We start from the raw sequence: 268522 nt of genomic DNA, 5'->3' as shown, positions 1-268522 counted from the left end.
AACTTTTGGAAATTGATTTAGATAAATGCATATCATTACATTTCTCTTTATGCCAAGGAATAATAATACATTTACATTTATGTACTTCTATGGGCTATACTCTGAGCACTTCACACATATTGTTTGTGCTCAACCATCTCATCAAATTTATGAGGTAGTTACTACTACTTTCCCAATTCTACAGATGGCAGTAAGGCACAAGGCGGCTAAACAACCAGAGGTCCCTTAGTAAACAGCTGAATGGGGACTTTAATTCAGGCCGCTGCTCTCTACCTGACAGCTGCATAATTAGGGTGGACGTGGGTTTCTGTACATCGATTGTACAGAAAACCTTCCGAACTGATTTGGGAGTTAGAGTCAGAAATCTGGAGATGAATGCTCTTAGAGAGCCCATTTTTATGTCAAGTGGTTTTCATTTTGAGGAGCGATCTCAACCTCAGTACTACTCTTGACATTTTGGGCCAGCTAATTGTGAAGGGAAGGGGGGCGTCCTATGCATTCTAGGACAGCATTCCTGGCCTCTGTTCACAAGATGCTAGTGACCTTCACAACTTTCTCCAGTTGTGACAACCCAAAACGTCTTCAGATATTGCTAACTGTCCTCTGCGGGCAAAATTGTCCCCTGGCCCCATTGAGAATACCTGATCTAGAGAATTCTGAAGTATCTCAGAATTCTCAGAGGAGCCCCCCCGCCCCGCCACCATGATTCCAGCACGATGAAATGACGTGACTAAGTGTCTCTGGTGTGGTTTCCAGGCTGTTCCTTCACAGTGTCATGTCATTATTTGCTAATAGCAGGTGTGTCTAGTTTCTCATTTCAGGAGTAAATACATGGTACCAGCTTGTACCAGCTATTGGTTTTAATGCGCTATGTGGTAAGTCTTTAACTTCGTGGTTTATAAAATGAACAATCAGCTTCTTATTTTTTTTCAAGAATCCAGTGGCTGTACACTTGGCAAGAAATGACCAGTGACCTCAATCTCTTTAAATATTTAAACAGTCCACATTTTTCCCTTGACTTGGTATATTAGCCATACCAATAATTTTTGTTGGGATTCTATCTAAAATAAACTAAGTCCATTCTCTACATTTAAATATGTTTGTTAGGATTTTAACTACAAAGGTCAATATTATGATCATGATACATTAATACATCATAAGACATTGAAGAGCTACAAAAGAACAAGTCACCTCTCAGGTGGGACTTTTGGTCATTAAATTGCTGGCAGCAGACTCTAGCAAGAGCGTTAGCTTATCCTTTTCATTTTAGCGTTCCCTGACCCCAATGGCATCTCTCAAACCATTCTCTGCCAGTCAAAACACCTTCCCTCCAATCCCGTCACACCTGTCCAAGTACTAACACCCCACGAAAACCCCACCTGCTCCATGATTGCATCCAGAACGCTTAATCAGAAGAGGCACTTCCTCCCACCAGACCCAAATAATGTGTTGTAACCATCATCATGTTCAGTGTTCCAGTGAGTAGGTGCCCGGATCCTTGACCCGACTAGACTATAAGTTATTGAAGGGCCATTGTCATGCCTTATTCATCTCCGTATCCCCAACTACTTAGCCTAGGACCTTGCACACAGAAACCACTTAGCACATTTTTGTTCAAAGAATATATCCCTTTGTTGAATTAATCCTTCTCCAGAATCAGAAATCAATACTTGGCAGCAGGACCAAACCAGGTGCTAACTCAGTTTCTGTTGTTGGGCTGTAAGAATCGGGAGCGTGGCAGGATCCAGGGGCCCAGTCTTCCAGCCTCTTCCCCGTTTACACAGGGGAAGAGTTTCCTCCGAGTTTTTCTGGAATCCAAAATGTTACCTGCTTTGAGCCCCTTTCCCATTTAGGAATTAATCATAATCTTTCATGTTAGTTTCACCGATGGATTCCATGGAATAACCTTGCACCCTACACCTTTGTACCTGGGGTCACGGTTATCTGCCTAAAACAGTTCCGCAGGAACTTCAACCCTTTGATGGATTCGCAGTTCCCTTCAGATGCAGGCCCTTTAGTAAGTCGCAGTTTGGGTCCCCTTAGTGACTCTTCTTTCTGAGTAGCCCAGGGACGCTGTCAGCCTTCCCCTCTGGACAGGTCCTGCTACCCAAGGCTTGCTGCCCAAGGACAGTACTCTGTGGGCACTGACGCCCTCTTAGAAGAAACCTAGTGGAACTGTCCTTCCACTTCAGTACTGCTCCTTACCTCCTGTGTGCAGGAAGTAAGTCTTAGCTCAGATTAATGCTGGCAGTTGTTTGGGGCTGAAGATGTTCACACATGACTGACTGTTCATAGAGACCAAGAAAATTGTAGCTGCTTTGTTCTTGATCCCCTGATGGGCGGTGTGTGTGTGTAGGGGGTGAGGTGGGGAGTGGGGCCTTACAGTTACTAATCAAGATATTCCTAATTGGCTCTTCCTGTTCAAATACAGCCAACTCATCAGGTCAATAGTTTCTGGTTGGCACATACCCCACCTTGAAGATTCCATCTTCTTCCCCTATTTCTCCTTATGATGTGCTGGTGGGAACTAAAATAACTCAGAAAACCCTTTCTCAACAAAGCCTGGCTTTCAAGACTATTTTTACTCAGACTAAAAAGATCCTACTTTTTATTTCAAAAGGTGAACCTTGACTTTCTCTTTGCCTTTCTTCCTTTTCTTTCTTTCTGATTTTATTTATTTATTTCCAGAGAGAGGGGAAGGGAGGAAGAAAGAGACAGAGAGAAACAACGTATAGTTGCCTCTTGTGTGCCCCCGACTGGGGACCTGGTTTGCAACCCAGACTGTGCTCTGACTGGGAAGCGAACCGGTGACCTGCTGGTTCACAAGCCAGCATTCAATCCACTGATCCACACCAGACAGGGCTCTTTGCCTTTCTTTCTAATAATTATCTTCTCCATGGGAAATGGGTAATGCTGCCTTTTTGATTAATTTTTTTCTAGACTTTGTTTTTCTGGGCCTTTTACCATCTATATAATTCAATTTGCTACACAGTTCAGTTGGCTTTTTATATTCTTTGAAAGAAAACAATAACAATAAAAAATTACTATGCATTAAGGTTATACAAATTCTAAAAAGATATGGCCCCTAGTGACATTTGACTTACTCTTCCCAAATTCTAAAAAAAAAAAGAGAGAGAATTTCACATTTCTATACAGCAAGGGAACAAATGCTTACACAGACCTGGGCCAAGAAAGGGCCAATCTACCCTTTTCCCAGAATCAGCTGTAATGTTGCCAAGAAAGCATCCTCTCTCTCACTCAAATCTCATTGACAAAGGTCATAACACAGTCCTGCTGTGCCCGAATTGAATTCTGGGTCACGTTTATACTAGCAGAGAAACTTGTATTTCTTGTTAGACAGTTAACAGATTACGTGTTGCTAAAGGCATAAAGTTTGAATGACATAATGTAGAAGAAAACAAAAAGATTTCATTTCAGCCAAGTTCTAAGCCACTGTGACAATGCACCCAAATAAGCTAAAAAGAGCTGAGATGGCCCAATGCCATGTGTACAACACAAACTCAGATAATTTCCATATTAGTCCAATGGCGTGTAATTCTTTATTTATTTATCTCATGGCTCTCCCAACGGTTATCAAGGGGTGGAGAAATTATTCCCTTCAGGGGTGTCCAACCTGTGATCCATGGACCACATGGGGCTCAAGATGCCTATGAATGTGGCCAAACACAGAATCGTGAGTTTACTTAAAACATTATGAGATGTTTTTGTGATTATGTGTCACAATGCATTTAATGTGAAGTCCAAAACAACTCTTCTTCCAGTGTGGCCCAGAGGCGCCAAAAGGCTGGACACCCCTGGCATGAATGTTGAACAGATGCCTGCTTTAATTCTTGTATGAAAAAGCCTAGATTGGGGGAATTGTTTTGCTTATGCAAAAAAGTATTATAGTTGGCTATGTAATTATCATTGTAGAATTGGAATGCACATTAGAATTCATCTTTGTTCAAACTCCTCATTTTGCAGATTCATTTCAACAAATGCTATCGGGTACCTGAAGCTCAAAGAAGCCTGATAAATGGTTGCCAGCCCCTGGTGTACCGTGAGTCACCTAAGAAAATTTTACAAAATATGCATACTTGGGCTCCTGCTGAGGGATTCTGATATCATTGCTCTGGTGTGAGGCCTGGGTATTGGTAGTTTAAAAACCTTCTCAGGGGATTCTCATGCTCCTAGGACTACCCGATCCCCAATTTAAAAAAAAAAACCTGGCATTAAGATTTTTATTGTGTATCTTACCCACTTATTTAAATTAACTCATTTAATGAAGTAATGGAGAAAAAAACAGAGGAACCCTCCATCTGCCTCCTCACTTCTGTTGGCTTTCTTACCTCGTTCCTTTCATCTGTTCATTTTTTCAGCTAGTCCAACTTCATTTTAAAAATTAAAATGAAATACCTAACTATAGAATTAACAAGTCCATTCACTCAAAGTGTGATTTTAATTCTTATCAGGGATACTATGAAAATACAGAGTCCAGCACAAATAGTGCCCCATTTTTATTACAAAATCACAAGCATGTAATTCTGTAACACAACAATATCCCACTCAAGCACACCACATGACATTTTAGGTGAAATGTTCAAATTGCTGTCCATCTCCAGCGAGACATTCACGTACCCTACCAACCTCACTCATGCAGGCATTACTTCTGCCAGACCCTGTATATTCAAACAAGGATAGCTCATGCTTTGTACCTGGCTGACTTACCCTGCCTACCTGAGCTACCAAGGGGCACCCAAATTCAAGTTCAACGACAACCCTGAGGTTGTACAAACCTCATCTGGACCACTACCCAGCAGTCCTAAATGCTTCCATTTCCAAGGAAGAATCGACCACCCTTGGTGCTATCAGACACTGGAGACAAAGTAGAGAAAGAATTTCAAGGACTTTAAGGCCTGAGAGGATGGTTTGGATAAAAATCAATAGTCAGAAATGAGGAAAAAGTAGAGCTTACAGGTTTTAGGTAATGAAACGTTGTGTGAGATCAGCCCCTAGTGGGCACCCTGAGTATTACAGTTGTTTAGCTTTTGAGTGGCGATGACCTGTGGCTTAATATTGGAAAGTTCATTTCCACAACAGACCACGAATATTCTAAACACAGACTGGCTTCAGATGGCAGAAATATAACATCCTATACATTGTACATAGCGTATAATATTAATCTTTCATAGGCTCTATGGCAAGAGGATCTCTCAGCCTCTCTCTAAAACACACTTGTACCTCTTCAGTTGTTATCCACTATTTGCAGAAAAAAGAAAATACTGGAAACTCCTTAATGGAGCAAAGATGATCCCACATGACCTTTCCCCTTGTTTCCTCTCCATGCTCACCCCCTGATTCTTCAGTATTCCAGTCGCAGATTCAGGATGAGAAGTTTTCCAGGTAGAGGAGGAGGAAAGGGCACTTCAGAGAGGAGCATTCAGTCTGCAGAACCCCAGAGAGCTCAAACAGTGTGGTGTATTTAGGGAACTGTAAACATATTTCTGAAGAGTCTAATGCAAGATTGGATGGGCAGCTTGGTCTTTTAGTCTGGCTTTCATTTCCTTTACTTTCAGCAGAGACTAGGGCATAGAAATATTTCTCCACTCCAAATGAACAAAGAGCAAGTGCTACAGGAGAAACCCAGTTCTTCCTGCCCACACAGCAGAGAATCACAGATCAGCAAGTCTGTTAGCGTGCAAGCAGGGGTTTATTTGTGACACTTCTCAGGAAAGAGACCGGGCCTTGCTGAGGTGGGGATGAAAGTCAAGGGCCCAGGTGACAAAAGGCAAGGGCAGCAAGAGCACCAGGTCCCTTGTCCTGAGGACTTACATAGTTGTCAGGATGAGGTGAAGAAGTTACATATTGATTGATGGATAAAGATAGTATCAGCTTTCTGGGGGGACGTGACTACCCAAACATAGGTATGAGTGGGGATCTGTTAGCTCAAATCCTTACCTTGCTCCAGACTCTATTTGTTCATCTGGTTATGAAACAGATACATGGGAGGAGGCAGTTAATTAAAGTTGAGCGAGTTACCCAAAGTTATTTATGGGCTCTTCCTGTACGTACTAGGGGACTCCCTCATAAAACAGAATGTGACCAGAAGCAGGCAATTAACCAAAGTTGTTTTATGGGCTTCTTCTTTGGGTACTTAGGGGCCCCTCCTCTTCCCCCTTCTAGGCCTCGGGATGAATACACAGTTTCAAGGCTTTCTTTCCCAGATGGTGGAAATGATAGACAGAATTTCAAGGACTTCCTGCCTCCCATGTTAGCATGGTGTTCCTTCTGATGCTGGAACACCTGGCAATGTTATCGGACCAGGCTCAGGACTGCTGAGTCAGTGGGTGAGACATGTCTCCCCCCTCCCCCTGCCTCAGTTTACTACCTTTCCCACCTAGCACAGGTAGGGTAGTTTTCACAAGTGTCCATAACAGGCAGCAGGAATTGTGGGGGACATGGCCCCTGAGAGAGTCATCGCTGTGACTTAGCCGGGCAGCCTGTGTTAGCTCCTGTCCTCTGCGAAAGGGGTTCTGATGCTGTGGGATTGTCCACATTTTCAAGAGAATCCCCAAATCTGGATTTTTATGAGAGTTCTGTTCCATCTGCTCCATCTGTTCCTTCATTCAGTATTTATTGAGTGGCTACTATGTCTTGTGCTAAGCCTGAGGACAAAGCAGAGAACAAAACAGACAAAAGCCCCTACCTTTGGGGTACTTCCGGTGTAATGGGAGAGAGAAATAGTTCTAAAAACTATGCAATTAATACATAAGATGCCAATAAGTGCTGGGGAGAAAAATAATGCAGGGGAGACAGCTGAGGAGGGCTGGAGATGGGTTACAGTTTTGAAGAAGGTGCTCAAAGAAGACTTCATTGAGAAGGTGACATTGAGAGTTCAGGTGTCACATAATTACCCATTTGATACACTCAGTGGTATTTATTGAGCACTTATTGTATGCGAGGCGTGTGCGAGGCATGGTTCTGAGTAATGGAGATAGACTGATGAATGAGACGGACAAGGTCTTTTCCTCCATGGAGATTATATTCTTAGGCAGTAAACAAGAAACCAAGTATGATAAGGGCAGAAAGCAACTCCTTGCAACAAAGGCAATAACAAAGGTAGTGTGTTAGGGAGGAGGGAGAGAAGTGGGTAGGCTGGACAGAGTCGCTGAAGAAGGCCACTTGAAATGACAGTGGGTGGATTGGAGGAAGTCTGCTATGCAAAGGTCTGGGGGAAAAGCCTGAATTCAAGGCCAAAGGAACAGCAAGTGCAAAAGCCATTAGGTGGGAACAAGGTAGACCATGGTATTGAACATCAAGGGATGATGAACTGGTTCCTAAAACAGAGCAATGCATATGTATAGGGAAACCCAAGGCCAAGGTCCAGCCCAGGCAAAATCATGAAATAGAAAATGTTTCCAGTGGCTTCCTCACCTTTCTTTTCTCTAGATGCCGTTTCCTCCTGTACAGGTGCTTCTCTGGCCTCATTTAATCCCCAAGCTCTTTCTCTTTAAAACTTGCTCTCAGAAAAGGATGTGATTGTTCACATGTACTAAAAAAACAAAAACAAAAACCCCCAATAAGGCTAAAAAGCTATTGTTCTTCCAAGGGGCATTTACATTTAAATCACAACGATTTAATTATAAAATGTAATGCAGCAGCCGTTGGGGTGTTAGGAGTATTTTATTGCTGGGGGAGTATATTAATTTCCTATGGCTGCTGTAACAAATGACTGCAAACTTAGTGGCTTAAAACAGTACAAATTTATTATCTTAGAGCTCTGGAGATCAGAAGTCCAAAATGAGTTGGCAGGGCTGTGACCCCTTTGGAGGCTCTGGGGGCGAATCTCTTCCCTTTACCAGCTCCAAGAAGCTGCCCACATCCCTGGTCTGTGGCCTTAAGTCACTCTGACCTCTGCATCGCTGTCACATGTCCATCTTTGATGCTGGCCCTCCAGCCTCCCTTTTGGAAGGACCCTGTGATTCCATTGAGCCCAGTCAGAGAATCCAGGATAATGTCCCCATCTCATGAACCTTAACTTAGTCACATCTGAAAAGTTCCTTTTGCTGTGGGAGGTGATACAGACTTGGGTTCCAGGGATTGAGGCATGGACATCTTGGGGTTGTTATTCCATATAACACAAAAAATGATATTCTGGAGTCTGAAATTAAATCACCAGAAAGCTCCATACTTTCAGGTTGTTTCTGCTCACTATATTGGGGTTTGGTTTTTCTTTTTTGGGGGAATTTCAGGAATAAAACAGTTCTGTAGTCTTTTTGAAGGGCACCTTGCCCAAGCCATTTGGGTAATTTTCCGTAGTTCGAGTTAGTAAAGTCAGACAAGATTGTATCTCACTGCCCTTGTATTTTTGAACACATTGTTTATCCACAAAGTTCATTTGCATGGAAGCTTCTGGGAAACACCTAATACTCTGCAGTGTCTGACCCCTCTGGAATTTGAAAAGCAAAGGTCTAATGAAGCAGAAACAGCCGGACCTGAGTCAAGGACCTGAAAGGATGGTCATTGCTGTTTGCCCAGAAGGTGGGGTGACAATGAGTGCTGTCCGTGGAGCCCAGCAGTGGTGGCTGGTGCTTCCCAGCGTGGGAGGGAGCCGTCCAGTTCCTGAACTCTCCAGCAGAGCCCTGGGTTCACCTGAGGGCTCTCTGAACTGCTTTGTGTCCAACCTCTCAAAGACAGGTCACCTTGGGGGAAATGAGGCAGACCAGTACCTTAATTAGCACCCTGTAGTGCATAAACCAAACTGCCACCATAGCTTACTCCGAAGGGTTTGTCATTTGGAATCTTCAAATATGTAGCTCTGACCCATTACCATTTTCTCCTCCAAATTCTGCCTTTCTCAGCTACTCACTAAGTTAGAGTCTTTTCTATTCTAATTGTTTTTTATTCTATCTGCTGAGTCAGAATCTTTCCCTGGTCAAATTTTCAAAGGTCTCTGTCTTACTGATTCAGCAGGCATTCATCTCCATCACCTCCCATCTACTTCCATAGTTTTCGATGTGTCCACACTACATTCAGTATTCATTGATGAAAGAGATGAAGTTAGCAGGCACTTGTTCAACTGTTATAATAAGATAAAATAATTATTTGTAGGGACTTTAAAATAATGTTGACTTTTACTTTTGTTGTTACTTACATTGTATTAAATCAAAGTTAGACTTTGGAAGAATATGGCTTCTAGACTTAAAATTATTTAAAAATTATCTGTGGAGGACATTTATGTCATTGACTTTAAGTGGACATTGCCTGAATTGTGACGGGTGGCAGAAAAGCTCCGTGGGAGCCTGAATCTGGGAATTAAAAGGGTGGCGCTGGTATAAGAGAACTCTGGGCTGCAGTTTGGCTCCGTCACTACCACCCGTGTGATCTGGGGAGCAGGTTGGGCAGCCCTGCCAAGCCTGTTTCCTTTCTGTTAAATCAGAGTAGCAGTGGTGGTATTCCTTCATCAGAATGGGAGGAGTTACAATCTATCTCAAGACAAGAACTTTTTGCACAGTAGGCACGTAGCCAACCTATGTTGAATAAATGTCTCATAGTCAGAGTTCTGTTACCTTTAGCTCTGATGATGAGGGTCTGTAAACCACAGGGTTGAAAGCACCTAGCTGTGGACTCTTCTAATTGGATAACCTAAGACCAATATATCTATGCAGGGCAGTGTGGGCCACATTCGTTTGGACTCAGACACAGTTGAGTTCCTGCTGTGCGTCAGACTGGCCAGCTGCTGAGACGTGCAGGGTGGTGGTGGTGGGGTAGGCATGTTATAAAAATTCCTGAGTATAGAAGTGTTGGTGTATAAAAAAAACCAATATTGTTTAACACTGAAAAATCATTGCAAAAATACTGAACTCGTCTCTGCTCGCTGTTAGTAACAATAGTCATGGGTTTACTAAGCCAGTGTAACAAATTGTGGAAGAAATTGTTCCCAAACATGTCACTAGAACTGAAATTAAGATAGGGCTGGCTTTCTGCCTTGAAAAGTGACTTTGGAGGCATTTGTCTGGATAGAGTAGAAGAAAGCAGTAGCCAAGAGAGAGACTGTGTGCAAGGTTCTTTATCTCCTGGATTCCCTGTGGGCCTCCCCGCTTGTCAGCACCAGTTTGTTTAAAATTTCAGCTCCCCGAATCTCTCTATATTTTAAGAATTTGAATTTTTGTTTGAAGTAGATCCCAAAGTTTCTCTTCCACACGATTCAGCTACTACCTGGAAGGGATAAAGGATCTCCAGACCTTTGCTCTGCTACCTCTCAGCTTCTCGCTCAATTGGGGTGAGAGCTCTGACTTAGGAACTCGCAAGGTGGTGGTGCCCAGAGGTACTGGTTTGCTATGCGGAAGCCCTCGGCGGGCGGGGGGTGGGGGGCGGTGTTCAAGGTCTTGCACTCTTTGAAGCCAGCTGTGGCTCTGTTCAAGTCACACCTGTCATCGCCTGCTCTTGGGCCCCCTAAGGTCACATTTTGGGGAAAATGGGTTGTCCAACAATGGCAGTGCAAACCCAAGCGCCTATTTTAATTCATCCATTGAATGACGAAGGGAGACCAAGGGAGACGAAGATCTTGGGTGGGGGGGCGGTTACTGTAGTACCTCTGGGCTCTACCTCGTTGCCCAGTCCCACCAGTGTAGGGGGCGGGACAGGAGGCCAACTCGGAGCCACGCCCCTCCGGCTTTGCACCCGCGGGCGGAAGTGACGTGAACCCAAAGCCATTTCCGGTGGGGCGAAAGTAGGAAGAAACTTAAAGCTGTGTGGCTTCCCCGCCGCCTGCGTTCGCAACTCCTGTGCCCCGTGGCCCTGGCCGCGCCGAGCCGTCGGGAGCCCTGGTCATGGGGCTGTCCGGCCCCTCGGCAGCGTGAGGCGCGGGGCCTCCCGTGAGCTCCCCTGACAGGCCGAGGGCGGGCAGCGGGAGGCATCGTTCCTGCTGCGGTCGTGGGCGCCACCGCTGGCCCGGGCTCCGGGAATCATGAACATAGACGTGGAGTTCCACATCCGGCACAACTACCCCTGGAGCAAGTTGCCGGCCAATGTGAAGCAGGTAAGGCCGCAACCTGGGGCCGGGGCCGTCTCTGCCTCCGGCCACCACATGCTGGCTGCGCCCCCCAGGCCGGGGCTGGTTCCTCTCCGCAGTCTCCCGCCGTTCCCCAAGCGGGGGTCCTGGGAAACCCGACCCGCAGCTCAGGGATGAGGAGGGGAAGGCTCTGGGGCCTCCGAGGCAGGATGGGGCCATGGCTAAAAGGGATGGGATGTTATCATACACTGGACTCGCCTGGCGCCTTTGCCCGAAGCCTCCACTCAACCCTGCACTGGGCTGGGCGCCTGAGACACGGAGGTGTAGCACACTGACCTCCAGAACTTCGGGACGGTGGGAGAAGCAAGTTAGTACGTTACAGGTGTCTTACGTCTCTGGGTTATCCTGCATGTGGGCGCACAGAGGAGGAAGTAAGACATCGACCAGGGACTGTCGCAAGGATGTGTGCAGGCCTTTCACTGGTTCTTAAGGACGAATAAAAGATAAGAAGGGGTAACGATGCTCCAGAGAGAAGGAAAGTCGTTTGCAAAGGCTCGGACGAGTGGAAGCGCGTTTCTAGAGGAGTTGGGAGGTGTAGATGTAGCGATCTATTTGGGGCCGGGGCTCCACGAGTGCGTGGGGGTTGCCAGCAGGGAAGGCTGAAAAGGCAGTCAGGGCCAGATTTTGAAGGAGCTTTGTACTTGGTTTTGTTGGACTTGATCCTCATGACCAGATAGGCTTTTCAGCAGAAGTGATTTGCAGTTTTTGAGAGTTAACTCCCAGATACTTGAGTTGAACTTTACTCAGTCGTTTAACATAGTTATTGAACACCTGCTGTTGTGCAATGTCTTGTACAAGACAGACTCTGCCTTCATGGAGCCTGCGTTTTAGTGAAGAAGGATAGTAAGTGAGTAAGTAGTACCATGGCAGGTGGTGTACAAGCATGTGAAAGGGGCGGTGCAGGCTACATGGGGGGCGCCGTCTCTGATCGTAGACAGACCTTCAGGTTCCTCCCATTCTGCTTGGTTGAGGGTGAAATTCTGTTTTCCGCCGTTGTTAGGCAGTTATATTTGGGAAATTTGGGATGGTGGTGGCGATGGTGTAAGGATATTACTCTTGCCTCCTCTCCCAACTTGGGGACTTAGTTCTAGGAAGTGAAAAATTGAAGGTTTGGCAATGCATCGCGTAACAGAAAATGTCTTTGCTTTACGATTTCAAGAAAACCAGGAAAGTAGAAAAATAAATTTAAGAAACTCAGAATTCTTGGTTGTCAGTGGCTGCCCATGTGGCATTTTATCTTGACCTGGAAAAAGAAAAAAAGTCTGCACTTGAGGGAATAAGTTTCTCTTCCTAAGCGTGAATGAAGGCTTTGGTGGACACGTCCTCTCATAACGGTTTTGTGGCATATGTGGACGCATTTGGAAAACCACAGTCCTTTTCTTTGTTTCCATTTTTTCCTCTGCTCCTTCTTGTACAAAAAATAAATGTAGCATAATGGAAGAAAGCTGGATGATTCAATTATGTCCGACTTGAATAACTGACCTTTGTTACTAGTAGAAATATTTCCTAAACCTTAGTCATGACTATTAAAAATAATCACTGAACGGTTAAAATTAGGTACAGATGTGACATTAAATTTTTAAAAATTGGTAAGATCACTTAAAGAGATAGCATTTGAGCTAGAGGAAACCCTTTAAAAGTTTTACAAAAAGCCTTAATATTTTGAATTCCCTAAATATCTTCAGTACTTACCCTAGCTTTGGTGCTACATGGTGATTGGTAGAATAGTTTCTCTATAATGAATTTTAGTCCTAACTACTCATAATGCTAAAATGGCTAAAAATAACAGAAGCACATACATTTTGACAGTAGTGTGAGGTGGTTTAACCTGTGATAAATAATCTAGGAAGAAAGATGTTTAGTTTTCTCACATCATCTCTTTTTTCTTAAAACATCACCCACCAGTGGTTCCAGTTATTTGCCAGTTTATGATGGGTGTTTCATCTGTTTTGTGAAGATTGCCTTGGGGAGAGTATGTGTTTGGGCATTTATCTTGGCTTTCAAAAACCTATGAGTAAGAACTATAATAACTGAAACCTCTGATCTTTATGTCATTAGTCTCCTAAGATGTCTAATTTTATTTTATAGCATGTTCGAAAGATCATACCTAGTAATTACAAGGGGGATAGCAGTCACGTATTAAATTAAGTTTATGGTCACACAGTGAATGTAATGTTGACTGTAATCAGGCAAACGTAACCTTTGCTTTCGTGGCAGCCCAACTTTGAGCTTAAAACATTAAGTGCACAGCTAGGAAGTGTTTTGATTATTAAAATATATTGGAATTCTAAAATTGTTTAAATGTTTTCTAAGAGACTATAAGATAATGTTTTAAAGAAGTAATCTTAAATTCAGAGATGTACATTTGAAATGTGCATTCTCTAGAAATCTTAATCATATCGTTCAGCTATAAATAATTATCAGATAGGGCTCTGTCCTCAGTTTCCATTTTTTAATTTAAATAAATGTAGGTACAAGCATCCATCCATCTATTTAACTAATACTCATAAGTTGGGGACAGTCAAGAGGAAAATCTTTATAAGTAGAACTTACCGCTTTGTTAACTTACGTGAAATTATGCTCTCAAATGGCTCTTTTATTTAATATTAAATACTTTGGGTAATTTTATTAAGTCCCTTTAGAAAGGTAGACTGAAAATAAACACACTGAAATTTTGCTCTAAAACTATAGCAAAAAGTATTATAATATTTAAGAAAGTCTTTATTCAGTTCTGGAAATTAGAGAATTCAGGATAAAATTAGGGGGAGGGAGTACTGAAGTTTAGAAGCTATTTTAAATCTATTTGAAATTTTTTTAGAGTCTTGGAAATGCGCAGAGAGAATACGAAAAGCAGGTTGTCCTGTACAGTATCCGTAATCAGCTACGGTACAGAAATAACTTGGGTGAGTAGAGACATTTCTACACTGAGGTGGAATCTACTGTTGCTATCATTTTTGGAGCTCTCTCTTCAGTACCTATTTTATAGTTCTGAAATCATTCCATGTGCAGACTTTTAAGAAACTGTACTGGCTCATCCCACCTAACAGTTTGCATTAGCAAATAGAGTTTTCTTTTTAGAGTGTTGTCAATAGCTTTGTTTTACTTTTAGAATGTTAATCTTGATTCAAATGCCCTCTTTTTACTTTACATAAGAAACTCCGCCAGAAAGGAAGTACATTAGTTCTCAATAATTTTTGACTTTGAGTTTTGTTTTTGTCTGCACAGATTTTCCAAATAATACAACTTTAGAGAAAACTTTTTCTTTAATAATTGGAACAATTTTTAAACATAGGGTCATGTTTTAATGTTAGCTTTTTTTTTTTTTGGTCAGGTTACTTCGATTAGTCTATTCTAGTCTTCCCTCCCATTTGCTGCTTTTCTTTTAGACATAGTATTTCAGAGATAGGCATTCTTTTTAAATTTATTCCATGGAAGTCAGATGTCTTTACATTTAAATGACAAAAACCAGATAATTTTTAAAAATAGACTTGATTTTATAGAAAACTGCTGTTCAGTTTGGCTATCTTGCAAAGTGACATAGTAAGAGATTGAATATTTTATACCTCTTTGGGATACGTGTTATGCTCACTTTGCCTGTGATTTGGTAAGAATTATTTCTCTACTTATCTGTCCAAAATACTTACATATTTTGAAGTCTGTTTCTTGTGGTATAATTGTTTTTTCCCATTTAGATTATTTTATTCATTCTTTTCCAATTTATATACTTTTAAATTAATTATTGGTTTGTAAAGTGTTTCTCATTGTATTTATAACTACATGTAAGTATAAGACACCTGGAAAAAAAAACTGGTGAATTCCTTTCTTTCCCCCAGTTAAACATGTCAAGAGAGATGAGCGCAAATACTATGAGGAACTGCTGAAGTATAGTCGAGACCATCTCATGCTGTACCCTTACCATTTATCGGATATTATGGTCAAGGGCCTGAGGATAACACCGTTTTCATATTATACTGGGATTATGGAGGTGAGTTTACAGCAGACCTGAGCCGGTAGGAATGGGATGGGACTAGTGTCGGGGACACTTTGCAGATGATGGCCAGCTCTGCCACTCTCAGCAGCATTGTTTCCGAGTTTACAGTGTAAAAAGGTCTGGTGGTTACAAGCTAACTGTTCTAGCCACACTTGTGCAAATAGTTGTCATTATCAACATTTTCACAGTGGAAACACATCTTGTTTTATTCTGTGTTCTTGAAAGCCTTGTTTACTCTGCGCTGTTGTCACATTAATCGTTTATGTTAGCAGAATTTGTATAACATTTATTGCTTTTAATGCGTGATGAAGGTTAAAATGGTGGGTTACAGAACTGAATGTTAAGCTCAGGGAAACTTAATATACTTAGCTGTTTACTAACTGTAGTGACTATAAATGATGGCGCAGACCTAGCCTTGTGTACTGCACGTGTCAGAAAAAGAAGGCTGCTTTCGGAGCCCTGGCTGCCAGTCTTTCTGTAATTATTGACTTCCAGATGTTAGCCTTTGCCAAAGGCAGTTTTTTGTCTTCTGTTGAATACGTGTAAATACCAGTTATATTCTTTTCGAAGCTGGGATTTATGTAAAGACTGGCGATATTTATCTAATATTCATTTACTGCTTAAATTATATTTGAGTACTACTGTTTTGTGCTCACTGGCCACTTTAAGAACTGGAAGAAGCCTAGAACTAAAGGAGTTGGGGACCCGTGCTGAGAGTGACCTTAGCTTCCTTTACGAAGTGGCTTTCTTTGCAAGAGTTCCCTTTGCTTATCTTCTCAAGCCCCTTGCTCACAGGCACTTCTGCAGTCCTGTGTCTCCCATGTCCCTATTTTGGAGGAAATACAAAGTGAGCGTGAGACCTGACAGAAAGCCTGTGCTTCTGCCGGTGTCTTTCCCGAGAACCAGAGTAGCACGGTGCAGGTGGCTGCTGACCAGTGAGTAGAAGAGTTGTTGCTGTCTCTCTGACTGTTTTTCTGGTGGTCCACAGGTTTGGGAAGATAATGGAGGGAGGTTGTGTCCCATTTGCCAGCTCTCAACTGTGTCCACGTGCTTGCTGCTGTCTGGTTTCTGTTCTTACACTATCGGGTCTAGCTTTTGGGTCAAAAATGGGTCGTATCTCCCCAGTAAACAGTGGGTTTACTATTGGAAAAAAACAGATAGGAGTTGGAAGAAGCCGGATACTGAATTTAACTGTGCAGCCGGTGGGGACTCCTAGGAGCAAAGATGACTCAGTGGTTAAACACGTTGTCGGCAGTGTGTGTCGCAGGCGTGTGCTGATGGAGCTGCGGCCCATCATCATCGGGCCTCTCCTCAGGGTGCGAGTCTGGGATCAGACAGGGAGTGTGGACAGGCTGGGATCCTGAGCTCTCAGGTTACAGCTTCCACAGGGCAGTGGTCACAGGGCAGCGGCCTGGGGTTCATACACAGAGAGTGCGAGGAGCAGCCGAGCCCGGAACGTCTGATCTTCAGTTACAAGGTTGAGACCACGTGTGAAGTGCCACCATGTGGCTTGTGTGCTTCAGGCTGCTAAACTGATCTCAGGGCTTCATGTAATAATTATTGTTCCTCTGTTTGGCTTAGAAATATATATATATATATATATATATATATATATATATATATATGCATATTTTTATCTAAAGACATTTTGCACTTAAACATTTTTATTTCTTTTCTTTCAAAAAGGACATTATGAACAGTGAGAAAAGTTATGATTCGTTGCCCAATTTTACTGCTGCTGACTGTAAGTATTCAGTTATGCTGAAGGAGGTAATGTTTCGTGTCTTTGTGCGTGCATGCTGTTGTGTCAGTGTTGTAATGTGTGTTTGTACCTAAAACATGTGAGAGATGAGAACAGCAAGCGCCACTGTTGACAGGAATTTTATCAGGTGATACAAATCAAGTGTAAGATTTGGTCTAAATGTCTTCAGAGGCATGTTTCGGAGTGTGAGAATCAGAAAAATGAAACTGGTCTGTATATTTTTAGAGAATAAAGTTTTTTCTGGTACTTGGGCTATGTTGTGTAACAAATGAGCAAAGAAGACCTGTGTATGATATTTTTACAGCATGATGTATGTACACTTGTGACTAACATAATTTGCTAGTGTTATTTCACGCTTATTTGTGCTTGTTTGAAATGTGACACAGTTCTGTTACATAAGAAGAAACTTTTGCTGAGAAGTACACTTTGACTCCTGAAATTGGAAGGACTTCTGCTTTTCAAAAATAAAGTATTAGCCTGAATTCATCTCTGTTTCATTATCTTGTGTATTTTATTTGAAGAATTCCTTTTAATTTCATGTTGCCAACCAATAATCGAAAGATGAACAAAAGCCAGGTTTTTTTCCCTAAAAGACTACAGGTGTGCTGACATTTCAAGAGGTACTAAAAGTTTTTAAAGGACAGTCTCTTTCTTTCAGGTCTAAGGCTTCTTGGCATAGGAAGGAACCAGTACATTGACCTCATGAATCAGTGCAGGTCATCAAAAGTAAGTCGGTCACTCCCCTCTTTCTCATGTCCTGCCTTCCTTAGCACAGGCCGATTAAACTTTTCAGTGTTAGAAATAATGAATTGTAATTTCTCTGCTCAAGTAAAATATAGTTAATGCAGAAACAATACAAAAACTCCTCAGTATTCTCTAGGCTATGGTTTAAGTGATTATTTAATTAAAGCAGTTGAAGGCATAAAATATGCAGCTTATTTTTAAAAATTAATTTTGTTCTGCTGGTCTTTTTTCTTGCTCATTTTGCTCTCTGAGTTTATTTAGTGAGTGAAATGAGTACACTTTTCCAAAAGCAGAATGTTCCAAAAACATCCTGGGTTTGATTTTAGTATCTGGATTTAGATCCAAACTTAATGATTAGTCTTTTTACGTAATTTATTTTGAAGTAATTCGAGTATGGTCTTCCCCATGCTCAAATTTAAAAAGGTACTAGCCTGTTAGAGACAGTCTTCTTATAGGATCGAGAACAAAGAAGACAGTGAATTTAGACTGATCACAAATTGCACTGTTGCAGAAATTTTTCAGGAGGAAAACAGCCCGTGATCTTCTCCCAGGAAAGCCGGTGGGAATTGCCATAGAGGCGTGGTGGGTGGTGCAGGCCGGATATATCATGGAAGATGACATAAAGGTAGTTGTCTCAAAAAGGGTTTTTATTTTAAAAATTATTGTAAATTACAGTTCTCTAGGTTTTATTAAAAAGTGACACTGGTTTTCTCGAAGAAAATTAAACAAATTCAGAATATAAGATGATCTTAGTAGGCTAGAATATTGGTGGGTTCCCAAGATGCTCTTTAATAGTGAGGGAGACCTGACTTGGGTCACGTACAGTCATCCGGGAGTGTTAACTAGAGGGCAGTTTCGGGTGGATTGGTGTGGTGCTGCAGCTACCAACAGTCCCGTTGGCCGGCACTTTTAAGCACCTGCCGGGTGCTCGGTGTGCCCGGCACTGTCCAGTGCTTTTATGCTGTCTCCTCTGATGCTCAGAACAACCCCTGAGGTGTGTATGATTTGCACCCTGTTGCACATGTGAGGAAAGTGAGCCCAGAGAAAGGACATGATGGCTCAAGTCACAGTGGAAGTAAAGGGCCAGGACTTTAACCCAGGCAGTTTTATGTGGAACCTAGTTCTTAATTTCTGTGCTAAGTGAACTGCTGTACAAAAGGTGCTTTGACAGGGTGATCGTGCCAAAGTGAAGGGAAATGGTATTCCCAGTGGTTGGGCCGCATTTTATATACACATGGACAGGATCCCTAGAGGCCAGGTCCTGTGTCTGGGGGGCTGAAGAAATGTGGACTTTTTCTTTGTGTTTTATTTTACCCCAGAGGACAGATACACAAGTGGGAGGCTTAGAAATTTTGCTTCAGTGTAAGCACTTCCTAACAGAGCCGCCAGACCGTGTCCTGAAATAGTGAACTTCTTCCTCGTGGCAGTCACGTGCAGTTAGGGTCAGCTTTATTTGTGAAGGTTCGGAATCACAAATAGATCAGATTTCAGCTCAGAGAAGATGAATAAATATTGGTGTTTATTAGCAAACATTTATTACTTACCACACATGTTGTCGATGGTTACTTTGTGTTTTTTTTTGTATTTTATTTTATTATTATTTTTTTTTAATATTAAATTTTATTTAGTTACTTTTCAAGTACATTTTTTTTTATCTATTTCTCCCATCCCACCCCACCCCCCCGCCCGGTCTCCCCCCTCCCTCCCATTCCCCCCGCCCCCCCCAGTCCTCATCTCTGTGTCTTTCATACTTGTTCCTCAAAATCCCTCCCCCTTTTTCCCCTTAAGTTCCCTTCCCTCTCCCCTCTGGTCGCTGCCCACTTGTTCTCTATTTCAGCGTCTTTGTTTTTATTCTGTTTGCTTGTTTGTTTTATTCTTTAGCTTCCTGTCAAAGGTGAGATCATATGGTATTTGTCCTTCAATGCCTGGCCTATTTCACTCAGCATAATGCTTTCCAGTTCCATCCATGTTGTTGCAAAAGGTAGTAGCTCCTTCTTTCTCTCTGCTGCATAGAATTCCTTCTCTAAGTTCTGTTGGCAGCATCTTTCGGCACCTTAATTGAGGTTTGTGTGCAGAGCTTCTTTGTTAGAATTCTGGAGTGAAAAATGAGAAAAGTATAGTTCTGGTTTAAACATGAATAGATTTGAGGAGACATGAATTAGTGAATTTGGACAGAACTTAATTGAAAATATTTTGCTTTTCTTAGATATGCACTTTGTCCGAGAAATGCGCTATTGATAAGATCATCGATGCAGGCCCTCAGCTCGCTGGATCACTAGATTACAATGTAGTACATAGTAAGTGGTTAGTAGAACTGGTCTTTTTTGATGTAAAAACATGTTTTAAACCATTACAAATTAGTAGCAATTCTTTATTAATTAGGTAAAAATAGTAATGTTTCCCAGAGGCATGTTATTGTGTGAAATGTGACCACAGTCCATTGTTTTCCACTGTGGCTATAATTAGTCACATCCACTAGAAATTTATACAAATGAATTGTAAGAAAAATATTGTAGTTTTGTGCGTATGAGGGAAGCTCAGATTTGAAAATTAATTCTTTTGTTTTTCACATGGCATTCAGTTGTATGAATCTTTTTATTTAAAAAAAATGTTTTATTGTTCAATTACGGTTGTCCCCATTTTCCCCCATTGCTCTCCCCTGCCCTACTGCCGCCCCTCACTTCCACATTAATCCTTTCCCCTCTTGTCCTTGACCTTGGGTCCTTTATACGTGTTCCTTGACTTAACCCTTCCCTTTCTTTACTGCCATTTATTACAGAAAATCAGGAATCAGTTTTTTTAAAAAAATATTTAGTATGCCATCTAAAAGAAGGTATTTTTGCTTCTGTAGGTTTATATAACAAAGGATTTGTTTATCTGGATGTACCAATATCCGATGACAGTTGTATAGCAGGTAAGTAAGTGCTAATATTTTTCAGTGTTTTTTTGAACAGTTCTAGGTACTGCTTATCACTCTAGTAAGTTAGACACAAATCATTCTAGGATCTTTGGTGTTAGAATTTTCCAAAGAAGGAAAGACATTCATAATCTCATTATTCTGTAATGTATCTGTGGTGGTTTTACTTAAAATCCTTATTTTCATTTTTATATTATTTGGTGTATTCACTATATTAAAATAATAGAAACCTGAGTTAAAATCCTCACAATCCTAAGTCCATTTATTATGAGTTTATGTCACTGTTCAGCACATCACAGTTTTTACGTATATTCAGTAGTATCACGGAATTGTGTATTCTCTATTCCACTGATCTGTGCCTTATATTTCATGTCACTGCCATCTTTTTTGTCTTCATCTTTTCCCTACTACTTCACCCTCCAATTAAATCAATATTAAGGCCCTTGTATATTTCCTTCTACACTTAGGGGTATATTAGGTCATTAACTCATCACCCTATTGCTGGTCATTTAGATTATTTCCAGAGTTTTGCCAGAACAGTGATGTCGTTAACATTTTAAACACAGAATGGAGCTTTTTTCTGTAGGTTAGATTTCTTACCAATTTGTGGAAGCACTTGTTATATTTAGGTTATATGTTACAAGTATGTATTGCAGTGTATCTTTTAGCTGCTTTTCTTGTTTGTGGTATCTTTTACCATACTAAGATATTTAGTATTTGTGTAATCAAATACAAAGTGTCAGAAAGTTCCAGGGAATGGCCTTACTATTAATAACCGACTGGTGGGTGGGGGGGCTTATTACAGAAACACTCCTTCGTATCCGTGTTGCATCTTGACGGGTGATCATGCCCTCGTGTGTCCTGATGTTCCTGTTAGCATGAGTCGATGATGCTTCAGTAAGGCATTTGGAACCACGTATGGACATAAATTCTGTTTTAAGCTTGGGCATACTGGTTTTAAAATTTGAAAGTTTGAGAAGGAATTGACTTCTGGCAGACAGAGGTGGTAGTAGTCTCCTGTCATCCCTGGAAGATAGGAAAGCGTTACTCTGGTCCCTGCTCTTATTTATAAACTCACGTTGACTCATCAAGATCCACCTGAAAAGACTGGTGTTCAAGTAGTTCGCCGTCTCAGTCCATTTCGATGGTTTGAATGCTGACTCGAGTTAACACTGAGTTTTGAAGGAAGCATCAGAGAAGGGCTGAATGGATGGCTTTGGATCACAGTGCCCTGTTCCTCCATGTTTCAGCCCGGCAAGTTTTGGTGGTACACACAAGACCCATGGTGCTACAATTGCTGTCTCCATGTTGCCTCTGGCTGTTCCCCAAATTGGCATAACCCATGAAAGGAAAGCAGTTTGATAACATGGAATTGTCAAATTCAGCACAAAAGCCACCTGACAGTGATTTCAAAGGAAGCAGTCCCAATGTGCTTGAACAAAAAATGAGTCCTGTGCGTGGTGGAACAGATAAATGTGGGGAGAGAAACGCTTCAGAGAGAATAATCATGGAAGGGCCTGTTACTAAATAAAATACATTTAGCCCACCATCATCATACTTAACACTTTACTTTTTATGTCTACTCTTTTATAGCCTCTAGATTTCTATTATGCTTGGATAGAGTTCTACTAGGGCATACAAGTAGTCTAAAAATTCTTTAAGACTTTAATTATTTAAAACTGTGGTCTTGAACTTATTTTCATATTCGATGTGAAATAAGGGTCCAATTGGATAACCATTTGGATAAATGGTAGCGTGTTTTTCCAGTAACTCATTCCCACTGAATAGAAGCCCAACTTCCATCATCCATGAAATTTCCCTCCATTTGGATTAGTTCTCATATCCTTTTTTCTTCACGTGTGTTTATTCTTAGACCCTGTTAGTGTTACTACAGTGACTCAGAGTAACCTTTAATGCTGGCTGCAGCCAGGCCTTCCTTGTGTCTTTTCTTTATAATTTTCTCGGCTATTCCTAGCTATTTCTTCTTTATATTTATTTATTTTTATGAAGATTTTTTTGAGTAGGCAAAAATTCTAAATTTACAAAACAGTGTAAACACACCACCTCCCACCTCTGTTTCTAGCCAAACAGTATTTCTCTCAGCAGCTGCTGGTAAGATTTTTGTATATTCTTCCAAAAGTATACTAAGCACATGGGCCTATGTAAAGTACCTGGCAGTAGTCTGTTGCTTGGTAAGTGTTCAGTAAATGTTTGTTATTACTAATTATTACACAGATGATAGTGTAGGGAAAGGATTAAATACATCAAATACAGGAATTATAAAATACTTCTGAAAAGGAACCTTTGATCATTAAAAGTATGTGGATGACTGCAGTATGGTAGCGCAAGGTGAGAGAATGATGTGATGAGATATGAAGTGAATAACCTGTCCTGACATGTGCATTGTGGGTTTTCACGGCATCTTCCTGTTCACGATTTTATCTTACTTCTCTCTGTTGGGAATGATTCAGGTTTGGGATGCAGTTAGATGGTATTAGGGTTGAAGGACGCAGGGATATCCAGATTCTGCTATAGCTACTGGGGTGTCCAAACTTTTGGTGTCTCTGGGACTCACTGGAAGAAGAAGAGTTGTCTTGGGCCACACATTAAATACACAAACAGTAACGAAAACTGATGAGCAATAAAAAGGATTAAAGAGACGATTTGGGGTTGGGCCACATTTATAGCCATTCTGGGCCGCATGCAGCCCCACAGGCCGTGGGTCGGATGCCCAAACTCTGCCTTCTTAGAATTTTTTCAAGGGAAATGTGCTCACAGTTCATGAGGCAGAGGAAAGCGTAGTGTCTCTGTTTTTGTCCGGGCAGAGCACCTGGACCAAAGAGATGGAAACAAGTACGAATAAACTTTGAGGTGGAGAGCAAAGATTGGGCACTCTCTTGTGCTGCAGAAGGCCTTGACCTTCTTCCCACTGAGGAGGAACAGAATAGAAAGCCCCCAGGAGCAGATTATACCAGGATTGCTATTGCTGGTGGGTGGCAGTCACACAGGTGAATCTCCCTCTTCTCTGCATGGAGTGGGGACGATGGGGGAAAGGCAGAGAGACGGTGCTTCCCGTGCAGCAGGTTTTTGTGTGGCCCAGCCAGCCAGTGTGCTGTTCTGCCTCAGCCCGGTCCCCCCTGCTGCCTTCCCCGTTCTGGAGCAGCCCTGGTCCCCTTGCCTTCCTGTCAAGCCATGACCTCAGCACCTCCTCTGCCTCTGTAGTGTGGCCAGGTCCTTGGGGATTAATAGGGACCTCTGAAGGATTTATGCTCTACCGCTGGAGTCTCTCTGTAGGCAGGGTTGATGTGACCTTAACTTTGTTAGTTTTAGAGCACTTACTATCAAGTGGATAAAATAAGTCAAAAGCTGAATTCAGTAGTTTAAGTTAGAGGTTTCTCTTTTTCAGTAGATATTTGAATTATACTTTCTTGTTTTATAGAATTATGTTACTGAGAAAAGTCTATTTTGTTTATTTTAGTTCCTCCTCTGGAAGGTTTTGTAATGAATCGAGTGCAAGGTGATTATTTTGAAACTCTACTTTATAAGATATTTGTTTCAATAGATGAGCATACTAATGTTGCAGAGGTAAGTGTATCAACGTCTTGTGAAAGAGTTTTTAAAAAGATTTTATTGATTTATTTTTAGACAGAGAGGAAGGGAGGGAGACAGAGGGAGAGAAACATCAATGTGTGGTTGTCTCTTGCACACCCCCTAGTGGGGACTTGGCCCACAACCCAGGCATGTGCCCTGACTGGGAATTGAACTGGTGACCCTCGGTTTGCAGGCCAGTGCTTGATCCACTGAGCCACAACAGCCAGGGCTTGTGAAAAAATTTAACCTCAAGATTATAAGTTGAGTTTGTGTGAAGTAGTTAAAATTATTTAATGATATGGTCAAGATGTTTTAAAAATCTATACCTGGGTAGATCATGGACTATTAATATACTTAAGTCACTAGTCTGCATTTATAAAATTTGGTAAATAACTTTTTATTAGGCTTTACAGTCTTGTACTGCACCATGAGAGAGGGGCAACATTTATGATAGTGGTCCCATAAGATTATAATGGAGCTGAAAACTTCCCAGGGTCTAGTGACACGGTAGCCTTCCCAAGGTCGTACACCACAGTGAGTTCCTGTTTGTGGGGGATGGGTCCGGTGCACTTCCCTCTGACTGCTCCCCTTTCTAAACCAGTGCTTCTCTGAGTCCACCCTTGCAGTTCCTTGTTAGAACTGCAAGATACCCTTCAGCAGTAACCATTAGGAAACTTTGAAGAAAAGTTTCCTACTTACAGGCCTTGGAGTGTACAAGGCTGGGGGGGATGTCCAGGAAAAAAACCCAAGTAACCCAAATGCTAGTTATTGATATTAAGATCTCCAAAACATGACATCTAGCCCAAATGGTCAGTTATGGAAATCAAGATCTAGAACACCGGAGTCTCAGGGGGAGGGGGAGGCGACCTGCATCTTCAGCCCTGTGGCTGGCAGTGTGTTCATTCCAGACAGCCTTTCTCCAAGGGGAGTCCTCTGCAATCAGAGCTTAAGTCAGGCGCTCACATCACCAAAAGAAAAGCCAGCTGGAGGGCTTGAACTATACAGTGAGTCAGTGACTCAGGTGTTTGTGGTGATGCGGGTGTGAACGGACCTCCTGTGCCAGCAGCGTGAAAGCACAGCACAGGCGTTACAGTGGCGGGCGGTGCTGTCTAGGCCCTGGAGTGCACTCTGTGATGTTCACACAGCGCAGACTGGACTCCCGTCTCGGCTCTCAGATTGTAGCCCTGCCTGCAAGCATTGCGCAACTGTTTAGTAAAAGGTTGTTCTAGGAGTGTTCTTATTTTAAATGAGACAGAATTAAAGAGGAAAGAATCTTATGTTGTTAAGGCCACTACCTGGATTTGTACTACTCTAAGCATCCTAAAGATAATGGAAAGAAGAAAATTCTGACTTCAAAATTTATTGTCTTTCAATTATTTGTAATTAAAAATTTTGCTAATTTTGGTTAAAGTTCTACTACAATTGTGTTAATATGCTGATAATTCTAAGAATGTCACACAGTTTTTTACTTCATTTTCCAGCTTGCAAATGTGCTTGAGATAGATTTATCCCTTGTTAAGGTATGTAATTTTTATACTCTTTTTACTTACGATTTAAATACCAAATGGATTTTATTTTAGGTTTTTATCTTGATAAGCTCCTGAGGAATGGAGGCAGCGAGTTCCTTTTTAGCTGTTGGAGAAGTGTGCACAGTGAAGGGATGCTTACGTAACAGGAAGGAGCAAGATAAGGGCTACCATTAGTATTCCACCCTGAGGAGTGAAGGGCAGCGCCCACACTTCTCTGCAGAGCAGGAAGCAGACTGATGGGTGTCTCGTAATGAGATAATTAAGGCAGCAGCTCCTCCACTGGGGACAGATCTGGGGAGGGCCAGGCCAGAGAATTGCGTGCATTTCCTCTTCTACATGTGTGAAGACCTAAGGGGAAGAATCAGTGTACAGAGAATTGTTCTTCTACTTACAGGATGAAAATGTTTGAGGATCTGTAGGCATAGTCTGTGATGATATTTTGTCTACAAAGATTCTGATGTCTGGTTTATTTGAAATGCTCATTTTCTATATGTATGTCTTTCAGAATGCTGTTTCAATGTATTGCCGATTGGGCTTTGCCCATAAGAAGGGACAAGTAATAAATTTGGATCAACTTCATTCATCATGGAGAAATGTTCCATCCATAAACAGATTAAAGTAACTCATTTATTTAGTATGAGATCTTGGAGTTTTCTTTTTAGAAAATACAGTTTGACATACAAAAATTTTACTTACCGTCATTTGAAGTGAATCCTATGTATTAGTATTCTTTTAAAATTTTATGTGTGATGAGTCTTTTTAGAATCTGAGGGAAACTAAGAACCGCAGAACAAAGCATATACAACATTTCACAAATCCGTAATTTTAAAGGGCTCTCCAATTCCTCGAAGCCTGTCTGTAGGTCTTGGTTACGAAGCCTTGTCCTGCGAGGACACAGCATTTTGGGGCTGCATCTCCATTTCAGACCGGAGTATGAGGGTTTAGATAGGTGTTTGTAATTTAAGTTCTGACTTCACTAACGACTTTTGTGTGAGATCACATGGAAGATCTCTAAAAAGTGAATGGTTTCTTCGTTCCAGGAGTACTTTAGATCCACAGAAGATGCTCCTGTCGTGGGATGGCGGGGAGAGCAGGAGTCCTGTACAGGAAGCCTCGTCCGCCACCGACACTGACACAAACAGTCAAGAAGACCCAGGTCAGCGTGGTCAGTTCTCGGGGAGTTTCTCTGCGGGTGAGGCGTCTGCACATACGCTCACAGGGGAGCTCTGTAGGCTTAGTGAGCTTACAGTTTGTTCTAGAGTTCACTCGTTCGACGTGCAGTCTTTGTGCTTACCAACATGTTGGGCACTGTGCTAGGTCTTAAGCGTATAGAACTGACAAGAACACGGTCCCTTCCTTCTAAGAATTAAGTGTAGGGAGAGAAGGCAGTGCGGCGGCAGAATCCACAGCAAAGGGAGAAATGGTACCGTGTTTGTGGGGAGCGAAGAGGAAGGGCCCCCTCACTGCCTAGAGAGGGTTGGGAAGCCTTCAGGGAAGAGATGATAATTGGACTAAGAATGAATAAGAGCTAGCTAGCTGGTGAGGAGGGAAGCTGTAGCACGGGCTAAGCACAAAGGGCGGCAAAGCCGAGGGGATGAGGAGGCTGCACCTGGTTTATGTCGAGGGCGAGAGGAACAGAGCTTGGGCTCCCAGTTTTCCCCCAAGTAGCTCTGTTACCTGGGCCAGGTGACTTGTCTGAAGAGGTTAGGCTACTTGGCACTGTTGATCTGACAGATATCAAGACTTGGTTAATTATTGCTTTTCAAGAACTTGGCTACAAAAGTGAGTGCCTTTAAAATACATTTTTAAAAAAACTTTATGTTGATGATTAGCACTGGGACCCGTACGTTGACAGTATGGCTCATGCTTAATTATGTACTTTCTGGTTATTAAGTAAAGCTGAAAAATAGTTTTTCTTTCCAAATGATAAGCAAAGAATATTTTTCATTTACTTAATTTTAAATTACATGTTTTTTTCAGCGGACACAGCCAGTGTAAGCAGTTTGAGTTTGTCTACAGGCTATACAAAGCGTATAGCGTTTCTGTTTGATTCAACTCTCACCGCCTTTTTAATGATGGGAAATCTTTCACCAGTAAGTCGAATTCTTGTTTAAATATAAAAATGTTTAAAACAAAGATTAGATGTAAAGTAATTCAGTGCTTCTGTATCTTTTTTTAATATGTCACTAGATTTATTCTTGAAAATATGACTGCCTTTGATTTTTATTCCATAGAGGAGGAAAGTAACTTTTATGTGATGATACCTTTGTAATTAAAAGAATAAGCCCCTCTCCTCATGCACCCTTAAGTTTAAATATGTTGGAAAGCATAATATGAATGTAAGATGCTATGCTCAGCATAAAAGGAGACCTAGAACTTGAAATTACTTGTATAAGACACTGCGATATATTTTAACTTTTTTGTTTTTGCTTCTTTATCGCAGAACCTGAAAAGCCACGCGGTCACAATGTTTGAAGTCGGCAAACTCTCGGACGAGTCTCTGGACAGCTTCCTTGTCGAACTAGAAAAGGTAGGGCCGGGTTGCTTGTCGGGCTGCCAGCGCGTTGGGAGCCATTTCTTGCTTGATATAAACCATCATCAGTTAATGATTTATGTAGGTTTTTGGTGCATTCTTGCTCGTTTCTACCTCATTCCCCACCCGAATACTGTGGTAGTCACTTAGCTTTAAACATGTTGAGTGGATGAATGAATTTTGTGACTTTAAAAATGATTTTTTAATTTCATCTAATAGCATAATTTGACATAATGAGGAAATAGGGTATAGAAATCTTAGTCTAAGTTATGTTTTTCTAAAATAGCCTTTAAATTTTATTTTTTATCTATTTATTTATTTTGGTAACTCTGTATGATTTCCTCTTAAACATTTTCATATAAAGTTTTTGTTCCAGTTATCTGAAATCTGGAACAGTGTCCCAGGTGTCATATTTATGTCCCCTCGCACCGTCCCTTTCAGCCTCTTGGAGACTCAGCCGTATTGCTGCTCTTAACCGCCCGATCTCCCGAGAGGGCAGCCCTAGCTTCCCTTGGCGCTGAATCTTGCCTGCCCCTGGGTGTTTTCCTTCCCTGGATTCATTCCATCCTCTGCTGTTCATGCAAACAGTGTGTGTATCTCCTCTGTTTCTTGACTCATACCTTTAGTATTACCTTTGACTAATACCTTGTGGCACCTTTTGTGCTTTAGTGATAAACTCTGTGTATTAAATGGGCTGTTTAGAGAATTTTTGATGATTTTTAAAAATTATCTTAAAAAAAAAGGACGACTCATAACATTTTCATTGCCCCTTCTCCATAGGATTTTTACTTTTTTAATATAGAAATAGATTTGAGATAATCCTTCTTATTAATTGGTCTCTTTTACTGTAAATTTTCATTATTCCCTCAATACTTTTAACATCTTGTTAACCCTGTTTCTTACTGTGTATTACCTTTTGCCAACCCATTTTTATTTTTCCGTGCACACTTACACTGTTTTCCTGGTTCTTACTTTTCTTGCCTCATCTAGTCGGTTACCAAGCAGAGCAGATCGGAACACCACTTTCTCACTTTGTAGAGCTGGATTCTTTTTTGTCCCGTAGTCTTTCTTGGGGAAGCCTATTAGTGTGAAGTTTAGTTTTTGAAATAGTTTCTTAGCTTTCTTTTAAGAAGCCTCAGCTTGATTAAACTTGGTTGGTTGGTCTTATTTAATGCAAACCTAATTCAGTTACTTCCCCTTAGACCTGTCCTTTCGTGTTCTGTGTTGTTTCTGGGATATGTGTGTTTCTCCATATTAAACAGGTGACTGGCTCAGGGTCCGAACAGCATGCGTGAGAACGTAAGCCCAGAGAAGGCCGTTCGGTTTAGTGCTCTGTCCTCATGGCCTGGACGGGTCCTCGTACACAGCTCAGCAGAGGGGCTCAGTCATTCCTGATCGAGTGAAGTTAAGCTGTGTACTCAGCAGTGGTGAACAGCTTTGTTGAGTCACATACTCTATTGTCCCTTGTAACCAGTGGTATGAAAGTGTGACCAGGGCGATGAGAATTAGAGGCATGGTTGGTGACCACGCATTGGAGTACTTTACTGGGTAAAGCAGAATACAGATCTTAGAGGTTTTTAAGCACCCTATTTGAATCATACGTGGGCCATATAATTTATACAGTGGTATGATTTAGCATTATTTGGTTTCTAAAAGTGTTTTACTTTGGGGGGTAATTTGTCATCTTGAAACATAAGGTCAAATGGAAAATCAGTAGAGATTAGGGTTAATATTTGTTTCAGTATTACCTGGGCAAGTTTTTATTTAATGATTTTAATGTCTTAATATCTCTGCCATTTGGTCATGTGTTAAAATGAATGGCCTAAGAGTGCTATTTGTTGAAAAACTTACTTCTCTTCGTTTAGGTTCAGAGCACTGGTGAAGGAGAAGCACAGAGATACTTTGACCACGCACTCACTCTGAGAAACACGATACTTTTTCTTCGTCATAATAAAGATTTAGTTGCACAAACTGCACAGCCAGACCAGCCCAACTATGGTATGAGATATACACTTGATTCTGAAGACATGATCCTATGGGACTTCTGAGAATTTCAATAGGTCATGCTCACTTCTTAATCATCATTTACTTAGTGCATTTTGTGTAAGCGTATTGCACTTATAGCCAGAGGCTCATTTAGTGAATTTCTTTGCTTGTTGCTGTTTCTAACTTTATTTTACTTTTTCTCCTCTTACGTGCCACTGACGTTTGTAATATTTAAATCTTATTAGTACCTGTAAAAATGATTGGAGTGTTAATCTGTTTAAGTAGCTGGATGGAATTTAGAACAGGCATCTCTTCTGAGGGGTGAACAGATGCCAAAATTAATGTAGGAAGCATACAATTTCAAAAATAAAAGATCCCATTGTATAAAAATAATAAACAAGGGTTTTCTATTCAGATACTGCTGGAATATTTATTGACTAAAGTATTTTACTTTAAAAACTAAGCAAGAGAACAGTAACCTCTTTTTAAAGAGTAAAAGAAAGTAGCGATCTTAGTCGGTTGGTGAACCCCAGCGGGGTGGCTGTTGCCTTGGGGTGCAGTCTCAGTTTTGTGACAGACCGGAGTTCCCAAAGTGGAGTTGAGCTGAGGGAGTCAGAGCTCAGGTTCCGGGTGGTGGGTCCTGAGCCGTGGGCGGCAGGCACCCAGGAATGCGTGTCTTGCAGAGGTGCATGACCCAGGCACCCATGTAGGAGCGTTTGGCTCAAGTCCTGGACGTTGGCGAATGTCACGTCTCAGGACTTCGAATTCTTAGCACCCCTGTAACATTTAATCTCACATATTCTTTCGAATTCACAACCTTCTTTCTTGTCTTTTATGATTTTTTTTTGAGAATATAGTATCTTTTTGTTGGTCTTACTGAAAGTTTCTCACTTTGGGTGTGTGTGGTGTTACCTTGTGGTCAGATTTGGGTTGTGCGTTCGTGTCTAGAATTTTGGGTAAGTAATGTGTCCTTCTAAGGGAGTGACATCTGGAGGCACGTGATTTCCACCTGCCGCCTATGGTGACGTTAATTTTGATCGCACGGTGAACGTGTTTTCTGATTTCTGTGCTGTTCACTTAACTCTCCCCCCATCCCACCCTGCAGCTAGTGGGCAGTCCGTGGGCAGATACTTGACGGTGATGCAGATACCTGGACGTCATCCGTGTTTCTTCCAGATTCGGCATCCAGGACTGATTGTTGCCTGGACTGTCCTTTCATTGTTTTTCTAACTCTGACAGTTTTTCCACTTTTGACAGTTGGGACTAGGCATTCTTTTATATTCTTAGTATGGATTAGTCATTATTTGAATGACTCATTATCTGAATCATTTTGTGATGCAGGTGTCTCAGATTTTCCCAGTGGGATTTCCTTCACACTGGCTCCTGTCTCCTTGTGCCATGCCTCCACCTTAAAAAAATTTTTTTTGAGAGGTATTTTACTTTCTGGCAAAATAATCTTATCTTGTACTTCTGCCCGGCCCCGAATCAGCCTTTCCTCTTACGGAAGGTGTTACATGAAGAATCCGGCCCTCGTTGCACTCAAGGCTTCTGAGCTTTTTCAGCAGGCCATGCATTGTTTTAGCTGCATCTTGCTTGCGGGTTACACACTGGCACCCTTCACATCTGGTACATACTGAGTAAACCCGTTCTTCATGGACCAGCCGCAGGGAACTCTTGTCGAACTCGGAACCTGGCTGTGCTGCTCTTTGTAGAGACTGGACGAGGGGGAGGGAAGCCCGCAGCTCCCCTGTGGCCCCCGGGCGCTCCTCGTTTGCCGCTGCCCTGGAGTGGCTGGGCTGGACAGGAAGGCAGGTGAAGCGGGCACTTTCTACAAGTGAAAGGGAGCCTAATGGAATACCAGGAGACAGTTATCTTTTTTAGACCAGGAATAAAGACTGTTAGCTCTAAACCTTAAAAGTATCTTAGTGGTCCCTGAGGAAATTTAGCTTTTTCAATATTCCATCTTAAAAAATTATTTTGTAATCTTAGGTAGATAATCAGTATTTTGTTTTGGACGTTTTTGCTTCATAGTGCCAGTCTTTCATTCCCTGTGTGTGCTTGGTCATCATTCAGGTTTTCCTCTGGATCTCTTGCGCTGTGAAAGCCTTCTTGGTTTGGACCCTGCGACTTGCAGCAGAGTTCTAAACAAGAATTACACACTGCTCGTTTCCATGGCTCCTCTCACCAATGAAATCCGGCCTGTCAGCAGCTGCACCCCTCAGGTAAAGACCGCGGGGACGAGGGCTGCTGCCCCCCCACTTCACGCTTCCCGGTGGCGGTTTGAAGAAGAGCTCTAACTGTCCCGTGGGGTCGATTCTCATTTGCAGACACTGTGTTCCGGTCACTGGCTCACAAAGCAGTTTTGTGTTTTATGCTGTTGTAAGATGTTATGTTCAATTTGTGAGGTATCATTGGTACATTTTATTTGTATATCACGCAGTGCCTTGTGACACAGTAGACTAAAATTTTCTTCTTGAATGCAGTCTTTTAAAGAGAACGTTTTTGGGTGCTCTAAGAAGGGAGTCTGGATTGCCTTGAGGGATAAGATTAGTTTAATCAGGAAAAATGAAACGTTTTAGAAATGGGGCTGAGATACTAAATAAACTGAAAAGAAAAGATAGTACTGGAAAGGTAGAACTCTGGTTATCTTTAAAATTTACTTGTGAAATGACTTCTGGTCTTTACTTAGCAGGCACATGGTGGTTTGCACCATTTTCAGGGTATGAGTTATGTTGCTCTATTGCAGTGCTACATCCTGCCTGGTTTCCTAGGTGTGCAAGGGTTAATGGTGCAGAGGAAAGGAAGGGATTCTTGTGCAAGGCTGATTTTGTTGCTTGTGCCCATCTCACTGCCTTAGCAAGCACACCCTCCCCACATCTGTCCTCTGTTCAGCTGGACGGTGGTTGTAGGTTTGCCTTCACCAACCTCTCTCTGTAATTCTCCGTGTGCCCCCTCCAATCCCACCCACTTCGCACTTCCTCCTATTCTTTAACACAACTTCTAGGCATAGTAGGAATGCGTGAAGTGTAAGTGAATGGGAGGGGAGTCCCTTTTGGGAGAAATTGCACGCGATTAATAATAATAATAAATGAACACTTTGATACAGAGCTTACTATATACTGGGTACTATTTTAAAATTTTTCAAATAACCCGACAACATCTGTATAAGGTAGATATTTTATTGTTTTCTTACAAAAGAGCAAAAGGAGGGCTCAGAGCACTTAGGTAACCTATTTGAAGGTCATACAGCTGAGGGGATTCAGCCCTTGGTGGTCCACTTCAGAGTCCATTCTCTTAACTGCAGTGATAAGATGTCCTCACTCAGCTACAGCATAAAACTGAAACTGTTTGGACAGAGCATTTAAAAGTTATTTTCATAAGGATGATAGCAATTAACATTTGTATGCAGCATTAGTTGTTATTAAGACAGTAGTTAGTCAGCTTGTGAAATTTGAGTTCCTTAGATTAAGTGTTACCGCTTTTGCCTTACCTGCTTTCTGATTACAGCATATTGGACCAGCTATCCCAGAAGTCAGTTCTGTCTGGTTTAAACTGTACATTTATCACATCACTGGGCAGGGACCACCATCTCTTTTACTGTCCAAAGGTACAAGACTCCGAAAACTGCCGGATATATTCCAGGTATGTTGTATGAGATTTGTTTGTTTTCACTATTTTTGAGTAGAGTAAAAATTGGTAAGCGGTTTTAGAGATCACTTTCTTAATTTCCCCCCTGCATTTCTAAATTCCATTTTGTCTTTCATTCATTTCTTTCCCACAGGGTTATGATCGGTTACTAATAACGTCCTGGGGCCACGACCCTGGGGTGGTGCCTACATCAAACGTGCTCACGATGTTGAATGACGCTTTAACGCATTCGGCGGTTTTGATTCAGGTACAGTTACTTCATTTGAAACAGCCCATTTTGGGTTTTTAGTGTAAAACTTGTAGTTTGTACGTTGTTCTGCTGCACTGCAGTTGGATGTCAGTAATTTGAAATGCGTGAAGCTGAAATACAAGTAGCTGGACCTGGGCTTCAGCCGTGGCCTTTTTGTCTGCAGCGTGGGAGTGGCGGGAGCGGCGCGGACCTCAGCTTCCCGCCTCCCCTTCCGTGACCCCTGGGGCTGTCTTTTCTTCTCAAAGGAGCTTCATTGACATAGTTCATGCAGCATACAGCTCACCAGTTTTCACTGCACAGTTACGTCTTTAGTACAGGTCCCCGCATTCATGTTTTCACTTTCTGCGCTTTTAGTCGCTCACGGCCCACCATGGCCTGAAAATGTTAAATGGAAGACTCCAGAAATAATTTATGGATTTAAATCGCACACCATTCTGAGTAGCCTAATGAAATCTCCAGCTGTCCCGCTGCGCCCTCATGGGGTGTGGAGGGCCCCTGTCCAGCGCGCCCACACTTGTCCATGCCCTCCACCTGCCTGTTAGTCGCCGGGTAGCCGTCTTGGTTGTAGTGGGTGGGCGCCGGTGGAGAGAACATTCATCTAACTCTTGTCACACTATGTGGTTATAATTGTCCTGTTTTATTATTAGTTATTATTGTTAATTTCTTACTGGGACTAATTTATAAATTAAACTACATCATAGGTATGTGTGTTTAGGGGGAAAACAGTTTATCTCAAAAGTATCCAGCCATTTACTGTGGAAAATAGGCATTTATTGAAGAAGATACAAGAAGCATTGTACATAGAACAATGACACCTCAGTCCCCTTCAAAGTAGGCACCTTGGGACCTCACACAGTCCTCCCAGTCGCCATCAGCTGCCCCGTCATATTTTCCTGAATCCCTTTGATGGTCTAAAATCTCTTCCCTTTTAAAGGTGATTTTAGGTTTGGGAAAAGCCAGAAGTTGCAGGGCAGCAAATCTGAGCTGTAGAGAGGCTGAGTTACCTGGGTGATTTGATGTTTCACCAGAAAAACTCTGCACAAGACATGATGCCTGAGTGGGCATGTTGTCATGATGAAGCTGCCAATCACCAGTTGCCCATGGCTACGGCCTTCCAAATCATCCGATTAGTTTCTGCAGAGGAATGTTCAAGCTTAACACAAAATTTGACACAGATTCGTTGCTCTACTTGCTCAGTCATTTTGAATGTGACGGCCACACAGCACACATGTTGGCTCAGTGCCGTCTACCACCCCCACTGAATAGTACAATGAAGTCATCATTGTTCACACATGCGCATTCTACTCTGCTCTCCTTGGCTGGCAGGCTACATGGATGTCATGCAAACCGTTCTTGGTATGTTAACAGTGGCTGGACTTTTTCCAGTCAGACCTCGTATGTCAGGTTTGGCGTTCTCCTTGGTTTCAGGCATCCACTGGTGGTCTTGGACTGTTTCCTCCCTGGTTGGGCAGACCGCTGTAGTTGCAGAGACCCGGCCATCGCCGTGCCCGATTTTGGAACATTTCTATCACTCAGAAAGAAACAAACCCTCCTCCTTCAGTTCTTACTCCCCTGTTCTCCCAGCCCCCCAGCCCTAAGCAATACTGATACTTGCTCTCTCTTTACACTGCCTGTTCTGGGCATTACATGTACATGAAATTATATAATATGTGGTCTTTTGTGATGGACCTCTTTTACTTACAATGTTTTTATGGTTCATCATGTTTTAGCATATATCAGTACTGCATTCCTTTTTATGGCCAAATAAATAGTATGAATTCAATGAATACACCACATTTTGTTTGTCCATCTATCATTGATGGATATTTGGGTTGTTTCCACCTTTTGGCTATTATGAATAATAATAATCACCATGATAAACATTCATATACAAGTTTTTATGTGAACATGTTGTCAATTTTTTGGATATTTGGCTATGAGTGGAAAAGCTAGGTCAGATGATAACTGTTTAATTGTTTGAGGAACTTCCCGGCTGTTTTCCAGAGTGAGTGCATCATTTTGCATTCCCACCAGCACTAGGCACTGACCAGCTCTTTTTTACTGTCGCCTTCCTGTTGAGTGCTGAGTGCCACTGTGTCGCAGACGGGGGGGCGGAGCACAGGCGTCTGGGGGCCGTTGGAGTGGTAGCGATGTCTGGGTGATTGAAAATATTGTGAAATTCTGATGAGAGCTCCAACAGGAGGGATTGATTCGAGGGTCAGCATCAGCACGTAGGTGGTAGACGGAACCATGAGGGTGGGCGCATTAGCCCCCAGGGAAAGCGTGGAGTAGGAGCAGCGGTGGGTGATACCAAAATGGAATGAATGGGTTAGACACGGGCTCAAGTCAGACTGCCTAAGTTCCCACCTTGATTCCACCACTTAGTAATCTTGGGCAGGTTAGATGACCTCCTTGAACTTTAGTGCCTTCACCTGCAAAATGCAGATGATTAAAGTTTTTTTATACGGTTGCTGAAAAGAATGAGATGGAAAATGTACATAAAATGCTTAGCCCTGTGGTTAGCACATAAGATCTCAAAAAATCTTAGCTCTGCTCATCATGGGAATAGATGTAGGGAGAGAGAGTGTTTAAGTGTTTGTTAAGGAGTTTTGCTTTTGCTAAAAAGAGAGGGTCTCCTTTATTAAATTCTATGGAAAATTATCTCACTGGAACTAAAACAACAAAACTAAGATTTTGATTAAAACCATGCTTTTATTATAAAAGTGTTTAAATCATAAGTGTATCAATGAAATAGAAGCAGCGTAAACATTCAAGTTATTATGTGAACTAATGAGCGATTTTTCTCTGAAATTACTGTTTTTTACATCACAGTATCTAGAATTTGAACGATGTATGGGTCTTTTTCAAAGGGGAAAAGTATGGTTCTCCAGTGTTAACTTAAATTTTCTGTTATAATGAACTACACATAAACATAACATTAAATTCTTTATGCTTACTATCCTTGCATAATTGTGAAATGAAATTTAGAGATTAAATTTTAAAAAACTTTAAAATTAGCAAAATTCAGATGAACATGAATTGATTGTAGTGGATGAAACTAAATTATTATTTATAAATTGGAGTGAGGTGTTATACTTGATATTTTTTAAACTTCATTTTTGAATTGATAGTGTAGTCACACTGTTCAGAAATGAAACGCTGTTGCAAGATGCACAGAGAAAAGTACCGCGGCTCATCTAACCCCGTTTCTCTCCGAGTCGGATTGCCACCGCCGTCAGTTCCTGCCGTGGCTCCTGGGGCTCTTTCCGCGTGTGCGGGCACTTGCCCTCGGACACACTCCACGCTTTTCCCACTGAGCCACCGGAGAGCTTTCCACTTCCGTCTTTAGAGAGCTGCGCTGTCTTTTCTTTTGGCAGCTGAAAATACATTCATGAATTTATTTAATCAGCCCCCTGTTGACAGGCATTTTGTATGCTTCCAACTGTATATAATTAATTATAATATTGCAACAAGTAATTTTGAATGTCATTCAGCGTTTTGAGTTTCACACTCCAGGTCATGCATTCTATGCCAGGGGATTATGGGGATCTTGCACCACTTTTGTTTCAGAACCAGTGCACTTGATCTCATTCCGTGTCCTTGGCTCGCACGTGATTTACCTGCTAAATTAGCCTCCTTTTCAAAATTTAACCCATACACTCAATTTGAGACCCATCGCCTTACAGGTTCATACGTACGTGAGATTGTCTCTGCCTGCCGGAGAAAACAGAACATTGTTGAAAGCACTTGGATGGGGTACTAATGTGGAGTATACCACCTCAGGGCACAGTCTTAATTTAGTGTTTGAATATCTGTTGCTGCGAATGTAGGTTCTTTACATCCCTGTGAACTTGTATTTCTTTGTGTTTAGGGACATGGTGTGCACGGGACAGGGGAGACTGTCCACATCCCGTTTCCATTTGACGACACAGAACTTCAAGGAGGTACCTCACTTCTGATTTGTGTCCATTTGACTTCTTTATTGTTAATCTTTGTCACCAATTCGGTGACACATGCAGCAGGAGATGAACGCTTAAACTTTGGCAGTTCTAGGATCCACTTACATTCTGTTTTAAAGAGTATTGGAAAAGTAATTTTATGTCACGTGCCTTTTCCCACAAAGAGTTAATAGAATGAGACCCACGTAGGACCTTTGAAGGAATACTAGTCTGTTTTGGAGAGGAAGAGGTAAGTAGGTGTCTGCCTGGATGGAAGACTAGGTTTTCTGTATGTTTAGTCTTTTAGTTTCCTTTTACTGTTGATTTATTTAAAGCAAGTTATTGGGAAGATTTTATGCTTAGAAAGTTGAGTGTTTCCCCCACAATGTTACACAGCGGTTTTCTTTCAGGGGCTGTTTTAGTTCCGTAGAAGTGGGTGCTGACGAACGTCTGTGACCTGCTTCACAGCTGACAGCACTGCTGTGGGTTTCTTGTGTCACTTTTTTTTTACTTCTATTTTTGCCGTTTGAGAGGACTTGAGTGGGTTGCAGTTGGAGCTAAATTAAGCTGGTTAGAATCAAGGGAGGAACAGTCCTGTGCAATGTTACCTCTTTCTAGAATTGGATGTACAGTATAGTATTTGATAGAGAGGCAGAGAATTTCTGTGAAAACGAATTCAGTCTTTTGTCGAATATAGAAGATACCTTTTCTCTGTTGAATACCAAGAAAACATGTATCCAAAAGAACACTACTGTCATTAAAGTCTAATATATCTTTATGTTGTAGCACTTGTGCTTGGATTTCAAAGGAGCTGGGAATGGTTTGAGAGATTCAGCCTATGTCAATTTATATAAAAACTTACTGTTCTTTCAAAATGTTCACTACCACCGCCCCACCCCCAAAGTGGGGGAGGGCAGAGGATTTTTGTAGACCTCTTTTTCCTTTTCACGTGGCTGAACTGCAGGAGCCTCACATTCGAAATCGAGTGTTTTCCTTTGCTGTTGGGAGTAAATGTGTACACAATTGAGAGAAGAGACTTCCCTTCCAAAAAATGGCCACTTTTCAGACATGAGTACTTGCCTGCAACTAAACTTTGCTGTTTAATTCTCTGATAGATACTCTGTAAGTTCTGTGGGGAAAAGATTGTTCAGCTAAAGATACAGAGTGATAGTAGGGTCTCAAAATCTATAAAAGGTCAAAGACTCATTGGTAGATCTGCCTTGGGAGATCACGGTGTGAGTTATAAAAAAGAGAGATCTCCGTATTTGCATATACAACATCTTCCTCTTTTCTGAGTTCACATATTTTAAGAACTTGAGCTAATATTTATTAGGGATATAATTTCAAGTATATAAGCTTTATGTTCAATAAGAGTAATTTTATTTTTCTTAAATGTTTAAAGAGTAAGTGTATTTAATAAACTTCTTGGTAGAAGCCCACCAAAGAAGGATTTGAGGCAGAATAGAACCACAAAGAGAAGACTAGAGAATTTGCCCCTAACTGGCTGTATTTGCTTACTTAGCAGGTAATTCGTTCTGACACAACAGATGCCCCCTGGAGGCTGTACATGTGTTCTGTGTGTGTAGCACCCTTTATGTTCACAGAGGCTGTTCCACTGGAATCAGTCTTGATAGATTAAAATATGAAAGTAGTTTAAGAATTGTGGTCACTTATAATTTGATGTCACTCTTTGTTCTTAGAGTTTACTCGTGCCAATATGGGTGTGCACAAAGCATTGCAGATGTTAAGGAACAGAGTGGACGTGCAGCACTTCTGTGGCTATATCACCATGCTGAACGCTTCGAGCCGCCTCGCGAACAGGAAACTCAGTGACGCTTCTGACGAGAGAGGTTAGCCGACAGCTGGGTTCTTTGAGTGAAAATAATTGGTATTGAGTTGATCACAATCTTAGTATTTAAGAGAGAGCTTTGCAGGGATGTTGAACTGTTTAATACTTAATGTGTTTTCACTGAAGTGTGAAAATATTCCGTGACATCATTTGGACAAGTACCAGTTGTTCGGATGGAGAGAACACTGAGTGCGCAACCGAAGAAGCGACATCCTGGGGTGGGGACGCAGACGTCCATGCGACGTTAGCCCTCTACTGTCCTCTCTGGATTTATTTTAAATTGGGTTCCTCTGTGGGGTGGTGGCCTCAAAACTCTGGTCTCTTTGTAAAGATGTTTCCAAAATAGGATGGACAGTTCTTCTTTCAGCCTTTTCCTTTCTTTCAAAGGCCTTTGTGTCAGTGCCCGTCCTGTCCCTGTGTCGTCCCTCTCCTTTCCCGCGCTGTCCGCTGTCCCTGGTTCGGAAGTGCCTCTCCCGTCCGTTCTCCCCTCCTCGCCTTTCCAGCAGCTTCTCCGAAGCTCCGTCTGCTCCGTGTCCTGGCTCTGTCTGCTCAGCCTTCCTGGCTGCCACCTCCTGTCCATCTCCAGTCTCTCCTGCATATTTTTCCTTTCTATCTAGCTAATTTTCCTTAGCTATCTTTTTCTTTCTTTTTAGTTTGAAATTTTATTTCCCAGTCACCTTTTCATGCTTACTCATTGTTTCTGCCGTGGCATAATTTTGGCTGTGTGTGACTGTGGTTGCCGTGGCGCCGGCTCTGGTCCATGAGTCTAGGAAACCCTCCAGTTCAGTAGTCTGTCATCAGTGGACTCTGTTCCTTGAGCCTCTCAGTTTGAATTCCCGAGAAATATTTATTGCTAGCCATCCAGTGGATTGGATTGGCTCTCTTTGAGCTAGGCATTCATTCCTGGTCTGTTTACCTTTGGTCGGAAAATTTGGATACCTTTCTTCTTTTTAAGAACAGGTTTTTGTATCTATTGTTGTGTGATAGGTAATTTTCAACAGCTGACTGGCAGGTGTCACGGGGGCCTTTTCCAGAGAAGTTGGCCGTGGGTCAGGCAGTCATCGCAAGGCTTGTCTGCTGCAGCTGCCGTGTTTTGTTCATTCCACAGACATTTATGGAATATCTGCGTGGGCACCGCAGACGTTTAAATTTGTAAGAGCTAGGGAGCAGTGCCCTGGACAGGGAGACAAGCAAGTGAACCTGCCTACCAGGCAGCGTTACCAGACTGCGACGGGGTCCGTTCTGACGGCCTACAGCGCCGCCTAGGACGGGGAAGGCAAACCGCAGCCCCGCGGAGCTGTCGGAGCAGGCCTCTCAGAGAGCGTGACATCTCAGCTGAGAACGGAGGCGTTACCTGCACAAAAGATGATTGTTGTTTCTTTGGAGGATAGCAGCCTTTCAGATAGAGGAAATCAGGGCCTGGAGCAGCTTGTGTTGGCCCAAAGGAAGGATTTACTGGGCAGCAGCCGAAGATGAGAGTGGAGAGTGGGTGAGATCCAGGAGCATCTTATGTGCTGAAAGATATGGGAAGTCAGAAAGTTTTGAAGAGGAATGGGGTGATCAGACTGCACATTTCCATGGGGACAGGAAGGGTTTTAGTAATGATCCCTCTGAAAGCGTAAACTTCTCGTCTGCCTTTCGAATTCTTATTTCTTTAGGCTAGGGTTGGACAGCCTCAGCGCTGGGTATGTTTTGAGCTTTGCTGTGGGGCTGTCCTGTGCATGGTGGCATCTCTAGGTATCAGTAGCATCCCTGTTCCCGTTCAAGACAAGCAGACCTGTCTCCAAGCATCGCCTAATGCCTCTTGGGGGACAAAACTGCCCCCTGGTTGAGAACCACTGCTGTAAAGCTAAGGACTATTTATTGTTTCCTATTGCCATTTCTATCACCCGAATCCTCTTCTGTGCTAGTACTGATTTATTGACAACTTAAACCAACTACCAGAATCTTAATGTTGTGCTTGTCCTCAAATTATAAGGTGAACCTGATCTGGCTTCTGGCTCGGATGTAAATGGAAGCACAGAGTCATTTGAAATGGTCATTGAGGAAGCAACTTTAGATTCAGCAACTAAGCAAAATTCTGGTAAGGTTTTAAGAATTATTTGCATCTTAGACTAATTTCTAAGGTTTAACTCTTTTGCTAAGTCATTAGTCTGCTGTTATGATCCATAATGAACCTTTTAATTTTCTAGGAAACACTTTTATGTAGAACAATAACAAAAAAATATGACCTGAGCCCTGGCTGGCGTAGCTCAGTGGCTTGAGCGCGGGCCTGTGAACCAGAGTATCGTAGTTCAATTCTCCGTCAGGGCACATGCCTGGGTTGCAGGCCAGTTCCCAGCAGGGGACCCATGAGAGGCAACCATACATTGATGTTTCTCTCCCACTCTTTCTCCTTCCCTTCCCCTCTCTCGAGAAATAAATAAATAAAATATTAAAAATAAATAAAAATAAATAAAATCTTTTAAGTAAAAAAAAAAATATATGACCTGAGAATAATGACAGGTTTCTTTTTTCCTGTTAAAATTTTGATTAATTCCTCTGATATTGTAGGTATCTTGCAATTTGGGTAAAAGACCACTTTGAGCATCTGGTGAGAGCAGTACCTTCTCCCCAGCAGCGTGTACATACTCAGAAAACGCCTTTGTTTCAGAGACTCTCGGACAGCCCCGCCCACCGAGTCTGCTCGGTGGTGGGAGGAACCGGTGAAGATGCCTGGACTTGGGCTCAGAAACCCTGGCCAGTCATGATGTGCAAAGTAGATGCGATTAATGAGTTCGTGTCTTTTGCAGTTGCCACAGTGGAAGCAGACTGGGTCCCTCTTGAGCTGTGCTTTGGAATTCCGCTGTTTAGCTCCGAATTAAACCGGAAAGTTTGTAGAAAAATTGCCACCCATGGCCTTTGCAGGAAAGAGAGGTGAGGGTTTGTATTCATTGTCATATTTTCATCTACGACTTTTAAGTTAGCAACAGTTGTGATCTTTCTTTTACTTCACACATGAACATAGTAATCATCTATATGTGTCAATTGAATATAAAATTTGCTAGTTTAAGGGTTTTGCTATATTTTCAAAATGACTTTGGTACCTCAGAAATTAGGCACATGGGAACATTTTGGGCACGTTTCGGTTCACTATAGTTGTATTCACTGAGTTACCCAGATTTGGCGAGGGTATGGTGAGCTGGGAATGCTTATATGAGGGTGTGAACCTAGTTTTTTAAAATATATAAATGTCTGTGGAGAATTTGGGGGGGCACTTCTACTCTTAACATGCCCACTCAAGTTATGTTAATAGTGACTATGTCTTGTGGTGGAATTATGACTGGTTTTTGAAATTTTCTTCAATTATTACTTATTTACATATTTGAAAAGTATTTAATTTCATGGGTTGATATTATGTTAAATCTGCCAGACTTCATAATTGCTATGTTTCAAAGTGCATATATTTTTAATTAAAAAGGTTTGAATTAACATTTATATTTGCTAACAGTTTAAGCTTTTTTAGCAGTAAATTTTAATTTTAGTTATATATGATGTTTTACTTCAAAATGGTCTTTTTGTACTGTTAGGCCTTAATAGTAAAAGGAGAAATTTCATTGGTGAGATCCATTGAAATTATTTCTTTAAAATTTTAATGTGTTAATCATGATATGTGTGCACATATAACTGCATTTAAATTACTAAAATTAAACTTGTTGGATATGAGTCCTTGTCATTATATTTGTTCTAACTTCCTCCACCCTTTTTTTCAGCCTTCAGAACCTCTTACATTCCAGTCGAAAACTCGCTCTGCACGTCCTTAACTTTGTTCACTCATTCCAGGTAACAACAACCTAAAGATCTAAATGGTGTTCGTATAGAGCTTTTTATGCAAAACACTCCCATGTTTGTTTTGAGTCTTCGTAGCAGTGAGACAGGAGATAAGCATTAATTTAAGTTCATAAAGGAAGACACTGGGATTCAGGACACTAGTGGGCTTGCACCTTGTGTGGTGGGCCAGCTCTGGAGGGCCGAGCTCGGACTCCGTTCTGTGCGCCAGTGTGCTAGGCGTCGGTTACAGGCCGGGCATCACACGGGCACTGGTTCATGAGTCTGGACCCCTTAAGACCTGCAGTGCGTCTTCATTGTGCGCAGTGGTGGAAGCCAGTGCTCTCGACCTTCCGTACCCCGTGTCCTCCTACCCCCAGCCCTCCCCTCCCCGCTCAGGGGAGTGACCCGACACCCTAGACTTGATTTGAAGATAAACTTCTGGGATGGAATATTTGCTCAGAATATCTGATCCAACACTATGTAATCATACTTTGGAGTTTTGTTTCAGTTATTCTTTCAATAAATCCTTGCATCTATGCTATGCCAGACCCTTTACCAGGGGCTGGGGAAACAGTGATGTCTAAGACACTCATAGAGCTTAGAGTGTTGTAAGAGACACTAGTCAAGTAAACGCCGAAACACGTGAGCGATCACAGATTTCAGTAAGTACTTGGAAGGAGCCAGACTCCTTCAAGTCTGATGGAATCCAAAGGCAGACCTATTTTAAATAGGTGATATATAATCTGGAACCCAAAGGATGGAAAAAAGTATTCTAGGCAGAGCTTAGCAGGTACAGAGGTCTTGTGTCAGGAAAGCACCAAGTGTACAGGGAACAGAAGCCCCGTGTGGCAGAAGCCTCGGGAAAGAGGATCGTGGCGCGGGGGCGGGGAGGGCCTTCTAGAGGATGTCAAAGAATCTGTAGTTTATGCTGAGCGCAGAGAGAACTATTAAAAAATTTTAAGCATAATGATATTACTTCTGACTAGCAGTTTTAAAAGATTAGGTACTGTTTAGAGAATGGATTAAAAATGAACAAGCATGGAAGTAAGATCAGTTTGGAGACTGGTGTAATAGTCCAAGTGAGAGACATTGGTGAACCGAGCTCCCTTTTTCATTAAAACAAAACAAAGCAATGTTGCACGTGTCCATAATAAAGTCTGTTGACTACACACATATACCATCATGCCAATAAATTGTATAATAGAACACACACACAACTAGAAATGTTTAAAGGGTGCAGTAAATAGATACAAGCTTTCTAAAATTTCAAAGCACCATACCCGCTTTGGGGGGAGTGCCTCACTTTGGGGGGCCCTGGCCTACTGCGGTGGTGGCTGTGGCGAGTGAGTGAGGTAAACTGACTTGGATCTGTGTTGGCGGTAGATCGACAGGCCCCTGGTGGTTAGTTAAAGGTGAGGAACAGGTGAGGATGTGGCAACAAGGAGAAGAATGAGCGAGTCTCACATTTCTGACCAGCTTGGTGCGGAGAGAGGGGAACTCTGGGGAGGAACAGGGGGAGATCTGAGAGTTCAGTTGGGACGTGGAAAGTGTGGAATGTGTGTGCCACGTCCGTGAACGAACGCCGGGTGCATGTTTGAGCCCGGAGTTCTGGGGAGAGGGCTGCGAGGAACACCTGAGTTCGAGAACCCTGGGAGCGGACGGCTCGTTTCGGTGCCTAGTGCTCTGTGAGGCTTTCAGAGATGGTCTGAGAACTCACTTTTTTAATCCCGTATCTCATAGGCTGTTGTTTCTGTCCATATCAAAGTTCTTATCGTAGTCGAACTTGTATTAGTCATTTTTGCATATGTTAATACCCATCATTAGTTACTTTGGTTTTGTGAGGTAGGTCTTTGCAATCTCCTTTAGGGCTTTGCATTCCATAAACATTTCTTGGGTAGCTGGGGTCTGTTTTTCTTATCAGCCATGCTGAGTGGTTGGTCCGGTGTTAAGCAGACTTTCTCTCCTTTCTTGACCTTTTAGGAAGGTGCTTCAACGCTGGACATCCACGCAGAGGCCAGCTTCCCAAGCTTGCTCCCCCAGTCATCCTACGCCGATTTGGGAGTTCCACTTCCCGCCAAGAACTTAATTTTTCAAGACGGCACCTTGTCAGAATGGAGTGGACGGTCACCTTCCTCGTTGCGTATTGCTAATCTCCATTTGCAGTGATCTGGTCACACCGTCTGTTGCTCACACTTCCTGCCTTTTTTCTTTCTCAACGTTAGCTTCGTAGTGCCAGCCACTGAAAAGCATCTGCTGCTGCAGTGCGATTCTGCTTCCGTGGTGTCAGAGTTCCGAGGACACATTCATGCTTTCTCAAGTGTTCCTCATCATTGCATCTCCTAACGCAACGAAAAGCTTTTTAGCAGCCTGCACTGTATTTTTTACCCTGAGACAATCGACATTTCTTTTATAAAACTGAGGATATACTTTATAGGCTTTATGATGACTGTTATGTTTATAAGCAGTCACTATGAATATTGCAACGGTAATTTTGTATGTTAGTTTATCGAACATAATCTTGTTTATTTTATATTTTGTTACCTACTCTTTAGGGGATCTTGGGAAGAGGTGGAACTCTTCCTTTTCAAAGGCTTCTTGGTATTTAAAGTAGCAAAACTGTAAGACAGTGAACAGCCAACATGAGGGATGACGTGATGGGGTGTTGAGGGTCCCCGAGGCTGTAAAGTGTGCGTACGGTGGACCTTGCCGGAGGGTGAATCAGCACAGTCATGCACAAGTTCACCTTCATTTGTAAGGACCTCACTCTGGCTCTGCATTGGCGTCTCACGAGAAGCTTTGGAAAACATTCTATTTTTAAACAATGTTTATATGTGGACTTCTGTCATCTCTCACTTTGGGCTTTATATTTTGATAGAGTCTTTCTGGATAAATAGAATTTATTTTCCATTCTCGTAGCTGTGGCTGCTGCATATTTTCACTGTGATTTATTTTTTGTTTCGTTAATTTTACCAATTAATTGGTATGAAATTGAATTTGATAGTCTCTAACCAAGGTTTGCGATTTTAGATTAGAATTATATAACAATAAGGCTATGTCTTCTGATCAAAATACTTTAGTGAAAAGCCTACTTTGAAGACATATTCTTAGGCAATTTGGACCTTAAATTTATGTTGAATAGTTCAGGAGGAAATGATACAGAAAAAAATGAGTAATTTCAAAATGTTGCTTGAGTTATTGATTCTTTTAGTGTCTCAAATGTGAATTAGCATAATTGGAATCACTTTTAAGATTTTTCAAGTTACCTTGGGAAGTGTGTGCAGTGTTATAGATTAGTTTAGCTGTTCTCATAGGGTAATGGTTTGCTAGCTTAAAGCTGTAACCAAACTAACTGGTCGAACAACTTATATCTAAAACACTTAAAGCATTAGAAACTTTGGGAATGTTAAACCTAAACATTTTTTTGCTGATAGTTTTTGTTATTTATAGAGCTGATATTTGTGGATTTTAACACACTTCTGGGGATATATGCCTTTTTAGGAACTGTTAACACAGCCGTGCGCGCAGCATCACGCCCTGCCTGCACAGCTGCGTGTCCGGAGCGGGGGGCCTGGGGTGCAGGCACTGCTGTGTTTGAGGGAACGGCAGTCAGCGTTCAGTCTTCTGCTTTCTCTCGTGTGTGGTAGAAACCAGTGTATGTTATAAATGTTTGTCTATAAAAGGAAAAATACATACTAATATTAAAATAATTTCTATGACTGTGAATCACTCACTTATTTTTCCAATAATTGAAATTGTACATTCCTAGTGCTATTAGGTATGTATGTGACTTTTACAGATTTTCAGCTGGAAGCTGCATTTTATTTGATCAGGGCTCTTTAATCTCATTCTCATTTGCTTTGTTTGAATTAACCGGTCATTTTATTTATTCCCGCATCACCGATCTCAGCTTCCTGTAATGACATATACACTAATGATGTATCAGACATTGGTAGCTATTGGCAGTGAACCCAGTGGCTGGTGAATTTAAAACTTAAATGTGGATGTGATTTGCTGCTGCACTGTCCTTGAGAGATGATGGAGGAAGAAAAAGAATCTAGTAATGATCATGGATTTTAGAGAAAGTACTGACGAAGCCTGCGGCCGGCTCTGGTTTCTCTTGTGGATGAGGAAAGCTGCCGAGTCCCGCCGAGGACCCCCACGATTAAGGAGGGTCAGGCCGCCTGCGTGTGTAGGGCGCTCAGCCAGATCCGAAGGCTGCTTTGTGCTTTGTTTGTGAATCCGGCTTTGTTCCTTTCATACGTCAACTCATGTAAAGATGCGTCTCTTAAATCCTGTGTCAGTGTTGATCCGTTTCAACAAAAAAGTAAACTTAAAACATAGCCTTTATTATTTGCCAAAGATGATGTGTGAAATAGTTCTCATCTAATTTTTCTGCAGATGTTTAATTTCATTAACTTTTGCTACCTTTCATTTCTTTTTCCCCTTAATGTAGCTTAAACCGTAGCAAACAGCCATTCCTTAGAAACCAAGAGAAGAAAGATATCAAAAAGAACATGGATTAGACTTTAGTGAGATAGTTTCACTCTCACATGAGCCTAAAGAACTGTGACTTTGTCATTAAAAAAATTATCATCTGATTTCCTTCTCTTTAAATATGTTAATCAGGTGAGTTTGTATTTTTTTCAGTTTTAGTTTCTTTTATTTGATGTTTCAGTTTCCTCCACCATTCATCTTCCTCTTTTATGTTCAGTGTTTCAAATACATTTGTATTTAAAGACTTTAAAATACCAAAACTGTAACTAAGTACAGTGGATTGTTTTCTGGTATGATGTTAATATTATACAATGAAATGTATAAAGTGTTGTCAATTTGATTATTGACTCATAATATGTTTACAAATAAACTGTGGTGTTGATCAAGTTACTGAGAAAATGCGTATAATCTTCTGTAAGTTCCTTTCTGAATTTGAAGTACGCCATGCGGTGCAGTCGAGAGATGTTCCCCGAGCCCTTCCCTGGGCCTCCCCGCGTGGTGACAGCGTATGTGAGCAGTGGCATGCCTGTCGGAACTCAGCAGCCAACACTGGTGCGTCGCCGTTCACTAAACTGCAGGCTTGACTTGGTTTTCTCCCTTTTTCCACCAACATTCTCCTCCGGTTCCGGGGTTCAGTCTGGGATACCACGTTGCGTTTATTTAATCGCTATGCCTCTTTAGTTTCCTCCAGTCTGTGACCGCTTCTCGGTCTTCCATGACCTTGACACTGTGAAGCGTACATCTCAGTTATTCTGAAGGATGTCCCTCCGTGTGGGCTTGTCTGATGTTTTCTGGTGATTGGACTTGAGCTGATGCTCTGCAAGGAAGAATAGCCCCGGGTGTGGCGTGCCCTTCCCTAGGGTAGCACATCGTGGGGCGCCTCCCAAGGCGCGTGATGTCAGCAGCGTTGTGGGCGCTGGTCCTCCTCTGGTTTAAGGTGCCTCCTGCTTTGTCCACTGTCGAGTTGCTATTTTTCCACTTTCCATACTTGTTCTTTGGAAGTGAATCTGTAACTCTAGCCCACTCTCAAGAGGAGGGGAAAATAGTTATATAATTTAGAATTTTTCTTACAAGTTTGTTTCTCCTATTTATTTATTTGAGCATTTATTTTTGTTAGTATGTGATCCTGGCTGTTTATTTTATACTTTAGGGTAAAATCCAACACTGTTATTATTTTGTTGTGCAAATTGTTTCAGCTTTGGTTATTGCAAACACTTTCTGATCCACTCTTAATTTCTTTCAACATGCCCTCATCTGTTACATTTAAGGCCATATTATTACTTTGTAGCACTACAAGTATTATGTGGTCATCTGCCCAGGAACGAGCTATTTCTTCCAGAAGCCCTGGTTCCTTTTATTGGAGGAGGGTATTTAGAAACCAGAATCTGGGTATTGGGTGTGCTTGATGCTATTGCTTTTCCTCCTGTTCAGTGAAGCAAACTAAGAGATGTAAATATGCGTACTGACAATGTGCAGGTGCATCTCTATGTTATTTCTAGATCTACCTGTCCATCTCTCTTAAGGGAAACTGACTTTCATCCAGCAGCACAAGGTTCATTCTGGTTTGCCTCTTTGCTTACTTGTAACTTCGTTCTTTCTCTGACAGTGAGAAACCCGGCTCCTTTTAGCTGCAACTTATTTGCTTATTCGTTCAGCCCTAGAATACTTAGAAAGTGGTTTTGGAATAGCTGAGTACCCCTGTGATAAATGAATGAACTAGAGTATAGCATTGAAGTACATTTTTGTATCTTTAGCCCTATACTTTCTACCCAAAATACCATTTTCCAGGTAACTTAGTTCAGCTTCTTTTATTCCCCACTCTCTCCATTGAGGTTATGTGACACATTTTGCAACACATCCATTTGTCACACTCCGCTTTCCGTCTGTGATCTCTTGACATCCAGCTGGTTTTTTCACACAGCAGCATTCACTCCGTTCCGGCTTTGACAAATGTGCCCGCTGTCTCGGTGCGGAACAGTTCCATCCCCCTAAATAATCGCCTTTGTACTCAGCTCCCCACCCCGGCAACTGTGTTTTCCATTCCTGTAGTTCTGCTCTTTTCCCAGAATGCCATGTAAGTGGTAGAATTGTGTAGTCTTTGGAGTCTGTCCTCTTTTGCATACCAAAATACATGTTAAATTCATCCATGTCGTGTGAATCGGTAGCTCAGTCCTTTCCATTGCTGCATACTTCATTGTATGGATGTATTCAGGCTTGGTTATCATTTCACATTCACAGATAGGCTTTTAATATAAACACAATTGGTTCTGCCTAGGTAAACACCTAGGAGTGAGTGGGGTTGCTGAGTCTTTGGTGAGGGCATGTTTCACAAGGAACCACCACACTCTCCCAGAATGACGGTGCCATTTTGCATTCCCACTGTAACACCCCAATGCGAGCAAAAATGTCGGAAGCTTTCAGGAGTTTAAGATGGAACTTTATTGGCCAAAGTTTCAGAGTTTTACCTGCACAGGGGCGAACTTTCAGGGTGTCTCCGGAGACACGGTACCAAAATGGCTGCAGATGAGAGTCGCGCCTAGCGCTTACAGCCTGGGGTTTTTATTGGGGTGAGCAAGCAAGCAAATACAGAAGCAGACGTAGCTGTTAGCAATTGGCTATCCTGAGAGAACACACATGGCTATGTTCTCTGCTTGCAACAATGGATACGTTTCTGCACTGCAAGGACAAGGTCATGCACAAGGTGGTTTATCTTGTTCAGCACTCTTTGTACTTTCTGTACTTTCTATCTTCCGTGCTGAGACAGTCTGGAGCCTGCCTCGGGTTCCTCTTGGCTACTTTTATCTAATTCCAGCCCTAACATTCCCCCCTTCTCTTGGTTATGAATCAGACCTTTGATTCGGTCTCGTCCCCAGGTAGTATGGTGTGTGGCTGGGACAGGACCATTAGTTTGACTACTTCCACCTGTTCTCTGATGAAGGCGAGGATCTCGTTGAGTATTATGGGTCCAATAGTTAACAATAACAATAATATTAGCAGTGGCCCAGCTATGGCTGAGAGTAGGGTGGTCAGCCAGGGGGAGGTTCTGAACATTGAGGCATACTGGCTGGAGTCATTGTCTCTTATTATTCCTGAGTGGTTGGCATAAAAACAGCATTCTTCTCTTAGTGCTGCACAAAGTCCCCCTTGCTATTACCTATAATTCCAGTGTTATTATTGTAAAAGAGCAGTCAGAAACCAAGTCTTTCAACCTAAAATACTTTCATGTCTTTGCTCCCTACTCACACTGTCCCAACTCCGGGTACTGTAAATCAAGAAAGAGTACACATCTGTGTTTCAGGTTGTTGGCACCATCAGCCGTATCAGGCAGGATCTCTAGTTAATCCAAAGTTAGGTGGCATTGTCTTACGGTCTACTGGCAAGAGTTCTTCTGTAACAAATTCTAGTCAAAGTCTCTCTTGTTTTCCAGGCCCCACGCGGCCAAAGGGGGCACCCAAAGCCATGTGGGCTTCTTCTATTAAAGCTGCAGGGGTCATCACTCTGCCCTAAACCATGTGACTCCCTCTTTCACCTGGGTAGTTATCCCCTCATGTCCTGGAGCTGATCTTTTCTAAGCTCTTATACAGGCCTCCCCCCTCAGGGGCCCTGCTCCTAGTTACATCCTGAGTAAGTGACTTTATTTCCTTAGCTCTAAGCCTGGCTATACTATTTAATAGATCCATGAAACTAGCCAAAAGCCATAATCATCACTCTAGAGGTCAGCTGCAAACCTGTTGCTATGCACAACAGCTCTCAATGGCCCTGCTCTATTCGTCTCCTCCTCCTGGGGGGTGGTGAGTACATCTCAATATTTCTTGGACACCCCGAACTTTGGATCTCATCCCAAATCCTTTCTGGGGCCCCCCTCGGATGCACCCTGTATCAATATTCCTCCTTTCAGATCTACACCCATTTCATGATCATATAAAGGAAAATGAACGAAGGTCTTATCTTCTTTTAACTTCTTCCAGCTGGAAATGGACGCTGTCTTAGCTACCCTTGGGTTAGCCACCCTTGGGTTAGGGGTGCCCTGAAGGGGAAGTGCAGCACGGAGGGAGTCTTTCCTGTAAGGGGAAAGACCTCACAGGGTCCTGGTCAGTTGGCTGTCACCAGGAAGTCGCAGGCTTGGCGTCCAAAGGCTGGCATTATCGGACAGTTGGCATACTGGTCAGGTTGTATTCTGGAGGTGACAGATTAGGCAAGAAATTGGAAGTACAATTAAATCATGACTATTAATTGACAAAGGCAGATACTTCAGTAAAGAATGGCTTATTTGCTATATTTATCCAAGACTCTTGTGGCTTACTATACTTCACTTGGGCTGAGGGGAATATATTAAGATTTCTCTCTTTTCAGATTTCTGAGCCCTTTCTGTCCAAGCTATCAAGACAGAAAAAGGAAAATCAGTTCCAAAGTGAAGCCTATAGACTGCCCTAACTTTTTATTAACTTAACTACTTAGTTCAACCACACCGTTGATTCTCAGGAGGGCGATAACAAAGATGGGCTCCTTAAGTGAGGCTTATATTGCTACAAATTACTCATAGGCATAGGCAGGTGGTAGGCATGCGCCCTGTGGAAACAGAAGAACATGCAGGTTAATTAACAATCTTCAAACCAGTCTCTGCACCTGTGAGACTGTCTTTTGGGAAGACATTCCATTGCAAGGTCCTTTGCACCTCTAAATTGTACATCTTTAGTGATATCACAAACCTGGTTTCAACTTTTTAATGAAAATAACTTTCAAGACGGTTATCTACACCATTCCAATGTCCAATACTGAGCATTGTGATTTTCTTTGAACTGCAATTTTTCTCCTTAAGATCACCCTCACTGTTATTACAGGGACTACTTTGGGTCCCGCTTTTGATTTTGGCTGTTCGTTTGCATAAACACATCAAGAGTAAGTAGCCTGGATTGCTTGTGATCCTTAAGTCTGCTTTGCTGGAACTCACACACTCACACAGGGAACTCTTAGATTGACTTCTCAATCCGCCCCTCAGGGCACAGAAGCAGAACCACACATCTAGCCTCGCCTGTACCTGTCGTTTCACTCAAATCCTTGAGCGTCCATTGTGCTTACAGGTTCCTTTTCAGCCATCTTTCAGGAAAGCAACCTTCATTCCTTCCCTGGAAAGACTGGCACAAACCACACAACCAACTAAAGTACTAGGCTTTTCTCACGGGCTTTCACTAGCTTCACAGGTCAATCCCAGTTCCTCAGGGCTTTCTGGTAATGACCAGAACCTTCAGGCGTGACATTCCAGTCAAAGTCCCGGTTAACAAAACTACTGTTAATGACTGGTCTTATTGGTTTTATGCAAAGAAACCTTAGAGTGTCATTATTTCTTCAGAATGCCAAATTCTGGAGGGATCAGGTAGGGAGAAAATACAAAGCGTGATGGAAAATCCTTTTCCTTCTGATACCTACTAAGATTGCATCTCTATGCTTTATACTTCCCATTACTAACTTTACATAATTCCTTTCCAAAACTTTCACATCTCTATTTATTTTTATAACTTCCCACAGACTTTCTGCAATATTCACAAACCTGCTATAGCCTTTTTATATACCCTTTTCTATCTGCACAGTTTTCTATAAACCTTCAGCAACATCCAAAAACTTTTATATCCTTTCATATACTTCTACTCATCTAGATTTAATCATCATTCTCTTTTAATCTTGGTTCCTTTCCCACACTGGGAAAGGCCGTACTTAAACTCAATGCTTAAACTCAGAATGTGGCAGCCAAAAGTCCCTAGCACTTCAGGTATCTTCTACTAAAAGGCCCTAGATTCGCAGGGACATTTTGCACCTTTCTGAAGCTTAGACAGGGGCAGGGGGAGGGCGCCAGAAGGGGGAGAGAGTGTAGGCACGGCCTCAGCCTCCCGGACCTCGGGATGCTGCGAACCAGTTCTAAGTCGGCTGCTAGGCACCAGAGGCAGCGAGGCACCACCGTGCGGAACCACGCCCCGTAGGGGGCGGACTTGGCGGGTCAGGACCAGGTCAGGGGCCGCACGTGCTGGTCGTGGGGGGAAGGGTGGCTCCCCCGGGTGAGATGAGTTGGGGGCGGAGAGGCCCGTGGACTGCCCTGCGCTCCGCCCCCCAGCGCCCTGGGCGTGGCCGCGAGGCCGGCAGCCACGGGGGCGATCGGGGGAAGCGCCTGGCTCTTGTCCAGAGTCGTGGCCGGCGCTGGTCCGGCCCATCTTTGATGCCTGTAAAACTTTTGCCTATTGGGTGGGGGTGCGGAGGGCTGGTCGGGCGCCATTTTGTTGCATGGCTCGCGCTGTTCCCGCAGCGCCGTCCCTCCGCCTGTAAGACCTTCGGGAGCTCAGAAACAAGAATCACAAACTAGACGTAGAAACAAAACCAGACACAAAAGCCAAGACCAACACAGACACAGCCGTAACAATCCACACACAGCCTGCGCCAGGAACGCTGCGCGGGAGGAAGCTGCGCAAACCGAAGTAATACCCGTAGGTAATACCTAGTCGTGACCGGTCACATCCAGAAACCAAAACACCCAACGAACGGCGTCCCGTTCCCTGTGGGGCCCCTGAGCAGGTATTTATGACGGCGTCCCATCTCCCTGCTTCAGAGTACTGCTGCTAGCCAAAACCACGGTATTCACTGAGCTCAAAGCCGTGCCAGCCCGAGCTGTCCCTCCGGCTTCCGACCAGACACTCCTCCAAGGGAGATCTTGCTGGGGCCTCCAAAATGTAACATACCCCAATGCGAGCAAAAATGTCGGAAGCTTTCAGGAGTTTAAGATGGAACTTTATTGGCCAAAGTTTCAGAGTTTTACCTGCACAGGGGCGAACTCTCGGGGTGTCTCTGGAGACATGGTGCCAAAATGGCTGCAGATGAGAGTCGCGCCTGGCGCTTACAGCCTAGGGTTTTTATTGGGGTGAGCAAGCAAGCAAATACAGAAGCAGACGTAGCTGTTAGCAATTGGCTATCCCGAGAGAACACACATGGCTATGTTCTCTGCTTGCAACAATGGATACGTTTCTGCACTGCAAGGACAAGGTCATGCACAAGGTGGTTTATCTTGTTCAGCACTCTTTGTACTTTCTGTACTTTCTATCTTCCTTGCTGAGACAGTCTGGAGCCTGCCTCGGGTTCCTTTTGGCTACTTTTATCTAATTCCGGGCCTAACACCACCAGCACTGATGAGAACTCCTGTTGCAGTTGGGTCGTGGGGTTGCAATACTCATTTCTGGGGTGAAAATTATTGACCGTCTTCCCATGTGCTAATTTGCCATCCAGATGCCTTCTCCTGTAAAGTGTGTGTTCAGATTTGTTGCCTATATGGAAAAAAAAAGTTTTATTGTTGAGTTTTAAGAGTTCAGTACAGGTTCTGCCCTGGATGATGTGGTTCATTTGGTTGGGGCATCATCCGGTAAACCAAAACATCGAGGGTTCAGTTCCCACGCAGGGCACATGCCTAGGTTGTGAATTTGGTCCCCTGGCTGCGGGGTAGGTAAGAGGTACCTGTTCAGGGCGTGTATGAGAGGCAGCTGATCGATGTTTCTCCCTTTCTCTTCCTCCCTTCCCCTCTCTTAAAAAAAAAAGAAAAATAAGCGTGTCCTCAGGTAAGTATTAAAAAAAGGTCAGTATAAAAAAAAAAAGGTTCAGTATAGGTTCTGAATACAAGATCTTTATCATATATGTGTTTTGCAGATTTTTTTCTCCCAGTCTGGCTCTTAATAGTATCTTCTAAAGAACAAAGGATTTTAATTTTAACGAAGTTTAGTTCATTAGTTTTCTTCTTGCAGGAAGTGTGCTTTGGATGCTGTGGTCTGGAAGCGCATCCCCAACCCCAGGGTCACACAGAGTCTCCCGGTTTTCATCTGAAAGCCTCACAGTTGTATGTTTAGGTCTCTCGTCCGTTTTGAGCTAATTTTAATACACGTTATGGGTTATGTGTCAAGGTTTGTTTCTGCACGTGGGCATTCAGTGGACAACGACCTTTCTGGAAAAGGCTGTCCTTTCTTCATTGGTCTGTCGGTACAGTTTTACCAACAGCCCCTCGAGGCAGAGTAGCGGGGAGGCTGCCTCAGGCGAAACGGGGGGGACTCTGGCAGCCGCAGAGTGCTTTTCGGAGCACTGGAAAAGTCCCACGGTTGGGCCGTGGTGGTGATCGTGCAACTCACAAGTTCACCCAAAAATTTTTAAAAAAATACTGATTATTATTGCATTGTGTGCTTAAACAGACTTTATCCTGTGTGAATTATACTTCAGTAAAGCTGTTTTACAAACTCGTTGACAGTATTTGTATGGATCTGTTTCTGGGCTCTGTCCTGTTCTGTTGATAAAGGTGCCCTTCTAATAACACCCCACTGAATTCAGATAGTGCGAGTCTTCCAACTCTCTTTCTCTAGAGCTTGCTTTGCTTCTTTTAGTTCTTTGCCCTTCCATGTGTATTTTAAAACTAGCTCGTCAGTATTTGCACACAAGCTTGCAGGGATTTTAATCAAAATTATGTTGAACCTACAGATCAAACAGAGGAACAGCGGTACTCTGATCAACATCTCCATTTACTTACAACCTTCTCGGACTGTAATGGGGAGTTTTCTCTGGTCCGTACAATGTTCAGTGTCGTAATAATGTTCCAGGGGCGATACTTCGGCTGTCCCTGGCTCGGGAGGGGCTCCAGGGAAGGAGCCTTGCGTTTCCTGCCCAGGCCTTGGAGGCGGGTGTGGCTACTAAATTCTGGGGGCCGGGCGGGAGATGGGGTTCAGCTGTCACCTGGCTTTTCCCTTACATCCTGCACCTCATTCCACCTCAGCCTTTTGGAGTCGGTCTCCCCTTTAGGTACCCTCGCTGAGTGAGAGAGGAGAGGTGGGATTGGGGAGGCAATGCCCTTTGTTCTTTTTTGATGTAATCATTTAGTGTTTTTTTTTCCTTTCACCCATATTCCCAAACTCATTCCCTTTGGCAACCACTGACTTGTTCTTATCTGTGAGTCAGTTTCCGTTTTGATAATTCATTTGTTTTTCAGATTCCACGTATAAGTGAAATCATACGGTGTTTGTCTTTTTTATGATTGATTTTATTTAGCTTACTACCCTCTAGGTCCATCCATGTTGTAAATGGCTGGATTTCATTTTTTTTTGTGACTAAATAATAGCCCAGTGTGTGTGTCTACCACATCTTTATCCACTCATCTATTGAGGGACACGTAGGTTGCTTTCATATCTTGGCAATTGTAAAACTTGCGGTGAATGTAGGGACGCTTATGTCTTTTCAAATTAGTGTTTTCATTTTCTTCAGGTAAATATCCAGAAATGGCATTGCTGGCTTTTATGGCTATTTTTAATTTTTGAGGGCGCTCCCTACTGTTTTCCATGCTGGCTGTACCAAGCCACAGTCCCACCAACAGTGCACAAGGGTTCCCTTCCTCCACAGTCTCACTTACATTTGTCATTCGCTGATTTTTTGGGGGTGGTGGCCATTCTGACTGCTGCGAGGTGGTATCTCGTGGTTTTAATCTGCATTTCCCCTATGATTAGTGGCATTGAGCATCTCTTCAGATGTCTTTGCCCTCTGGATGTCCTCTTTGGGGAAGTGTCTGTTTGGGTCCTCCACCCATTTTCAAATGGAGTGTTTTGTTTGGGTGTTAAGTCATATGGGTTCCATGTCTATTTTGGATATTAACCCCTTATCGGAATATCACTTGCGAATGTCTTCTCCCATTCAGTAGGTTGTCTTTTTATTTTGTTGATGATTTCCTTTGCTTTGCCAAATCTTCGTTTGATGTAGTCCTACTTGTTCATTTTTACCGTTCATTGCCTTCTGGATATGTCAGGGAGACATAGCTAGAGACTGCTAAGACCAATGTCAAAGTGTTTACTGCCTTTATTTTCTTCTGGAAGTCTTAACGACTTCAGGTCTGACTTCCTTCAGTATCTTTAGTCCATTTCGAGATTTTTGGTTTTGTTTTTTGTACGTGGTATAAGAAAGTGGTCCAGTTTCATTTTCAGTGCTCTTGCTGATGAGCTCTACTTTCTCTCTTTTGTCTGCTCTGCAAAGCTGTCTGTGTCCCACCCATCCACCTTCCATCCGCCTGCGCTGCGGTTTGGTTACAAACCTCTCAGTTTCAGCAGTGATTGATTGTTTCTCCTTCTCCCCGTGGTGTTAACGGGTGGTTGCCAAGAGAAGGGTGGAATCTGATCCTTAAATAATCCTCCCAGCCTCATTCATGTTTTTACCTTAGGTGACAACGAATGCCACCCTCAAAAGAAGCCCCCATGGTGGTAGATGTTGGGCCATGAAGGTGCGGCAGTTCGAAAAGTTGGCGTTCACGTGGGCCCCTCCCTGTCCCTCTCTTCCTTCTACTTCACCAGAGCAGCCATCTCCCTCCCTCCCTCCCTCCCTCCCTCCCTCCCTCCCTCTTTCTCTTTGACACACACACACACACACACACACACACACACACGCGCGCGCGCGCGCGCCGCGTTCTTGCCCAGACATGGGCTGGGGCTGCCCTGGGAAGACTGTGACCCAGGCCAGAAAGTGCAGCCCACCCCACAGGGACTTGCACCTGGGGGCTGCCAGGATACCGCCCTCTTTGCAGCTAGAAAGCACGTCCATTCTCGAAGCAGGGTCTGAGTGCTGAATGCCTGCGGCGTTCATTGCACAAAGCTAGGGTTACAAAGTCACCGTCCAAGTCTCTGGAGTGTTGGGACTGGGACTCGGGCCAAGCCCCGATGTTTACCTCCCAAGCTCTGGGCCCGGCTGCCGAGGCTCTGCTCTTCCTGGGGGTGGCAGTATTTCCCTTTTTCACCCTCCTTTCTCTCCGACAGCCTCCACTTGCATGTAGACAACACAGATTTTCTTTTCAAAAGAATAAAATAAACTGGTTACAGAACAGTCATGGGGTGTAAAGTACAGCATAGGGAATGTAGTCGATAATACTGAAATGAGTGTGCACGGTGTCAGATGGGTACTCGAAATGCCAGGAGGGTCACTTTCTAAGTTACATAAGCGTCTAATCACTGGGTTGTACACCTGAAACTAATATTGTACTTCAACTGTCATTGAGAAATTAAAAAAACACTTTAAAAAAGAACAGAGTTTGTTTATAGTGTTCCCCTCCTCTTCACCCACCACCTCAGTCCAGCTAACTTTTGTCAAGTTCGCCTGGAAAACGGCTTTGAGACCATCAGGATGTGCGACTATCGGATGATCGTGAATACATTTCCAGAGAGAAGGAGAGGGAGGCGTGGGGCATCCTGCCATCCCGGCGATGGTTCTGTTCCTGGTCCCGACCCCGAGGTCACCGGACTTGCCCTCCTGGCTCCTGCAAGTCTTCAGTTCTCTGAGATGCTCCGCGTCCTTCCACAGCAGCCCCACTTTGGCCTAAGCTTTTAAATCGGGTCAAAGCCTGTTATAACCAACGGAGAGGGTTCTCTTTAATACCCTGAGTATGAAAGGAAAAGAGAGCAGAGACTTTCCCCGCCACCCGCCCCATCCCTGCCACCAGCCAGTTCAGCACCCTTTCCTCGGACCTGGGCGGACTGCTGTTAGCGTCCTAGGCACACGGCTGCAGACGCTTGGAGTCCACGGTAGGCGGAACGTACTTGTCATCCCCACGGTAGGGACCATGCTTGGATTATCAAATGCATTCGGTGCAGCGCCCCATGATGGCGGGGTCCTCACACCACAAAGGAGAAACCGGTGTCCAAGTGGGTCAGTGAGGTGCCGAAGGCGACAGCTGCTACCACGCCCAACCTGGTGTGTGTGACCACCAAAGCCAGGCTGCACCCACGGGCCCCCCCGACGTGTGGGACCAGGGCTTGGGGCTGGGGCTCCAGACCACTGTGGGGCTCCATTCCCCTCTCAGTGAGGCAAGTAGAGCTGGAAGTGCAACTGTCACAAAGTCCCCCTCTGAAGAAGGCCGAGAAAGGCACTGTGGTGACCGGCCCCTGAGAAGCTGGACAGTAGGTAAACACATCACAGGACCTTTAGTCACAAATGCCGTCCGCCTGTCTGCACATGACGTCACCTGGAGAGGAGGGTTATGAAAGTGCAATTCCCCGTAGGAATGTGCGTGTGGGAGACGCACATTTTTAACTGTGGGGGTTCGTTTTGTTTTTAAAATTGAGGTGTTCTTCTCCCATCCATCCCCCTGCCCCAAGTAAGGAACTATGTTTTAAGGAGATTTCACTTTGCTTGGGAACAAGTGCACCAAATAAATATATCCGGAGTCGCCATTGTTTCTTTCATAAGTCCAAGTGGGAATCCAAATGAACGCATATCTGCAAAGGAAAAAAATGACCAAAGACGACCTTCGATGTGTTGATGGATTCGGAGGACCGTTTGCTGGAGACTTACACAGCACATCCTGTAGGAGCGGCCTCAGAAAACTGGCCGCCTCGGAGCCAGAGCTCGAGTGGCAGTCAGCTATTTGGGGCAGCATGTCAGAGACCCTCGCAGCCGATGTCTAAGACCGGATTTGTGCGTTGTCTAGACAGGCTAGTTTGCGTGCAGTCTGGAATGGAGGGCCCGAACAATACAGTCTTCCTCGTTCTCAATTCCTTTCGTCTCCAAAATGATTAGTTGACAAAAAGGGAAGCGAGCATGGGCTGAGGGTTTAGGAGGCCTGGGTTCAATCGAACTGCAGCTCCACCGAAGTGGTAGACATGGGGGGTGCCCCCGAGGTCCCATTTCCTCTTCTGGCCCAGGGCTGAGTGCACTTCCCGGCTCCGCACAGTTAGCCCCAGCCTCACGACTTGCGCTGGCCCCGGAGATGTGGGCGGAAGTGATGTATGTTGTTTCCAGGGAGAAATCTCAGAGCCAGCGCACAGCTGGCTCTTTCCTTCCCCCTGCCACTGTCCCAAATGAGGCTGCCATGGCACAGGGCCTGTCAGCCTGGTCCCGGGTGGGGGCGCTGTGGAGCAGAGCCGCTGCCAGCTCGGGATGGATGGAAGGTCGCGGGAGTGAGAAACCTTTGCTGTTTTAAGCACTGAGATCTGGGAAACGCTTATCACCAGTGCATAGGCTGTACCCTAGTCTACCCTGATGGACTCACCACCATGGGTCCTGGGCAGCAAGTGCTCGGCCTCTCATTCCTCAGTTTCTCCTGCCAATGCCACCACCCCCCAAAACGTGGTCCCGGTTCTTCCCCTCCATCACTTCCTGTAGAGGAGCTCTGCCTCATGCCGTGGGCCTTCCTTTCCTCCTTCTCTCTCTCTCTCCCTTCTGAACAGTGGAGACCGAGCCCTTGTATCCCACCACCTGCGAATTCCTGCTTGTCTGCAGACATTCTGAACACACTGCGGTCACCTGTGCCCAGTGATCTCTGGTTTCCACGCCTTTGCACATGTAGTTCGAAGCCTTGCCCTCCCATTATCCAGTTTATGCCTCCAGGCTGCCCATGTCCAGGGCAGGAACTCCACCTCTGGGCTCTCATAACATCCACCACACTGCAGCCTCTTTGTCTAGTGTCCCTGTCTAGTGTCCTCACCAGATCACGAGTCCCTGAAGGTGGTCCCTTGCCTTGTTCACCCTCGTGCCCCAAGCCCTAGCACAGTCCCTGGTGCCTCCCAAGTCTCCCTAAATGGAAATCGTGCGAGAAACAGAGAAGCTGCAGGCCGGCTCCTTACTGAATGCTGTTGGGAAAAGTCATTAAGAAACTCAGCTCTGCTTCTGGCAGGATCACAAAGGGGTTGAGCAGCCTCCTTTGTCCCTTGTGTCCCTCTCACGAGTCTGGGCCACCTTCTCATCTCACAGCTTTTCCTTTCAACACTCGCTTGGAGGGAGTGATGGCTCTTGTCCCAATCAGAGGTCAGAAACTATGGTTTCAGCCCCAATTGCCTCTCAGAGGAACCTGGTCCTTATATTCGTTTCCTGGGGCTGCTGTGACAAATCAGCAGATGCTGGGTGGCTGAAGCGACAGAAAGGTGTTCTCTCCGGGTTCAGGAGGCAGGAAGTCAGAAACCGAGGGGCCAGCAGGGCAGTGCGCCCTCCCTCCCGGGTCTCTAGGGGGCAGTCCTTTCTTGCACCTACTAGATTCTGGTGGCTCCAGGTGTTCCTGGCATTGGGGCTGCATCAGTCCAGCCTCTGCCTCTGTTCTTTCTCTTCTCTTTTAAGGACACGTATGGTTGGATTTAGGACCCATCCTACCCCAGAATGATCGCATCTGGAGATTTTTCACTACAGTAGTCCAGTCACCTGCAGCTTCCCTTTCCACACTTCCAGTGATCCATAGCTCACCAAGGCCAAAAGTATTAAGTGGAAAGTTCTGGAAATAAAGGATTCATTGGTTTTAAATTGCGTGTCCTTCTGAGTAGCGTGGTGAAATCCTGCGCTGCCTCACTTGCGCCTGCCTGGATCGGGAGCCAGCCCTTCAGGCGGCATCTCCACGCTGTGGATGCTGCCTGCCTGTTTGAGTAGCCACCTCGGTTCTGAGATCGACTGTCCTGGGTTCTGGTCGCCCTTATTTTACTTAACAATGACCCCAAAGTGATGCTGGCAATTCAGATGTGCCAGAGGGAAGCTAGGAAGTGCTTGTTACCCTTTGTTGGAAGGTCGATGGGGGCCTAACGCTGCGTCACAACGCCCACCTGGCTCACCTGACTTCATTCATCTCACCACGTGGGCATTCACCATCTCACCTGTCCCAAGGAGAAGGGTGAGTGCATTTTGACAGCGAGAGGCCACATTCACATAACTTTTGTTACAGTATATTGTTATTATTGCTCTATTTTATTATTAGTTATTGTCGTGAATCTCTTACTGTGCCTAATTTATAAATTCAACTTTATCATAGGCGTTTGTGTATAGAAGAAAAAGCAGTAGACATAGGGTTTGCTTCTATCTGTGCTTTTAGGCACCTGCTGGGAATGAGAAGCCCTGTCTCAAGCCCTGTGGAAGCTCCACCAGAGTGAGCCTGGCCATCCTCGCTCTGCCCTTGGGTTTGTGAGGTTCTAGCACACTGCCTGCACCCTGGTGTGAGTGCGTGTGTGTGTGTGTGTGTGTGTGTGTGTGTGTGCAAAGTCAGCTGGCTCGCTCACCCCTGCAGTCTGCCTCCTGGTGGCGCCCCTGTTCCTGGGCAACTCTGGCACCTCTGACCTGCCACAGAGCTGGCGGCCAGGCCTCTACACAGTATTCCCGCACCAGACCCTTGGTTGATTCACACACAGGCCTGGAGTGGCAGAGCCTGCCGGTGGCCTGTGGTCACTCCTCCGGCGGTCCCGCTCTTTGACGCTAGAATGCCAATGCGCTTGTGGGGGCACTTGGGGAAGGACTGTCAGCACAACTGATGTCAATTGCTTGGTAATCACAGCCCCATCCTTAAACTGGTCTGAGGGTGGCCCTATGATCTAGTTCTGGCTGACGAGATATAGGGGAGAGCTTTCCTTCCCAAAGGAACAGACAAAGCCTTGTGAGGGGAGAGTTTTTTATTCCCTCCCCCTTCTTCCTGCCTGGAACTTGGATGTGATGTGTGGAGGTGCAGTAGCCATTTCATGGCCACGAGTATCAAGCACACGATAAAAAAACAATAGTAAAGCTAGTAGTGCAGAAAGTAGAGCCGGGTCCTTTATGTTGCTGTTAGAAGCTGAACCAATGTCAACAGCCTCTGAATGGCTTTGTTACGTGACAAAAATTACCCCCATTTAAGTCATTCTACATGGTCTGTTATTTGCTTTAAAAGTATTTCTAAAAGATACAGATTATAAAATAAAGAATTCTGGTACATCAACATTTAAAATTTTTTTAAAAAGTTAAACTTAATTTCATTTAGGTTCACTATTATAATATACATTCATTTACTTTTAAATATAATGAAAAGTATAAATACAATTCTTTATATTAATATAGTTTAATTTAACTCAAACTTAGGCCCATCGTTATTCAAGAACATAGGCAATCAATTTTACTTATCAAATTGAATTAGATTCCTCTCACTTACAGCCGACATTGAATATCATGTTGGCTTGAGGGGCACAGCACAGGGGTTAGACATTCACGCAACCCCCGCCAGGCCAGCGCCCACCTGACTCCGCACACGCAGGGTCTGGCCGAAGCCAAGCCTGTGTGAGTGCCGTTGGGAGGGGACACGGATGTGATCATTTGTAGTTTCATTTGAACATTTCACCTAACCTGTCACACAGTGTGCTTGAGTGTGATATTGTTATGTTACAGGATTACACGCTTGTGATTTCATAATAGATTTTGTGATTAAAAGGGGGTGTTATTTGTGCCGGGCCCCTGTAGCTGTTATGGTGTTATTAACGACATTCCCTGGGCTGGACTTTACGTCCATTCCCCTCTTTACCTACGTCCTCAGCTAGAGAGTAACCTCCGTGAGGGTGGGAGCTGTGAGGAGTGCTCCCACCCAGTGCCCAGGGCGTAGTGGGCTCTCAGGACATGTTCGGGGAATGGGTGTATTAAGCTCCACTCACCAGGATTCGTCTCGTACACAGCTCTTTCCCCACAGAACTACGAGAGCCCAACAGGAAGTGCCGCCAGACTCTTCCCCTGGAGTGAGGGCCCTTTGAGGAGCCCATGAATTTAATTTCTATATGGTTACCCTAAAATCTCCTCAAACCTTCTTTGGCAGAGGCTTGATAGATGATCCTTAAACCCACTTCTTTCTGGGAAAATCACTAGATTAAATATCCCAGCACTTCTGCATCTGGGTGGGGCCATCTTGCGGAGCAAAAATGACAACTGTCACCTCCCAGCCAAGACAGTGAAGGCAGCAAAGCCTTCTCTATGCCCCTCCTCCCTCCCCTCCACTGCCAGCTGGCCCGGCCACGGCTCCCAGGGAATGCAAAGCCGCTAGATGGAAGGAGCCCAAGTCACCGAGTGCAGTCATCTTGTCACCCGCCCTGGGCTGTGACTGCCACCGAGACAATGGGGTTGCTTGTGGCAGCAGTTAGTCTGCTCATAACACACCTCCTGTGGCCCATCTTGGTTCCCTTTCCAAGACTGACCTGTTGTGAGTCACTCTCATGCTTTTATACTTACTGATTAGTTGTGGCTGGAGGGAGGTGTGTGTGTATAGTCACTTGGCTTATACCTTATCTGGGGGACACTGGAGAACTGTAGATGGTTCTTCATGGATCTACATGGTAAAATAAAATGATAAAATATTGGTCATTTGGGTAGTTACATAAAACAGACTACATAAAAAAGGGAAAAATAACTTTCTTCTGGTTTAAGCCACTATTATTTGGGGGTTTTGTTGCAGCAGCTGATACACCCACCCAGGCCTGGTGCTGAGCAGGGAGGGGCTGGGGGGTGAGGTAAAGGGTGGGATGGGGTGAGGTTTGAACATGCCTGCCTGTTGGCTGCGAACTGTTCTTGGCCACAGAAAGCCATTATCCCGTCTTCTGGGACAGTGTTGTCTCGGGTGCTTCTCCTTGGAAACAGTCAGCAGTTCTGCTGCAGGGTCCCCTGCAGCCAAGTTGATGAAGGTCATTATCTTACAGAAAAGGTCTCTGCAGAAGTGATTGACAGGTCAGCCTCCTGCTGGCCTGAATGTGAGACTTGGGACATCAGGGACAGTCAAGTCCAATGAAACACCTCCTTCCCTTCAGTACCAGTCAGGGCACCGTATGTCAGGAAAAGAAAATGGCAGTCCGCAGCTGGGCTAGGCTCACATTCTTAACCTAAAGCCTCCTGGCAGTTCCTCACGGCAGGCCAGCGGGAGACCTTCTGCATTCGTTCACAGTGAATGGCCCACACCTTGTATGGCTGCTACTCGGTCAAGAGGCTTCCCCTTCCCCAGCCGCATGGTCAAGAGCACGCATGATCTCATGGCTCTCCTACTCTCCTTCCCCCGTGGTCCAGAGCTCAAGCGTGGCTGAGAGAGAGAGAGCTCCCTCTGCACTCCTAACCCGCATGGTTAAGCCCCAGCCGGGCTGCTGCACCGGTTCAAATTCCTACACGGATCTTCCTCCAGAACCCCATTTCCGACTCCTCCCACACTGGGTCACACCTGCCAGTAGTCTGGTGTCTTCTGCTTTTTTCCGTTGCCATTGTTAGTCTGGGTAAGTGTGGCCCCTGATGTACTAGCTGCCCCCAAGCTGCTCTTGCAGGAAGGCCCACCAGCTACATCACATCATAGGGGTTGGAGTCCCGCCCACCTCCCTGGCTCTCAGCAGGCACAGCTTTGAATATTACTAAAATACTGGAAAGTTCTTCAGATATGCAAATAGCTCTCAATGGCCCTGCTCACCTCCCTCATCTCCCAAGGGACAGCTGGGGGGGATGCTTAGGGGTTTTGGGGGATCGCTAGCTCAGCACCCTGTTATAAGACCTCATATATTTGTTGAGTTCATTTGAACACTATACTACAGTGTTTGAGAGCAAAAGAGATGATAAATCCCATCTTTGAAAAGGGAAACTATGAGATCGGAAGTATAAGTCTCTGACAGAAGGGAATGTTCTACCTTTAAAGGGAGAACAAAGCAAATCTATAAGCACTTTGTTTCTTGAGAGTCTGTGTTGTGTATCATTTCTCTGGGCTTTCACAGCATTGAAGAGACTCAGGGAGCTACACAAAGAACCCACCTGATTAACGAATCTGGCTGACAAAGTTCCTATAATTAATCTCAACCACGGTCTGTTTTTCATCATTTTCTTTTTGTTTCCTGACTTCTTATATAAAGAGATAAGGAGTCTCTTGTGAAATTGTTTTCCTTCAGAGCCCATCTCATATCCCTCTAAAATGTAAAATTCTAAGCTTACTGAATGTCTGAGTTTGTAGAAAAATAATTTAGATGTTAAGAATCAAGAACATGTCAAGTGTAAGACATAATGATAGTGCTATGTTCTACCACTGTTAATCAATTCAGCGGTATCTAAACAAGAACCAAACTTTCCTTTTTTGCATTTTTTTCTACTTTAGAGTTAAGTCATTTATTTTGTAGCTTAATATAGCTTCTGGCATTTAAGAAGGATATTTATCATTGCTGTCTCATACCTGGAGGTTTTCAAGAAATTTAAATGATACAAAAGTATTTTGGACAGTTGCATATTGCCAAGTGTCATTATCTACAGCACTCAAGAAATTCTTCTGATTTTTTTATTGGTCTGCATTCTATCAGAAGAGCTGTGAGGAAGAAAGTAGGAAGCCCGTAGCTGACCAGAATGATAGAAAGCAGCCCATAGAAAAAGAAAAGTCAGGCATTCGGTGTTTTTCTAAGGTTCTTCTCATAGAGAAAAGCAGCATACACCAGTACTGATTCTGGTTGTCATGGTGATGATATTGACAGTCTTCAAATCTAAAACTTGCAGAAACATGAGAAATGCTTCATTAGACAAACGAGCCAAGAAACTCCACACTGAGGCAGTGAAATTCATGGTTAGGAACGTTATTTCAAGTGAGACAAGCCCCCTTTCCGTGTGTACCACTCTCCCCAGATTTCCATTTGTTTACCACCCTCCCAACCGCCACCTCCCCACCCCCCACCGGGAAGCCCATCCTGCTGGCTTTTCCCGGAGGCTTTATTACACCGGTGTGGCTGATTGAATCACTGGCCTTGGTGATGGGACTCAAGCACCAGCCCTCTTTCTCCCTGGAGATGGGGGTGAGACTGCAGGTTTCAATCCTCTAATCAAGTGGTTCCTTCCCCTGGCAACCAGCCACCATCCCCAGGGGACCCAGGAGCTTTCCCAAAGCCACCTCATGACCACACAAAAGACACCTTTATTGTTCTCTTCTCCCTGGAAATCCCTAAGGTTTTAGGAGCTCTGTGCGAGGAACAGGATGAAGAGCAAATGCATATTTCTTATTATAAATCACAACAGCACAAACCTAAAATGATATTTAAACATGTCAGGACATGTTTGATGAGCTACAAAGTTCAGGTGAGTTGAAAAGGGTGCAATGAAGGGCTTTTTTTTTTTCTTGGCAGAAGGAGGAGGGAGTAAGTTGCCACGGGTGGACAGAGATGTGGCGTGGAGACTGGCAGCTTGGGTGCTCAGGTACAGAAGCACCCAAGCACCCTTGGCCTGGACATCCTCGGGATGGGTTCAGGGAAGTGGGACTGGGGTGTTCTCGGGCTGAGCTCCTGGATGAGGGGTGCTGGAGAGAAGTGTGTGGGGTCTTTGAGAGGTGCGTGTGTGTCTTAGTTACAACACAGTGACAGAGACCGGGGCGCTTATCCACAACAGGAAATTATTTCTCACGGTTCTGGAGGCTGGAAGTCTGAGATCCTGGAGTCACCATGGTCAGGCTCCGGTGAGGGCCTTCTTCTCATGTCCTCAAAAGGCAGAAAGATAGTGAGAGAGCGCCCTAGGGTCTCTTTTAGAAGGACACTGATTCCATGGCTGAGGGCTCCAGTGTGAGGACCTAATTACCTCCGAGGCCCCGCCTCCCAGTGTCATCAGACTGGGGGTGGGATTTCCACACACAAATCCAAACATTCGGTCCATTGCAGTGTGATTGGCAGACCGGGCTAAGGCCACCTGCCGGATGCCCGGGGATACAATTTTGAGAAAATTCCTGTACCTTTGGCCACCTCGTAAGAATTATAATACACGTCATATTTTTACTTCTTTTCTTCTGCTTCCTTCAGGTTTCGCTCGCTCTTATTTCTTTAGTTTCCTAAGGTGGACGATTAGGTTATATATTTTAAGTCTCTCTTCTTTTATACTACAGTATTCAAAGCTACAAATTATCCTTTCACTGTATCCAAGTTTTGATAAGTTATATTTTCATTTTATCCAGTTCAAAATATTTTTTAAAGTTTATGTTGAGAGTTATTCTTTGACTCATGGTTATTTAGAAGTGCGTTCATCTCCAGATATTTGGGATTTCCCAGCTGCCTTTCTGTCATTGATTTGTTCCCAGCTCAATCCCACTGTGAGCCGAGAACATACTTTGTATAATTTCTACTAAAATTCTTTTTAAACATGTGTTCTGTGGCCCAGAAGGTGGTCAGTCTCAGTGAACGTTCCATGTGAGCTCGAGGCAAATGTGTATCCTGCTGTTTTCCACGGGGGTCATCGAAGAATGTCCATTAGATCAAGCCGACAGGGCTGTGCAGACCAGGCCGCCTGCGTCATGACAGGTTTTCTGCCCGCTTGACCTTATCAGTTACTGAAGCGTGGGTGGCCCAGTTTCCACCTGGGCTCATTAGCCCACTTGTTTATTTTCCCTTTTGGTTCTATTTGTTTTTGCCTCCTGCGTTTTGATGCCCCTTTGCATACAGATTTCGGATGGCTCTGTCTTCTTGGAGGATTAACTCTTTTACTATTATATATTGTCATTCTTTCCCTGATAATTTCCTTTTGTGCCTGATAAGTGTGATGAAGTTTCTTTTATCTCAAATCAATACAGTTATCCAACTTTCCTCTGATGCGTGTTGTTGGCCTGGTATCTTTCTCCATCTCCTCTGACCTACCTAGTTTTTGTGTTTAAAGTGAATTTCTCGTAGATGACAGGTAGATCTTGCTTTCTGTTTTTAATCCTCTAATGATTTCTGTCTTTTAATCGGTGTTTTTAGATAATTCACATTTAAGGTGATTTTTGTTATAATTGGGTAAATATATATTACATTTGAAACTATTTTCTATTCATTACATTTGGGGTTTGGGGGGGTATTTTTTCTCATTTTATTGAGCTTTCTCTGGAGAATTTTATGTGCTTCTATTTTTTCTCCTCTCTTAACACATCAATTATACTTCTTAAAACTTTTTTTGGTGCTTGCACTAGAATATATACATTTTTAACTAATATAAATGTGCTTTCGAATCAAACCAGACCACGTGTAGTTCAGGCCCCTCCTGGCGAGCATCCCCGATGCCCCTCCTCCCCGTCCTCAATGACGTTGCCGGCAGTTATTTCACGTGTGCATAAGTCTCCCACTACATTCTTTCTATGATTGCTTTAAACAGTTGCCTTTGGAATCAATTCAGCATAAGAAAAAGAAAAGGTTTTATTTTACACATCATATTTTGAAAGAATCACATCCTTTCATATTTTCTTTAAAATATCATATTTCAAGTGAAAGGTCTAAATTCATTCCAAAGAAAGCCATCATCGTTGGTGAAATAAAGACATTGATCTCTGAATCGAGATCAGAATGAAGAGCTGAGATAACAAACAGGGTATAAAACACGCCGGCTGGGCACCAGGCCTGCCCCGCCCCCACATTTCTGCCCCTGAATGTACACAAGCCCTGTTATCCTTCTCACCAAGTTTAAACACCGACCCAAGGCCACTTCTTGCCCAACGTGGAATTTTACTCCCCATACATTTTTCTTCTCTTTAATCTTGTTGGTAACTCTCCAGGTAGGTTTTTCAGATTTAGCAAACAGAAATACAAGGTGTCCAGTTAAATTTGAATCTTAAATAAAGAACATATTGTTTAAATATGTTCCATTTACCTGAAACGCAAATGTATCTGAAACTCAGATTTAACTGGGTAACCCGTGTGTCACCTGGCAATTTGTTCTAGAAGACACTCCCTCGTGTTCCCATACACAGTAGGCTGCATCTGTGCTGGGAATAAATGACTTGATTTTGTTCGGGAATCCACCACTCCCTATGTGGATTTCCTTTGGAATTAAATCCTGATCGGTCTACGCGAACCATAGGGGTCCCATTCCCCTTGGCAGTGATTGGTTTAGACATGGGTATATGACTCAATTCTTGAAAATGGAATTTGAGAACAAATCTACTGGTGTGGAGACTCTGGGAAAGGCTTCTTTGCTAATTGACAGAAACTTAGGAGATGAACTGGTCACTGTTATTCCTCTGAATGTTTTCCTGTCTGAATGTGACACCTGGGTCTGTGGCAGCCATCTTGGGGCCATGAGGGCAGCTAGACCGTGGGACAAAGCTGACAAGCTGAGGTTGGCAGAGCAGAGAATTGGGAAGAGCCTGGTGGTCTAATGATGTCATTGATCCACTGAATTAGTTAAGCCTGACCCTACTTGAATGCAGACCTTCTTACAAGGTGAGATAATAAAAGTTCCTTATTGTTTAAGCCACCTTGAGTTGAATTTTCTATTACATGTAACCCAAGACATCCTAAATGACCAATTATTTGTTAGACCAGAAAACTAAAGGTCCAGTTGGTAAGAAAAGTTGTCCGATGCCACCGAATAAGGAATTACTGAGGTTGATTTGCACTCAGGGCTGTCTGAGTCCAGTGTTCTCTCTGCTGGCTCAACCATTACCTTGTATATGGTACAATTCTACCACCTCTCGGGACTTTGGTGATTTTATCTGTAACGCAGGCATCTACCTCTTCCTCTCCATGACGTATTAAAGATTTAAAGAAATAGTGTGAACAGAAAGGTCGGCATGAAGATGGCTAGTAAGTTTCCTCCTTTCTCATCTTCTTTGGGCTTTTTTTCCTTAGGGATTTTCATTTACTCATTGCTGTGAAAGATGAGTAGTCCTCTCATCCTCAAAGGGCTGCTATGTTATAAGGACTAACAAGAGACAAGTGAAGTGTCTAGTTTTGTGGAATTACTCGGATCCATGAGTATCTCACTGTTTACCTGACTTTGTGAAGCTTGACGATTCAATGAGCTCCTCAGACTGTGGAGATCACCCGCGGTCACATCTCCGTGCTGGAGTGTTTCTGTCCACCTTGCTAGTTCTTCAGTCCCGCTGTCACCATTTCTAGTTTTCACCCACGGATGACAATCCCAGTGGGCAACAGCCCTCACCAGCAGCCTGGGCGCAAGCGTTCTCAGAGCCGTGCTTTCTAGAAATGGAGGCAGGGACATCAGTTTTGAGGATGCTGGCTAAGTGACCTTGGACGGGTTGCTCAATCATTCTGAGCCTCAGTTTTCCTACCAGGAAAATGGCGATAATGAGGCTTACCTTGCAGATTGATGTGAAGATTAATTAAGGTAAAGGGAGAGCATCTGACTGCGAGAAGGTTAAAAGAACATCATCACCTTCTGTAAGTCCTGCCAAATACAGCTGAACATCCTGTTAATACCCCCTGCGGGCGCAGAGTCGCCTACCAAAATGTTCCCTTTTATTAAAACGAAATAGATTCACGAAGAAGGGCTTCGAGCTTAGTCACGCATCATTTCTCTTTGGAGATGCAGCAGCAATCAAGTTTCCAGAGAAAGTGTGCCCTGCAGGGGACACAGATTGGCCCAGCTCAGTCAGAACTCAGCTCGAACCTCCCACTATCTCTTATTGATGATAAACAGGAAACACTGTGGGACTCTCAGGAGGCTCCTGTTTGGGGTTTGAGTAACTCGAAACCTGGGCAGATAATTATGTTCCCTCCAAGATAGCTCTCTAAATTAACTTGTGCCCACCGAGACTGCTCAGTGTGGTTCCGAGGGTAGGAAAAGTGATGAAGTAAGTTAAGTTTCTCTTCAAATAAAAGTAAAATGTGTTTGTAATGAGGCATTACAGAGAAGACAGGCTAAAAGGACCCCGGCTAGTCACACAGTGTGCCTGCAGCCTCCCTGAAAGCACTGATCCAGGGGGCTGCGTTTCGGGAGCAGACCCTCCGCCCTTTCTTCTCTCGGACCTCTTCATGAAATTGGAAGACTCCGATACTGTGTGTGCGTGCGTGCGGGTGCACGTGCAGATATCCGAAATGAACATTTCCACACCCCAGAAAAACTCTCCTGCACTCCTGAACTAATGCCCCCTCCTGAGGTAACTGCTACTCTCACCTCTCTCACCTTAGTTTTGTGTGTCCTCGAACTTCGTTTACATGGAATCATGCAATTCTTTCTTTTGTTTGCATTCTTTTGTGTGTGGCTTCTGTGGCTCATCAGAATATGTTAGACTGAGCCATATTGTTGCTGGTAGTCATAGTAATTGAGGTGGGATTTACTTTTTAGAGCAAAATTGAGTAGATCTACCCCTGCCCCCACATGTGCACAGCGCCCCCCGCCCCGCCATTTTCAGCTTCCCCACCAGAGTGGTACAGGCTATGAATCCACACCGACACACCATTACCACCCAAAGTCTACAGTTCAAGTTGGGGTTCACTCTTGGTGTTGAATGTTTTATGGTATCACCGATTATATGTCATTTGGAGTGTTTTCACTGCCTCAGAACCCTCTGTTGTCCTTTTATTCCTCCCTTTCTTCCTGCAACCTCTGAAAACCACTAAACTTTTTATTGTTTCCATAGTTTTGCCTTTTTCAGAATGCTACATAGTCAGGATCATATGGTATGTAGCCTTTACCGACTGGCTTCTTTCACTTCCTAATATGCATTTAAATTTCTTTCATGTCTGTTCATAGATTGGTAGCCTTTTTTTTAAAGTGCTGAATAAAAGGACAGGCCACATTTTATTTTCCTTTCACCCACTGAAGGGTATCTTGGTTGCTTCCGTGTTTTGGCGATAATGAAAAGCTGCTATAAACATCCCGGGGCAGGTTTTTGTGTGGACATCAGTGTTCAGCTCCTTCGAGTAAACACCAGGGAGCACGAGTCCATACTTCACTTTTCGTTTGTGCTGCTGGCGAACATTGAAGCTGTTTCCGGTTTTTGCATGTTATGAACACGGTTGCTATGAACATTCTTGTATTATCAGCTGGCCCGAGAATTTACGTATTTCTTCGCTGATGACGGTGTGCTGACATCACTCCCCTCGATTCCTGTACCGTGAATCTTGGTTGTGGGAGGGGCAGTACCACGCGCTGGGTGCTGATGCAGAGTGTATGCAGCCCCCTGGAGGGCCTTGCTCCAGCCTGCAGGGTCCGGCTACCTCACTGTCACTAATACTAAGTCTTCAAAGGGCGAGACTAGGGGATTGCCGGATGACGGGCCCCCTGCTGACTCATCGTCTGTGGGGTTACACTTAGGGCAGTGCCAGCTGATGTAACAGAGCCACTTAGCAACTTCAGTGGCCTCGTGTGCCAGATGCTTATTTCTCGTTGACTTCCAGCCACTAGGGGGTGAGGCTGGGTCCCAAGCTGATGGAGACTGTGCCATCTTTGACACCTGCTGGCAGATGAGGAAAAACAGAGAAAAAGTGGAGGGTCAAGAGTGAGGATTTTATCACACAGGCATGGAGCTGGCCTACCTACTCCTCGTTAAGTGATTACAATCAACCACAAGGAGGATGGGAAGTACAGTCCAGTGCACGTCCAGGGAGAAGGAGCGCTGGGCTGAGAAGCAGCGTGTCTGTCCGTCCCTCCCACAGGAAGTGTGAGGTGCTGTCATAACTGTGACCACCATGGGTCACTTCTGGCGTGCAGTGGCCAGGGACTGGGAGTGGTAAACATCCTACTGTGTGCAGTGCCCACCCACACAGGGAACGACCAACTCAACGTGTTTGTTCTACCGGGGAGTTCAAGGTGGAAGGGTGATTGTCTGTGATCACACAGTGTGACCTGGGACAAGAATCCAAGGGCCCTGCTTTGGCTCCAATGCCCTCACTTCTCCAGCACAGATGCAGTGGTTCAGTGATTCAGTGGCTCTGGCATCTAAGAACCTGGGTTCAAATCCTGACTCCAGTACGTTCTGTCTGTATGATGCTGGGCAAATGTCTTCACCTGTAACATAGGGACAAACTTAGTACTTGCTTTCAGAGTAGAGAATAAAAATGAGAATAAAAAGAATTAATTTACCTGCACTGTGCCATGAACAGTGCCTGGTACATGGGGAATGTTCCTTACAGGTGGGTGTTATTTCTGTCTGTATTTGCATGCAGTTGTTTTCATGAGGAGGGATGGTATTTTTCCTTATTTTTTACTGTTTATTTTTATATAATCTTTTTAAAAAAGATTTTATTTATTTAGCTTTGGAGGGGAAGGGAAGGAGAAGGGGAGAGAAATATCAATGTGTGGTTGCCTTTCATGCATCCCCTGCTGGGGACTGGCCTGCAACCCAAGCATGTGCCCTGACTGGGAATCGAACTGCAATCCTTTGGTTCGCAGGCCCATGCTCAATCCACTGAGCTACACCAGCCAGACTATATAATCTTTATTGCATTTTTTCCATTACCATTTAGTCCCCTTATACCCCATTCTCCCCCACCAATCACTACACTCTTGTCCTTGTCTGTGAGTCCTTTTTTCTTTTCCTTGACTTTTAAAAGTTTCTATAAATGCTTATAGAAAAATTCACACATCATAAGTGTGCAGATGAATGAATTTCTGCCAACTGGACTAATCCCTACCAGCACCCACACCCCGCCCCCGCCCGTGCTCCCTGCCAATCACTACTCCCCCCAAAGAGGAAACCGTTATTCTAAATTTTAACAGCATAGACTCTTTTATGCCCATTTTTGTACTTTATGTATGTGGATTCATATAACACGTGCTTCTGGGGGTGTCTGGCTTCTTTTAGTCAACATTAGATTTATGAATTCTACTCCTCCCCCCTCCCCCTCCCTCCCCCTCCCTCTTGTTTATTGGAAGGGAATAAAGTGTCAGTACAAAGAGAATGTGTAAGGGTGGATAACTTAAAATTCTAAAAAGGAATATATGTTATTTAGATTCACTTAGGACTTGGTGAACTTATTCTGCCTTATTAAAATCCTTGACACTTAGAATCCCAAGTGCAGTAGGAAGTTTTAAATTAGTGGTTTGGGCTTTGAGGAAGGGATCAAAGACAGAGAGAGCTTGATGAATAAAATCGTAACTGCCTCTGTGCTGGGGCAGCGGCCCAACGCAGGCCTGCGGCTGGGCACGCTGGCAGTTCGACGGGGCTCTTTCATCTCCCTCTACAGTTTTTCCCTGCTCATTTTATTTATCATAACTCAGGTTCATTTCTTTATGTGATGAAAACATCCTGCAAGTACAAGATGTTTTCCATTTCAGAAAAGCGCTCTCTGCCAGCTGCATGCATGTGATGAGGTGGCCCCGAGCGACCCCGCGGCTCCTGTCCCCAAGCACACCTTCCCGTGGGCCTGCTGGCATGTTTGTGTGGAAAAGAAGTGGCTGTTGGCCTCAACTGATCTTCATCCTTTTTCTTTATACTTCGGTAGGAGTCGTCTGCTGAATTTCAAGACATAGAGGTAATAATTTTTCTGTCTTTCACCATCACGGCAAAACAAATTCTGAGCTGATGGTTCGACAAGGCAGGAAGTCACCAAAGAGTTGCCAGACATTTCAAGAGAGGTACAGTATAAAGATAAATAAATAAATAGAGAGCCCGGCTCCACGGGGAGAGTCGTAAGTGATTTCAGCAACAGTTCAGACAGGGAGGGGGGGTTGCGAGCCGGATCTTGTCCAGTCGGCTCCAGTCCCTCGGCTGCAACGGGACGCAGTTTGTGTCTGAACTGGGGATTGCTGCTAGGTGGGAGAGAATCATCGTTCGAGGTGACCAGGATAGAATCATAGGTGGGAATACTTTTCCTAAAGGAACAATGGAGATAGTTGTGGTTGGATAAGGTCTAAAAGCAGAAAAAGCAAAGGACTGGACTATTATCTGCTTTGCTTTCGCAAGAATTGACTTTGTTACTGTCATATCTCATTGCAGAGTTAAACAATGAGATGACTCGCTTATTGCCCATGTATGGTCTCCTTTGTTTCCTCATACGCACCTGTGTGTTCAACCATCACCTTGCACAGGTGGCTCCCAAATCTGTATCTTAAGCACAATTTATCCCTGTGCTCTGTACCTGTATAGCCAAATGCTGCCATCATCTCACAAGTAACGTGTGCAAAGGTGAGCTCATCATTTCTACCTCTGCCGTGCATTTCATTCTGGGCTGTCTGATTTGATAAATGGCACTCCTCACTATCTCAAGCTGCAGATTTGGAAGTCATCTTGTTCTCTCTTCTTACATATTCTGCCATTGCCAAAGCTTGCCAGTTCTACCTCCTAAATACCTCTGAAGTCCAACCCTTTGTCCTTTCAGTTCTCATAACCACTGAAGACTCCTTCCTGTTTCTTAACTAGATTACCGGTACTCCGATAGTCTTCTGTGTAATCACCTGGTTTGCAGCCTGCCGTCTGGTCTGTCTGTCTCGAACACTGATGCTGTAACAATGACTATCAAGAGCATCGCCAAGTCTGACAATGTATAAGGATAATGATACATGACTGGGTGGCATTTATTCCACGTATGAAAACTGGCTCATGAAGCCAACATCATTCAGTGTAATTCACCATTTCAATAGACTGAAGGAGAAAAATTATGTCATCATGTCAAACGGATACAGAAAAAGAATCTGACACAATCTAACATCCATTCATGATAAAAACTCTCTGAATGCCAGGTATGAAGGGGCACATCCTCAACTCGATATAGAAACCTACAGCTAACATACTTAATGGTGAGAGACTGGACACCTGCCGTAGCCAGGACACTTCTCTTCATTCCCTGAAGGTGTAGGCTCTGGCTCACTCTCCCCAGCCCTGCTTCTCATGATGCCTCAGTGTCCACGTGGATGATTTTGCAACATCCTGACTTCTCAGTCCCTTGCCCTTCTCTCCAATGATCTTATCCTCTGCTCTGCCTCAGCTTTCCATTTCCAAGGTCACACCCTGATCTTGTCAGTATCAGTAATTGGATTCATTCTGTATCTCATTCCATTCTGACCGGTCTGATCATCAAATGCCCAGAAGCCAACAATTGTTCAGCGCACTGGGACCTACCATACCTTGGTCTGATCATCTTTTCACTGCTCTTCATGACCCTCAGATTGTTGGGTTCCTCTTTTTATCAGTTTTGATTCTGTAGACCATCTTATAATCACTAACTTGCATATACACTTGGCTCTTTTTGCTCTTACAACCCTTTAATATATTATCATAGTCAAATTCTATGAGGTTGATCACAACTTTCCATGTACCCTTTGCTTGCTTCCAGACTGTTAAGTGAAGCTAGATGAAAGTACCCAAACACATTGATTGGTTTTACTGTATCTCCATGACTGCTGATCTCAAGTGAGCCCTTACTGGTATGTTTTCCTAGTCCACTGACTTCCACTCTCCTAGAAGTCTCTTTCATACTTTCTCTTCTTAAGTCTTTGAATTTAGAATTAGATTGACCAGGATGACACCCGGGCTTTGCCATATACTAGCTGTAACATGTTCCTTACTCTCTTCATGCCTCAGTTTACTCATCTGCAAAATGGGAATGCTAATAACTACTTCATACAGTTATGATTAAGTGAACCATGCATGTGCACTACTTAAAACAGTCTTGGCTTATAGTAAGTGATAAAGAAATGGTAGTTAGCTCCCTATGGCACAAACAGAGTAGTCAGAATCAGAAAAGAACTTCCATATGCTTCGGTCACCTCAAATATGAACACACCTGTAATAATGCCACACACACTTCCTTGTCTCCTTCATCTGTGTGCGAACCAAGTGACGGGTGCATGTGCTTTTCTAAGTGGACACCTTCACTTGAGTGCTGGTTGCTATGCTCCCTCACCCACCTCAGGTCAAATGCTTGCAAGTTTACCTTCTCTCTCCTGCATCGTCAGATGTTCCCTCTTTGGTGGATTGTTCCCCCAAACACACAAACATGCAATAATATTTTCCACCTTAAAAGACCTCCTTCTGACACTGTACGCTCCTCCAGTTACTGTCCTATTTCTCTGCTTCCCTTTAAGACAAAGCTGAAATATTTCCTGTACTCACTACCATTACTTTCTATTTTCCATTTTTTTTCTAGGATCCACTCGGCTGAAACAGGTCCCAGGGGCCGCCCCGTTGCTCAGTTCTGACAGCGATTCTCATTTCACCCTTCACCTGGCTTCTGGGACACACCTGGACCTGTTTCCCTTCTCCCTCAGCAGCGATTTTCTCAATTTCCTTTGCTTATTCCTCAATTTCTTTTTAACCTCGAAACGTTGGAATAACCAGGACCTCAGCTACATTATTCCTCCTCCTTTATCTCCTTCTACTTCTTCTAAATGAACATCTGTCCTTTAAGGGCCTTCTCTGGTTTCATGACTTTAAATACCCTCCTCCGATTTTTCACCCGCAGCCCTGAGCCCATGTGTGGAAATGCAACCGGCTGCTCCAAATCTCTGTGTAGTAGCCAAAAGGCACCTCGAACTTTAATAGCTTCATTACAGTCTCCAGATTCCTGTTTCACCCAAATCTGCTCTTCTAAATGTCTCTCCCAAATTAATAAACAGCAACTTTGTTTCTTAAATTTCTCAAGCCAAAAGCCTTGGTCATTCTCGAGTCCTTTCTTTCTTGTGGACTGTAGCCAGTCTGCAGATCCTGCTGGCTCTGCCTTCAGAATACATCCAGAAGCTACCCATGTCCAACACCACTGTCACGACCACCCTTCTCTCCCAAGCCACTATTGTCTCTCTGGTGTCCCTGCACTTTCTCCTCTATAGTTTATTCTCCATTCAGAATCCAGAGAGGTCTTTGAAAAATGCTGATCAAACCATGTCATTCTGCTTCCCAAAGACCCCCGTGGCTCCCTGTGTCACTCAGTGTCAACACCAAACTCTGTTCAGTGTTCTACAAGGTGTCCACAGTCTGGCTCCTGTCAGCTCCTGACTCCATCTCATGCTACCTTCTCTCTACATTCCAGCCATGCTCCCCTGCTGCTTCTTTACTGAACATACCAAGCAAGCCTCCACCTCAGGGCCTTTGCACTTGCTGGTTCCTCTTCCCGGGATATGGTCATTCCTATTTCCCGGATATCTGTATGACCTTGTTCCCCCTTCCTCAGGTTTCTTCAAATATCATGTTTTTCAGATAGTCTTTCCTTAATCACCTTACAGAAAACAGTAACCCCCCACTGTAATTTCTCTCCATGACTCTATTCCCTTCACCTTGATTTTCCCCATAGTGCTTACCAGCACCTGACATACGATATACAAGGTATTTATGTGTGTACCATATCTCCCCCCCAACTAAACATAAGCTGCAGGAGAGGAGGGACTTTGTCTTCTTCACTGATGTAGCCTTAGAATCTACATTAGAATAGTCCTTGCCCATATTTGTAGGGATAAAAGTTGTGTCTCCAGCAAGACAATTCATATATCACTCCCTAAGGGTACCCTTGCCTCGTCCTGTGTCCCTTAGGTCCCCAGGATGGGATGGCCATCCCGTCCTCTCTGCTCCCCTGTGCTCATAAGTTTGTAGCTGCATGTTGGTCTCTCTGCCCCAGCCCTTCCCCAGCCCCTCCCCATACTGGTCTGTAAAGCTTTCCTGGGCACGGACCGAGGCTTCCTCCTCATTGCCCTGGTACCCACCACAACACTTGACACATAGAAATGGGACAAAGTGATGTAATTTATGTGAGAGCACTTGGTGTACATCCACCCAAGAGTTATTCTTTTATTTATATCTTTTAATTATATTTGATTTACTAAACTCACCTGGAATCGCTAGCCTTCTTCTTGTTCGCTGACATTATTTTATCCAACTCTGTCTAGTTAGCATATTTTTTACATATCCCATTTCCTCTGTACTCCCAAAATAGCAATGTAATTTTCTCTGATTGATATTTTCTCTGCATAAAATGGCAAAGGTCCTGGGTTCACACACCTGAGTTCTCTGGGCTCAGGTGGGGTTTAGAAGGATACTTGGGGGTTCAGCCTCCAGCAGCTGGATGTGCTTGGCATCAGATGAGAGGAAGTGAGAGAGATGACAAAGCACGTTACAACTGTTGGGGTTACTCTGCTGCTGTGACAGGCAGTTTCTGGACCTGTTCTGTGACTGTCCTCACTGGTGGCCTCATCTTACTTGAACCTACAGCTCTTAAAATTTGAATTAACATTTTTATAAGATGCCCCAATGACAGGAAACTTCATCTCATCTCAGGCAAGAAAATTCAGTAGAATGTGCATGTACAATAAGCTTCCTTTAGCATTGTTTGCTGTACAGGCCCCTGCAAAGAAAATGAAATTATCTTTAATGAGATTGGTTCTTTCCTGAAAAAGCTTTTACCATTATAAAAAAGAATTACCAGCCTCAGTAGAGGCTGACAATTATCTCGGTTCTTTGCTTAAGAAGATGTATCGTTCTAAGGAAAATAAAAGTAAGGGGTAGGAAGATTGCTCCCTCTAGAGGAATCTTTCTGGTATTGTGAAGACTTCAATGCTTTAATTGTTTTAACATATGTTATTATTATTATTTTTTGTAAGATGGAGGGTCTCCTTTAAGAATTCAGGCTTAAAATTGTTGATCCATCTTGGGCCCCTCTCCCAGAGAGCAGGAGTCTTAGAGATGATTAAAGACAGCTGAGAGAAGTAGAGGGGGCAGGGGGTCTTACCCAGACAGTAAGATTATAAACTCTGGAGCCAGAGAGATGAGGAGCAGGCTGTGCCGGAAGCGGCTGCGGAGGAGAGCAGGGGTGCTCAGGAAACTCACTGGAAGCATTTTGCTCCCAAATGTACTTTTTAATGGCCAAGAACAAGCTGGAGCTCACAGAGTGAGGTTATAAGAAACTCTCAGAGCAGTGTTTGGGTGGAAGTAAGTTAAATATAAGGGAATTGATTAAGACCTGGCCTTTGTTATTATAGTTCCAGCCTCTGATCATCACCTCCCAGAGAGCCACCATCTCCGCCCCTTTAATGTTTGCTGACTCTGTCTCCGGGACAGAGGTTGCGTGAGAGGCCGGGGGTGGGAACCGTGTCTCGGGAGCACACCCCTGGTTGCTCAGTCCCACCTGCCACCCAGCACAAAGAAAAAACTATGTGTACATTACATTAAATACTATTTTTCCTGTCCCTTTTTATAAACTTTTACATTTAGCTATATTTATTTAAAAAGAAACTTTATGATATTATTGAAAATGGAAAACTAGATTATTAAAAAAGGTAACAACCCCCCCCCCCATGACAACAAGGCAGTGTTATTCAATTCTAGCCGTGTTTCATGTTCTGGATCAGACTCTGAGGCTGAGGCCTCCTTCCGTCTATTCAACGGTGAGATCAGTCAGTGCTTAAGCCCTAAACATACAGTTGTACCAACACTAAAATGGCTCTTGGTTGTAATCACAAGCATCAAGGAAGAGATAATGTATAATAATTGGATTAATAGAGGCTTCAACAATATTTAATGTCCCCTAAAATGATCTCAGGACCACCAGTGTCATGTGGGCATTTGTCCCCTGCTATGGGGACACTCAAGCATTCTCTCTCTCTCTCTCTCTCTCTCTCTCTCACACACACACACACACACACACACACACACACGTGTTAGGGGAAAATGGAGGTCTAACCTCACACCTCCGTTGGAAGCACGTGTTGATGGCTGTCACTAGAGGGTCCCAGACACTCTCAAGTGGATGCCACTTCCTCCCTGTGGGCACCAGGAGGAAAAGTCGAAGGCCGCGCGGGGGCAGACGATACTTCTCTTCGCCGTGCTGTTCCTTCGGTCCCCACTACATTGCCACCAAGACTGGGGAATATCAGACCCTGCTGAGGGGCTAGAGGTGTTTTAAGGGAATCACAACATCAAATTAGATCACATAGCTTCAAAGTGTGTGAAAATTAAGATTTTCCCCAAAGCCCTGGGAGAAGGAGCCCACGAAATTAGTTTTCTCCATAAGAGATGCCTCTGTGGGCACTGCTTCTTCCCCCCGAGACTCCGTTCCTAACGTGGCTCTGCCGACCTCAGATCCCCTCCATCAAACCAAACAAACAAACAAACAAACAACCCACACGCCTACCAACCAATCGATTAACCCGCTCTTTCTAACTTGCCCCGTGTGAAATCCCTCTCTTTTGTCATGGCGTTTAACTGATTCTCCATCGGGAGCGGCTTTATCCCAGACTGTCTATGTCCTCTTTCCACAGCAGCCGTTGTTTTCCAGTCTGAGTTATTTAATCAAGGCCAGCATCTTTGGGGGCTTCACAGGACACGCCGTGGTGGATTGTTCTCCACGTTTTACAGAGCAGACTTTGCTGCTCTAATTCTCGCTGAGTGGTCCCGGCACCCAGTGCCCACTGAATGTTGGGGTAAGGTAAATCAGGCAAGCTGACCCAGGGGGCTGTGGCCAGACAGCCTGCAAGTGGCTTCTGTCATTTCAACGCAGGTCCTTCTGCCCAGTGCTCAGTGACAGAGCCCCAACTCAACCGCAGAGGAGGCTGGGAAGCCACCTTCATGGTGCTCAGAAAGAGGAAATGAAGTGGTAAACACGCAGTGCTGTCTGTTTCTGTGTACTGGCTGATTTAAAGGCAAGATGATGATTCTGCTTCCACTGTTGAAATAAGGGCCTTACACTTCTTGCCTGACAAACCCAATAGAACATGTTCTTATTCTTTGTATTTTGATCTTACCAACCAACTACTTTGATTTTTCCTGTAGGACTCTGAGTATAGATTCACATGTTACTGTCTGAATAAAGAAGTTCCTGCCCTGGCTGGTGTATCTCAATGGATTGAGCACAGGCTTACAAACTGAACAACCGTGGTTTGACTCCCAGTCAGGGCACATGCCTGGGTTGCAGGCCAGTTCCCAGCAGGGGCACACGAGAGGCAACCATACATTGATATTTCTCTCCCTCTCTCCTTCCCTTACCCTCTAAAGATAAATAAATAAAATCTTAAAAAAAAAAGAAGTTCCTATTTCCAAAAATGCAGGAATCCATGTGAAATTCTTTATAGATCAAACTCATTTATATTGTTTATTATTACTGAGGAACCGAAGTGTCAGAAATTAAAAGATTTAAGGTGAAAGTTTGAAAAGCAATAGCAATTATACACAAGAGAACGAAATTGATTAATCTCATACAAATTACTAGTGAAGAGTTGATATTACTATGGACTGCATGATAGTTGTGCAATAAAGTGGTTTGGGGCTTAAATTTTTTAAAAGAAACGTATCAATATTAATCATTCTAATGATGACAATGGTACTGATGTTATAACGATCACAGCAGCCATTAATCACTGAACATCTTCAGTGGGCAAGGCACGGTGCGGTCCTTGACATTCACTATCTCATGTCTTTCAGCAATCAGGTTATTAGGCCCATTTTGCTCATGAGAAACCAAGGCCCAGAGAGATTAAACAGCTAAGAATCCGAACCTGGGCCTTTCTGGTTCTGCATTCTGTGCCCATCTTCCTGTTGGTCTAATTAGCTCATTCTAGGATGCTGAAACGGAGGGGCTGCAATGATCAGTGACAATCGCCCAGTCCCCACTTTTGAGAGGAAAGGAAACTAAGGCCCAGAGCAGTAAGTGGTCTGCCCTGGGCACACACTAGTTCCTGGTGAGATGGAATTCTCACACCCGGGGCTCCGAGTCTCAGAGCTGCTACTGGTCTCCGCATTAGGCTGCACCTCCGGCAGGGGCTGTGTTCATTTCCATGTGCTCCTGCAAGCAGGCCGTGGGGCTCGTTCCAGATAATTACAGGACAAATTTACCCTCTGGAGGGAACAGCTGGCGTGTGTGCTGTGGCCTCTGTTACGGCGCACACCCTGGATTTATGGCGACTTCCCTCTGGCTGCTGTTGACCGTGGGAAGCTGCTTGGTACAAAGTGGACAAATAAGGGAGTGCCCTGAAAATCAACCCCTAGACTTTTGTTTATCAGCCACTTCTAGTATGAATGGCACATGGTACGTCCGTCACCTAGGTGGGAGCTGAAATGACACATTAATATGCTCACAACAGGCCATTATATATGTGTGTGAACATACTGTTTAAGTAATACAATGCAAATCAAAGTGTTACTGAATTTTTACCAATTTTGGTCATTATGCTTTTCTTAATTAAAATGCAATTAAAACTTACTAATTTTGTTTGACTTTTGATGATCACAGTTTTCTTAATTAAAATGTAATTTAAAACATTATTGAATTTTTGCTAAATCTGGGCATGATGATGTTCTTAATCAACAGATACTGAACATTCTGTTCATATGAGAATGTTCTGAATACATCTCTGATATAACATTGGGTTTCACAATTGCAAAGGGTGAAAGTCACAGGTCCAGGTGATTTATTGGGTCCTTTCTAGCTCTAACATTTTAGATTCTAAACTGCAGTTTTCAAAACAGTAGCCATTAGCCACTTGTGGTCATTTAAATTTAAATTAATCTTTAAAAAATTAATCAGTCGCACTAGCTACATTTCTAATGCTCAGTAGTCACGTGGGTTAGTGGCTCCTGAATCGGTCAAGTGTAGGTAATAGAACATTTTCACTGTCACAGAAGGTCCGATTAGGCAGCCCATTCTAAGAGAATTGGATGATCTTAGTGATGTGTCTTCCTTCGGATGAGAGGGTCTTATCACATAATTCTCAGAAGAACATGAGTTTGAGGCTTGAAGGCATTTAGCCATTAATTCTGTTGTTCTATTGTTGAAGGAAGTAAAGATACATACCACTGGGGGGGGGGGGAGTGGTTAAGAAGCCTGACAAATTGATCCCCTTCTCGTGGGACAGTTTGCTTTTGCACTTTTGATTGCTCAGGGAAACATGACGCTTGAGGGTAGGCACACACACTAGTGAGTGTGTTTCGGCCACACCCCAAATAGCCTCACCCTCCAGATCACCCTGAGACTCAGAGGCCTGTGCTGGGAGTCTGGACAGAGCCACAGACCAGGATTTTGCTGGTTCCTAGCCCAGAGGAGCCACCAGGAAGAGGAGAATGGAGAAGCCAGCCAAAGCCAAGTAATATATTTCCTTCTCCTACCAGCAGGTCTTCTGGGTGTGGCCAGAGCCGAGGGGGCTGGGAGCTGGGGGCCAGGGGCTCCCTTCAAAATCCTCACGGGTTAACTGAGGCCTAAGGCTTAGTGGGGAAAGGTAATCAGGAGGGACCCCTGGGTGATCATGCACTTAAAACACTTCTCTGTTTCTGATGGAAGAAAAGTAGTATTTATTGTAGAAGATTCGGAACATATAGAAGCTAGGATGATTTAAAAAATCACTTGTAATATCACTGGAAATAACTACTGGTAATATTATGAACATTTAAAATTTTTTTCTTTTAATTCCTTGAGTTGGACTATAAAGAGTTAATGATAAATGCTTTTATTTTCTGAAGTCAGGGCTTTTTCTTATTTAATGGTCCTACCCTGGGGTTTCTTTTCTTCTCTGGCCATCTCCTACCGCAGTCTCCTCCCTCCATTTGTAAAGACAGGCCAGGTCTTTTCAGTCCTTTTGCAAGAATGGTGTTCACTGGCCGCACTCACAGACTTGCTGAGAGAGCTCTGCAGGGGCCCATGCTCTTCCCTCGTGGCCACGATGGCCCTGGGTGGTTTAGCTGTGGGTTCAGAGCAGGCCTTGGGGTTTCCTTTTGTTTGGGTCTGGGCACGTGTGTATCTTTTCGTCTGCAAAGCGACTTGGTAGAATTACATGGGTGCGTCATTCACTCAGATCTGGGACAGGACTGAGCTGCTGAATCAAGTAAAAAGTTTAATTACTTAAAAACATTTCTGTTTTGAGTACTATACTCTGCTAGGCCCTGGGTCTACAAAAATGAGTCAGACTAGATCCTGTCTCAGAGTGCGAGCAGGTAAGTGGTATTGCTTCGTGATAAAACAGACGGCCATGGTGTGGGTGTCATGAGTGACATGGTCAGGACAAGCTCGGGGGGCTGTGGGGTGAGGAGGGACACCCTGTCCATCTCTGGGGATCAAGAATGGCTTCTTAGAAGAAGTGCATCTAAGCTGAGAAGAACGAATAGGAAGTAACATTCCTGAAGCAGAAGTGGGGTGAAGGAGAATGTTCCAGGCAGAAGGTGCAGCCTGAGTAAAGGCTGGGAGGTAAGAAAGCACGGTGTCTCGGAGAACAACAACTTTAGTAAAGTACATAGGGCACCCCTTTTGCATATTTTGCTGGTAAATGCCTTGGACAATGACATTTGCTTCAACACTGGCCCGTGTTGATCTCTGACAGCCCCAAGGGTAAACGCTACTGTTTGTTAAGGTGGCCCCAGTCAAGGCCACCTTCCTCAGGAAGCCTTCCTAGGTTTCCTCTGATGGAAATAAACTCTCCTTCCTCCGAATTCACACGGTGCTCCTGTCCTCTCTGAACTTGCTACTTTATGTGGCAGTTATTTTGGAGTCTCTGCTGCCTTCCTGGACTATGAGAAGAGTGAGGTCCCACCCAGACAGTAGTCTCACTGCCTTCAGGATCCCAGCTAGGGCCTCGGACAGTGACACACTTAGCACAGGTGTGTTCACAGAACCCTGACTTTGTAACGACAACTGGCCATTTCTGCTGCCTGTTTTGTTTTTTTAATAATCTAGTGTATTCTCTCTCTGCAATTATTTTTTCCTTGATACCCTGACACAATCAGGCTCAGGATAATTATCAGGAGAGGATAATGCATTTGATCTCATTTCTTTATGCAGATTGGATTCATTAGGATAAAGGTTTTAAGTGGCATTATAAATAGTTTCTGGATGAAGGGCTCTGCCTGAGTGGAGACAGAGCAGCCCTGCTCACGTGACGAGCAACCTTCTCAGTGGTGCGGAGGGTTTGCAGCAGGGCCGTGCCCAACACTATGCATCCGTAGGGCTGTACTCATCAAAATCAGGACATAGTTCCAGAGCGGTTGGTGAGTGGGTCCTGTCTTGGGCTCGCTGAGTGCCCTCTGACACCCAGGACCCACTCACAGCCAGCGATTAGTGGGTTAATGCCATGCAGAGCAGGAGGTCTCCAGGATCCCACCCTGGTACCCAGGTGGGTGGCACTTTGATAGGTTAATACCCAGGCCATTGGTATTTGACTGTCATCTCTGATTATGTAAACATGTGTCAGTGGTGTTGAAGTACTTTTTTACTAAAGAGAACGGGTTTGGGGGTGCCTTTCGGATCAAAGAGAGCTGACTAGGGAACCTCGTGTAGTCATGAGTCCGACCTTCGATCTTCTTATTCACTGACTTTGCCTTGGGTGTGTTGCTTCATCTCTGCTTCCCTGTTTTGTTTTGTTTTGTTTTTGTCTATAAAAGAGGAAAAAGAATTCATTTCTCCACCCACCCATCCCTCCACCCACCCATTTATCCATGTCTAACAAGCCGCTATGCCAACACCAACCCACACACGCTGCCTCGTGCTGACCAGAGAAACATTTAGATCAGCTGGGGAGTCTAGTTATGATCTAGTTTTGAAGGTTAAGTGAGATATTGAAAGCAAAAGCCTTTTCAAAACCGTAAAGGACCTCACTCTGTCGGAGCCATCCTCCCATCAGCATTGAGGGAGGGGCATCAGTTTCTGGATGTTTGCTCAGGGAACGAACGGGCCAGGGCACTTTGCCCTATGTAGCGTCCCGGGAGGCCTGTCAGCTCTGTGGGTGCTCGTTTGTCTGGGTCTGCAGAGCACAGGAGGGCTGGGCGCCAGTTTCCCCCTAACCTGTCTTCGATGACAGCTTCTTGTTCCAGATGCTATTTTTTTCCCCAAACAGCAAGAGGTTTACAGCTTTTGCTAAATGTAAGAATAATATGCAGCTTTTATAAAAGTGTAAAGCAATACAGAAAAAGGCATACAGATGAAAGTAAAATCAATCCCAAATCCAATCTCTCAGAGATTAATACTCATCTTTTTTTGATGAAACATCCTTTCAGGCATCTTCTTATAGGCATTTATATAAACATTTAAAAAAATATTAACTGCATCATATTGTGCATGTTTTTCTGCAACCTTCCTTTCCTCTGAACATTATCAACCCACCCTGAAGGTTCTGCTATCAGCCAGGTGATGAAAGAGAATGGTTTAACATTGAAAAGGGGCTGCGGCCTCTGGTTTCTTTCATGACAGCATTCTGTCAGTGTTGAATCCTTTTCTCGAATTTTCTCCTTGAACTAACTAATCAAGTGTGTGCAGTGGTCTGGTTCGGTGGCATGCTTTTGACTCTGTAAATACACACCCGCACTGCCTGTGTTAATAAGTGCGTGGAATTCCACTGTATGTACAAAATGCATTCATTTAATTAGTCCCACGTGGACGGATACTGGAGTCGTTTCCCATTTTTGGTCAGTGTAATAATTCCACATTAAAAACCCTTGTACAATTGACTTTGCCCATTTACAAATTTGTGCAATCCCACCCTCAGCATGAATTCCTAGAAATGAGAGGGCCGAGGTCAAAATTGTTCACAGTTTCATTCACATTTGAACCAGGGGCCGTTCAAAGACAAAAGCAGGTTTGGGAGCTCAAGGGTTAGCTGGAAGACAGGACTTAAATCTCAGGGCACAACCACAGGACAGTGTGGGAGGAGTTTGGGAGAGAGCTGAAGAGGGGGTGGTCTCAGGTGAGAGGGTCACTGGGACAAGTTTCAGGGAAATCCAGTGAAGTGACTGGGCTTTGGAGCCTTAAAAATAACCTGGACTCAAAAGCTAAACTAAAAGGAAAAAAGTCTGGACTCTGGGCAGTGAAGCCGTCTCTTGGAGAGACCTGCCTGAGGCAGAGGGAGGGACTACATTCTTTTCAGCTCAACTTGGGTGTGAGGCCTGGGGGCAGGAGTTGCAGTTCAGAGCAGTTCAGTGGAGCCCTGCTGAAGGGGCAGACGGCACCATGACTCGGGGCTGGTGGAGGGTGGGAGCTGGTGGGGAAGACCCTTCTCACTTGAGCTGGGGGTTCGGGAGTGGGCAGGAACACCTTGGGCAGTCAGGGAGGGGCCCTAGAAGAGGCTGGAGGCTGAGAGAGCTCCGGGGGCACTGTGGTCCACAGTGGCAAGGGCACAAGGCACAGAGAGGGAGAATGGTCCTCAGACTCTGCTGCCCGCACATGGGCCTCGTCTCAACCCCTGGACCTCCTCTTGTCTGAACTGGTGCAGGCCGGGCCTCCTTGAGCAGAGGACTTGTTCCACATCCACCCTTTATGTAACGTAGAACTGTCCAGGAGGCATGTGATGAAGGTCAGTTGTAGAACCTGGAGTCTGCTTCACCTGTGGCAGAGCAGGGTCTACTTGCTGAGTGCCCTGCAGGTGCAGCCCGTACCGCCAGTGCCCTGCAGAGCACCGCTCTCAGGGGACTGCCTTGGTGAGGGGATGTCTGGAGGAGCCACCTCTGCTCAAGGCCCAGGGCCTGGGCAACACTCAACCCCACGTCCTTGGGCAGGGCCAACTACACAATGTGGGGGGTTCATTGTGAAATAAAAAAGAGGGCCTTTGGCTCAAAAGGCAGGGGAATAATGCACTTTTGTCTTTTGTTGACTCTCTCTCAACCCGTCATGGTGTTTTTTAAATTTGTTATTTAATATCATTTGTTATTTAATATCATTTAATATTAAATAACATCATGTTCTCTGCGTCATAGAGATAATAGAAGACCCTCACAAGGGCCTGGGGCTTTGTCTGCCCCCCAGAGGGGGAGCAGGTGGCCACACCTCTGTCCTGGGGAGGCAGATGCGGTAGGAGGGACACACATGAATCACGGCGCTAAGACCCTGGCACATGCGATCTTGTTCCATTGGACTTACTTACAAAACACAAATTCAAAGACAAAATTATGGAGAAATCAAGATGGTGATCACAGTTGATTAACCCCCACGTGCTGGCTCCTCTCTGAGCCTGGGGCCCTGTGTGACTGTGCTGGTTGCAGGTCCCATTCCTGGGGTCCACAGGTGTCATTTCCACTCCCTACCCAGCCCTGAGTCCCTATGTATCAGGAGCTTATTCCTTAGACCCATCTTTCAAGGCACCAGGGTGGATGATAGACCAGGCAAGCCAGGGGCTGGTGCCTGCAGGGACTTGCCCCACCTGGTGCCTCCAGGCCCCTTGCAAGGAGGCTTTCTCTCCACTGAACTGAAACAAGCCACCTCCTTTCTGCGCCTCCACGTGGCCTCACCACCTTGTTGGACTTTGCTCCCAGCGGTTGCCACCTGTGTACAGGCTGGTGGCTCACATTACATCACCCGTAGGTATGGGAAGCTATGGGATCGATTTCTGTCGGGGCTGGCTGCCAGCTGGGGGCAGGGGACGTTTGTTCCTCATTCCAGAAGATAACATCTGTAGCTGGAGAGAACAGCAGGGCTTCTGTCTGAGTCACTGAAGGAAATGAAAAAGAGGAAAACCTCTGACTAAGAAAGTAACCTTCTGGCTGCAGCAAGTGCTGCTGGCATGTTGTGGTTCCACCTGATCTTGGTGGGAAACACGCCAGGCTCTCTGAATATTGGTGGTACACCTTTCTGTTTCCTGCTTGATCCCACCGGCTCTCACAGCGGCCAGTGAGGTAGATGTTAATGGACATTGGTCAAGATTCTGTAGCTAATAAGTGGTGGAGCAAGGATTTGTACCCAGACTGACTCATTCAAATTTCCCTTTCCCCCTTTTCTACTAAGTCCCATTGACTGGTCCTGATTTCCAAAACACAACATCTGAGATTTCTACGGACTCCATCATTTCGTCGTGCCCTCTTTGTTCTCCATCTGGCCACATCTTTTCCTGTCCTGTGGAGGGGTTGCTGCTTAGTGCGTTTCTATCCTATGAGCTGGTATGCAGAATGGAGATGGAGAAAAAGTTATCAGAGCTAGAAACTCAAGCAAGTATTTTGCCCTTCACACAGGGTTCTGAAGCTGGAGCCTCGCATTTAAGGATAGAGCTGGAAGTTACAACATCACATTAACCAACATCCTATTGGCTAAAAGTTAGTACATAGCCACATCCAACTGCAAGGCACCAAGCTGCAAGGGATGCTGGCAAATGTAATTTTGTAATATTCATTGCTATGTGCCCAGCTAAAAACTGGTGTTTCTGTTACTATGTGATAGAAGAAAAAGAGAAAGCAGGGACAACATTCAAAAATAGAGATGAACAATGATGAAGTAAAAATGTATAAATAGAAGCATCAGTATTTCTTTCCTGTACCACATGCATGGCCTTGCCCAGGTTCCAGAGTATCAACCCTTCCTTGGGGAGAGTTGCTCTACAGGGTGGTCTGGCTTTTTCCCCCGACACACTTGAATGGCCCCTCTGAAAATAATAGAATGCTTTGCTTAGAAACATTAGCTCCAGGAACAGGTATGTTATTTGTGGGGCCCAGAAAGAAAGAAAATATAAGATCCCTTGTTCAACAATTATTAGAAATTTCAAGATGGCAATAGCAGAACCTTACAGAAAGTATAAGGCTTGTCAGAACATGGTGCCCCATGCAGCTACATAGGTTGTGTACCCACAAAAAAAGGTAGCCCTGCTCAGCTTTCACTGGGGGGTGACAGAAAATGTGTTAAAGTCCCCACTGACTTTTTATGGTCACCACATAATTTATGGCAGTCAATACTTATAAGATAATGCAGTATAAATCAATACCCAGAGTAGAACTTGAACAGTTAAGCATTAGAGTTTGGTGGAGAGGTGGGGGTGATTCCCATCCCATCTGAAGCAGATGGATGCTTCAGAAACGTTTCTCAGGCTTAGGATGTTCATCACACCTCCCTGGAAGTTAGAGAGGCTCCGTTGTGACTTCATTAAACATTCTTTGCATGACTGCCATGGGGGGGGTAGGTTAGTACTATGTTTAGTAATCCAGATGGCCTGCTTTCCTCCGGATTCTGGGACAAAGGTGATGCCCATATGCCCTGGAAAGAGTTGGCATATTCAGTTTGCCAGGCCAAATCGTCCTGTTCTGTGCAGGTGACCAGAGCGTGCATGGAAGGAATGTTGAGGGGAAGCTCTGGAGGTCATCAGAGAGAGGGCTAAACTGGGCAGGATGTTTAGGTTCAACCTAAACCGAAGATTAGGTTATGGTTGAAGAGGGAAGTCTTATCAAGTATCAGGGCAAAGCTGTAAAAAGGCAATACGATGATGGATCAGAAACCCAGGAGATGTGGAAGACTGCTAGAGAATAAGGCCAACGGTACAGAATTTAAGTTGCGAATAGCCACACTTTGGACCACAACCCCTTATTCACAATTCCTAAGTCCATACAGCTCTGAAAACTGAACACTTTCTCTAACACGGACCCTTTTTCTGTAGAACCTGATATGAGGCTACTTATTGTCTTTATCCCAGTTATGTGAATGGTCACATGTTTCATAGAAATATTAATACAGTTGATTATGGAATCATGGCTCAAAATCTAATGGGAGATTATTTAATTCTCCATCTCTCTCCTTAAAATTAGAAAGATTTTGAGTTTTATAACACATTGGGCCCCAAAGACTTGGGGCTTGTAATATACAATACTTGTTGAACATTTATAATGTGTCAGGCACTAGTCTGGAGGAAGCACTTGACATGTATGAGTTTACTACTCGTGATACCCTAGGAGACAGATTTCAGTGTTGTCATCACTGATTAGTAAGAAAACCAGAGCCCAGAGAAATTTTATAATTTGTCTAGGGTTATAGAAAATCAGTAAATAGCAGGAGCCTGCTTTTGTACCATGGAAGTGAGTCAATAGCTTAAGAGGCATCTACAACCAATCCCACTTGAGGGTAAAAACATTTATTCAAATGCATTTATTCAAACTCATGGTGTGTTTGCATTTATTCAAACTCATGGTGTGTCTGAAATAATTGGGCAAGCCTGTCATAATAAGGAATCTAGAATCCAGTTGTTGGGTGAGGTAAGAGGCTCTATGAAAAAAATTTTCCTTCTATTATTGAGGTTTCCAGTGAAATTCATCAGCAACAGTAAACCCAGCAACCATTGAGTGGTAAGGATTCCTTGATAGAAGTCACACTGCTTTGCTTACATATCCAAGGGCAACCCAATTTTCACTTATGAAGTTAAGTTTTTTAGTTTGACCGTAGTAAATATATTGTATTTTGAAAATCTTCACGCCAGCTTTTGTGGAAGCTCCATTTGTCTTTGCAGACATCTTCCTTTAATGCTTTTCTTATAATTTGTATTTCTGGTTAATCACTGGTAGGCTAGCTGGGATTACCTTACTTTATTGATGCCTGCATTATTCAAGACAGGGTTCAAAGCCCTGACAAGAGAAAACTAGATCACATGTGTTGTGTCTTCTCAATGTTCTGCGCTTGTCTTGGTTAGAGAGCTGAATTAGAGGAGTTGCTGTTCTTTTGGATCTTTACTGACTGCTACCGTGTCCCTCTCCATGTCACCGTGTTTCTGGAGTTGTCTGATGACCTCTATTTTTCCAATTGTTGTTCAGTTACAGTTGTCCCCATTCCTCCCCACACACACACACATTGCTCTCCCTTGCCCCAGCCAACCCCTGCTCCTGAAAACAATCTCCTCCCCACTGTCCTTGTCCAGGGGTCCTTTGTACATGTTCCCTTCTTTCCCATTATCCTCCTCCCTCTCCCCTCTGGTCACTGTTAGTTTGTTCTTTATTTCCACGTCTCTGATTCTGTTTGGTTCACTCATTTGTTTTGTTGATTAGGTTCCACTTATGGGTGAGATCATATGGTATTTGTCTTTCACCTTGTAGCTTATTTCACTTAGCATAATGCTCTCCAGATCCATCCATGTTGTTGCAAAGGGTAGGAGTTCCTTCTTTTTTTTCTGCTGTGCAGTATTCCATTGTGTAAATGTATCACAGTTTTTTGATTTACTGATTGTCATTTACTGACTGTCACTTAGGCTATTTCCAGCACTTGGCTATTGTAAATAATGCTGCTGTGAACAATGGGGTGCATAGGTTTTTTTGAATTAGTGTTTCAGGATGACTTCTTTTCACTGTTTTTTTTTCTTTCTGGAAATCGATGTACTAAATAATGGATGGCTTTATGTAATTGATGCAAATGATAAAAGTTAGACAAGAATATTAACTTGTCTATTAACACTTGAATATGAATCAGGGATTTTGTTGATTTATAAATTATCCACTGATGCAATTTGGAATAAGTTTTCTCATGTCTTCTCTACAAATTCTTAATAAATGCTTACCTTTGCACACAAAAATATAACAGATAAATATGACAACATGTTAAATTTTTAGGACAAATAGTACTTAGATTAATATCACAAAAGTCTGGTGATGAAGTTGTTTATTGCTTGTATAAAAGATCTTTGTTTTTCTTTTTGACTGCTCTGCGCCTTCTGACTTCTGTTACCATTTATAAATTCTTCCCAAAGTAAAAGCCATAAACTTGCTTTCCCAGCTTCCCTTGCAGCTAGGATACAGGCATGTGACCACGCCGCACCAATCAGATGGTTGCATTTGAAATTCTAAATTGAAAGCTAGTGACATAAATAAGCAAGTGCAGCATAGAACCATCCTGGTGAGGAGAAAGGCAAATAGGCCTGTTTTCTGAGAAAGGGCAGTATCAGAGGTTCTGGTAGCAACCTCTGGTACCCAGAGATGGGGTCAACCCAGTGGCTGTCTGTGATGTAAAATTATCATTGCTCCTGGCTTTGTAGTTCTCAAGCCTGGTTCCCTGAACCCCCTTAAAAACTTAAAACAATCTGATATTCTTTAACATTCCTATTTTATTTAATCTAGCCAGGGAGGATTTCTGTAGTTTACCACTAAGAAATCCAATTGATACTGCTGGAATATGAGGATAATGACAAGGGAATTGGACACTTCCATATATGTCTCCTTCTAGCTATTGAAAATATCAGTAGAGCAAGATCGCTTGCCAGGTCATTCTTAGAGCAGTTACCATTTACTTAAGCTGAATCACAGTTGAGAACAGCAATCTCCGAAGAGTGATACACACTCAGGCAGGGCATTTCTAAGGAAAATGGAGGGTGACTTAATAATAGGTGCAATGACTGTTGTGAGTTCATCAGTGGTTTTAGGAAAGGGGGTTAAAAGATGAGTCCTGAAGAGGTCCTGGAGAGAGATCTTCTGGGAGATTCCCTGTTCTTGGCTTGAGAGGTATGAAGAGCTGGCTGGAACAAAGAATACAGTTTCAGAAGGCACTGTGGTGTTGTGCATTTGGTGTTTCCATGTAAGGAGCAATCAGTGAACATTTATTATTGAACGTCTACTGTAGTTATGCTGTATGCTTGCATCTGAATCAAGCACAGCCTCATGCTAAGGGCATCATTCAGTAAACAAGAAGAAATTACTTATAGGAAGTTAATTGAGATTACACTTAAATTCTAAGAGGATGGATTTATGGTTTAGCTAGAGAATGCTTTGGGTCCCCTGGGGCTGACATCTTTAAAACAGCACAGAACACAAGTTGCACAGGTTCTTCTTTTGTGAAAAACAGATAAGATGAGGGGAGGATATTTGGTCTTCTTGAAAGGGCGTCGGATTAGGGGACAGGATATAAGGTTCCAGATCTGACGGAGCCAGGACAAGCTGTGTGACCTTAAATCTCTTCACCATTTTAGTGATCACTTTTCCCATTTGTAACATGTAAGGTTGGGATTCAACGATCTCTGACGATGTTTGTTCTTTTTGAGATCAAATCTACCAGGACCAAAAACGGGAGGGAGATGCACTCACTAGGTGACCTGCTCTCCACCTGTGAACCTGGGCCAAGGCCTAATAACCTGGGGATAGCCAGGACTTAGTTGGGGATTTTTTTTTTGTACTGTACATTGGTTTATTTATAGGAATGGCCATGAGACCAAAAAGACATAGAAGTGATCTTCTTTTAACAGGTTAATAATCAGAAGAATTTTCTCTCTCAGTGGTGTAAACAGCCTTGCATCTTGCTCTAATATTGAGTGGTCATTATTAGAGACATAAGGTCTTAAATACCAGCTTTAGAAATATACGTCACAAGACTTATAGCAAAATTCAGAGTAGCCTTAAGGAAAAGTATAAGAGTACCACCCTGAATGATCTATGTAAAATACATGAAAAATATATAAATGTGGGAGAAGATATCATAGAAATTAAGGTTTTCCAACCACACACAGAATTTTTCTTAGTTTGTTTTGTTTTCTTAGTTTTTTTTTTGTGTGTGTGAAGAACGGACTTACTGGCCCTGGCTGGTGTAGCTCAGTGGATTGAGCACAGGCCTGCAAACCAAAGGATCAGGGATTAATTCCCAGTCAGGGCACATTCCTGGGTTGCAAGCCAGTTCCCAGCAGGGGATGCACAAGAGGCAACCATACATTGATATTTCTCTCCCTCTCTCCTTCCCTTACCCTCTAAAGATAAAAAAATAAAATCTTAAAAAATTTTATTTTAAAAAAGAAGGGACTTACTTTCTAAGAATAATATTGCAACTCCCAGCTATTTAATAAATTACTAAAGTTTGTCTGCAATCTTGAATACAGGATTTTGCATCTCAAACCTTTTATATAAGAGGGTGAATTGTAATTCTATTTTTCTTTCTAGTGTACCTAATGTTTAATTCAATGGCCTCTGGGGCCTCAAAGTGACTGCTCCCTTGTAGAAAATGACAACTGATATCCAACATGTACCTTTGAGCTTATTATCTGTGGCATGAGTCAAATGTGAAGTCAAGAGGAGACCCTTTCTTAACAAAGGAACCAAAAAATCAAGGAGACAGAAGCATTCTTTTGATGTAAAAAAATTCTCCTTTGAGCCGGTCCTCTGTGTACTCATTCACTCCAGAACAAATTCTTCAGCAAGTCTTCACCACAAAAATGTATCTGGAAAAACCCAAAACACTGATTTGAAAAAACATATGCACTCCTGTATTCATTCCAGCGTATTTACGATCGCCAAGCTGTGGAAGCGCCTCAACCCCCCATCAATAGATGAGTGGACAAAAAGCCATGGTACATTTACACAATGGAATACTACTTAGCCTTAAAAAGAAGGGAATCTTACCCTTTGCAACAGTGTGGATGGATCTGGAAAGTGTTATGCTAAGTAAAATAAGCCAGTCAGAGAAAGACAAGTACCACATGATTTCATTTACATGTGGAATCTAATGAACAAGATAAGCTAACAAACAAAATACAAACAGACTCATGGACACAGAGAACAGACTGACAGCTGTCAGAGGGGAGAAAAAAAGGTGAAGGGTTTAAGCAAAAGACAAAACAAAACTCATAGACACCGCAGTACGGTGATGACCAGAGAGCAAGTAGGGTGCGGGAGGTAGAAGAGGTTAAAGGAGGGTAAGTGGTGATGGAAGGAGACTTCACTTGGGGTGGTGAACGCACAGTACAATATGCAGATGATGTATTTTAAAATTGTACCCCCCAAACCTCTATACTTTTATTAACCAATGTCACCCCGATAAGGTCAATAAAAAAGATAGGATGATAGTAAGTTGAAACATGGAGGAAGTGGTAGGGAAGAAAGAAGGCTGGTACTGGTCAGTATTTTGGAAGTTGGGGATCTCGAAGGAGGCTGCCCGATGAAGATTTAGCCGCTCTGTCCGCACCAGCCCAGGCTTCCCGCTGAGCCCCTGCCCCCACTGGGGGACTGCTGGGCTCCCTCAGCGTCTGCACCTCCGAGGCTCTTCCACTTCCACCCGGCCCAGTCGGTTAACTTCCCAGCCTTCCCCTCGAGGTGCCCAATACACTTTCCTTTCCTACAGTGTTATCAGGAAGGGCAAGGAAGTGACATAGGACGATATACTATTTCCTAGGGCTATCCTAACACATGACCACGAACTTGGCAGCTTAAGGCAATAGAAATGCGTCCTGTCACGGTTCTAGAGGCCAGAAATCTGAAATCAAAGCTCCCTCCAAAGGCTCCCGGCAGGATCCTTCCTGCCTCTTCCAAATGTCTGGTAGCTCCAGGTGCTTCTTGACCGAGGCCACATGGCTCCAAGCTCTGCCTCTGTCTCCACATCACCCCTCCCTATGACTTCTCCTTTCTTCTTCCTTGTAAGGACACTTGTTCCTGGGTTTAGGGCCCACTCAGGTAACCCAGAATCATCTCATCTTGAGATCTTTAACTTACATTTGCAAGGATTTTTTTTCCCTCCAAATAAGGAAACATTCACAGTTTCCAGAATTTGGATATATCTGTTTTGGTGGGGGAGGGGGCACCATTCAGCCCCCTACAGGTCACAGTTTCTGAGGCATTTGACCTACAAAAATACCTTCTTTTTATTTTATTCATTTTGTTCTTTGTAAACTTGATATCTTTGAAGTAGCATCAGAAAGTAAGTCCTAATAAAATGTCACAGCGCAGAGGGCCTGAGATCACAGGCTCTGAGGTCACGTGGCCTCCGTTCAAACCCTTCTGAGGCTTAAGTACAATGCCTACCTCTGGGGCTGTTATGGGGCCCAAAGAGGATAGTACTTGTTACAGCATCTAGAACTGGACCCAAGGAAAATGCTTTATACATGTTAACTGTTACTATTACTATTAGTAAAGCGAACAACACAAATGCATCACAAATGGATTGGGGCACTGTCCGGAGTGAGGGTTCTTTGTGCCTTGACCTACCTGTGCTCCCTGATTGGGTATAAAAGGCACTGGGGGCCCCTCTTCTCCGGACCTGCTCTGAGCTGCTGTGTTTGCTGATCAGAGTCTTAGGCTCTGGCAGCCAAGCCACGCAGAGGGCGCGGAGTTTCAAACAGAGATAGGGCGCTGCTGGGCCAACACGCAGAAAGGGCATTTCCTGGGAGGCACTGCCCCTTGGGATAGGGCGGCCTGGAACCCACCCCACTGGGCCACGGCGTTCTAGGCAGGAGCCTTTCTCCTCCGGAGACGTGCTGGGCTGTGCCCCCAGCCCTGCTGCCCTGCCTCGGGTCCTAGAAATCAGTGAGTGGGAGTACTGCTGGGCACAGTTGGGAGCCCTCGCTGGTCAAGGTGAGGCCCATTGCTCTGCTTCTTTTTTTAAAAATATATTTTATTGATTATGCCATTACAGTTGTCCTATTCTCCTCTTCCTTCCCCTCCACCCTGCACACTCCTCCCCCACCATTCCCCCCTTTAGTTTATGACCATGTGTCACAAGTTCTTTAGATTCTGTATTTCCCATACTATTCTTGCCCTCCCCCCTGTCTATTTTCTACCTACCATCTATGCTACTTATTCTCTGTACCTTCTCCCCCCTTCTCCTCCTCCCACTTCCCTGTTGCTAACCCTCCATGTGATCTCCATTTCTATGGTTCCACTCTTGATCTAGCTGTCCTCTTAATTTGCTTTTGTTTTAGGTGTGAGACTGTCAGCTGATTTCTCAAAAGACACCTTACAGGCAAGAAGGGACTGGAAGGAAATATTCCAAGTCATGAAATCCAAAGATCTGCATCCAAGATTGCTCTATCCATTGCTCTGCTTCTTATTCCTGAGTTCTAGCTGCACTCTGGGCTGCAGTCTGGGCTCCTAGCTGCCCATAGTGGGTGGGGCCAGGCCGGTAGTATGGCGGGTGGGAGAGGGAGCTCTCCTCTTGTTCTTAAAGACCTGGGCGGTCCTGGGTGAGGAGGTCCCAGACAGTGAGCAGAGCACAGAACACAGGGTGCTGGGTGGCTGTAGGCAAGTTCCCCAGTCTCTCTGAACTGCACGTTCAGCATCTGGGAAAGTGGGGACTGCACAGGACCTCTTATTAGGTGCTTGAAAATTGTGGCTCTGACAGACATTTGCGAGGTAGCACGGAGTGGAGGCCTGTCAGGCCAGAGCTCATTTGCAGCTTGTGAGGGGTCTTAGGCAGGTTACTAACCTTTTAGACTTCAGCTCCCACATCTGTGAAAGAGATGGAAATGTCAGTGGTTATTGGGTGATTAAATGAAAAAAATGTATGCGGAACCTTTAGCCCAATGCCTGTCTGTCTCATCCTTCATGCGTAACGAACAGGAGCTATTATGCCTGCCCCGGAGCACTTTGAAGACTGATAATTAAATAACTAAATGGATGAAAAGAGTGAATAAATTATCCATCATACAATGAATAATAACTCTTTGCTGGCTCAATCCCAGTGTGGTCTAGATGGAAAAGCATTCGGCAAACCGTGAGGAGGCCTGGCTGTGCCCCAGTGTAGCGGCTTTTTAGCTGGGAGACCTTGAGCACGTTGCCTAACTTTTCTGAGCCTCGATCTTCTCGTCTTAAGAATAATAGTATCTATCTTCTCTCATTTGCCAGGAGCTGCTCCAAGTGCTTTACATATATAAACTCACTTAATCCTTGGTACTCTAAGAAGTAGATATTGTTCGATGCCCATCTTACAAAGGAGAAATAGAGGCATAGGGGGGTTGTCCAGTTTGCTCCTGGGCACCCAGATTATAAGCAGTACCACGAGGCCAGAGTTAGACCCGAGTCTGTGTCTACCCAGTGCACTTTGGAAACGCCCCCACCTTCCTTCCCTCACAGGGTGTCTGTTGGGGTCCCACGTACGGGGCCGAGTGCTTGGGGGAGGGTAAAACAGCTCACAGATAGAACACAGTCACTGTTGACGTCCTTGGATCTGGGCTGCGTCCCCGCCTTTGTTCAGGGTGGGTGACATTCATCAGTGTGTAAACTGGGGCTTTAAGCCGGTGTAGTTGTGGACACATCGTTGTTACATGTAAGTTCAGTGTAGGGGCTTCTCCAGATCTGGTGCTGCTGCAGCAGACTGGGGGGCGGTGAGGGTCTCCTCACTGTTCGTGTGGAGTCATCTTTCCCAAGAGCCTCCTGAGTCTGAGGCCCAGGACGAGGCCTGGCTTTAGAGCCTTCTCTTCGGTGTTTCCAAGTTGGGGGAAGGACAGAACTAGACTGGGGTGCCTCTGGGGTGCCCACATGTATTTGGGACCTCACACATCTGGGCCCTGAGCAGAGGCTGAAACTCCACGGAGAGTTGCCTCTGAGGAATTCAGCAGGACAGGGCGAGCGTCCTCCTCCCACCCGACAGGCTCCAACTCCAGTTTCTGCAAAAGTAATTTCAGAGGAAACTGAGCAGAGGCCTCAAGAACCTCTTGGTGGCATGAGGGAGAGAGAGTTTGATGGGGTTCTGTAGTTTCTGAGACCCTGTAAGTCTCACAGAAGAGGGTTCCTCAAGACAAGCTGTCTATGAAGCCTCTCCGCAACGCCGTCTGAGTCAGGTTTGATTGCGTGAGTGACAGAGGAGCCTTCAGATTTATTCCTTCTGTGACGGACGTCAGTGAAAACTGGAGGGATGTGTTCCTGGTGGGGATTTTTTTTTTTAATTGAGATTGTGCCTGGAGTGTGGATGACTAAAAGCTGTTTGTAATTGCAACGAGTTACCTCATTATATTTCAGGTTTTGACTGATTAGAGAGCTTTATTTGATTTCACTAATTAAAGTTTTTACTCTTGGAAGTAATCAACTAGAGTGAAGTAGATTTTTCCTCCTGGTGGTTGCAGAAGCTATTAAGGAACTCAAGCATGGAAAGGAGATAAAATCCTTGGCGGATCATATTGAAACACCATAGTTTTTTTTTTTTTTTTTCTGTCAGTATTGAACTACTGTGGCTCTTAATAGATGTGACTTTCCTTTCATTTACACCCCCCCCACCCATTTTTAAGTATACAGAGAAAAGTGACTTGGCTATCGTATATAAGCCATTGGGGCATTTTATATAATACCCAAGAGTTCGGAAAGAAAGCTGGGTTGAAGAAGAAAGCAAACTTTTAGATGAATGGGATTTAGGTGCCTGTCATTGGCAAACCTGGCCTGGGTTGTAGGAGCTCGTGCTCACTGAGGCCTTAGCGGACCTACAGGGCGAGCACAGGATCAGCGGGCATCCAGATGGCACAGCAATGGCAATGAATAGATATCTGACCTTGATACTTGGTCTGGTTCCTAGGTTTCCCTGGGTCTCAGTTTCCCTATTTGTTGAATGAATAGGTTGATCTTGACTGGTGGCTTTCAAGCTTAAAAACTTCATTTATTACTTGAACTCTTCAATATATAAAACTGATAAAAATGGGTCCCCTAGGGTTGAAGGGGGGAAGGATGGTGGTCATGTTGGGCCACCGTGTCATCTGCTCAGTCTTCCCTTACTTCCTCTCACCCCTGAGCCCTTGAGCAGACAACTGGGCTTGAGATCATTGATAATCCCTCTCACCGAGTATCTGAAATTCTTCTTCTAGCGCTTATTTCTAATCAACCTCTTTTCTATAGTCATTCTGCCAAAAATAGACATGGCAATAATTTCATATTTCTTGTCTCATCTCTTTTTTTCCAAAATTGCATCATTCTATTATATTTCTCTCTGACCTCTTTTGCCTTGGAGGCACTAATATAAATTCTCATTTCCCCTTGTTGCATGTTTGGGGAGTATTTGTGGTCATCAGTCTATGGAGTTGTCAGGTAGTGAGCTCCTCATCACTGGAAGCTAACGGGCCAGGGCTGCCTTGTCCGTTGACAGAGTTTTACATATTTTATTAAATAAACACCTCTCGAATACCCAGCACGTGCGAAACAGTACAGTATATGTCACACCTTGCCTAATGGCGGAGAGACAGACACAAGCAATATGCGAGGGCATGACCTGCTTCATCAGGTTAGGTTACAGACAAGTCACATGGTCTTTGACCATTCCAAGTCATTGCTTAAGTAAGTTAGAAGAATGTTCAGCTTCTCTTTCGTGAAGGTATGCCTTCCTACTCTCAAGTTTTTCTGGAAGCACAAAGAGCAGTAGACAAAGAGATAAGATCATTCTATTTGTAGTCACAGATTTTGCTTCTGTCACTCAAAAATATATTCCTATTGAAAAGGGTCCTTCTTTGATGAAGGCTGGTCCTAGGGCTTCTACAGGCTATACCCCCCTGGTTTGAACTTGGATGCTCAGCCCTTTCCATACCAAGGCTAGAGAGTTGGGAGGGGCTTCCAACCATGGCCATACCCCAGACCAGTGCTGGTCTTCTCCATAGTCATGGTATTGGCTTGGTATTAGGCACTGGCCACCAATCCAGACTCACTGATTTTCATGGTGAATCCCCTTATTCCTCCAACACCATTCTGGGGTCCTTTATTTTCTTTCCAGCCAAGGAACCTTAGTCAGAGACAAATACCATCTATCAGAACATTTCCAATGGGACTGCACCCCAAAAGGGTTTCTATCCCTTTCCTCCAGATAACACCCAGGCCTCCATTCAGATTCACCTGTTTCTCCCAAGCAGCCTCTGAAATCTAAGTACCCAAGGGCATGTGGAGGCAGGATATTTGTCAAGACACAAAAAAGACCTTGTTCCCCTGAGACGTCTCACCTTATAGCTGCAGAACTAGGAGGTACTGGTCAAACCACACGTCCTAGGGGAGCATCTGCTGCAGGGGGCCTTGCTGGGCCTGTCTAGTCAGAGAAGCAACTGCCAACTTATAACTGACAGCTTAGTGATGTTTCACCTGGCTAAGTACTTGGCTCGGACTACAAGAGAGGGGTCCCAGGTATGACTGTTAGGGGAGGGTGATGGGATTGCAGAGAGGAGATGGGATCCCTAGACAAGGAAAGAATGAAGTACCTGTAGTGACTTCCTGTTGCTCTTAAGGTAAAATTAAGTACCTCCCCAGTGACTTGAGTGCCTGCAGGATCTGCCTGCTGCCCATCTCGCTGGCCCCATCGTTCTCCACTCTTTGCTCTGGCCATGCAGAGGAGCATGTTTTTACTGCATGCCTCCGGATTTCACACTTGCTCTTCCATCTTTCTAGAACTCTGACAGAGTGGAGAGGGATGTTTGTAAATGCCCTCTCAGGGGCTGGGCAGTAGAAGGTGCTCTCCAGGCCTGGTGGAGGGAACAGAATGGTGAAAGACCTGTGTGACTCTTGTGCACGAGCCTGGTGCCACACGGCAGAGACCTTCCAGAACAGAGCCCAGTGCCATTTGAAATGCTGTCAATCCCGAGTTACATCAAGCCCCTTCCAAGCCTGTTACCCACTGCTGTTCCAAGGCTTCCTGTCCTTCTATGTCCTACTGCTGGCCTTTTGCTGAAGAAACACCCTCTATTTTATTCCCTTATAAAGTCAGGTAGCTGCTGAAATATTTGAGCTTTGTCTTGATTGAGTATCAAACATCCAACTGAAATTATACCTGAACCTCTATCTACTTTTTCAAAAATTTCATTTTCAGAGAGGAGAAGGGAGGGAGAAAGAGAGGGAGAGAAAAATCAACATGTGGTTGCCTCTCACACACCCCCACTGCGGACCTGGCTCTGCCAACCAGGCATGTTCCCTGACTGAGAATTGAACTGACGACCCTTTGGTTCACAGGCCAGCACTCAATCCACTGAATCACACAGCCAGGGCTCTATCTACTTTTTAAAAATGTGACTAAGGTAGCTGGGTAGTTAGAAAGGTAGTGAATTCCTAATCTCCAGAGATATTCAAGCAATAATAATAGGTTGGCGTTAATGAAGATGGGTGTAAAGGAATTTAAACATCAAATGGAGCAATGGATGCTTTTAAAGACACTTTCAGCCCTGAGATGTTTTGCATTTCAAGAAGATTAGGCAGGATGCGTGGAATTTTACAATGTAGTTCATCTTGCTGTCTTATCATTTGGCACCTCAGAGAAACCTCACAGACGTGGAAAAACACCCGCTACCATAGGGCCCTATGGTGGGGCCAGAGGGGTTATTTTCTCAGATCTGATTTTGCATCTCTCAGTGTAAAGGTTTGTTGGAATTTTCAGTTCTTGGAAAGACCCTTAATGCCATCAGGTATTCAGAGGGAGCTTTCTTGAGTGTCTGTGTGTGTGCTGTGCCCCTTGTCTGCTTATCCAGTCTGAATTCTGTCTATAGCCAGGAGTGGCCCGTCTTAGTCAATTTGGGCTGCTATGACAAAAACTAGCGTAGACTGGGTCGCTTAAACAATAAATACCCATTTCTCATAGTTCTGGAGCCTGGGAAGTCCAAGGTGCCTGCAGACCCAGTGTTGGAGGAGAGAGGTGTCTGGTGACAGTCTGATGACCATGTAATCAGAGTCTGATGAGAGCATATGGCAGAGACAGAGAGAACCAATCTTTTCATTCTCTTATAAAGGCACCTACCCCAGTGTGAGGGCTTGACCTCCATGACCTCATCCAAACCCAATTTCCTCCCAAAGGTTGGACCTTCAAGTACCATCACATTGGGGGATTAGGATTTCAACATATAGATTTTAGGGAACACAGACATTAAGTCCATAGGATGACCTAATCTCTCTAATTCAATTCTTCTTTAAACTGAAATGAATATTGTCTTCGTTCAAGGTCGTTGTGGTCCTTCAATAAATTATTACATGTAAAGGGATTGAAGACAGAGTAGTATTAAATCCATGTTCATTCTTTCCACCAATCCTTCCTCTGCTTCCCAGAATCTCATTCCTTTTTTAAGATCAGACTAGAGCACCATCTCCTCTGGATGCTTTCCTTGGCCCTTCTTGACCCATGTCAGGCATTCTTCCCTCTCTTCTCCAAAGCACTTGGCAACTACCGGTGAGCCCCTCCAAGGCTGAGGACTCTGTGAGATTTCTCTCTGTACCCCAGGCCTGTTTGTGCTGGCACACAAATAGGCCCCATGTACTTTTATTGAATCACCACCCATGGGACTGGTGGCAGAGAAAGAACCGGCCAATGAACGATATTTAGACATGCTAAAGAGGAAGACAAAGGAGGATGCATTAGAAAAAGGGGGATGATTTTAAGCAATGGATGGAGAGGAAGCCTGGATCACAGCCAGATCTGATGCACCACTTAACAGAGAGCAAATGGTTTATCAGGCCCCAGAGAGAATAATTTCCTCTTTCTTCACAGCTCCAAGGTAGCTATTAGGGCAAAGCTTAGCAACGGATGTTTTGGGTTATTCTCTTCTCTCATAATGCTCTCAGTCTTAGAGTGGCCTTAACTATTTTCTGTCTGCTATGATTTATCTTTAAAGAGAGACGAAGTAATTCCAGTGAATTCTTGTGGAGCTTTTTCTATGAATGCCCTATCTGTCCATCTATCCACCCATGTGTCCAATAGTCATTGAGCCCTGCTATGTATCAGGCATTATGCTAGATGCTGAAGGTATAGACATACATAGGCATGGTTACTGTCTTCAAAAGCTTAGCATCTGATAAAGGAGAATGATAGTCTTATACTGCTACAATCCATGTGATAAATGCTATCATAGAGATAAGAACCAAGTGCTAGTGAAACCCAGAAGAATGAGTGACTTGTTCCTATTTGTAAAACTGGAGAACCCATCACATAAATAAGGTAGTTGAGTTGGGCCTAGAATATGGATTTGGGTGTTGACAGGTAGAGATGGGAGAGGCCACCTTCAGTGGAGGGCCTGGAGTGAGAAAGGGTTCATGGGCAGAAGACTGCAGTGGATTCCGGAGGAGCTGCCCATGAAGCTGGAGGACAGTGTGCTAGATGGGAGGGCTGAGGCTGGGCTGTGGGGAGCCCAGGGGACATTCACTGTTGATCCTGTTTCCCCCTTTAATTAACATGTGTAGGATATAACACTTTAGTGTTTACAAACAGAATATTACATTTTTTACCCCATTGGATCTTCGAGACAGCCCTCTAAGGGAGAGAAGACGGATCCTCCATTTTACAGATGAAGAGACTGAGGTGAAGAAAGGATAAGGATTTGCTCAAGATTAATTAGCAGCTGGCTGAGCTGGTCGGCAGAGCCAGGGCTTTGGATCCCAAATCTATGTTTTTAAAATATTAATCATTTTGCTGAATTGCAGTGTATACACACAGCACACACAATCATAAATGTAAGACTTAGAAATAGTAAATAGTAATCTCTAAATCAAATTGGAGGAGTTTGAGATCTTCCCAATATCACACTTTCTCACCCATGATCATGGAATATCATTCCATTTATCTTATTTTCTAATTTCCAGGGTAGAGATCTTGCTTATATTTTTTAGATTTATTCTAACATTTTGAACTCTTCAATGCTATTATAATATCTTTATTTACAATTTTATTTTATAATTTTTGGTATAGAGATGTGCAATTGAATTTTGTATATTGTCCTTGTGTCTTAATGCCTCGTTAAATTCACTTCTTCATTCAAATCGTCAAACTGTATTGAACTGGTACTGTGTTGAATAGAAGGAGTGATAGCATACATCCTTGTCTCACTTTTTTTAATTCTAGGGAAAGACTTTCAATATTTACTATTGGTATCATATTAACTCTAGGGCTTTCACAGATATTCTTTATCATATTAAGGAAGATCTCTGCTCTCTTGGTTTGCAGATGTCTGCAGAGTGGAGACTAGTTTGCGGGGAGGGTGGATGGACGCAGAAAGGCCCATTAGGCAGGTACTAAACTGGAACAGGAGCCGGGTGGAGACAGAGGAAGAATTAAACTGGAACACAGGAGACGTGTCCTGGGGTCTCTAGTTCCCCAGAGCGTCTTACCTGGTCACTGCTCACCTCACGAAAGTCTGAAAAGAGAGAAGAGCACTGTAAGTTGCCAAGGTTCTCTTTTTCTGGTACCCCCAGAAAGTGTCAGGTATCTTTTTCTGGTACCGAAAAAAGTGTCAGGATATCTGATGTTTTGTGATAAAGGTGTGATCAGATTAATTTGGAAAAATATGAATACCACATTATCCTCTTAGAGAGATACAGTGAACATCAGCTTATTAAAGGCTCAGAGAACATGCTGTAGGAAGGGTGGTTACTTAGTTTAATTTCACACAAGATCTGTCTTCAATATCCATGGCACCAAAAGATAAGGTTTGGAAGAAATTTCATTAGACCTTCTTTTTACCTGTTATGGAGTTTAATGATTCTCACTTGTAACAAAATGTGCTGTCTATCAGGTGCTCCTAAGGCAATAGCCATACCCTTCTCTTTCCCCCATATGTTTAAAACTCATCGAGAAACTCAGAGCAAGACGTCATCTTTATGGCTGGCACAGCTAGATGGGAGGAGGCGGGATGGACTGGCGTCCAGCTTGGCCTTTAAATACTTCCCTGTGAACCAGATGGACTCACCCACCCAGCTGCAGGGAGGAGAAGCCCTGCCTCTGTGACTTACTCCCACTCAAAGGAGGGGCAGAAAGTACAATGTGGATGCTCTGTGGGAAGGCAGACCTGAAGAAGTGAAGATGACGTGGGAATCGGAACCTTGCACCTTAACCTTAGCCAAGTGGAGTGGCAATCAGTGGGTTTCATATTCTGCCAAAAGATAATGGAAAAGGTTTGGGGAGTAAAGAAAAGCAGGGTGCTTAAAAAGGGTGGGCGTTTGAAGCCTTGTTTATGCTGAGACATAGGGAGAGAGAGCTGCTGGTTCCAAACGTTGGAAGGCTGCCTGCAGTTTGTTTGGGGCTTCAAGGTTGATTCTTTTGTCTTTAGGAGACTAGAGAGCAGGACTCTGATCAGCCCGGCTATAAAGAGGATGGAAAAGGAAAACCAGACATTTTCTTAGGGTCCCAGGCAAGAGAATGTTTTGGGTTGGGGAGGATCCAGCAACCTTAGTTGTATGGAGTCTTTGGTACTGTCTGCCAATATTGTTTCTCTATTTTCCTTGCCCCCAAACAACCTGGTCACGTACTGGCCTTGGCCGTAGAGGAGGAGGCATGGGACAAGAGGGAGGCCGGTGGCCAGAGGTTGAGAAGGGACTCTCACCCTTGGAAGATGGCCCTTCCAAGAGTGGGCACTTCCGCTGGGCCACAGGGTGGGTGAGATACATGCGAGGGGAAAGCCCCCATTTTCCAGGGCAGTTCCAGATTGGCACCATCCTACTGCCTTGCCCTTGAACATTTGGCAAAGATCTCAAAGGACTGGCTTACCCCGGGCTGGCTTTATAGGACGTGGTTCTGAATTATTACCGAGTTATCCTCAATGCAGAAGAACCTCAAGAGGAGGGTTCCTTAGCATGCTTAGAGGTGCATTTCCTAAACTCAGCCAACTGTCTCAGGTGAATAGCTTGATGATAGTCTGCTGAGCAGGTGACATTTGAATCTTCTCATGATGGCCAGTGGACAAAACAGGGACCTAGCAGAGAAACACCACTTACCTCAGTGAGGTAGCAGATTCCAACTTGCAGTGAGCAGCAGTGAGTGGGTTGCATGAGGCTGGGAGCCATTTATCGAGGCCACTGCCTGGGACCCTGTGCACTCGGTTCCTCCTCGACTGGGCTGACCCTGTGCACAGGGAGAAAAGGCAACCAACTCTCTGGTCTCTCTATCAGCATGGAGATTTTAAATGGAAGGGGAGTTGGGTTAGCCAGTAAAGTTCATTCAGCCTACTAAAATATATCCACCAAGTATTCTGGATTTCTCAATGTCATTTTTCCTTTTGGTTATAGAGTTATTTTTTGAACTTTCTTTAAAAACTATAAGCCTTCTCTTTGAGAAGACAGCTCCCTGTTGCTGGTGGCTTAACCTCAGGGGTCTGCAGCCCCGCTGCATATTGGAATCACCTCGGGGACCCTCGAAAGCACGGAGCCTCAGCTCCGTGGCTGAACAATGAAATCAGACTCCCCGGGGTTGGGGTGTGGCTGTGGTGTGGGGACAGCTGAGAAAGCTGCCTTGTATGAGTCCGACGTGCAGCCAAGGTGGGGCATCGATGCCCCAAAGAAATAGGCTCCCAGGCAGGTAAGTCACGATGGAAGGACCACAGGGGGCGAGGAAGAAAAGTGTCAGAGTCTGGACAGAGGCAGGAAGTCCCACGGATGTTTATCTTAACATTCTTCTGTCACAACCCACATGCAGCTGTTTCTGTGTTTGGTGGTTTGCCTTTATGAGTACATCCTAGTCTTAGGAGTAAGATGAGCACACAGGTGGGATACTTCCCAGAAGGCATTTCCCAGAAGGCATTTGGGGACTTACTCAGGCCTCTTTAGGTACCTTAGAATGGTGCTGAAGCTTCGTTTTGTTTGGTTAGAATAGACCTGTTACATGCAAATTTATTGTTCGGATAAAGAAATTTTATTAAAGATATAATTAAACATAATTTATTTTTGTAAGTTTTTAAGAGTTTTCACATGAATAAACTCACAAACTGTCCAAAAATTTTTTTAAGTACTGAGGTTGTGACTCTGGGTTCCGAGGATGAGGTGCACAGGCCACCTGTGTCCTGCGTCCCCTGAGGCGGGGAGGAGAGCGGCAGGGGCCAGGACTGGTCACACCCGCGGACACAATGAACTTAGTGTTTTGTCCATTGGCCTGAGCGGCTTCTATTCCCACAGAAGGTGGAAGAGGTGAGCCCAGTAGGGGAACTTGGTGACACGGTGGAAAACCACAGGAGACCCTGCTTGCTGGCTATGTTCTAATCCCTGCTCCATGAACTTTGAACGTAACATTACATTAGCTCTTAGTAGGGCTCTTCACGGGTTCGGCATGGGGTTGATTAAGTCATATAAACAACACCCCAGAGAGCAGAGGAGCCTGGGGTGGAGAGAAGCCCTGTGGCCGGCCCGTGACAGAGTAAGAAAGTGCGGATGAGACCCAACCCCCAGTGGTCCAGCTCTGCTTTCCGAGTGCCAAGCAGTGAGGGCCCTGGGTTCCCACACGGAGCACCGCCACCTCCAACAGACGTGCCGATGCCGGTCTAACACGTGCGCTGTTTGCTATTCTTGTTTGGATACAGATATCGGAGTCACGGTAGCTTTCACCCTGAGGAGATCAGGTTGGTACGGGGGTTTCTGTGTGTCTCTCCTCTCACCCTGGGGTGGCCCTGGGAGGGGACTCAGTAGATCCTAAGCCAGAGTCTCTCAGTCATTGTGGGAAGTGGGAGGGTTCCCACGCCGGGGTCCTGGGCAGACTGGAGACGGGGGTGTGATGGTGCCTGCCCTGGAGACCTACAGGTGAGTCTTCCTGATTTACTGGCTGATGCCACCAAATGGGGTGGAACCCCCTGACAACCTCTCATTTGTGAAAATGGGTAATGACAAAGTCTGCCTGGTGATACGTTGTAGGAAGCCCAGGAGACAATGTATGTGAAATGGTGTTCCTGGCACATAGTGAATTTCAATACATGTGTTTAAAATTTTTACATGCATTCCGGGGCATATTCTAACTCATTTCCTTGTCATCAACATTGCAGTAATTTGTAGCATTTTACAAGCATCGTTTCTTATTTTGATGTTGCCCTGTGAATCAGCTCAACATCAGAGTGTCCTAGTGCCACATGTGAACAAAACACGCTCATCCGGCCCCCACACTCTAGTGGATTAAAGCCCCTGAGCTGAGTCTCATGTCACTGAGTTGGTGTCACGCCAGTGGCACCATCGTTCTGGGCTGGTGGCTCTGTGTCCTCTCAGCTGTGGATGTCATGGGCCGAGGAGGAGAAATCAGGTTTATCAAGAAGGCTTTTCACGCTGGGCGTCAGGCCAGGAATGCCCCTGACGACTGACTCGGGTTCAGGCCGACAACCTCCTGTGCTTGTGGAACAAACGCCAGCCCGCCCAAGACAGCCAGGCTGGTCATTAGTCCTCTGGGCAATTCTGAAGCATTTTTCTGCGCCCTCAGAGCAGTGAGTTCGAGGGGCGCTCAGACCTGGCCTTCTTGGAGCTGGTCTTCTCCGAAGCAATTACAAACCTCGCAGAGTGACTCCAGGCATCAGTATCTTTTAAGCTTCCTTGTGGCCTCTAGTGGCAGCAGGCCAAGGGCTCTTGGTTTCGGAGACACCGGAGCACCTGTCCGTAAGAGGTGGGAGGCCTCTCCCACCTTCCTGCCCAGCAGCAGTTTCAGGCAGAGCCCCAGTGCCTCAGTCACCAGCTGCCCAGTGGGAGACTCAGAATGCTGAGTTGGGGAATTGATGGGGAAGGTGTTCCTAAAGGAACCTAATGTCTCCCTCCGGTAGATACTGCCCTTTGTTAGAAGCAATTTCCTATTCGAGGATGGAAGTAACTCTGCCTTTTCAAGTAGTCTGCAGGGACCATTGGCCAAGCTCCCAGGAACGTCAGCTTCTGCCCCTGTGAAAGTCGTGGTTGGTAGTGAGCCCTCAGGGACCTCAGTGGGCAATTCAGGGTTTAGAAGGTACCGGCCGTGGGCTCTCGGCCTGGCAACTTTCCTTGGAAAACAGGGTAATGAGAACTATTATGGGAAGTTTCCTTTAAGAAATTTCAACAAATGGTAAGTTGAGGGTTGTTAAGTGACCTGTTCAAGGTTGCAAAGCTAGTGCTGGGGTGAGAGCCCAGGCAGTCTGGCTGTGGCGTTCCTGACCGGGGCCTCTGGGCTCCACCCCTCCTCGTCCTAGACAGGTAAGCAGACTGGAAAACTCTACTGGTCGGCCAGTCGGTCCAGGGCCTCTCCTCGTGTTGCCCCAGGGTGGCAGGGATGGAGGTGGACAGGGTCGGAGCCTTTGCTGCTCTCTCCTCCCCTCCTCAAGGCCTCCCCTGCCCTTCTGCCCCCCGCCTCCTCAGACTCAAGGCCAGGACTCTTCCTCTGAACTGTGACTCCCCGCCCCTCCATGCAGAGCCGGCTGCTCTTCCTCCAGTCTCTCAGCCCCAGGAGGGGATTCTCTAGGAGGCCAGCAGAATGTCGGGATGCGTTTACCATTGTTAGAGAGAGCGGACTGGGCCCTTTTCCAGAGATGGGAGAGAGGCTCCCAGTGGCTTCCCGCTCAGGCGATAACAATAATGATAGTAGCTGACCTTCGAGTCTCATACCCTGTGTTAGCTTCTGCGTACTTGTGGTGCGACCCCTGTGAGTTCCAGGGCCTCTTGACCTTGGAAATGGTCTGAGAGCTGGCTCTGGAGAGGGTGTTCATGATGCTCAGGGGAACCAGCAGGCTCAAGGCCACCAGGTTAGAGCCTGGGTTGTGAAATCAGACAGACCTGGGTTCCAGTGGTAGCTCTGATTCTTGACACTGTGTGACCCTAGAAACATTACTTACCCTCTCTGGGCCTTGGCTCCTCATCTGTTAGATGGATAGGGGAGGGTTGCTGTTGGCATCATGATTAAATGTTGTCATTTATTTTGCATGTGTACACAGGTGAGTGAAGAAAATTGGAGAAGTACTGGCTAGTACTGTTAGTATTAGTGTTAGTATAAGGAAGTCTTCCTTCCTTCCTTCCTCCCTTCCTTCCTTCCTCCCTTCCTTCCTTCCTCCCTTCCTTCCTTCCTTCCTTCCTTCCTTCCTTCCTTCCTTCCTTCCTTCCTTCCTTCCTTCCTTCCTTCCTTCCTTCCTCTCTCTCTCTGTCTCTCTCTCTTTCTTTCTTTCAAAAAGATTTCTGTCCCTGTGGGTTTTTCCTGGTTTCTAGACAAATGGAACTGCCTGGATCCCTGGGTGGGTCATCCCAACACCTGTCTTTCAGACTCTGTCCTGGGTAGATGGGGAGGCTGGTTGGCTTCCAGGAAAACTCAGCATGTGCGTGTGCATGTACATGTGCGTGTGTGTGTGCATTTTCTCCTAACATATCTAAATGACTGAAAGTTACATAGTAACAAAGTTACTATGTTCATGTTTTTCTTCTTTTCAGAAAGGGGATGTTTGGGAAGCTGAAGAAGAACAAGAATAAAGCAGAGAAGGGGTTAATCCTAGCCAACAAGGCCGCCCAAGGTGAGGTTTTCATGGGGGGGGGGGAACCTGACCACTACCCTGGGGTCTGTGGGCCTTGCCAAGTGGACAGACCCCTCCTTGGCTGAGAATTTCCTTAGGGGTGAGACAGGAAAGGTGCTGCCTGCTGGGTCTTCAGACCCTGCCAATCACAGGTGTGGTCCAAGGCAACCCGCCCCGGGATGGCTGGTCACCTGGTCTTCAGACCGAATGGGCGGAAGGACCCATGAAGCAGCAGCAGCTGGATCCAAGCTCCTGTGTCTGCTCTAATATGCTGTGTGGCCCGGGATGCGTCACTCAGCGGCTCTGAGTCTCGGTCTCCCTTGGTCAAAGGGATACAACGTGGGTTGCTGGGTTGACCTCACACGGCCAGATACTTATTTTCTCAAATTAAAGGTCTCAGGGAGTGGGTAGGAAAGGCTTGGGGTCTTTCCTGGTGTCCTCGAAATTATGACACTGGTAGGTCCTGGGGACACATGCTTGAATTAAGGCACAGTCTCCTCCTTCGAGAACATTATGAAAAGTCAGGCTTATGACACATTTAATGAGATCGTGATGCTTTCTACTTGACATTCATCATTCATTACTCTGAAATGGAGATTCCTCTGCCCCTGGTTTACAACAGAGGTTCAGAGAGGGTGAGTGGCTTGCCCACAGCCACGCAGCTAGTAAGTGGGGAAGCTGGCTCCCGAGCCTGGGTCAGTCCACAGCAGAGCCTATGCTTTCCCACCCGCTCCAGCTAGGAGCCCTCCCTGCGCAGGGGAGGGGGGAGCACGCTGGCGGAGACTGAGGGCGGCCAACCACAGGTGTTTCGGAGGAGCTGGCTCCTGTGGCTCATTCTAAAAAGTCTTCAGCCCACAAAGCAAACAGGGCAGAGAGAACCGGCCCCCTCCTGGAAAGTAAACAGCGCCCATCCTGCTGGCCAGGGGCCGCCCTGCAGGAGGCTGACAAAACGAAGTCCACAGAACTGAGTCTGAATGGGTGTTTCCTTGTAGGGCTGGCCTGGGAGGTGTGGGCTCTTCTGGGTGAAATGTTTTGAGATTCTCAAAGCCTGTGGCTCTTCTATTTGTGTTTTGAGGCATACCGGCTATGCCTTAATCTTCTACAATTCCAGTTACCTCAACTCCTGTGTTAACTGGTTACCTGACAAAGAGTTCTTTGATACTTCCCACAATCCCCCATTCATTCATCTGCTCCACAGACGACGGAATGTTCGCCGAGGGCTGGGTCCCGTGCTGGGTCCTGGGTGTACGATGGTGCACACAGGGTAGTCTAGGCAGGGACAGCTCTGTGCAGGGCTCTTCTGTTGGCCCCTCCGGATCTACTCTGCACCCTCCCCACCTGTTCTCTGTCCCAGGAGGCTAATTTCTGGGGATGCACCAGCCAGGTCCCTTCCCTGTGGGGTGCCCCAGCAGGAGATCTGAGAGAGGGAGGAGCGTGAGGTCATGATTGGGGTCCCTCAGCTGAAGACGGTGCTGCTCCTCGTGGGGAAGGCGACCGAAACGTCTAGGTTCTGGTAGCTGCCCCCTCTCCTCACTTTGGGGGGCCTCCCAGGGGTAACAGCTTGCTACTGTGAGCCCCAGCAAGCCACAACCCTCTGTGGTTTTCCTACATCCATGATTTTGCAAAACGAGGCCTGAGGTGGCCCTGCTCTGGATGGGCCATTCCTTATCTCTCGGGGTCCTGATGAGGGAACTGTGTTACAAGTGAAGAACAGCAGCGTCAAGAAAATCGACGGTGTGCTGTATCAGAGGCTACAGACAACCTTTTTCGGGGGGTCAGAGAGGGGTTCTCTGGGGAGGCACCGTTTAAGCTGGAACTTCAAGGGAGAGAAGCTGCCTCCCGGGGGTGGGCTGAGACTCGGACAGAGGGAGGCCTGTGAAGACAGATTCCCAACGAGAGAGTTTGTTTTCAGTTCCTGTCTACACTCACAGGAACTGCAACAGGCCCGCGAGGCTAGACAGCATGATGGCAGGACAGGGGCACAGGAGGGCCAGGAGGAGGAAACGGAGCCACACAGAGCAGAGAACTTCAGCTTCGTTCTAAGTACCATGGAAAGCCACGGAAGGGTTTTAGGAAGAGAAGCCACCCGAGGCGAGCTTTGTTCAGACGGCCTCTCTGCAGGCTCTGTGCCGAGTGGACTGGAGAGAAGACGGCAGTAACTCAGTAGATGAATAAATGCTTGCCTGCCAGTCCGAGAGGAGGCGGACAGCCTTCCTACCTCCCAGGTCTGCACCACCCTCCACGTGACGTAGGGGGAGGGGTCCGCCTTTTGTTCCGCCTTCTTTCCTCGGCGTCTAACCGAGCACGGTTTCTGGCACGTGGAAGTACAGAAGCATGTTCGCTGCTTACATTTGGTCCCCATCCCTGAGGCCTTTGTTGCCAAGTGAAGGAGAAAGACTTAATTTTTCTCTTGCTGCTCCCGGAGAGCAGCCAGGCGCTGGCATTTTGTCTGGCATCTCTGCCCGCGGGCTCATCTTTTGTTTCCCTGGCGAAAGAAGAGTCCCAGGTGACTGCGTTCATTCAGTCACCCTTCCTGTGACTACTGAGCACCTGCAAAGGCCTGCGTCCCTGAGCTCCTCTGGCCCGTGGGATGCATTACTCCATCTGGCTCGGCACTGTCTTTCTCGGTTGCCGATTACAATAGGAGAACCGAAACACTTTAAAACCGGAAGGTGTTTAGAGATAATTAAGTTGACGGGTTGGCAGGTTCCTGGAGCTGGGAAAGAGCGGGTTCTGAGAAAGAGCTTCAGGACGTCTGCAGAGGGGGAGGGGGGCGTGGGAGGCGTCCGGCCGGGCATTTCACCCCCTGACCCCTAGAACAGTTTGGTATGTGTGGACTCATGTTATTTATTGAAGATGGATATTAAATTACATTTGTGAAAGGGTTATGTTGCTTTTGAGAGGTTTAAAACCACTTTTCTTATCTAATCCTTTCATTGTGTAGGCGAGGGGTGGGAAAACCAAGAAATTCTGAGTGACTGACCCCGGTCGCCCAACTTGAAATCCACACAATGCATACTCACCATGCATCCGGCCAGTGTGGTGCCAGGGGCTATCCGCAGTCTGTTTAATTTTCCTAATAGCTCTGCAGGGTGGGTAACACTAGCGTTGCTTTGCTTTAGGGGTGAAGAAAACAGGGCTGAAAGAATTGAAGTAAATTGTCCCAAATCTTAGAGCCAGAAAGTGACAGAGCTGAGAATTGAACCCAAACCTTTTGGAGTCAGGTCTTTGCACTGCACCGTACCATGAAGAATCTCTTCATGTCAGAGGGTGTTCCATCCCCTTTTTAGTTTTTGCCCAAAACCTGGTTGAGATGTGGTTCTCAAAATATTTGCCATGTAATAGAACAAGCTGGGAAATTTATAAAAATTTTGATATCTAGGCAACTTTTCAGATAAATTAAATCAGAATCCTCTTGGTGTGGGAGGGGGACATGTAAAGAATATGTTTGGAAATTTTCTTAACATGTGTGTATTAGTTTCCTATGGCTGCTGTAACAAATACCACACACTGGGTGGCTTTATTCTCCAGTGGAAACAGAGACCAGAAGTCCACCATGAGCACCGGCTGGTGTGGCTCAGTAGACTGAGTGCTGTCCTTTGAACCAAAAGGTCATTGGTTCGATTCCCAGTCAGGGCATATGTCTGGGTTGTGGGCCAGGTTCCCAGTAGGGGATGCATGAGAGGCAACCAGGCAATGATGTTTCCCTCCTTTCTCCTTCCCTTTCCCTCGCTCTAAAAATACATAAATAAAATCTAAAGAAAAAGAGGAGTCCACCATCAGTGTCACTGGGACAAATCAAGATGCTGCAGGGCCCAGCTGCCTTAGGAGAATCTGTTTCTTGCTCCTTTCAGCTCCCGGTGGTGGCAGCAACGTTCCTTGGTTGGTGGTGGCATCAGTCTGGTCTCTGCCTCGAGGTCACATTGCATTGTACTTTTGTCCGGCCGCCTTTCTCTTCTGAGGATGCCTGTGATTGCTGCTAGGACCCACCTGCGTTATGCAGGATACTCTCCTTATCTTAAATACTTAATTTTCTCACACCTGCAAAGACGCTTTTTCCAAATAATGTCACATCTACAGGTTCCAGGGACCAAGACCTGCTATCTTTGGGGAACATTATTCAACCTACATCACCTTGCTACTCAAAATTGGCCCCCCAGTGACCTCGCTGTTAGAACCCCCAGAGCTGCTGAATCAAAATCTGCATTTTGACAGTTTCCCAGGAGATCCTTGTGCACATCAAATGTTGCCAATGAGGTTCAGAGGGAATAAATTACTCATCTACATCTCGTTGTGGCAACCTTATGACTTGAAAACATGTCTTTTAATTCATTCTAAAGTTTTCTTTCCATAATACGATGCATTTAAATATCCACTTTATTTGGGAAACAGAAGTGCCCACTCTTTTAGAGAATTAAGACATGTGTCTGGCTTTCTGTCAGTAATGTGTGAAGTTTCATGCTAGCAAGGGCCATCCTCTCGTTGCCTCGTACCCTGTGGCACAGCGCTGGACACAGAGCGGAGACCCAGGTCACCGCTACCTGTGTACCTAACAGGGTTTTCCTCCTTTTTGCCTCCTCTAGATGGTCAAGGTGAAGGTGAAGCACCAGAGGGGGGCCCTTCTCTCCAGGAAGGACCGAGAGGAGATTTGATTTATGATGACACATCTATCCCTCCTGTCCCCTCGGCTCCTCCAAAGAGAAGGTATGGTGTTGGTGCGGGTACTAAGCACACATTTGCTGAGCACCTTCTCTGTGTCAGGCACACCTGCAGGCTCTGGGGGCAGGGACTAGCACCTCGTCACTGTCTGCAAGGAGCCAACGGTCTAAGGAAGATGGAGTGTGTGTCCTCATGTCCCGCTTTGTCTGTGGCAGCGTCAGCCTCTTGATCTGGGGTAGCCTTTGGCAGGTCAGGGGCCTTGCTCTACCCACTTCCGGTTTAAACCCCCTGAATTTAGGTCTGAGTGTCCCTCACAGTTCGGGAATGACTGCAGCAACAGGAGACAGACTCAGGAGCTGTCCCTCACCTGCTCTTTAATTCACCGATATGCTAGATATCTTAGCTCTGTGTCTGGCCCAAATGAGAAGGTGCTTCTTACATGACTCGACAAAAAGTCAGAGTGAACTGGCTTTCTGCGTGCAGTGCATGGTGTCAGTTAGCTATTGACGTGCACCAAATAACCCCCAAATTCAGTGGTTTCACAAAACCAACATTTATGATTGTTCATGAGTCTGTAAATTAGCTGGGTAGTTTTCCAAGTGCCAGATAGTCACAGATACGTCGGTTATGTGTCTGTGGTCATTTGGCAGTCCTTTGGGTTTTAGTCTGGGGTTCGCTGGTGGTGCGCTGGTCAGGTTTGCTTCAGCTGGGACCCCTGGGCTCTCCTCCAAGTGGTATCAGATCCTCCAACAGGCTCGTCTGTCCCAGTGGTGGTGATGGCAATATTCCGAGAGAGAGTGGAAGTGCACAGGCCTAGTTTTGGAATTGGCAAGTGAGTGCATTCTATTGGCCAGTGCAGGTCACGAGACCAGCCCACATCATGCTGAGTTACACAGCAAAGAGCATGGACATAGGGAGCCAACAGTTGGAGCCAACAAGGCTTTCAGTCCACCACCGTTGTTTTCGGTGGTGGATTGTTCGTTGTTATCATGAGGAGTTTCTTCCTCACGATAATTCCTCATGCCACCCATCTTTTCTCAATGAGTGCCTCCCTGCATGGCAGACCCTGAGTTGTCACCACAACGCCAGGACAGGAAGGCCGTGCATGTGTGTGAGGGGCAGAGGGCAGGTGACCAATGGGAATCAGAGAAGGTGGTATGCAGGGGCCGACCTTTAGCAGAAGAGTGAAATTGGGATGAACACACTTGCTGCAGTATCTCCTTCCCCCTGCAGGGCCCGTGACAGCGCCAGCCCCCAACCCCCGAATGGGGAGAAATTTCAATTATTTTTAAGTGGCTTTTAAGGGCTTACTCGCCCTCTATTTCACCAGGTAACAGCACTGAATGGAGGAAGGCAGGACAAAGAGAAGTAAGGAGTGGTTGACTTTTCTTTTCCCTTCGGTCAGAACATTCTCCATCAGTTAAAATTCTATTCACCAACTGATGGTCAGTTCAGATCCATCCTCTGTAGGGACATCTTTGTTGCTGGCCCCTGCTCTCAGGAACTTCTCTCTTCTCCGAACTGTGGTGCTTTTTCCCTATGACACATTTTAGACTTGCTAGCTCTTTCTTTATGTGCTTGGGTCCTCTGCCTTGAATAGACTGCTAGCGTTTTGAGGGCTGCAGTAATAGTTTCATCTTTGATTTTCCTCTGAGGAAATCAGAGAGCTTTCCCACAGCAAACGATTGGTAGAAATTTGCCGTTTTATTAGCGAACACATGCTTTTTGATATCTTCCCGTCTCTACACGCATTATCTTCTTGAATCTCCATGTAGCAGGAATTACCATTTCCACTCTCAGATGAGGAAGCTGGGGAGGACAAGCATTGTTATTCAGATCAGCTTGACTGCAAAGCCTTGAGATTTTGCTCCTTTACTCTTTCTCTCCTGGACTCAATTATCAGGAGAAATAGAATAAAGTCAGATGCAAGGTGGCATTGTTAGAAGACAAGAGAATGAATTTAAAAGGAACTCGGGTGCAGTTCATTTCCTGCCTGTGGCTGCTTCGGGACAGGATTCTTCATCTGTCTCTGCTGTTGGCCAGTCTCCGCACCCAGGTGCGGCACAGCTGTTTTCAATGACTTATGACAGCCCTGATACAGGATATCCTCCAGAATGTGGAATCTCACTGAGACAGCATCTTGGTTCTTCCTTCCAATTTTCTCTTTTATCGGTTTTTCCAAATGCAGTCATGGGACTGGGAACCGTATCTACTGGAAACGGCAAAGTGGTCCCGTGGAATGGACCAGGCAGGAGCCAAGGGACGTCCTTGTTGAGACCCAGCTCTGCCGCTGCCTTGCTGACGAGCTTCGGTCTCTCATTCTGTAAAATAAAAAATAAAGAGTACTGGCGATCATATACACAGTAAGAGTTGGCATTTATACTTGCCAGATCCTGGATTAAATGTTTACACGCATGACCTCATTAAATTTTAGCAATCATCTCATGCGGTTAAGTGCTCTTGTTAGCCCCACTTTTAGGATGGGAAACTGAGTTCTGGAGCAGTTAGGTCACTTGTCCATTCATACTTATCTCCCCCAGAGATGTAAATATGTACAGAGAATATGTGATCCAGTACAAATAGAAGTACTTAGAAATGCCTAGGGAAATATTATCATGGCTTATGGATCTAAAATATGTTTCAACCTGATGAAATATATACAATATACTTTCTTTTAATAGATCAAAACTGATGACTAAGATCCACGATGGGGAGGTCAGATCCCAAAATTATCAAGTAAGTGACTGGCCCTTCCTACCAGCCCCTCCCTGCCCCCCTCCCCGCCTCCCTCCTCTTCCCCCCTGACCCCTGCAGTGCTTCCCGTGTGAAGGGAGAACCAGTCCCCAGCGCCTACGCTGCCTTGTGTCCTAGATTGCCATAACCATCACCGAGGCCCGCCAGCTGGTGGGCGAGAACATCGATCCGGTGGTGATCATTGAGATTGGGGACGAGAAGAAGCAAAGCACAGTGAAGGAAGGGACCAACAGCCCATTTTACAATGAAGTAAGTCACGCAGGTCACCGGCGTCCTCTCCACGTGCTCTTTACTGCTGCTCTCTGGTATTCCTGAGAAAACAGAAAACCCTGCCCCTCATGTCTGCTTCTGACCACCCACCTAAGCCCACGGCAAACTCTCTGAGCCTCCTTAACAAACAGCCCCATAAAGCTGAACAAAAGGATAAGGAAAAGGATAGGTAAGAAATCCCTATACATTTTAAATACATCACTATATTTTAAATAAGATCCATTTTGATATTTCTTGCAAGAGCATTTCATCCGTTATAAGCTCTAGGTTTATATTAAAAAAGTGTGTTGGATGCTGGTTGATGAGAAGGTACATTCTTTTGCAGAAGAGAGACACTGGAAATTTAATCATTACTTTTGAAACAGGCGTGCTCCATGGGAAAGTGAAATAGTGGTATTTTTCTAAGCAGTGTAAACATTGTAAACGGAAACCATCAAAGAGGGATGTGAAGCTTCTAAACATTAAATACACAGACGTCCTCTTTGGAAAGTAAAAAAGATTACACATTATAAAAATGGTAAAAGTTATAAAGAGCGTAAAGTGATATTTGGTGAAAAATATGTGTCCTACTTATCTCGGATCCTTAATTGCCAAGTCCTCCTGCCCCCCACGGACAGCTGTTCTCAGCGGGCATTTGTCTGTCCTTTCAGAGATATTTCAGGCATGTACAATGCAAATACACATTGCACCAAGTGGGAGCATTCTACACACTGTCCTGACCTTGCTGCTTTCACCAAACAATGGGGACTGGCGGTTAGTCTACATCGGGCTGTGCAGTTCGGTCTCATTTTCTGCTGTTTGCTGTAGAGTTTCCTACTGCATCGATGTGCTATAATTAACGAAGCCAGCCAACTTTGCATTGATGGATATTAAATTTGTTTCCGTCTTTGGCTCCTACTTGTAATAATATTTATATGGCGTGACTGGGACAAAGAGTACGTGAATGTAAAATTTTGATATCTCCAAATTGCCCTCCAAAGAGGTAACAATTTACCCTTTAACTGTGTTCAAGAGTGCTTGTTGTCCCTTAGACACTGTAAATTATCAAAAAGTGCAGTAACCTTCTAATTCCTTTCCTGATGGGAATGGTAATTGTAAAGGAAGGCAGAGAGAGCATGGGCAATGAAATCCACAGAAAGCACCCAAATCCTGTTAGAGTTGTTAACTCCCTTCCTCTGCGTCACTCCTGTCTCAGAGCATTTACCAGGAGCTGAAGAGGTGGCTGTCCCCTTGCTGGTCCTCTCTCCACCTCCGTCACAGCTTTGGCACAGACGTGATGTGAAATAATGTGCATGAGAATGATTTAGTGCAAAGCTCTACAGATTTGTCATTTATTATAATTAGTATTTGCTTCATACATACAAGTCCTGCATCTAAATGACATCAACTTTGGCCCACATGCAATCAGTTGGAAACCAGATAAAACCATAGAAGTGGAAGTAAAAACCTTTGTGACAGCTTCTGACCCTGATTTTCAAACCCCAAGTGCATTAGATGTTGAAGGAGCTGGTTAGTAGGGGCTGCGGACTATTTCCCAGCTAGAAAAATGTCTTGGGCACCTGTGTGAGGCAGTTAAGTCTGAAACGGGAAACTTAGCAGAACCAGTAACCGTTGGAACTAATTTATTGGTCCAAAGGAACCCGCAGCACCTCATATTTTAGGGAGTGAAGAATTTCATGGAGGTGAATTTTGCACATAAAAGAAATTCTTCTTTTTAATATATTTTATTAATTATGCCATTACAGTTGTTCTATTTCCCCCCTTCATTCCCCTCCACCCTGCACACCCCATCCTCCACCATTCCCCCCTTTAGTTTATGACCACATGTCTCAAGTTCTTTAGATTCTATATTTCCCATACTATTCTTGCCCTCCCCCCTATCTATTTTCTACCTACCACCTATGCTACTTATTTTCTGTACCTTCTCCCCCCTTCTCCTTCTCCCACTCCCCTGTTGCTAACCCTCCATGTGATCTTCATTTCTATGGTTCTGACCCTGATCTAGCTGTCCTCTTAGTTTGCTTTTGTTTTAGGTGTGGTTGTTAATAACTGTGAGTTTGCTGTCCTTTCACTGTTCATCTTTTTTATCTTCTTTTTCTTAGATAAGTCCCTTTAACATTTCATATAATAAGGACTTGGTGATGATGAACTCCTTGAACTTGACCTTATCTGAGAAGCACTTTATCTGCCCTTCCATTGTAAATGAAAGCTTTGCTGGATAGAGCAATCTTGGATGTAGGTCTTTGGATTTCATGACTTAGAATACTTCTTTCCAGCCCCTTCTTGCCTGTAAGGTGTCTTTTGAGAAATCCGCTGACAGTCTGATGGGGACTCCTTTGTAGGTGACTGTCCCCTTATCTCTTGCTGCTTCTAGGATCCTTTCCTTCATTTTAATCTTGGCTAATATAATGATGATGTGCCTTGGTGTGTTCCTTCTTGGGTCCAACTTCTTTGGTACTCTCTGAGCTTCCTGGATTTCCTGGAAGTCTATTTCCTTTGCCAAATTGGGGAAGTTCTCTTTTGTTATTTGTTCAAATAAGTTTTCCACTCATGGCTATTCCTCTTCCCCTTCTGGTACCCCTATAATTCGGATGTTGGAGCATTTAAAGATGCCCTGGAGGTTCCTAAGCCTCTCCTCATTTTTTTGAATCTTGTTCCTTCATCCTTTTATGTTTGGTCATTTTTTTCCTCCTTCTGGTTCACTCCTTTGATTTGAGTCCCAGTTTCCTTTCCGTTACTATTGGTTTCCTGTGTATTTCCCTTCATTTCAATTAGTTTAGCCTTCATATGTTCCTCTAATTTGACTAAAATCAACCAGTTCTGTGAGCATCCTGATCACCAGAGTTTTGAACTGAACTCCTCTAATTTGACTAAAATCAACCAGTTCTGTGAGCATCCTGATCACCACAGTTTTGAACTGTGCATCTGAAAGTTTGGCTATTTCTTCATCACTTAGATTTATTAGCTCTGGGGCTCTGAGTTGTTCTTGAGCCATGTTTTGATCTGTTCGCACCTGTTACTGTGAGGAGCGGAACCTTAAGTGTTCAGCAGGGCGGGGCCACCCAGGTCGCTGGTTGATGATGCAGTATGTGGGGGCGTGGTCAGAGAGGGGCCATACAGGTCGCTGGTTTGTGACCCTGTAGGTGGGGGTGGGGTCAGAGAGGGACAATGGCGGTTCCCTCTGCCGCTTCCAACCACTGGGGCCTGCGCCGTCTGTCTCACTGCTTGCTCCTTCACCGATTTATCTGCACGCGAATGTGTGACCATGGTCAGCCCTCAGTGAGTCCACCGCCTTGCGCCCTCAGTGGGTCCACCCGCTTCTCCACACCTGGGATCTGCCCACGGCTGCTGGTGCACCTGGGTCGCGCGCCTTGGTCAGTCCGGTGGATCTTTCCTGCCCCACTCCGCTCTGCTGCTGTCTCTGCCCCTCCTCCTGATTTAGCTGAAGGGTTCATTGTTGTCAGACTTCCGTGTAGTTCAATTTTCTGTGGTTTGGCTGCATTTTTGTTGCTAAAACTTTGTTGTTTTTAAACTTGGTTGTGCAAGAAGGGGCAGTGCTTCCACCTATGCCTCCATCTTGGTGAAAGTCCTCTGCACATAAAAGAAATTCTGAACACAAAACTTTTAAAAGGTTTGAACACATGTAAATGACAGACTTCCTAAAATGTTATGCGTTTTCCTATTTTTTTAAAGGAAGACAGTGGCTCTGCTATGGCCTTTCATTGGCCCCCAAGGACCGCCATTTTGAAGGTCTCACTGTAACACAGATGACATCGTTCAGTGTTCGCATTTTGGTTTTTCTGCTTTGCCCCAATACTTCCCCGAGGTTTCTTTGATCTTAAAAGCAGGCTGTTAGTGTGTTAGCGGTCCCTTCTCTCTTTCCTAGTGCTGTTGTGTTCATTGCTGATATCCTTGGATCATTCCTCCATCCCGCAGCTCAAATAAAATAAGGAGAGAAAGGAAGGAAAAAAGGAAGGAGGGGAGGGAAAAAGGCTGAAAGAGAGCAAAATACTTCATAGTTCCACCTCTCCCAACACCAGTCAGTTCTCAAAACAGAAAACCCATAAATAAGAGAAAAAATCTTTCTAGTTTTCTGCACCCAAATATCATATGCTCTCACCTGTAAAAGGTGCTTAATGAAGTTCGGATAATGAAATACGTGGTCCTTGAGCCCCTTGTGGGAGAATCCCAGGAGAACGTAGCTTTGGCCCCAGGCCCAGTGATAACTAGCATTATGTCTGTCTCTTTCTTTTTAAAAAAATATATTATTTTACTTTATTTTTATTTTTCAATCACAGCTGACATTTGGTATTATTTTATATTAGTTTCAGGTGTACAGTGTGGTGGTGAGATATTTTTACAATTTACAAAAGGATCCCCTCTGTAAGTCTGGTACCCACCTGACACCAGGCATAGTTATTACGATGTTACCAACTACTGCATTTGGCCATGTCTAATGCACACTTCTTTGCCCAAATTTTTGAGGAAAGAACGAGGATGCACTTTGTCCATGGGTAGCACCTAAACATGGGTGCATATTATACACAGCAGAACTCGGTATATTCCACGCTGAGTTGCTTTTTCCACCCCTCATTCTCTATAGGTCAGTAAATAAAAGATTTGACAGTACCAGACTTGGCAAAGGTGTGGAGAAGTGGCTGTATTTGTCTGCTGCCAGTGGGAACGCAAAGTGGCCTAGCTCCCTGGGAAAGAAATTCATGCTGCCCACCAAATATTTACTCGCAGGCACAGTGTGGCCCAACAGTCCCTTTTCTCGTATCCCTTTTAGAGGAAAACTCACATATGTCCTGTGTGAAGATCCAGGTGGTGGTGTTCTTTATTCATTTTTTTATTTGAAAAAAAAATGGAGAACAAGTTCAATGACTTTCCATTGGGGTGACCAATCAATTGAGGATATAAATTCATGCCTTTGAGGACCACACAGCAGCTGGTTAGATCAATCCAGATTGAAACCTACCTGAGGAACAGGGTTGTTAAGAGCAAGGCTGGGATTTATGGTCAGAATGAACTTTATGTTTTGTAGTACTTTGTCTTCGACTTCATTGGGCCCCAAGTGCATCTTTTTGACAAGATCATCAAAATCTCAGTAAGTATATCATTGGTGGGGGCAGCGGGGGAGGGATTCTAGGCATTGGGAACCTACTAGGGCAGCTCGGCCTGCTTAGGGGAGAATAGATTCAGGAAGGTGAGTATGAGCTAGTGAGTTTGGAACCAAGAGGATAGAACTTGCAATAACCAAAACAGAGGATTTCAGGAAGGGCAACCTTTTCAAGAAAATCTATGCTTGTTGGAAGCCAGATGTAACCCATTATTGGGCCATCATGAACTGAATTGTGTAGCTTACCAATGTGGAAATGAGAAAAATATTTTTCCAATGACAATGGATTGCCTTTTTGAGTTGGCTTCTATCTTTTTAATGAAGCAAATGTTAATGTTTCTCTCTTAGATTGATATCTACACTAATGATAATTAATTCCTCTCCTAGTTAGTAATACATAGAGAAATGGAAAGAAAGAATTAGGAAGGAACCAAATATATTGGAGGATCAGAAGATGTACATAATTTTGAGCATGTGGTTACCATTTGGCTTCTAAATAGTATTTGCCTTTGAGTGTAGACCTCCAGACCTACCCATGGGGGACTGAGTTAGCTGCACAGACCCTTCCTCAGCCCTGGCAGGTGAATTCCTACCTTCACAGATCACTTCTGAAGAGTAGGGACAGAGGTAACTTTCTGGTCCAGTCAGGTGACTTAGCCAGGTTGGCCCATCACCTGGAGGACAGCAGTGGGAAGGGCAAAGGCCCTCGCTGGAGCTGTACTCGTCCACAGGAGAGAATGCAAACGGAACCACTCCCAACCTCACGCCAGGGTAAGGGGCAGAGGTCAGTGAGCAACAGACGACTCCTGTCTCACCAGTTTGAGAAATCGAAGCTTCTCTCACGGAGAGGGTAGTGCAGATGTTCATGCATGAAAGGGTGGGGTGGGGGTTGCAGTGTTCAGGCTGTCTTCCAGATGGTTCTCAAAGGACACATTTTTTACTTTCTGCACCAACATAAGACATGTGGGGAACAAGGGAATGTTTTTCTAACAGTGACACCAACTCTGATGAGAATTGCGAAGATGGTAAAACTTAGACTTCCTTGCCCGTCTTTATCATTCACTCATCTATATTTTAATGTTACATATGTATATATGTGTATATTTACATATAACATGTTATATAACAGTCTTGTATGAGGCTTAGGCAGTACTGGAAATTATGACATTATCTTTTCCAAGGGCACTTGAAGAATGTGACTCTTGAAGAATGGAAAGTCATCAAGAGCCAAACATTCTTCATGTTTAAATTTCAGGCATGATGACAAGTGGTGCAGAAGATATTTCAGGACCTGGGACATTGCCCAGGACTTTGTTATATTGCATAGCTCAGGCAACGACTTGTTTGTGAGATTGGCTTTATAGCAGGCTTCCATGGGACTCCAAGCTTGCAGATAAACAGTTAGATTGATATCTACACTAATAATAATTAATTCCTCTCCTAGTTAGTAATACATAGATGGAAAGAAAGAATTAGGAAGGAACCAAATATACTGGAGGATCAGAAGATGTACATAATTTTGAGCATGTGGTTACCATTTGGCTTCTTAATAGTACTTGCCTTTGAGTGTAGACCTCCAGACCTACCCATGGGGGACTGAGTTGTCTACACAGACCCTTCCTCAGCCCTGGACTTTTATTCTGTGTCATCGACAAGGTCATGACTCCCTATGGGGCAAGTGGGTTTTTAGACAGAGGATCAAAGCTGGTAGTTCCCATCTATGGTCTTCTAACTTAGAAGAAGACAGTCTTTGGTCTCCATAAATGACCCTTTGGGACACAGACCAAAAATATTAAAGGGAAAACTTCCCTCAAGGGGGGAGTATTTAATACAAATTTTCTGCTCATTTATGAATTGTAAGTCAGCATGCCCAGAATAAAATGAACATGACAGAAGAAGGAGGGAGTGCTGTAAGCAGGTGCTATTTGGGACAGACCACTGTAGCAGACCCTGGTGATGCCAGAGACCACCTTCCCTCCACAGTGGTCCCAGGCACGCAGGGTGTGCCACACTCTGTGTGTCAGGTGCCCTGGAGTTCTGCTCATCTCATGCTTGCCCACCCCAGTTGCTTGGCGCTCACCCTAGGTGGACGATAGGGGAGGCCTCCTGTTTTCTTTAAAGATCTGGTTGGGGCTCTTGTGTCCCATCATGTCCACTGGGACCCAGGTGCCTTGACCTGAGAATAGCTTGAGTCAGCCTTGTGTTCTTACTCGGGCTTTTGGAAAGCAACATTAGCAACTGCAACCCTGGAGGGGCTGGATTGAGCTTGGTGAGTGTGGCCTTAAATAGCTTCCTGGCTCAGGCCAGCTGCTCTTACTTCCCCTCAATTCTCTAACACGCTCACAGAGTTCAGGCAAGGGAGGAAGAGTGGGAAGGGCTGTATGTCTTCATTCTTGAAGTCAATTGAGTTCATTTCTTATTGCCTCCACCGAAGGAGCTGTGTAGAAGCTGTAACAGTCTCCCATTCATTCATCATTTGATTGGTCAATCATTCATTAGTTCACTCAAAGTTTATCAGATACCTATAATGAACAAGGCCATATGGTGGGTAGAAGAGAGTAGGAAACTGTCCTTGATTCAAGGGATTCATAGGATATTATGATTAGGAGAAAATTTAGAGATCATCTAGTCTAACTTCCAGTCAGTGCAGGAATTCTTATCTACAACCTCCATGACATGAGGTTCTCAGGCTCTACTTGATTATATCCAGTGGTAGGGTGGTCACTACTCCTCAGAAAGTCCATTGCATTGCTGAGAAGTTCTGTTGTAACAATTGTCCCCACGGTGAGCTAAAATCTCTCTTCCTGTTGCTTGGAGCCACACTGGAAACCTACTTCCTCTTCTAGATGGGATTACTTCCAGGAGTGAAAGACATTTAAGTCACCATTGCCCTTCCTCTACATCCCCTTTTCTCTTTTCTGGGTTAAAGGTTAAACTCCTGATTCTTTAGCAGCGTCTCACACAATGTTGTTTCTGAATCCAGGGCCAGCTCTGACACTTTCCTCTAGAACTTAGCCCATCTTATACTATTGGCACCAAAATGTACTACCGTAACCAGCCAGGCACTGTGCTGTCCTCTGATTACACAAAATATTGAGGATGGCTGTCTCCCTTGTTTGACTCTTGTCCATGTCCAAAACTTCTCAAAGCAGTATGTGATGAATTGTCCGAGAAAGTTGTGAGCAAAATGCTGTGGGAGTTTAGGAGAGTAGGGGAATACTTCTAGCTGTGGGGGGATCCAGGGAGGGCTGCTTGGAGGCGGTGATGTTTGCTCTAGGCATTGGAGGATGGATAAAGTTTCCACAGGCAAAGATGGGTGTTTAAGGTTTGGCTGCATTTTTGCTAAATGAGCTTTTGTTGTCTAAATCCCTTTTGGGCAGTGGGGTTTGTTAGGTGCCCTTCAGTAGAGGATTAGCTGAAAACCTGCTACGAGACAGAGGCGCTCCTGGACACCCTTTACAGCCCTGAGTTTTGGTGACCAAATGTCACTGTGCTTCAGAGGAGAGTAAAGGCCAGGCAAGGCTCAAGACCTAGCATGCAGTTTGAAGGCTCAGAAACCCATTTCACAAGCTTATCCTCAAAAAGAAACGTAGTTCTGCTGGACTCACTGCTCCGTCTTGCTTCAGGTTTTCCACCACAAGCTGATAGGAAGCGTATTGATTGGCGCCTTCAAAGTGGACCTGGGCACGGTGTACAACCAACCTGGTAAGAAAGCTCCCAGCATCTCTTACTCTTCTCTGGCTAGCCCCACCTGGAAGTCAGCTCCGTGCTGCGTGCACCCATTCAGCCATCCGCTCCGCAGCCCTGAGCACCAGTTACAGGAAGCTGACTGGAGACATGGCTCTCTTCCTCAGTTTAGGAGCCCATGGTAAAATTATATGTCCATACTTCTGAGCAGTTTTTTATTATCACAAATTCTGTCTAAATTAGTGCTGTGAGACATCATGGGTAAAGTATAGGAAAGTATAGAAGTTAAGAATATGGACTCTGGAGCTGGACTGTCAGGGTTCAAATTCTACTCTGTTCTTTCCTAGCTGTGCAACCTTGGGCAAGTGACTTCACTTCTCTGGGCCTCAGTTTCCCCATCTTAAAAGATGGGGATAAAGCAGTACTTTCCTCATAGGGTTTTAGGGGGATTAAGTTAGTAAATATATATAAAGTGCTTAGTGTAGGACCCAACAGAGAATAATGACTGTAGGTATTGTGTGCCATATAAGGATTTATTATAAATAACCATTATTATCCCTGATTTATAAGAAATGAACTCAGAGAAGTTAGGTAATTTGTCCAAGGTCAAGATCTAATTAGTAAGAAAGCCAACAGCAAACAGATATTCTCATGAAAGTCCTCTTCTCTTCATTGGTGATTCGAAATCATGTGGCCAAGGGTTCAGGTCCTGTGAATTTGAAGAAGCTCTACTGATTTGGTTGGGATTAGCATCTACTCAGCTCCTTTACCATCTGCTGTCTGTATTTCCTGCTCTAACAATTTCTTTTTATGGATAAGCCAGAAGCATAGATTTTTGTATGAGATTTGATGTTTGGACACAAGGGGTAAGCCAAAACAAAAAACAAAAAATCCATGAGCCACATTTATAACCTGTGAAATAATAGGTGACTTCTGTGCTCCATTAATGTCATTCTATTCCATCAAAGCTAGAATCCTGGCTAGGGAATTCCCACCAGGCTGGAGGCTGGTTGCAGAAAATGATGGAGAACAGGACGGGAAGTACAGGGGAGGAGGGGAAGGGGGAGGCACCATGAGACTTGGAAGTAGCCCAGGCGAGCTACCCCCTCAGTAGAGTGTGGGGGACCTTGAGGGTGGGGGGGAACTGGGTGGAGCCATTGGGTCCATCTGCACAAGACATCTGAGTTGTCAGGACGCTTTTACAGGTCATCAGTTCTGCGACAAGTGGGCCCTGCTCACAGACCCTGGTGACATCAGGACTGGCACAAAGGGGTACCTGAAGTGTGACATCAGCGTGATTGGGAAGGGCGACGTCTTAAAGACCAACCCGAAAACCCCCGATGCAGAGGAGCAAATAGAAAAGTGAGACAGATGCCTCCAGGACTCTGCGATGGAAATGATACATCCCAACTTCCCCATCTCTTTTCCTCCCCCTCTTTCCTTATGGGTACATGAGAACGGCCAAATGCATGGCTTGTCCACCTGGGATTCTGCTCTGTCAGAGGTACTATGCTGTGTCTTATCAAAGGCGTAACTATCCGTCGGGCCATCAGCTTCTAAGACAAGCAAATCCTGTCTCCCTATAACGACCTATAATGTCAAGCTATTGCTGAGCTTCTCTGACTTATTTGAATTTAGCTGATTTTTCTTTTGAAAGAGTTATAATTTCAAACACTGGTTTGTAAAATGGGAAGACAATGAACCTCTTTTAAGGGGCAGTGTGGGCAGCAGTGTTTGTTCCGTAATTGAAGGACGTAAATGAGTTTGCATTCACTCTAATCACACCCTTCCCTGTCATTAAAGTAGGAAGAAAACTCATTTTTAGCAATAGACCCTAATCATTGCATATTTTCATCATGTATCAGGGTCCTTCTTTATGATCCAAATTGATTCTAGCTTTTCTGTTCTTTCAGGTGAGAGCGACTTTTAATTTTTTTTTTAAAGATTTTATTTATTTATATTTAGAGGGGAAGGGAAGGAGAAAGGGAGAGAAACATCAATGTGTGGTTGCCTTTTGTGCATCCCCTGCTGGGAACTGGCCTGCAGGGAACCAGTCTGCAACCCAGGCATGTGCCCTGACTAGGAATTGAACCGTGATTGTCTGGTTCACAGGCCCATGCTCAATCCACTGAGCTACACCAGCCAGGGCTGACTTTTAATTTTTGTTTGTTCGTTTTTGTCCCCCTTGAAGGAACCTTTTGATCCCTCAAGGGTTTCCATCAGAGAGACCCTGGGCCAGATTCTACGTGAGGCTGTACAGAGCAGAAGGGCTGCCCAAAATGAACTCCAGCATCATGGCGAATGTCACCAAAGCATTTGTGGGTGACAGTAAGGACCTCGTGGATCCCTTCGTGGAGGTCTCCTTTGCTGGGCAGATGGTGAGGAACCATTGTCATTAACAGTGAGAGGCCTGGGCCAGAACTCTGCTCTTTGCCCAGGACATTTCTAGTCCGAATGAAATTAAGTGAACACCAAACTTAGGAAGTGCCTTGGGAAGCAAAGCAGGCCACAAAGAGGCACCGAGTCATGTAGCAAGAAAGAAGGGACGGGTAACTCACTCACTGGGCCCTGGAATCAGAGAGAGGAACCATGGGGGACCACGGTTTAGGACCCAGGCCCTTACCCAGTCCCCAGGCCCTGCAGGGGCCTCCTCCCAGGCAGCTGCACTATCTTCCCAGGTGGTTTTATTCCTGGTGAGCCTGGGCATCCCTGTTCCCAGATACTCCCTGCTCAAGAGCCATTGAAAGTGCCAGGGCCTGGGCACATAGCTGAGGCACAGTCCTGGGTGGCTGGACTTTGAAGCTTCAGCTAACACACACACTGTCTCTGCCCTTAAACATATGTCTACCCTGGCCCCTCCACTTGGCAGGGTGAACCCTGGTATTTTTGACTTGAACAGCCTTGGCAGTCAGATAGGACATCACCTCCATTTCATGATGAGGAGACTGAGGTCCAGACTGGGGAAGTGATTTGCACAGATTCCTACTTTTATAGAACATGAACTCAGGTCTAATTCTAAGTTCCTGGTGATGCACAGTACAACTGTTCATAACACAGGTGTGATTTCACCCTGGTCCCAGTATGATGATGAGAATTTCCCGAGGGCAGAACCTGAGATGTACTCACTTTGCCCCCAATGCCTGCCATGGTGTCTGGCACACAGTAGGACATCAGTAATGTTCACTGTGTATAACTGATTCTCACAGGTGTCAGGTGGAAGACAGTTCATTGTTTTTAACAACTCACTTTATACTCCCAGTGGATTTGACAGGTTTCCTTGGGTCAGTCAAGGGCCTGATTCATTTAGAATCTTCCCGGCTTTGTTTTCAGGGGCGAACCACGGTGCAGAAGAACTGTGCTGACCCTGTGTGGCACGAGCAGGTGGTCTTCAAGGAGATGTTCCCTCCCTTGTGTCGGAGGGTAAAAATCCAGGTGTGGGATGAAGGTAGCATGAATGACGTAGCACTGGCAACCCATTTCATAGACCTGAAGAAAATCTCCAACGAACAGGATGGAGATAAAGGTAAAGCCTCACGTGTCTCACTAGGATATTGGGCCTCAGAATGATCCATCTGGAGCCCTCAGCCTTCAAATGGGAGGCTCAGAGCAGGCACTGTGTTAGGCCCCTTCCATGTTCTGTGTGGTCTCTGGCTTGGGTTGGTTCAGGACAGTGGATGGATCCAGACTCTGGGAGCCAGCAGGCTGGGTCCCCATCCCAGGTCTTCCAAGAGCATACCTGTGTGTCCTTGCGGAGGTCACTCCCTCTCTCTGGGCCTTAGATGGGAAAACTATGGACCATGGGCCACATGTGGCCTGCCACGTATTTTTGCATGGTTCATAAGCTAAAAATGTTTTTACATGTTTAAATGATCCCCCAAAGTGTGCCCCCAACTGACTCATGGGAGCGGGAACCATGAGTAGTGCAGGGAGGCACTACTCAGAGTGCGCTCAGAGGGCCCAGGACAAGGCTCCTTCTTCACAAAACCAAAACCAGCAGGTGAGGACTCTCTAAATACCCCAGCCACCACCCCCGTTCTTTAAAACCAAGGCAGTCTTTCTCTGCACAACAAATCTGAGCTAACTGGTGTATATATTTGTATGTGTGTGTGCACATATACATACGCACTGAAGGCTTGGTATAAGCAGAGATCAAGATTGTGTTCTCCTGCCCCTCACAGAGCGGCACCGAGGGAAGGCCTTCATAAATACCTGTTGCCTAACTCTTCCTACTGCGGAAGGGTTCACACAGGGTTGCTTAGTGCAGAAAGCACACTCTGCCTGTCCACAGGATTTCTCACCTGGATGTGAACGTGTTTTACCCACGGCTTTCCAGGAACATCTTGATGGAGTTCAGGGAGATGTATAAGAGTGTTTAAAAAGTGGACACTAGGAGCCATAAAATCTTTCTGCTCTTTTTAACACAATACCTCTGCTTCTTACAACTGACTCAACAGAAGGACCTACTCTAGACCCTGGGGCTGTGGGGGCAGGGTGAGGAAACATTTAGGTACAAAACTATTGATAGTAAATGGAAATATTTACTTGTCAACAATGGGGGACTTATTAATCAAATTATGATATGTATATTTACTAAGAGTAATGGCTAATATTCTTCAGCTCTTCCTAAGGGCCTGCAAGAAGCACTTAATAGATATTATCCACTTTAATCCTGATGGGTGAGCTAAGTGCCATTAGCATCTTCATTTCATAGATGGGGACATGGGGACATAGGGAAGTTATCAAACCTGCCTGGCAGAATGGACCGTTCTGTTGCCAAGATGTTTGGATAGATACTGGGTATTTTCCCAGACGCTATGTGTTAAGAAAGGAAAATACTTATGCTAATAGTAAATTACAATCATGAAGATTTTTTCAGTTGCACCTTTAGAGTGGATCATAGAACATTTCCTTCTCTCAGTCTCCACTACCATCCCCCTAGGAGCCATCAACATCTTCAGTTTTGGTGATGATGTGGTCCCCAAGCCAGTTTGCCCACATCCATCCTTATACCCATTCACGCAGCAGCCAGACCGATCTTAAAACACACATCTGATTATGTTTTATCTTTACCTAAGACCCTCTGAAGCACTCCCATGATTTCTAGCATAAGGACCTCATCAAGGCCTTCCGACCCATTCATTTCTCCAAATTGACTCTTGCAGGCAGCCACTGTGGCTTTCTCTTTCAGCTTCTTCTGCCTCCAAGCTCCTTTCCAGAGGCACATGCTGTTCCCTCTGCCTAGAAATCTCTCTTTTCTCTCTCTGCCTAACTCCTCCCCATGCTACGTCAGCCTGTTATTTGTTCCTGCAGCACCAGAGATATCTCCATCATAGTGTCTATAATGTCAATGTTTGTTTAATGTTTGTATCTGCCTTGATCTCCACTGAGCTCTATGTTCAGAGCCTAGCAGGGTGCCTGGGCATGTTAGGGGTCAGTAAATATTTGATGAATGAATGAACAGACAAGGATGCATAACAACATTCAAAATATTATTTCAACTGTGAACAAGGATAAACATTTGCATGGAAGAAAGACTAGAAAGAAATATAGCAAAATGGTGCTTATAGTTGTCTATTGTGATGCAAAGATGCTGTCAATATTTTCTCATCTTATTTGTGTATTCTACATTTCTAACTGAATGTGTACAACTTTCATAAAGCAAAACATATTCAATTTGCAAGCATAAGCAGGCAACTAAAGTCTGGGATCTTCCTAGGCTTCCTACCTACCTTCGGGCCCACCTGGATTAACCTGTACGGCTCACCCCGGAACCACAGCCTGATGGACGACTACCAGGAACTGAATGAAGGCTTCGGAGAAGGTGTGTCATTCCGGGGCCGAATTTTGGTAGAAATTGCTGTGGAAATCCTCTCGGGAGGGGCACAGGAGTCTAAATTCTCCAAGGTGCTCAAGGACCTCAAGCTGTCTGCGAAAGACAAAGACTCGAAATCTTCCAAAGGCTCGAATAAGGACAAGGGTGACAAAACCGAAGATGCGAAACCCCCACAGGTTTCAGACAAAACCAACTCGACTGATGTTGAGGTGGAACCTTTTGATGTATCCCCAGAGGTAAGTCTGGGGCCCGGCTTCACCACACACACCTGTGAGGGGAGCCCAAAGCAGAGCAGCACCTGCCACAGGTTCCCAAAGGCTTGCGAGGTCTCACTCCCCCTGCAAATGCGGGTTGGCTAAGCCCCATTTTCCGGGGCAGATCTGCCTCTTTCTGCACACATCACAGCCATCTGCTGAGATGACAAATCCCTTCAGCGTCCCCCCAGACACAATTCCCATAGAAACCAAAGTAATGGAGAAATAGAAGTTCTCTGGAGGAGCTGGTGCAAGTGGGTGGTGGGGCGATCGACTGAACTGTGTCTGTGGCCCAGTTTCATTTTAGCTTCGTTATTATGCTCTGGGTGCAAGGTAACGTGGGAGGAGGGACGAGAAGGAGGAAGAGTGGGCGACAAGCTGGGACACGGGGACCGAGAAACCGATCCCTCTGCCCCAAGCCCGTGGGGAAATCAACTCAAGGGAATGCTCATCTCTGCTGGTTACTCAGCGTCAAGCACATTAGCATTTTGCAGCCTGGTTCAGTTCCGGGGAAGAGATCTGGGCTCCGAGCTGAGCACAAACTGTGAATAGCCTCTCAACTGTTCAGTTTAGCAACAGCACTTTGCACTTTAGGCAAATGGGAGAACTTTATGTTTTGTTGCTAGGAGGGGTGGGTGGATTCCCGGTCTCGGCTTGGACGATTCTGCCTCTGCCAGTGTGTGTCTCAGGTCAACCAGACAGTTGTTTCAGGTGGGGAAGGGGGGTTGATGGCTGGCCTCCCAGAGCTGCCCATTCCTGGGAAAGACTAGACAGACCCAGACCGATGGATTGTAGCGTGGGTCACCTTAGCCTTGGAGGGCCCACTTATTTTTCCTGCTGGGATCTCATAAATCTTAAGAAACTGGGGGGGAGAGGTTGGAGCACATGGCTGGAAATCGTGGGGGTTGCTTTTATTCATGGCTCTGATAGTAATAACATCTCCTTGTGTTTCAGTTTACTCATCAACAAAATGGGGCAGTAGCAACCCCTCTGTGATAGGCATCACCTGGGGGTAAGTGAGGGCACGCCTGTAAAATGGTCAGCAGAGTTCTTAGCAGACAGATAGTTGTACCCAGGCAGCAAACACATTTGCCATCGTCATTACCGATGTTGCTATGGTTTGCTCCCACCACCAGGGGGCAGCTATTTAGAGCTCTCCACCCCCTTGTCTGTGACTTTGGGTATTTTGCCCACCTCCCCAGCTCTCCACTTTGAAATTATATGTTGGGAGATAGTCACTGGAAATGTGTACCGTCGGTTTGTTGTTAAAACTGACACAGCCTTGATGTGAGTGTGTTTATGTGTATTTCTTCAGAGAATATGTCAACTTTGGAAACTTGACTTTTTGGACTTTGCCAGAAATTGTGGGCAGTTTAGTAGCCACCCAAGCCAATATCCCCTGTACATGACCTTGTGCCAATCCCTTCTGCTGTCAGGACTGGCCATTCTTTTCTGAACAGGGATTGCCAAGTAGAAAGGGGCTAGCAGATTTCCTTAACCCTAGTCAGTATCCCCAAGATTTTGCTGAGGTCATCTGAAACGCGAACGCAGGAGTGGCTGGGAATTCATGTAGAGTTGGGTGTACATTCTTCTTCAAGGCCCCGGGTGGGCCATGTCTGCTACAGTGTAGAAGGTAATGGGAGAGGGGAAAATTCAGGCATCACTCAGCCCTTCTCTCCCTTCCTCTCCTCATCTTGGGTTCGTGTTTGTGGGCAGTGTTTTTGCAAATCACCCCAACATTTAGCAGTTTATAACCACACACATTTCTTTTCCTTGTGGTGAGGAATTTGGGGATAACTTAGCTTGGTGGTTCTGGCTCAGAATCTCTATGAGGTTTCAATCAAAATGTTGGTAGGGTCCTGGCTATTGTGGCTCCGTGGGTTGTGTGCTGGCCTGTGAACCGAAAGGTCACGGGCTGGATTCCCAGGCAGGGCACATGCCTGGGTTGCAGGCCGGGTCCTCAGTAGGGGGCACATGAGAGGCAGCCGATTGATGTTTCTCTAGCACGTTGATCTTCCTCTCTCACTTACCTTCTCTCTAAAAGTAAGTAAATAAAATCTTTTAAAAAAATGTTGGTAGGGGCTGCAGTCCCTGGGAGGCTTGACCGGAGCTGCTCGACAGCCAAGATGGAACTCTGTCATTGCCCAAAGTCCACCAGCTGGGAAGCCCCAGAGTCGGGATTTAAAGAGGGTTTGTCTGGCTATGGAGCCTGCTGTCCTCCTTCCTCCCGCATTCCCTCCAGGTCTCTGAGTAATTTTTACTCTCCGCCCAGAGAGTAAACCTGGCCTGGGGCAGGTGAGATAAGTGGCCAGGTTACAGCCCATGGGTGCAGTGGCAGCAGGTGGGAGGGGCGTGTGCTCTGTGACTAAGGGCCCACGCAGGGCCCCCACCCTGTCTGGTGTTTTCTGGTCAACAGAGAAGTTTCCTGGTGATGTGAGAACACAGGAGGCTCCTGTGGGAAGAAAGGGGTGACCTCTACCTAACGGTGTGGAAACCCTCTGGCTCTCTGAGTGTCAGGGTTTGTGGTTCTTGATTGAAAGGGGCTCTTAACCTCTGCAGCCACAGTTGCTTTAATCCTTAGAGAAATCTTATTGCTTTTTCCATGGAATATAATAAATCCAGCCACAAAACCAGGAAGCACAGACTATAGGCTTCCAGCTCATTCAGCCTCTTTGCTCAGAATATGATGCTATGTCATCATGTCTCAGCCTGTTCCATGTTAATAGGAATAATTTGTAAATAATTATGTATTATGTTGGGATGGCTTTCGTCTTGTGACCTGTGTGAAAGGTTGGCATGAGTGGAGCCATTTTAAAATGGAGTCAGGGGAACAGCTTCCTACATCTTATTCCTTCCCTGAACCTTAGGAAAGTTCGAACTGGGCAAAATAACCTTTGACTGGGCCAAAGCAGCGCTGCCTTCCAAACCAATGTTTGTGGAGCTAACAGGAAAGCAGACCTTTTTATCACAAGGACTGAAAATGGTAGACATTTTTTAGACTCAGTAACCAGCATGTATAGCTAGAGAGTAACTTAGGTTATTCACAGCCATAGAAATTCCTTCCTTCTGTGTATGTAATTATTTCCCTTCCCTTTGTCTTAAAAACCCTTGGCCTCCACCCTATAATTGGAACACTAGTTGGGGTTCTGCCTGAATGAGGCTTCCCAAAGTTGCAATTCTTTTGGATCTCAAATAAGTGCTTGTTGCCCCTCACTTTGACTTTTTATTTTTAGGTTAACACCTGCCACAGTGCAGTCTTTTAGAATGTAGGCTGTCTTTACCTCGCTGTGTGATCTTGGCAAGCCCCTGGCTCTCTCTGAGCTCTAGTTTATTTGGGTGAAATGTGGAGGCTGGGGCAGATGAACTCTGGGGCCCTTTTCAATGTAAAAGCGATTTACATTGTTGTGCCTCCGGGGCCCGGACCCCTCAGAGCAGCAGCCACAGTGCACATAGCCCACGCTGGACGCACTTGACCGGCCGATACTTCTGCGAGTGCCTGACCTGTCACCCCTTTAATCTGGGCTTTTTGTCATTTCTGGGAGTGAAGTCTGACTTTGAGTCAAGCACCAAGACATTAAGTTAATACATACAGAATTCAAGGAGGACTAGGTCTTTGTTCGGAATACTTGGGAAGGTTCCTAACTCAACCTCAAGCTTTAGTATCCTCAGTTTCCTTATCTGTACAATGGGAGTGATCCAAAAGTTGACCTCCCAAGGGTGTTCAGAGGAACAGCTATAATGCATGTGACCCTCCTGTATAATCCATGAAACTACGCTCAAATGTAAGGGTTTAATCCTGTGACTCTGGGTATCTCATGTTTGGTTTTCTATTTTCTAAATGCCTGCCCACCAGAAGGTGATTCCCTGTCTCTGTTTCACACAAGCATCTTAGAAAGATACATATGCCAAGCTTGTCCTTTCGAGTTAAAAGGGTGTCCATCAACAGACATTGGGTAAAGGAGGTGCGGTTGTGTATACAATGGAATATTACTTGGTTATAAAAAGGAATGCAATGTTACCATTTGTGACGACATGGGTGGACCCAGAGGGTATCATGCTAAATAGAATAAGTCAGACAAAGACAAATGCCATATAATTTCACTTTTACATGGAATCCAAAGAACAAAATAAACAAACCAGCAAAATTGAAACGGACTCATAGATACAAAGAACAAACCGATTATTTTCAGAGAGGAAGTGGGTCGGAAGGCTGGGTGGAAACAGTGAAGGGAATAAGAAGTACAAATTGGCCGTTACAAAACAGTCATGGGATGTAAACTGCAGCACAGGAAATATAGCCCATAATATTGTAGTAACTGTGTACGGTGCCAGGTGGGTACTAGACTGGTCGGGGGATCTCTTTGTAAATTATATAAATCTCTAACCACCACACTGTACGCTTGAAACTAATATAAAGCAATATTGAATGTCAACTGTAATTGAGACATTAGAAACATAAATATCAAAAAAGAGGTATTTTATTGTCAGGCAGGAGGTTCGACGGTTGAGACTGCATCGTTTTGGATACATAGCTGGAGTTTGAGTGTGTGGTTTGCAGGTCCTGGTTCCTGCCTGTCTGGCTTGGGAGGAAGTGATGTGCGTTTCAGGTTGACACTGAGACACAGACGCCTGTGAACTCCTCTGCACCAGGTTAGCCTCAGCCCCCTGGCGATCAAGCCACGCACACACACACACACACACACACACACACACACACACCACCACCACCACCACCACCCCCCCCAGGCCTGTCTCACACACATTTTCTCTTTCTACAGATTGTACCAGAAAAATATGAGGAATTTTTGCTTTTTGGAGCATTTTTTGAAGCTACCATGATTGACCGGAAGATTGGAGATAAACCCATTAGCTTCGAAGTTTCCATTGGTGAGTGCAGGCCAGCACAGCGCCTGGCGCAGCCAGGGCTTTGCAACCGTTTCTCGAGTGAGTGAGCGAGGACCTTGCCTGCAAATGACAGCACTCAGAAAACGATGAATTATTCCCTCCCACTCTTCTGTCCCTACATAAGGAATACATTTATTTTCGTACTTTAGAAAATATATTTAGAGTCCTGGCTGGTGTGGCTCTTAATTGGATTGAGTGGATTGAGTGCCCGCCTGCAAATCAGAGGGTCACTGGTTTGATTCCCAGTCTGGGCACGTGCATGGGTTGCAGGCGAGGTCCCCAGTAGGGGGCGTGCAAGAGGCAACCACACACTGATGTTTCTCTCCCTCTCTTTCTCCTTCCATTCCCCTCTCTAAAAATAAATACATAAAATCCTTAAAAGTGTGTGTGTGTATCTGTCTGAATCCAAACTATGTAGATACACATACATATACATAGTTTGGATTCAGACAGATTTGGGTTACTAATCCTGGCTCCATTATCTGAGGCTCACTTAATTTCTCTGGGTCTCAGTTTCTTCAGCTGTGGAATAGGAATGATGAGAACTTCTCATAGAGCTGTTACAAGGGCTCGGCGAGTCAGTGCAGGCCAAGGGCATGCGTATAGTAGAAGCTGTTATTATAACTCCTATGACCTTCCTGGGCTGATGCACCAACCCATTCTAAGAAAGGAAATTCCATCACAGAAGGCCTTGATTCACATTTGGGAAGCTCTGCTTCAAAGGAAGGGAGATGGAATCCAGTTAATTTGTAACTTTTTTTTTTTTTTTTTACAAATGAGAACATAGCATGGATGTTGCAGTTGGCTCATTGTCACTGTCAATCTTATTTTTTGGTCTGACCAAGCTCTTCCTACCTGCATAATGAGATCTAATTTCTGTGCCCTGGGAGGACATAAACTTGGATCTCTTATGTCAAGCAGCCTGATTCCTCTTGCTTATTAACACTTGGCCCCTTTCCCCTTGCTGCTGCCTCTGCAGGTAATTTCGGGAACTTGATTGATGGAGGGTCCCATCACGGGAGTAAGAAGAAATCAGCAGAATCAGCTGAAGAAGACACCCTTCCGCTGCTACGTGAAGGAGAAAGGGGCGCAGCCCCCGAGGGGGCCGTCCCCATGGTCTCCACCACTCACCCAGAGAAGCCACTTGTGACAGAAGGGAACAGGTAGGAGACACAGCAGGAGCAACATTTGCTGACGGTGGCAGTCTCACCACTTTCTGGCAGTATTAGTTTCAGTTCTTTCCCCAAAAGCAGAAACATTACTATTTTATATTTCAGTTACGGGAGTAGGCATAAATCTGGGCAACGCGGTAAGTGCCACTTTACCGAATCCTTAGTGACATGTCAACAGCTTTCCAAATGGCACATCTGTAATTCATGCCTGGGCAGAGCAATGAGGATGGTCAGTATGACCAGATCTGGAGCCCCCTTTATTCTGTAACTATGACGCATAGTAGGGTAGGAAGGTCGGAATTTAATATTTGAATCCAAATCCTATTAACAGTTATTATATTCATCTGCATTCTATGCTATTATGTAAACTCAATTTAGTGGCATTATTAAATACAGCATTTCTCATTTTATTTTGCCACAGTCCAACTGAAGAACTAAAGATAAAAACCAAAACAATTGCTAGCTGCCAGAAAAGACTATTTCAGAAAACAGTGGGGGAACCTGCGTGTATCCTCACTGATCTTGAACCCATGTAAAATTTCAACATGCTAAGAGAAGCAAAAATGACAGAATTCTGTTTTAAGAAGGGGGTTTAAGCACCAACCAAGTGACTTACGAGAAGGGAAGACCACGCATAGTGAGGTCCTCTGTGTCTGAGCCTTGTGCTACGAATAAAAACGTCACTGTGTGCATGGATTCTCAAAAGAGAACACTGCATTTCTCTGACGTGCCAGGAGATTGGACCCACCTCACCGGCTCGCTCCTGTCTCTCCTCCACTCCATCCAGACTCTCCCTCTGGGCACGGGCGCATGGCTTCCTGACCCCAGTTAGGAAGACAGGGGCTCACAGCTCTCTCCCCAGACGGCCTTCTTTCCTGAGCAGCAGATCCAGACACCTCCCCTCGGGAGTCCCTTACATCATTCCCAGGCTCATTGTTGGCACACACAACATCGCTTCTGTCCCTGCCCTCCCCAGATCACAGATGACCCTGCCGTCCTCTGAGTCCTCAGAGCTGCAAAGTTGTCAGTTGTTCTGCTTTTCCTTCCCACCCACATCCACTCAGTTATAAAGCCTGGTTGATTCTAGATCTTAAGCATTGCTCCTATCTGTTGCCATTTCTTTCATCCTGGCAGTCGGTGTCTTCATCTGGATTATTTCATTTCTTTAAATTATTTTATTGTTGTTCAATACAGTTGCCTGCATTTCCCCCCCACCCCCTCCAAACCCACCTCCCTCTCTTGCTTCCACCCTCCCCCTTGGTTTTGTCCATGTGTCCTTTACAGTAGTTCCTGAGAACCCTTCTCCCCACTGTCCTCTCCTGCCTCCCCTCTGGCTATAGTTAGATTGTTCTTAATTTCAATTACTCTGGTTATATTTTGTTTGCTTTTTTCTTTTGTTGATTATGTTCCAGTTAAAGGTGAGGTCATATGGTATTTGTGCCTCACTGCCTGGCTTATTTCACATAGCATAATGCTCTGCAGTTCTATCTTTGTCTGCATTATTTTAAAAACCTTTTACCTGCCTTGGATGTTCAAGAAATTTACCAAACTGTCTATCTGAACCAGTGGCTCCCCTAATTGACACCATCCTTTGGCTGCTGGTGGCTTTCAGGATTAATTTCAGAGGCCCTGACTGAGTTTTTCAATCCCCATCTACTGTACCTTCATCTCCAGCCCCCCTCCCCAAACTCCACCTTTCCTCCCACCATACAGTGGCCCTGGCCGTCCCCCAAACTGCTGCTTCTGGTCCTTTTAAACCTGCCCTCCCCTTTCCCAGGCAACAGACCACCTTCAGAACTGCTGACTCCCAGTAACCTTCAAGGGGAAGATCAAGTTCCCTTTCCTGAATCTCAAGTCTGATTTGAACTTTATATTCACCTCCACCAAGCGCCAATGACTCTGCAGGAAGACGTGCTCACTGTCTGTCTGTCTGTCTCCCTGTTAGACTGGGAGCACTCTGAGGGCAGGGTCCACGTTATCCCTGTGTATCTGTGCATCTCCCGCTGAGACCTATCCCTGGCACAGGGTAGCTCATAACTGTTTCTGAACGAGTCAAGGTGTTGCTGTAAGTGGGCGTAGGGTACTCTGGAAGCAGAGAGGGAGAGTGGGTGACTAACTCTGCCTTGGGAGGAGGTGACACGTTGGGAAAGGTCACAGAAAAGGTGACATCCTAAAGGATGAGAAGGGGCTTAAGGGATAGAGAGAGAGTGTTTGGGACAAAGTAGGAAGGAGTAAGTGGAAATAATCTCAGCTGTTGTCCTCTCATTTTTGAGCGTACCCCACATTTTCTAACGAGGTCCTGTCCCTCTCATGGACCACTTCCCCCTCCCAGTGACCACCCTACCCCTTTCCATGGGCCATCTTCTTTGGGGCCTTTTCCAGGTCCCATGCAGCCACACTTGGCTGTCCATCCTTCTTTACACACCCAAAAGAGCCCCAAATTCCCCAGTCCCTTGACAGCTTCTCTGCCCATTTTTAAAACTGAGAGCTTCAACGGTGAGTCCTGTGGCAGGATCTGCAGCCCTTCTCCGAGGCTCCTGGGAGGTGCTCTGCATCCTCCCCCTGGGGCCAGGCAGTGAGAACCCCCGCCCCTTGTGGGGCCAGCCTATTCTTGACCACTGATGACAGTGTCGGGGGTATAGTGTGGGAAGGGCTAGGGAGGACAGGGGGAGTCTCCAGGCACCCTTGGATGCAGCTCATATTGGTGTGGCCAGCTGGCTCCAGGGGACCAAAATAAGTCATGATGGTATTTTGGGGGCTTTCTGTGTATTTCTCAGTCACCATATTGAGGATCTGTCCACATAATGGCGAGCCAGGGTATCAGCAGCTGAATTGAAGGGGCCTATGTCTATAATAGACCTCTCCATATGTGCACACAGAAACATGCATGCACATACTTATAGTATTTTATATACTATACATACACATATACACAATTTATTTGACTGTTGCCTCCATGAAAATACCACCTTGTCAGGGGTGGTTTAACGTGGCACTTAAAATATCACCGTGTGCTTGTTCGGGGCTTCCCAGTTTTGCAAAGTGCATGGATTGACATATAATTTACGTGCTGGGCTGGAGCTTAGGAATGAAACTGGCGCACAAGACACCTGGTGATGGGTGATCATTTGATTCTCAGGATTCCAGGCCTACCCTTGCCCCGAGTCACAAGGCTGGTCGCGTGTCAGGGCAGCTGTTCAAACTGGCAGTCCTCTCTCTCCCCCGGCAACGTGGTGCCCTCCGTCTGCACTGTAATTTACCTGAGAGCCCACGGCATCCTGGTCCATGCAGACACAGTAAGACCCAGTAAGACCAGGAGGACCCTGGGAGCCAGAGAGACAAAGGCCTTGAACATCATTAGCAGAAAATAACCCAAACCAAAGAAACCTTGAAACAAAGCACCACATGAGAGGGAATTTATTCAGCCACAGGATTCTCAGTAGAGTAAGTTTAAAAAGAGAAAAAAGCATTTTTGACTCTAACCTCCCTTATTTTATATTTTGTTTTCTTGCTGTAATAACAACCTTAGTTTCTGCCAAGAATTTATTTGGCTTCTCTCCTGAATGGACACCTACTGGTTTATTTTCTGCAGAACAGATCACAGGGCATGATCTCCAAAAGAAATTTGGGTTGGAAAGCTAAAAAAAACCCAAACAATTATGCATTCTTTCAGGCTAAAGTTCTCTTTAGCTTTTTGGAATATAAATGAAACAACTTCTCTTCTTCCTCCTCCTCCTCCTCCTCCTCCTCCTTTGTTTCTCTCTCTCTCTCCCCCCACCTCCATAAACATGCAAACACTGTCTGTATTTATCAGGGCCACCTGTCTGTCCCGCCACACCCATTCCTAGAAATTTGCTTTGGCCTTCCTTCCACGTTTTTTCACACAGATTTGGGTGCTTGTGGGAAAATTACAGGGGTGTGGGGGGAATCCTAGTTAAACATGTAGCTGTCATGAGGTAGGGAACTTTGCCTTTTTGCTACAACCTCTCCTACCCCAACCCCCTTCACTCTCGTTCATTTCCTCCTTGGGGACTAAAATTTACAAATTCTTTCCCTCTTTCCTGTCTTCAGTCTCTCCTGTTAACTGTCTTTTTTTCACTCACATTGAAGCATACCCAAACACCCTCAAAATTCTCTTTAGCTCTACATTTCCCCTGCTAGCTAATTTGACATCTCTCTTGTCCCTTCTTAGCCAAGCGAGTCACCTATATTATTAGCACTAATGCCTGGTAATGATACATATTAGATAAAGGGATAGATGAATGGATGGATGGATGAATGGATGGGTGAACAGATGGCAGGCAAGCCATGGAATACTGAAGTCTGAGGCACATGCCTTAATCTTCATTAATACTATTATTACCCTCCTACCTTTCTCTGGAAATTTCAGCTTACAAAATACATCTTTTACTTCAAGAGATCTTTACCCATTGCCTAGCATATAGACATTAAAGGGAAATGTCAAACTTCCGGCCAAGATGGAGGCATAGGTGGAAAGACTGTGCTTCCTTTCACAACCAAATTTAAAGACAACAAAGACTTAGAAACAAAAATGCAACCAAACAGACAGAAAAGTAAACTGCCTGGAAGTCCAACAACAACGAACCATTCATCCAGACCGGTAAGAGGGGTGGAGTCTGCGGCAGTGGAGAGGGGTCCTGGCCAGAGGAGGCAGTGATTGGTGACCTGAGCGGTGCCTGATGAAAACCCAGTAAGGCTCAAAATGAGGCTGGCTGACCACAGACACACATTTGTGCGCAGATAAACCAGGCAGGTTTAAAAACGGTCAGTGAGACAGACTGCGCAACCCAGGGCCCCAGAGACGGGAAGTAAAGCCTAAAAGCACCAACTGGAAAATACTTTCAGGGGATGAGGTACCAGAAGAGGCTCCCAGCCTCACAGGAGTGTTTGTTGGGGAGACCCACAGGGTCCTAGAACGAACACAAGCCCACCCATCTGGGAACCAGAACCAAAAGGGCCCAATTTGCTTGTGGGAAGTGGCAGAAGGGACCAAGATCTGAGAGAAAGCAGAACAAACGCCATTGCCCCTCTCTGACCACACCCCTACATATAGCTTCACAACCCACCTACTGGGTCACCCCACCCTGGTGAACACCTAAGTCTCCACCCCTCGTACTAACAGGCGCGAACAGAACAAGACATTATGGCTGAAGAAGAACAGCTCAAAGCCCCAGAGCAATCCTTCTAAGCGACCAAGAGATAGATAACCTACAGATGCACAGTTCAAAACACTGGTGATCAGGATGCTCACAAAACTGGTTGGTTTTGGTCACAAATTAAATGAAAAAATTAAGGCTACACTAAGGGAAATGAAGCAAAATGCACAGGGAGCCAATAGTGACAAAAGAAAACTGGGACTCAAATCAATGGAGTGGACCAGAAGGAAGAAAGAAACATCCAATCAGAAAAGAATGAAAAAGCAAGATTTCAAAAAAATGAGCAGAGGCTTAGAAACCTCCAGGACATCTTTAAATGTTCCAACATCTGAATTATAGGGGTACCAGAAGGAGAAGAGGAATAGCAATAAGTGGAAAACTTATTTGAACAAATAATAAAGGAGAACTTCCCCAATCTGGCAAAGGAAATAGACTTCCAGGAAATCCAGGAAGCTCTGAGAGTCCCAAAGAAGTTGGACCCAAGAAGGAACACACCAAGGCACATCATCATTACATTACCCAAGATTAAAATGAAGGAGAGAATCCTAGAAGCAGTGAGATAAGGGGACAGTCACCTACAAAGGAGTTCCCATCAGACTGTCAGCGGATTTCTCAAAAGAGACCTTACAGAAGAGAAGGGGCTGGAAAGAAGTATTCTGAGTCATGAAATGCAAGGACCTACATCCAAGATTGATCTATCCAGCAAAGCTTTCATTTAGAATGGAAGGTCAGATAAAGTGCTTTTCAGATAAGGTCAAGTTCAAGGGGTTCATCATCACCAAGTCCTTATTACATGACATGTTAAAGGGACTTATCTAAGAAAAACAAGATAAAAAATATGAAAAGTAAAAGGACAGAAAACTCACAGTTATTAACAACCACACCTAAAATAAAAGCAACCTAAGTGGACAGCTAGATCAGGAGTGGAACCATAGAAATGGAGATCACAAGGAGGGTTAGTGACGGGAATGGGAGGAGGAGAAGGGGGGAGAAGGTACAGAAAATAAGCAGCATAGATGGTGGGGAGAAAATATATAGGGGGGAGGGCAAGAATAGTATGGGAAATATAGAATCTAAAGAACTTGAGACACATAGACATAAACTAAAGGGGGGGAATGGTGGGGGAGGGGGTGTACAGGGTGGAGGGAAATGAAGGGGGTAAATGGGACAACTGTAATGGCATAATCAACACAATATATTTTTTAAAAGGAAAATGTTAGCTCTCTGCTACCATCACACTTTCCTCTCTCAGTTAACGACCTACTTCCTTGAAGAAGTCTTGCCTGATAATTCTGGTGATTATTTTTAAGCTTTGCCCTGGGTCTGATAGCAGTAGCTGTTGGTACCTGTCCATGGTGGCCACATACTGTTCCTTGGTTATTGTTCATGAGTCCCCATAGGCTAAGGGTAGAATTAATACTTTGATAGTTTTGTTCACACCACAAAGACCATACAAAACATGAATATGTAACTAGAATCGCCTGAAAAATGCTGATTGCCAACTAATGTCCAGACGTAATGTGTTTTCACAGGAATTACAACTACTTGCCATTTGAGGCCAAGAAGCCCTGCGTCTACTTCACCAGTTCCTGGGGGGACCAGACATTTAGGCTGTACTGGTCCAATGTGCTGGAGAAAATGGCAGACTTGCTGGTAGGTAACTGCCAGGTGATGGATGTGAACACTGGGAAACTGGAGGTAGAAAGATTCTTTTATCCACACAGGAGAAGGTCTTGGCCTCGGTTTAAATACAAATACATTGAGATTGTTGCATTTGAAGGACACAGGCCTCTTCTACCATGTGGACCCAGGGGAACGAGAACACGTTTTGCAAAATGCCTGGACTTTAAATCAGACTGTCTGAATTCAGATCCCTGCTCTGCTTCTTACTGATGTAGAACCTAAGGTGCGCTGTATTCCTCATCTCCAAAGGGCAGGTGTTGATGGCTTTCTCACAACACTGATAGAGCCTGGCTTCAACTAGTATAAAATTCTGAGTCCCTAACATGGTGGACAGTTTTCTACAAGATCAGGCCCAAATCCAGTTAAGAAAGCAAAGGTTCAGAGTCAGCATGCAGTAACGTTTCCCAGTTCAGGCATGAGATGACTGAGGAAATCTTCATTTCTAAATCAAACAAGAAACAGCTAAACACTATTTCTGGAATGTTACAATCGGTGTCTCCAACACAGTGTCTCATTCCCATCGTTCCCCCCCCCCCACCTCCATGGTTTGTTTTCAGGAAGAAAGTATAGAAGAGGTGAAAGCATTGGTCAAGGTTTCCGAGGAAGCACCGGAGGAGAAAATGAAGACGGTGCTTGATGACTTCATCAGTCAAAGCAGGTACCAACTGCATGGAATCAGCTTTTAATTATCCTAGAAAATAGTCCATTTCACATGGATTCAGGTGGGTTGCATCCATCTTTATTTTGTTCAGGAACTTAGCTGGCACTAGAGGAATTATGGCTGCTTCCTGAAACATTAACAACTAAAACATAAAGCAAAGGGAGAAAGAAAGGAGAAGATCAAGACTTACTGCTGAGATTCTTTATGAAACAAGGAAAATGCCAGCGGCGCCCAGCATGGTTCTTTGCATTGGGTAGATGCTCGATAATTACACTGAGAGTGAGGTGAATAAGTTGTATCAAATACCATTTAATAGAATTTGTCATATAACACATTGTAAGAAGCAATTAATGAGTGTTTTTTCCCAGGAGGTGCATAATACAATCAAAGATGCAAAAATAGTGTATCAGTCACTAAATATGGAGTAACAAGTAACCCTCAAATTTAGTGACTTAACACAGTATTTATGATCTCACAGCTTCTGTGAGCACAGCTGGGTCCCTTGCCCTGAGCCTCTCACAAACTATCGTTGAGGCCTTGACCGAGTTCTCTCGAGGCTCAGCTAGGAAGGATTCGCTTCCACCAGCACTCACTTGGTTATTTGCAGAATTCAGTTCTTCAAAGACTATTGGAGAGAGGACTTTGGTTCCTTTAAAGTGAATGGTTAGAAATGAGACTCAAGTCCTTGCCCTGTGGGCTTCACCAGCCTACCTCTCACATCATTCGGTTGATGGAAGGCAAAAACTAGTAGATAGGGGACAGCAAAATGCTGGTGTTCTGTTTTATTTTATTTTATTTTATTTTTATTGTTGTTCAATTATAGTTGTTCCCATTTTTCCCCCATTGCTCTCCCCTGCCCTGCCCACCCCACTCCCACATTCAATCCCCCCACACACTGTTGTCCTTGTCCGTGGGTCGTTTATACATGTTCCTTGGCTGTTCCCCTTCTTTCCCCCTGTTATGGTGTTCTGTTTTTTAAGTTCTAGCTTTCCTAATATCTCAACTACCCAAGCATTTACTTTTTTTTTTTTTTTTCAAAAAAAGGGAACCAAAGAAATAAATATATAGGTTTTTTCCTATTTGAATTTCCTTCTTATTTTACATCGTAGAAGCAATATATATATGTCAGTGCTACCCCTGCTGTGAGCTCAATGCCACCGGCAATTCCTTTTCAGCATCTTTAAAAAGCTTCATGAGCTCATAGTTTTAGAAACTGTTTCTGAGCAAGTTAATAGCTCAATAACTTTTCTATGTTGGGGGTTACTTGGGGCAATGATCATTCCTCTTTCAAGTCTAGAATCAACTTAAAAATATTCATAGGGGTTAGACAGAGATGAAAATGTTAGTTTTATAGTTGGTGAACCTGGGTTGAGAAAGCAGCTTGGACCTGCGGTCATGGAGGGCTTCCTGGTGCCCCCAGCCCATTTGGGGTGGGGCCGCTGGCCTTTGGGGCTTTCCCCGGGAAGGGACAGACCCTTTGCCCCGTGGAGGTGAGGAGGCTGCCCCCAGCTGGCAGCAGGCTGGGGCTGAAAGACAGGTGAACAGAAACTGGTGCCGTGGTCATGTATCCCGATTTTGATGAGGAAATATGTTGTTTTCTCCGCTGCAAGGAAGGGAGAGAGACAGTTAGCAGTGTCCCTCAGACCTCCCCGGGCTGGTCCGTCTTGGGAGTGGAATGGACTGAAATTCCTTGTGCCTCTGGGGAAGGTGAACGTGTGAAGACAAGACTCCTTCCTCAAAATAGAATGCTTTTAATTCCTTTTAGAAATTCAGAGAAAATGTAAGTTGACTAGACATCCAAAGAGACTTCCCAACGAGGCCTCCGCTGGCCGTGGGCAGGGCTCTGGCGTGGGACCCTCACTGGCAGGGGTGGCGTCTTGGACTTACCCTTTCGTCTCTTTTGTCATTGATTTCTTCATCACGGAAGCACTACATGCTCTTCTTACAAAAACAAGGAAAATGCAGGAATGTAACCAGTAAAAGTGTTCTCCATTCTTTCTCCAATCCCACTCTCCAGAGAGGAGTTTCAATTTTCCTCTTGTATTTCTCTCCTGAGCGTTTGCAAGCACACACACCCATAAAAACACTCTACTTCTCCCTGAGAGACAGCACACACTTTGTTCAGCAGGTTGCCTTCTTGCTCGACAGTGTGTCACTGGCATCCTTGTAGAGCAGGGCGTCACGGTCACCCTCATGGTGCCATCCATCGTGTGTGTCAGATTTTGGACTAGCCCCTGATATTGAAGTTCTTGCCATTTCTTTGCCCCTGTAAACAATGCCCCAGTAAACAGTGCTTTGTAAACATATACTTACAAAACTGTTCAGTTGTTTTTAAAGGATAGAATTCTTGTGAAAATTTGAATTAAATTATATAGACGTGAAACGTTGACAGGTGCTGTAAAATCACCTCTGAAACATTCTGACGGTGTACCTGCTCGAAGAACGGAGGAGAGAGACTGCCTCCCACTTCTTCACCAGCCTGGACGACCATCATGTCTTTTTAATGTTTTTATTGTTGTTCAAGTACAGTTGTCTCCATTTCTTCCCACCCCCCTTCACCCCAGCCATCACCACTTCCCACCCTTGATCCTACCCCCCTTTGGTTTCGTCCTTGTGTCTTTTATAGATTTTTAATAGATGAAAACGGCATTGCCCTTAAGTTATCTCTGATTAAGGCAATATCTCATTTCTTCAAGTTTTAAAGCCATTTATATCTCTTCAACTGTATTCATAACCTTTACCATTTTCCTATTGAACACGTTTTTAACTCCATCCCTCAAAATGACTATTCAGTTCTTTTTACAGTTTTAAAAAAATATGGAGACATAGCCCAGTATTGAGTCTAAGATATTTGCTTTACAAACAAATTTTCAGGTATCTTTGGTGTGTGTTAAATTTGTAAGATAAAGGAAAACCACTTTATTTTTTGTTTGTTGATATGAACTTGAACAGCAATCGCAATACATGTGTACTGAAAGAAACTGAAAAATGAACATTTATTCCTCCTGTGGGGTCTAAGCATCATTTTTTCCCAGATAAGGAAAAAAAATCTCATTTTGTTGCTTAGTTGGTGCATCATTGCTTAATCTTAAATGGAGTATCTTGGTTCTGTGACTTCATCAACTTTGCCATTGTATTGCAGAGAGTATATTTATAAATCTCAGAAATTATATAAATGATTTTTTCCTAAGTAGGTTTCAAAATTGTTCTCTTCTAGCACCTTTATCTCTGAAGCAGAGAAAAAGCCCAAGATGTTGAACCAAACTACTTTAGATAAGAAACGACTTACACTCTGTTGGCAGGAGCTGGTATGTGCAAATCTATTTATACTTTGAAGAGAATTGAAACGTACTTTAAAAATAACCCTCATGGATAAGGCATAGGTCAGAGGCTACCTGAGGGTAAGGTTTTCAAGGTTATATATCTGTGTGACATAGATGCATAAGTGAGAAGGAAATATGACCTGCAAAGGAACTGGCATTTATTGAATGTTCGTAAGAGTGAGCTGAAAGTCCACCAGTCCTGTGTCTTATTCTGCTGAACTTTCCCTTGTTCGTTTTCTTGATATTTGTATTTTGTCAAAGGCTGTAAACTCTTTCACCTGACCTTCTGTCTCATAAGCTGAGAGAGCAAAAACAACAACCAAGCAAATAACTATGCTTCCTCTTCTTGGTTTCCTCCCATTAAGAACAAAGTTCTGAGCATTTCTTACAAAGTTGTAAGCAAAGTTGTAAACATTTACAGTGGAATATGATTTAGCCCTAAAAGGAGAATGAAATCTTGCCATCTGCAACAACATGGACCTACAGGGTATTATATGCTCAGGGAAATAAGTCAGACAGAGAAAGACAAACGCCAGATGATTTCACTTACCTGTGAAATCTAAAAAGCAAAATAAATGAAGAAGCAGAATGAAAACAGGCTCATAGAGACAGAGAACATTTGGGGGGTGGGGAGGTGAATGAAAGGTGAAGGGATTAAAAATTACACACTGGTAGTTACAGAATAGTCCCAGGGATATAAAGCGCAGTGAAAAGAATGTAGTTAATAATATTGTAATAGGTATCCATGGTGCCAGATGGGTATCAGACTTATTGGGGATAATCATAAGTTATATAAATGTCTAATCATGGGGTTGTACACCTGAAACTGATATAAAATTGTACGTCAGCCATAATTTTAAAATAAAAAGTATTTTTTTAAGTTGTAAGGACTTCTTGAGAACAGGGCTGTAGCTGGTACCCATCTCTGTCGTGGTGACCCTGCATGGTCCTCAGACCCTTATGGGTGCTCAGTCCCTGCTGAATGAGGGATGACTGAGAAATGCCCGACCAAGTCAGACCCTGGCTTAGCTTACCTCCTCGCTTCAGTCCAGCAATGGCCCCAAGGGACAGTTTATAGGAGGTCATGGTAATTCTGCAAAGAGAAATTACTCAGTGTCTGACTCACCAGGAATAGTTTAAAGATGTGAGTTGTACCCAGAGAGATTCAGTGATTTTTTTAAAGGTCACAGCTAGTTGCTCATCATCTAGAGACTCAAACTCAAGTCTCAAAACTCCTGGTCCATCCTTCTTTCCAGAAAAGTAAGTGGAGGTTTGTGCACTCATTCTCTGTGCCTTAGGCAGGCCCGTCCCCACCGTAGAGAAGATCTACCTCCAGGCCAGTTCTTCAGCGCCCTGACTGCCCTCCCTGTCTCGTCAGCGTCATCCCTACCCCTCGCCCGTATGGCCCTCTTGTCTTCTCAGCACCTGACAGTCGGCCTGAGCAAGTTCATGGTTTCACTGTCTCTGTCATGGCCCAGCCCTCCCTCCTCATCTCCAGACCTGTATTTCCAGCCTCCCAGCAGACATGCCCCCTGCTGGTCTCATAGCAGCTCACACTCAAAAATACACATGTTCCACTCATGCCCCATCACCTTCCCCCCTAAGCTGGCTCCCCATCCTGCGCTGGCACTGCCCGCCACACTGGTTGCTCCAAATAGAAGCCTAAGAATCCACTTCGAATCCTTTCCTCTCACCCAAAACAGTTTGACCCCAGGCCCTGTTGATTCTGCCCCTTAAGGGCTCTGGAACTTATCCCAGTTCTTCATCCCCAGCATCACTGCCAGAGTGAGTGCCTCTGTGTCTCCGTCGTGGACTGCTGCGATAGTCTTGATCTAACCCCTCTTCCTAGCCACAACCACAGCGGCTTTCTAAAATGCAAACCTGACCAGGTCACTGCCCCTTTAAAGAACCACTGGTGATCCTAATCATTCACAGGACAATGTCCACATTTCTCAGAGGGACAGAGCTGTCCACTCTCTTGTTCTAATGTAGCATCCCAGCCTTATCTCCCATTACTTCCCTTCCACACATCTATGCTGCCGCCATTTTAAACCCTCAATTATTAGGTGACATCTTATGTAATTGTTCCCTCTGTCTAATCCATCCTTTTTCTTCTTATCAATGTATTGACTGGTTGGTTCACTTAACAGACATTTATTTTAACACCTGCCATGTGCCAGGAGCCCCACTAGACACTGAAAATGCCTGGTAAGAACAAGACAGAGCAGTTCCCTGTCCTAGTGAAGTTTACACTTTAGTGGGGGAGACAGAGATAAACTGGTACATAATAGATAAAGAAGATGGTTAGAGTTTATGATAGTGAAGGAAATGTTTAAAGGTGCTCTAATGCCATGGTGACATTTAAGTTCAGGCAAGAGAGAGGAAGCCAGCTGTGCGGAGCCTAGGAAGAACATCTGAGGAAGAGGAAGCCGCCCACACACCGGTCTGGAAGAATGAACCACGTTCACTAGGCATGTCTCAGGGCCGCCCGGGGCACACTGAGTGAAGCCCTGCGGGAGAAAGCAGGGAGTAGGCCGGCCAGCTCGCACAGGGCCTTTGAAAGCCCTGTTAAGTGTTTGAGACTTTTCGCTAAGTGCATAAATGTGGGCTGAGCAAACGAATCAGAGTAAATGCTTTCCGATGTTATTCAATCACTCATACTGAGCTCCTTGGCAGAATTTCTCAAATGAAAAATTTGGTCTGGAAGCTCCTTGGTCTGGAGGCATCCACCAGGCCTCTAGGAAGAGGTGGTGAGAAGCGTAACTAAGACTTGGACTCTGGGCTCAGCTGGAGGTCAACTCCAGCTCGCCTCTCAGAGCTGCATTACTCTATGTCCCGGCTGTAGAATGGGAATAAGAGTACCTACTCTCATTGCTAAGGTAGCCGTGGTTGCCAGGAGAATTAATATAGCATTTAGAGCATTGCCCAGCCCAGAATAAGAGCTCAATACATTTTAGCTGCTGTTTGTATAGTTGTTGCTAGTATCAGAAAAGCTAAATTCAGGCTTGTCTCCCAGAGCTGTGGGACCCTGACAAACTTCTGACTTTTCTGGGCCTCAGCTTCTCATCTGTCTAAGGAAAGTGAGATGATATTCATGGCCTCTACATTCCTCTGCAATTTCTGTTAAAGGGGCAGCATGCTCAGTGGAGGGCCCTGAAACAGCCCCCGTGAGTGGCTCAGTGTGGAGCTCATGCTCACCTTCAGGATTCTCCAGCAACAGGGCCGTGCCTGTTGTCCAGATTTCTAGAAAGATCTGTACTGATTCTTGTCTTGTTTCAGGAGGCAATGGCCAAGAAGGCCAAGGAGATCATTCAGCAGCAGAAGAAAAAGTTGTCACTCGATGAAATGATCCATGAAGCCCAAAATTTTGTGGAAAAAATTCGCTTTCTTGTGGACGAGGTAACCAACTCAAATAGTAATTGCATTTGGAAGATCAGGCCAGATGTCTTCCTGGTGGCGTTGAAATGTTGACAAGGATGAGAGACGGAGCAGTGTTGTCTCCCAAACCCTGCAGAGCTGACCAGGCACCATTAGTTTAGGGGTGAAAAACGAGATTTTAAAATTAGGCCAACTAGCTACAGCTTTATTGATTTTTTTTAAATGAAGCTTGACTGTTCAGCACAAATAAAAAGCATGTTCCTTAATGGACTCAAGAAAAGTCAAAATTAGCACAGGATCCTTAATAAGTTTTCAACAGAGGACTTAAACTCGTGGCCAGTAAAGGTTCAATCAGCCTCTCATTTTTAAGTTAATTGTAACCAGTGTCTTCTGGGGATTTCTAGAATGATCTAAAAGGGATATTTGCTTCTGTCAGACACAGGGTTTTGTGTGGGAAAGTTGCAGGAAGAGGTACAAGTTTATTGCTTCTGTTGTTCTCAAAAGTTGTATTTCTTGTAAATCAACCATTCTCTGCAGGTGTAATAAACAGTGAGACAGGCAGTCATTCTAGCAGATGCAGGGACTTTAACAGACACCCAGAAGGCTCAAAGCAGGCACCAGGGCTTCCGGTCTGTGACTGACCGGCCCTGTGGCCAGGAAAATGTTTGCTTCTGTACTGGGGGAGAAGGGATACCCTAGGAGGGTGCCAGTTACACCACCGTGCCAGGGGTTTCAAAACACAGAGGAACCGCTTCCAGCCCAGCCGTGCTGCAGCCTAGTTTAGGACATTGAACTTCCCTTTTGTTTCAGTAGCTTTGCGGGTTCAGAAATGTACAGTTCAAACTCTCATATCATAATAGGCCTCTTGGCAGGAATCTCTGCAATTCCTGTGTTGACTAGCTCAATTCCAAAATACCATTTTCTGTGCAATTTAGTCAAGTTTTTCCTGAATAACCACTTAAAATGAAGCTAAAATGCTTGCAATTCTATTTTAGGTATAAAGTCCATGTGGAATTATTTTCCCTTCCAAGAGCAAATAGACAGACATTCATAGAATTTTTTAATTTGAATGTTCTGGAAATGTTACCTGGTTCTTAAGAGGCCCAATACTTGAAGCCAAAACACTATTATAAGATTGGGGAAAAAATCCATGGGAAGATGTAGAAAATGTTTGTTTTACAGATAGAGAAAAGCAGGCCACTAAAGATGCGAAACCTTTGTTCCAATTTGCATATCGTTAAAGTACCGTGAGCAGTTTGGCGAAGGGGGTTTACATGGACTGCTAATTCACGACCTAAAGCTTTCTCTTTTCAAAGAAGCTACATTTTCACTGCTTGATTGCAGAGATATTTGAGGATCAGACAACTCTGGGCATGGGCTTGTTAACCCCCGGCCTATCAGATCCCTTCCCCTCCATCCCTACAGCCGCAGCACACCATCCCGGACGTCTTCCTCTGGCTGCTCAGCAACAACAAGAGGGTAGCGTACGCCCGCATCGCCTCCAAAGACCTGCTCTACTCCCCCGTCAGGGAGCAGATGGGTAAATACTGTGGAACCATCAAAACTCATTTCCTCAAAGTAAGTCTGCACTATTTTTGACTCAAAGATGGGAAATCTCTGTCTTTTTTCCCCCCGGTTTGCTCAGCATTCTTAGTGTGTGTTCATCTCTCTGACTCTTCTCCAAGGCTTTCAAAGGTCTAAGGAATACAATTTAATCCATAATAGAACGCCAGGCTTAATACTTATTAGCTGTGTGACCTGGGGTAAGTTATTATACTTAGCATCTCTGAGAATCCTGTTCTTCGGTCAAATGGAGGTGGTGTTGAGAATTAAGTGGACTGAATATAAAGAACACAGAGTGTGCGTCACCCAGAGTAGTCACCCAATGACCACAGGCATTCAGACAAATGGGCATCCTGCATCTAGAGGAGGTCCCTAGATTCTGTCCCCTTCGTGCCCAGTGAAGTGTCTGGGGCTCCGCATGCTGTTTTCTGTCATGCATGTAAAATGATTTTAACGATTCTGCCCCTATAATGACTTGTAACTGAAAAAGGACTTTTTTTACCCAAGTTTCTTACCACAAACATCAGGATTTTTCTTCCACTTGCTCCATCCAAGAAATTCTGGGGTCACAAGAAACATTTATCTGTCTCAAAAATAGCAAATCATTTTAGAAGGCTCTGTGCTAAAAATACTAGAAAACCAGTGTCACGCTGCTCGCCTCCTAAATATTTTGATGTATCCTGGCATTATTTAAAATGAGAACAAAGAACAACTGCAAATACAGCCAGAGGCTACATAACTGGCTTCATTATCTGTATTTTGCTTTCACCGTCCTGGTCTCGGGTGACAGCTTTGTAAACTCTGTTGAATTCAATTGTTCCGACTTGATGACACATCCCAATAAGATGACTCAGCAGAACTATCTTTAGTCCTGTTTTGATCATCACCCCAAGACTTTAACTCCCTTCCTGCTGACTCCCTGGATGCTCTTCTCCTCACAGAAAGGAAGAGCCATGCCAGGCAGACAAAGCCTTCGCACACCTGCCACTCACCCTGTGTCTTAGCTGGGAGTTAGGAGGTGCAATAGGACAAAGGAGGTAAATCTAAGACCTCCAGGCCAGAGGTTTCTCAAAGGTGATTCCAGGGAACAACTGTCCTTCACGTGGCTCCACAAACATTCTCTGTTCTGGCACCTCTGGGAGGTTGTAGTTGAGTCCGTCCCTCGGAGCGCCACTCATGAAGGCTCCGTCCGAGAAGTCCTGCAGTCAGGGGACATGTTCAACTTTGACAAGCCGGGCCTGCTGATCTGATTCGTCTAGGGTGGCTATGTGTGGATTTTAGGAAGCCACCATTCTTAGGGGCCCAGTTTGGGGAATATGAATCTAGAGGAAATGAAGGTGCCTCGTCTGAAGGAGCGTGGCTAAGTGATGACAAATCTGTAACAGCAACCAGGATTTGATGGTCCCTGGTTCCATGGTCTTTCTTTTTCTCTAATTTAAATGTACTCACAATGCTACTAAGAATGCCGGAACGGAGTTCGTTGAGCTCAGCCCACTGCACCGTCCCAGAGTTCTCCCCCTTCTGTCTCATACCCACAGTGCCCCTAGTGGCCAAAGCGCAGGAAGGGACATTCATTCATTACTAAAAGGAAACTTCTATGCACTTAGAGCCCAGCCAGAAGGTGATGCTCAGCCTTCCTTTCCTCTTCTCCTGGAGTTGCCTCTCTGTTTACCCGACGTTAACTCCAGAGACCCCTTCTCATTCTCGTCCCCATCCCTCCCCTGCCTTCTGCTCCACACCCCTGGGTCAGTCTCTTCTTCTCAGGCCTCCAGTTTTCCATCCAGCTCTCCCTAGGATGCAGCAGAAAGAGAAACCGCCCCAAGACAGACAAACCTTTCCCTTGCTAATACCGATGGACCAACTTCAACATCTTTCTCTCCCTTTTGTGACTGGCCAGGATTTCTCTTTCTTTTAAGCCAGCTGGCATTCGCCAGCACCCCAGAGGAGGTGGGCGGGGCACCGGAGAGGTGACGACTTGAGCCTTCTGTCTCGTGCAATTTTTATACATGGGTGATCACAGGTTTTCAATGCTCATTTGCATTCTGTAATTGTTTTTTCTCATTTTTTACCCCTGCCTTACCAGGCTATTCTCAACAAATGTTGCTGGGGTTGGTCAGGCTACAGCGGCTCATGAGAGAAAGGAGAGTGGGGAAGAGGGGAGTCAGGGAAGACACGCCCAGGCTAGAAATGCCTGTGAGGTTAAAAATACCGCTACTACTATTATTATTAGGAAAAATAGACCATTCGGCAAATATTTACTGAGTGCTTTCGGGGTGCCCAGCCCCCTTTCAGGCACTGGGGACAACACTGTGAACCGACCAAATTTCTACAATGTCTACAAATGGCAGAAGGGTTGCTTTTATTATAACAAAATAACCTTAGGTTCTCCATAAATATTTGTTTTATTAAACAAGTGCTATTATGATGATGATGATGATGATGATGATGAGTTGGGAATTATTTGTCTTATAAATTTCAGAGTTGTAAGCTGCAGAGTGGTTGTCTTTACCGACAACTAATGACCATTTTTGCTGTTTGTAAGCTGGATAAAGAACGCATCCCATTCCCTAGAGAATCAAATCCAAACTCCTCCACATAAGCAGCAGGTTTCCTCAGCCTCATCTGGGTCATCGTCTGGCCCAGCTCTTTCTTTTCTGAAATCGCTGAGCAAAACCATCCCTGGCACAAAGTAAGTCCTCACTGAACATCAGCCCGTATTACACTGAGTTCCTGCCCCCGTACCTTTGTCCTGCACTTTCCTCTTCCTGGGGCACCTCCTCCACTGGTCCAGCTTCATGATACTGATTCAAGCCCAGCAAACACATGAGCCTTAAAGAGAGGATGGAAGCATCTGCTGCTGCTTTTCTGCTTCTGTAGCATTTTCTCTCTTACACTTGACTTTGCATTTGAGTAAGTGAATACAAGCTGGCTTCCTTGTCTAGACTTGAGCTCTTGGAGGGAGGCTAGGACTGTGTCTTGGTCTTTGTGATGCCCTCCTGACCCCACTCCGTCAGCGGTTCTTAGGGGCACTTGTAGGAGTTGCTGAATTGAGTTGTTCAGAATCCACTTAAGGCACACACAGAGCAAGACATGAAGGTGGACAACTGTGCTCAATTTTGGACTCAGGGCCCTCCATGGGTGCCTTGGAAAAGTCAGAGCAAGTTGTAGCCTCTCGTAGTAAGATTTTGTGATTCTCTATGGAAAAGAAGTGGTGTAAAAAAAAGGGGACTGTACTGATTGAAAATCCTTAGAAATACTAAGAAAAGGCACTTAGAAGGGTCAAAAAAATCTGCAGAGGTTGTCATCCTCAGAGTGAAGGCCTTGCCAGCAACCCTGAATGCAGCCAGATCTGGGGCCTGGGACTCCTTAGAGGGGACGAAGAGTCTCCTAATCCTGGTGATGGGGAAGGGAATTAGGAACCCCACTGCGTGAGGCAGGGGTGCAGGAATGGGAGGTTGCAGTCTGGAAGAGAGAACGTGGAAGGGCAGGTAGGTTCCTTCAAGCACATGAAGGCCTGATCTGTGAAAGGAGCATTTGCGTTCTTCTAAATGCTCATTGCTTATGAGGTAGAGGTGTAGCTGGAGCTCTGGGCACCTGGAGGGTCTGGGAAGACAGATTCCAGCTCAGTGTGGAAAGAGGCAGGCGGTTGGTAGGGGTTCAAAATGCAGGGTGTCGGTCTAAAGTCATCTCTCTTGGGTTTGAGTCCTGGCTCCATCACTTAAAAGCTGAGTGTTCTTTGGGAACTTACCTAACCTCTCTGAGCAATGGGGGCAATAACCATACCTATCAATTAGATTTACATGACCCAAGGCTCAGAAGTGCTTAACACAGTGCCTGTTAAGGCTTCAGACCCCCTTACACCTGAATTCCCCCCTGGAACTGTGCATTGTGGCAACTGGGGTCATTGGTCTCATTTTGTTATAAGATGAGCTCCTGAGAACTGTTCTCTGAATACCCCCCTGGGCATGTCTTTAGTTACCCAGGAAGGACCTTGTTCCCCAAAGATCAAGGTCCATGCTCGGCTCTTATTAACACGGTGGGCTTCTTTGCAACCTTTCCGCAGCTTCCTGGAAAACGGCCTGCTGGCTGGTCGGTGCAAGCAAAAGTCGACGTGTACCTGTGGCTGGGCTCCACCAGACACTCTGGCGCCATGCTGGACAACTTGCCAGCAGGCTATGAAGCAGAAATGTCGTCCACGGTGGCTGACTCCAGTCATCCTCCAGCCTGCCTGGTCTACCAAGGTACGAGGCCCAAAGGGGAAAGAGGGTCTTAGGTGTCTCTGGTGGGCTCCTGAGAAAACAGGGAGAAGAGGGACGTGTGTGTGTGTTGTTTGTGCCTTATCTTAAGATCAACTTACTTGCTTTCTTTTAATATAGTTTCTAAGTTTTCTTCCTCACCTTCCAATGTCTGATCTAAAACAATGAAGTCAAGTCATTTAACACGTCTGGAATGAACATCGATATTTTTCTGTTAATGGAGAGAAAGCAACTGGTGTTTCTTTGTAGACAGACTATTTAGGTCAAGTTTGAATTTTAAGCAAAAGGTGTGTTTTATATAAATGCCAGCGAGTCCTTGCGTTGGTGTGACCTGTAGAACTGAAGCAGATTTCTCCCTGTTCACGGCACTGGGGCTTTGATCTGTCAACAGCGGGCATTTACATTTCCTGGTCAGGACCCAGGGGAAACTGGTATCAGTGAGGACTTTCTCTAGTTTGTTTCTTGTCTTGGTTGCTTTAAAATTTTATTTTTAAAAATTCTCACCCAAGGATATGTTCATTGATTTTAGAGAGAGAGGAAGGGGGAGAGAGAGAAAGGGAGAGAGAGAAATATTGATGTGAGAGAGAAACATTGATCATTGTCTCCTGTACATACCCCAACTGGGGATGAAGCTTGCAACCTAGGTATGTGCCCTGACTGGGAATTGAACCGGCAACCTTTTGGTGTGTGGGGTATTTTCTATGAATGCCATCATGCTTACATTTCCATATAATTTTAAATTTGTTACAAGTGTTAGTGCTTACAGTTGCGTTTCGCTTCTGTTTCCAAATTTATTCGATTTGCTGCATCTCTTGCTGCGGAGCTCCGAGAGCATAGAGCACTCCTACCTTCATGTTGCCTGAGGCCAAATTGTAAATTGAGCCCATGTTGGGAACCTGGGAGACCTGTCTGCACACCCAGGCTTCCTGTGTCACACAAGGCTCCTCTGCTGTTGGATGACCTTGACTGCCAGGGGGAACTTGGGGGCCCAGCCCCCCAAGATTAGAGAAGAAAAGCTTCTGGAGGTAGTACCTTTCTTACCCACATACCAGTGCAAACAGAAGAATTACTAGGAATTAAAATGTGGTCTTTTTGGAAGGGAAAGAGATTTTGGAATCTGACAGAAATGAAGTTCAGGCTCTGGCACTTTTTAGCTTTGTAGACTTGGAAAAGTATTTTAGCCTTTTAGTGAGCCTTTTCCCTCATCTACCAAATGGAGATCATTATATGTATCTCACAGGGTTGTTATGGAGATCAAACCCCACAGTGAAGCACCAAGGACAGTGCCTGGCTCCCAAGTGCCCATCAATATGGCCTCTTCGCTGCGTCCATTTCGGCCTCCGGCGCCGGTGGTGCTGTGGTCTCCTTTGCCTGTCTCTGGATAAACCCACAGACTCACTGTGCACACAGACACCCACGAGCACTTACTGTTCCTAAAAGCCCACTAATGCCTGCGCTTTCCCCTGTCTGCCCACAGACCGGCATATCTTTCAGCTGAGAGCACACATGTACCAAGCCCGGGGCCTTATTGCAGCCGACAGCAACGGACTTTCAGACCCATTTGCCAAGGTCACGTTCCTTTCCCACTGCCAGACCACAAAGGTAACCAGGGAAGCCTGCCTGCTTTCCTCTTGCATCCCACAGCTGATCCACAGCAGACCCCAGGAAAGAAAAAGCATGGGCCCGTTGCAAGTTCCCGTGTCTCTGGGTGTGTAGGTGTTTCAGACTCAAAACCTCATGTGCGAGGAAGGACAGACATGGGGTCTGTTGTGCGAATGTGATCCATTGTCCTTGACGCAAAGAGAGCAAGTTTCTCAGACAAAGGAAGGCCAGCAGCAAAAGCAGAACCTGGCTCCTAGAGCTCCTCCTACTGAAGTGCCAGGCACAAGGTCAGGTTTAGTGGGGGGTGACCAAACAGGAGAACAGCACCCAGATGCCCCGCACAGGCTTGTGATCTAGTCTCACTGTGGGGTCCTGGTGGGGAGGGAGGTTCTCCAGCTTTGAGGTCAGGAAGCCTGGACTGTGCACTACGGTTTTGTGCTTTCCAGCTGGGGCACTTTGCACACTCTCAACATTCCTGCCATTTGGTGTCTAGCTCTTTTGCCAAGTGCAACTTCCTGTGCATGCTGTGAGGACTGATGGAGATAGATGGAGACCCATTTCCTCTGGGCTTTCTCCCCTTCTGTACCCTGAGTGCTGACATGTGAAAAGGGTTCCTAATTGGCGCAGGCCCACTAGGCTTTCTCGTCCAATCGTATCCTCTAGGATTTACTCTGTTCTCTGCGGGTGCACTGTTCTGAGAAAGGGAAGCTCCATAAAGGGTTTGCCTATCTCTGAGAGGGAAGACAGAGGACACGGTAGATGAGTGGAAGTTTCATTCTAGCTTATCTACTTTGTAGCTGCATTTACTCACCAAACCTTGATCTGTCGTCTTAAAATAGTGCTGTCGTGAAGAAGAAAAAGGTTAAGGGAATAAGTGATTGATGAATGGTGGCCATTAGGTAGGTTGATGTTAGAGGGCTGACATTTCTTTCCAAAGGGAGGCCTGTCATCTGGGTGATGGGTCAGACCACGTTTTGATTTATGACGTTCAGACCGCGATCATACGTGAACCAGCACCGAGTGTCCTTCACCAGCTCTGGCCGGTGTCTGCTCTGCGCCTGGCCCCAGGCTGGGCTCAGGGGAGCTGGGGGACCAGCCCCTGCTCCCGAGGAGTGTGTGGTCTGGGTGTGAGACAGGCAAGTCTCTGCACAGGCAAGTCAGCTACACTGTGATGAACCCTGTAGTGCTGGGCCTCCAAGGGGCGCTGAAGGGAGAGCTCGGCTCTGTCTGGAAGGGGAGACGAGAGAGGCCTCAGAAGGAAGGCGATTCCACTCCCAGTGCATGAGCGTGAAATCCAGAAGAGTGCAGAGTACTTTCTCCTTTCTGTCTTGAGAGGTAGCACATCAAGTGCAGTGATTAAAAGTCTAGACTCTGGAGCCACGTTGCCTGGGTTCAAATCTGAGCTCTTCCAGTTATTGGTTGTGTGATCTTAAGCAAAACCCTCTCTTGTCCTCAATTTCTTCATCTGTGACAGATGGATGATGACACTGATATACCTCTCACAGGGCAAAACATGCAGGACAGTGCTTTGCCTATCACAGCTTCTATGAGACCGCTTGTCATTATTGTCACTGAGGCTTCCCACCAGGCAAGGGTGGGCCTGTGAGACCCTCCTCTGCCAGCCACGCTGTGGCATCCAGGTGCACAGAGGGGATCTCAGAGCCCAGGGTGCAGTGAGTGGTTTGAATGAGCTCCCTGGGCTGCTGTGTGATTACCATTTTAGTCTGTAGCTCTGTGTAGTATCTTCATTTGATTTAGACCCATCTCTTAAAGGAATAGATGGCATTAGTTTATCAAATAATCATTTGAAAGGGAAAACAGGTTCTGCTGAGTCCTGGACTTTGCTTCCATACTTTAAACGAAGTACCTAATTCTTGTTAATAATAATAGCTGCCATTTACTAAAAGCTCTCTCTGTGCCAAGCATGATGCCCAAGCATTTGACATGCACTGTTTGCCATCCCTCACTGCAACCCAAAGATGGATGTTGTTAGTGTCCCCATTATGCAGATGAGGAAGGTAGGGTTTGGGGACCATATAGGTAGAAGGTGGTAGAGCCATGAGGGATACCCTGGTCAATCCAATTCCAAAGTCACTTTGCTTAACCGTTCTGCTTCCATTTTGGTAAGAAAGGGCTCCAGTTTCCCTTCCCTGTGCTAGTGTTGTGTGGCCTTGCGGGGACTGGTCTATGTGCGGCATGGCCCCATCCTACTCGTTACGATGGGGAAAGCTGAGCCTGGGGTCCCTGCCGTCATACGTGAGCTCCATCAGTTCGCCTGGTAGCTCTTGTCTGAACCGGACACATGGAGCTCAGGGATAACAGTCTCCAAAGGGCTGGTCCTGCAAACCAATCCTCTATGAAGTGACTAACTGGTACAAAATAGTTGAGAAGGGAATCCAGTTATTCCAGACGTCACTGAAGATGGACATGGGACTTAGAAATCCTGTGGTGACTGAAGGATGAAGGGAAAGGGAGAGAGACCCTAGAAAGGAAAGCTTTGGGGGTAGCATGGGCTGGGGACTCGGTAGCTAAGAGGACGTCTTAGGGGAGTAGAGGGGGATCCTAGAGGGCGAAGAGCGTGGAACTGGAGATTTCAAACAACCCAAGTGGTGCTAAGTCCTGTGGACATGGGTGGTCTTTTGTTAGAAAGAAGTACCTTAGTGAACCAAGACTGATACTAGTAGGTGTTCAGCAAATGTTTACTCATTTATAAAAGAGTGTTGGTGGGGTGGAGTGGGGTGGGTCATAAACACTTACTGAGCACCTACTGTGTTCCAGGTACTTAATATGCTTTGTCTCGAACAATGGTTATAACAACTCTGAAAGGTAGGTGCTAGCCCCATTTAAATGAGGAACACTGTGGATGAGAGAGGTTGAATCGCCCGCCCAAGTTGCATGTGAGGCACCCATGAAGCTAGTGTCCCGCTCCAGGGGTACCTGAGGTTAAAGCCATGCCCTGTCCAGTTTCCTCGGTCCAGTTTTAGAGTTTCAGCTAAATGGGACTATACTCTCCCAAATTATGTCACGTAACAGGATTACAATAAATAACTCCTTAAGGAAGCTCTAAAGAAATAAGCTAGTGGTGGACACCTTGGCAGTAAAGTGGAAGAATATATTGTTGTTTGAGTGAGGTGTGTGGTACCTCTTGAAGGTAGCCACGGTCCTTCTACTCATGGAAACAACTCTGAGGGTGAGCCAGTGCCTTCCCATTCATTCATGTACATCATAGGTCATGAATGAATGAATGAATGAATGAATGAATGAATGAATGAATGAATGCTGACCTCTGGAATCTTACCAAGTGGCATTTATAGCCCAAAGTGCCAAGGAAGATATCAAAGTATTTCTGTAGGAAAGATACCGTAAGGATCATAAATTGCTTTGATGTCACACTGTACGGGTGAATGCTGAAAAATGGATCATATTTCTATTTTTAAAAGCAACGTGAAGACACGTGGTTCTTTGTGATGTCAGTCACTGACACAGGCTAGCTTTGTGCTGCAACTTTCTGACTCCTGTTTATAGGCTGCTTGAAACGATTCTTTGTCCAAAAAGTTAAGATTTTTCTCTGGAAGGTTATGTCACAAATGTTCCTGTGTTTGAGGCATAAAATATCCCATGAGCAGAAAAACAACAAAAGAAGGAAACTGTGAAGTACGCACTGTATTTATGACTCAGATAAAGAAGAGCAATGAAAAATCCCTTCGTGGCCAAGGTGCCAATGATTCATGCTATGTCTGGAGGTGGACTTGGTGTAAATTCTAAGGTGACCATTTTATCTGGGCTTTGGAAGTTGGGCAGTTAATCCAGGCCAGATCGCTCTCTGATCCCTCCTGGAATGAACGTTGAGAAGTAAAGGTGCCATTCGGAGGCGGTGCGGAAATTTCTGCTCTGTTCACTGTGAAATCACCCATTTGCCCAGGCAGCCTGGAATAGAGGAAGATATGGCCGTGGCCTCTTCCCAGGAGTGACCTCGCATGATTAGGGGGCAGTTTCTGTCCAGGTGCAGAATCCAGCCATTCTGAGGACCACCTCAGCCCCTACTTAGCTCTCTGAAACTCATGTGTTCCCAAACATCCAACTAAACAGAGTAGAGGATGCAAACCCGACTACAACCTCCCTTCTGAAGGTACCACTTGAAGGGCCTGGCAGGGGAACTGTGAGCCACTTCTAGGTGAGCTGCTCACGGTTCTGGATCAAATATGCAGGTTGTGGTCCTTTTTTGCCCTGTGCTTTCTCCATCTGAGTAATGGGTACAGCCAACTACTAAGACCACAGTTTGCTAAGGGAGAAAGAATGATGCCATGCAAAATGGTAAGGATTATTTTGAAGATGCTGGTTTCTTCAATGTAGTCAAATAAGTATCCACAATACAATAGAATTCTGTAAAAGGAATATTAGATTTAAATCCCACTTCAGAGTATTTGATGACAAAATTGTATTTGCTCACAAGTGGAGAATCACAGATAGCCCCCACCCTCAGTTTGCCCCTCCGTAAAATAGAGAGAACATTAGCATCTACTTGGTGGGATGAATGAGTTAGCAGCCTGGGCTTTGGTACCAGAGATCCTGGTTGAATCTCCGTGCTGTCACTTGCTGGCTCTGGACACGTGAGTCTCGGTCTCCTGGTATAAAATGTGAGTAGACAGCTATGTGCACCTCCCAGAATTGTGAAGTTTGCATGTGACAGGGCATGTAAAGTGCAGCCACCGGCACATAGTAAGTGCTCAATAAAGGGTAGCTGGTCTTATCATCACAGTGCTAGTGTGAGGATTGAGTAGAAATGATACACGCACATAGGGTATTAAACATTGGAGTCTACAGGGCAAGGAATCTTTTCATCCACTAGGATCTAGTACATAGTACACCAGTTTACATTGCCCCTGAATGTTGAATGAGTGAGCAGTGATGATGAGGGTGTGTTCTCTTTGCTCTTCCTAAGTAACGATTGAATGCATCTCAGAAGCCCCACCCTCCAATTGAGTGATTTGTTGCTTTTCTTTGGGTCCGACCTTCCACCTTCCAGGTCATTTCCCAGACTCTCTCCCCAACCTGGAACCAGATGCTGCTGTTCAATGACTTGGTGCTGCACGGAGACCACAAGGAGCTGGCAGAGTCCCCACCTTTGGTGGTGGTGGAGCTGTATGACAGTGACGCAGTGGTGAGTGTCCCAGGACAGTGCTACCTGTGCCTTGCTAACTTACTTCATTTAAATAGCTCTTTAATGCTCCAGATCTGGATGTGCCTGGTGGCCGTCCTAGCCTGAGAAAACGATGCATTACCAAACCAGGGACATTGGCAATGACCATTTGCTTCATTCACTAAAGGGTTTTTCACCTAGGGTTCCATTTAGACTGCAATTAAAATGGGATCTGGGTCACAGAACTCCAGTTGACATGCACAGCTTCAGGAAAAAGTACTTTATAAAGCATCCCCAGCTTGTGCCCAGCCCCCAGCCAGTTCCCCCGTCCTATTTCTGCTCAGTAAAAATGCCCATGCCTTTTGAAAACAAGGAGGCGTTTACTGATTTTGCCTGGCTGGAAGGAAATGGAAGGTTATTGTCACCAATTCAGCCTTTGTAACAGTTGTTTTTTTCTGGGTCGTTGCTTCTGAATCCTGAAACACTTTCGTCTCTATCCCATTTCTGTTGTGCTGTTAACTAAACCACTTTCTCTCCAAAGAAATCTGTTTCTGAAATGTTAAAGAGCTTAAGAAGCTTACTGGAGATTTATTTTTTGCTAATTACAAATTGAGTCTTTTTTTTACATTTAGAAGTCTAAAATAAAAGGCAAAAGTTTATTTATTTTCTCTGATGCCTCTACCTACCCCCTTGGAAAGTTGCAGAAGCACAAGTGTATTAAGTGCGGCAGTTTTCCAAAAAGCCTTCCCTACGCTCCCTCATCTGCTCACTCACCTCACAGCATCCTGGCAGCTCCGACCTCGATCCAAGGTCAGGAGGAAATTAGCATGGGAAAATTGCAGGGGGTGAGTAGGCACCTTGGGGAGCACAAATCTCCCTCTTACTTCCTAGAAAAGAAAACAGAGACCTAGAAAGGTCAGATGCCTTGTTCAAGGTCACAGACAGCTGGAGGCAGAGGCTCCTGTGTCCACTCTTTGCTGCACATGTGGGTGTGGATGGATCTCTTTAGAGACACTTGTGATTCTTCCCATCTCTGCCTCTCTCTTTGTGTCTCCCCGACCCCGGGTGCCATTCCACCAGCTGTAAGTTGGAGCTAGATGTATGTATTTACAGAACGTGAGTTCTATTCTTGGGCACGTAGTATAGATGTTCTGTTGAAACAGCCATAAAATAAGCATCTTTTCCATTTTGTTCCTAGCAGCATGGCTCTAAATTTTTTACTTGAAAACCATAACAACCATCAAACATCTCTGAAAGCTCCCCCCAGACCAACTGGCTCCACTGATTTTCCTTAGTTCCCCTTTGCCTTTCGAACTCCTGCTGGGTGTCTGTTCCCGGACCACAGGCCCCACCCCATGCCAAAACCTTCACAGAAAAGCAAGCTCACATTCTCACATCAAACAGAAAAGGAAATGTAGGAGAGAGAAAAAAGTATGAATGCTTGGTGCTTTCTTCCTGGACAGGTGCATACAAACCACAGCTCCACTGGCCCACAGCCCTGCGGTGACAGTCAGATTCCGGGGTTCTGACTCTGCCAGGCACACGGTTTCAGTCTTGAGCTTTCTCTCCTTACGTAGTGCCTTGTGCCCTCCCTCATTCCTCATCAGGGTCTGCTGGCTGTGCAAGAAATGAGTTTATTTCTGGCAAATTTCTTTTCTGGGTTTATGTTGACTCTTTTGTCTCCAGGGCTAATTTTAATCATTCCCAGCTAGATCGCGGACAAAGTGAGTACACGGCACAGCCCTGCCCGTACCCAGGCTGGGAGCAGGTCTGACCCTACTGGGGGGGTAGCAGCAGGCAGCTTTGTTTCCGAGTGCAACCAACTAAACCTCATTTCCAACTCACCCAAGCTTCCTTCTACAGCCGGGAGTGCAAGGGCTGGCTCCTGAGTCCAAAGGCAATGAAGCTGAGCAACGGCTGAAACCCAGCCTCAGCCCGAAGGGAGTGTGGGTGCTGTTCTTGGACTTCAGACATCATTAATTCAACAGCTTTCACTCAATAAATATGTAATGAGTACCTGCTCTGTGCCCGGGGATACAGCGGTGAATAAAGCAGGCAACACCGCCTGTATGGGGCTTACGTTCTAGGAGTTCCTGAGATAAACAGCAAGCAAAGCAGCCCCGTGCCCTGGCTGCATGCTGCTCCTGGGGCCCGTGGAGCTGTGCTCCTGAGCAGGTGTGGGGAAGAGGCAGGAGGTGATGCCCTCGAATAGTTCTTAAATTTAGGGACCACATCCATCCATACATATAAAATATTTTGACACCCTCTTTTACTACCCAGAAAAATAGGGTAGAATTGTTCTGTCACTTAAACATGCTGACCTTTATCTCCATCGCTGTCATCATCATTATGATCGTTGTACTCATACCATGTGTTGAGCACTCGTTGTATACCAGTCACTGTGCAAAGCACATGTGTCACTATATCAACCTCCACGGCCTTATTAATAGGTAGTGGTTTTAACCCCTTTGAAGGTATAAGACTCAAAACAGGTTGAGTAAATGCCCAAGGCCACAGGGTTGCTGGACTCCAAAGCTCACATTCCGACCACAATAGTTTCCTGCCAGGGAGAGCTTTTGGAATGTTCCCTGCCTCCTCTTCTCTCCTTTCCCTTTTGAAGACTACCCTAGATGATTATTTTAACTTTAACCCACTGGGCTGTATATGCTGAGAAGAAAGATAATCCCTAAGATAGTCTTGGGCCCGGAAGTCCCTAGGATGATCCTCTTAAAGTTTTTCCTGGGAACCCAAGCCTTGGAAAGGGATGAGAGGACAGTAGCCAGAGGGAGAAACTGAGGCTGACAGTTTTGTGAAGGTTATTTACAAAGTTGTCCTAGTGCAGGCCAAAACCAGGTAGGTGGCCATCAGGGTCAAACATTCATTTCTTTTCTGCCTTAGGGAAAGCCAGAATATTTGGGCGCCACCGTGGCTGCTCCTGTGGTGAAGCTGGCAGACCAGGACTATGAGGCACCCAAGCTGAGCTATCACCCCATCTTTTGTGGGAGCCTCTCTGGAGGGGACCTCCTGGCCGTGTTTGAGCTGTTACAGGTAAGTAAAGCAGAAGTGACATCTTCACTGGCCATCGTCTAACTGGTCTACCTGGCCAGAGACGCGCCTCACTGGAGGTGCACTCGGTGACACTATGCCTGCCCCCTCCCTGCTATTCTGTGTCTCCCTCTGGGCATCTGGGAAGTGCCACTTAAGAACACAGGCTATTCCCACACCCCCTGTGATACAAGTTAGAATCCCAGGATGAAATAACCTTATGGGTTTAGCCAATGATGGTTGTACAAGTCCTTCAGCTTCCTACAGACCAAGAGAGGATGGCAAAGAGGAAGGGAACAAATATTTGTGAGGCTTACCTTGTGCCTGGTGTTGCGTTTGCTGCCTCATGTACCTCTCATCACACTAGACCTCCTTCAGCCCTGTTGAGCTAGGTGTTATGACTCCCATTTTACAGAGAATAAACCGAGGATTAATGCAGTTGACCAGCTTACCTGATCATGCAGCTAGCTGGTGACTGGGCTGAGAGCTGAACTTAGACCTTTAAAGATTTTGGCTCCTTACACTACGTTACACACTGTCCCAAAGACAAAGGGCTCTTGATCTGTCCCACCAGAAGTAGGGTAACTTATAAACACACGTCTTAAAAGACTTTTTCAGAAAGCAAAGGCAGGAAATTTGGGGAGGGAAGCTGAGACTCTTGAGTCTGGCTGTCCAGCAGAGGACCCAGTGGGTCATACAGAGGACCTTGAAGAGAAGTGACCAGGTGGGACTCCATCAGGAGAGCTCTCTCCCTGACCATTTCATTCTCTGAGAGCAGGTGGCACTTCACCTTTGGGTTAGACCAGTCCCTCTGTGGGGAAGCCTGTACTTCAGAAATCTCAATTTCTAAAAACTTCTCGCTTAGCAGAGAAACTAGGAGACAAGCATTCCTAACACACAGAGAATAGGTAAGAGTGAAAGTGGTGAGGGATGGCAGGGGTTCAGAGCTCATTTCCATTACTTCTTAGAGCGTGACCTTGGGCGAGCTTCTTATCCCCTCTGCATTTCACCTGCAAAGTCGGGGTGGTAGTCTACCGGAAGTCCCTGGCATGAAGTGAGCACTCAGTAAATACTGCCTGCTATATTAGTAGTAATGTCATTATGAAATGGGACATTAAGACAAAATGTAGTGAAAAGAGCCCTGGCTGAGTAGCTTAGTTGGTCAGAGCATCGTCCTGATACACCAAGGTTGCAAGTTTGATCCCCCGTCAGGGTACCTACAAGAATAGACCAACGAATGTATAAATAAGTGCAATAACAAATCAATATTTGTTTCTGTCTCACTTCCTCTCTCTCTAAAATCAACAAATAATTTTTTTAAAATACAGTGAAAAGAAAGTTTAAGAAATGCTTTATGTTACATATTCCAAAGACATGTTTTGTTTTCACTTTTAAAGTTACTCTCCATTTATGGCAAGAGGTACCTGTTTTCCTTAGCAATGTGGGAGTTTCATTCTTTGAAACAAACCTGTGTCTAATGACGACATTTACGGGTGCTATATATAGTACAGGTGGTGAGGTCGTGGAGGAGTGGCTGGTTTGGGAGGCTGAGTCTTGTCAAGGTTCCCATTTTACACGTCGGGAAGCTGAGGCTCATTTCGTTAGTTTGCTCCTTTTTGTTTTATATTCCACACATGAATGAAATCATTCAGTTCTTGTCCTTTTCCATCTGACTGACTTCACTTAGGATGGTACTCTCAAGATCCACCCACGTCATTGCGGATGGCAATATTCCATTTTTTCATAGCTGAGTGGTATTCCATGGTATACATGTACCACATCCTCTCTATCAAATCATCTGTCAAGGACACTTGGGTTGTTTTCATGTCTTGGCTCTTGTGAATAAAGCTGCAGTGAACATAGAGGGATGTATATCTTTACAAATAGGTGTTTTTATAATTCTAGGGAAATACCCAAGAGAGGGATTGCCTGGCCATATGACAGTTCTGTAAGATATGGTAGTTCTATAAAAAAGAAGGAAACTAGACTTCAGTGGGAAGCATGCAATAGAGTACTTATATCAAATTATGTCTTGAATACCTGAAAATTATATATTGTTATTAACCAATGTTACTCCTAAGTGAATTTAATTTTTAAAAAAAGGGCCCTGGCTGGTGTAGCTCAGTGGATTGAGCACAGGCCTGCGAACCACACAATCGCAGTTCGATTCCCAGCCAGGGCACATGCCTGGGTTGCAGGCCAGTTCCCAGCAGGGGACTCACGAGAGGCAACCACACATTGATATTTATCCCCTTCTCTCCTTCCCTTCCCCTCTAAAGATAAATAAATAAAATCTTAAAAAAAAAAAAAAAAGGAAGCTGAAAAGCTGAGGCTCAAGGTTAACTGAATTGGATTCAGCCCACCACTCCTGTCATTGCCCGAAAGTTCCTGAAGTGCTGTGAGTGTGGGTCCCCTAACCTGTCGGCGAGGGGCTGGCCCTGCTGCTCCCTACAGGCCCTCCGAGGGCTGGGCTCTGTCCACGCCAGGGTCGGTCTCTCCCCGCCCCTCACTTCCTCCACGCTGGGCTTCCTGACAGCTGAGTTAATAGAGGAAGTGTTGTCAGAGGCAAGCCACCTAAGAGATAAAATTCATTAGGGTTCCATTAGGAATTCTCATTTCATTACTTGTTCACAACATAATTTAATCATCAGCACAGCTGTCTTTGCATGTGGCTCTCGCACATGCTGAGCCGAGAGCTGGAAAATGCCTCCACTCGTCCCCAGCTGCTCTCACGTTCCATCTGCGGATGGCTCACCCAGCCTCTCCATCTCCTTTCCTGAGACAGTTCCCTGTCTGGGAAGACGGGTTCAGTATGTTGGTTTTGCCGTGCCCCAGATTGCATTCAGCATGTCTATTTCCCTTCCCTGCCCGAGCTGGCTGCCTCCCCCCACCCTGTTGTCCCAGTCCTGGCTCGGACTCCACTGTTCCTCCTGAATCTCCACCCTGAAAGCTCAGACTCAGCTTTAATTCTTCACTCTGTGTCCCTATCCACAGCCAGGCCCAGCCTGTGCTGAGACAACTCCATCCTCCCTGTCCTCACCGACTCCACTTCTCCTCACTATTGTTGCATTGGCCTCCTTCCTGGTATTTCGGCTTCCTGCCCTTTTCTTGTTTAATTCACCCTCCATGGTCCTCCCAGAACACAGGTTGCACCATACCACTCTCTCCTTCAAAAATCATCCATGGCTCCCTGCGTCTTATTACCTCCAAAAAAATTCCCCGAAGTCTAATACAGTCCCCCCAAATAAGCAAAAAGAAAATTCGGGAACTGCTTCATAGCATATCCCTCCTGGGGACTGGAGATGCCCTTTACCACCGTGAAGACTGAGAAGATCTGACCTTTCCCAAAGGTTTTTGACCATGACACTTTGTGTGTGTGTGTGTGTGTGTGTGTGTGTGTGTGTGTGTGTGTGTTTTGCCTAACTCTTTATAGCTCACGAAAAGAGAGATCTGGCCCAGAGAGAATGCCAAATTTCCATAGGTTGGCCTTTCAACTCTTCCAAAATCTGTCTTCAAGCTCCTTTTTCCACTCCCGTTTCATCCTGCTGCTCCGTACCCACGATGGCCCCTTTCTGTGGGGCTGCCCCAAGTCCCCGGAACCTCACCACCTGGGTTTGCTCCTGTGCTTTTAGTCAGGCCGTTAACCCATTGGGGAATGTCTCCCCGCTCTGCCTGCCCCAAACCCCATGCTCCATTTACCTGCTTAGGAAAAACGTCATCATCAAAGTTCAGAACAAGAGATACCTCCTCCAGGAAGCTTTCCCCACCCTCACCTCAGCCAAATTAAGTGTTTTCTTCCGTCTGACAGCTCACTGCCCCATTTTCTACTTAATTCTGTGTATGGCAAGGTCAGCTGTGTGCAGGCTTCTCATGCATGACCCTGAGAGTGGCAGCTCCTTAAATTTAGCACCCTAGGTCCTATTCTGGCCCTGCAGTTGGACCTCCGTTGAAGCCCTGATATTTTGTCTTTCCTGGGATATTAGAACAACCCGGCTTTGGGGGCAATTTATCCTGTGCACCCCTGAGTCTTTCCACTCTGCTTTCATAACAGTTGCTTATCTTCCTCCGGCCCCATGCTCTGAGTAACTACACTCCATGGAGTTTCTTGTGCCAGCAGCTGACTCATTTCCCTGTGAAAACCTTTCATCTTAGACGGGGGCAAAGTCACTGAATCTCCATCACGTCGTGAACTCCTTCGGGGCCTGTGCTGAGCACTCTGGGCATCTTTCGGGCCCTCACGAAACAAAACTTTGTCAGGGCGTTCCCCAGCTGACGTTCCAGCGGCACCAGGACGAGCAAACAAACACGTGGCAGGCGCCGTCCTGTGCCTCCATCCCAGGTGTTCAGTGCCTCATGCACGTCTTCACCGCCAGGCAGCGTGGGCCGTGCCTCCTCCTCCTCCCCCAGCTGTTCTATCTGGTCTGGCTCATTCTGCAGCTTCATTGTCGTGAGCCTGTTTGGCATTTGCTGTGTCTGCTGTCTGCTTTTTCCGAGCTTTCTTATAATTAAATTGACCACATCTGCCGCTGCCAACTAGACTATCTCTGTGAAAAAGAAACAGTGCCGTGTTTGGGCTTTGCAGGTTTTGATGAGCAGCAATTAGGCTTCTGCGGCAATATGGAGCGAATGTGTCAGTCAGCCAATAAGCATTTATCAAGGGCCTGCAGGATGTGAGCATTGCTTGAGGGGCTTGGAGACTGAAGTAAAGTAAACAAGCACTTCCTCTTAGCAGAGTCAGTGAGGCAAAGAACCTCCTTCTCCAAAGCAATGCTTGACACATGCCAAGGGGCTTGAGATCATCTGGCCCAGTATCTGGGGCCCAGAGAGGGAAAGGGACTCATGCAGGGTCACATAGCGGAGCCTGGGGTCCAGGCTCAGTATGGATTTCTGCACTAAGCTTCCAGGGAGGACACACTATGTGCCAAGGACAGTGGCCGGGATCAAGTCAGGGACAGGTTCCTGAAAGATGGACATGTTGAGCCAGGTCCTGGGGGCAGTGCGGGTGGCCTGCATGGTTAAGAGAGACCCTTTCCTGAGTAGATTTTCGGAGTCATGCGTGTCAGAGTTTAATAAAGCGTGACTGTTCTCCCACTCTGTGGTTAACTCTAAATGCACAAGAAATAGCATCTTTCAATCCTTGGAGGTCTGTCTTCAAAAGGCTTCATTTTCTGTTTTACTGATTAAGATGTGGTTTCTATTGATTTAGCAGGAATCTCTTGTAGCAGTGCAAAATGGGGAATAGTTAACTCTCAGAGAGTCAGCTCTGATCAGAGCCCTCTCCCTAGTCCCTGACTGGAGTTCTGTTGCCGTTTTATCAGGTTGTGAGGATCTGTCTTTTTTTTTTCCTCCCCTCTCTGTTAACCTATCTACTCTGTGGCACATCGTTAAGTGCTCACTAAGTCAGGGTTACTTTCGTGAATGAAGGCCCTCGTCAATTAATAAATAATTCAGTGTGGCAAAATGCATTGTCTCAGTTGCATTTTAAGCCGGAAACATTGCTTTTGTTAAAATAATGACTTTTTTGTGGAGGAAAGGATTTTAATCAATTGCATAATTTGGCTGATGGCAATAACAGGTGAACGAGGGGGGGAAATAAAGCAACTCAGAGTCACGTATATCTCACTGGGGTGGGACAGTCCCAGAAACATCCTCTCCTTCCCCCACTGTCCACTTTCCATCAACTACCAAGCCCAGCTACACAGAAGACATGCATGTCCTTCTTGCCATCCCCACTGATACCTCCTGGTTCCAGCGTGCAGTGTCTGCTACCTAGATTATTGTCCAGCATGTCTGTATTTGAATTACAGCAAGGAATCAGGGTATTTCCATTATGAGACTGTCTTTCTACTAAAATGAAATCTGTCAGCCTATACATACCTTCTATTCATGGGTCATTTTTTATTTTTCAATTATAGTCGACGGACAATATTACATTAGTTTCGGGCATACTACATAGTGATTACACATTTATATAACTTAGGATGTGATCCCCCACCTGGCGGGATCTCACCTGGCACCACGCGTAGTTATTACAATGTTAGTGACTGTATTCACTATGCTGTACTTTACATCCCTGAGACGGTTCTTAAAATCACCACTTTGTACTTCTTAATCCCTTCAGAGCAAGAAAAACACCATGTGGTTTTACTTATAAATGGAATCTATAAAAACAAGATAAACGAACAAACAAAACAGAAGCAGACTCGCAGACCCAGGGAACAAATCAATAGTTGCCAGGTCAGGGGAGGGTTGGGGAGCTAGGTGGGTAACGACTGTCTGGCGGATAAGCTGTTGGCCTTCCCTGTCTGCCCCGGGCCGGCTAACGTGCACATGTGCTTTGTGATAGGTCCCTTCGTCTGGGCCACAAGGGCTCCCTCCCATTGACCCGCCAGATGTCACCCAGATCTACCCGGTTCCTGCCAGCATTCGGCCAGTACTGAGTAAATACCGAGTGGAGGTACGGCGCAGGGGGGATTCCGCTGATTTCGGGGCCTGAAGGGCAGTGGCGCACTGCGGTATGGTTACACATTGTACGAGGGGAACCGTGGGGTGGGACAGAAACACGGTTGATCGGACGGGGCCCTTGAGTGACTGCACAGGCCCTTCCTGGCAGAACACACTGGAGTTCTCAGGCTGCACGTGGACTCCTCAGGCTGCACGTGGAGTTTTCCGGCTGCACGTGGATGTGCATGCTGGCTCCTCCCTGGGACTTTGAGTGACAGCTCTGCCCCTCCCCTCCTCAGGTTCTCTTCTGGGGCGTCCGAGAAATGAAGAAGGTGCAGCTGCTCTCGGTGCACCGTCCACAGGTTCTCATCGAGTGTGGGGGACGCGGAGTCAAGTCCTGTGTGATCCAGAGCTACAAGAACAACCCAAACTTCAGCATCCAGGCCGACGCGTTCGAAGTGGTACGGGCATCTCCTTTTCCCACCGGCCCACGCCCTTCATTCCTACAGATTGACTGGGCTGGGGGAGGTGTTTTGGAGTTTCGCGGTGTCCACTACCTGCGAGGGAGAACAGTCTAACTGAGTGAAAAGCCAGAAGTTCGGATTAAAATAAAACAGACTTCTGCTGCTGTTTGGTTTGGTTTTGAAAGGGTCCAGGCTAGATCACCCAGTAAATCAAGTCAGGTGAACAGTGGTTCCCAGTGAAGCCCCAGTTCATTCATCACCATCGGCATCACCTGGGACCTTTGAGAAATGCAAATTCCCAGGCCCCTCCCCACGCCTTCTGAATCACAAACTGGGGGGGGGGGGGGGCTGGTCCCCAGTTAGGACAGCTCTGGCTTAACAAGCCCTTCAGTGCATTCTGAAGTTTGAGAACCGCTGGCCTGGGAGATACCCTCGCAAGACTCATTTTAGTGGTTAGATTTTTAAAAAATTATTTGTGCATAAAATGGCAATAGTTTACATGTGAATTTATGCTTCTGGAGCAATTTTCTCTGGCATCTGTGCTTTTGTTTCAATATTTCCACATCCTTTTTTGTGCTCTGATTGGGAGCGAATTGTGGAGTTTGCTTCGTACAGCTCAGTCAGTGCCAACAGATCCATATGCTAAATCAGCAGAGACTGGAATTAAAGAAAGTGCACCGTGTGTACAAACATTTCACATCAAGCTTTGCTGAGCTTTGGGGGCCCCTGGGGAAACAAGCGGGCAGGGCGCTGGCCCCTCACCCTCAGCTCCATTTTAAATGGCTCCCCATTATATCCTGGGCCTGGATAAACACCTGTTTGAGATGAGAGTTCTCCTGGTGAATGACGACAAAATAAGGTGATTAACAACAGCTGCCATTTGCGAGCGTGAGGTTTTTGCAACGCAAAGCTAGAGTGAACTGTTCGTGCCACTCTTCACGTTTTGGGTAATTTCTCCTTGGCTTGGAAGGCAATGCTCTAGACTTCTGGCAAGTTGCAAGGGCAGCCTAGAACAGAATGACAAGGAGGGGACAGCGGGAGGAGGTGTGTCCGGCTGGCTTTGGTCCTTCCCCCAGACAGGTCAGCAGGGCTCTGGCAGCCAGGCCAGGCCGCACCTCCACTTCCTCCGGCCTCTCCCTCCAGGAGCTGCCCGAGAATGAGCTGCTGCACCCGCCCCTGAGCATCTGCGTGGTGGACTGGAGAGCTTTCGGGAGGAGCACCCTGGTGGGCACCTACACCATCAACTGCTTGAAGCAGTTCTTGTGTAAATTCAGGGAGCCCCTTGCCCTCCCCTCGCAGGTCGATGGAACCAAAGTTGGGCAAGGTAAGTTGCTCCTCCTGGGTTCTGGGGCTGCAGACTGCAAAGCTGTCTGCTGGGGAACCCTCACAAAGGTGCACCCACCCCCCGTAAACTGGATTTTTCTGAAGAATTTATTCCTTCAGTCCCACCTCTACTTCCTTAGTTGCCAGATTCTTACTTTAAGAACGACGTCAGAGTCACCTCTTCTGAGAAGTCTTCTTTGAGTATTACTCGCTCCCTTCTCCCTCCACTCCCTGACATTTTTCTTGGCTTGATGCTGTTTTACTTTGGCCCACTTTCTATCTTGGGTGCACCGAATCTATTTCATTGCACTTCTCAGTTGATGCTGTACCATTATCATTGGTCAGTTCAAAGTTTCTCACTATATCCACCCCTCCCCGTGCTTTATTCCCGGTCCCCACACCCAGTCCCCTCCCCACTGTAGGTACCACTCCACCGGTTCTTGTGCAGTGTAAACCCATGTAATTTACACTTATGACATGGTGCTATTACCTTCATTTGGCTTCCTCCTCTTTCCATCAAAGCCGTGTTTTAATATCTATCCGTGTTGCTCGTGTATATTAGCTTGTTACCACTGCCTGCTGCTTCTGCTCCACTTTGCTCTTCCTTTTCCTTCATATTAGACCCCTAGGCTGCCTTCAGCTCCCCACTTCCACAAACAATGCTGTGATAAATGGCCTCCATTCATTCAAATTACTCTGAGGATCAATAATGAGTACAACCATTTATTGATTACCTATTAAGCAGGGAATGCCTTACATCCTGATCTCATTTATGACCACGGTGACCTGGGTATTTTCACTGTCATTTTATAAAGAAGGAAAATGAGGTTCAGAGATACTGGGAACTTGCCATATTTGCATCCAGGACTGTCTGATCCCCAGTCTTGGGTCCCTGGAATGACCTCCCTGTACTAGAGCCCAAGTGCCCGACCAGCTGTGCTTTCGTTTTGCTTATTTTAGATTTGCTGGTAGCCACTGAACCCTCTGGGCCCCTCAGCTCCTCCCAGGAGCCCCCAACAGACCACATTTATGTGGATATAGAGCCACCGGCCACAGTGGTGCCCAACTCTGCCCAGGTTCAGCAGGCCAGCCTGGTGGACGTCCCTGACTTGTCCCCTATACTGAAGCCTGAACACACACCTGCAGCCCAGGAGCCGCCAAAGGACGGGAGAGCTAAGGTCAGAATACAATCCCTCTTCACGCTTACAAGGCTCATTAGAGTTTGTATTGGAGGCTCTAATCCTCCCACCTACCAGCTGTGCAAACACGGGCAAGCAACTTCACGTTTCTAAGTATCAGTTTCCTCACCTGTAAAATGGAGACATTAACACCCACTTTGCAGCATGGTTGATAGAATCAGATAAGTCAATGTATAAGAACTTAAAGTGCTGATCAAACAGGACAGTAATATCTAACTGAACAGAAACTTTTCTCAATGGATTAGCTTGAAAAGACAGTGGTTCAGGCCTAATCCACAGATATTTAGAACCTACTTTGTCCAAGGTTATATGGAACAAAAAGATGTGTTTCTGGATTCTGAAGAAGAGTGAGACTTCTCCCCAGTTAGCTGAGATGCTGGAAGGGGAGATGGGCACAGAAAACCATAAGCAAAGGATGTGATTTATCTTCCTGTGTCATAAGTTTAAGTACCCTATCATGGCACATCAATTTACTTGAAGAGGAAGGCAGTTTTAAGAAAGTCCTAAGAGATCGTTTGCCCAGCAAATGGCAAAGGCTGAAATACAAAGCAGAGTCATATAGATTAATGGATGTTTGCTCAGGTTGCCCCCATCTCATCCAGACTCCATGTGCCCCTTGAGGGGTCCTCTTCCTCCCACCAGCATGGCACTGGCCATTTTATATTAGAATTCTTAGTTTAAGTGTTTGTTGCTACCATAAAACTGTGAGCTCCATTAAGTCAAAAGTAGTTTTTTTTTAAGCATCTCTGTATTCCCTGCCTTCGGTAGAGTGCCCGGCACATTCATAAGTGGGGCCCCAGATGCATCTGAGTGAAGATATTGGGTACAGGATACGTCTTGCGTGGATAGTCTCTGCCAAGAGGACAACTCTCTTCTCCCACAGATACGGCCTTTCTGCCAAACACGTCACTGTCTCTCCTACTCCCTTCACGTAGGTCGTAGGTATCATTTCTTTGCACCCATTCAACTTAGAAATGATGCTGAAGGAGAATTGTCTACATTCTGTCACTTAACCCTCACAACAGTAAGGTAAGCAAGGATTATTGTCCCAAATTTACACTGACTGATTGCTTAATGACTTATAACGCAGGTCTGTCTGAAGCAAATGCCCCGTCTACTATTATATCATAAGCCTGTCTCTGGATTCTAAGCTTCCCAAATATGGGGATTATGTCTAATTCCTGTTACATCCCCAAAGTCAAGCACAGTATCTTACACCTGTTCAAGAAATGTTTGCTGAATAAACAAATGAATGAACAGATTATTAAACTTTCCTTTACAGAAGTGGTACAGAGAGCTGCAACCACAAAACCTGCCAGCACTTCCACCTGCCTCCCAGGGTTCACCTGTGCGTTCTGTTTCCGGGAAACCAGTCAGCCACCAGCAGATCCGCGCAGATCCATGGGGTCTTACAACCCACCCTCCTCTTTTGCCAGGATGCCGGGAAATCTTGCCGGAGGTCTACCAAAAGGAGAAAGAGGACCATAGCCGACGAATCTGCTGAAAATGTCATCGACTGGTGGTCCAAATACTATGCTTCCCTGAAGGAAGCGCAGAAGGTAGAAATACCCTTGGTGGTCACGGTCAAGGGGCTCGATAAGAAAGTTGTCTCTGTTACCACCGTTCCGCTCTTTTAAATTCCTCTATAGGTAGGCTCTACTCAGGGGTGACTCTGTTGACTGTAGGAGGGTTCAAAGCCTGGAAGGACCAGGGGTCTAGACTTGCTGCATCCCCACCCTCTGGTTGGAGACACCAGCTCTGTTGTAAATGCTGGAAGGACGTACAGTCCAGCACAGCATCTAGAGAATCTGCTCAGCAGTCAGACTCAGGGAGGTCTAGTGAGGAGAAATGGAGTCTCTGCACAGGTGGGCATCAGTGATGGGGGCTTCAGGTCCACCTAGAGATACCCAGCTCAAATGGCTCCAGGTCTCCAGCAGGATTCTAAGTGCACATGGGAAGCTATCCAAGTAAAGGCAGAGGTCTTGGCCTTAGCAAGTGGGAATAATCAGTGCGTTGCTAGCACACTAGCATGGAAAATGGAAGGGCTCTAGTGATAAAGCTGAAGAACCAGTGGGGAGTGGGCTGGAGATTCAACCAAAGCTCAGCTGAATTTGGTAAGACGTCTCATTTCTGAGTAAGAAAGGAAAGGAAACTTAATTAGATATCACTATATGTAATTGAATAGAAAGTCTTCTGATGCTTGAGTTTGGAAAGACCATGATTTATTTATGTAGGATTATCCATGATGATTGATATATAGTTAAATAGGCAAATCGAATGTTGGTCCCTTACTCAAACTCTCTCCTTTTGTTGCAATGGACAATGAACACACCATTTCTGGAGAGTGCTCAGCCCTTTCTTCCTTCTCTGCTCACCTCCCCAGTCCCCGGGGCCAACCCAACAAGCCAACAGACCAGCAGGCAAAACTCAGAGCTGCAGACTGGGGTGGTCAGACCGAAGTGATGCTCCAGGAAAGTAGAAAAATAGCAGGGAGAGGGGTTGATTTTCTAGCAGGCGAGAGAAGGCTGCATGTAAAGACAAGGAGTCCACAGCTTGGTGGCACTTTCCTTGGATGCACGGTCACCTTTCTCTAGGGCAGGGCCTCTCACTGCCCTTGGACCTTAGGTGTTTACAGTGAGCCTTCATTAGGGGGCCAACTTAGGGACTGTTTAAGTACTCTTAAAGTGGCATCTCTGCTGTGGCTGGCTCAGTTGGTTGAAGTGGTTCAGCTGGTTGGATTGTCATCCTGTAACTGAAAGGTTGAGGATTTGAGCCTGGGCAGGGCACATACCTAGGTTGTAGTTTCAATCCTTGGTCCGGACACATATGGGAGGCAACAAATCAATGTTTCTCTCTCTTTCTCTTCCTCTTTTCTCTAAAAGCAATGAGAAAATATCCTCAGGTGAGGATTTAAAAATGACATCTCTGAGAATGCAGAGGGCTGACATAATGGAATTAGAACTCCTAGCAGTTAGCATTAGTGAATGAGACATGACAGTGTTGATAATCTTGTGTCTGTCTTTTCTCAAAGGAAAAGGAGGGAAATCCCAAAGAGAAAAAAGGCAATACAGGTAAGTAGCTGTTCTGGGGACATTTGAACATTGAATAAGGCCATTGCATGAGAGAAGTATAAAATGGAAGCCATGCGAAGTCCGTTAGAGCTTCCCTTGTTTCCCAAGAATGGAACCAATGTCCGGAAGATGCCAGCACTTTAAAAAGGTCATGTTGCTGATTTCAGCTGGACTTGGACCAGATCCCAGGTCTCCTGAATCCAGTTCAGTGATGAAATCAACCCTCTGGCTCATGCCCCTACATTGACAGTCTTAATGTAGAAAGAGCAGAGTAAAAATAGAAGTGAGTTGGGATGACAGGCCAGGGCCAGCCTGATAAACTTTAATAGGGGTGACCTGGATTTAGCTTCCAAAACTCAGCTGACAAGGATCGGATGAATTTGGTTTGGCAGAAATCAAATGAAAGAAGCCTGGGATCAGAAATGACCACCAGTTCAAATCAAGCCAACAGAGGGTCTTGGCCTAAAAACAACAGTAACACCAAGTGGCTAGTTGCTGTTTCAAGTGACACTGATGGATGGAAGAAAACCAGAGTCAGGTTCAATTCCTCAGACCACTCCTAGTTAGCATATTTCATTCTAAGGCCATCTCATGATATAAAGAGTACTATCTTCATTTTGCAGATAGTGACCCACATCCAAAGAGATTGAGTATTTTGCCCAAGTTTACACAGCTAGAAAGTCTCAGAGCTAGAAGTCTGCCTCAGGCGGTTTATTTCTAGAGCCTGCTCCTAAAAAATTGCTGAGTGATCTCTCTAACTTTGTGTGACACCCTTAACATATTTGAGTCTCAGGTAATTAAACTAGATGAACATCCAGTTCCTAAACGGATCTGAGAGAGAATATAACTCAAAGTGTCGGAGTCAGTTCTTTGCTAGTTGGATGACTGGGCAAATTATTTGCCCATCTCTGTGCCTCATTTAAGGAATTCTTACATATACCAGGACAGACCAGCAAAACTGGCCCCAGGGGACCTGCTGGCATTGTGTTCCTATGGGAGAGGCATTTCTTCTTGTTCTGTAGTGCACTATAAAAGTCCTACAGCAAAACGTTATATTTCTTTTTGGAAAGAAGTGTCATGACACATGCCAGAGCCAAAGGAGAGAGGGACCTTGACTTTGTTTCTTCTCATCTCAACAGCCATGAGAAGTCTAACTTTCCACTACATATTCACAGAACCAGATGACGTAGTGGTGAATATAGAAGAAGGCCCGAAAAAGAAGAAAGACAAATTGCTCAAGAAGAAAGTCAAAGAAGCTGAAATCCCCAACCTGGCCGTCTTGAAGGTGTGTGGACACAGCCATCGCCCCCTTGGGTGGGGTGGGAAGCTCAGAAGGGGCTTGTTGGTGCTTTAGTCAATCCTAGCAGTGCCTTCATCTGCACTAAGTTACTTCATTATTATCATTGAGGCAGAGATAGAAAGTTTAACAAGCATGTAAGCCAAGGCAATGGAGCTTCCTAATTTTTCATTTTCTATGTCTTCATATTAAAAAGGGGCATAACGCACATTGGTTAGTTAGCCCAGACCCAGCAAGGTAATTGAAAATGTACGAGTCCCCCTGGCTCACCTCTTGGAGCTTCACATCGCCATGCGGATGTGTGTACCCTCAGGACAGCAGGATTTTTAACTCAAACTAAAGTCAGTTCCACCTGGCCAATTTTAACATTAGCCAGAGGCTATTAGCTACAGGCATATGGATGGATATGAAAACTGGGAGTATGAAAATTATGTATGTAGGTAACAAATTTAGGTAAGTAATTTTGATAGACAATTTGAATAAGTGATTTAATTATATTACCAATCCTAAAACTCAATTCAATTTTGCATTTCTAAAGTGCATATACAATTTCCCACTTGGAAAACTCAAATCTATATGTATGATCATAAAAACATATTTTATCACTTTACATATGTTAATAATTAGATGTTTAATGAACATATGTTGATTTGATCATCCTCAAAATATCATAGTCTATATCCAAAAACCAATGACATCAATTAGATCTTAAAATGTTTGTCATATTTATATTTTTATATTATATTAAAAATTTTTGGTTTAGCTATACTTTTTGGAATTTCAGAGTTTATTTAAAAGGTTTTATAAATTTTAGATATTTAGATCCTGGCATGCTGAGTCATCATATTTCTTATTTTGCTAAAGATAAATTAACAACAGCCTCTAGCTTTTTCCAAGGAGTGTGTACAAAGTGTGGCTTGGGGGAATCTTGGCATTTCTCATTCAATCAATCCTGGTCCTTTTTTCCTTTGTCTGAACATACACTTCTCCATTTTCCCTAAAGATATATGATGGCGACCTCGAGAGTGAATTTAATAATTTTGAAGACTGGGTGAAAACCTTTGAGCTCTTTCGAGGGAAGTCTACGGAAGATGACCATGGCCTTGATGGAGACCGAGTCATAGGGAAGTTTAAGGCAAGTTCCAGAGTTAACTCTTTTATCTGGTTTTCCTGTCCACAGATGCCAGGTATGACTGAATTCTATTAATGGGATTGTGATGTGGGACCAGTATAAGGAAAATCCTACACCTTTATACCAGATCCTTTCTAGAACCTCACAAGACCCAGCGCCAGTCTTTTGAGAGATATGGTTCATGGCCAGTGAAGTGGGTTGGAACTCAGTTTAGTAAAACATGTGGAGAGATAGTTGTTAATAAAAGAATCAGTAGAATTTACTTCGCTCTTCCCATCTCTGACCTACCAAATGTATAAGTTATGCAAATCTACCAGACGGGTGATTAAACTAATCAAAAATACTAAGCCTTCACCTGGCAGAGTTACAGTGTCAGCATTGCAAAGCAGTAGCTGACACTTAAAGAACCTACTGCACGCTGGGTCCTTTATATGCAGTGTCGTATGTTGGAAATAGCATGGGTGTTGCAGTTTGCCAGTGTAGGTTCTGAGCCTAGTTATAATACAAATTACTCTAGTTTCATGATCTTGAGGAGTACTTGACCTCTCTGAGCCTCGGTTACAGCATCTGAAAATCAAAATACTGCAGTCAGGATTGAAGGAGATAACAGGAGAAAGCATGAGCTCAGCACCCACATGGCAGAGGCACTCAGTGTCCCATCTGACGCTCCTTTTCGGGTTCCTCACACAACAGCCCTGTGGGGCGGTGTTGCTGTGCCAACACTGATTCACTGATGGGCCATGAAGAAGCTCAGATGCAAGCAGCTCACATAAATTTCCTAAGGACACCCCAAGGGCAAGCGGAATGCCAACCCAGGTCCTGCAGGGCCCCCGCCAGTGCTCAATTTCCTGATGTTATGCCCTCAATGGTTTTGGGTGGGACCTACGACCATCTCATTTCAATGGGCCGTGCTTTGTGGTTCCAGGGCTCTTTCTGCATTTACAAAAGCCCCGAGGACTCCAGCACTGAGGACAGAGGACAGCTGAGAATCCAGCAGGGGATTCCACCCAACCACCCGGTCAAAGTGCTGATCAGGGTGTACATTGTGGCGGTGAGCTATTCTCATTTACTCTGAGGGACTATCTTCTTCTGATCGGGCTGCCTAACAAAACGCTGCAGGCTGGGTAACTTCAACAACTGACATTCATATTCTCACAGCTCCGGGGGCTGGGAGTCCATGATCAAGGTGCCATCAGGGTCGGCTTTTAGGGAAGCCTCTCTCCTGGGCTTATAGGTGGCCACTTTATGCTGTGTCCTCACATGGCCTTGCCTGTATATGCACACCAGGGGGAGAGAGAGAGAGAGAGAGAGAGTGGATTCTGGTGTCACTTCATCTTCTTATAAGGCCACTAGTCTTAATGGATTAGGGCGCCACTCTTAAGACTCCTTTAACCTTAATTACCTCCCTAAATGCTGTCTCCAAATACCACCCCATTGGGGGTTAGGGCTTCCACATAGGTATTTTGAGAGGACACAATTCAGCCAACAACAAGACATAGGAAGCTTGGTTGGTGACTTGGACATTTATTGCTGGTTTTGCAGGATTTATGTGTGTAGCTTTCTTTGTTCTCTGGGTTTGCCTGCTAACTGGGAAGAAAGCCAAATAACTCAGAAACAGGGAGGTCACAGGCCAGACTGTTAGAAAGACGAGCAGGGCAGCTGCCACTGTGAAATCTGTCCCCCAGCCCCCACTGTGACTGGGCCTCGGCACTGTGGCGGGCAGCAATTTGAAGGTGTTTCTGAGAAAAATCTTCTCTGCCCTCCTGAATATGAAAGCAGTTACACTGTAATTGTGAAACTTTGGGGCCTGATTGCCAGGAAGCTCAAGGCCAAATCTGATTCTTAATCAAAGCAATTGTCTGCTGAACCTTTACGGTTCCTATATTTGTTTTCATCTCCTGAACTTGGAGTTCATTTTCATGTTATTTGATTGCAGTAGTCTTATTTTATATTAACTCTTGCCTACATTGCCTGCATCCTCTTTTTGAATACATAAATGAAACATAAATCAAGAACAAATTCTTTAATGCTAAGGGAGAAGTAAATGTCTCCCCCTCCATCATACCGTGCTCGTGATCATTACCATGCTCATGTTCCAACATCATTGCCACGCCCACCACCCACCCAGTGTGCTCCACTCACTAGGGATGTTGAGACTGGACGTACTTGTAAAAGAACCACTGGCTGTGCTGGGTAGTCTTTCTAATCACCCACCCGCAGGATAGTTCAGGCTAACCTTTTCTAAATTTTGTTCAGGAGGTCACTCATGTCTTGGGAAGTGTCTTGGGTGAAATGATTAATATGCATTTCTTAGAAACAGACCATGTGTACAAATACATTTGAGAATGGTGCATATGATATTTTTTCCCTCTACCAGTCCCCAAGGTTCACAGAGCTCATTAGAACATTTAAAGCTCTGAAAATCCAGAAGCAAAGAAGTCTACTTAACCGTTCAATCTTCAAGAGCATTTTCTAAACATAATGCCCCACACCTTTTCTCTCTCTACTGAAAACCCTGCGGAGCTATGGACTTATGGGGCAGAGTCTGGGGGAGCCAGAAAGAGAGAGTACAAGCAGTTTGGGGAAGGGAGAAAGTGTCGGGACCACACAGATGGGGGAAGCATCATTATTTATGGATTCATCCAGCAAACGTCCACAGCACACTTTTCTCTGTCCAGTACCCTTTTGACAAAGGCCAGGAAGGCAGACCAGGTTCCTGCTCAGGAAGCAGCATGGAGGAGGGAGGGCTTGGGCTGGAACTTGAGGACAAGCAGGACTAGAACAAATGAAGAGCAGGGAGTGGCGGCCCTGGGTTGCAGGATGTGGGATAAAGTCACTACAGTTGTGGACAGTCCATGCTTTTTCTAGTCCATGGCATTTCTAGTAATAGCAAGTGTGGTTTACTCTCTCACACTAAGATATAATCAATTAACTACATAATAAGTTAATCTGAAACCTCTTAATTTAATAAAACACCAATAAAGTAAAAAAATAATGCTATTTAAAAGTTATATAAAGAAGGAAAAATCCACCTCTACAATTCCACCCCCAGAAATAACTTACTTTTTATGTATATGCAAATAAATCTATATCTATTTCTACCTATCCACAACTCCACCCAGGTATTTATTTAGTAGAGTCCTGCTTGATACATTGCATATTGATTTTCCATTTTCTTTTCTTAGCTAGTAATATAACTTGGACATTTGCCCATGTCAGCACCTACAGGTCTTCCTCATTCTTCTTAGTAGCTACTTAGTGTCTTTCTGAGTTAACATTAGCATCCAATTATTCATTCATTCAACAAATATTAAGACCGTAGCCAAGGCCCCAGAGATAATATGATGAACAAGACAGACAGTAAGTACCCTTGCTCTCCCAGAGACCACACAGTAGCCGGAGGTGGTGGGGCATTAAGAATGTATTGCGTATAAAAAAGGAACAGATAGAGAAAATGAATGTCAGAGATAGCTGCTGCATGGATGATTAAAACTGGGTGAGGTGATAAGGGTAAATGGCGGGGAACTATTTTGGATGACATTTCCCCTGAAGTAATTGACATGTAGCTTGTCTATAGACGTGGCTATTAAACAATGTGCGAATGAACGTCCTTGGAAATGTAGCTTTGTGTGCTGAATGTGGGGTTCTTTCTCACTCAGCTCTCATGTCGACACTGTTTCTCCATGTTTTCAGTATCATTCCTCCCTGACCTCCTAACCCAGCCTTCTCTCAGAAAATGTTCTCTTGTGATGGTTTATTGCCCAGCTTGTCTGGTGTCAGACTTAACGAGTCAGTGCTAAACGCACAGTGAGAGGTCAGGAGTCCAGAGCCCATTTCTTCTGGGCAGAGCCTTGCAGTGGGTGGGGTGGGGGCGGGGGCAGTGGGATTGGTGCATGCCATGATTTTACAGACAGATCTCAGAGTACTTAGAACCAGAACTCGAATTCGTGTCTTCTGCCTCCCGGTCCAGCATATCCCTCATTTCTCTGTGCCAAGTGCCACGTTCCACTGGGGAGACAACTCCAGAGAAAGTGAACTTTGGCAAAACTGATAACTCTTTCAACAGCAAAATTGGGAGGCTAATGCAGCGGTTTTCAACCTCAGCTATATACCCTGAATCATCAAGGGCACTTCTAAAAATCCTGAAGCCCAGGGCCAATTACATCAGAATGTCTGAGGATGGAACTCAGGCATATTTTTTTAAGACTCCCAGGTGAGCCCAGGGTGCGGTCAGTGTCAAGAAGCACGGAGCCACAGGGTCTCCTCTGTTCTCACCAGGCATTCAATCTCAGCCCTGCTGATCCGGATGGCAAGTCGGATCCCTACATTGTGGTCAAGCTTGGCAAAACGGAAATCAAAGACCGGGACAAATATATCCCCAAACAGCTGAACCCAGTGTTTGGAAGGTCAGTGGCCATCTGGGTGGCATCGTCTTGTCCTCTCCACATTTGTTCCTGCTGTGTTTCTGTGGGGGGCTGCATTGTACACGTGCGCGTGTCTGAGTAAATGGCGGTGGGGGGTTCAGTGCTGACCTCTGCTTGTGATAACAGCCAACCGAGCCTAATGTTGCAGAGAAATGCCCAATTCTTCCCTTGGTCCCTTCTGTTACAAAGTGGCACACGGTGATCTTCATGCCTCTAGTTTTCCAATAACAATTTTCCTAGGTTCAGCCTCCTGCATCTGGACAGAGAGGTTCCTTTTTTACAAACCAGTCAGTCAAACCTCCCAATACCCAGAGAGGTTTAGAACTGTATTTTGGTTCACACAGCTCATGAGTGGAAGAGAAGGGGCCAGACCTTTGGTCCTGTCTCCCACCATAGGGACTTTTCCATCATATCATTTTGCTCCTCACTGGGTGTGACTCCTGAAGTAAAAAAGTTGAACTGCATCCCCCACATGTGCTTCATTTCCTGCAAAGTGTCTTGAAGAGCTTTTCATCTGTGGACACTCAGGTGAAGCAGGCATTCCTAGGTCACAGAAACTTACCACGCCCACTTGTCTTCTGACATTCGTGTTCCCTGCTGGGGCTTATGCACCTGATCACTGTCAACATTGGGGTCATGCAGATGTGGGCTTCATTTTGCCACATACAGGCTGTGTGACTTTATGCAGGTGGCTTAACCTCTCTGATCCCAGCTTTCCTCATCTGTAAAGGAACAATAATGACACTAGACTCTCAGGAGCCTTTAGGAGACTAAAGACACAGCACCTTGTACATCATCTGTACAAATCCATCAGAGACAATCAAAACACATTCACTTTCTCTCTCCCTTTATAATCATCTTAGCAGTGGATACATTTTAAGTGCGTTTAATTTTTTTTTCTGAGTAACAAGAAGTTTGGGATGAAATCTCCATCAGCCTTATTTAAATTCATTTACACGTTTGTGATCTCTTTGGACTCTCTGACATTTGATCAGAGCCAGACTCTTACAACTTTACTGCTTCGGAGGAAATGAGGAAATAAATGATTTTGCCTGTTCAGGTTTATGAGAATGATTAAAATGACGCTAGGGAAACATGCCCTTGCTTCCCTGATCCAGAGGTGACCTTTAGCATTATCTGCCATTTATGTAACTAGCACTTCATTCCGCCAAGTGCTTTGTAGTCACTTTTTATTAGCCATTCTCACCACAGTGCCCTGAAGTAGACTAGTTTTATTACCCCTGCTTGTAGCTATGGCAGACAGGAGAAGAGGGTGGTGGAATATTCTCTCCTGCCTCAGCACTGCAAAGAATCTTCCAGAAGCCTTCCCCATGTGCATGCTTTGTTGGATGGGCGTTTATGGTTACTTGGGACAGAAGTTGCTGGCTCAGTCTTGCAGTGCTCCGGCAGGAAGAGCAGTGGGCTCCTGGGCCTGACCTGAGGCCCGGGCTCCCCTTCCTCGGGACCCCACCCCTATATGAGGATGCCATAGGCTGCACCCCCTGACCTCTGGCACTCTGCCTGCCTTCCTGGCCTCTGACATGGGTTGACATGTTTGGGTGTTTCGTGGCCATCTCCCATGGCCAATAAACAGTCTAGTCTGTTCAACGCCGCGTCCACCGCACCGAGGGCAGGGCATGGCACAGAGCATATAGCCAATAAGTATTTGTAGAATGAATGAGTGATTGCATGACTGGTGAATGAATGAATGAATGAATGAACAGATGGATGGACAAACCTCCAGTCAGGTTCCAGTGGGATTTAATGGGACCCTGTCACTTTGTGTCAGACTGGGGGGTACCTGTCTGCAGACCTTGGTGGTTCCCCATTTTCTTAACAACTGCAGTGCCTGGCATATAGTGGATATGTAATAACTGTCAGGTGAACAAAGGAATAAACAAAAGAATACATACCAGGGCAGAAATACGCCACAGTTTCTGAAGGCTTAGCGGTATGAAATACTTCAAAAAGTCTCAGGTTTTACCCAAGTCACGGTGCCTTCTCTCAAACCCCCATTGCATCTGGAAATCCACACAAGTGGGTATAAGTCTAGTTTTTCCCTGGGGGACTGAGAGTCCAGCCAGGGCGGTTCATTCTAATGACAGCCCCAGTGAAAACTGAGGAGAGGTTAATCTGGGAGCACGCAGTTTAGGGGAAAGGATTGCAGCATCTATCATGGTTGCCAGGGGCACTTAGCACTTAAGAAGTCCTTTCTTGGTGGCAGCAGCTGTGTGACAAGTACACTCAGAGACAGGCAGCTGCAGGCTTCATTGTGAGATGCCTCGGGAATCAATTACTGTTCGGAATCCAAATCCTGGAGCCCCAGGGAGGCAGTACTGTGTCCGTAGGTGGAGGGTAGTTATTTCTTCCCACACAGCCATGTCCCCGCCTGCTGGAGTTGCCTCGGTCAGTTACAGTCCCCTGAGCTGGGGCCCGTGCCTGCTTCGTTCTCTCTGGGGATGGGCTCATTGGCTTGGGCTGTGCTGTGATTGCAGTTCCTGCCACAGTGGAGAGTGTGAGTCAGGGCTGAGTGGACTGGTGGAGCACGCAGGCGGCGTGAACGATGGGCCTCCATTCCCCCTTCCTCCCTGCCTCCTCTAGGCCCCTCGCTCCCAGGCCACCCCACCTTGTCCCAGGGCAGCGAGGGTCAGGAACCACTAGAGAAACATTGGTGTGTCTTGATTTGGTTTTCAGGAAGACATTTCCCTAACACGCAGGGGTTCACTCAAAATTTTATCCTCATCTTCTCTAATGGTCTGTAGCTCGGATAATGCAGCGTGGCAGGAAGTCCCACGGGGCCCACGTTCCTTTCAGCACCTTGCACTGGTGTGGCATCCTGGGAAGAGCCAGAACTGAAGAGTCAGACACTGGCACTTCTATTGTTAGGCAGATTTATTATGCCCCTCGCCAAGTCACTTGTGTTCTCTGGATTTTAATATCTGCATCTGTAATGTGGAGGAACTGAGGTCCCTGGCAGCCAAGAATATGTGTTGTCTGCCATCCACAGCGACGTGGAAGCTCCAACAAGGCAGAGATGAGAAGGCGGGTCCCCTTTCTCCGGGGCTTCACGTCCCGTAGAGACAGCATGCCAGCCCTGCACTGCCACTCCTTTATGATTTGTCCCCTTTGATAGGGCTTTCGTTTACAACGAACCGGGCTGGCATTCCCTGCACAAGCAAGAATGGAGGGGAATGGAATGACAATTTGGGGTCCGTTCCAGAAGTAAAACATGCATTTTATAAAAACAATGTTTTATAAAAACAACATTTAGCCACCATGCTGTCCTTAAAGAAGACATTTGTCCCCATTTACACATGAGGACGTTGAGAGGGATGAAGTAACTTTCAAAAGTTTTACAACCAAAAGGTTACTGATCTGAAACCAAGGTTGGAAATCAGTTTGAGACTAAAAACCCAAGGGTTTTCCTCTGCATCTAGCTGCTAACCTAGTTATAGTCTACAGCTGATGGCTGTGAAAGACATTATTGGCTACCGAAAAGTGGCAACAGAATTGGAAATTGTTTGCATCTCAGTGAAAAGTTAACCAAATAAATACCCACTAAGCATTGGGTTCCTGAGCACTCAGTGCCTTTGTATGAACTGTAGGCGAGGTGAATGGTTTTGACTCTTGAGGCCTCTACTTGGACTGCAGGTCGTTTGAGATCCAGGCCACATTCCCAAAGGAGTCCCTGCTCTCCGTCCTGATCTACGACCATGACATGATTGGGACAGACGACCTCATCGGCGAGACCAGGATCGACCTGGAGAACTGCTTTTACAGCAAACACCGAGCCATCTGTGGCCTGCAGAGCCAGTACGAGATGTAAGTTCCTTCTCCACAGGGACACCGACGGGGGCCCCTAGGCTGTGGCCTCCGGTCGTCACTGCTCCAGGAGGGCCAGCCAAGGCTCAGCTTTAACATCTCACATGAGCTCCACGTGAGCACGGTCGGTCTGATGAAGGTGCTCACTGCAGTGGAGGGTGTCTGGGGTTGGGGTGGCAGCACTGGGTTCTTTAAGAGACAGGAGCTGAGTTGTATGTGTTCACTCGATCAGCTGGGCCTGGTGGGCTGAGTTCCTCAATGGAAATGATGCCAGAAGAATGATTAATATAGCACAAATGCAAATATGGTAGTTAACTATAACACTTAAAAATATATATATATTTTATTAAGCTGTTACAGTTGTCCCATTTCCCCCCGCTTTAGTCCCCTCCACCCTGCATACCCCCTCCCACCTGCATTCCCTGCCCCCTTAGTTCATGTCCATGGGTTGTATAAGTTCTTTGACTTCTATATTTCTTATACTATTCTTAACCTCCCCCTGTCTATTTTGTACCTACCATTTATGCTACTTATTCTCTGTACCTTCCCCACCTGCTCCTTGCTGATAACCTGCATGTGATCTCCATTTCTGTGATTCTCTTCCTATTCTAGTTGTATGCTCATTCATTTTTATTTTTTTAGGTTTGGTTGTTGATAGTTGTGAGTTTGCTGTCATTTTACTATTCATATTTTTATCTTCTTTTTCTTTTTTTTAATTTTTTTATTGATTATGCTGTTACAGTTGTTCTATTCCCCCTTTCATTCCCCTACACCCTACCCCCCATCCCCACCATTACCCCCCCTTTAGTTTATGACCATGTGTCTCAAGTCCTTTAGATTCTATATTTCCAATACTATTCTTGCCTCCCCATCTATTTTCTATCTACTGTCTATGCTACTTATTTTCTGTACCTTCTCCCCCCTTCTCCTCCTCCCACTCCCCCTCTGCTGTTGCTAACCCTCCTTGAGATCCTCATTTCTATGTTTCCACTCCTGATCTAGCTGTCCTTTTAGTTTGCTTTCGTTTTAGGTGTGGTTGTTAATAACTGTGAGTTTGTTGTCCTTTCACTGCTCATGTTTCTTTAACTTCTTTTTCTTAGATAAGTCCCTTTAACATTTCATATAATAATGGCTTGGTGATGATGAACTCCTTGAATTTGATCTTATCTGAGAAGCACTTTATCTGTCCTTCCATTCTAAATGAAAGTTTTGCTGGATAGAGCAATCTTGGTTGTAGGTCTTTGGATTTCATGACTTGGAATACCTCTTTCCAGCCCCTTCTTGCCTGTAAGGTCTCTTTTGAGAAATCCTCTGACAGTCTGATGGGGACTCCTTTGTAGGTGACTGTCCCCTTAGCTCTTGCTGCTTCTAGGATTCTCTCCTTCATTTTAATTTTGGCTAATGTAATGATGATGTGCCTTGGTGTGTTCCTTCTTGGGTCCAACTTCTTTGGTACTCTCTGAGCTTCCTGGATTTCCTGGAAGTCTATTTCCTTTGCCAGATTGGGGAAATTCTCCTTTATTATTTGTTCAAATAAGTTTTCCACTGGTGGCTGTGCCTTTCCCCCCTTCTGGTACCCCTATAATTCGGATGTTGGAGCATTTAAAGACGTCCTGGAGGTTCCTAAGACTCTCCTCATTTCTTTGAATTCTTGCTTCTTGACTCTTTTCTGTTTGGCCATTATTTGCTTTCTTCTGGTCCACTCCATTGATTTGAGTCCCAGTTTCCTTTTCGTTGCTATTGGTGTCCTGTGCAATTCCATTCATTTCAATTAGTTTCGCCTTCATATATTTGTCTAATTTGTGGCTATAATCAACCAGTTCTGTGAGGATCCTGATGACCAGTGTTTTAAACTGTGCGTCTGAGAGTTTTGCTATTTCTTCATCGCTTAGATTTATGGGCTCTGGGGCTTTGAGATCTTCTTGAGCCATTTTTGGTCTGTTCGTGCCCATTAAGTATGAGGAGCAGAGCCTTAGGTGTTTACCAGGGCGGGGCTGCCCAGGTCACTGGGTTGTGATGCTGTATGTGGGGGTGTGGTCAGAGAGGGGAAATGGCGACCCCCTCTGCTGTTTCTCACAGATGGGTGAGGAGCAGCGCCTTAGGTGGTTCACCTGGGCCGGGCCACTCAGAGTCGCTGGGTTATGTCACTGTATGTGGAGGTGGGGTCAGAGCAGGGAAATGGCGGCGCCCTACACTGCCGCCCGCCGTGGGACCCGCCAGCCCGGTCCAACTGCCCACTCCCTCGCCTGTCCACCCGCGCACAAATGCGCAACCACAGTCAACATGCAGCACTGTTCCCCCGCGGTCGCTCTCCTGGTTGCTCGCTGTCGCTCACTAGGTCCAACCCTGCGCCTGGATTCCACGCACCTGAGTCCGTCTGATCAAGTCCTCCTGTGCAACCCCGCTTCACCAGCCACTGGTTTCACCCCTTACCGGTCAGGCTGAAGAACCTGCCATCAACGGACTTCCAAAAAGTTCAATTTTCCGTGTTCTGGCTATGTTTTCCGTTGCCAATATTTGGTTGTCTCCAAACTTGGCTGTGTGAGAAGGCACGGCACATCCACCTATGCCTCCATCTTGGCGGAAGTCCCTCTCTTCTTTTTCTTAGATAAGTCTCTTTAATATTTCATATGATAAGAGCTTGGTGATGATGAACTCCTTTAACTTGACCTTATCTGGGAAGGACTTTATCTGCCTTTCCATTCTAAATGAAAGCTTTGCTGGATAGAGCAGTCTTGGATATAGGTCCTTGCTTTTCATGACTTGGAGTACTTCTTTCCAGCCCCATCTTGCCTATAAGGTTTCTTTTGAGAAATCAGCTGACGGTCTTATAGGAACTCCTTTGTAGGTAACTCTTTTCTTTTCTCTTGCTGCTTTTAAGATTTTCTACTCATGTTTAATCTTGGCTAATGTAATTATGATATAACTTGGTGTGTACTTTTTTGGGTCCAACTTATTTGGGACTCTGAACTTCCTGGACTTCCTGGAAGTCTATTTCCTTGCCCAGACTGGGGAAGTACTTCATTGTTTCTTCAAATAAGTTTTCAATTTCTTGCTCTTTCTCTTCTCCTTCGGGCACCTCTACAATTTGGATGTTGGAATGTTTAAAGTTGTCTTGGAGGTTGCTACACCTCTCCTCATTTTTTTTGAATTCTTGTTTCTTCATTCTGTTCCGGTTGACTGTTTATTTCTTCCTTTTAGTCCAAAGCATTGATTTGAGTCCTGGTTTTCTTCCCATCACTGTTGGTTCCCTGTATATTTTCCTTTATTTCACTGTTCATAGCCTTCACTTTTTCCTCTATTTTGTAATCATACTCAACCATTTCTGTGCGCATCCTGATTACCAGTGTTTTGAACTGTGCATCTGATAGGTTCGCTGTCTCTTTGTTGTTTAGTTGTATTTTTTCTGGAGCTTTGATCTGTTCTTTCATTTGAGCCTTTTTGTTTTTAGTCTCTGAGCACCTGTTACATAGTAAGGGGCGGAGCAACCCACATCACTACATTGTGTCGCTGTATGTGGGGGAAGGGTTAGAGAGGGAACAATGCCACTTGCTCTGCTCTGGGCCAGCTTTCAGTCACTTCCCCTGCTTCCCACAAGCAAATTGGTCCCTTCTGGTGCTGATTCCCAGGTGAGCGGGTTTGTGTACATTCTAGGACCATGTGGGCCTCTACAGTGACCTCTCCTGTGAGGCTGGGAGTTTCTTCCACTTCTGCTTTAACCCCCACAGGTGTTGTCAATCAGAGATTTGCAGCTTTATTTCCCTGTGCTGGAACCCTGGGCTGCTTGGTCTGTCTTGCTCCCCTATTGTTCCTCCTGGTTTATCTGCACATGAATGTGGGACCACCCTGTCTACCAGCCACCACCTTGCCCTCCCTGGTCCACCAGCTGCCACCTTGCCGTGAGTCCTCTCCACCTGGCTGCCTGTCTCTGTCCCCACACCGGTCTCAATGAATGTTTCTTTAACTCCTTGGTTGTCAGACTTCCATACAGTTCAATTTTCTGTCAGTTCTGGTTGTTTTTGTTTTTAAATTTGTTGCTCTTCTTTTGGCTATGCAAGGAGGCACGGTATGCCTACCTACCCCTCCATTTTGGCCAGAAATCCTATGTATTTTAATTATAACTAACACTTATTAGAACTTATGATATACCAAGCACTTCACATGGAGTATCTTATTCAGTTGTCTCAAAACCCATTGAGCTAAATCCCCAACCTAAAAATGAGAGCATAGTGGGCTAAACTCTCACTCTTAACAAAGATTTTAAATTCTGCTTAATTTGAAAATATAGCCTATCAGCTTTATTTTTAAAAATATGTTGTATCTGATATCTTAAAAAGAATTAAAACCTTACAATTAAAAATTTCAGCTAGGAAAATATAAAAACATTAGATTTTCATGGTATACTTTTGCAAATGCTTTTTTCTGAATATAATATATATTCATTGTGGAAATTTTAGGAAATACAGAAAGTACAAAATAATGATCAAATGTTTGTACCCAGAGATAACTATGTAAAGAAAATTTATGTGTTTCCTTTTAGTATTTTTTCTATGCTATTCCCCCCCCCAAAGATTATACTCTCTGTGCAACTTTTATGAATTTACACTTTCTGTAAAATTTTGTAAACTCTTTGTCTTGCTGACCTTTATGTTACAAGCATTCTATAATATCATTTAATATTCTTCAAAATCATTATTTGGATAGCTCAATAGTGTTCCACCAGGTGAGTTTATTATAAAATGATATAACCAATGAACTTCATGAACTTTAAGGCATTTATATTTTTCTTCTTTATTAGAAATATTGCTGCTGTAAGCAGTCACACACAAAAGCCATCGAACACTCTCTGGTCATCCACTCGGTGTTCTTCTGTAGGCATGGACTGCGCCACTGAAATCAATGCACATTTTAAGGACTTTTAGTGTCCACGTCCAACGGCTCTCCGGAAGGGCTGTCCCCTTGGACTCCCGTGAACGGAGTCCGACCGCCTGTTTCCCTCATTTCAGACGAGTCTCTGCTGCTGGCCTGCTCGTCCCTGAGTCCAGAGAGCCAGTTCAGTGTTGGGACTCTAGTGAGGTATTTGCATCAAGTACCTGAGACGGCACCACTCAGAGAATGATCAGCTGAAGTCAGGGAAGGAAGCCACCGGCCAACATGCTTTGTTCAGAAGAATTTCCTGGTGGTGGAATTACCAGGGAGCAAAATCATTTAGTCAGAGGAGTTACAACCTTTGTTTACTGAAAAGGTTTTAAAATAAGACAAAAGCACCTATGTCAGGGGAGGCCTGTGTGTGGCTCTGGGCATGGTTGGGATGGACTTTCCAGGACCATCTGTTCTATCTCTGGTACAGTGAAGGAGAGCGGCCATGTTTTGATGGATTTAAATGCTTAGATGAGTTAAATGTGGATGAAATCTGTGTCCCAAAATGTGCAGAGAAATCCAAGCTCGTCTTGGTTGTGGTTCTCAGAGAGCACATCAGTGCCGCTAATTAACTTATAAACAAACAACTAGTTTTTAAGGGATGAAGGGGTCAGAAAGATTTAGAAACTCAGCACCAGGAAAATCACTGATTAGAGACCTAGCACATCTAGGCTTTCTGCTTGGCTCATGAGTCTACAGCATGATTCGGGGGTGTGGAAGCAGAGAGGAGGGAAGAAACATAGACCAAAAGGATGAGCTAGGCTTTCCTCTTAGAATAAATAACAGCCAAATGGCTACTCTGCTAGAAACAGAACAAAAACCAAAGAACAACAACAAAAACCTGAAAAGAAATCCATGGAGATAGAAAGCAGCTTGGTGATTGCCAAAGGCAGGGGGAGGAGGGACGAGGAGTAACTGCTTACTGGGCACAGGATTTTCGGGGGGGCCTTGGGAATTTTTTGGATCTAGATAGAGGTAGCGGTTGCACAATATTGTGAGTGTTCTAAATGCCACTGAAGAGGTCAAGTTTAAAATGATTGCTTTCACTTCAATTTTTTAAGGTACATTAAAAAAAAAAACTACTTGCAAAGGATTTTTATGTCAAGCTATTTAGAAGTCCTGCTTTTAATACAAGCAGACACGTGCAGAGGTATTGACCAGAAAAGAGGAAAAAACAAAACCTAAAACACTAGCTCAAGCATACAGAATGGCATGTTGAATCTGGAGGAAACCAGAGATCATACTTAGGTGGCCCTTTGAGTAGAGACATTGAGTGTGTCTTTCCAGGGGAAGCCAGCCCCACCCTACCCGTCCTTTCTCTGCTTTTCAGAGAAGGATACAATGCCTGGAGAGATGCGGCCAAACCCACTGAAATCCTCACCAAGCTTTGCAAAGACAACAAGCTGGATGGACCCTACTTTCATCCTGGGAAGATACAGATCGGGAACCAGGTCTTTTCTGGAAAGACAGTCTTCACTGAAGAGGACACTGGTAACTCCCATAGTGTGCAGCCTGCTGGCTTCACGCTTCTTCTGAAAAGTCTGCTTCTGGTGGTACTTGTGGCTGGGGACAGTGGCCCTCCGTTGTACATGTGATGCATGTTCAGAAAAGAAAATATGGAAGAGTAAGGAGGATAATGAAAATCACTTATATTCCCCCAAATCAGAGATAAGCGTCATGCAGCATGCTGGTACAGTTCCCTTCAGTCTGTGTGTGCATGTGTGGTGCATGCTATTTACCCCGTTTTTGATAGAACTGTAAATGTACTAGATACAGTTTTGTATCCTGCCTTTTCTATTTCCAGTAGATTATGACGGTTCTCCTTTGTGCCTTGAAACGACCGTTGATGATGTTCATTTTGTGGTGATGCCATTTATTCACATTGTGTCCACTTTTTGTAGTGACACTTGATGCTACCACCCACCTCCCTGTACCTATTCTTGCACATTTCTGGTGTTTCCGCAGTAGAGATCCCATAAGTAGAACTGTCGTGCCAAAAGGTAGGCAGTGATCTAAAAAAGACTGTTATGCACGATAAATCATTGGACACATCACCCCCATAAGTGTTATACCAACTCTCCTGTTGCAACACTGAGAAGGGGGTTTTCCATGGGCTCCTCATAGCACCTGCCAGGAAGAACCCAGGGAGGCTTTGCTTTGACACGGTTGTGTGATCTCACCATTCCGAGGCCAGGATTTCTTTTTACCATGTCGTTTTGGTCCCCAAAACTTCTGGGAGGTTCTTACAGGCAGAGTTCATGGACACTTAGATCGTATATTAATGACATATTGGTGAATTTATGCTGAGAAATATTCTCTTTCACAATGTACTTTATTAAGCCAATTCAGTTCCTTGATTAATGTGCAGTATTTCATGATTAAACTATTTTTTGTGTTTTTGCCCACCAAAAATCTGAAAGATCAGTTCTTGCTGGATTAAACTTACAAAGATTTAGTCCACTGATTCCTTGTTTGTCCATATCAACTTTTACTGATTGTAATTACTACTATTGGGAGATTTCTTTTGTGGCCCTCCCCCTTTTTAAAGAAAGTTTAATTTTTATGTCAAATTTGGCCTATGTCAAGTTCTAAACTGTCAGGATTTGATCCTTTCAACCATTTTTGCCTTAGAATGTTTGTAAATAACGTTCCTACCAGTAGTTGTTATCATGAATTACTTTCTTTGGTAAATGATAGATCAGAGAATCTTTCCTGTGAGCAGGAGGGAAACCCGAAGCAATAGTAGGAAAAGACAGAAGTCACCCAGGAACACCTATTGTGCCCATTTTACCATGTTGTTTAGGGTCACCCTGATTCCCCAGGCCCTACCGCCCTGCCATGTTAGCAAGCAGTTTTAATATCTCCAAGAAATGTATCTCCTCGGCAACCTTGAAGCCCAGCTTGTGGTTTGTAGACTCTGGAGAAATCTGATTCAGGGAGCCCTGTATTCCAAGACCCCTGTTGCACTCTGGGTCTTCTTCTCATCCCATCTCATGTCTCAGTCTCAAAATTTTCAACCTCTTTTTCCTTCTGACCATACTACTGCCACATCTTTCTGTTTTCTCTTTGTTCTTTTTCTCTTCTGCTGGATTCTCTTATGACTCATTATATTTAAAGGAACCTTTGAATGTGTTTAAAAAGAGCACCGGACTGCCCATCACTGTCCCCTTCCAGGAACACACAGCTGACAGTTTCTTCATTTTTCTTTCTTCCCTGCAGATGAGTCGGTGGAGTCTTATGAGCACTTGGCCCTCAAGGTTTTACACTCTTGGAGTGACATCCCAGAGGCTGGATGCAGGCTGGTTCCTGAGCACATAGAAACCCGGCCGCTGTACCACAAGGATAAGCCAGGAATGGAGCAGGTAATGGCCAAGACAGGTGTGGCCCTGATAGGAGGTTTCATCCCCAAGGAACATGACTTCCCCCTTAAAAGTTAATCTTATGCACCCTAGAATAATCGTTCTCAAAAGGGACAGATTTCACACACGTACATCTGCTCTGCTCTGGGATACTTAACAATGTCTGGTTGTTTCAAGTAGGTAGAGGCGCTACTGACATCTCGTGGGTATAGGTCAGGATGCTATTAAATATCCTATTCTGCACAGAACAGCTCCTCACAACAAAGAATCATTGAGCCCCAAATGCCAGTAATCTCAAGGTCAAGAAACTCTGCCCCAGCGTCAATGTTAGACTCACTGCTTTTTCCTTTTTTTATGATTGGAGCTGTCAAACTCTTTTAGAAGCATTCTGGCATTTGAGAATCTTCAAAATCCATCGGACATGTTCAAGCCTTTGTCCAAATATCTTTTAACAAGCACACAACTCACTAGATTTCCCAGAGAGGCAATAAGTGGTGGCTAACCTTGAAGAACTGACAAGAAGAAACCATGTGGAAAAAATAACTAGAAATCTGGGTTAGAACTTAGAAGGGAAGAGAAGATAAACTTTATTAAAAGCCTTTTATGTACTAGGTCCTTTACATAAATGATCTCACATAATTAGGATCATCATAGAATTGCTTATCCAAACTGCGGTCATTTTGAGAGTGGAAGAGGTCACTGTTAGTAATTATGCTGGTGCAATGGATTTTCCTGGGCAAACAGGGCTATGGGGGTCACCTTACTCTTACTCCTTATATAGAAGTATTATATACTTACTATGATCCTTTTAAGGTGAGGAAATTGAGGTTCAGAGAGTTTAAATAACTTGCTCAAAGTTACTCAGCTAATAAGTAGAGCTGGAATTTCATCCAGGCAGTTCGTCCCTAGTCCTGTCCCTGCACTGGACTCTCTCACTGTGTAACTTGGACAAAGCCATGAACTTGACTATAATGGGGCAGGAAACCCAGCCTGCTACCCCACCCCAGTAGAGTTGGGGTATAAATCTAGTGATAGCATGGGTCAGGAAATGCCTGGAAAGGGTAAACCTTTCCCAGATGTAGGAGCTTATGATTGTTTCCTAAATTAATAATGATGTTCAGAATTACTTCCTTACTGGTATCCTTCCTTTTTCACGTCAGATGTGGCTTTTTGATTAAAGTTGAATGTCAATATATCTTGAGAGAATAAATCATCCCACTTTTGTCTAGGCCTGTAATCCTCCACTGAATTGATTCTTCTCTTCCCAAATGCTAAAGCTTCTCTCATACTGTCCCTTCCCTTAGGAAGTCTTTTTTTTTTCTCTAACCAAAGCTCCTTCCCACTACCCCCCATTTCATGAAAGCATATTTTTCCTACTCGAGTGGAAGCCCCACTTCCTTCTTATAAAATCACCCCTGACCACCCCACTGTCTTGCCTAACTGACAGTACTTAGAAGGTATACGACAGAGCTGAACTTGGACTCCACCAGACCTCCCAATGGGCTCCTAACTCCCTTGCAACAGAAGAAGGTATGATGTATGAAGTTCAAGTCAATGAATGGGAGACCCTGTTCCACCACTAATTAGCAGTAGGATTTCAGATCATTTCTTTGACTTCTCTAAGCCTTAGTTTTTGTGTGTGTAACACAGAAATATGGCTAGGGTGAGCATTTAATGAAGCTAATGGATGTTCAGGTACATTGGCAACAATAAAGCATGTACTTCTAATGGAGAGCATTATCTTCTTAAGCTTTGGGAATTTGTAAAAAAGAGCAGTCTCTCTGGTCACCAGAAAAGAGTTGAATCCAGACTCTGCTACATGTTGTCTGTGTAACATGGGCAAGATATTTGCTCATGAGCTAAGTGGTAATAATAACATTCTCCCCAGCGGGGATATTGGGGCAGTTCATGGATAATACTTATCAAGCACAAGCTCAGTAAGAGTTTGCCTGCCCTTTTCCTGCTCTTAATATATGCTCTGACTAATTCTTAATTAACATGTGAGTTCTGCCTTTGTCAACAAATATTCTAAACATGTATAAAGCTACCAAGCTGTATCCAGTATCCATTTCTAGCAAAGAGATCTGTTAAAACCATGAATGGTCTATTGCCCATGGGGTATGCTCCCCCTCACCCCAAAGCTAAAGGAGGTCTTCGTTTCTTCACAAGGGCCGCCTGCAGATGTGGGTGGACATGTTTCCCAAAGATATGCCTCAGCCGGGACCTCCTGTTGACATTTCACCAAGGCAACCCAAAGGGTAAGTGAGCTGCAGCCCAATCTCCAGGGGAAGAGGTCATGGTAGCAGACCGAACGATCACGACATTTGATCTGGGCCTCATGTGTTACATTGATCAGTTGGCACCTGATAATTATACCTCACTTTCTACCTGGCCAATTACAGCAGCGGGGAGTGTGGAGATTGGAACGGTGGCCCCTGTTTTATGGTAGGGGATGCTATGGAGCTTCAACACTCTGAAAAAAAATGTTGGTTAATATATGGAAGATCCGCTCAGAAAAATTCAGGTCTTTGGTGATTCCAGCTGGGATGGTTGGTTTTAAAGGAACCAAAACCTTAAGTGTTGATATTTTTGAACTTGGTATTAGTTGAGGGAACTTATAGACTCAAAGCAATACCAGAATCACATAGACACTCATTGACTCAGTTTTCATAGTTTTTAACCTAATGCCACCCTCCCTTACTCCAGATATGAATTGAGAGTAACCATCTGGAACACTGAAGATGTTATTTTAGAGGATGAGAATATCCTCACAGGACAAAAGTCAAGTGATATTTATGTTAAAGGGTAAGGTCATCAACAACCCGCCCCCTCCCTATCTGACCTCTTCTTGCCTTTTGAACCCCTAACCAAACCTAAGCCTCATGGAAGCTACTCCACCCACATCCCACAAAAGGAGTTCATCTTATCCACCTTGTTAGGTAAGCTCACTTTTGTCAAATACTTGTCCTATTTGATAATTTTGGTAGAACTATTATCTTATAAAAATAGTTTTGTGAAGAAATCTTGCTATATAAGCATTTCTTTAAATTAAATATTATATACTTAGACTTTTTGAGTAACATTCAAAATACCATTATATCTGAAGGATGTAGAGAGATGTGCTATCAATGAAAGATTAAGTGGTAAGAAGATTGTAAGGCTCATGCAAAGGCTGAAACTTCCCATTTGCAGGCTCTACTGATAAAAAAGATACCAACCTAGGCCTCAAGGAACTCAGGATATTATATCTCCTACACCTTGGCTATGACAGGCTTCCTTTTAGCCTCTAGTCATGGAGAGAAATAAGAGGGTGGAGAATCAGAAGCAAAAGTGACAGAAACTTGTAGCTCAGATAACAATTCATCTCAGCCTCCTCTTGGTATCTCTTTGTCTTCCCTTGCCAAATAGGCAAGGGCCAACAGATCTTCCTCCTCATCAATGCCCCCATTTCCAGTATGCCATCAAAGCTTGTCCATTTTACCTCTCAAAGAATTAGCAGCACAGTTCACTTCTCTCCATCTTCACCATATCACCCCCATAGTCTTCTCTTCCATCATCTCTTGCTGAAGCCACTGTAACACCAGTACAATATGAACTGGTCTCTCCATATTCACTCTTGCCTCTGATAATTTGTTCTCTAGGTTGAAACATGAGATGTCTTTTCAGAACATGATCTAATTATGTCAGTTGTGTACTTCAAACCCTTTACTGGTGCTCTGTGTTCTCTGGACATTCGTTCAAATACCTAATATGTCCTCAGATATCACATATGACTGCCCTTGCCTATCGCTCCAGCCTCATCTCACTGGATCAATACTCCCCCTTGCTTTCTGCTCTGTGGTCCACTGAGTTTCTTTCCTTTCTTCCATAGGACGTCTGCTACCGCATCCAAATCTCTGCGTCCAAATCCCTTCCCGCCATGGCTGTAGCTCCAGGAAGTCAAGGACCATATATCTCTGCTCTCCATCACTCTCCTAGCATCTATTTCTCACTTCTCTCCTCATAACAGGTACCACGTCTGTACTGCTTCAGGGAGTGCATCTGTAGCTGAATGCCCATATTTTGCCATGTATAATGCACACTCATGTTTTTGGCCCAGACTTTCAGAGGGAAAAAAATCTTTCATTTTAATTTTTAAATTCGATTATTTATTTATTTATAGTTAGAGACAAAACCCATTATTGTATTCCAGTGTATTATTTTCTATATGGACATTGTTGTTGCTTTCTATAGTGATACTTTTAATACATAAGCATAAAGAATCAAAAACATTTACATAGACACTGAATTAGTATTACCCATGTATAATGCGCATCCTTATTTTTCCCTCAAAAGTTTTGGCAAAAAAGTGTACATTATACCCAGCAAAATACAGTAACTGTGTCCATACCCTGAGTGGCACCACTTCCCTCAGAGGGAGTGGTCTTCACCCTCCCCTGCTCTGTGGGGGAGGGATGTCTGCTTTCAGGAAACACGTGGTTTGAACTTATCCATTAATTTGTATAAAAAGTATGTACCTTTCTCAATAATTCACTATGTAGTAGGGGTCATATATTAATTGTGGCTTACTTTACAGTGAGTATGGAGGAGGAAGACCAGGAAATACTAAGACGAAATAACTGTATCAATAATTTGGTGCACACAAAAGCACCTAACAGATGTTATCGCATGTAGTTCCTCAGAACAACCCCATGAACTCGGTGCTGTCACTGCCTCCATGTTCCAGGTGAAAGAAAGGCACAGAGAGGTCAGGTAACTTCTCTATGGCTGCACAGTTAGTAAGAGGTAGAGCCAGGACTGGAACTCAGGTGGGTGCAGGCAGCTCTCGTACCCACCATGCCACACTGATGCAGGCCTGCTGGGTCTTTGAGACCCACAACCAGGGAAAAGGGGGCCAGTTACAGTCCTGATATCACAGGTCTAAGTTAGGTCACTGTTAGAGGCCTCAGCGTAGTGGGTCATCTCGTTGTAACACTCAGGTGCGGAGGTGGCACCCTGACAAAGAGGGCTCTCGGGGTGAGAGGAGACCAGTGCTGCTTTCACGTGTCCTGAATTTGCCTTCCTTATCGCATGGGGCTTCGGGTCCACCCATGGGCAGTTGAATGCACTTCCCCAGCCTGCCTTAGAGTCTGTTTCTCTTTCATACCCTTTATCATCTATTTTCCCTTTCAGATCAGTGAAAACTTCTATCTGAACCTAACTACTTCGTGATCTTAAAACCATAATCGGTGACCACGTTGGAACTAGTTAAATCGCTCTGGATTAGACTGGTGCCTGAACAACCTGCCCTGAGTGTTTCGTTCTTTCTGCCTTTATTCAGGTGGATAAAGGGTTTGGAAGACGACCAGCAGGAGACGGACGTGCACTACAACTCGCTGACTGGCGAGGGGAACTTCAACTGGCGCTTCCTGTTCCCCTTTCAGTATCTGCCAGCTGAGAAGCAAATGGTCATCACCAAGAGGGAGAACATCTTTTCCTTGGAGAAGATGGAGTGTAAGGCGCCGGCCGTGTTGGTGCTCCAGGTGTGGGACTTTGAAAGGCTCTCCTCGGATGACTTCCTGGGTAAGCCCAGGGCTTCATGGAGCCGTATGAATGCCAAGGGCTGTGTCCCAGGTTTGGGGGAGCTTGGCCCGATTTAGCTACAAGGATAATAATTGTAGTGCTATTTATGATAGTAAAAAATTAGGAGCACTCCAAGGAGCCACTAATAAAGGATTGGGTGGATAAGTTATGGTGCTTCCATATGGTGGAAGATACATATTCAAACAGATTTGAATGGATGTTTGCTCTTCCCTTGAGAAGCTGTTAAATTGTGGGCTAATTAGTGGTTTACTCTGTACCTCAGTTTTCCTCAGTGGCAGAAGTGAGGGTAGTAATATTGCATATCTCAGAGTGTGTTGGGAACCGTATGTGTGATGATATCATTTAACAGGTAAGCACAGTGCCTCATACGTAGTAAGCACTCAATAAGTGATGACCCTGCAGCCACGGACATACTATAATGTTTAATGAGTTGGATAGATGTGCAAGATGCATTAGGTGAAAAAAGAGTGCAGAAAAAAAATTCCCTTTCTGTAAAATGTCTATGTATAGGAGAAAGTGATAGTCAGAGCTAGTCAAGGAGAAAGACGGGTAATAAGGATAGGAACTAATCCACAGAGCGGTGGTCAATTTTGGGGGACAGAATTATGAACATTTTTTCTATTATTTTTTCTTATGGTTATGTTCTAAATATTCACAGTTAGCAAATATTACTTTTGTAATAGGAAAAGGTTATTAGCTATGGAAAGCTCTGGCAGCCCTCATAGACATTCCCTGAGTCTGCGAAATATTCATTCACCAGTAAAGAGCCCACCAAGGTCTTGAAGAGTGGCCACAAAGACTGTGAGACTTAGCCCCTGACCTGGAGGGGGTCAGCGGCCTCACAGAGGAAGGTGAGGCGGGAGAAGGGGTTCTCCTTGGCCGATCTGTGCTAAGCAGGGGAAGGCTCAGAGGACAGGCACCTAATTCAGGCTGCAGTCAGGGGCAGAGATGCCCAGCAGCAATGACACCCGACACTGAGGCTTGACGTTTTCTTAGTGTAGCTCTGCCCCTGTGCTTTGAGGGCACCAAATATGCCTTAATCATATTTGTATCCCCAGTACCCAGCTTGTGCTAGGGATCCAATATGGAGCTAATTGAATGACTGCTGAGGGATGAATGCATGGATGAACAAATGAGTAAATGGGTGAATTAAGAATGGGGATTGATTTTAAAAACCCTTCCCTAACTGTTATGGGCATCTCTTCACAGGCTCCCTGGAAATGAACCTCAATAGTTTCCCCCGGGCAGCCAAGTCTGCCAAAGCCTGTGATCTCTCCAAGTTTGAAAATGCAAGCGAGGAGAGCAAGATCTCCATATTCCAGCAAAAGCGTGTGCGAGGCTGGTGGCCTTTCGCTAAAAGCAAAGAACTCACAGTAAGTGGCAGCTGCAGGAGGTGGGGTGGCGGGCAGGCAAGGAGCAGTGTGCTTTTTAAATGATTTTGCGAACTTCCAGTGAAGTGCCTTGCAGTAAAAATAGCATAGAGCCCTTTAGGGCAAAGGTTCTGCTGAGGAGCAAGAATTGTGAACCCTGTACAAATGCATTAAGCCTGCCGTAGTCCAGCATACTTGACTTAATAGCTGACTCTGTCAGGGTGGTTTTGTCCTTCTGACTTGAACTTACGCCCCCGGCGTTAGTTGTGTGTGGTTTTTTTTAACATTTCTACAAATCATGCACCAAGTCTTGAATGATGTAAAATGTTACATAAATTCCTTATCCCTTCATCTTCAAATACGAGACTCCATTTAAAAAGTGATCCATCCTTTGGCAATGTCCTTGAGAAAGTGACAGAAGGGAGAGCCATTTGTCCCTGTCCTTGTGTGGCACACACTGTAGGAATTCTGACCTCTCACAAACACTGGGGAGAGAGTTTCTTTGCCCTTTGCCCACTCTCTGTAAGGGAGGAGGGATGACATTAGTGATCGATGACGTTGAGAAAAAGGACTGAGTGTCATCGGTGGCCTCTTGTCTCTGCTGCTGACCTCCTCTGGGGGCGAGCGTGCTCTCCGCTCTGCTCCTGTGCCCAGGGGCAGCAGCATGTCCAGGAAGCCCGTCCGGAGAGAGAACTATCCTCTCTCTCTCTCTTTGCACCAGGGGTCTGGTGGTGTGAGGCCAGGATTCCCTGTGAACTTGACTGGATGAATGGCCGCTGCCAGCCTGACTCCACAGTATCTGGTTTTAGTATGTTTTCTGGGAGTTTTCTCTTCCCTCCATGCTCTGTGTAATCCCCGCCGAATGGAGGAAGTGGGTCAAGAGAATGAGACTCCAGCAGGCTCGTTCTTTCCCATTCTCCTAAGGACTTACTGAGGGTTTGCTACATGGCAGCCTCTGGTCTCAGTTCTGGCTCCACAGCTTAGCAGAGAACTGATTGATGAAGTCCAGGGAGAAGAGGAGATGTATTAATAATGCAGCCATGCATGAACTAATTGAATAATGCAGCCATGCATGAACTAATTGAAGTGTCTGTCACACAAAAGGGAAGAGAGAGGAGGGAGGGACCTAATTCACTCTGAGGGAGTTGAGGGGTCAAGCAGGGCAGAACATGAATTTTTCAAGAAACAGAGGATGATGAAAAGGTAAAAACTGCTCGCTAGCAGAGAAGACTCCTTTAGCACCAGGATCCTGGTTTCTAAACACCCGTTCACACTAAAAGAAAGAGGTGTTGTTGGACTAATGACTGACTCCAGGTCCAGGGCAGAAAAACACAGGATGAGTTTATTGTGACAGGACAGTCCGAACATCAAAAAGAAAGGCGACTATGTTTTGTGCAGAAAGCTTTTTCCAAGTTTGGAATTACTTCCTTAGTTCAGCTTCCCAGGAATAGAATTCCTGGGTCTGGAGTATGACTGTGTTAGATAATGCACATACTCACATGTACATACATGTATGCACACGTAGGTCTAAGTGTATCCTCTTCCTGAAGGGCTTTGCCAGGGTACATCCCCACCATTGGTGAATGAGACTCTGCCCCCTCTCAGGCCAGTGAGAGCTGAGTGTTAATAGCCAGAATTACTGCTGCAGAAGGCACGTCTGGCCGGAACACAGCCACCTCTCAGCCTTCTCCGGCCTCACCCTCTAGGCAGGTGAATTTGGAAACCATGAATATTAATGACATGTGCAGTAGCAACAAATCTAGTCTTTTCAGGACCTTTGCTTCCTGCACAGGTGTCACTGCCTTAATAGATAGTCTCTCAAACTGTCCTTTTTTTTTCTTTCTCTGATTTAAATTTACATTTGGAGGATATGATTAGCATAAGGCCTTTACCTGGTGCTTGGCTGCAAACTGATGACTGAGACGGGACTTGGAACCCTCTGTGCAGAGAGATACAGGATGAGGCGCGGCGTTTATTGGAGTGTGTTAAAGAGCACCTTCCCCTGCTGCCTTTCTGAGGCCAAATGAGTGCTTTGGGGCCACTCAGGCAGGGCAAGGAGAAAGGGACAGGCTCTTCATGACATTAACTGATGACTGTGTGCAGGGCAGGATTCATTGTATCATCTCTGCCTCCATTTCCTTCGCTCTGGGAATCTGGGTCCTTGGGACCTCTTTGGAATTTTTCTCTATGGGCAGGATATGTTTCTCATTAAACTATGTGTTTCTATCCATGAAAGTGTCAAAGGTAACAGCCATCATTTTTTTTAAGAGGTGACTACTTACCAGGCACGACGTTGAGTCCTGTGTCGGTGCTCTTTTATTTATTTTTTAAAGCGGCCTTATGGGATGTGTGTAGTTGACATCCCCACAAAAATGTGGCCAAAAGAGGGAAGGTTATGGACCCAGGTCACACAGCGAGTGCGTGGCGGAGCCTGGTTTCAGACAGCTGTGTCTGCGCTGTGTCCCGTCCACCCAGTTCTTATGCTGCTCTGTAATGTTCCGTAGGCTGCCCAAGTTCAGCCCTGGATGAAAGTCGAAATCACGTTCTAATGCCAGAGCCATGGCAATAATTGCGGGGTTCCTCTGAAACCTTGCAGAAAAGGCATATTTGTTTATTGTTAAATAAATATCTGGCTTCTTTTCTTCCACAAAAGGGGTCCCTTGGACATACACAACAGCAGAGGGTGGAGTTTCACGTCAGAGGGCCTGAGTGCAGATCGTAATTTTATAACACAGCTTAGCAAACCTCATTCAATCTTGGTTTCCTCAGCCATAAATGATTACAAATTAAAGAGTACATGTGCCTGAGTACACACGTGTCTGTGTACATGTAGGACTCTTTCTTTTCACAAAACTCAATACTATTGTAATGTCATTTCAGGGCTCATATTGTTCATCCTAAACAATGGCTTTTTGCAGAGCCAAACAGGTACCACTATTCCTCAAAATAAAGCAGCCGCCTCGTCAAAGCACTTCCCAGCAATCTCCCACATGATGACATTTTTCCGGAAGGTGGCGGTGCCCCAGCAGGTCTCTGTGACCAGCTACTGAAGCTTTTATCTTTTTGCAGGGGAAGGTGGAAGCCGAGTTCCACCTCGTGACTGCAGAAGAAGCTGAGAAAAACCCCGTGGGAAAAGCACGGAAGGAGCCAGAGCCCCTGGCCAAGCCCAAGTGAGTGGCGTCCTCGGTGGGGGCGAGCGTCAGAAATGGGGAAGGCCCTCTGAGCCCCACTGGGAGGAGGGAGGCACAGGGGTGTCCAACCTGTTGGCATCTCTGGGCCACAATGGAAGAAGAGTTGTCTTGGGCCACACATTAAATACATTGCAACATGGAATCACACACACAAAAACCCCATAATGCTTTAAGTAAACGTACGATTTTATCCTGGGCTGCATGTGGGCCGCAGGTTGGACACCCTGCCAGGATCCCGCCAGGAGAACTGAGAAGCCAGGAGGCGCCAACAGGTGCCACACAGTCCGCGTAGCTTTTTGTTTCTGTCACTCAAACTACTACTCTAAAAACAAGACAGAGGTGAGTGGAGAGGGCATGTTTTCTGTAATGCTACCACAAAAGCATTTCTAGAGTGTTTTCGTGTATATTTTTACTCATTTTTATGTGAATGTGCATTTCACATGATTTTTTTGTCTACTCATTCTATAATCTTACATGCAAAATTGTGTTCATGTATCACATCCTATACTGAAAAGTTTTCCTTTGTTCCCACAGTTGTCATAATTAGGGCTTTTTAATGGTTATAGTATAGTCCATAGACTTGATGCCCACAGTTGAATTGGTTACCACCCCATGACTGAATATTTAATTCATATCTATTTCTTTCTACTATCATAATATGAAAAGGTTTCCCTGTTATGAAATATTACTTTAAAGTAAATTCCCAGAAGTGGAATTACTAGAAGGGTTACTGTATTCAATTTAATCCATGGTTATATATCAATATAAAAAAAGTCAACATGTACAGATATAAAATATGCATACGAAATACTCTTTCAAATTCTATTTGTGCTCTCCCTCCCCAGACCCCAAGTGTCTCAAGATAAGTGGTCCCTTCTCTGACTGTACCTTTCATCTACCACAGTGTTAGGAACTTGTTTACTAATTCAAAATCACTTATTGAGCTCCCCCAGTGTGCACCTACTAAAAAACCCTCTGAAGAAGAAATGTAAAACCTAAGCCCTGCCTCCTGATAGCCCTCAGTATGTTCAGGGAGACACACAGGCTCATAGGATAGTCCTCATACTGTATAACACAAATAGGTGATGTTCAGAAAGGGGCCAAGTCAAGCCATAGGTGAGATAAGAATTTGAAATGAGGGGGTTCATTATGGACTGGGTGGTCAGGGTGGGGCTTGAGCTGGTCAGTGTACAGATGGGGGACCCTCACACCTCTGTCTTGTTCTAACTAGACTCTTGCCCTCCACCAGACCAAACTATAAGTGATGAGGAATCATTATTGCCCCAAAGGATAGATTGCTTCTGTGTTAAGCCTCCATGGTCTACTTCTCCTGTTCTCAGGCTTCTCCTTGTGGAGAAGTGGGATTCAGAAATACTTGCCGAGGTCTAGAGAATTCTGCAGGTGGACAACAGGACCCCCTTCCCTGATTTCCTCTTGCTTCTCTCTTAGCCGCCCAGACACCTCCTTCTCCTGGTTTGTGAGCCCCTTCAAGTGCCTGTACCACCTCATCTGGAAGAATTACAAGAAGTACATCATCATTGCTTTCATTCTGATCATCCTCATCATCTTCCTGGTCCTCTTCATCTACACCTTGCCTGGAGCCATCAGCCGAAAGATTGTTGTGGGCTCATAGAGGGTCTTGGAGGACCAGACCTTCCCTTTCTACTAATCCTCTCTTCCTCCTCACCTGTAAGCATATAAGAACTTGTTCTCTTTGCAGGCACTGAGCTGAGGGCTAATGGGATAAACCCAGAGGGCCAAGAACCAGTCCCTACGTCTAAGGACAGATCAGATCTTCTTGGAGGAGGTGGGAAGGGAGCAATCCCTGCCATCACCTCTCACATTTAGATGCTTGAAGTCATGTTTCACTCATGGGCAGTGTGAAATAATGACTCATTCCCCTCAGGGTCATCAACAGGGACCTCATATGGACTTAAGCAAATGTTTTCTTTATACAACTGATTTTATCCTGAGAAGTTTAATTCTGGGCCTGAGATTTTATTGAAAGTACTTCCTTTTAAATAAAAACTTTACAGCAAATAAACTGAACACATTTTAGCAATTACAGGGTATATAACCTGTCCTATATCTCTTAACCTTGTTTAATCCTTACGGTTTCCAACACACATTCACTTATTCAGGCTACAAAACCAGCTTGGAGGAAACATCATATCAGTCACCTAAAATAATTCATTGTTGAAATTCCTATCCAGAGAGGAGATGTTGCTGGCTTTTCATTAAAGTCAATGCTGTGGAACTTGGGATCAGTAGTAGCAGTGAGTTCTGGAGAAATCCATTTGGGTTTATGTTCCCTGGCAATTTGCAAGTGGCAATTTGCAAGTGGGAATTTTGTGTCTGTGTGTAGGGGCAGGGGTGGAGCTCCAAGCACCAGTAAGAATTCTCTTCAGTCAGAGTTGTACACCCCACTGAATCTGGTGTTTCCACAGACCACAGTCTGAATGGCCACCCTTGGCACTATTCAACATTTAGTCTTACCACCTTTGCAATAGATTCTATCATGACTCCAAAGCACAAACCTATTTCAAAAGCAGCCTTAGAAACAATATCCTATGCACTTGACTGACGGGGCCAGTTCTTCAAAGTGACCCTTTGATCTTCAAAGTAACACAGCCTGGATCTGCTACTCCATCAAAAGGAGGGAGTAGACATGAGGAGCTGGGGTCGTCAGCTGAGACAAGGAAACAAGGGACTTGGGACTTCCGGCCAAGATGGAGGCGTAGGTAGACACACTGTGCCTCCTCGCACAACCAAAGTAAGGACAACAACAATTTAAAAATAACAACCAGACTAACAGAAAATCAAACTGCATGGAAGTCCGACAACCAAAGAGTTGAAGAAGACACACTCATCCAGACCAGTGGGAGGGGTGGAGACGGGTGCACAGAGAGCACTTGCAGCAAGGCGGTCACTGGCGGAGCCAGCACCACATCGTGCAGCAGGGCACCCAAGGCTGCAGCTGGCCCGCAGGCTATGGCGGCGGCTGGTGGAGCAGGCAGTCCCACATTCTCACACAGGTAAGCCAGGAGGAACAATCAAAGAGCAAGACAGATCGCACAACCCAGAGCTCCAGTGTGGGGAAATAAAGCCTCAAACCACCAACTGAAAACACCTGTGGGGGTTGAGGCAGTGGGAGAAACTCCCAGCCTCATAGGAGAATTCACTGGAGAGACCCACAGGGTCCTAGAATGTACACCAGAGCCAACCCACCTGGGAATCAACACTAGAAGGACCCAAATTGCTTGTGGTAAGCAGGGGAAGTGACAAAGCCTGCAGAGAGTGGAGCAAGCACCACTGTTCCCTCTCGGGCCCCTTCCCCACATACAGCGTCACAACTCAGCCACATGGGTTACTCTGCCTGGGTGAATACCTAAGGCTCTGCCCCTCAGTACATAACAGGCACATCAAGACAAAAAAATGGCCCAGAGGAAAAAACAGATCAAAGCTCCAGAAAAAATACAACTAAGCAATGAAGAGATAGCCAACCTATCAGATGCACAGTTCAAAACACTGGTGATCAGGATGCTCACAGAATTGGTTGGATTTGGTCACAAATTAGATGAAAAAATGAAGGCTACACTAAGTGAAATAAAGGAAAATGTACAGGGAACCAACAGTGATGGGAAGGAAACCAGGACTCAAATCAATGCTTTAGACCAGAAGGAAGAAAGAAACATCCAACCAGAAAAGAATGAAGAAATAAGAATTTTTAAAAATGAGGAGAGGCTTAGGAACCTCCAGGACATCTTTAAACATTCCAACATCCAAATTATAGGGGTACCAGAAGGGGAAGAGGAACAAGTGGAAAAGTTATTTGAGCAAATAATAAAGGAGAACTCCCCCAATCTGGCAAAGGAAATAGACTTCCAGGAAATCCAGGAAGCTCAGAGAGTCCCAAAGAAGTTGAACCCAAGAAGGAACACACCAAGGCACATCATAATTATATTAGCCAAGATTAAAAATAAGGAAAGAATCTTAGAAGCAGCAACAGAAAAGAAGACAGTTACCTACAAAGGAGTTCCCATCAGACTGTCAGCTGATTTCTCAAAAGAGACCTTAGAGGCAAGAAGGGACTGGAAAGAAGTATTCCAAGTCACAAAAGGCAAGGACCTACATCCAAGATTGCTCTATCCAGCAAAGCTTTCATTTAGAATGGAAAGGCAGATAAAGTCCTTCCCAGATAAGGTCAAGTTAAAGGAGTTCATCATCACCAGCCCCTTATTATATGAAATGTTAAAGGGATTTTTCTAAGAAAAAGAAAATAAAAATATGAACAGTAAAATGACAGCAAACTCACAATTATTAACCACACCCAAAACAAAAACAAACATGAACTAAGCAAACAACTAGAACAGGAACAGAACCAGAGAACTGGAGATCACATGGAAGGTTATCAGCAGGGAAGGGGAGGGTGGGAATGGGGGAAAGGTACAGAGAATAAGTAGCATAGATGGTAGGTAGAAAATAGAAAGAGGGAAGGTAAGAATAGTATGGGAAATGTAGAAGCCAAAGAACTTATATGTACGACCCATGGACATGAACTGGGGGGGGGGGGGGGGGGCAGGCGGTAATACAAGGGGGTGGGGGTTTGGGGGGCAAGGGACAATAAAGGGGGGAAATAGGACAACTGTAATAGCATAATCAATAAAATACATTTTTCTAAAAAAGCTAAACCAAAAAGAAACAGCAGAACCTACGTCTGCAGTGTTGGTGACAGGAACAGCGTTGTTTTCGGGCAGATTGGGAGTAAGGTAATTTACTGCTTTCTGCTGGATTCTGGATGGTAGAATGACAAAGAGACTGTAGATAAAACAATGCACCTGCTCATGTCCATAATAAAAACAAGCTAAAAATGGAAAATCCTTTAAAGTTAAATAGAGCTCATCTTTAATGTCCAAATGCTGAAGAGCCTTGAGCACAAGTATTTGAAATACTTTCAGATCAGATGGTGTCATAAATGCAATAAGCAGAAAACAAGGATAATTTTGGAATCAACTGTGTCTTATGTTCTATATGTAGGTTATTGCTTGCGGCCTTTTTTTTTACCACATGTTTAAAAAAAAAAGGGCAATAAGGTTCTAAGCCTCATTTTGCAGCTCTGTCCATAAAGATATCACAGTTTTAAAATAAAAATATTCAAAAACTCCTTTTCCAAGAAATGAGTTACAGTTTCTACTTGTGTTCTTAAATATGATTAATTTAAATTTATTCATTTGGCAGATTAAAGCTGTTTCAGACTGGTTTTGTTTATGCATTTTACATTTTCATCCTTTCTCCCAAACTAAGCAAAATGAAATTAATACCAACAACAACAATATCCCCAAACAACCCCAGGGTGGGATACCCAATTCCGTGTCTCCAGTACTTGAACATTTGATACCTTTCTTGCTCTTCCCTTAAAAGACACATAAAGGGCAAATACAAGGTTAACTGCACGGCCAGGGCCAGTTGGTGTTTGTTTATTCAACAGATAATTATTGCACTCCATCTTCATCCCAGGTGCTGAGATCAACACAGGGCACACAAAAGCACACAACCAAGTCAAGTCACTGCTCTAATGGGGCATGGAGTTTGACAGAAAGAAGACATTCATCAGATAATCACACACATAGGTAATCACAGCGTATGTGCTGCCGAAGTGAGCACAGATTATAGACTGAAGGATGGAACAAGAGCCAAATAGTGAAAGCGGGAAGAACATCTCAGGAAGGGCAGCCACAAAGGCTTCCTGGGGAAGTAACCATTGAAGGGAGATGAAAGGTAAGGGAGAAGGATGGAGAGGAAGAAGAGCACCCCAGATAGAGAAGCTAGCATGTGCAAAGGCCCCGAGATAGGAGGGAGTGTATTGTATTATAGTTCTGTCCATAAGAGAGGATGGTTGTTTTGACTCAGTAATGGTGGCAGAGAAGGGAAGTGGAGGGATCAGAGACTATGTCTTGAATGGGGAATTGGTGTTCTAGTATTGATACTGCTTTGTAGAGGCTTGTGTGACCTAAGGCATGTAGCTTCACATCTCTGATCTCAGCTTTCCTCGTTTGACGTATAGGGAGGTTTGTACATGAGGTGATGAAAATCCATGGTGTATTCTGGTACACGGCCAACACATCAGTGGATCTGTAGCACAGAGAGTTTAAAGGGATGGACTGAGACCAGAGGCACATTGTGAAGGGCTTTGAATGCCATGCTAAGAAAGTTGGCCCTTACACAGCAGAAAGTGGGGATCCCTGGGGGGGGGGCGGGTTAAGCAGGGAAGGCTGTGCATTGGAGAAGTTGCTGTGTCTACAGTGCATGATGGGGATGAGATCCAGAGACGGGACATTTTAGGAAGCAATGGCCAAGCTCTGGTCAGAGGTGAGAACATGTCAGGGGCATGGGGATGGAGAGGAAGAGCCAGATTCCGGAATGTTGGTGAGATTCCCCACCCCCGTGTATCTCCCCATCCTCAGCACACAAGATGCCTGACGGAGAAGACAGGGACATTCGAATCCTGGCTCCAAACTTCTATCCAGGCAGGTCAAGTAACCTCTCAGTCTTAATTCTTTCTCACCTGCCAAGAAGAAATTATTACCTTCTTGGCAAGAGATGTGGAGACTGGAGAAAAAAGTATGTGAAGTGCCCAGCGTGCACCTGGCAGGAGCTTGCTCCTGGCAGGAGGCAAGTCCTCAAAGGGTTATAGCTAGTGTCACAAGTGTCATTTCTGTGGGTAGAATCAACAGGATGTGGAGTCTGATGGGATGTGAGAAGTGAGGGAGGCAGATCGGACCTATGTTTTAGAAACGTTCTAGCACATGGACCAGGAAGGTTTCCAACCAGTAATACTCCCAAGTATATTTTTTTTCTACCAATGCTGTAACAGATCACAAAAAACTCTGTGGATTATGGCACTGCAAATTTATCATACGGTTCTGTAGAAGTCCCACACAGATCTCACCGAACTAGAATCCAGGTGTCTACATACTGCCTTCCCTTCTGGAGGTTCCAGAGGAGAATCTGTATCCTGTCATTTTCTAGCTTCCGGAGGCCACCTGCATCCCTTGGTTTGTGGCCCCTTCCTCCATCTTCAAAGCCAGCCAACCTCATTGTCTCTCCCTGTGTCCTTCTGCTGCAGTCACATCTGACTGTAGCTGGGAAGTTCTTGCTTTTGAGGACCCATGAGATTATATTGGACTCACCTGGATAATCCAGGATGATTACCGCATCTCAAGATCCTTAACTTAATACTTAGTCATATCCTCAAAGACTCCTTGCCTAGCGAATTAACAGTCACAGATTCTAGAGATTAAGACATGGATTTTTTTTTTTTTCTTCTCAGAGGAAGGCATGATTCTGTCAACCACAGTGAGTATCATTCCCTGGGTCTTGCAGTTCAGCCTGATTTGGAAGTCATTTCAGGAGAGCTTTGAAAGTTGGTGGGATGATTACGGTGCATGAAAGAAAGAGGCCCCACAGACATTCCCCTCTCAGAACAAGATATTTCATTACTTGTCCAGCCTCACAAGTGGCAGCTGTCTCTGGAAACAGAAGGATCTAGTCCGTCCTTCCCCAACTGATTAAAATCTCCCCACCACAGTGTATGGACGAGGCGCACTCTGAGACGGCGATGAAAAGGCCTCCAGCTCACAGGTTCCCAAATCAGCCTCGGAAATTCAGCTTTCCTCTAGCACAGCAGTCACTCCCCCCAAGGCAAGAGAGGACGCTTGCTTGTCTCTGCTCTCTACCATTGGTAAAGGGCAATTTGTAAAGACAACACTCTGATTCTCCCTGAATCATTGTATTAGTGCAAAAACGGATATAATAGCAGCGAACCTTGGGCAGAGACACCAAAGAGCAATGTGACCTTGACCAAGTTACTCAACAACTCTGAATAGCATCTTGCTGATAAATAAAGATGATACCTATCTATGAGATTGCCTGTGTGCAGGCAGGTATGGGGATGGAGGTAGAAGAACGTTCATAAAGTGCCTGGTTTGCTGTCTTCTATATCTTAGTATCCAAATTAATGATCACTTACTACTTAAGAAACAATTAGCCCTGGCTGGCATAGCTCAGTGGATTGAGCGCAGGCCTGTGAATCAGAGTGTCACTGGTTTGATTCCCAGTCTAGGGCACATGCCTGGGTTGCAGGCCAGGTCCCTGGTGTGGGGGTGGGGCATGTGAGAGGCAACCACACACTGGAAAAAAAAGGGGACAAAAAAAAAAGGGGAATGTTTGTTGTGTGCTGTTGTAGAGTACAAAGTAATACATATATTTTTTGTTAATTCCCCCAACTGCCTCTTTTGTAGACAAGAAGACAGCTCCAGGGATTTCTTCCAAGATCACCCAGCTCCTTTGTAACAGACCAAAGATCCCAGTGCTGACGCCTCTCTCCTGCCCCTTTGATCTCTCTGTCCCCCGAGGCTGTCTGCTGACAGCTAAGGTGCGTGGAGCTGCCTCCGGTCAGAAAATTCCTTAGTAACATTTGAAGGCTCTCTCACGCCTTTGGGGGTCAGCCACAACCCCTGGAATATTTAAGCATGTTTCACACAACACTGTGGATGGACTTTTAAGTCTCTTTTAACGTGAACATGTCATGTTAGGAAAATATAATGGAAATCTCTCATTCATGTTACCCCAGAGCTTCTTGACATTCTTTTCTCCTTTTGTCACTTCTTATCATGAGAATCTCCCCACCCCAGTGCACTAAACAACCTCGGGAGTGTAGACATTTAACTGAGGTCTTTATAAGTCAGACCTAGATTTGGAACTTAGTTATGTGAGGAAGCAGGCAGAGTAGACAGCACTTGATCATCCCAGCAGCTGCTGGCTGCACACCTGATATCTGCTTTCACCTTTTTTCTCAGTCATGGAAGCTCTGCTCTACTGGGGGCAGCAATGTTCGGAGCTTAAAGAGAACACCTTTCAGTCTCTCGCGATGGGGGGTAGCCAAGGCTTTGCGAGTATAACTCAGTAGCAGGGCTTACATGAAATTTCACTGACGGGGCTTCACTCAGCTGACAGACTCTTCATGCCTTTCCCTCTTCCTCGTTCATCCCATCTGAATTGTGGGTGTGATGGCTGGCACTCCATCAATTATCCTGGACCATGAGGCAGCTTTGACCATGGAAGCCACCAGAAAAAAGAGTGGGGCAGAAAGATAGCACTGTAGGCTACTTTGATCACAGGGGCCCTACAGAGCAACACTTAATTCCACAGGAAAAGTAGAGCAATGAGTCTCCAACACTGACTATTGAATGCTTCCATTTGGAGGTGACATAAGACACTTTGACCCACATTTCACTGACCAAAACAAGTCGTGTGGACATGCCCAACTTCAAGAGAGCAGGAAACCACCATCCCCCACGTGCTCAGCAGAGGAGGGTCAGATGCTGGGGAATCACAGTAGTGCTTTCTACACAGGAGCGTGACTATTCCCAAATTACAGATCAAATAATTAAGTGCCCCAGCTAATCACTGGGAAGTTCTGCTCGATGTTAAAGCCATCTTCTCTACTTATTCCCAACAAAAATACTTACTACATTATAATACATTGGAGATAGACTATTTTCTCTCCAAAGAATTATCCAATTTCCTTTCTGTTCCCGTCTGTCACACTTACGATGATTTAATGAGAATGCTTGCTAACTGTAAGCTAACTTTTAATAACACAACAGGGTTCAGAGAGTGGTGAATCATTTTTATGGCTTTCCTGAACTCTTTCCCCAGAACCCCTCACAGCTCTAAGAGTTCACTTGGGGCTTTTAGGAAATTCCCAAGCGGCTCCTTTCTTCCTGTCGCACTCGGGAAGCACTGCTGGAGTCTTAGTGGTCACGGTCCGGGTGTGCACAGACACCAGCAGGGGCCACTAAGTGGAAGAAAATTTGCGTGGATGTCCATTTTAAAAACAAGCATCAGAAGTATTGATATATGATGCTCTGCTCGTGTTGGTCCTCCCCACCAGAAGGGGGCTCCCTTTACTCTGCCAAGTCCCCATGCGCTTACCCTCCCTGGTGATCCCGACACATTTTAGCCGGCTATAGAATCAGTACGTACATGTCACAAGGCCTTATTTATTCATCCTTGCATACTGAGTTTCCTCAGGTCCTCTGACTAATGGGTAGAGATGGGATTGCAGTAAAGGTAACACCCCCAAATTGGGACTCTTTTGACCCAGTTCAGTTTGTAGGACCTCAGCCACCTAAAAAGTCTTATTCCCTTACAGAGCCCTAAAAGTTTTTACATAAAACCTTAAACCAGGCCTAGGACAGTTCACCCACCACCATTTCACCTCCAGAGACAAGGACAGGAAGATATGTAGACACCAGTGACATGGTGTGGCCTTGTGACAATTGTTGCCAATGACAATGATGAAGAAGTCTGGTGGCTGGGGCTTTTGAAATGCTGTGGTTTACATGATGAGAGGAGTGGCACAGCTATTTCCCTTTGTCTTATCCTTTGATTCCTTCTTGGAATGTAGGTGTGATGGTTGGAGGTGCAGCAGCCTTCTCTGCACATGAGGACTGAAGCCAAAGCTGATGATAGTGCATCAAGAAGTGTGTAGGAGCCTTAGTGCTACACCGGTCCCCTTCAGACTTCCTTTTATAGGAGTTAGGGAGGGACCCTAACCTGTGAGTCAGGTTTTCTGTGGGTAGGAGTCAATAGGAATCCTAGCTGGTACAAAATGGCAAAGAACATGTCTCCAAAATTACAGATGACCTTCAATTGCTTTTAAGGAAAACACACCCATGTGAGTTTTAAATGTTAGAAGATGCAGGGACTGGCCAGATTTGGGAGCAGAGGCGGGACAGAAGTCTGCTTTGCATAGACCACAGTTAAGACCCGGTCCCTTCCCCTCTCCTCAACATCAGCATCACGAGCACAAAAGCAGGGGGCAGGGGCAGGTGCAAGGGTGAAACTAAAACTTCATAAAAACTCTTCAATAATTCAGTGACTTGGTCATTTGGTGAGCTGGCTTTCAGTAAATTAGCTTTCAGGGAATTGATTTTCACAAAGCCTGTGTTTTCAGCTGGAACCATTGCCATTTCCCAGGACAGCAAAACCTCCAACAAAGGCTGCAAGCCCCTCGGTGCCAGAGCTGGACTGTGGCCAGGCTCACAGGGTAGAGCACACCTCTCCCGCTTATTGCCCTGGCTGGGGGCTGCTTTGTCCCAGAGCCCGACAGGAATCTTGCGGACACGCTAACTCTGTGGGATTCAGACATCAGCTGCTTGAGTTGGGCACAGACAGAAACCCGTGGGGACGCCTGGGCTTTCCTTACGCTGATCCTCCCCTCTGAGGACAGAACAGGGAGGAAGGAAAATGAGAATCGTGTTCCAGATCCACCCCGATGACCTTCAGATGACCCAGTGGTGGTGCTGCAGTTTTAAACAAGTATCTGTTCCACCACTGACCCCACTTCTCAGTCATCACCAACTGTTAAGTTCTTATCTGAATTTTCACAAAGCACAGACTGGAATATCCTCCTCCTCCCCAAGCACCTTCTCTGAATTAAAATTGGGATTTAGTGTTATACCCTGCACTTAAATTGCATTTCCCACCTTTTGAACCAGCGTGGCTGAAAATATAATTTGGTCTGTTATCTGCTTAACTGAGGAGAGAATCCTAAGGCAAGGATTTTTGGTCTCAATTCAGCTACTTCCTGAATGAGTGGTCTTAAATGTCCCTAAGGAAGACTTCATTCTGAAGTGGTGCTGGGTGGCACTTCCCCGGGGACAGGAGAGTGTTTGATCAAAAAGAGCACGGGTGGAACTGCTCTGCACACAGAAGGGTACCGTCCAAACATCCGCAACTACATATCGAGGGGTTGACCTATCGCCTCCAGAGGCATGAAACACTGAAACTGATTCAGCTAGAAAATGAAGAAATTCATTCATTCATTCATTCATTAGTCCATCCATCTGTCCATCCATCCATGCATCCATTCATTTATTCCAAAAGTGTTTCTTGACCAACTCCATTACTTCTGTGTTTGGTGCTGGAGACCCAGAGGTGAAAACAAATGAACGATAGTGTAGCCTGGGACTGAGGCAGAGACAGATGGCGTGCAGTGATGCTGTGCGGTGATCCCGTTAGTGCTCAGACCACCTTCCGCCCACTGCTCTCAGTTCTGGGCTCAGGGACCCTAACGACATGAGTCTGATCACTGCTGGGAGTGAAGAGCAAAGCCTCCAACCACTTCTCCACTGGTGACTGAATGGAAACTCGCTTGTCTTTTAACCCAAAGGAGAAATTAAGCACTTTAAAAAGACAGAAGTCCTTCAGGGAAGAAACTGCACTCGGATCTAGAAAAGCCAGACAGTAAACACTTGAACTAGCAGGGGGTGAAAAAAATCTCCCTTAATGAGCATCCACCAGGGAGGCTTAAAATAAACCTTTTAAAAAACTGAGCAAAAGTGGGTCTCAGCTCCTCCTTTTCAAAAGGGTATTGCAAACTCCATATCGAGCTCAGTCTTGAGCAAAGAAATAATTAAACACATGGAGACGATCACACAGTCAGAGGACCCTCCGCCCCCGGAGGACTTCACATGTGGGCAGCACCCCATGTACCGTGGTGGCGGCTGGAAGGCCACCTGGCCCCCCAACTTTGGGTCCTAGCTTTGCCCTCCTCTTTGCTCCAGCCTGCCCTCTGAGTTACCGCTGACTCCGCTGTGAGTTCACTCTTTCAGCTTAAGGGATTGGCCCCGTAACCCACTTCAGGTGTTTGTGAAAATGGTCAAAATTAGACTTGTCAAGTTCTGGGTTTTTGCTGGAAGGAAGGAGAGAACAGTGAGTCTTTGGGAACAGAGGAGATTTCTCCGGGGTGTCTATCAAGAAACTGCTCTTGCCTGCGGGTTCTTGAACTTCAGGGGGCCCTGGAATCATCCAGAAGGCTTGGTGAGGCAGGTCGCTCCTCCACCCCCCACACATACACAGCTGGATAAAAAATTCGGGTTCAAGGTACAACCCTCAACACTCTGAGGCTGATCCACCACTGTCTCCTGTCATCTGATGTGGCTGCTGCGGAGTTGGTGTCACCGCGGTTCCGGTCCCTTTGGGGGTGATCGCTTCTCCTCCGTGGTAGCTGCGAACCCTTTCTCTCCATTCACTTGTTCCCATGAACTGCTGTACCCTGCCCAGGCCTGGTGTGGGGTTTTGTTTGTTTGTTTTTAGGCCAGTTGGTCCATTTTTTTTCCATTTTGAAAGCTCAAGTCTTTCTTCAGTTCTGGAAATGTCTCAGGCAAGAAATCTCCAAATGTTGCTCTCCAGCCTTTTTTTTTTTTTTAATCCTTTTTCATTCCTATTAGAGGTAGAACATATTTTCTTGTTGTTCTCTTCTCTCTTTCTTATCCTTTCAGTTTTCTGCTTCTTTATCTCTTCCTCTGTAGTAGTACAGCTCCCTGGCCAACTCTTTGGCAATCTCCAGAAGGCTGTACTTATTAAAAGAACAAATCGACTGTCTATTCCTTCTTCATAGTCCCTGTTCTTGTTCAATAACCAATGGATTTGATTCATTCCTTTAACTTTTTGAGATTATCAGTACCCCCTGCCCACCCCCCCCCCCCCATGTACACACTCTGATGGCTTAAGGCTCTGCTTGAGATCCGTCCCTGTGTCTGGTCTACAGAGTCCTCTGTCTTCCTTCAGTATTGCTGTCACACATCTTTGCTTTTTTATTTTTATAATTTCCTCGTGCTTTTGCAGTGAGGGCACCTTTCCCATGCTGGAGCCAGCCCTTTGAGTGGGAAGTCCCAGCAGGAGCTGTAATCCTTCCCATTCCCACCGGCCTCCAGGAAGCCAGTCTCAGGACGTCTCCGAAAACCCAGAGACCAATTTGCACAGGGCGCATGGCTCTCCCTTACGGAAATGCCACAGGCACTGTCTCTGCTCTTTCTCTGTATTCAGGATGCGTAGTGTGCACATGATTGGTCTAGATGCTTATTTTCCTGGTTCAGTCAGGAAAATCAGGCCCGTAGGTTCCCCCCTGGCCTGCTCATTCCACGGAGCGGGACTCACGGCTGCGTCCCACGTACTCACAGGTGGCTGCCCTACAGGGCTGTGTCTGGGCTGTTTATTAACTGAATGAACAGTCCCGAGAAGAAGGCAGGGTGTCTTCAATTAAAGCTATTTCTTGATGAGGACACTGAGGGTCAGAGTCACTGCCAGGTACCAGAGGCAGGGCTGGAACCCAGTATTTCTGACTTTTGACCCAATTCAACCTATCCCAGGAGAAATAAGACAATTTCTGTTGATGATTTACTAACTAAACATTTCTGAGATCTACGGACTTATACGAACACACATAAGATATTCATTAAGATGCTTGCTAGATTACTATGATTAAGTGAATTTTTATGACTAAACTACTCATTTTTAAAAATATTTTTGCACTCATTGAACATCCTAAAATCAAATTACAGCTTTAAGGATGCTTCCCCCAGAAAAATGCACATTCGTACACAAATGTGAAATTTTACATCAGTTCCAAAGCGTTCCCGGAGTTCCTACAACTGAGTTAAAGCCTTAAAAGTCTCTTTCAAAATCTTAAAATTTTAGGCCTTAGAAGGGGCCTTAAAGATAATGAATTTTAATTTTCCCCTTACACAAGAAATATAGATAAAACTGAAGACCAGATTTAGGAAGTTATTGGTAGATTGATCTTGGAGTGGATGCAAAGCAGGCACAGGATGCCTGCTGGTTGGGAGTCCCCTTGCTCAGCTGGGAAAGCGACCCCCCCATTTCCCTCGGACAGACGTGGACTTTGCTCAGAAACCAAATGTTCTCCCCTCCACTCTCTCCTCCCTGGGCTTCCAGTTGTAGAAGGCACCCACCCAAAGCGGCACAGCTAGTTAGGAGAAGCCCTGGTCACACAATGTCAGTCCCCTAAATCCTGGCCCATTGCCGTTCATGTGACAAATTCTGTCCCCCAAAATCTCTTTGAGCCTCGTTCTCCAGCCTCCCAGACAATTTCTCTCCTTGCTTCTTTCCTTCCAGGTTCTACTTGCACAGGCAGCTTCCTTATATTAGATTATTTTTTTAATTAAAAAAGATGAAAATTACAGTTCATAAAGTGATCAATAGTTAGATTAGGATGATTGAAACCAAAAATCACTTGTCTATTTCCAGTATAACCAAACTCTTTCAAAGTAAATAGATAAATCGCGACACATAACTCTGTCCAAGCCCCAGAAGCAGCAGCATAAATATGATAAGACAAGATGGCCACGCGACACTTTAATCATGTCCCGAAAATGCCACTGGAGGGTTGGGTAAACCTTGATTATGGTAAAATAAATTAAAATAAAAACAAATGATATTTGTCAAGAGATTCTGGTCCAGAGCAAAATTATGTTTTGCTGCTGATAACACACTGTGATTAAACCAAATAAATTGACCCTTCCTGATGATACAAATGGGTAACGGCCTCAAAAATGTAATTATATAATGACTGATGAAGGAGGTTCATTCCACAGAATTGATAAAGTATATCTCAGATCAACAACAACAACAGAAAAAAAGGAAAACCCTTTCCAGGGTTAGCCTTAGTAGCTTAGAAGCCTTAGTAGCTTCCTAGTGCCAATAGGCAATCTTTATATAATACTTTATCTAGGTCTTCTTCCAGTCCTCAGTGAGAAGGTCCAACACAATCTGGGCAGTGACTGCTGGAAGCACAACTCAGCACTATTATTTCAAGAGAAACCAATTCGGGGAAACCTAGCCTGTGTTACTTAACTGCTGTGTAGCGGGGCGGGGGGGGGGGGCATTCCTCTGCCCTCACACCTGGTTCCCAGCAGTGGCCCAACACTCAGGACTGTCTTGTCTTTCCTGTGTTCTGGGGGTGGGGATGGGGGTGGGGACTAAGGCAAAGCAAATTTCCTGGGCCAAGGGCTGGCAAAGCCAGGGGGAGTGAGATGAGAAAACAGAGCACCTTTATTACTCAGAGTCTCAATTGCAAAACAAAAGCTGAGCCTGAGAGGCCCAGCAGAGCTCACAGGGTTCCCACAGGACCAGAGGGGAATAAAATGAAGTTCCTAATCCTCTGGAGAGAAAGGGCTTTGAGAGTTGTGCAGGTTGGACAACAGGAAGAGCTGCCATTGGAGTAGCAGTGAATGGGAATAGAAGATTTCTCCCAAAGACTGAAGCTTCTCATAATTTCAGTCCCTGATTGGAGAAGGTAATCTGCCCTTAGCTTAGTTTCAGACAGTCCCAACAGAGGAACAAAAACAAATACGACAATAGGAAAGAAAAAGCAAAGTGTCAAACTTATACCAGCATATGTATAATTATACTAAATATAAATGGACTACACACTCCAGTGAAAAGGCAGGGACTGTCAAGTGGATTAATAAGAAAGATCCAACTATATGCTGTCTGCAAAAGATACATTTAAATATGAGGGCACAGATACATTTAAAGTAAATGGATAGAAAGGGTTGTACATTAAAAAAACTAAGCATAAGAAATCTAGTGTGCTTTCTTTCTTTTTCTTTAGATTCCATTTATTTTTAGAGAGAGGGGAAGGGAGGGGGAAGAGAGAGAGAAATGTCAATGTGTGGTTGACTCTCGAGTGGCCCCCACTGGGGACCTGGCCTACAACTCAGGCATGTGCCCTGAACCGGGAATGGAACCCATGACCCCTTGGTTCGCAGCCCGCACTCAATCCACTGAGCTACACCAGCCAGGGGTGGTATGCTTTTATTAATATCAAAGTCATTGTTAAGATAAAGAGTATTGCTAGAGATAAAAAGAAACACTTCTAAATAATAAGAGTATCAGTTCTTCAAGATATAACAATCCTAAATGACTATAGGCCTAATTAAAAAGCTTCAAAATCCTTGAAGCAAAAACTGGTGAAACTAACAAAAAAAGAGAGAAATCCACAGTTCTATTACTGGGGTGGGGATATTGGGGAGATGTTTAAGGATACAAATTTGTACCTGGTGGATAAATAAATAAGTCCTGGAGATCTTATCCATGGCATAGTGATTATAGCCAACATGCTACATTACTCATTTCAAAGTTTTTGTAGACAAGATCTTCATTGTTCTCACCTCCCCAAAATAATTGTGTGATGTAATGGAGGTGTTAGCAAAAGTTAAGTGGTAATCATATTGCAATATTTAAGTGCACCAAATCAACATGTTGTACACCTTAAACTTCTACAATGTTATACCACAACTATATCTCCATAAATAGGCTTTAAATAAAGTATCCAATCTGCACCTTTACAAGTTAGAAAAAGAAAAGCAATTAAATCCAGTGTACAAGGAAGAAAAATAATGACAAGATCAGGAGTCAATGAATTAGTTAATAACAGAAAACAAACAATTAAAATGTTAACAAAGCTGAAAATAACAAAGAAAAAACAAATAAAACAAAATGGCTAATATTTGGAATAAAAGAAGGGATGAGATATTAAGATAAGGCAATATTATAAACAACTTTATGCCAATAACTTCAGCAACTAGACAAATTCTTTGGACCAAATACTACTATATCTATTAAAGAAATTAAATTCATATTTTCAAAGTCCCCACAGCCCTGGCTGGTGTAGCTCAGTGGATTGAGCACAGGCGTGTCAGATAATTGAAAAGATTCAGAAGCAGGTCTCCGGCTTTCACTGTTGGTGCAGCCATGCACCTGAGCCCTAGTCTCTACCCCTTTCTTCAAAATTTTGATTCCGGGCAAGAAGTTTTATCAGCTCACCATGGGTCATATAGACACTTCTGGAAAAATCAAAGCATCCATGGCCAGTAAGGATGGGGAGCCCAGGCAGTAAGATAACACTGACCGGAGCCTGGGGACCAAGCCTGAGGACTGAGTATGCGCCTCGAACAAACGGGGTGTCCTGCTCTCTGCACTTTCGGGAGCTTCACCTGAATAGCAGCCACCTTCTGCAACAGGACGAACATGGTCTAGGAGAGGAAACACTATCACCAATGCCCCCCCCACACACACACACACAGTGTTATCGCCTGGCTCACACAGAAAACCAGTCCCAGTCGCCATGAGGTTTAAGGTCAACAAAGGGGAAGACGGAACACTCAGCAGCCAAGCAGCGAACAAGCCCAGGGGCCACAACCCAACATGAGAGAGCCCATCCGCTGATCCACCACCAGGTTTTCTGAGCCAGCCCCCAGGCTCATGGGCTCCTGGAACAGTCTTGCTCCCCACCAAAAAACAGACAAAGAAACAGAAACAAAACCTTTGAGATCACTACAACAGTCTCTGTATTATTCATTATCCTCATTTTCCATATGGGAAAGGTCACAGTCAGAAGAGGCAAAGGGACCTAACCCACCTGATTGCCGAGCCAGAGCATCTTATGTTGTATGATTCCTGCCTGCATAGTTTTTATCACTGCATAGTTTAAAAGACAATTTCAGTGGGTCTGTTGGGTGCCAAGTAGATTAGGAAGGTCAGATGCAGCCATCAAAGAAGATTCTATTGCTTTTCTGTGCTGTTATACTCCCAACTTGCCTGACAGTTGCTGTTTTGCCTGCCATCCCCCAGCCCCCATTTTGCTGAGATTTGTTGTGTCTGCCAATGTGGACGTGAAAACAAAGACCACAGAGCAGAACTGCTCGGTTTGCCCAAGGTGACGGAAGAGGGCAACGCACGGGTGTCTAGGCTGGGTTTTTAAAAAAGCTGAGTGATTATTTCCTCTCAGAATAAAATTATGTAAATCCACTCTCTGCAAGGAGGGGAGAGATGGCTTTTGGAGAATGAGCTAAACTAATTTTAGCTCCATTTGCATTTATTTGTAGAACATGGACAACTTCAGTGCGGAGTGTGGAGGGAGGAGAGAAGCTGACCAAGTTCCAGGTCCTGAAGGGGGCACAGGTCAGACTGTGGAGCATGCTTACGTTGGGCACGATGCTGGCCACATAGCAGGCAGGCAGATGACATTCCTGCCCCCTTTCCATCCATCCATTTCTTTCTTATTTCTAATCTTTAACATAACTTGTTTTCCCTTTTGGTATAATAACCAAAAGTAGTGTGGCATCATGCAGACTTGAAGGACAGGGAAATCGGAATTCCAGTCCCAGCTCTAGTATTTAACCACTCAAGCCTTTATTTTCCCATCTGTAAAATGGGGAACATAATCCCACCTAGCTGATGGTGCTGTTGGTGGTGTAAGTGGTATGCTCAACAAGCATGATGATGCACTGTGATCAAAACATATTTAGTTGTTATTCTTATGTCCTTTTAAACATGATTCCTGGGGCTGAGAGTCGGGAGGGGGTGATCTCCCCACGTCTGTGAGTGACAGTCACCGCAGGCCCCTATGTACTCTGCTCACACGCAGACAGCCCATAGACTAACGGGCACAAATACAGCCTCAGTTCAACAAATACAAAACCCAGTCCCTTTTAAGAGTCCCAGACTCTGCATGTGACTTAGCTTCCCCTTTCTGAGCTCAGGCCTGCCTCAGGGAACAGTGGAGAAGGAGAGGTTGCCTCTCTGCTCTCTCACAGTTCACCTTCTCCTGCTCCCAGGGCGCCTCTTCTTCCTGATCTGCCACCAGGACCAGAGAAGGGGAGGGGGGACCAAAGTCAGAGAAGAGGACAAGGATGACTGACCAGGTTACTTTGTACTCTCTGGTCTGGTCAGGGACAACATCCCAAAGTCAGATCACCCCCTGGGTGCTCACTCTCGCTGTCTTTACCAATCTCCTCCCAACCTTTCCCAATTTCAGACCAGGTAAGGGAGTCAGGAGACAAAAGAGGTTTTTCCATGTTCATACTGTAAACCCTGCATGTGGTGAGGTCTCTCTCACCACATTCCCTGACACCAGCATATTGATACCTGTGTGAAAACTGGGTCAGAACAGTCTCCCTTTAACATCCTGTCACATGAAGACTAGAAATGATGTATCTCAAGTGACTGTCTTATAGTAGGTGCTCAAGAAGTTATTGACATGGTATAATCCTTAATAATTTTTTCTCCCATCTAGCAGGGCTTTATGGGGAAACCCGAATGGGTGCCTGTTAAAATGCATCCGAATCCTTTTCTGAAAACGTTCTGTAGTCAACAAGTTAAGATTTCCCAAAGCCAAAGTCTTGTTAATTATTCAACATTTGAAGAAATGCCACCAGCAAAACCACGCACTTGACAATTGAAAACTCTACTCGAAAACATCCAGGCCTTGGCTCCTCCAGGGCTTGTTGGTGATGTTCCAGAACCAGAATTAAAACAAAGGACTCCACTGTGGGTTTCAATTTTCTTTTTAAAAAAAAGTGTCCTTTTCTGCACATCCACTTAAGAGTCTAAAATACAAATGTAAGTAACGGTTCAGAAATATGACTGACTCTGGAAAATACAGATAGCATGCTAATTCTGGTTCTCTCCCCTCTGAGCTTGGCAAAAGAAGATCTGGGCTATTTTTCAGTTAACCATTGCAATCCAAACGCACGAACCTTCCAGAAAATCTGAGACTACTGGTCACCCAGACCTGCGGCTGTGCACACATCACGTGGGTGTGGCTGTGGGTGTTTAGGCTCCCCAGCTGAGAAAGCTGAATGTTTTGTTCTCTGGCAACATCGTGGAATCGCAACTGTTCCCAACCCTCTATACCGCGGCCACTTCCCACAGAAAACAGAACCTGATCCTCAGAGGCCGGAGGGAGCTTTGGTAGCTGGAGGACATTGGGGTGCAAATGCTGTCCTCTGATCTGGCCCTTTTCAATACCTAGTGAGGACCTCAGTAAGTTCCTTAAGTGATTTGCCTCTGAAACCCACCTTCCTTTACTAGTTGAACTTCAATTTCGCAGCCCCTTTTCTCCACCCCCACCCACAGGTGGTGCTCACGTAGCTGGCAACCTCCCTGGCCTCTGCCAGTCCCCACCACCCTGTGCAGCTCCACCCCGATCCACCACCGACACCAGGGTCCACTGACTGAACTCCTACCGCGGTGCTCACTTTCCCTGCATTGCTCGTCATTTCACTCTGTCTCAGGGTTGCCATCTGCTTACACTGGCCATCTGTTTTTGTACATTGTCTACTTTTGCCACGAGAGCCCTTCACATATTAATCACAGTTATTTAAGATTGCTGATCTGATCATTCCAGCATCTGTAATGTATCTGAGTCTGGTTCTGATGCTCACTTTGTCTCTTCAGACTGTGTTGTTTTCTTGACTTTTGGCACTCCTTATAATTCTTTGTTGAAAGGTAGACATGCTATACTGAGTAATAGGAACTAAAGCACATAGGCCTTTACTGTGTTGATTTGTCTAGAAATTGGCCTGTGTTTAGCATTTGCTCAAGCTGTACCTGCCAGAATCTTCAAGCCCCTCCAGCACCCCTCCGTTCGTCTGTAGGTTTTCCCTAAGGACTCCTCCCTACACGGAGCCTGCACCTTGCTGCTCTTGGAGCTCCACTCCACGGTTGCCGCACCGGGGTCCTGCGGATGCGATGGATGTAAGGCGGAGGAGAAGCGTTCTGCAACCTCACTAAATCTGTTATTCGGTGGCCCCGCATCCCTGGATTGTGACCTTCAAGAGTGTTTCTTAATCCCTCCCCATCACCTTGAGAGAAATAGGAAGGGTCCTGGGGGCTGGAGTCTAACAAAGGCCCCTCCCTCGGGTGAAGTAAGGGTCTGGTAAAGTCTTTTCTCTCTCTGGGTAGGGCTTTGTAGAATGCTCTGGCATTTTTCCAAATGGTTATTGTTCTCCTCCCTTTGCCAGAGCCACAAGGGGATAATTCTTGATTTTCACTGTGAGAAAATCAAGGGTTATTGGACATAAAGCCCATGAAAATGTGACACCCCCCCTCCAAAGACTGTGGCCCTCAGTATTTTCTCTCAAACTAGTCCAAACTCAGGCTTCCGAAATTCATTCAGTTACCTGTGGTTGGATATAAAGGGTTTCTTCTCTCCAAATGAATGTATTCTATTCAAATAACACTGAAGTAAACATTCAAGCTAAATATTTGTCATATTCTTTTTTTTTAATCTTCACCTGAGAACATTTTCTCTTCATTGTTTTTTAGAGAGAGAAAAATCAATGTGAGAGAGAAACATCAGTTGGTTGCCTCCCATACACGCCCAGACTGGGGTTCTAACCTGCAGCCTAGGTGTGCACCCAGACCAGGAACTAAACCCACAACCCTTCGGTTATGGGATGACACTCCAATCAACTGGGCCACACCAGTCAGGGCTTTGTCATATTCTTAACCATTTCCTTCGACTGAATTTATGGACATAGCATTGCTTACTTAAAGGGTATGAACAAGTCAAAGCTTCTAAAAAGTGCAGCTGATTGCTCTCCGGGGGGCAGAAAGATTGCAGCAAATTATGCAACTCTCGGCAGCCCTCTGTGACTTCAGTATTGCTGAGTATGAGTTTTTAAACTGACAGTCCGGTAAGCTAAAAATGCTATGTCACTTTTCCAAAATTACCTGTATCTACCTGTGCGACTCCTCATTTAGAGAGTAATGATAGGTGTCTGTTAGTATTAAATGTCTAGGCAGTAAGAGAGCAGATGGGAAATACTACCATTAGAAGCTTGGAAGGGTCCCCCAGATAGACCAGAGACAGGGCAGGTGGCTCCGCTGTAGCAGAGCAGCCAGTGGGCAGGACCGTGGGTCCCAGGCCAGACTGAGACAGGCAGAGAATGGGGAGGTGGGGGGCAGCCCTCATCTTATGAGACACCAGGTTTCCTCTGTCATGCAAGAGGTCATTTAATATCTCTGGATTCCTTGAGTCTGTTTCCTAAAAAAGCATCTGCCATCCATCAGACATGTGTGGTTGTCATCACAGTGAATGGATTGAAAGCATGATTTAATTGTTGTTCTGTAAGCGCTAGCCTTATACATACATGTATCCAAGCGCACACACACACTCACAGCCCCCTGGCCTGTCTGAATCCTGGTCTTCTCTGCCAGGCACAACTCAGTCCCCATCCAACTATAATGAACAGATACTGCAGTTCATCTAGTGAACTCCTCCTACGGGCTCTAATGACAGTCACGTAGGAGAAGTGCATGATGATAGGGGTTGAACCTGGTCCAGAGGGTTTTCTTCACAGCTGTTCTCCTTAGACTTCAACCCTGAACATCTTGCTGCTTGACAAATTAACAATAATGATAGTGACTTGCATTCATTTCCAAAGGATTTTTGACCCCGGGTCCTTAAAGGCAAGAGCTCCCCGGGTGCCCCACTTCCTCAGTCTGAATTAGTGACCACTTCATAGTCCTGGCTTCATTTCAGTTTCCTGAATTGGATACATCAAAGTACGTTTATTGAGTTGTCTAGACTCTGGCATAAAGGAGACCTCTGTGCTGGTAATGGCTGGCATCCTAGGATACTTAGCACCCAAGGCCATAAAAATACACTCGCTTCTTTAGGCCATTTCATTTGGAGCCCTTAGATTTTATCAGCTGGTTGTGTCAGATGTGCTCAGGGGCAATCTGATGCTTGCAAGTCCGTGGACCTGAGACTTCACACCTAGACACACTCACCCCTTGAAGTACTGCTCTAGACTTGGGTCCCACAAATGGAGAAGTTCTCACAGAGCTCCTTTTGTTCAATTCTCATCAACGAAAGGAAAAGGCAAGACACATTTGTAATTGTGTGCCCTGCATTATATGACCTACTCCTCACATTCTGACTAGGCATTCATGAAAACAGAAGACCCCAGGCCCGATTTTGTACAGTTGATGGCTGGAGTGACTGTCCATGAAATAGCTTCTGAGAGCTTCTGAGTCTATTCCAAACCTTGTTTTTCCTTTACCACTCACCCTCAGTGCTGAGCACAGGAAGGCATGTTTCTGTCACTCTATGACCTCTAGCTCTGCCTGTCTGTGTCACTGTAAATGAGCTGGCACTGTTGGACAGCTGAAGGATTCCTGAAGGCATGATGACCTGCTGTTCAGACTTGGTGCCCGGGCATGGCGGGAGTTCAAGTTTTCTGATTCCTGCCCAAATAAGGCCAGCCCCTGCCTGGCTGTTCCCTGGTGCGTGGTGCATTCCGAGGGTACCCACCCTGGGACCTGGCCTATTTATGCAGGGCACTGAGGTGTGGGCACACAGAGGTACGCAGCCCCGCCACACTCTCCAACCGAGAAGGCCCCAGGGAGAACTCTGCACTTGAGGTTAGTGATCACTGGTCAGCTGTCATTTCCAAAGTCGGCACTGCAGCCCCGTCTGGCTCTTTGAACTGCATTTTAACAGTTGGGACCCTTATGATGCAGAAATGGAGGCTTCGTCCCATGACGTTCACCCTCACCAGGTTTGGGTCATTTTACAGATGCAGACACTGAAGTTCAGAGGGATCTGCCCCATGGTGGCATGACCAACGAATGTCAGGGAAGAGAGACTCCTCACAGGCATTTGTGAGGAGAGGCACAGGCACAGGAGAAGTTCCCTACTCTCTGCACCTCTCGTCTAACCCTTAGTGATTTTTCACATTATGAGCCCTGCAGTTCCAAAATACATCACATTCCCACAATCCTTTGCAGCTCGCCACACACATGTGACTTCAGTCCCACGAACTACATGCACACAAGGCCTGGATCAGAAGCAAATGCTCTACAGAGGAGTCCTTGGGGAGGCAAATGTGCTGGAGACGTCCACTCACATGGACGCTGCAAAGGCAGTCACTCCAGGGCCCCGTCCACAGCAGGGCAGGTCCCGTGACCCTGGGGAGGGTCACGGTGCTTTCCCTGAGGCAGCTCCCACACCACTGACCCTGCCTATGCAGATTCACAGCTCTCTGACCCTTCCCAGTTTCTGGGACCCATGCATACCTTAAAATAAATCCTTTCCTTGCTGAAAGTAGCAAGAGTTGATTTTGTTATTTGCAACCCAAAACCTGACCAATGCTAACTGGAGCCCAGGATTTTCAATCCCTAAACTCAGGGCTCTTTTCCTTGGACCACAGTGTCAGGCATTAGCTTTAAGCTCACATCTTACTGACTCTCTTCCTTTCTCCTGATAACTGGAAATAAAGAAATGAGGGCACCTGGAAAGAGAACTTTAGACCCTGGGACCCCATCAGAGTGGACGGCCTGGGTGTACTGGCAGAGAGGAGACTTGAGGACACTGGGCCTCATTAGAGGACAGCAGAAGGAGAGAAGGGGAGCAAAGACAATCGGGGGGGGGGAAAGAAAAGAGAATTCGTGTTTCCTAGCACTGACTTTGTGCTGGAACACATTATAGACAACACCAAGAACAGCAACAAAATGTACGTAAGATGGCTATCCACAGCATCTCTTGTCTCCCCAGTTTCTAAGGAGGATTCTTTGTTCCAGCTCTTGAGTTCTTTTTGGAGAAACAGGATTAAGGAATAAGCAACAGAAATGTGTCAGAGTTACACAGAGAAGAAAGATGAGATATAGGACGTGGAAAAGAGGGGATTGGAGGTGGGCAGAATGGGGGAGGGCAACAGAAAGAAATTGAAGAGAGAGGCACTGTGATGTGTGGGACTTTGGGGAGGGTGGTATTTCAAAAGGGTTTGGGAAGACTCGCTGGTGTTGCCATAACATTGTTCCCTCTGCCTGCTCTTTCCAGAGGCTTTGGTCAGCCCCCCCCCCCCATTATTCTTCAAGCATTTTGATGCACATTTGTCATCCTTTTGGAAGCATCGCCATTCTGGGACCTGCATTAGGAAGCAACAAATGTGTTACCTCGTTTGACCTTCATTATTACCCTGTGAGGCTAGCACCATCCTGATCCCCATTCCTCGGTGTCAGAATCTGAGGACCAGTTGAGCTCTAATGGCTGATCCAAAGTCACACGGCTCTCAGACCAGGATCTGGATGGAGACCGGAAAGACCCCCTGCGTGGAGGAAGGTAGAAGTGACATGTGTCAACCTCCTTCGCAGTCCTGAGTGACCACCTGGGTTTGGGAACTCGAGCTGATGGATGGGTCTGCCAATGGCTTAGACACCTGCCTTAAAATATTAAGGCCACGAAGCCCCGCACAACAATTGTTCCAAAGACAAAAAGATAGAACCTCCAAAACTATAATCGAGCGCTAACCTGGGTTATTCAGAAAATAAAAATTAATTACACTGAAAAGAAAAATAGCCAGGCAATACCTCCCTGCTCTGCCCACAGCACAAGAAGGCAATTCATTTAACACACACTTTTTAAATGTGCACATGCAGCTACCCCATGGTTGTTTACATCCATACAGACCAGAAAATGATGACACCGGAGGAAGTCACCGCTCTGTAATTATTTTAGTCTAATGAGCTGCTATTAGGGCCTGGCAGAAATTGATTGCTTTGTACTGTATAAGAGCTTTACAAATGGTATTTCCTTTATCCTTAGTGTCATCTAAGATGTTGACACTATCAGTCACATCTTACAAAGGATTCAGTGGGGCTCCAAAGGGTTAAGTGACTGTTCACTTAACCTGTTCATCCAGCTTCTGGATGTACATAGGAGACCGTAGGCCCTGGAGTGCCTGCGAGCTCCCAGTTTATACCTGTTCCCTCAGGGTAATTATTGAGCGTCTTCCTTTCAATCTCAAAACTGTTCCCTTTTAGATGACAATTGGTAGGGTCGCCCCAGTCATCAGTGACAACATTGAGGTGAGCACAGGTTGGACTGACTCTCTAGCCCATGGTCACTGAACTCTGTAGGCCTCCAGAGGGATTTCCATCGAGCAAGCCTGACCACGGAGGCTCTTATTCAGCAGGCCCAGGAATCTCCATCTGAACAAGTATTCCCCCTGCCCCAACCCGGCGGCTCTGTTGCTGATGGTAGAAAGGCCATATCTGAAGGGAGACTCCTGGGCTATGCTGCCTTGTATCAGTTTGCTAGGGCTGCCACCATAAGACACCACAGACTGGGTGGCTTAAACACAGAGGCTTATCATCTCACAGTTCTGGAGGCCTCAAGTCCAAGGTCAAGGTGCTGGCAAGTTTGGTTTCCTCTGTGGCGTCTCTCCTTGGCTCAGAGATAGCCGCCTGCCTTCTCCTGATCTCACACAGTCTTTCCTCTGCACATGCACATCCAGGACCCTTTGCCTCACTATCCTGATCCTCCCGGAGGCTGCAGCACAAATACACGTCCACTCCTGCTCGCCAGGCATTAGAGCTTCCTCTAATGGCCAGAGGTAATTATTCCATCCCGTCCCACGGAGCCTAGGAATCACTGAGGAGCATCTCTTCCATCCCCTGGGCGAGGACCACTGGCTCCAGTGTGCACCGTTATCTTTCTGGAAAACCAGTTTGGGAGGTGGGCAGAGAAAATCTTTCCTCATATAGTAGAGAACACCGGTTTGCACATGCTCACCTCATTCAAGTTCTCCTCAGCAGTCCCTTCATCATGATTTTTGTCCTATTCATAGGCCACCGTATGAAAGTGACCTTAGTCGCTTTCTTCAAATCTAGTCACTCTTGAACTCAAGTTCATTTTAAAAGGAAACATTATATGATTATCAGAAATGGAAAACCCTAACCCGGAAGGCTGTTCCCTTACTGCAGTCCTTGCAGCAGCCCAGGGGAGCTCGGAACGATGATCAGTGTGAGAGCTGAGCAGGGTTACTCAGTTCTAACCAGACAGTGTCATGCGCCGAAGACACCGGGCCTGCCGCCCGCTCTCTCCAGATAAAGGAAACTGGAAAGGGGATGGTTTCCTTCCTCTGATTTAATGCTGTTTCCTGCCTTGCCTGCAGATGATCTTTAATCATGATAAGTAGAACTCGGAGTGTCTTTTCTATGCCTTAGAAACACTGGGTTCAGGACTGGAAGTCCTGCTCTTCAAAGAGATTGGTCACACCTGCCTCGGGGCCCTCAGCGGCTGGCCCCTGCGCCTCTATCCTCTCCCCCTGCCAACTGCCCACTCCCACCCTGTGGGAGACTTTTCAAACAACAATGTCATTCATTGCTGCTAGCTGTAAGGTCTCTGAGGTTCTTCAAGGGGACATTTCTAAAGGGCCGTGGGTCAATCGAGGTCATCCCACCATTGTCAGGATAAATGACACCCGAGAAAGATGGTTGCTGTTGAATGACATAATTCTACTTTTGTCCACACGCTACTGGGTGATGAGATTTGGCCAACTTGCTGTCTTTGAACACGTGTTCTTCCCGCGGAAGGAGTAAGACAGCAAGCACTCAGGCGTGGCTGCGGCAGGGTCTCCCCAGCCTACCTTCTCTTGTGTCCATTGCGTGGGGTTCATGGAACCTGGAGAGAAGGCAGCCTCCACGTGCCAGGCCAGGTCACCAGGGCAGCACAGGACTCGGGGCAAAAGTCCCAGTGTGATGACGGCTTGTGCTGCCTAGCCTTGTCCTCTATGCATGAATTTTCTCGTGGCATCGGGACCCAGGAGCGTGTGCTCATGGGTCTCTGTCAGATACCATCTCCCACTGGGCAAGACCACTGCACATAAGGGCAAAAGTAGCTGGGGAGGGATTGCACATGGTGTTACTTGTGTGGATTCTGTGGGGTGGCAGGCGATTTTAGTTTTTACATTTAAACAAGGTATTTTATAAAACTTTTTATTCCTTGAGTGGATTTAATTTTCTTTCTCACTGATCTGGATTTTCTAATTTTAGTATAATAACGACAAGATAATCTGCAATTGAAAAAAGTTGTTAAAATTGTCTCTCTAGCCACAAAATCATATATAACCAGTTATTCCTTGAAAATTAAAATACACGCCTGGTCCAAAAATGTCACACTCTGTGATTTTAATTCCACTTTTATTGTTTCATGTGGTACATTATCTTATATGTTCACTAAAAAACAACCAAAACAAAAAGCTTACATTAGCTTTTCAAATCCAGTTTGTTTTGCCTCGGAACCCTGTTTTCCGTAGAATTCTGAACCATAGCCTATAGAATTGTGTTCCAGGAGACATGCTTTTGGAAAAATTGATCCTAGTCATTTTTCCTCCCCCATCGGACAGTCAGCAGAACCAAGGCCAGAGAGAGAGTGGCTCATTGAGAAAGTCTCACTGCCGTGAAGAAACCAGGCTGGAGCTTCAACTGACGTTCTCTTGTGCAAGGCCAGTGTGTAATCCTGCAGGCCATGCGCACACAGCTCCAGGGCACATTGTCACTGCCGTGCATCACGCCCCCTGGAGCTGCGCAGGACATACCTGCAGGCTGCATGACACTTGGTTCACGTCCTGACCTGGCCATGCTCGGGGAGGCTCTGGATTGAACGGATGAGTGAAGTATTTTCTATTATTAGTAGAAAGCAGTACATGATCTCATAGCTCATTGATGAAACTGCCTAACTAGTTTTCAGAAGATCTTGAGGAAGGAGACCAAACAGCTTTGCTCTTCTACAAACTGTGGAGTTCTCAGTGTAGGATGCCGACTTTTATATAGTTCTGAGAATCAGAATATTTCTCTCTCTCTCTACCCGCTCCTTCTGCCTGTTTTTAAAAAGACTCCAAGTCCCAAAGGTGTGTGCGAAGCACTTGCTCTGAGATAAGCCTCCGGGTGCTATTGTCACGGCCACAGGTGTTGGAACGGTGCTCTCCGACCTGCCAAGGAATTCCATTCTCAGGAAAACTTTCACTGCATCTATTGTTGGTCTTCTTTCCCACTGTACCAACTTAGCCAGCCCTCCTGATGGTAACCAAGATATTTTCATAGTTCTTTTCTCCTTCCATCTCTCCCTTCCCTGCTGCACACCGGCTGCAGTACCCCTGGCCTGTGTCCCCTTCTTCATCACACTGTGTCGGCCCAGGCATGGAGATGCCTGGGAAGCCGGCCTTGATTTCTCTTCCCCACCATGTCGAGTACATGAAAAAGTCCTGCTGCGTCCAACGCTCTCACTTTCCTCCAATCCTTCCACTGCTCACAGTCCAAGTCAGCGCCAGCCACTGCCACCAGCCTCATCCACTGGCTCAGTCCCCCCCTAACTGGTCTTCCCGCCCCCAACCGACTTGGCTTTGAGCCTCTCTCGTCTTTCCACTGGTCACTGATGTCCCTCCGCCCTCTGCCGACAGCTCCTCCTCACCCTCTATCCTTCAGTTTAAGTCGGTACTGTTTTCCACCCCCTGTCCCCTTTATTTTCCAAAATCCTATGATAATCTATGAATATTTATTGGTGATTGCTTAATCCCATGAGCTACTTGGGCGTGAGGAAAGCATCCTTCTCAATCGCCTCCAATCCCCGCACTGAGCACCTTTCTCAGCCTAGGTTTCGGTTCTTAGCTTTGTGACTTTGAGCAAGTTAACCTTTCTCTTTGCTGCACACGGGCTCACTGAACTCCACCTCACAGGTCACTCTGAGAATTTAGAGAGTTCATTTGCAAAGAGTCTGGAATAATGTGTGACCCGCTGTAGGTATTTAATGCCAGTTCCCTCCTCTTTCTACCGTGGGGTGGCCTGGGGGTGGGGCATGGGTTTGTAAGTCAGGACCTTGGTTATAAATGACAGTAACTGAATTTGAGCTCATTGGGATTAAAAAAGGGGGGGGCTTTTAGCTGGTGTTTCTAAACTAGAGTAGCAGAGTGGAAGGTGAAAGCAGGGACTCAGATGCCCGCTAACTGCCCACCCCTCCCCCTCTCATTTTCTCCCTCTGGCTCTGTGTGTGTTTGGGGGTGGGTATGGGGTGGCATCTTATCTCGGCTCCTTCCTGTCTGTCACTTTCAGTCTTTCAACTGTCTGCCTTTCTGAATCAGAAAATTCACCTCTACAGAGCTTGACCTCGCCCTAGAGCCTCACGTCTAGTGAGAAATGGTGCTTCTTTGTCTGAGCTCCAGTTAGAGGAATGCCAGGGAGGACCCGGACTGCCTGGCTTGAGTCACGTGCCCATTCCACAGACTGTCACTAGGGTCGGGGAGGTGGAGACATACAGCTCTTATCCAGAGTAGGCTAGGCTGAGGGACAACCTCCACCCCCATAAAGGAGGGGGCCGCATTGCACGGAGTGGAAGACTTCCAAGAAGACAACACCATGGATGTCCCCGTGAGAAACTGACAGGACACAAAACAGTGTGTGCCGTGGCACAGTGGTAATGACACTGCCCCCTGAGCTCTTGTTGTGTCTTTCTCCCTGGGGAAATGCCTTCCATCCCAGAGACAGAGACAATGTCTTTGCTATGCTTCCGTCCCCTGATCCCAGGTACGGTCAGGTGCGGGCCAGGCGATTAGCGTTTGTTGCCTGGATAAATGAATGGACAATGTAAGCACCAAGGCTTTCATTTCTGTCTGTGCTTCTCAGTGGCACACTGCTTCTGGGATGCTGGCCTAGGGAAGCAGTTACATAATAGCCCGCAGAGTCCCCAAGAAATTTGGCTTCTCTCTCATTAGTTACTTACATCTTAGAATGGTATCGCCGAGACTTGCCAATTCTCCTTTGCCTCGCTTGGCTTCTCCCATGAGTTTCCATGTTCCTATTTATAAATCTCACCTGAACCCAGCAATCTGGACCTGATTCTCTCCCCCTGCCCCGCTCCCTTCCTCCTAGGGGCAGGGCTTTGGTTAACCTGAAATAGCTCTCAGAGGAGGGACAGCTGTACATACTAACGTGTTGTGGCCCCAACCAGCTTCCTGTCAAAGAGGCAGCCCTTTCTGATGGCCTGTTTAGCCCCTGCTTCAAGGACAGGAGGGTCACTTAGCAGCTTCCCTGCTGAATGCAGGGAAAAATCAACAGGCTGTGAGAGCAAGTAACTGAGCCAGAGTCCCAGAGGTCCAGAGCAACCCAGTTCCAAGCCTGGCGAGTTCCCAGTCCCTAGCCATGGCTAAGGCTTGGACACCTTTCCTCAACCCCTAGAGAAGAAGGCAGCCACTGTGGGCCAAGCACCTAGGCCCTGTGTGGATGCTTGGGCGCTGCAATGATTCCGACCAACACCTACCCTTGCAAGGCTCACGTCCACGGCAGGCGACTGGGAAGAGGAGCCATTACTACAACGGAGCGTGACCTACCAAGGTCTCAGACCTTGAGCTGCATGATGAGATTAGAATGCAAATGGCTTTTGCACCTGGGAAGACCTTGGTTTGACTCCAAAAAGTTCTCTAGGGCTCATTTACCAAGTACCAGCTCATGGAAACCGCTAGAGAAAAATCCTTTAAAGTCATTTATTTATGGTCATAGCAATTTTAAAGCTGGGGGAATCCTGAAGGTAATCTGGCCCCAAACCCTTAGTTCAGCAGGGAACAAAGCAGAACTGTGTTATACAGTCAAATCATGGATGTACTGAGCAAACTGCTCCCAAGGAGGTTATCTTAATAATGTATATTATTTTCTGTTAAAAAAAGTAAACATTTATGCAAGAAGCCCTGAGCTACACATACTTATTGTCACATTTAATTCTCCCAATAATGGCATGAGTGGTTTTATTCCAGTTACAGAGGAGGACACTGAAACAGAGAGAAGTTAAATGACATGCCCAAGGTCACACAGCTGGTAGATGATGACTGGGGATTTGAACTCAGGCTTATTTATTTCCAACGCCTCTATTCCTATGAGAATGGAAATGTATTGGATTAATGTTAAAAGCCTGGGTTCTCTTCTTAAATCTACTACTAACAAGTTATGTGAACTGGGAAGTTCCATTCACCTTATTGAGACTTGGTTCCTGTTCCATTAATGAAGAGAATTGAGCTGGGCCAGCGATGACAATATACGGCCTGCAAATGACCAGCTTCCTTTCCTACGCCCAAGACAGAGGTGACTAAGATCAGGGCACCGTTTCCTCTGAGCTCAGGCTTCTCGCACAGTGCCGTTCAGCCACCGTCCATCCGTCCCAACCGGCATGAAATACTGACTGCAGCCCTTGGTCCCAGTGAGCTCTCAGACACATTCCAACCCTCTGTAGCGTGCACAGCCTCTGACCCTGGACTCTGTCATTTCTCTGCAGTGCTGGGAGAAAATTGGGAGCCGCTTCTTTGTGCTTCTGCAGGACAGAACCCCACAGGATGCAGAGTCCCACTGTCCTCCTGGCTGACGGCAGGGCTGTGCCCAGAACTCCAGGGGCTCCGCATGATGGAAAACACTCCTTATGCCAGGCACTTGCTGGATACCACATAATTCTCTCATGAAATGAATCTGTAGTGCTCAAATGGCTTAATATCAACTTTGAGGCAGCCAAAGAGGTGTGTGGAAAAACACCACGGCTGATGGGCACACGGACCAGAGGAGAGGAGGGGGTGATGGGGGCCAGTCAATCCGAGTTATCTACGGAAAATATGCAGAAGTGCCAGGCCACGTCAGCTGAGCCTGGGACAGGAGGTGACAAAGGAACGGAAAATCAAAACCACGCTGACATCTGATGCTGGGCTGACAAGTGCCGTCAAATGCTGTGCCCAGGAGATGGCAGTCAGGGTGCGGATCCCGGGGCGCCAGGCGCACCCGGCCAAGGCCCAGGCCGCCCCGGCCCAGACCTCAGCAGGGTTTCCTCACCTAGCGGGCAGGGGTCAACCCATCCTGCCAGCAGGCACCATGGGGAAAAAAGTGGTCTCTTCTTCAAGGTGCCTATTTGAGTCCTGTGTCAAATGACCTGAGACTGGCCTGGCTCGGCCCTAGAAGGCGAATGAGCTTGACTCTGAATGAAGCCCGGCCTGGCCCTGACAGGACAACACGCTACAGGTGAGGCAAGAGGGCAGGGACCAGCCTGCAGCCGTGTGAATGGGGGACACACTCCTAAGGGACCTCCAGGCCCCCTGCCCTGCCTCTCTCCAGGTGGGGCTCCCATTCACCAGCTGTCTTGAGCCCTATCTTCAGTTCAGGCTACTCAACAGTGATTTTTAGTAGCAGACACTATGAAGACTCATTCGGGGATTCAGATAAAACGAAACACGCTTTCCCCAAGAGAAATACAGCAGAAGGATCCAGATCGGCCTCCCTCCCCCTCAGCTTCAGAAAGGATGGGTTGGGGGGCTTCACGACCTGGCCTCTACCAGCCTTCCAGGCGGCTGGGTGGCCACCAACCTTGGAGACCCACTTCTCCAGCTGAACAAGCTGACCCTGGGGAGTAGAGGGAGCTCCCCGTCCTGTCCCCCCGCCCAATGCCACTTTGTTATGGAACCTCCCTTCTGGTCCTGGCCCTCTGCAGTGTGACAGGGTCTGGCCTAAGGACTCTGTCAGCCTCTGTACTGTGAGGACAGGTGGCTGAGACCTGAGGTGTCCTCAGGGGCTTGAGATGATCTAGGAAACTGTTGTTTGGGAGGGGAGTGGAGGGACTGAGGGGAAGGAGAAACAAGCCTCTTCCTAATTTCCTTGTTGTTCAGCCACTAGAATCCCGTAACTACAGCTAACAATGGCTGTCGTTTATCTACAAGTCAGTACGAGCCAGGAGCTGTGGGATGCACTTTCTGCGCATCATCTCTCAGCACATTTTGGGGGGTGAGACTCTATTTCATAAAAGAAGAAACTGAGGCTCAGGGAATTAGACATCTCGTTGGAGGGTGTTCATCTCTTTGGAAGTGTTGGACCTGGGACCGGATCCCGTCTTTGTCCGACTTGCAGTCTTGGCCGTAATGGCCTTAATCCAACTACCACTGTCCTTCCCCACCTCCCAACGCTCTTCATTGTGGAGGATGTGGGGCCAGAGCGAGACCAGGACTCTGAGTGTCCTCACAGTGGGTGCTCAGTGGCTGGCAGTGCTCTCCCACAGACTTCGTACACTCATCCCCTGCTGCCTGGTCTCGTGAGGGCGCCCCCGTGTCCTGTCAACTCCCATCATTACTGCGGGAGCTCACTCCTGTTTGTGCACAGGCCGACTTGTGGCTTTGCTCCAAACTGGCCCCACTGCAAGTCCCATTATGACAACGCCCCAGAGGGATGCTCCTGCTAACAGAGACAGTGGGACAGGGAACCGTTGTCCTTTTCCCCAGCCTCTCGTTGTCACTGCAACAACTCTGGGCTCTTACCTCCTGCTCCTGAGGGAAACTGAGGCCCTGCATGGTTGCATGACCTGCCCATGGTTGCCAGGGGAACAGAGCAAGGACCAGAGAGAGCCTGGCTTTCCTAATTCCCAGCCACTCCCTCACACAGCGCACTCCCTCTGGAAGAGGGCCTGGGAATCCTGCCACGGCCTGGTGGACGGCGCGGCTGAAGGTCAGAGTCGTCTCTTCGCCGGCCAGGATGCTCACACGTTGCCAAGTATTGTTCCAGCTGCTTCCTGACAAAAAGCACCTAATGGTCGTGATGGCGGGGCGCACTGAGTCTAGAGCTGGGCGGCCTTGGCTTGAAGCCCAGCCTTCCTACTGACTAGTGGTGTGTCTTCCACCTCCCAATGACTTAACCTCCCCGTGCCTCAGTTTCCACATCTGTAAAATGGGGGTAATACCTTCATGAGGTTGTTATGAGCATCATAAACACACACACATACATATACACACACATATATGTTATACCTGGCCCTTTATAAAGGTTTTCTCATTGGATCTTACATTGAAGTAGGTATTATCATTACCTTCACTTGTATGTGAGGAAACTGAGGCACGGAGCCAAGAAGTATATAAATTTTATATATTTAAATTTATAAATATTTCAAATTTTGTATTTGAAAACAGTACAAAGCACCGCTACTCTTCTCACTAAATTATTTTGTGTTGGTAAATAAATAAATGTAAATATTTATATTTATAAATAAAATAAATATATCATATATTTTATATACCTTTCATGGTATATATTTATATACATATCTACCAACACAAAATAATTTAGTGAGAAGAGTAGCAGTGCTTTGTACTGTTTTCAAATTTCTTTTTTAAAAACTATTTTATTTATTTATTTTTACAGAGAGGGAGGGAGGGAGAAAGAGGAGAGAAAGATCAGTGTGTGGTTGCCTCTTATGTGTCCCCTACAGGGAACCTGGCCTGTAACCCAGGCCTGAACCCTGACTGGGAATCGAACCAGTGACCCTTTGGTTCACAGGCAAGCTCCCAATCCACTGAGCCACACAGGCCAGGGCTCCAATTTCTTTAATGTCTGCCTTAAAAGGCCTCTGGACTCATAAATGTCTTGGTTGGAATGTACAAAGAAGGTCTCACCTTACTCAGAAATGCATTTTGAAGGTGGGTGGATTTTAATAGCCTTTTCAGATAACTGTGCATATTCTTTGATACCGTATCAAACTTCAAACTTGGCAAGTGGTAGTTTCTTAAAGATTAATGACAGGGTGGAATCTGAAATATCAATGAACTTTTTGAACTCTGTTCCATTAAAGTCCATTACTGAGCTATCAAACACTTTCAATGAATCCTTTACCCACATACGGATCTTGTGCCATCATGCATTGTCATTTGGAAAACATCGGCTCACTGAATTATACATATGTTCCCAATGTTAACACAGCTCATTACCTGATAACAGAAAAGAATCACATTTGTGATTATATCCTGAATCCCATGCAAGAAAAGTGTGACTAGTTGAGAGGCTGTCCGTGCTCCCAGTGTCTTATATAAGAGTTTTTGAAATTCTGATGTTCACTTCAAAATGTGGATTTTATCACCACAGCAAATTCTGCCAGGAGATGTCTTTGAGGTGACAGATTGGCTTCACGCATTTTTGAGAAACTGTTTGCCAATTACCTCAGTCTGATACACCATAGTTTGTCAGCCAGTCATTTTTTTAAAGCATAAAATAAAATGGTATTCTGGGGGGAAAAACAGACTAGCTCAGCTCATAACTCAAACCGCAGCTCACTCCCTCTCCCACGGACGCTCGTTGCGGCACAGAAGCAGCATTTCATGGCACTTTCCATTTCGGCGCACAGACTGAGAAAGAGGTGTACTCAGAAGTCACGGTGTCATCAGATGAACACTTTTTACTGCTTCATCAAGGACAGTCTTCTAAGAGACCATTTCAGTAATAATACAAAATGCATAAAAAGCTAAAATCACAGAACACACCACTGAGGATTAACAGGCCAGCATATTCCTTTCTATGTACATTCAGAGATCACACAGATTATTTAAGTGTACTTAACAGATTCTTTGGTCTTCAGAAGAATATAATTTGGGAATGTCTTGACGAGTGGTGTGTTAGTATCTTCACAATTGAAAAAGGAAATAGGGTGATCAATGACTCAAACCAATATAAGTTTTTGGTTATAAAAGTAATTTTGTGACTTCCTTGGCAATTAAACTTTTAAATCTCTTCTTTGTAACTCATACAGACCAGCACCTGAGGTTATGTGTGGAACTAAGCCATTGTTGACACAGAAGTACTTACTAGAATATTGCCAGTATGATGATTATGTTATACTTTAAAAAAAGGGGGGGTGTCTGGACATGCTTATTTGAAACAGGTATGAATACTGTGGTTGGTCCATGGCAGTAAAGATCGCACTAGAGCAGGCTGGGCTCGCTATTCTGGTTTGCACCAAGGGGCCAGCAGTTTGACCCACATTATCTCGCCTTACCAATGCAAATGTCAACACCAAAATAAACAAACAAACAAACAAACAAACAAACATGGCAGAAGGGCCAGAATATCTTAGTGTTACTACAAAAATAGGTTTGAGATCACATACTCCATGAAATGGGTTCAGACTCCCCCAGGTCCATGAACTGCACTTCAAGAACTTCTGCTCTTAGGTACCTTCTAGTTCTAAGAATTCAGGACCCTCCCCCAACACGGGAGATGAATGTAAAGATGACTTCGTCTAGGCCTACCATCAGCAAAGCTGGTGCCACAGTAGAGGTGAGTCGTCCCAATGTGCCTGCTATCCCTCACCCACGTGGACGCTGGGTCTAGGAGGGTAAGGTCTGGCTGGCACTGGGCAGGAGGGTGTCACTGAAATGGGAGTGTCCAGGTGAGTCTTCCCGATGGTGTCCTGGACTGACACTGAGTGGCAGAATACAGAGGAAGTGAGCTGTTTCGGGACCCTCATAGAGTATCTCAGGCCAGTCCTAGTCCTTTCTGGGCAGAGTTTTCCAAAACCACGCTCCTTTATGCAGAGTCGTTTCTCTCTTCCCCAGTTAATGCCTCCCAATATAGCATTAGACGCATAAGCAGCGATTTCTGCTCTAGATCAGCTACGCCATAAATATGTATAATCCTGCAGGAAGTTATTACTCTTTTCATTTCCAGATGACTAATTAAAAAAAAAATACCCGATGATGGCAATTCATAGAAACAGACTTTCAAAAGGTAGTTTGGGGACAGGGTGGCCTGGTAAATAATTATTTTCTTTTGTACTTAGCTCTCCAACCATGCAGCAGCCTTTATCACTGTTTTCCTGATTAATGGCTTTTAAGACTTAGCTAGGATTTCACTTGGGGAAGTGAAAGGGGATGAGATTTACATCAGGGGACAAGATTTTTTGAGTATTAATAAATCTAAATGTGTCCTGTGAGGATGGCAATATGGCTGCAGAGCCACCGGATATTAGAGAAACTCTACAAAGACTTTTTGGAATGTCAAGGGAGGAACTATGAGGGGTTTGGTATCAGGTTGAAACTGGTTTCGATTTCACGACAGTAAAAACAGGTAAACACAACCTGTCTTAGCCCTCCTCCTCCGGAACTGACAAGGAACATTCTCTCTGTGACCTTCAAATTTAGTCAAATGGGCACAAAAGAGGTAAAAGGGCTCCCAAACAGAGCCATATAGTAAGCTACTATGCTTGCTGAGAATTTCTCTATTGCCTTGCTCCCTGTCAGTTAATCTCATATCTATTTAACAAATATTATTCTTTTAGCATCTACATTGTGCCTAACTCTGAGCTGGGCACTAGAAAGAAGTATAGAATTAGTCATATAAAACCCTTTATCTCAAGAAGTTTAGGTGCCAACAATTATAAAGACAATCCAGCAGAAATTAAAAACATAGATCTTCTTCTTCTTAACTGTGTGACTCTAGAAACGTCATTTCAACTTTCTGAGCTTCAGCGTCGTCATGGGTAAAGTGGGCATCATTATAGTCTGTCTGCTCCTCATGGGATTGTCTTAGACATCAAATGAAATAACATGCGTACAGGGCCTTGTACAGTGTCCATGCTCAGCATTCAAAGCATTCAAGTCCATTGTAAGAGCTACCGTGTCTGAGTGCCTCAATGATGACTTCCCCTCCTAACAATAGCCAGGGAGCATTATCCCCAATTTCTAATTGTGAAATCTGAGGCTCAAAAAGTAAAATAACCCACTGTACCACATTGCCAATCAGATGAGAATCACTGCAAAAAAAAGCAGAGACTGGGACGGGAATTGAAAGGATATGAAGCCCACTAATAGTGGTGGCAGCCCATCTCCGGGATGGCCTTGCAGGGAACCATGGCCTCTGTGCCCTAGTAAATGTGGCAGAAATGATGCTGCGTGATGTCAGAGACAGGCTGAAGGAGCCCACCAGCTTCCACCTGGGCTCTCTGGGCTACCTGCTCTTTAGATGCTCCATATTGGTGCTCAGCCACCAGGTGAGAAGCCCAAGCCCACTGAACGGCGACAAACAAGTGAGCTCCCAGACAACAACCAGCTCCAAGCGACAGCCTTGTGTGGGCACCAAATCTTGGATTTCTGTCCAGGTCAGATCTCCTGATGCCTTCAGCCCAGTAGCTGTTTGACTATAACTGCATTTGAGAACCCAAATGGGAACTTCCCAGCGAGAGGTCCCATTTCACTTAGTAGAAGGATGCCAGGGAATTCTCTCAACCCAACAATAAGAAATAACCATATAGTCTAAAACATCGTAACTTTTCTGGAGTCTGTCAAAGAACGAAAGTCACAAAACATCTAGGTTCATTTAATTCCAAAGCCCCTCCAAAAAGGCAAGTTACTTAAACTTGAATGGGTGAACCTGTGGCAGAACATGGGAGACAGAGGCATCCCCCATAAAAGCAGGAAGCAGGGAGGGATCCATGGACTTCAATTATATTGATGCTACAATATTTCTTAAGTAGGGTGATGGCATGTACTTGTTCGGCATATAATTCTTCACTTGTGTTTATGTGCTCAAACCATCTTATACTTTTAAGGGGCCTGGACTGAGAAAGACACAACTTATGTTATAGAGAGATACTGATCACAGCCCTGTGATCCTGGAGAGTGCCCTCCACCAGGGCCCCTGCCTGCTCTACCTGGTGGTAGCTGCCAGCTGCCCACTGCAGGGATCGGTGGCGACAGTGTGTGCACACACGAGACAGAGTAGGAAGGCAACTGAGACAGGCCAGGGCCCTCAAGGACAGGCAGTGGCTTTGACACACCCCACAGCTGGCAGGGCAGCAAAGGTTCCTATCACCTCCTGCTTCTCCTCTTCATTGATTCACACCCACAGTTTTAAACAAATCACAGAGCTCTCCCTGGGTCTTGGAGAACGAACACACACACACACACACACACACACACACTCTCTCTCTCTCTCTCTCTCTCTCTCTCTCTCTCTCTCTCTCTCTGTGGTAAGGAAGAGCCAAACAAAGTGACCGAGAACCACGTTGCCAGCAAAACAAACACTGAAGCCAAATGGTGTGACAAGTTAAATGAAGCAGGAATAACAAATGCCCTTAATGAATCTCCAAGAGATAAAAAGAAATGGCCCCAAAAGGCCTGAGAGAAGTAGGAATGTGTTTTGCAAAATACCATCTGTAAAGGAGTTACTAAACACCAGGTACTTTTAAATACTTTTTGGCATTCTTTATCTCCAATTCATACAAAACTGAAAGATGTGACTGTCTCATTTTGCATTGGAAAGCCAAGGCCAAGTACAGGGTAGCGGTTATGGCATAGGCTCTGGAGTTAGACTTCCTGGGTTTGATTCTTAGCCCTGCTGCTTACTTGGTATGTGATCATGGGTGAGTCTTCTTTGTGCCTCAGCCATCTCTTTGATAAGGTGAGGATAATAGTGATACCTACTTTTATTTTTTTATTTATTTATCTTAAGAGGGGAAGAGAAGGAGAGAGGGAGAGAAATATCAATGTACTTCACCAATCAGACATAGGTGAAGTATAATTTGTCAAAGAGATGGAAAGCCATCAATGGATGAATAAATAAAAGCATGGTTCCATACATACAGTGGAACAGGATTGTCTTAACAAGAACGAAGCACTGATACTTGCTACGATGTGGATAAACCCGGAGGACATTATTCTAAGTGAAATGAGCCAGTCACAAAAGAACAAATATTGTTTGATTTTACCCATATGAGGCATCTAGAGGAATCAAACTCATAGAGACAGAGAGCAGAGTGGTGGTTGCCTAGGGCAAGAGAAGAGCAAATGGGAAGCGAGTGTTCAGTTTTGTGAGATGAAAAGCGTCCCGTGGGTGGACAGTGGTGATGGTAGCACAACAGTGTGGATGTGCCAACACCACTGAACTATGCGCTTAAAGGTGGCTGAGATGGCAAATTTTATGTTATGTGTGTTTTACCATGGTTTTAAAGTTTCATTAAAATATGGAGAATATGAAATTGGAGGAGACTAAGGATATGATAACAATAATAAAGCTTATATTTTTTGAGTTTTGTATCCTGAGACAGGCTTGGAATGGATCATGGATGAGTCCAGCAGCCTGGTGGATGCTAAGGGATGAATGAACTTGAAATTCCTCAAGTTTTTCATTCCTCTGCAATGCTAACCCTATGGCTATTGAATAGACTCCAGGAATTTTTACACTAGTCATTGAGGGCTAGAAAAGAAACCAGATAACCAGCTGTTGAGGACATTACAGACAGAGTGATTTCTAAGGGAGTACCCATTATGAAAATCGGAGGTTGCTAGTGGAGGAGGCAGATGGGTGGGGTCAGTAAGCGGTTCATTGCAGTTCTGTGTGCCTAGCGCCACACCAGGCTCTACTGGGAAACAAAAACTACAAGGTGAAGTTCTATACGAAGCAGCTCAAGTCAGAAGTCATGATTTCATAAAACCAGGACTCAATCTAATGCTAAATTGTGTAGATATACTATAAATTTCATAAGAGATCAGGGTGTGCGGAAGTTTTGTGCCAACTTGCCGAGCCTGAAACTGTTTTCCAGAATGCCCTTCCCTGAGTGGTTCTGAGTTGACATTGGCCACAGTGAGATCTGCAATATTTGGAAGCAGCCATTATACTCTGAAGGCCAGTGTCGGCATGACATGCTAGTGCCTCTCGTGTTGTTGCTGATCTGCTGGCTTTCCTTGTTTGTGGGCGAGGGTAGCAGCTGGCCAGCAGCTCCCCCAGGTCTGGCCCAATCTCCTCCCCCAGCCCCTCTGAGTCCTGGGATGGGAGCATGTGCAGATCTGTGACAAAGAGCACCAGCTTCTCCTGGAGCTCGCCCACACTGCCACCATGAGAGGCAGCAAGAGAAAGATGCAAGTTCCAACTTATCCTTGTGGGTTCTCCCTTGTCTTTGTAGCTTCCAAATGTTCTCCACTTCACACCCATCCTTTCTTCCCAGCTGCTGGCCTTGCTGACCTAGAGCAACTTCAGGCCCAGCACCAGAAAAGGAGGCAAGTCTTGCCACCTCCTGTGACTGTGTAAGGTCAGGCAACAAGAAGGTTCCATGTGAGCTCAGCCTTAAAGCCTTAGATTTAAAACGTCAGCATGCTAACCACTTTCTAATGCTACTTTCCAAATATCACTCATCCATTTCTATGGGATGGACTTTGTTCCATACAGGCCAATGTGAGTTCCATCTCAGTTCATACCACTCCAAGACACATTCCTAAGCCAGTTCCCAGTAACTTTTCTTCAGTCTGCCTCATGCCCATAGCTGTTTGATTGATATGCTCCAGCAAAGGCTATGAAACCCACCAGAAAAAAGGGGGAAAGTTTGCAGCAATCATATTCATACAGTTCAGTAAAATCCTGAGGATGAGATTTGGGCTTTGGAGTTACTACTGAGAATGAATTTGGGCTCCATACTCTCTAATTGTTGGACTTTAGCCAAGTTGCTTAACTTTTCTGAGGCTCAGTTTCCTCATCTGTAAAACGGGAGGATGATCCCTTCATTATCAGGCTCCTGTGCAGATATAATACTGAGGCGTGTATAAAATACTAAGTATGGTGGTATTTAAGTGCTCAGCAGTATACCAGATATGTTTTATGTGTAAACACGCACACACATACACACATACAGAAGCTTGTCTCTCCATTAGGACTATGTGGGGGGGGGGAGTCTGTTATTTTGTTCACTGTGTCTTAACTCTAGTAATTGGGATGCTTATTATATAATGAATAAGTGGATGGATGGATGGATGGATGGTGAATTTTGCCTTGTGGAGTGTCTATAGAATAGAAGGGCTAATGGAGAAAAAATGGACCTGAGAATTCATGACTTTGAACCAGAAGTTAAGTCAAGGACGTACCTGCAGAGAAATCACTAAAAACTACTGCAGCATCAGACTCTGCCAGGTTTTTGTCCTTGGTTCCCCAGGGTTTGTTCTTCAAGCACCATGCTGTTCCATGTTTTCTCCACACATTTTATAGCCTTCAAATCCTTTTCATGAATATAACGTCATTAGATCTTAGCAATGGCCCATGAAGGCAGAAAACAGAATATTAGTGACTCCAATCTTACAATCTAGGAATCAGTTTTAAGAGGCGGTTCTGATATGTAACTGGGGGCTTGTTCCATCATAAGCGATGGCTCAACCAATGTCATTAAGCAGAGATGCAAAGAAGAATCACAGTGGCCGTGAGAAAAAGCTTTTCCATGGTAGCAAAATTGTGGAGACCACATCCTGGTCTTGTGTAATGAGCAAGAGGCTACCAGTGGGAGTCGGAGTTCCAACTCTGCCCCTTGACGTGGAGAAGGGGAAATACACAGACTTAGCAACCACACAGATCTGAGTTTGAATCCTAGGCCTTCTACTCTCTGTATAACATTAGGTAATTTACTTAATCTCTTTATGAGTCACATTTTTTCAACCTACAAAATTGGGATAATATCTGATTTTAAAGTTTAAGTGGAGTGACCTAGCTAAGTACTTGGAACCTAGTAGAGATGTAATCAATGATAAGCCTCTATTCTCCCTTCACTACCCATTTCCTCTGGAGTAGAATGAAGAGGAACAATTCACAATAGCCAAGTGCTGGAAGCATCCTAAGTGCCCATCAGTGAATGAGTGGATGAGAAAACTATGGTACATTTACACAATGGAATACTACACAGCAGAAAGAAAGAAGGAGCTCCTACCCCTTGTGACAGCATGGATGGAACTGGAGAGCATTATGCTGAATGAAACAAGCCAAGCAGTAAAAGACAAATACCATATGATCTCACCTATAAGTGAAACCTAATCAACAAAATAAAGAAGCAAGCAAAATAGAACCAGAGACATGGAAATAAAGAACAAACTGACAGTGACCAGAGGGGAGGAGGGAGAGGGATAATAGGGAATAAGGGGGGGCATCAAGGAACGTGTATGAAGGACACATGGACAAAGCCAAAGGGAGTAGGTGCAAAGGCAGGAGGTGGAGATGGGGGGCGTGGGGGGTAAAAATGGAGACAATTGTACTTGAACAACAATTTAAAAGAAAACAAAGGAACAATGGGGTACATACTTTGCAGTCAGCCTGTCTGGGTTTAAATTCCAGCCCTGCCATTTATTGGCTGTGTGACCTTAAGCAAATTATTTAATTTTTCTGTGCTTCAGTTTCTGTTCTATAAAATGGAGATAATAATAGCACTAACCTCATAGCGTTGTTATGAAGATTAAATGAGTCACCATTTTGTAATGGATACTAGGTATGTTTTCTTCTTTAAAATAAGAAATAACTAGCTTCGCAGAACTTTTGTGAAAAGAACAGCTGTGAAAATATTTTTGAAATTTAGAACACTTGGACCAAAAGAGAAAAATACTAAAGCATCTCCCTGAATCATCAACACATACTGAGCCCTTCCATTTCATGGACTCCAAGTACAAAGTGATTAAACCAGATATCTTTCATTCAGCAAACATTTGCTGTGTGCCTGTTGTGCATGGGGCACTTTGCTGAATTCTCAGAAGGGTTGCCCTGAGTCCAGAAACCTAGTAACGTGATGCTCAGAGGCAAAAAGTGATGACTTGGGGACCAGGGCCCAGCTCATCCCATTCAGCATGCTCTGGCTCGCATAGGAAGGTGACGTGAGTGCATATTCAGAGAGAAATCAACTTGCCGTAGACTGCATCACCTCGCTCTGCCCACGCTCCACCACCCCACCCTCACCTCCAAATCCCACAGGGTCATCCAAACAAAGTATTATGGGCTCTCTATGGCTGGAGAGCTGGGGAGGAAAAGAAAAGAACAGCCCGACCTTTATGATCATCCCAGCTACTCCATGTGAGACACCAGCTCTGTGAGCAACTCATTCTGCAGAATGTTGCAGGAATAAGTCCAAGTGAGAAACCGGGGAGACATGGGGAAAACTCAGGATCTTCGTTTCATTGCCCGACCACTCTAAGTGAGTCATCCCTTGCCGTCACTGCATCAGCTTGCATCTAAGTCCACTATGACAAAACACGACAGACCAAGTGCCTTAAAAACAACAGAAATTCATTTCTCATCATTTTGGAGACTGGAAGTCTGAGGTCAGGGTGCCAGTGTGATGAGGTGAGGGCCTTGCGCTGGGCTGCAGACTTCCCACCATGTCCTCACATGATGGAAGAAGCTAGGAGCCCCCTCAGGCCTCTTTCATAAGGGCACCGGTCTCAATTATTAGGGCTCTGCCTAATAATCTTCTAAAAGCCCCGCCGCCCAGCACATTGGGGGTGAGGATCCCAATGTGTGAATTTGGGGAGCACGCCAACATTCAGACATTGCACCGTGCTTTGTTCCCTGAGCACTTATCACGCTCTGCAATTACTTATCTACGAATTCAGGTTTGACTTTCTTCATAAGAATGCAGACTCTGGGAGAGCAGGAACTTTATCTGATTTCTTCCCCATTGTTCCCCCTCCTCCAGAATGGCACATAATAGGCACTAGACCAATACTCGTTGAAAGGATAATGAGTGAGTGAATGAATATTCCACCAGCTTGAAATTGCTTGTGCGTGAGAACAGCCCTGGAACCTGCATGCAGCGTCCATTACTAATCAAAGAAAAACTTAATCAACCTCTATGAGCCCAACACTTGACAGTTTTCATAGCATGAAGTGTGCATTTCCTGATTTAATCTTGGCAACAAATCTATGAGCTAATTATTATCATTTCCATTTTATAAGTGAGAAAACTGGGCCTCGGAAACCTTCAAGATCATACAACTGATAAGTAACCAACCTAGAATGCAAATGGCCAAATCAAGCTCAGTGTTTATTCTATGCCTGAGGAACACTTTAAAAGCAAAGCACTTCTTTCTAGACCCTTTTCTAGTTTGTGTCCACATTCCCTAAGAGAGGGTCCAAAGTAACCTCTTTACTCTGGAAAAAAGGGCAGCCCAGTGGAAAGAGCTTGGGCTGGAGTCCAGAGGGAACTGCAGGAACCAAGTTATGCAACCTTGGACAAAGCTTAGCACCTCTCGGCGAGCCTCCATTTCTTCTCTCAAGGGGATGTAATAATACCCAACTTGTCTGCCTCCCACCCTGCCATAAGGCTTCAATTAAAAAAAAAAAAAAAGACTTGTGTTCTCTGGCCTCCTTGATTAGAGATCTGATCATAAAGGGGCCCAACTCCCCCATCCCCACCTTGGTTTCCTATTATGCCAGGAACTTTATATTTTTCCATACCTAACCCTCCCTTCAGAGCCCAGATCTAGAAGTCGATAGGGTAGCAGAAACTCTGTGAATATACTAAAACTCACTGAGTTTTAATCTTTAAATATGGTGTCTGGTATATCTCATTTTTTTTAATATAAAGAGGCACTTGCTAGTTCCAGTAATAGGCACAAAGGACTATCCTAAACTTGTAACTGAAGCAATTTGGAGGAGACAAACAAAGGGCAGATTTTGCAGGAGAAGAAGGAACCAAATATGATTACAGTTTTAGGCTGAAAACAAGGGTGGATGGAGGTGCCTTTAACAAAAAGAAGGGCAGGCAGGATTGGAGAGACAGTGATGAACTCGGTGTGGGTACATCGAGTCTGAGAGTTCGATGGGACGCACAGGTGCTCAGGTGCATGAAGAAACCGGAAAATCAGGCCTGACTTTCTGGGAACAGAGAGGACTTGGGAATGACCTACATAAAAGCCATCATTACAGATCAGAAATTGGGTGCGCCTCCTTAAGATTGTAGAACAGAAGGAAAGAGCCAGCAGAGATTTTATAACTTCAGTATTCCAAGTCTTCTCTAAATTGGTGGGCCCCAATCCTTGTCGATCTATGGAGTCTCTGTGAATAGTTTATCTGATTAGACCTGGAGGATGTCTGATCCCATTTTTTAAAGGACTTCCATGGTTCATCCCAGTTATAGAGTGAGGAGCTTATGAGAGTCCATATGAAATATATGGCAGTTTACTTCTAAGTTAATTGCAAGTACAGATCTCCTGTATCATAGTCTACAGAAGAAGTGAAGGGACTTTAGGTTATGCTGTTATATCATGTATATTCTTGGGAAAATATCTGTTGGTGTGATTTTTCCAAGGCAGGCTCATACAAATAAACAGCTACATTAAATCCCAGTCTGATCTCTCTGATGCCTGGGTCCCCTGTGTGTCTATTTATAGTGTCTATTTTTCCTCTTGGGGTTTGGTCATTTGCTGTTGCCTTGTAATTTTTTTTATTAATTGGATACCTAACATTGTGGATCACAATTTGTAGAGGCTCTGGATAATATTGTCTTTCTCCAAGCAGGGTTAAAGTTTTCTTTTCTTCAAGCAGATAAAGGGCCAGTAAGTCAGCTTGAACCCATACAGGTTTGGTGTTCGGATGTGTTCCTGATGATTGATTTTTAATTTTTCCTTTCCTCCTAAGAGCAGAGTCATAACTCTGAGGGAGTTACCTTAGGGTGTAGCCCTTCTTTCTGTGACTCGGGCCCCTGAGGGTCTTAACTGAAATCCCAGGGTGTTTACCAAGGTCCCTGTGCTTTGGCAAGACTTGAACTCCATCCACTATCTCCATGCTCAGTGGCTGTTTTTCCTGCTCAGCACTTCTGCCTCCCCACTGCTATATTCTTCTGGGTATCCTGGAATCTCACTTTGTGCACGTGTAACTCAGGAGTCATCCGATGACTTCAGGAAATTCATTTGCTCCGGGAATCTGTGACTTCTGTCTGCTCAGCACAGTGAGCTGATGCTATCTACTCAGGTCCCGGTGTCCTTGCTAAGAATGAGAAGTAGCCTCAGGGGTAATAAGGAGTTTGGGGAGCTGGTCTGATGTGCTGTCCTTCTTTCAAGGATCAGAGCACCTCCGCTTCCTGCCTGTGTTAGCTGCTCCCCAACACTTTCAAATGTATATTAAATATTTTGCTCAGATTTCATAACTGTGTGCAGCAATCAGGTTAATGAAACACATTACTCCACCCAAACTAGAAATCTTCATTTAGAAAATAAAAGGATAAGGACTGACCCTTGGAAACCTATCTGGGGGGAGCCAGATGGGGAGCAATCAGAGACAGAAGCAAATAAGATGAAGGAAAACCAGAGTTCGGAAATTTTGTAAAAGCCGAAAGAGAAAAGTGCCGTGGAGTCGGCATTATCAAAACAAAAAAGACAACCATGAGAAAGAAGAAGGCTAACATGAGATGTCCTTGATAAGGAGCAGAAGGCCACAGGTGTGGCATTTAGGGAAGGTCCCGTGTGTTTATCCTCACCAAATGTCCGGCTTTTTGGAATGGACAACAAGTTTTTCAGCCCATGTGAAGCTTCAGAGAACCATTCTGAACACTCAGCATATAGGTGCTCATTAATTATACGACAAGAAAAGGTTTCAGATGTTTGAAAGGTATGTGTTTGAGAGAGGCAGGGGAGAAGCCGACGGAGAGGTCTGGTTTGCTGTGTCCTTAGCAGAAGGGAGATGTTAATTTAGCAGAGCCCCTCCCCCACACCAGACTATTTATACCCACCAGCAAAAGTGCCAGGTGCATGGCATTCAGTTTATGACCCATGAAGACAGAATATGAATTTAATTTCAAGGATCCCGACTCACACTCTGAGAAAAGGAGTCTAGCTGATGCCTGTTCTCTCCCATGCTGGGAACAGCCATAAAGTTAAACAGACGCCCATGAGCACAGACCCCAAGTGACCAGGCTTTGGGTCTTTAAGAAATAGGGTTTCCTCTGCTTTATCTGTCAAAATGTTCTTCCTTTGCATTTGGTGGAAAGAGTATCAGGGTGTCCACATCGACCAGTTTGATAACTGGAAGTTCCAGGAGTTGCAGGCTCACACCCTTTTGGTTTCTCTACCACAGAGGGAAGAGTTTGCCCTCCCCCACCTCGCCTCAGCTCACCCCCATTCCAATTGGGAGGTGCCCGTTCGCAGGTGCTCTCTCCCTTCCTGTAAGTATCTGGTCGGTTCCCAGGTTGCATGGACAAGTCTATACAATAGTCTAACCCAATGGGGTATTTTACAGAACGGCAAAGTCGCAGGCAAGTGGAACTAGAAGAGTCCACATAGAACCACTGGACCCAACAAAGGAGAGTATAGTTCAGTGGTTAAGGGTGTAGGTACTGCAGCTGGACTGCCTGAGCTCAAATCCCAGCTTTGCCACTTTTCACCTTTGTGACCTTCACTCAGGAAGCCATGTAGTCTGTGTCTCAGTTCCCTTGTAGGGAAAATAGGGCTGGTAAGACCACTCTCCTTGTGGCATGAGAAAGCTCAGCATGAAGCATAAGACGCACTATAAGTGCGCAGCGTGATTGCTCTTCCCGACACATCTGAGTTTCATCAATGCTCACTTGTGCGGGTTTCAGGAGACAGAGCTGTTGGCCTGTTCGGCATTGAGTGAGTGGGTGTCGGCACTGTGCTGAACCCCATGCCCCTCCGCACAGCACGGAGCATGCTCACTGGCCCATGGACTAGGAGCAGCCCTGCCTGGGAGCTGAGCCCCCCTTCTGTCTCAGTGCTGCGTGGACGGAGGCCACGCAGGAGCAGCCAGGACTGGAGAAGGGCTCTGCTGGGAGCACCAGGCTGTCAGAAATGGCTGCCTCTCTAAGAAAGTCCTCCCCACCCCAAACAGCAGGAGGGAAGCCGTCACCACCTCCATCTCCCCGCCTCGTGTGCAGCGGATGATCTGTGACTCATCGCCACGGGAGCATGTCTCCATGAGGATATAATACATCTGCATCAGGCTGATGAAAAACTGTTTTATGTCAGCTTAACAAGGGTGATATGGGAGAGTCTGGAAAGCAAATGCAGAGAGGGCCATGGAGTCTGACACACCTGTGTCCCAACCCTGGTTCTGTGACCTACCAGCTCTGTGACCTTGAGAAAGTTGCTTAGATTCGCCGACCTTGTCACAAAAACGGGGACACCAACTTTTACTTCACGGGGCTATTGCTGAGTGACAGAAGAGCTGGCACACATGAAATGCCGTGTGTTACTGTGCCGGGCTCAGCGGAAGCAGACAAGGCAATGACCCTGTGTCTCCCTTTCCCTCCTAAGTGCATCATTGTATCTAAGGGGACAGAGGTAGAACATTCAATTACTTGCCCACCTATCCACCCCATGGTATCGCAGGTGTCTCCAGAACTCCTAGAACGGAACTATAATGGCTCAGAATATAACAAAGCTCCGAGATGTCTTGCTCTATCAGCTAGAGCTTCCATCACCGCAACTCCATGAGTTTTGAATTTATTGACTTAGCCATAAAAAGGATGTTCATTATGATGAAACACATAGACCTGAGAATGCTATCACCAGAACCTTGTACAAGGCTTTCCATTTTAACCAAAGTTGTCATGTTTTGTGCTTATTTTCTTTTTCATTTTAACCTTAATTTTTATTTTTTTCTACTTTTTTTGTTGAATTTATTGGTATGACATTGGTTAATAGAATTATATAGGTTTTAGAGGTACAATTCTATGACACATCATGTATGTATTGCATTGTGTGTTCACCACCCCACACAGGTCTCCTTCTACTACCACTCACCCCCACCATACCCCCCGTGTTTATTTTCTCATCCAAGTTCCCTACCCAGCGGGAACTGTGAGCCCTGGTGCTTATATTGTCACTGCTTTATTTAGTATTTGGCACATAGGCAGTGCTCAGTAAATCTTTTTTAAGTGAGCTCTGAGTTGAGCTGTTCTTCCTACTTAGAAGCATGTAATTTTTAAAAATCAAATTCCACACTACTCTACCCACAGTAGTTTACTGTGACTCTGGATAAGTGGCGTTATGTGCTTTACTCACCAAAATAAGTGACCTGTTCACATGAACAACCCATTAGTAAAAGATGGTCACCAGAGGTCAGAAGACCCCAGATATTTCCAAGTTTTATTTCCTCTATTTTCCCTACATGTTTCAATAAAACCTTTCATGGAATCTGTCTAATAGGAGCTACTATGAAAATAATATAACTGTTAGCATTTATTGACCACTCACTGTGTGCTGGTGGATTATTTGAGTCCATGTTGTAGCTTCGTCGCAGGGTAAAAGAGAGGGCAAGTGGGATGTGCTTCGATGCCCAGTGGGGCAGCCGCCCAAGGCCATCCATCTAGGAAGCCAAATTTCAAACCCAGAAGCTTAAATCCAAATCCTCTCTTCCCTGCGTGTGAGGCCCCCCAGCCTGGCATTTGAGCCCCCCAGGATCTGTTGCATAGACTGCACATCACACCTGTTTTTCCCTCCTTTGCACTGTCTGCTTCCAGGACCTGTTTTACATGCACACCCTGCACTTCACAAACTCTGCTGTGGCTAAGAAAACACCTGCTTCCTGGAATATGTTTCCTGCCTTCCCTGCATAGCCAATCCCATCATCCTTCAAGATGCAGGTCAAACACTATCTCTTCCAGAAAGCCTTCCCCGGCTCCTTCTGCCCACCATTGCCACACATACACAGCAGGAGTCTTTCCTTTCTCCAAACCACAGGTGGCAAACTCAAGGCCCTCCACCTTGTTTTATTTGGCCCAGCACCTTGTTTCTGCCCAGTGGTAGCACCAAGCTCTCAATTAACTGTTAAGGAGTAGTTACATTCATACAGTCCTAAAATTACATTCGGTCCTTAAAAGGCAACCTCAAGGCTGATGTGGCCCCTGGTGAAAATGAGTTTGACACCCCTGCTAAACCATCACAGTATTTGGGGGACACCATTCCTGTGTCACTTCATACCTCACCCCTATGTCTTGGCTTTGTGTACAGGGGTCCCAACCTTGTCTCTGCTGGACACTGCTCACCCCGGAGACAGAACCCACGTAACCTGGATCCACGTGGCACCTAGAACAGGAGACTGTGGGTGAGAGCCCCTCCCACTGCAGTCCCACGGCTGGAGTGGCTCTAACAAGCTGAGTCATATGGGTTCCCCTCCTTCCCTTCTGGCTTCTCTCACCGATGCCCCCAAGTTACCTGATTTAAGGGAGCTCCGTGGGACTCACCAATGAAGTGTGAAATGAACCCACACGATACTGGGAGCTGTCCAATTAATCAAAGGGCTAGAGAAAAGCGAAAATGTTGGATAATATCAAAATAAATAATTGCCAAATTAGTCTCCATCTGTGTCTTGTTGCCAACAAACAGAGCTCAATCGCCCTGCCTGCTCAGATTGTACAATGTGGTTTCCACCAAAAGGTTGGAGTGAGGAACCCAAAGTGTTTTGGAGATAGGATGTGCCCCTAATGTCCTTGGGGGAAACTCCTTCGACTTAACTGGCCTTTGTTAGGCTCCTACCACCTGGCTGACAGTCTGCTGGGCCCTGGAGATGCGGTGACAAAGGCTCTTCTGTCCAACAGGTGAGCAGGTAAGTAGGCTCATAAAGAGAAAAGATGGGCAGGTTTGTTTTGGTCCTGTGGCCTTGGGAAATTTCTGCTCCTGCTTTCAGTTTTGGTGGCTTCACCTGTGCGACAGGGACAGTAACCAGGCTGACCAGAGGAAGTGGGGTAACACTGACATCAGGGTCAGCTCACCGCACCTGCTTTACCATTGCCCACGCCCTTCCACCTCTGCCTGGAGCCCACGGGTGTAATTCCTTGCTCAACACAAATGCCGGTGGTACATGGAAGATTAAAAGTGCAGGTCAGGGAAACAAGTCCATGATGGCGACCTCGGGCCACCATCTTCTGGAAGCAAAACTGAGCTAAATAAGTTTTCTTTCTATTTCCTGCTGAAATGCATCATTTCCTTTCCTACGACCCTCACATGGTGCCCTCACAATTAAAATATCTTCAAAAGCATCTAAGATCCAAGTCTTGGATCTTGGATGTTTCCCTGTGTTCATGTAAGAAATGTCCAAACTTGTAGAGAATTTTTAAATTTATTTCACCCGCTGTGCTTTGTCTACCAAAAGCCAAAGTCTACCCCCCTCTGTGGCCCGCACCAATGATTCACATGCCTGCCCTCTTTTGCACAAGGGCATCTGCTTCCAGGTGGCCTTAATAATGCACAGATTTTCTGGGAAACACATCAATCAGTACCTATCTGTGAGGTCAGCAATCACACCATCTGTGATTTCAGGCTCTTGTTTTCTGAACCTGAAATCAGACATGTGACAAATGAAAGGTCTATTTGGAATCTGAGCTACTTGGAAAATCTGCCTTATACAGATGCTATGGCTGTAGAATGGCCGAGCCCAAAAGATGAGCAATTCTCCTTGCGGGGAGCCTGAGAACGCTGGTTTTCACCCCACCTGGATGATTGCTGGGCATGGAGCATTCAGCAGAGTGCAAAGGACACCCAAACAGGAGTAAGAAGGAACCAAATGTCAACGAGAGCAGCCGAAGAAAAGAGGAAATGGGGACTAGCAGGCAATCCTAAGAAAAAGAAGTGAGAAGTCCCCCCACCTCCAATCCTGATGAACTTGACTTTCTTTGTAATTATTTTCTTGCCTGGATTTGCATGGAGGGACTCTTCCAGACCAGCCTGCACCTGAGGTAGCTCTCTGGGGCCCTGGGAAAGGGCTGGGAGCCCTCAATGCTTTCCCTCCTAACCCTCTGCTTCCCTTCCTCAGAAGGGCACAGAGCTCCTGCCCCTGAGCAGGGGACACTCCTCCTTTCTGCGGGAAGGGGCTCAGGGGTGGAGGTGCCGGCTGGGGTGGACGCAGCCATGGGAGAGCACTTCCTGACAGGCAGCTGTGCAAGGAAGGAACCTCGTTGCTTCTGTGAGTGACTTTCAGACACTTTCTGTTCTCTCCGGTCACCTCCTGAGTCAGCTTTTCCATCCTTACCAGTCAAACGCTGCCAGTCTTGATTTTTACCTCTTTTTGGGGCATTTGAGAAGTTTTCCATATATTACTTTTTTTCCATACCTTAGTCCCCCTCCCGCAACTGCATTGCAAATGTGAGGTGGGTAGAGTGCCCTCTATGCAGGCTAGTCGCGTGCTCCTCAGTGACTGCTTCTGTAGTCCTTGAGGTTGGGCTGCCAAAACGCCCAGCTCCACAGGGGACCCCGTCAGACGATCCTTAACAAGCAGCTGACATGAAGGCTGTGCTGGTTTGGAGTTCTGCAACGTTCTTATGTCTGCCGTATGGATGTCAGATACGCAGCCAAGTGGATCGGAAATGCCTTGATAATATCTCTATTTCTTGTTCCTTTCTTAGAGTCAATTGAACTGAACTCAGTCAAACTAAAAGAAACTCAGAAATCTTCCAGGTTAGTGTTCCCATTTTACAG

At 45.2% G+C, this 268522-nt stretch overlaps 2 protein-coding genes across 2 annotated transcripts; both read left to right on the top strand.

The window, feature by feature from the left end:
- Positions 1-10726: 10726 nt before the first annotated feature.
- FAM91A1 (family with sequence similarity 91 member A1) lies at positions 10727-48506 on the top strand. The gene is made up of 24 exons (XM_037166622.2): positions 10727-11041; positions 13893-13977; positions 14908-15059; positions 16752-16809; positions 17486-17553; positions 18083-18196; positions 19778-19868; positions 20423-20485; positions 23967-24073; positions 25561-25599; positions 26114-26226; positions 26649-26764; positions 27589-27701; positions 28052-28138; positions 30007-30139; positions 32201-32349; positions 33635-33769; positions 33909-34022; positions 37897-37969; positions 39664-39813; positions 41791-41895; positions 42605-42728; positions 43565-43634; positions 45603-48506. Exons 1-24 carry the CDS (start codon positions 10970-10972, stop codon positions 45786-45788), a joined length of 2517 nt encoding a protein of 838 aa, XP_037022517.2. The 5' UTR covers positions 10727-10969; the 3' UTR covers positions 45789-48506.
- Positions 48507-85481: 36975 nt separating this feature from the next.
- Positions 85482-216391, top strand: FER1L6 (fer-1 like family member 6). Its single transcript, XM_037166462.2, has 42 exons — positions 85482-85559; positions 111090-111128; positions 113926-114005; positions 118589-118709; positions 121346-121400; positions 121536-121667; positions 126733-126795; positions 130434-130512; positions 131700-131856; positions 132686-132872; positions 133825-134017; positions 136211-136563; positions 141360-141468; positions 142466-142649; positions 149368-149488; positions 150076-150176; positions 153397-153487; positions 156782-156901; positions 158306-158458; positions 162507-162684; positions 164177-164301; positions 169328-169462; positions 172340-172489; positions 178833-178943; positions 179230-179391; positions 180538-180718; positions 181678-181895; positions 183353-183475; positions 184948-184987; positions 186163-186272; positions 187288-187419; positions 188342-188467; positions 191695-191822; positions 195492-195662; positions 201913-202073; positions 203802-203944; positions 206111-206199; positions 206648-206746; positions 209262-209503; positions 210734-210897; positions 213964-214064; positions 215535-216391. Exons 1-42 carry the CDS (start codon positions 85537-85539, stop codon positions 215716-215718), a joined length of 5634 nt encoding a protein of 1877 aa, XP_037022357.2. The 5' UTR covers positions 85482-85536; the 3' UTR covers positions 215719-216391.
- Positions 216392-268522: the final 52131 nt, after the last annotated feature.

Source organism: Artibeus jamaicensis, unplaced genomic scaffold (assembly GCF_021234435.1).
Source record: "Artibeus jamaicensis isolate MK-2021 breed Jamaican fruit bat unplaced genomic scaffold, CSHL_Jam_final scaffold_916, whole genome shotgun sequence".
Classification (NCBI taxonomy): domain Eukaryota; kingdom Metazoa; phylum Chordata; class Mammalia; order Chiroptera; family Phyllostomidae; genus Artibeus; species Artibeus jamaicensis.
This window is presented reverse-complemented; position numbering and strand designations above follow the sequence as displayed.

What these genes read in the sequence shown, in the direction of transcription:
- FAM91A1 (XM_037166622.2), top strand. Translation starts at nt 10,970, where the DNA reads ATGAACATAGACGTGGAGTTCCACATCCGGCACAACTACCCCTGGAGC. An exon ending in TCCTTGTCGAACTAGAAAAG is followed by an intron (nt 28,139 to 30,006) that starts GTAGGGCCGGGT and finishes CTCTTCGTTTAG; the next exon opens with GTTCAGAGCACTGGTGAAGG. An exon ending in ATTCGGCGGTTTTGATTCAG is followed by an intron (nt 34,023 to 37,896) that starts GTACAGTTACTT and finishes CTTTGTGTTTAG; the next exon opens with GGACATGGTGTGCACGGGAC.
- FER1L6 (XM_037166462.2), top strand. Translation starts at nt 85,537, where the DNA reads ATGGAGAAGCCAGCCAAAGCCAA. An exon ending in TCAGATCCCAAAATTATCAA is followed by an intron (nt 121,401 to 121,535) that starts GTAAGTGACTGG and finishes CTTGTGTCCTAG; the next exon opens with ATTGCCATAACCATCACCGA. An exon ending in CTGCAGAGCCAGTACGAGAT is followed by an intron (nt 195,663 to 201,912) that starts GTAAGTTCCTTC and finishes TCTGCTTTTCAG; the next exon opens with AGAAGGATACAATGCCTGGA.